The 232060-nt window shown below is 46.4% G+C and overlaps 1 protein-coding gene across 2 annotated transcripts; it reads left to right on the forward strand.

Moving 5' to 3' along the window:
* Window positions 1–37886: 37886 nt before the first annotated feature.
* Mical2 (microtubule associated monooxygenase, calponin and LIM domain containing 2) lies at window positions 37887–224788 on the forward strand. Of its 2 annotated transcripts, XM_051192696.1 has the most exons (35): window positions 37887–38048; window positions 80654–80993; window positions 114021–114228; window positions 117458–117574; window positions 119678–119779; window positions 121617–121772; window positions 125040–125140; window positions 128448–128705; window positions 129718–129833; window positions 130658–130784; window positions 131400–131490; window positions 132455–132602; window positions 133360–133559; window positions 133848–133954; window positions 138742–138810; window positions 141932–142075; window positions 143408–143533; window positions 144407–144625; window positions 144828–144929; window positions 146386–146511; window positions 158492–158599; window positions 159813–159999; window positions 161049–161137; window positions 162272–162374; window positions 175394–175574; window positions 179100–179281; window positions 185813–185887; window positions 190229–190371; window positions 191468–192764; window positions 201504–201604; window positions 204775–204855; window positions 207400–207493; window positions 217795–217894; window positions 221574–221647; window positions 223991–224788. In XM_051192696.1, exons 2-35 carry the CDS (start codon window positions 80730–80732, stop codon window positions 224173–224175), a joined length of 5781 nt encoding a protein of 1926 aa, XP_051048653.1. In that variant the 5' UTR covers window positions 37887–38048; window positions 80654–80729; the 3' UTR covers window positions 224176–224788. The 2 variants fall into 2 exon arrangements, with proteins under 2 accessions (XP_051048653.1, XP_051048654.1); XM_051192697.1 differs by lacking the exons at window positions 143408–143533; window positions 144407–144625; window positions 144828–144929; window positions 146386–146511; window positions 158492–158599.
* Window positions 224789–232060: the final 7272 nt, after the last annotated feature.

The following is a 232060-nucleotide window of genomic DNA, read 5'->3' on the forward strand; positions in this document are numbered from 1 at the left end:
CAGCTGAAGATAGAATCGACTGGGGGGGGTTAGGGGGGTGGCGGGTGGGGGGTGGGGGGGGTGAGCTCAGTTTCAAGAAGGTGCAGTCCATCATGGTAGAGAAGGTGAGGCAATAGGGGTGGCTCCCCCTGAATCTGCAGGGACATGGGGCAATTGTTTCACACTGGCCAGTTAGATCAGGGAGCCACCTATGAGATCTGAAGCAGGGCCAGGCCCTGTAGCCCACAAAGACTGCCCCCACCCCCACCCCCAGCCATGCTTCTGGTCCCAAAGGTTCCACAACTTTCTAAAGCAGTGCTGGCATCTGGGGGAAAGTGTTCAAATACTTGGGGCTGCAGAGGACATTTCACACTCAAACCTGACAGTTCTCAGACCATCCATGCCCGGGTCCTGATCTCTGGATTTGGTGACCGTGCTGGGTCAGGTGGCTGAGGAACTGAGCTTGCAGAGGGAAGGGAGGCTAGCCTGGGATTACCGGGGTGTGTCCATCTCATCACGAAGCCCTTGTAAGGAGGCTAGGCTGCAGGTCAGCTGGAGCGAAGGAGGAAGACCTGATGGCAGGAGAGGCAAAGGTAAGAGGGTAGTGACTGTGACTTTGGGGGTAAATGGGGACCTGAGCTTAGGCGTGTGGAAGCCATGGGACCAAGAAAGGGAGGGAGATGGGAAGGGACAGTCCTGCCCTTGATGAGACTGAGCCTTCCAGAACTACACTAATTCACATGGCTTTAAGCCACTCACTTTGGGGAGTTATAGCAACCCAAGGGAAACAAACACAAGCCCTCTGCATGGACCTTCCATCCTTTTAAGGAGAGACAAACAATAAGGAAATAGGAGGCTGCGTATGCTGAACGCAAGCAAGGGATGCAGCTAGGAGCAAGGGTCAGACTTCCTGAAGGCCATCCCTCTGTCCCTGCCACTCAGTCACCCCAGCCTCACACCCCTGCTCTTGCTGCCTGCAGTTTTCAGAGCTTCCTGGCTCTGGCCAGAAGCAGAAGACATAGAGAAGGAGGCGGTCAGGTCCCTGGGCTGGAGAGGGGCAGCTGTGTAGTTTCTGTACCCAGGGTGGGTGGGGCCTGTGACCAAGATCTAGGGTAATTAGTCTGTCCCCAGGTCCTTGGGTGGGGAGATGAGGAACTGTGATTTGTCAAAACCTGCAAGCAGGGAAGGGAAAGGCTGGCAGGCGGCCACAGTGTCTCCCAGGTCTCTGTGATTACAAGCTCTCGTTGCTGTAATAAAGAACACCTAGACTCCTCCCACGTGGAGGCTGTAAAGCACCTCTTGGGCTTGGCTTTCATCTTGCCAGGCTGTGGGCTGCTTACCGAAGCCTTACTCTTTCATCTCACTTGCCTTTAATTGGCAGGTCTGAGCCCAGGGAGCCACCTCAGGAGCTGGCCAAGGCCCGACTCCAAGTCAACCTCCCTGGCCTCTCCCTGTTCACGTCACCACACAGGTCTCTCCACCCTGGAGCAGACAGCTGTGCAAGGCCTGAGCCGAACACAGCTAAGGAAGAGTTTAACCCACCATCAGGCTCACCAGTAGGTGGGGCTTGTGGCTTGACTGGGACAATTAGCTTGTTTCCTGGTCCCTCTGGTGTTACTTGAGGGGAGATAGAGTTCATGGACCTTGAAAGGATGACGCTTGTGGCCCATGTCTGGGAACTCTGAAATTGTGGTCCTGTGCGATGGCTTCACTCAAAGGACTACTGGAGTGAGGAGGGCGGCACTCAGATGGAATTTGGGTACCTCACGGAATGTGTGTTTGAGCCAGACAGCTACCATCCATTCCTACCTACTCCAGGAGTAACAGCATGCTTGGGTCAGCCTGCACTTGGCGCCTTTCATCACATTCTCCCACCCCGAAAGCTACACCTAGCCCTGGGCAACTATGGCTGTTCACTGTGAACAAGCTCACTATCCCCTGCCCTCAGAGTACCCTATGAGGGAAGCAGGGTGTAGAGGTGGGGTCTGGAGAGGGAGATGCTCTCTGAGAGCTGGCCTGAGCAACTGGCCTTGCCCAACCCATATCCTCAGTCTCTCATAGTTACTTCCCAGCCTAGGCTACAAAGTGAATCCCAGGCCAGTCTGGACTACAGAATGATACCGGTGTCAAAAAAAGAAACATGCACCCATACTTGCAGTTTTTAAGGGAAGGTGTTTGCTATGGGTTTGTGCTTGATGACAGCAGGAAGTCACCCAATGTCACTTAGGTGAAACAGTGGCTGAATCCTAGGTTGTCTTCTGCTCTCATGCACATGTTCCTATAAATCAGTCTAGAATTTGATGTCTGAAAGTTAGATGTAGCTTATTTTAAAACTTGACAGTACCTTTTGTCAACAAGAGTAATGTTTATATCTCAGAAATAAAACATGCTTCAAAAATGAAAGTAGTCTCAAATCACTGGTTGGGTCTTTCCAGATTTATTGAGGCATGAAAACAATGAGTGTGCATGTGTATGCCTGTGCATGTGTGTGCATCCGTGTGGGTTTGTGTGTGTGTGTGTGTGTGTGTGTGTGTGTGTGTGTGTGTGTGTGTGCACGTGCAGCATGCATCATGCAGGCCTATAATCTCAGCACTTGGGAGGTAGAGGCAGGAGGAATAAAAAATTCTGAGCCACCCTGAGTGTTGAGAGAATTCTTTCCCTAGGGAGATGTAAACCATGTCTTTCCCCTTCCTCCTAAGACTCCAACAAACTGAAGACCAGATCACCACAGCTCACCCTGAAGAACAAAGGAGTTCATTGGGCATGAGTGAGGTGTTACTGACAGGAATGTGAGTGGCCCCAAAGCAGCCACACTGGAAATTCTTCCCCTGTTTGGGTGACAGCTTCACCATAGCCACATAAATGGAGTGCCCCTCAGTTAATCTTTATTAACTATATACCTTTACTTCATATATATAAAGTATATATATGAAGTATATATATACTTACTATATATAAAGTATATAATATATATATAAACATATAGTTTATATACTTTAGCATTTCCCTAAACCCCTAGGCCACATGCAACCAGGGCAGAATTGTACATAAATGTAGCAGGGAATGGTTAAAATCTCCCTAGCAGGTCTATGGGCTCTCCACACTTGTTTCTATAAAGGAAAGCTCACAGCAGCTGCAGGATGCTATTTAAAGATGCCCCAATGGAAGCAGCCATATGCATACATGTATCTGGTTATACTATATACAGACTCATGCGTTCACAGTACGAACTCAACTGTCATAAGAGTCTGCAGAGGTGGCTTAGCTGGCAAAGTACTTGCTGAGGAAGCATGACGACTTCAGTTTGATTCTCAGCATCCTTGTAAAAGTCAGACATGGTGGTGAGTGCTTACAGACCCAGTGCTGGGGAGGCAGAAACAGGAAGAGCCCTGGGGCTTCCTGGACAGACCATCAGCCAACTCTGTGAGCTTTAGGTTCAATGAGAGATCCTGTCTCAAAAACTAGCATACAGAAGAAGCTCAATACTGACCTCTGGCTTCCATACACATATACACACATGTATATGCACACATATGAACACATGTACACATAACACACATATGGACATACACACAAACATTTCTATATAAATTCATTTTACTCTTGGAGAAATTTGGCCATAAGAACAACTTGGTATTCTACCCTAAGCATTGACCCTACTCCTTAAAAAATTCCTTGCAAATACTGATTTTAATGTCTGTTCCCTGTTCTTTTAGAAGGTTTATTATTTTTGGTGGGGGATTTGTTTGTTTGTTTGTTTCTCTGTGCAATAGCCCTGGTTGTCCTGGAACTTCTCTGTAGACCAGGTTGGCCTCGAACTCACAGAAATCTTCCCGCCTCTGCCACCCGAGTGTTGGGATTAAAGGCCTGTGCCATCAACACCCAGTTCACCTATTCTGAATAATGCATTGCTTCTAAATATTAGAGTGTTTCTAGTTTTTCATTAAATCTTAAAAGAATTTATTATGAATTTGCAGATTTAAGTTTTTGTGTATATTTTTGATGATGCCCTTAACATGAATTACTTGGTTCAAGGTAAGAAATATAACTTCTTTATAGTTTATTGAATCATAATTTACATGATATAAAATCTACCCTTTGTAAATACAGAAGTCAATGATTGTTAAAATAAGTCCTCAGGTTGGAGAGATGCCCATGGTCTCACTGTATAGTTCAGGCTGGCCTTAAACTTGTGATTGTCCCACCTCAGTCCCCAGAGTACTGGGATTATGGAAATGTGCCACCAAGCCTGTCATTGCCTAATTGACTGATAGTGGTATAGGTGTGACTCTACTCTCAAAAGTAGTTTAATATTAATTTATTTTCTTCAAATACCTCAAAGCTTTGTAAATCTACATAGAATTCTTAAACTTGCCAAAGTTATACTTCCCTCTTTATTCGGTTGAGAAATATCTAGGACAGTCCATTCAACTGATTTCTGAATCTGACTCACTGGCACAGTTTTGTATCAGGTACGACTGTAGTTTCACAGCTAATTGGAAGGTCAAACCATGTATACTGGAAAGGAGTAAAGGATCAGTTAGAGAATGTAATTCCACATAGACCCTTTTTGAAACCCTTTCCTCAAGAATAATCTATATACAGAATTATATTCAGTAATGCATGGTGCTGTCATTTCAGACAGCATTTATTAGACAGTACTTAAATAATTCAACTAAACAAGACTCAACATAAACAATGACTTTCATCTGAACTGTATCACTAGATTTTCTCCCAAAATTCAAAGGAAAAAAATCAAATAGTACCAGCATAAGTATGTACAAGGAATGATTAATTTAATCTGTAATAGAATGCAATGTTATCTCTGATGGACATGGTTTTAAATAAAAATTTCATTCATGGTAGGCATATTCAACATTCTTATAATCTTCTGCAGATTTAAAATATTCTGTATCTTTTAAGATACTTAAAATGTGAATTTTATAATTTCTGTAGATTAGTATCATAAACTTTGCTTGTAGATCTCAGGTTTGTGGACATCACATAAGGGCCTAAAATTTTAGCTTAGTAGCAATGTCAACATTACCTATTACTATTCAACCCTTCTGAAAAAAATGAAAAAAATAACAGTCTCTCACCACACCACTATCACTGTACAAAAGTTGAGAAAAAAGCTATTTTCCAGTTTCCTTTGCAGAAGTGTGTGAGAAATAATATGTGACACATGTGGAAGCTGTGTTTAACCCCTTTCTGTTTCTTTTTCCTATTTCTGGAGTGTGTATGTGTTGGTCTATTTGACATCAGTTATTTCAAGAGAGAAAGGGCAATAATGTTTTTCAAAATAGTTCTCTCAGAAGCTGGACCTAAAGATAGAGCCCATCTATCTCAACATTTTGAATGGAATGATAGAATGATTTTATATGAAGACTTTTTTTACTCATAGATTCATTTTGTCTATAATTGTGTATTATAACTGTGTTATACATGGTTGTTTAACAAGTTAGTGCCTCAGCACCAAGCAAAAGAAAATGCTTGGACTTATTTGTTACAATTGAAAAAAAAGTTAAAGAATTGATAGATTGTCCCAGAGAATAATAAAGGTCTGTCTCAAAGATTCCAGTTTCTGGCAGTGACTGTGTTTAGTCTTGCATCTAAACACCACGGGCTTCTACAAGTATTTAGCTACCTTGAAACATGTAGAATTTCAAATGTATTGATAAGTGTTGCAGATGTTGTTAGTAAAATAATACTGTTTGGTTTTGCTTTCTTTCTGTGTTAATGTAGGTTCCTACATGTTAGGCAAGTGCTTTATCACTAATCTATAGTCCCAGCCTTTTTTGTTTTAGACAGACTCTCCTTGAACTGCCTAGGTTGGCTTTGAACTGACTCTCAGTCTCAGCCTCCCTAGTAGCTGGACTCCCAGCCTGCAGCACCAGGCCCAGCTTTGGCAGTAGACATCCTAGTAAAGTTGTTGTCCATATCTCTGTGTGATTTGAATGGACAGTTTTCCAGGGACTAATATTGTTGAATGTTATTCAAGTTTCTTCTTTGGAGGAATATCTTTTTAGATCTTTAACTCTTTTTTTTGGGGGGGGGGGTCGAGACAGGGTTTCTCTGTGGCTTTGGAGGCTATCCAGGAACTGGGTCTTGTAGACCAGGCTGGTCTCAAACTCACAGAGCTCCACCTGCCTCTGCCTCCTGAGTGCTGGGATTAAAGGCGTGTGCCGTCACCGCCTGGCCTTTCACTCTTTTTTTTTTCTTTTTTTTTAAACCAGGTTATTTGTTTCACTGGTTTAAGAGTCCTTCCTTCTAGAAACAAATGGTTTAGCAGTTATATGATTTGCAAAATTCTCCCACTCTGTACCTCCCCACCTTCCCTGGCCTCTCCTCTATGTGTGTGTGTTTGTCTGAGATGAGCTATTACTGTATGGTCCATGTTGGGTGTATATGCCTGGGTTAAGTAACTTTCCCTCTTGAGTCTCCAGAGTAGCTCTGTCCATTTATTTGAGCACTTCTCATGGAGTGAGTGGCAAATCTTCCCCTGTAGAATCTCTGCAGGATGCAAGGTTTTCTAGAGTCTACTGTGTCAGGACCCTCGTGGGTGAGAACTACAGGCTGTCTTTTCCATCTTTTAGAGCCTCTGTAGGTCACTCTAGTAGGAGCTAGGTTAAGAGTCACTGTAAGTGGAAATTTTCTCAAATGGATTGCTGATTGCTTACAGCTATGTCTCCTCCCACAAACAGTGTTGAACACAAATGTGGTCCAGGGGATGGTGAGAGGGCCCAGTGGTTAAAGTGCTTGTAAACACAGGCTTGAGGACTAGGGTTTAAATCCCCAGATAAATGCCAAGTGGGTGTAGCAGCCTACCCATAATCTCAGGCTTGGATGTAAGAATAGGGAATCCCAGAGCTGGCTGGCCAACTGGACTAGTCATGGTGGGTGTCTGTGGGTCAACTGAGAGATTTTATCTTGTTGAATAAAGTGGAAGAGTGATCAAGGATGATTCCTAATATCAACCTCAGGTCTTCATACACATGAGTATACACATGCACACTCCGCAACACACACCTGTGACTACATGCATGCAAACATATATACACAATACATAAGAAAGCATACATCAGACCACATTAAAATGGAAAAAGAAAGGAAAAACAAATGTGGTCCAGTTGCTTGGCTCCCGGAATGGAGTCACCACCCTGAGCCCCTACACAGAGAGTTCTGATGGGGGTTCCTATGTAGCAGGGCTTGGATAGTAGACAGGCAACCAGGCCCTTCCCTCCAGAAAGGCTGATAGTGTGTGCAAATGGAGGCTGCTTGATTCTTGGCTTCAGAGTGGGTCTGACAGCGAGTCTGACACCAATCACTCACTCTCCAGGCCAATTTTAGATGCAAGGCTGTTGGTGTGGGGACTTTATGAGACCAGGACTCCCTGGCTGTGAAGTCACTGGCATTTCATGGAGTGAGGGAAGATTTTACAAGCACTGTGCTGAGCTGGGCTCTGAACACAGGCCAGGCGGTTATGCAACCGGCCTGGGAGGTACAGCATGTGTGGGTAGGGGAGGCAGGTGGAGAGAAGGGGGCCATTAGCTCACTGTGATTGGGGAGCTCTGGCCGCATCCAAACACTGCAGGGGGTGGATCCTTTCAACCATAAACTCCACAGGTTTTCCTGAAAGTCCTTAACCACGTATCTCATTTTTTCACGCGCGCGCATGCGTGTGTGTGTGTGGGGGGGGGCACATGTGTGCCACACATGTGCGTGTGTCTGTCCCTTCCCTTCATCTTCTCTACCAGAAAGCAAGATTCCTAAGAATGGGAACTGTACATGTATGCTGTTGTGCACACAGACATAGTGGAGGGTAGCTTGTAAGGTCATGAGCGCTCTGCTTCTGGAAATATCCAAACATCCATTCACTCAGCAAATTGACAATTTGACCTCTGCACCTACTCAGGTCTCCTAAGTTCCCTGGCAGCCTCAGAGCCCTGATGTTTAACTTCATGCATTGACTTAGTGAATGAGCATGTTTGCACACATCTGGAACAGGGCCAGAAGCCATCTGGGCTAGCTCACACTAGGTCCAGATGGTCTGGCTGTTGGTTCTGCCTTGGGGCCAGCTGCTATGACCTCCAGGTAGCCATCTTTTATTGTCCCTACGGTGGGGCCTTTCTGTGTACAAGCTCACCCCTCTTGTCCTTGAAAGTCCCCAAGGATTTGAAAGCTGTACCATGTGCTATCCAGGACAAGTGTCCCATGTCTTTGATCTGACTCTTGTGTGACATCACCATTCTAGTCACTGTCCTTAGAAGGGTGCTAGTGAGTCACTGTTCCCTACTAAGTGACATCTTAGAGAACTCAATGAGTCTGGGCAGTTTGTGGATTTTGACATAGTGCCCTTCCCACACTGTAGCAAATGTTTAGGTCACTTTTACATTCAGAATTTCCAGCTAGAAAAAGAGTCAGAAAGTTAACTGAGGAAAAATAGTCTCCTCATGCATTGCTGGTTGTCCTGGAACTTAATACATAGCCCAGAATGGCCTAAGACTTCCCAATCAATACTCTTAAAAATAACCATAGCTTGGCGATGGGGAGCTAGGAGACAGGAGGAATTTGGAGCACTGCTTTAGTAGTTAAAAAAAAAAAAAAATCAGAGCTAGGCCCAGGGGCACAACATTGGAGACAGAGTTAGGAGTTTAAGGTCATCCTTAGCCATATAGCAAGTTCATGGGCTTCATGAGACCATGTTTTGAAAAAATTATTTTAAAAAGCGATCCATCCATACCTCTAAGAAGGATATATTGTTTGCCGTACATGCTGCGCCAGCCTGGGAACCTGAATCCAGTCCCCAGAGCCCATACAGAGGAGGATAGAGAAAACTGACTCCACAGGTTGTCTTCTGACCTTCATAATACGTCATGGCATGTATGTCCATACACAGAGGTATGATAATGACAATAGTAATAATAATAACAGCCTTTGGCATTCCTGGATGGGTGGGTGGGATTCAGGTAATTGTCAAGAGTCATTTGGAAGGTAAAGGTGACTTTCAGCTGCATAGTGTCACAAAACCAGACAAAAAACAACAAACAAAAACCTTTAAAAGGCTAGTTATTTGGGTATCCACGAAGCCTGCTCCTGTCATCCTAAGGACAAGAGAAACCCACATTGTGGATGTGTGGAACAGTTTCTTGGAATTCCATTCTAGTACTTTCTATCCACCCACCTCTGAGAATCAGGACTCTGGGCCTGCTTATCCACTCGGCTCATATGATCCTCACAGACACAAAGACAAATTTTTATTTGGAGGCATTTGTTCCTACTGTAAAGTGAGTCCCAGCTGGGTCTGGCTGACACATACCTATAATCCCAACACTTGGAGAATAAGGCTGGAAGGTCTCACATTTGAAGGCAACCTGAGGTACATTGCAAGACATTTAATGAACAGTAAATATTTCCTACACTCAAGTATCAGACACTTCATGGGCACACAGGGGGATCCCAAAGTACAGGTTTCTCAATTCTTCCCAAGTTGGGTGCCTCAGTTTCCCCACTTTTCCCAGGGTGGTTACATGAGGGCTAACTTGAGCAGCCACTGTTGTATAAACAGAGAGAGGTTCAGGGTGTCCTGTGGACCCTGGTGTTGTTTCAGAAGGTATATGTCATGGAGCTTGTGAAATTTGAGGACCAGAAGCCTGGTGAACACAGAGCACCTTGTCCCCTGCCGCCCTGGTGCGCACGCACTGTACCCTGGCTTCCCAGCTTCTTGAGATGTCACACTTATTCACAGCCAAGGTCGGTGGCATCATTGGGCACCGAGGACTACAGTACCTCTGTGATCTGGTCCTATTTCAGTCAGAGTCCAGTCAGGAGGGGGCATCTGACTTCAGTGGCGCATGCAGCCAGAAGGTTGGGCTCTCAGCAGGTGTCTGGGAACAGGGTAGTGTGGGCTCTTATCTAGGTTCTGCTGCGAATGCCCAATGGCTGCGTGTTCTTTTTGCTGACTTTCCTACTAAAACTCAACTCCCCACTTAGAAATCAGGGTTGATACCTGCTGTCACATGGAGCTATTGTTTTAAAGGAACTATGTCTAAAGAGTCCTGCTCCATGCTTGATGCAAAACAAGGTTGTTGTAATGGGAGTGTCCTGTCTCCTCCAGGGGTTCCTTCCTGACAAGGAAAAGGTGTGAGCTGCTCTGGACAGGACACCCTTTCCATCAATCCTGTGTACATTCTCATCTGTGCCCAGAGCATCAGAGCCAACCCAGCATCCTCTTCGGTGATCTGCACACTAGTACCAGGAACCAAGCTCTGTTCTCTGCTGGCAATCACAGGAGGCTTCACTATTGTTCTAACAGGCACATGGTCAACTCTGCTTGCCTTCTGAAGTTTTCCCATTCTCAGCTCCTTACACTTAAGAAATTTCTACGTCAAGCCTGAATTTAAGGGTGGGAAATCGATTCAATTTCTTCATGGGAGAGGTAGCAAAGTCACTTCCTAACTACTCAGGGGTGGAGTGGGGTGGTAGGGAGCCTGGCAGTTCTCTGAGGTTCTCTGAAATGGTGGTTCAGCTAGGTTACTGGGCGCTTACAGGTGGTATTAGTTACTTGTTGCTGTTTAAAAAAACATCTGACCAAAGCAAGTTAAGGGAGAAAGGGTTTCTTTTGCCTCACAGTTCTAGGGATACATTCCATCATGGCAGGGAAGTCATGGAGACAGGGGTGTGACATGACTGGTCACATTACATCCACAGTCAGCAAGCAAAGAGATGAGTGCTGGTACTCAGGTCACCTTCTTTTTATTCATTCTGGGACTACAGCCTAAGGGATGGTATTGGCTTTATGTAGGGCAGTTCTTCCCACCCAAGCTTAACCAATATAGAAACTCCTTTATAGACACCCCCAGAGGTGTGTCTCCTAGGTGACTCTGGATCCTGCCAACTCGACAATCAGTATTAACATTAATATTAGCACAGGATGACTTCAGCAGCTTACAGAGCTATCCAGCTATCTTTCAGTTCCTTGGCAAGGACTGGGCAAAGGGTATGGAATTGTTGTTGGTTATTTCCTACTGCTGCTGCAACCGAGTTGGGCACACTAGGTGACCTAAAGTCACTGAAATATACCTTCCACATTTTAGAAGGCCAGAGAATGAAGGTGTGGAAGAGTCGGGTTCCCTCTGAACACAGAAAGGGACCCTTTTCTTACTTACTCCTGGCCTCTGGTATGGCTTGCTAGCTGCCCATGGCCTATCTTGGCTGGTGCTTCAATCCTTGTTCTATCCCAATCCTCTATCTTCAAGTGTCATTTTGTGGTGTCACATTCACATCTCCCCCACCTGTGTCTGTCTGCCTCCCAGTGTCCCCTTTTCATAAGGATACTAGACACACTAGTTTAGGTCTCTCTTTAATGACCTCATTTCAACTAGATGACTTTTGTAAACCCCTTATTTCTGAATGAAGTTGCATTCTGTGTTACTACATTTCTTTTTGTTGTGGCCAAATACCTGACAAGACGTAACTTATGAGTGGCAAGGGCTTGTTTTGGCTTACAGTTCAATGGTATACAGGTCCATCATGGCTGAAGCATGGGGTAAGGGGTCCCATTGTATCCTTGGTTAGGAAGCAAGGATAATGCAGATGGGGTATGCCCCCCAGTGTGCCACTTCCTCCAGCAAGGATCCATTTCCTAAAGGTTCTACAATTTTCCAAAACAGCATCACCCACTGGGGACCAAGTATCCAAACACATAAGCCTATGGGAGACACTTCACACCCAAACCACAACACATTCCATAATATTAGGAGATAGGGTGTTGACAGACCATTTTTGGAGAACACAATTTAGCCCATAATCCTAGCTTAAAATACTTATTTTTTAATGAGCTAGATATTAGAGGAAGCTACAATGGACCCTAAAATCCTAAGATGTGTGGATAGATAGGTAGAGAGGTGGATGATTAGATAAAGGTATGGATATGTGGGTGAATGAATATGTGGATGGATGGATGAATGAATGGCCATGTGAACAATTAATGTATATATGGATGTGTGGATAAATGGATGGATGGATGGATGGATGGATAGATGGATAGATGTGGGTGAATAAGGATGATGAATGGATGGATAAATGGGTAGGAGGATGGATGGGTGAATGGACTAGTAGGTAAATGGATGAGTGAGTAAATGAACATGGTATATGGGTTCACATGGAATCCAGTGTTAGCTTTGCGGTGAAGCTGGAGTGCAATTTTAGCTGTAGAACAAAGGCACTGGGCACATGTGCCTTCAGCTTATGGCAGATTGCTGATGGTAGTTTTGACTTAGTTATGACTTATCGCTTTGGATGAGACATGCAGCCCCTCGAGGAGAACTAATGCTGTTCCTCTGAGAAGTTTTGGCTGCCTGTGACATGGTGTCAAGATAGAGCTCCATGAAAAAGCCAAGCCAGCTAATACAGAAGCTTAACAAGGAACCACCCAGTACCACTCCTTGCACACACAAACCATCATCACCAGGGCAACTACAGGACAGCAGCAAGCTACCTAGTAGCAATGCCTCCCTTCTCCCATGTCCTGTTTCTTTCTGCTGCCAGGTGCCCTGGGGATCTAACTGCCTTTTAAGGTAGCTGTAAGTGGAATAATGGGAGTTCCTGGGGAGGAAAACAGTTCTATTCCTAGAATTTAGTGGTATTGCCATTTTATATTATTATTATTATTATTTTGTTTTGGTGCCACTGAGGGGCAGCCACAGTTTAGAACAGCCACTGAGTTTCTTGCCTAAGTTCTTTAGAGAAGATGGGAAAATAAGATGAAGGGGAGGTTCAGAGGGTCTCTAAAAGGCCCAGAATTTGATTAGAGCTTCATGGCCATGGAGCTTCTGAAGATTGACAGTTAACCTCCACAGTCACTTTTGACAGTCATTTTTTTTTTTTGACAATCACTTTTAATTATGACATTTAAGGACTGCTGGGGATGTAGCTGAATTGGTAGAATGCTTGCCTAGCATGAAGAAGCCTTGGGTTTGATCCTGCAGTGCATAAACGGAGCATGCTGGTGCACATCTGTAATCCCAGTACTTGGGGTAGGGACAGGGGGATCAGAAGTTCAAGGTCATCCTTAGCTACAAGATAAATTGGAGCCCAGCTTGGGCCATATCAGACCTTGTCTCAAACAACAAACAAACAAAAAACAATAAAGACTGCCTTTTTTAGCCAATGGCCTGGGGATGAAGGTGGTAGCCCTGATGTTGAGGACAGGCTCCTAGTGAGATGAGCATTTGGGGCTGTTAAATGGCACAGAAGAGATGGGAGGAGGAAACCCAGACATGTGGTGTTTCTGCCCAGAACAGAGGCACAGAGAGAAACTGCCGCCCCTCCCCCCCCACACACACACACACTGGACCTTTGCTACCCTGGAAAGACTCAGTTTTGTTTATCCAATAGCAGCCCCTATGTTTTAGTCACTGTCCTGGTTGATAGTGTCCTCCTCATTTGCCATCTCTCACATCCCTGTTGCAGCTAGCATCCTCTTTCCTATTTCTGACTCTTTCTTTTCCTCCGTCTTTCCAGAAGATGGCTGGATTGCTGAACCATCCATGTGATCACAGCCCTCTTACATGGGACATCATTCTGTCCTATCTTTAGTATATCACTGGCACTGCAGACACCATGGCCAGCCTGCAAGCCTCCCCATTAAAGGTCTCAGGTGGGGGTTCAAGGCGGATACTGAAGAGTTACTAATGCCATAGACATGCAGACATGCAGACAGACAGAGGGGCATTAGCATGGCAAGGTCTCTAAGGAAGTCCAGGTCCTAGGATCAGAAACATCATAGTGGGGTCTCTGAACAGAGAAATTGGAGCCTACACAGTGGAAGTGGGGGGGGGTCTCTTCTCAGACCTGAGCATGGGAAGTTTCACAGTATAAGTCTGCAGCCAGGCTGTCTGATTTCTAAGCCACTAACACCTGCTTTATTAGTTAGGCCCTAGGGAGTCTGTTGGGGATTGGGAGAGGTTCAGACAGACGAGTCTCAGCAGGAAGACTGTTTGTGTCTGAGAGATGACAAAAAAAAAAAAAAAAAAAAAAAAAAAAAAAAAAGCAAAAAGCTCTAGCTGCTATTTTCTAGCATTACCTTCTTACACCTACTCTGAGGCTTCTGACTTATGGTGGGTTTGGCCAATGAGGTCAGGGAGAGGAGAACCAAAACTTGGCTTTCTTGTGCTATAATAATCCCAGGTCACAGCCCCTCTTGTCCTATAGCCTTTATGCTCTTATCTCTGCAGACAGTACCACACTAAGTGGTTAGCTCTCAGTCAAGAGCTCTTCATGAACACTCCCAAGTTCTCCCTGATGAGCTCTGTTGCTCTGTGCTGGGCCCCTCAGTGATTCTCCTCTGCTAATCAAACCCTTCTGTGGTTTCCACCGGGTTTAAAAATAAAGTCCGCGGTGAGGCTCTTGGGAAGGCGGTCTCTTTCACTGTGCAGCCCCATCTGGCTTTGCCCCCAACCCCCTGCCCCAGGCTTGCCACTGGCCAAGGCTCAGGGCAGAATTGAGTCATCAGGAACCTCTTCATTTGTTCTCAGAAACTGCTTTTCCTCACACTCTTCCTTGGTTCTGGGTACCACTCTCCTTCCTCAGCCTCGGGAAGCATGGCCATGTCTTAAGATGCCAGTGGTCTGGAACAGGGCCCAAGGGGCTGGTAAATACAGGATGAATGCACAAGCCTCAGGTCTGTGGAATGAGAATTTTTGAGAGCCTTGCACTTGTCTTCAAGGTCCAGTGTCAGGGGCATGTTTGTGGGTAGACACTGCTGAATGCCTTTTATTTTATTTTTACTTTACTTTGAGACAAGGTCTCTGTGGTGGTTTGAATGAAAAATGTCCCCATAGGCTTGGGTGTCTGAACACTTTGGTCTCCAGTTGTCACATGATGTTATTTGGAGGGGGGGGGGTGTTGGAGGCATGGCCTTGCTGGAGGAACTATGTCACTGGAGGCAGGCCTTGAGAGTTTGAACCCTTCTCTGCTTCCAGTTTGTTCTCTCTCCTTTGTGCCTACAGTTGAGATAAGCTTCCCACTATTCTGTCTGCTGCTTGTACCATAATTCCCCACCATGAGGACATTTCCCCCTCCAAATAAACCCCTCCTTCTACAAGTTGCCTTGGTTAGGTGTTTTATCACCACAACAGAAAAGTAACTTTAGACTAAGTCAGTCCCTGATAGGTGATTCTGGCTGACTTGGAACCCACAGGTAGGACTTGCAGCAATCCTTCAGCCTGTCTCCTGAGGGCTGGTATTACAGGCATTCACTACCATGCCCAGGCCATCAAATGTCACCCTCAGATCTCTAGTTTTCTGCCTTGGGTTTTGGGGGTGAACAGCAGAGTGAGAGGCAGCCTCTGAGCAAGATCTGCATGAAGTTATGTAACCCAGATCAAAGTTAGGGCAGGAACATGGGCATAGTCCCCATCAGCAGCTCTGATGACTCCTGGGTGAGTCACTGCTGGGAAAACAGCAGGAGATATTCTATGTAATCAAGCAGAAATCCATGCCTGGAGCTCTCCCTGGTAAATAGTCCCCTGCCACGAGCCTCTGTGATCCTTTACCTAGCTGCAGAGGAGATGGTGCTGGAGACTGCCTGGGGCGGCACCTGGAGATGGGCTAGCAGGCCTGGGGATACCTCACAGGGGCCCCTCATTCTGGAGGAACAGCCTACAGAACCGTCTCCACCATCCTCTTGCTCTACGTCGGACTGCTGAAGAACAAAGGTCTAGAAGAAATTCTGTCCGTCCTGCTGCCTGTGGAAGGGAGGCTAAAAGAGAGGGTTTGATGTTTTTCTTTTAGGAGGAGAAAGAGGGGAAGGAACAGGGGAAAGGAGAAGGGGAGGGGAAAGGGGAGGAGTTTGGCTAAAGGTATCCATTTCAGATACTCTTTGCTTCAAATTCCACCATCCTAGCCCTGAGAAGAGAGAGTTTGTGCTAGGTGCTCACACCCCTTTCCCTGCCACCTGCAATCCCACTTGCCAATATCCCATCCTCCCCAGGCTTAGTCTCCAGTTCTTCAGTCCCGGCTCAAACTAGCTTACCCTTGACTAAGCCTGACTCAGCCATCCCTGATGGAATCTTTTGGGCTCTTGTGCTTCCCAGGATGAAATCGTGTATGTTCTGTGGGCAGACAGTCTGTAACAAATTTCCTAGGATGGAAACCAAATGATTATGAAAATAGTTGGGCCAGACTGCTGGCGAGCACCATGGCTCAGGAGTAGCCCTGGGACGTCTGGCCCCAGCTGCTGCTTGGTGAACTAGGCTTTTACCCACTTTCTTCCACCTCCTACACTCAGAGTGCCCATTTTTAGCATGCAGGCTCCAATGGGAGCTGAGGGTGTGTGTGAGCTCAGGGCATCTTCTTAAAGGCTCTTTCTGAGTATTTATTTCCACAGTCACCTGAGCTGCCTGTGCCAGAACAAGTGTTCCCTGACCACCTGGCCTGCCTAAGGTTGACCTTCCCAAGGAGACAGTTTGGAATAAGTCATCTCCAAGGCTACTAGAGCTTTATTCAAGGCACAGGGTCCCCTGGTTTGGGATGGGGGAGAGGTAAAGTTAATTTGGAAGGACTTTAGCTTTTCAAACAGAACTTCCTTACTTCCCTCCTTTGTCCCTGGTCAGCTCAGGGTCTAACTGATAAAGGTGGAGCAAATAGTCACACTGGCCAGGATTGGTGGGTGTGATGGGTAATATCAATTGAAAGCTTCCCAGGATATCGAACAATTGAAGAGACAAGCCCCCAGGGGTGTCTGTAAGGGATTTTTTCTTTTTCTAGATTAAGTTAATTAAGGCTAGAAGACCCACCCTAACTGCAGAAGGCACCGTCCCACCACCTGGGTACCATGCTGCACATGAAAGGGGAAGCTAGCTGAACACTAGCATTCATCCCTCTCTTTGCTTCCTGACTGCACAGGCCATGTGCTGGACCAGCTGGATCACCCTCACATGATGGAGTGAGCCAAAATATAAATAAAGGAGCCCTTCATTCAAGTTGCTTTTATCAGGTATTTTGTCACATCAAGAAAAGTAGCCAACATAGTAGCCTGATGGAGAAAGAGTCTTGGCAATGGATACCTTGACACATGGTCCAGGACATTTGTTCCATGCCAGAGACAGCAGGAGCAAAGATGGGGAAGCAAAAGGGCTTTGGGTAGTGCTTTGCCAATCCCTGGCCAGAGTCCCCTCTTCTCCCTGGGTGCAGGAGCTGCTGGTGTACACGTGAGCACAAGATTTCAGCTTGTCAGGGAGCTCCCATCTGGGACAAGCCATGCATGAGTATGAAGAGGTTTTTGCACAAACCAAAGTAAAGGCAAGGATGGAGCCATATGGGGAGGATCCTTGAGCATGGTTGCAGCTGGAAGCTTCAGTTTGTGGGCCAGTGAAATCACCGTATATGGCTGGAGAGAAAATTCCCAGCAAAGATGCAAATAGGTCATCAAGTAATGGCAAAAATATGCAGCTGAATGGATGAGCCTCTGCAGTCTCGGTGGCTCCAGAGGCCGAGCAAACTCCAGGACTAAGAGCTGCAGTCCACAGAGGATGGCAACAAGAGATACTGTGTCCCCCCCAGCCAGCCTCTAACCTCCTCTTCCTATCTCCCCACTGGGATCTGCCCCTAGTCTGGCCAGCATCCCCATTCCCAGTGGCTGAGACCAGGCAGGGACAGGGGATTGCTGGAGACTCTCTCTGGTGACTAATGCAGTACTTGAACAGGAAACAGACTGCAAAAAGACTTAGGAGAGGATATAATTAGCTCATGTCCTAAAAACACCCACTTGGGAAGGAATGGAACTAACACACTGGGAGGAGGGAGGAGAAAACACAGCTTCCACACAAATCCAGGCATCATCCGGAAGTGAGCTTTCCTCCCAGGCCACACTCCATCGCCCTTGGAGGATCAGTAGCACTGGGTAGGCTCAGCTCTGCTCTCTGAGTCAACCACCCAGCCCCACTTGCTGCCAACAAGATGTCCTGGATTGTCTGTGGTTCTGGGTAATCCAGCTTCATAGGGACCATGATATAATATGATGCATGAGGGATTGAGATTCAGAGGTCAAGACTGCAAAGGCCATTGTTGGGGACATTGTGCGTTGAGTGTAAAATGTTCTTCATAGGCTCATGTGTTTGAGCACCTGGTCTCCAGCTGGTGGCACTGTTTTGGGAGATTGTGGATCCTTTAGGGGGCGTGGCCTAGAAGAAGAAATTGGATCTCTAGTGGTGTTCCATAGCCTCAGTTTCCCCCCAGATAATAGTCTGCAGTGATCCTACTAGCTTGAATCCAGTGATGGAGAAGAGAGAGCATCAGAATTGGCCTTGGATAAAGTGCAGCTTGGGGTGATAATACTTGCCAGGACACTCAGTTATGAGGTCCCTTATAGTGGACATGTGAACATTTCTGAGACTGTTTTGGGTTTTTTTTTGGGGGGGGTGTTTGTTTATTGGTTTGTTTGTTTTTGAGATATTGGTCTGGTCTGCTGGACTCCAAAATCTTATTTTTTTAAAGCCTTACCGTACTTCTCCAAAGGAAACTGCAAGAAAGGGAGAGAAAATAGGTCCACCCTGAATAGGGTGGGGACCCACTTTTCTGGGACCTTATACAAACCACCCATCCCCACGCTGCCCTTGAGCTTCACAGGGCACTGTCCAAAGATCGCAGATCTAGAGTCTTGACCCTTAGGGCAGGCCATCCAAAACTCTTTCTCATGGTTCTTTTACTTCCTCCGCACACAAAATAATTGTAACTAAAATAGTGAAAAGCATCAATTATTCCCGTAATGGCCTTGTCCGGAGACATTAATCAACACAAAAGGACATTCATGTCTCTCAAGCCCCTGTCGGTGTCTTAACAGCCTCAGGACCTATGTGATGAACAAAATGCAGACTACACTTGGTTCTCCCTATCCCCAGGAGCCACCCCTCTGCCATGTGATCTTGCCGCCCCTTTATTAAGAGACGGGTTCCGTTTCCCACTCAGTGAACATGAGCTGGCCTGGGGGTTTACTTCAGAACATGTTTAGTGGAAATGATGGGCTAACTCCAAGTAGGCCATAGAAAGCTTTGTGTCCTTCTCCTTCCCCCAACCCCACATCCTTGCTACTGCCATAAGCACAGTTCTAGGTTAGCCCACTGAGCATGAGACTACACAAAGCAGAGGTGTCTCCACAGAGGCCTCACCAGGCCAGACACACCCAGTTCACCTACCAGCTGCCTGCAGAAGCATCCACCACTAGTCATGAGGGATGATACATGGTGGCAGCTCTGAAGCCTGTGTTTCGGAGTAGTCTGTTCCTGCTCCAGCCATCTACGACGGCTGAGTTACGAATCACCCACTGCTGAGTACTTAATTGCAGTCTGAATGTGAAATGTCCCTATAGACTAATGTGTTCAAATGCTTGAACCCTCCCCTTGGTAGTGTTGATTTGGGAGGTAGGATCCAGCTGGAGGTAGCAGACCTCTGGGCAGACAGACTTGAGGGTTATATAGTTCAGCCTCTGCCCTGGCTGGGACTCCGATCCCTCTACCAAGCAGCAGTTATGCTCCTGTTACCATGGCCACCTGCCACTCTTTCCCCACCATGATGGACTGTATACCCTCCAACTGTGAGCCAAACAAAACTTCTCCTTCCTTAAGTTGCCTCTGTCACATTCTTTGTAGCAATGAGGTACGTGGCTGATACAATTGGTAATACAAGCTGAGGGTATAGCTCTGTTGTTAGGGAGCTTGCTAGGGTGATAGTGTTTAGGCTCACCTTGGGGATAATCTCTGATTAGGTTTATGGGAGATTACATTAATGGCATTGATTGAGGTATACAGTTGTGCAGGGACCATGATGAGTACTGCCTCCCCAGGGCAGAGTGTAAGAGGTGGGCCACTTGGTAAGTGTGGACTTTTACCTCTTTGCCTGGAGGGCCCCTATCCGCACCCCCCCCCCAGACTTTCAAGGATTCTTTGGTGTGGGTGGGAGGAGATGCAGTTCTCTGGCTTCAGAAGTCAACAGATATAATCCCGTCAGCCAAGCCTTCTGCCAAAACCACAGTAGGAAAAATCAGACTATCGACTGGTTCAGTTAAGATTTGCACCTGGTCCTAGTCTGGTGAGGAAGGCTGTTGTTGGTTGTGTTTTGTTTTGTTTTGTTTCTCTTTACTCTTTAGGAGGCCTGCCACCCAGCTACCAAATAAAGACTCACGGAGGCTTTAGCTTGGCTTACTTCTAGCCACTTTTTCTTAGACTTAAATTATCCTGTCACCTCTTGCCTCTGGGCTTTTATCTTTATCCTATATACCTTTCTTTACTTCTTACTCAGTGTCTTGTTGTGTGGCTGGGTGGCTGGGTGGCTGGTCCCCAGCATCCTCCTTTCCTTGTTCTTTTGTCCCTCCCTCTCTCCCTCTCTCCCTCCCTCCATCCCTCCCTCCCTCCCTCCCTCTACCATTCTTCTTCTGTTTACTTTTTCTGCCTGCCAGCTCTGCCTGCTTCTCTCTCCTGCCTCATTATTAGCCATTCAGTTGTCTATTAAGCCAATCAGGTGTTTTAGACAGGCAAAGTAACACGGCTTCACAGAGTTAAACAAATGCAACATAAAGGGATGCAACACATCTTTGCAGCATCATTGAAACAAATATTCCACAGCATAAGCAAATGTGTAACACAAATTAATATTCTACAACAGAGGGCAGACAGCCCCAGCCAAGCCTATATTCAGGGCTGAAAGGTTTTCAACTATCCTGCTTAGCTTCCCCCAGCTCATGTACTGGTGACACAGACCAGCCCCAGCAGCAGTGACCCTTTCAGACAGTGGGAGATCAGTGGTCCTGCCTATAGTGTTCTAGACAAAGATCCCCCTTGGGCCAGCACCTCTATTCTGTTCTCCAGCCTTCCCACAGTCCAGTGGTGACCAGGCTTCTGCCTCAATTCTCATGGTGTCTCAGTCACTATTCGATTGCTGTGAAGAGACACCATGACCAAGACCACTTACAGAAGAAGACATTTAATTGGCAGCACACATAGCACTGGAGCAGTAGATGAGCGCTTCAGTCTGGAGAGGGAGAGGGAGGGAGGGAGGGAGAGAAAAGGAAAGAGGGGAGACTGGGTTGGTGTTGGCTTTAGAAACCTCAAAGCCCATGCCCAGTGACATACTTCCTCCAACAAGGCCACACCCCCTAATCCTTTCAAATCATGCCATTCCCTGGTGACTAAGAATTCAAATATATGAGCCTATGGGAGCCATTCTTAAGCCATCACACGTGGTTTTCCCCTGCAAAGAATGGAGTCCCTTGATCCCATTTGGCTGGGACCCTAAGGTCCTGCTAACTTCAACTTTTGCCCTTATTCAGGCCAGACCTGTTTCCTGAATCCAAAACCACTTCCTGTTTCAAACAGGAAGTCTTCTCAGAAGTGAAATGTCCCTGCCCACCTGGGGGCAAGTATGCTTGGCAAATGTCAGAGCCTCTTCCTGTCAGAGTTCCTGCCAAGAAACCTGCCAGGTCCTGAAGGTAGTGAGAGCCTGGGCCTGACAGTCCTGTCCTCCTGGCTGGCCATCAGCTGAGGAATTCTGACAGGAAACTGTCAGGTACCTTTCATACTGACTTGGTTTTTTGCTTGCTTTGGCACCAACATCCTGTCTGCTCTGTTTCCTATGGAGGAGCAAATGAGTACATTTTAATTAAGCTGGTATATAACAGAGCTTGGGGGGAGAGCTGGCTTCTTGGAACTCCTGGGAGAGGAAGGCATCTGGGAGCTGAGACTGAGATGGGAGGGAGGGAGGGAGGGAGGGAGGGAGGGAGGGAGGGAGGGAGGACAGTGAAGTCACAAGGCCAGAGGCTTCCTTCCTGACTGAGGTGACACCCCAGTAAGGTATGTTTTGTAGCAAGCACCTCACCTGAACCTCTGAGCTCAGGAGTGACAGTCCCTCCCTGCAGGGGCCTCCCCACCTCCCCACACCCAGCTCAACCCTGGGCACAGGTTCTCCTTCCTGTCTCACGGATCCACTGAGCAAACATGACCTTTGAACAATGCTGCAAGTTCATCAAGGTGACAGGCATTGTTTCTCCCTAGCACAGGCATACAAGAGAACACTCAAACGGAGCAAATCACCCCACAGGCAGCCTGCAGGGATCCTGGGAAAGATGCATATTTATTGATGTTTACCAAGCCCTACTCTCTAACTCTAGTATTTCCTTTGGTCTTGAACCACGTCCCTCTGCAGCCTGCAGAGGGGCACAGGGGCTGCTGTGTATTTTCCCTTCCCATCGTTAAGCCCTGGGACCCCCAAGGTCTCAGGATTCTCTCCTGTCCCCACTGGCCAGGCTTCAAAGAACTCTGTTGCCTTTAGGGAGGATTCTAGGCTAAAAGTGATTGTAGTTGTCCCTTTCCTCCTCCTCCTCCTCCTCTTCTTCTGCTTCCTTTGTCTTTTCTTTTTCTTCCTCTTCCTTCCTCCCCACACCCTCCTCCCCTGGACACAGTATTACTGTGGACAGACAAGAGCACTGGAATCTGTGACCTCAGGGCCTGGCTGTAGACCCTGGGAAAGAAAGGGTGTCTCCCTTTCTGCGACAGCCCTGGGGTTCCAATTCCCACAGCCTCCCCCCTCTCCATTCCTCTCTTCTTGTCACTGTCCTCTGCCCCTCTCTCTTCCTAGCACTTTCTTCTGACCCTCTTTCTCCCTCCCTCCCTCCCTCCCTCCCTCCCTCCCTCCCTCCCTCCCTCCCTCCCTCCTTTTCTCTCTTTCCTAACAAGCAGCAGCAGGCTAGATCCCATACTCACAGGTCTGTAGATCCTAGGTCACAGTCCTGTGAGAGACAAGTTGTGTGACTGTGATGGAATGAGTGACTCCAGTGCCCCCAGCCTTTGTTCTCACATGCAAAGTGAGGACCCTCTCCACAGGGAAAAGCTTGTGTGACTTTGAAGAACAAGGAGAGGCTTACACTGGCAGCCCCAAGACCTGCTATCAAGGCCCGGATGTTAAAGGCTTAGTGCCTGAGTAGATTGTAGAGCATGAGATTAAATAAAGAGATCAAAAGTAAGCCTGTATCCATTTGGACTGTAGGGAGAGGCAAAACAGGTTGTAATTCTATACACACCATGAGTCTAAAAGCCTGAAGAGCACTAAGAAACATTTAGAATGAATACTTCTGGAGACAGATACTAAACCGGCACCAACATAACAAATACCCGGTTGGAAGGTAAGACATGGATGCCTCTGGGGTGCTGAGAACACATCAACTGCCATGTTTGTGTCTATTGATTTAATTTCATTTTATTTTGGGTCTATGAGATGGAGTTTCACATAGCCCAGGTTGGCCTTCAACTCCCGATTCTCTTGCTTCAACCTCCCGAATGCTGGGATTACAGGCATGTGTCACCATGCCAGGGATGCTTATGTCTTTAACAGAAAAGTATCCTCAGTGAATGTGACATGCGGTCGGAGCTGTGAAGCTGTATGGCATCGTAGAGTTGTGGCTACTTTATTGCCTTATGTTAGAAATACTAGAAAAACTATCCCTGTGTCTTTGGCCTCTTGTATTCTCTGAGCTGGAGGGCAAAGGGCAGAAAAGTTTTATGCACGCCTCATGTATGATATCCAATGACTTCATAATCATTTGTCCATCGCTATCATAGAGAAAACAAAAACATAAGGGTTTATCCTTCCCCAATGAAAGAAACAGGAAAATGGCCACATTAGGATTCATGCTAAACTGGAGTATATTTGAAGGCCTTAAAGATATCAAGTGGAAGGAAGCTTTCCTTCTGCCCAGTGTGTAGGAACAAGACAAGCATAGAGTTGGCCTTGAAGGCCAACTCTAGGAGTTTGCAAAATGATAAGAGAGTAGAGTGAGTCAAGGTCTAGAACGTGGGAGGGTGTGGCATATTGTGGGGCTGGAGGGCAGCTTGCAGCTTGACATGTGCATCAGAGGGAATATCTGGTAAGTGCTAGAAGGCAGGAAGCCTGGTGAACTAAGTGAGAGGCAATTAGAATACAACCTGCAGGAGATGGAGATTTAGCTCAGTGGTAGAGCATTTGCCTCACAAGGCCATGGGTTCAGTCTACAGCTCCAGAAAATAAAAAAAGACAACACAACCTGCAGCTAAGAGAGCAGTCAGTCTCATATCATAGATTTTACCATTTTGGGATGAAATATATATACTCCATATATATGACACATACACAATTTATATTCTGGCTGGCTATTGTCCCAACAGAGTACTTGCTGCTTTTACAGATGACCAGAGCTCTGTTCCCAGTACCCACTTCAGGTACACATGTGCATATACACAAACACTTAATTAAAAATAAAATAAAGGTGACATTATTTTTGTTCTTAATACACATAGTTCCCCTCCGCCATCGTTATGTCCCAAATAACACAGTAGAGCAGTGATTATAGGCTGTTTGCTTTGCAGTGACTATTGTAATTAACCTAGCAATGCTTTAAAATACAGAGGAGAGCCAGGCACATTGTGACTGAGCACCCAAGAGGGTGAGGCAGGGGGGCTGTCATGAGTTCCAGGCCAGCTTAGCCTACAGAGGAAGATCTTGCCTCAAATTATCTCCAATAACAATCAAAGTGGGCTGAGAGCTGGGGAGATGGCAGAGCCGATAAAGTGCGTGGTGTGCAGGCATGAGGACCTCAGTGAGGTTCCTCAGAACCACGTAATTAACCTGCAATCCCAGCCCTGGAAGGGGGATCAAGACAGGAGGATCCCTGGGACTCACCAGTCAGACATTCTGGCTGAGAATCACTGAGCATCTGGTTCAGTGAGAGCCCAGTCAAGGTGGAGGGCCATCAAGGAAGACATCCATTGGTGACATGTCACACACACACACACACACACACACACACACAGAGAGAGAGAGAGAGAGAGAGAGAGAGAGAGAGAGAGAGAGAGAGAGAGAGAGAGAGAGAGAGAGAGAGCTGGGTCCAGGAGGTAGAGGAAAGAGAAACAGGAGTTCAGTGTCATGTTCAGCTACATAGTGCATTTGAGACCAGCCTGGGTTACATTAGACCCTGCCTCAAAAAGCCACAATAAATATAATAAATATAGCAAGAGGATGTGCGTAGGTTATAGGCAAACATATTCCCATCATCATTGTATATAAGACACTTGAGCATCCACAGATTTGGGTCCCTGAGGGGCTCCTGGCCATGGAACTGAGGAATGCTCATGTTTTTCTGCAAAGCTTCACATGCACAGAGAAAGGGGCAAAGCTTGGTTAGGCTTGGTTCATCTCTGTTGGGTTTGCTTTAATCAAGTTGTGTTTATCTCTTCGGTGCACCCACAGGCCTCCCTGTCTGCTGGAGGAGCTCAGTAAATACATGTTGGTGGCCCGGTGGGAGGGAGGAAAGAGACAGACAGAAAACAAAACCAGAGAGGAGGGATTTCTCAGGAACAGCCTTAACATTAGCTATGAGCTTGCTAAGCACCTAGATGATGACATCTAGGAAGATAAAGGGCCCTGGAGGCTGGCTCCCCAGCCTGCTGACAAGTGTGTGTGCACGTGTGTACTTTCAATGAAAGGACTGCACAGGTATGGGCCTGTTGCAGTGAGTGAGTCCTGTCATAAGGTGGTGGTATTGCATGGTGCCACATGCCTGTTATCCCAGCACTTAGGGGTGCTTTGTGTTGCTTTGTACTCCTGGCCTGGGCTACAAAGCAAGAGCCTGTCTTAAAAAAAAAAAAAAAAAAAAAAAAAAGGAGTATTATTTATAAAGAAGTGTTTTCCTTTCTCCTAGGGCAAGAAGACCTCACATAAAATAAAAACAAGTTCTCTCTGATGAATAATACAAAACAATAAGCCCTCAGCTGGCTGTGCTCCAGCAGCCAGGCTCTGCTCAGGTGGCTGAAAGCACCTGCCCTGCCCTGCTGGCATTGTGGGAGGGGCAAGGCCTGCAGAAGCCCAGGACTTTACAAGTCTTTGCTCTGCTTCCCTGAGTCAACTCCAGTCACCAACCACAACCCACTTCAATTAATAAACTGGGCCCAAAGCAAACAGGCCCCCAGGGGTGTTCTGAGGTGAACACATGGCCATCCACTCCTTACTGCCCGTCCTCCATCACCCAGGAAGATTCAGCCTCCCTGGTCCAAGGCTCCTCCTGCCTCCTCTCCTCCCTTCCCCTCTATGGGCAGTCTCTGTTGACTCTCCTGCTCTCCCCAGTTCAGCCTCTTCCTGGGCCAGCTCTTTCTCCATCTGACCACACTCGCAGAAGGTGGCCCCAAACCAAAGATACCCAAACCCCTCCTTGTTCTGTTTTTTTCCTTCCATGTCCCCTTCCACTAAGAGGATTCTACAGAGCCATCATGCCCCATACTGGCTCACTTCCTGGTCACCTCTCAATGAACTCGGGGAGCACGAGGGTCAGACTCATCTTTAGGAATGGCTGAACAGAGATGTTGACATCTCTGTGCACTCGATGAATTTGACATGGATTAATTTATGAGATCTTGCTAACCCCACTGCCATTTATATTTCCCAGAGGAGGGAAGGGAGGTAGCAGGCAGTTGAGTATTTGCTCTGGACATGGTGTCTGATTGCAGAGGTCATCCCTCTCTTGTTCTTTGACACTCTCTCTACCCCCCCCCCACCCCAGGTCTGGTACTCAGGACAAAGTACCTTGAAAGAAAATTGTTCAAGAATATGACATGACCCTGTTTCCTACATGTTTTCTCATAAGCTCACAGTGTTTCAGGGTCTATCGTGGGCAATGCTGGTCATGAATCAGCCTTTCTCATGCTGGCAGTGGAGGCTGAGAAGGGTGGGGAGTGAAGGAGCCCAGAGGCAGCAGCTCACTTGGCTTACAGCAGGGTTTCCCAAATTCTGCTTGCACTATAGTGGCTATTCCTGGAATCCCAGGACTTGGAAGGGATAATCTGGAGTCCAAGGTCATCCTTGACCATATAGTGAGTTCAAAGCTAGCCTAAGTCACATGAGACCCTGTCTCAAAAATTAGTTTTTTACTCGCTGGTACTTGGCCCATTTCCAGATGCTATGGCTGAATTGGCATTTGGGCATTTTAATTCCCCAGGTATTGCTGATGCTCAGTAAGTAAACTGGGGAAATGTGGGTTTCAATGCTGATAATAACTAGCAAGTTTGGTTTGCAAGTGACACAAAGGCAGTCAAGCCTGGTTGTGCATATCTACAATCCTACAACTGGAAGCCTGAGGCAGGAGGATCACTACAAGTCTGAAGCCAGCCTATACTACTTACCTAGACACTGTCTCACCACCTCAAAGGAATTACACAATCCAATTTAGATTATCTTAGGTATAAAATGAATCAGGGAAGGGGGTGGTATATATCGCTTCACATTTAAACAACAGAGAAGGGTTATATAGCTTTGAGTGGAAGGATCTTGAGAGACTCTGCAGAGATAGCTCAATGGTTAACACCCACTGCTTTTCCAGAGGACCCAGGTTCAATTCCCAGCTCCCACATGGGAGCTCCTAACTATGTATAACCCCAGTTCTGGGGGACCCAGAGTCCTCTTCTGGTCTCTTTAGGCACTGTATGCATATAGTAGATACACATATATTCAGGCAAAACACCCATATGTATTAAAAACAGACAATCTTTGTAAAAGGATCTGTGAGATTGAAGGGAGGCTTCCTCTTACTCTAGGTGACCATAGGCCTGGCTCACCATGTTGGCAAAAAGCCATAGTCTTGCTTCTGTGTCTTCCTTCTTTAAAACCAGTGCAAGAGTCTGGTGTGCTTGGCACTCAAAAAGAAGTCCAGAACAACTTCATATGCTCTGACTTGGTTTGAGCCCATTCCCTGGGCTGAGTGGAAATGGTTACTGGCTTATTCCTGGACCACGACTGTTTTCCAGGGAGTAGACCCATTTAAAATGCAACCACCATCAGCTCTACTTTTGCCTTTTTCTTTTTAAGCACATTGGTGTTGCACATAAAAGAAATGTGCATTGCCTGTATGTGTGTAAGGGTATCAGATTCCCTAGAACTGGAGTTACAGACAGTTGTGAGCTGCCATGTAGGTGCTGGGAATTGAACCTGGGTTCTCTGGAAAAGCAGCCAGTGTTCTTAACTGCTAAGTCATCACTCCAGCTCCTACTTTTTCTTTTTATAAAGACAGGTAGCTCAGTCAGGCCTCCAAATTACTATAGCACAAATAGGCCCTGAACTCATGACCCTCTTGCCCCTTACTGCTGAGATTGAGGGGTATGCCAACCACACCCAATCACTTTTTGCATTTTAAGATATAATTCCTTAGAATTTTTACATTTATTTGTTGTTTGTTTATTCTCATGAGGGTGTGAGGTGCTTGCCCCAGAACGTGTGTGGAGGTCAGAGAACAACTTTCAGGTTGGTCTTGAGGTTCTCTCAGATTACCAGGCAATCTCCCCAGCCCTTAAGATGCAATTCTTAGGGCTGGAGAGATGGTACAGCAGGTAAGAGCATCGGATACTCTTGCAGAGAAGCCAGGTTCGATTTCCAGCACCCACAGGGCTGTTCAGAACTGTGTGAACTCCAGTTCTAGAGGATTCACACCCTCTTCTGGCCTCCGCAGGTACTGCATGAATGTGATACACAGACATTCACACTAGCAAAATACATGGACACATAACTATTTTTTTTATTAAATTAAAAAGATGTAATTCTTGATAGTTATAGGAAGAACAGTGAGAATAAAAAGAACAGGTGACTGAGGTCATTCAGGAGAAAGATTCTTGGGTGCTGAGACCATGGAACCCCAGGTAGATAAGCAGGAAGAAGTGTTTTGTGAATTATAGTTGATAGGGATGGTTATCCTAATAGAAAGGAAAGTTTGAGGAGAGGATCCACAGATGATGGAAAACTTGAATTTGTAGGCAAGTAGGTACTAGTAAATCCAATTTTAATATGTCAACTTTGAAATCTTGTCTCAGTGTATCTGTATTGCTATAATAGGATATCCCCAGCTGGGTACTTAGAAAAGACAAGAAATTTATTCTAGAATTTCTGGAGGCTGAGAAGTTCAAGATCAAGGGGCCAGCATCAGGCAAGGACCTTCTTGCCTTTATCCCGAGGCCGAAGGTGGAAGGGCTAAAGTGCCCAGAGGGGCTGAACTTGTGTAACATCCCAGCCTCGAAAGGCAACAAACTCACTTCTGTGACAGCCCATTCATAATTTAGTAACCTTCAACAGTTCCACCTTCAAACTGTCACACTGGGGCTTAGACTTGCCACACACCAGTTTGGGATGGTATTTTAAAACAGCTAGCTGTCTTAAAGATTAGCAGGGGCAATGTGCAATACAGAGAATTGGGAAAAAACTAGAAGTCACCAGTGTTCAGGCAACTGAGGAAGCTGGGTCATAGGTGTGGTCCCTGGAGGAGAGGATTAGGAAGGCCTGTTTGGACAAGGGAGAGGATGGAGGGTGGCAGGTGCTGTCTACAGTGCAAAGAAATGAAGGGAGCAGAAGCTGGAACTAGAACATGGATTTAGTTACTAGGGAGGGTCTCTCACTCTAGCAAGAGCTAGACTATAGGATATCCAGTGAGCAAGATCGAGAATGCAGAGGAAATACGGAGGATTTTTGAGCCAGATGTGATATACTCCTGGGATCTGAGTCCTTGGTAGAGGCAGGAATACTGGGAGTTCATGGCCACCCTTGGCTAGATAGCAAGTTCAAGGTCAGCCAGGGCTACATGAGAACTGTCAGAAAACAAAAAAGTTTGATGGTGAGAAATAGCACAGTCTCACAAGGGAATATGTGAAATGATTTCTGCACGGTTTTAAATGTTGTTATTTACCTGTTTGCCTTTTCTTCTTTTTTTTAGCTTAATTTTCTTTGACCAGTGAGAAATTTAACTGTGATTAAAGCTACCAGGACAGTACAAAGATGGTGATAAAGGATGGGGAAAAAGGGCAGTGATTTTCCGTAGACCCAGAAAGCAGACTGATTGTCACATGGGAGGAAGGGAGCAGGGGAGTGACTGCTCCACAGGGTGGAGTTTCCTCCTAGGGTGATAAAAATGTTCTGGAACTAGATAAGAGTTTTTAAGGTTGAGCAACCTCATGGATTTATGACATGCTCCTGGGTATTGTACTTTGAAATGGGGAGGATTTTTAAAAAATGTATATTTTATTATGTTCACAAAAATAGTGGTCTTACCCATGCCAGGTTTGGTGGGTCTTATGTTTCATCTAAACTGATCCCCACACCATTAACAGGGTCTCATACCCATTCTACATGACAAGATCACACAACTGGATTTAAGATTCCAACTCAAGCTGATTCAACCACAAAATCCCAAACTTTTAAACAGCTTTCTCACACTGTCTCCATAGCTACATTTCACAGATATCTGTATTAATAATGTGAATTGGTTCCTATCTACTGATACATTTGTCAGCTTGGTTACTGTAACAAAATTTATCTGCCATTTATTTTGGTTCGCAGTTCTGGATGTTTTAATCTGTGGTTAGTTGGTTCTGTTGATTTTGGTTACGTGGTTTGGGTAGCATTTTTGGTTTGGGTAACATTTTGAGGCTGTCATATGTGGTGGAGAAAGCTGTTTCCCTCATAGAGGTTGGGGGTGGGGGAGTAGTGGTGAGCATTGGATTTCCACTATCTCATCAAAGACAAGCCTCCATTGATCTGACATTTTCCCCTGGTTCTACTCTTAAATGCTCTGCCACCCACCTGCTAACACCATCTTTAACATGAAGATCTCTGAGGAGCGAACTATAGATCCAAACTATAGCAACTAAGATATTATGGTCCAAATATCTGGGTGATGAATACATCTACCTTCTCCTCCTTTGAGATAAATTCTCATATAGCCCAGGCTGGCCTTAAACTTAACTGTGTAGCTGAGGATGACTTTTTGAACTTTTTGAACTTCTGAACGTCCAACTTCTGGGGTTATAGGCATGCACCATTGGGCCTGATTTATGTGATGTTGGGAATTGAATCCAGGGCTTTATGCTTAGCAAGCATTCTACCAAACAACCTACACCCTCAGCTCAGCATCCACATGCGCTTTTGTCATTGTTGTTGTTTGTTTGTTGGTTTGCTTTTTGAGATATGGTCTCACTTATGTAGCTTTAGATGGCCAGGGACTCATAGTATAGACCAGGCTGGTTTCAAACACAGAGATCTGCCTGCCTCTACCTCCTACATGCTAGGATTAAAGACATCACACACATACACACACACACATGCACACACACACACACGCATGCACACACACACGCACAGAGTTTCTACGAGTTAAATATCCTTTTTCATTGGTCCCTTTGATTGGGGACAGCTGTGATTTTAGCAGTTATTATAAAGTTCAGATTTAACATAAGGAGAAAAAGAAAGCTGGGCTGCTGCTGATTGTGTGTAGACTGTGGAAGAGCACAAACAAGGTGACAAGAGAGCTTCTCCAGGTGGTGACCTTCAGCACAGCCTGAAAGGGGATGACAGTCCTATCCAGGAAAGAGGAAGAAGGGCTGTGGGGGGAGGGTGAGCACCAGGCTGGACCCTGGGGGTCTGCTCTAAGCCACTCTTTCCTGGTTGCCAGTGTTTGGCTTCCAGACCCTGTTCTCTGTCTGAACAGAGACAAGTCCTGTGCATGACCTTGCCTACCTCCAAAGGATAGCTACAGCCTTGTTCCAAGACAACAGCCCCCAACCCTACCCCTGCCCCAAGTCCTTGGAGAAGTAGCAGCATGACCTCTCATGCTCTTTAGAGAGCGCTATAGCAAGTGCCTTCTGCTTTGTTCTGGGATCCTGTGACTTGGACATGTACCTGGAGCAGTCCTTACTCAAATTGCTTCTTTGATTTCCTCCCAGTTGTTGGCTGAGAAGTATGCTGAGTGATGGACCTGCAGAGAATGACTTTTAGTCTTATTCTGTCCCAAGTAAAGAACTGCCTATGAAGAGGAAGTCAACCATTGGAAGCTTTACCCAACACATTCTAATGTGCTACTACCCTAGGGCCTGCCAATCTGTCATCCTTCCTTCTCTATTTTGTGTGTTTGTGTGTGTGTGCGCGCGTGCGTGTGCGCGCACAAAGGGGGGGATTCTATTTGGAGCATAGCCTATTGTTATGCTTTGAATACATATGTCTTCCACAGGCTTGTGCATTTGAAAACTTGGTCTCCATCTGGTAGTGCTGTTTTGAAAGGTTATGGGACCTTTAGAAGGCGGAGTCTTGCTGGTGGTCACTGGGGGCTCTACTTCCTGCTTACTTTCTGCTTACTTTCTGCTTCCAGACTGGGGATGCAATGTGACCACCTGTGCATCCAAACTCTGTTGCCATTCCCTTCTTAAGCCAGGACCCAAAATAAAGTGTTTCTTCCTTAAGTTGATTTTATGGGTTTGTTTTTCTCTTTTGTTTTTTTGTCATAGAAAGAAAACAAAAACCAAAACAACAATAACAAAAACCAGAGCCAACTGATGTTCCCCTGTCTCTGTCTGTCCCCCCCCCCACTCTGTGGTACAGAAACGGGGTGGGGGGCAATCATGCAGGGCAACCACTCGGTCACTGAGGTACAGCCCTGGCAAAGGCCTGGGCTATTCTAGTTGAAGACCCAACTCTGTGAGGAAATGCTTGCAATGAACACCTCCTGCAGGCCACATTGATCTAATAAAGAAGGAGCAGCCCCTCCTGAAGCACCCCCCAGAGTCTGGGCTTTCCTAAGGAGTCCATTGCCATCAAGCTGCACCAGGAGACAGATTAGGAGGGAAGCAGCCAGGACAGAACTTACTGCAGTTTAAAAATATTTATCCATTATAAAATTCACCAAAGGCTTATCTGGGATGCTGGTGTGTAGGCGGAAAAGGAATGCAGAATGGATCAAGGGGGAGGGTGTCAGGGTGACATGACATTTTGGATGTCAGAAGCATACATTTATTCTGAGAGACCACAAAGGTCAGAACTGTGGGTAGAGTCCAGGCCATAGAGAATCAGCATATGGGGCTACAAACATCTCACTTAGTGGTGCACTTACTTCTGGTTCTGGGGCTTTGTGTATATCAGACAAACACTACTGCTGAGCTACATCCTTAGCCCTCTTACTTGTTTTATTACATTTCAGAAAACCAGCTTTTTCAGGGCAGTGTCTGGGCCACACAACCATGGAGGCCATGGGAAAAAGTTGTTTCCTCATTTAGTCCTCCAGCAAACATTTATAATCCCCCACCGAATGCTGGTTACTGTTTAAGCAATGGGCACTTCTGGTGACTGGGTTGCCCATGGTGAGTGCTATACTGTGACTCCTCTCAGGAGGTTTGATTGTGGGAGCCTAGGTGAGCAGTGTGATAGGCAGCTTTCTGTGGCTGTGAGAAAATACCTGAGACAATAAACTTACCAGAGGGGAAGGTTTGTTAGGGCTCATGGTTTCAGTCTGACTGCTTGGCCTTGTTTCTTTGGGTTTGTGGCTGCACACTACAACATGTCGGGGACATGTGGCACAGAGGCCTCTTCACTGCATGGCAGCTGGGAAGCAAAGAAAATCAGAAATGATATGAGCACATGGGTACATGGGTACAGTGGCTCATGCCTGTAATCCATCTGGGATACATAGTGCTAGGCAGTATGGGTGTAGAGTGAGACTCTGTCTCAAGCAAACAAAAGCCAACAACACCCCCCCACACACATACACATGAATAAGCATGCACGTACTAACAATTGAGATGGCTCAATTGACAAAGAACTTACCTTGCAAGGCATGAGCATCTGAGTGAGATCCATGTAAAATTGTGCATTGTGAGAGGTGGTTTGCTGTTGCCAGACAAGTGTGAAGACCTGAGTCCAGATCCCCAGAGCCCTCATATAGCCAAACACAGAAGCACATCTCTATGCCCCGTCATTCCTATCATGAGACAGCAAGCAGACAGGAGGAGCACAGAAGCTCACAGGCCAGCTGGTCTGGCATGGGCAGCATGGAACAAGAAACTTGGTCTCAAACAAGGTGGAAAGCTGGGGTTGTCCCCCAACTTGCACCGTGCCATGGAACCCATAGCAGCATTCACAGGTACATTCACACATGCATAAAGATTTTATAAAGTAAATGACACTGGAGCACAGGTTTGTGTTCCAACAGTTGTTTACCCCTCAGTTGTGTGCTAGCCCCAAGGAGATGTCAGGTCAGGGCTCCACTTCTCCAAGATGCTAGTCTCTTACCCCTCAAATGTGGATGATAATGGTACCTACCTCAAAATACACTGAGAATCTAACACATGCCCAGGTGTGATGCTGGGAACTAGCCAGGTCTCTGACCTAGAATTGCTTATCTAATTCTGTTCATCTTAGGGACAACTGATTAACTCAAAGGAGCTGTACCCATCACTTACCAGGTACCTCCCTCTGTTCCATGCACAGATCTCCCTGGTACTGTTGCCCTTTTGTAGGGGAAGTGCCTGTTACCTAGAGAAGTTATGCTTCTTGTTTGGGGCATAGTCTTGGTAGAACTGGGATTCAGTCCAGGCACCTTGGCTTGGAACCTGTGGGACTATGTGCGACCTCTTGCTTGGCCATGGCTCTTCTTAGGAGAAGCAGGGCATACATGCTTGTGGGACAGATGTGTGATGGGTAGACAGACAGGTGGCTGACAGTCTCCTTTGTGGACCAGAATAGAGAAGAGGATTTTCCTTGGCCCACTCAGCTGTTGTGCCAAGGGTTAGAGAGCACTGTTGAGAACTGTGTGAGCACTGTGTGAGCCTGTCTCCAGGTTCCTTTCAGCTACAACAGAACATTCTGGAATGGGCTTCAGATATGTCCAGTAACCACAGCCTTGCCCACCATGAGAATTCCAGGGCTTGGTTTCTTGTGTCTCCTAGGACCATAACGATGCCCTTGGATTCAGTTGTCTTTGAAGATCTGTGTTGAAGCCAGCCATGACAGTGCAAGCCTGTTTCCATAGCTCTTGAGAGGTGGAAGCAGGAGGATCCAGTGTTTAAGGTCATCTTTTAGCCACAAACTCAGCTTGAGGCCAGCCTGGACTTTAAGAGACCCTGTCCCAATTAGGAAACAAACACACTGAAACAAAACAAAACATTCACAGATAGTCCAAAATAAACAAAATAAAAAAAAATCTATTTGGGGCTGAGGCCCTACTATTTGTGAGGCCCTGTGTCCTCCCAGCCCCTCCACACACCCAAGATGCCACTGTTGCAGTTAGCACCCCTTGTTGTAGAGCCACTTTCTGCCTAGAACAACATCTCTCAGCTACCCCAGCACTGACTTGCTTACATTTCCAGCCACGTGCATATATCCCCCAAAGTACAGCGTGGCTCCAGGGATAATCCGGACTGGATGCCTTCAGGTGGCAGGTGCCATTTCTTCCCCAAACTGTCAAAAAATCTACTTGAAAGTGTGATGGGCCTGATTGGCTCCTTGTGACCTTGAACATTTGTATGTGCGTCTAGGAACAATGGGGCCTTCTGCAGGCTGCCGGATGATAAGAGGCTAGAACAAGATGCCATGATCTTGTTTCTCACACACTGGCGGGTATGCCCAGGGGAGGCTGCACTGCTCCCACTTCCTGGCGTAGAAAGTCCTCCAAAGATAGCTAGCTGTCAATGTGGCCTGGGGCCTATCAGCCACTTTTCATTACTTGACAAGGTCACTGGGCTCTGTAGGGACCAGCCTTCTTCCCCCTGAAACACCAAGGAGCTTTGATGTCAGCTCTAGAGACAGCCTGGGAACCACACACTCACAGTGCCACTCCTGTGGGCAAGAGTGAAAGCAAGGGGGGAGGGCAGGCATCCTTTGTGGAAAATACCCTGGGAGGGGGATCCTCCAGGCTCCCACTAACCTTGCTTCCAGCACACTGGGAGGCTACAAATAGGGGAACCAAACCTGCTACCTCTGCAACCCCCTTGGAAGGTGGCCAGGTGGATGCTAATAATGGCAGGACCACCAGCTGGGGCTGCTTTGGAGCTGCAGAGGCCACTCTTTCAGTTGGAGAAGAGGATATTTTTAGGGCTGAATCTGGGTCTTCCTTCTCTCCCTCCCTCTGATGCTAAATAGCCATCTGGATCTCCCAGGCAACCTCCCCAAGCTGCATCATAGAAAAGCAGGTTGGGGAAGTGACTGCTGTTAAATACAGAGTGTGGGCTGCTACATCATTCATTCATTCATTCATTCACCTGTCAAGAAAGGAGCTAGATACTGTTTCTCCCTAAAATGGCATAATGCTTTCTTTGAGGCAGTTATATATACCCCCAAACCAGCAGGGCACTCTATAGTGACTGTTCTATGGTCTGAGTTTTGACACTTCTATCCCCAGTCTTCTCATTCCTCACCTCACCCCCAGGGAGCTTGGAATGGAAGCTTGCAATGGAAGTCTGAAAGAGGATAAGAGTCTCTGGCTCAAGAAGTCATGAGACTTGCCTAATTTCTCTACACCAGTGGTTCTCAGCCTTCCTAAGGCTGTGACCCTTTAATAATGTAGTTCCTCATGTTGTGGGGGCCCCCAGCCATAAAATTATTTTTGTTGCTACTTCATAACTGTAATTCTGCTACTGAGTGGAGCCTCAGTTCCTAAGACCATCAGAAATATGTGTTTTCTGGCGGTCATGATGCACAGGTTGAGAACCACTGCTCTACAGGAAGCCCCATCAATGCCCAGTTTGCCCTATTTCTAAGTCAAAACTCAATTCACCACACCTACCTTGTGAGAGTCTTTCTCAGCGGAGCCCCATGAGATAAAGTCTTGAGTACAGCAGGAGAGAGGAAGTATCAGTAAATTCTTATTTTTGAGCAGCCAGGTCTTCTGTGCTACCCCAGCAACACGCCAGCAAGCTATCCTGGCATCTGGGAGGCTGAGAGACAAGATAGCTGTGAGTTTGAGATCTGCCCTCCCTCTCAAAGTCAGCAATGAGTGAGTTGTACAAACTGAGTGGGGTCAGTGCTGGGGATAAAACCCACAGAAGTGAATTGAAATCTGAGGATGCTAAGGAGAAACAAACCTTTAGAAACTTCAAGTTTTGGAAGGAAGAACACACAGCAAAGACTATAGAAAAAAAATGGGGCCCAGGTTTGGGGGTGGGGGGAATTGCTGCCTGCACTTGCCCTCTCTAGAGGGTGGTACCCAGGGAATTCCAGCAGCCTGGAGTCATGGTACTGTTTGTTTTTGCCTACCAAGTCTGCCTGCTTTCCTCCTCTTGGGTGAGCTCAGTTCCAAGAACATTTTATGGATGCTGTATTGGGCCAAGCTGGGTGATGGGCTCTGGGCCTCAGGGGAGAGTCAGCTTTGGAACTTGCCCACTTGAATCCTATTTACCTGGACTCTGCTGTCACAAAGATTACATAGATTTCGCAGGACTCCCAGCCCTGAACAACTCATTCATGATTTTCTCTGAAATGATAAGGGCACGGCCACTCAGGAAAGCGTGCAAAGCAGAGGTTAGCCATTCGACATCCAAGAAAGAGAAGATGCAATGGATCTGATAACACAGATGGTCTGGTCTGTGTTACCACCCCCTTTTGCACAGCTTTAGCCAAAGTAGGGCCAGTTCAAGGCAGGACCTAAGCAAGGAAAATTGCACGCAGCAAAGCAAGGAATGAGGGCCCAAGAGGGTCAGACAGCTCTAGAAGCCCTTAGCTGCTCTCTCCAGTCCAAAAGCAGACCTTGAGGCTGGCTTTCCAGCTGCCTAGGCCAAGCATCGTGAGGCTCAGCCTTTGCCTCTCCCTGGACATCAGAACACCAAGGCCGGATGTTCACCTCGCAGAAGCCCAGGGCTGTGGCCAGGGTGGGAACGGGCCACTTCCAGGACTGGGGCTGGGCTTCAGCCCACGTGCGACCGCGGCTGCAGCGGTGGTAGCCTTCCCTAGCCTAGGATTGACTGGGAGGGCCCTGGGGTGGGCTCCGCGCTACGTGACCATTGGCCGTTCGTTTCAGGTCTGGGGCGGAGCCTCGCCCACAGAGGCCCTGTCATTGGCCCAACCTCTGAAGGGGGCGTGTCCCAACCGGGTCCTCTGCAGCTCGCAGAACCGCAGGCACCCGGCCGGCTCAACCTTCGCCGGGCCGCCTCGCTCGCTCCGGGCTCGGCAGGCGGCCCGCGGGGTTCCGGATCGCTGTGCCCGCAGCCAGAGACCAAGACAGGCTCTGACCCGAGGCCCAGAGGCCCGCGAGACCTTCGGTAAGACGGAGCGGGAGCGGGCTCCGTGGCGCGCGGGAGCGGGTGGGGAATGTGCCAGTCCTGGATGGACTCTGCGCCTTACCGGGCGCCCCGGAGGGTCAGGTGCAGCGGCTGCGGCCACGATCTCAGATCCACCTGTCTGGCGCGCCGTGGGCTCTCCACCAATCAAAACTGCCATCCTCAGAAACCCAACACACAAGCGCAGAGTGGGCGCCCCTTAGGCAGCAGGGTCGCCTGTCATCGCTCAGGGATCCTTCCCCAAACTGCTCCATGCGATCTGGGTTCCTGTGCCTTTCCCATTCTCTCACTGAGCACCTTGTTTATTTTTATTCTATTATCTTTTTTCTGCCTCCCTTCTTCTCCTCCCTCCTTGATAACAGGAAGTTAAGTTGGGCCAAATGTCAGTGGCCTGGCCGGCGGCGGGCTGAGACCCGGGCTAGTTACTTGGCCCGTGGCAGTGCTTCCAGGGACCGCGCTTCTGTTCCTTCTATATCCTGTGACCGCTGGCAGTCTGTGCTCATCCCCGGCTCAGGAGCACCCCATCCTTGGGTCCTGCGCAGTCACTGGCTGGCCAGCCTTGGCTGGGGTCTCCCTTGCAGCCTTTGCCCCAGCTGCAGCTGTCTGGAGAGGGCGGGGTTAATTTATCCCAGGCCAGCCTCAGTCTCAACCGCACCCTCACCGGCACAGCTGGGAAGGGCCTTTACCGGACCGGGAAGAGGCGTGTTGAAACCAGAGTACTCTCGTGTCTCCTTCCACATTGTTTATTCTGGGCCTGGGTTTCTAAAGTGGAAAGAGCTCTCTTTTGCAAGGCCACTCGCTGCCCACTATGTCTTAGGTGGTTTAGTGGGAGGATAAGGTCAGTAGCCAGTCCCTTTATGGACAGATCCGGAGGGTAAAAAGCCAGAGGCTAGTTGGCCTTCCGCATTCGCGTCCCCGAGTTCCCTGGCACCTGTGCCCCCTACATGCCAGTCATCAAAGCGGAGATAGTGGATCTAACATGGGACCACTAGAACATTCCTTGTTCGTGTTCTTCAGAGGCAGGGAAGAGGGCACAGGCTGGGTCCCGGTGCTTACTCTCCAAAAAGCCCGAGTTGTGTCTGCTCCTGGCACTGTGCCTACCAGCTTGCCTGATGGCTGTGAGGATAAGCTGAGTGTGTGTGCCATTGAGAGATTCTGGGGATTGCAGGAGTAGTTTGCAAAGTGCTTGAAAGGACAGCCAGTGCCAGCGGGATTCACTGCAAACTGCTCCTCACTGTCCTCCAAAGGAGGGCTTTTTGGCAGTGTTAGGGAGGGGTTGACTGTGGTGCTGCCACCTCTGTGGGGCTGGCTTTCCCAGTAGTCTAGAACTGTATTCACTGAAATAACGTTGACCCTTTGAAAGAACTCTAGGATTGTTCTTTCTGCAGTGGGTGTGGGGCAAGTTTTGAAATATACTTCTTCACTTGCTGAGTGATTGAAACCCACAGTTTGAACAGCCCCATTCCTGGGAGTTGCAGATCCTTCCCTCCTGTGATGGGGGTATATGTGTGTCTCTGTTCTCTCAACCATGTCTACATCTCTACCTGGGTTTGCCTTCCAGCTTAGGCCTGACTCTGATCACTCTCCACAGGAAGGAAGAAGTCCTGCCTTCCTGGTGGAGGTCTTGCCTGGGCTGGAGGGGGCTGAACATGGCTAACCCAGGAAGTCTGCAGAGAGAATGCTAACAGTCCCTGTCCTTTAAAGAGCCTGGAAGAGGATGCTGCATTCTGGGACTGGTCATTCTTTACCTCAGGAGCATGTCATATTAGCCTTCTATAGTAGTTGGGGCCATGCCCATTTTACAGATTAGGAAACTGAGATTCAGAGAGATTGCTACTGGCCTCATCAAACTGCTAGGGTCTCATGATGATTCCAGCTTCCAGCTGCTTGGGAAGGGTGCTAAACACCACAGGAATTAGGGAAATGCTGGACACCCTCTGGACTCCTGTTCCATACTGACCAGTTCCCTAATGGCAGGTGAGCAGGTCTTTCCACCCCACTGTGGTTCTCACAGTCTTCCTGGCTCTTTGCTGTGTGTTCCTTTCACACCAGTCTCATCGGGGCATCCACCAGCATACAGAGCAGTTGCCTGTCAAAAAAATGCTACTAGGAAAGTCAAAGCAGAGAATCCAGGGATCCAAGGTCAGCCTAGGCTTTATTGTGAATTGGGGGATAGTCCTAGCTACACAGCAAGACCTTGTCTCAATAACAACAAAGAACAGTGGGTATGTATCATCAGCCTATGACCTGAGGAGGCTGAAGCAAGAGGATTGCTGCAAGTTTGAGACCAACTTAGAAAATAGGAGTTCTAAGTCAGTCATAGCTATCTCAAAAACAAAACAAAAAGACAAACCCAACCAACCTACCAACCAACCAACCAACCAAACATACATACTTTTTTCCCAGGAAAAATAGGGTGGTATGGCTGGATGGTGGTGCATGCTTTTAATCCCAGCACTCAGGAGGCAGAGGCAGGTGAATCTCTATGAGTTCGAGGCCAGCCTGGTCTACAAAGCTACACAGAGAAACCCTATCTTCAAAAACAAAAACCAAACCAACCAACCAATCAACCAAACAAACAAAAAAATAGAGTAGCATAATGAGCCCTGCATGCACCTTCCCCAGTGCCCTCCCCCAGCCATTAAAATGATGCTGCGTTCGTTATTCTAATTTTATGGCCTTTTCTTTTACTTTTCTTTCAGTTCTTTTTTGTTTTAAACTTCCATTTATTTGTGTATACATGTATGGGCATGTGTGCTACAGTTCCTGTGCAGAGATGAAAGGACAATTTGGGGTAGTCCAGTTTCTCCTTCAGTTATATGGGTCCCTGAGATTGAACTCAGGTCATCTGTCTTGGCAGCAAGCATCTTGACCTTCTAAGACATCTCCCCTGCCCCACTACTGGGTTTTTTCTTTCTGAATATTTTAAAGCTGATTTCTGATCCATTGTGTGTGCCATTTTTCCTCTTCACAATCCAGAACACTTCACTTAAAAAGAGCATTCTCTTGCAAAACCATGGTTGTTATTGCACAGGACAGAGACAGTAGTAATCTTACAGGGTCACCTGTCCACATCCAGATGGGCAAACAGGTCTGCTTGTCAGGAATACCCTCGCCAGCTGTCTGCTGGAGTGAGGATCTGTGCACATGCTTTATTTGGTCTCCTGTGCCTTGCTGCCTGCCAAGGGGACCTCAGCAGTGAACAGGGGACAGTCCCCTCCTCTCCATGAGCAATTAACCTCCATCTCAAAAGCTCATCTCTCCAGGGATCACAGCAACGCCCTGGAGACTGGAGTCTACCCTGTCCTTCTCTGGATCCTCGGGAACAAAGCCTGCATACAGGGGACATGTAGCAGAGGCTTGGTGAGCATCTGCTCAGTGGTAGAGGAGCCACTTGAGGGGTATGCTCTGAATGGGGACTGTCAGGGGCTCCTGTGACTGTGGTGAGTGTTTGGAATGACGACTTGCTCATGCTCGCTTGCTCGTGTGGTTGTCGCAGCAGTGAGCGTCAGCCCAGAAGCATCCTGAAATAATAGCAGAACTATTTGCAACGCTTACCCTTGCCACTTTGGTCTGTGGTGTGGAGCCCAGATGGCCACGTGTGTGCCCTTGGCAGCAGCTGGCCCTGCACATCACACATGGCTGACAGTAGCTGAGGTCATTCTGTTCAAGCTTTAAGTTCAGTTCTGTCAAGACCAAGTTGTGATTGACATGGGCTAGGTATCAAGCAGGGCGCATCTTCTCCCCCTTCTTTGAGCTCTACCTCTGCTCCCAGTCAAGGCCCTCCCTGCCATAGCCCTCTGAAAAAAGATGCAGAGTTTTGCTTTTGTTATTTTATTTTTTTTTTTCCTTTTAGTTTTTCTGTAGCCTAGGCTGGATTTGAACTAAATATGTAGTTGATAATGGCCTTGAACTCCTAATCTCCACTGCCTCTACTTCCCAAGTGCTAGGATTATGCATGTGTATCATGCATTATTTTTTTTCAGAAAATATAATACAATTTTAATACTTCCATTATGTCAGTATTTGAGTTGATATTTTTCCTTTCTTATTTACTTCTTAGGGTCTTTAGTTGGTTGGGTTTTATGCTGGAGACCAAAGCCTGAGCCTTCTTATGCATGTTAGTCAAGTATTTGACTTCTGAGCCACACCCCCTGCCCTCTTTAAAGTTTTTCATCTTGAGAGGTAGTCTTACTAAGTTGCCCAGGCAGGCTTTGAAGCCTAAGAAGGCTTTGAAGTTAAGCGCCTCCTGTCTCAGCTTCCCAGACATCTGGGATTACAGGCATAGACCACTAGGCATGACATCACTCTTTATTTTCTTTTTCTCCCTCAAATTTATATAGTAAAACAATATTTTCATGATAGGAATTCCATATTATATCCTATCTGAAACCAGGCCTTCAACTACTTGGGTGCCTGTAGATAAGCTTGGCTGTAGATATGCTTTGGCTACAGCTATATGTATTGATAGTACCTTCAAATTACTGGGATCTTGAAATTTGCTTAGATCATAGTATTGTGTGTATATTAAGTTCATTTTGTTTTTATGGAGGCTGAGCCACCAGAGATGAAGGAAGAACATGCTACTGTCCCATGCTGTCTCTGGAAAATCTTGAAGGACAAACAAACACCTGTGCACCTCACGATAGGGTACCTCTACTCTCCCTACACTAGCTTCTCTTTTCTTCTGGGCACCTGCCACAGATGTAGAACACATGGTTGGGCCCCAATGATAAGGTGCCACTAAAGAATTGGTCCTCCTGCTGCTGGTGGCCGATGTTAAGGCTGGCAAGAGTGATGGTGACAGGGCTTCTTTGGTCATAAACTGCCTCTGCAGGGTTGCAGCTGCCATGAGTCTGATTTTGGGATGCTCCCTTCTCTGTCAGCCTTTTGTGGTACCCGGTGCCAAATGTGATCTGCTTTCTTTCATTCTCTTTCTCTGTTCCTGTGTGCATATCTGAGCATTGCTGTAGTCATGGAAAGAGATACCCTGGCTCAATGAGTATGCAGGCCACTGTGTCTACATAGTGAATACTGTGTTTGCTTTGTTGCAGGTTTTAGGTTTTTTGTTTTGTTTTGTTTTTTACAGGTCTCATGTATGTATTATCTGACCTGAAACTACATAAGCCAGGATGAACTTATTCATAGACATCTGTCTGCCTCTGCCAAACACTGAGATTAAAGACTCTTGCTACCACTCCAAACTTTTTTATTTTAAAGACAAGGTCCATGTTCAGACTGACCTCAAATTTATTATGTATGTGTGAATGACCTTGAGTTTATGATTCCCCTGCCTCTACATAATTTCTGACTGTTGGGATTATAGGTATGCACCATGGCCATTTTATACAGTGCTGGGATTCACACCCGGGGAGTTTTCTGTGTAGGAGCAAACACATTCCCAACAAAGCTACAATCCAAGTTTCTTAGTATGTTCTATATGTGGCTTAATGCTTCTACACAGAACTGTATTCCTTTCTCCCTGAATCTCCATCTCTGTGTGGCTGCTTGGATACCTTGTGGATCTAGCATTCCTCCTATAGTTTGCCTACATTTCTTTCAGGGTATATAAATGTTACAGCAGGCCCTGTCCTAGGCAACAAGGTATATCTAGAGCTCATGTCCTTTTGGCTAGCTGCAGGAGCTGGGTAGCAAGGAGTTCTGGCCCCTGCACAGTTAGAGCCACAGGTTAATGGAACATTCTCAGGCCCAAGTTTCAGACACACCCAGCCCAGGAGCTCAGCACATGCCAGAAACAGGAGTAAGTGTCTAGAACACTCTGTCCTGGCCTTGCTACCTTTGTATCAGTGTGCTGAACTGCCTTTGCTCACAGCCTCTGAATGCTGGCCTTGGCCACTCATTTAAGCACTGACTGGATCTTGGGGTTCTGGAAGCCAGGAGCACGAGGAGCAAGGATGGATGATGATGTTCATGCAGAAGAATCATTCAGATCTTTGAATCACTAAAGAGAGCCACTTCCTGGAGTAGAGCAGACCCAGGTCTGTGGAGAATCTGCCTGCCAACTCCCGTGTTGGGTGCCTTCCCATCCTAAGGTGCCCTGTGCAGTATTTATGGAGTTGTTAGCTCCATGTGTGGGGCCATTTGGATCTTTAACACTTGGATACAAAGATGGTCATGGACAAGAGTCTCTTCCTGAAGGAAGTGTGTATCTCACAGTCAAGTGAAAGGGTAAACAGAGTGGAGGGAAGGGACACATATATGTACTCATTCTAACACAGGCACGTAGATGCATGGTGCTTATCTGTACACCACACACACACACACACACACACACACACACACACACACACAGACAGACATGGTACTTGTCTCAACACACATGTACAGATTCGTGGTTCTCACCTCCACACACAAGCGTATGTGGTATTCACCATCATAAGCATACACTGCATAGAAGCACTCTACATGCACACATCGATGATGGTAAAATACTCATCCGTACAAAGGGAACTAGTGAAAACGCAAGCCTCTTTCTTCCCTCGGCCTCCATCCATGGGCTCTTCTCACTATGGTAGTTGCTGTTCCAAGCCTCCTGTAGACATGCTGTGGGCACATTCTCCTGCCCGTTCCACGCTCTGCTTCTCCGTCTGTCTGTTGGGCAGACCAGAATGGGGAAGAAACAGGATCCACAGGGCCCCAGAGACTAAACAATGAGTTGGCCAAAACTTAACTGTTGCCTCCTCCATGTGTTTCACCGCCTCTCCCTGTCAGGTTTGTGTTAGATCTGGGGGACTCAGAGCATCCAGGCCCTGGGGAGCAACATGAGGAGCAAGTTCTCTAGGCAGGTGATAAAGGCAAAAATGAGCAAGCAGACAAACAACGCATGCTGAGACAGACATGGGTTTGAATTCTAGCCACGTGACCTTGAAAGTTGTGAACCCTTAGCCTACAAAGAAGAGGGGATCACATTTATCTTGAGACATTGATGTGGAGATGAAATTAAAATATTTACAAAGGTCCCTGAGTAGGTATGCATTTCAACGTCTCCCTTTTTTCTACTTATAGTGGTCAATTTCCACAATGAACATCATGAATGGGCTCCTCCTGAAGTGCCATCCTGGGTCTCAAGCTCTGCTGTCCTGGAGGAGTCAGCCAGCTCTCCATTTTTTTCCCACAAGCTGAGCTGCTCCTATCTGCCTGTCTATTGCCCCAACCCCTCTCTCTGCTCGTGTGGTACCCACTTCCATCCCACCCAGCCCGTCATCAGCACCCCATCCTTCTTTGCCCTTCACCTCCTCCCCACAACCTCCTACTCACTTCTGTCCCTTCTTCCCTAGCTAGTGAGCAGTAGCTTCCTGGAGAGGGCTCCCTGTTTATGGTTGCTCCCTGGGGTGTTTATGCTGCCTCTCTTCACAAGCTCCTAGCAGATGTCTGTTTATTGCTGAAACTTCATCCTCAGCCAGAGAGAGGAGCTCTTTTTTTTTTTTTTTTTAGATCTCTAATTGTGGTGGCTGTACAATATGGCTTAGATTGCCTCCAAGTCTAATTTATCATTTCTTTCCAGCTCTACCCATTATGAAACCCCTCAGATGCTGGCAGAGAGACCTTATATGTCCTGATTTCAGAGCAGCATTTAAATTTAGCATACAGTTGTAACCACTTAGATAGGTAGGCCAGGAGAGTGAGGGCAACCAACAGTTTGTCTTCTATCCTGGCTCAGACAGAGGGCATGAATGAGAGGAGCATTTTTGGTATCCATAGCAACAGAAACCCTCCCTCACACCCCCTCTTTCCACCTGAAGGATTGAGCAGGCACTCAGAGGCTGCCATGAGATTAGCTGGCAGCTTTGGAGTTTTCTCTTTCCCTTTGGACTGGGTGGGGCTTGAGGTGCTCAGGGAAGGGGATCTGGGTGGCTTTAGGTAATTTTGACCTCTGTGTCAGAGGAGGAAGAGAGAGCATGAGTCACAGAGCCATGGGATGTCAAGTTGGAAGGGCCCGCTGATGTCATGATCATAAATTTCTCACTCCTGCCTTGAGTTTTTATGTGTAGAATAAAGGGCTCAGACAATGTGGTTTTATTTTTTGAGGCAGGGTCTTATCATGTTGCACAGTTGGCCTTAGCTTGCATGCAATCCTCCTGCCTAAGCCTCCTGACTATTAGGATTTCATATATTCACCCAGTTCCAGCCTTCCTTAAGGAAGGACAGTATTGTGTAGGGTGGGCTAGCCTTGGCCTCAAGCTCTTCCCATATCAGAACACATCTCCAGAGCCTGCCTTGAGGACTGAATTCCTAACTTTGTCTTCTTGGCCTCTGATACAAACCCAGGTTATTGTTTGTTTGTTTCCAAGACAGGGTCTCACCTATGTTGCCATGGCTGTCCTGGAACTCACTATATAGACCAGGATGGTCTCAAATTTACAGAGGTCCACCTGCCTCTGCCTCCCAGGTACTGGGATTAAAGGCACGTGGCTCTACACCCAGCTCACAAACCCATATTTTTAACTGGGAAGACTTACTGTCTGTAAATATTTGTTTCAAGTTGGCTATCAGCTAAACCTTGAGCGAATGCACCAACACGAGCCAGTTGGGAGTTGTGGAGGAGGGCTGCAGAAAGGGCTATAAATAGATACTGGGGTGGCTACCAACAGCTGTAGGCTCTGGCTTGTTAGTGCCCAACACAGTGTGCAGCTGTTGTGCTGGGGCCCAGATCCAACTGCTCTTCTATTACCCAGAATGAGGTATGTAGGACCAGCTTCTTGCTGCTGTATATACACCAGGATTGGGTATGGAATGCACACAGTGGGTGCCAGCCAGAGAACTTCTTGGAGGTGGAAGGGGTAGGGCCAGCTTGTTGGTTGCAAAGCTTCTTGGAAGATGAGTAGGGTGACCTCGATAGAAATAAGCAGAGGCAAGAACACACAGAGGTATGGATGAACGACGTGTGCAGGATGTGAACAAAGTCAAGAGGCAGGAGGAATCTACCTAATCCTTGGGCCAGGTAAATTTAGACCTGCACCATCCTCCCAATACTGAATGCTAGCTAAATATTAAACTGTTGTCTACATCAAGAGGTAACCTAGAAAATAAAAAGGAGCAGTTAAGGCAAGGCTCCAAGGCTTCCGGCATGCCCAGGCTTTTATCTGGTAACCTCCTTTGTGGTTACAGGGTCTGTGTATGCAACCCCATCTTTCTAAGTGCAGTGACCCATTATGAAACTCCACAGCTAGGGTTGTAGAATATGGTTGATCCATCCTTTCCTGCTGCTTGTATTCTGTAGAGCAAAAAGCAACTGTCCCCTTACACCCTTGCTTTCCTTCCTCCAGGTCATTTTTAGGGGAGGAAATGCAGACATAGAGAGTACTGACCCCAGAAGTGGATCAGGAGGTTCTTACTTGCCTGCAGTAAGTCAAAGCAGCAAAATTGGGTGGGGTTGTCAGAGCCCAGGGATGCCCTCCTCCAAAGGAATGGCCTGTGGAAGGATGGTTTCTGTAGTGGTCAGAAGCTTGCAGAGCCCAGCGTCCCATCTGCAATGTTGGTGACTCTCTAGCTTTACCAGTCTCCCTTCCCTCCATGTGCTGGCCAGGAAAGGGAAGGCTGTGTTCAACATCCACCTGCTGCTGGTATTAACCTGGTGGGCGGTGGCATGGCAACTCACTGTGCTTACAGTTTTGACATTTGGGCAGGGCTGCAGGCACCTGTCTCTCTCTCATGTATGCCTTAGGGACACCCTGGGTTTATGTCATGGAATAAATTGCTCTTCAAGGTTCAAATGGAAAGAGTTGAGTACTCATAGGAACCGAGGCATGGTAGGGGATCTTCTGTTCTTTTCCTCCCTCCTTCTCTCCCTCCCTTTCTTTTCTCCTTCTTCTCCACTTCTTTCCCCTTCTCCCTCCCAAACCCCCCTTTCTTTCCTGGCATCAGTTGTCCAAATGGCAGCCCAGGTTGGGTCTTCCATGACCAATTGATCACTTGTCACATTTGATCTGCAGTTCATCACCTCTGATGTGCTGTCTGTGAGGCAGGTTATCACAGGCAGAATTGGACTTGCTATCAGGTTTAGTGACATTATTTACTTCAAAGGATTCATGTGAAGATTAAATAGGACAATGCGCTCTGCACAGTCAGCCACTAGTACCTGACCTACCAGTGGGATTGTTTTTCTGGGTCAGAGTTCCTCTTGCCTTCAAGACTCCCATTTATATTGTTCCATAAGTGACTTTTGCCCTTAAGCAGTGGCGTTTTAAAGAGTGCCTCGGTTGGGACATCATCACAGGGAATGAAGAGATGTAGGAAGCTCACCTTCTTGGTGAGGCCAGCCCCACTGAACTATGAGGTGAGGAGAGCTCTGACCCCACTGGGTACTTCATTTATTTCATTCATTGTCATTTAAATATTTATTACTCTCTTAGGAATTAGACAAATGTTTTTATATTATTCCCGAGTTTTGCTTGTTTAGTTTTTTGAGAATAAGGCTGCCCCGGAACTCAAACTCTCTGTAATGGAAACTCCTCAAACTCATTTGCTATGTAGACTAGACTGACCCTGCCCCTCCCACCTCCTGCCTACTGAAGTATGCATCACCATACTTCGCTTATTTCATATTCCTCTTAAGTGCATATAAAAAGAGAACAAAACCGGTTGCAGCATTTCTGAATCTTCATGCTCGGGGTCCAGCTCTGCAGTATCTCATTTGGACCTGCCCTAGCTAGCATTAACTGACACCCGGACACAGCCTAGAGTCACCTGGAAAAACTCCCAGTTGGGTCATTGTCTGTAAAAGATTGTCTTGATTGCGAATTGAACAATCATACTGGCCATTTTCCCCCCTAAAGATTACATTTTATTTATTTATTTATCTGTGCATATGTGTGGATGTGGGTGGGAGTGCCTATCATATACCACACATGGAGGTCAGGCAATGACAACCTGCAAGAGTTTGTTCTCTCTCTCTACCATGTGGGTTCCAGGGATCAAATCCAGGTTATCAGGCATGGTAGCAGTTGCCTTTATCCTATAAGCCCTCTAGCTGTTTAAATTTGGACTTTGTCTTGAGACAGGGTCCTGATACGTAGTTCGGTCTGTTTTGAACTCGAAGTCCTGAGTTTTGGGATGGGAGCATGCATGCCCTTAAATGCCGACTTATTCAGAGGATCATTTCAGGCATGCATGTAGTGACCACAGCCCCCAGGTCACCAGCATACATTCTCAGAGAGCCTCTGGAGCAATGCTAGAGACCACCCTTTAGGGGACCTCAGACTTTAGCCAGCTTGCTTTGCGAACACAGATTCCAGTTGCCCAATTGGTCCCATCCCTTCTCTTCTCTGACCTATGACAAGATGTCTACTGGCCACCTGCTCTGATATTCTATGCCTCAAGTTCCCACAGGGCTCCAGGACCACTTTCAGGTCTGGTGCTGCCTCACAGATACAAAAGCCACTAAGCCATGAAGCATCTCCTCTCCAGATGTGTGCAGTGCTCGAGGCTAGAGCTCTTTTGGCCTGGAAGACTTAAACTCATTAAAACTGTTGAGACATCCTTTAAAAACAAAACGGGGCTTGGGATATAGACAGATGGTAGAGTGTTTCCCTGCTTGCTCAAGGTTCCAACAGTTAAAAACACCTAAAAACAATAACCAACAATAAAAAAAAAAAAACACATAAACCTAAATAAACCAAGATCCTGTCTCATCTGAGTGTCTATGTCACCTTGGGATAGATTCTTGTGTCTGCCTCTCTCTCTTCTCAGTCTGGAGGTTGGAATCACATTTCCAAGTCTCAGCTCCAGTCAGATCTAGGAGCCCTTTTCTTCCCCAGCTGTTAGGAAGGTTTGTTATCCTCAGATCCTGTATACCAACTTCCCCTTCTGTGGCTCACAAGCTTCACAGGAAATGGTTGTTTTTCCTCTACATTTCCTGTGTCCTGGTCACTAGCCAGCTCTGCCGTTGCTGTGGGAACTAGGGAATTAGGCTAGTCCTGTTACTATGGAAGCTGGAAGATGAAGGTCTCAGAGGGGCCAGGCAGCTCTGGTGGATAACCACTGGGGTCCACCCACCATCAGGACCAGCAGCTTTCCAGACCACTGCATGCATGCTAGCAGTTGGCTTGAGACTTCCATCCTGAGGCAGCCTCTTACCTCAGTCCTGTCACTCGAGGTTTCTGTGTCTCACAGGCTTTCCACATGAAGATTATTTCTCCCCCTTCCCTAATGCAAGTCCATCTCGTACAAGGTTAACGTGGCCACAGGAGTGTGTGGAGTGGGCTGTCAGTTTTCTAAAGGAGTGGACTCAGATTTCGGCTTGCAGATGCAGGAAGAGCATTGTCAGGAGGCAGCTCAAAATGGCTTTCCTGTTTGATTGGCATACTAGCCAGGGTCCAAGAGAAGGGAAAATGTTTTGGGAGGGCTTCCAGAGTTTTGGATTTGAGAATTCAGTGAGTGTATTTCCTATTCCCCTCCCTGAAAAGTCTCAGGTAATCTGGGCATATAATTATCTAATTGGAGTTGGTGAGGCTGCGTGGAAAGAATGTAACTTCCAAGTCTGAGTCAGGCCTCTGTTGATTTCTGCTCACCTGGGCCTTAGCTGCTCAGGTGTACAGCAGTCACTCCAGCCTTCTGCCCTTTGCAGAGGCAGGTGAGAAGACCATTCGGTCTTCCAGTGTCCAGCCCAGGCCCCACACAGAGCATCTTTGAGACATGGCCTCCTTCATCCCACCTGACTCATCTCCCTGCAGGACAGAACTGGAAAGCTCACACTTGTAACCCGCACACTCAGGGAGAGTGAGGTAGGAGGAGTCCTGGGAGTTCAACGCTAGCTTGTGCTATAGAGTGAGAAACAGCCTGGCCTGGGCTACAATGTGATATCATGTCTGGAAAAGAACAAATTAGAAAAAGTCACTGGAGCTTCCACAGTTCCTTGTCACATGGGTTTGCTGAGAGCTTACTTCTTAGCAAGCTGAACGCCAGTGCTGGTCTCTGCTGTGACTCAGGCCACCTCCACCCTGGTGATTCCTGTTAGGCTCCTGTGTCTGAGAGAATCACACTCTGAACCTCTGGTCTGCCAGAAGGAACCAGACACTTAACTTTTCCAGACCCGTGGTGCTTTGCAAACTACTTGGTGGGTCCTATCCAGGAGCCTTTGTAGACAAAGGTCCACAGCTTGTGTGTGTAGATAAGCAAGCAGCAACCAGGCTGGGGGCGAGATGGAGGGTGTGGGAGGGACCAGTCCAGGGAGAGGTTGTTGAGAAGGTGGCTTGCTTATACCAGGAAGTAAACAGAGAATCGTGTAGGGTACCTACTGTGTGTCTGTTCCCTGTGCTATGGGGACATTGGAATTCATCAGGTTTGGCAGCTCTTCCCAGAAAGTTTACAGTGTCAAGAAAGCAAGACACATGTGTGTAAACAAGGGTGGCTGCAGTGGGGGATTGGGCCCAGCCACCAGGAAGTTCATGACTAGTCCAGATGACAGAGGGGAAGGAGGGAAGGCCTTGGTACAAGGAGCATTCTCTATGGGCTGCGGAGACCTGGAAAGTTTCCTAGGAGGGGAGAAGGCGGTGGTGGTGTTTGATGTGGATCTCAAGGGGTAGGCGAAGCGCAGATGGCAAGTGGGAGGAAGCCGAAAGCATCTTTCCCTCTGCGCATGCTAGAGGGAAGGGAGAGAGCTGGTAGGAAAGTGGGAGTAAGTGACATTGCACATATGTGGAAGGTCTTCTGTGAGAGATGCAACAGGACCCAGTAAGGCAAGGCAGGCAGGGTTTGGTTTCCCTCTATTCCAATCTAGGCAACTCCAGAATACTGAGGAGCAGGAGAGCAGGAAGCATGCTACTTTGCCACTGCTCTCCCAGGATGGTTTCTTCCTTGACATTTTCATTTGGTTTTGCTTTAGACAAGTTGCATGTGCTCAGGCTGGTCTTGAACTTTTCTGTGTAGCCAAGGACAACTTTGAGCTCTTGATCTTTCTGCCTCTGCCTCTAAGTGCCATAGGCACACCACTGTACCTGGCGTCTGCTTCATACATGCTAGGCAAACATTCTACCAACTGAGCTACATGCCCCACTCTCCCTGGACACTCTAAGGCCTATTCAGTCATTCTATGGGTAAATACTTTACAAGATGTGGCTCTGTTCCTCTAGAACAGTGGTTCTCAATCTTCCTAACGCCTTGACCCTTTAATACAGCTCTTCATGTTGTGGTGACCACAATCACAAAATTATTTTTGTTGCTCATAATTATAAGTTTGCTACTATTAAGAATCCTAATGGAAATATCTGATGGGTGACCCCATGAAAGAGTTGTCCAACCCTAGGGGTCACGACCCACAGGTTGAGAACCACTGCTCTAATCTGGGTTTATACACAGTGGGGGGGGGTAGGTGTTAGGGAGTGATTAACAACAACAAAATAGTACCCTATCTCCCAGCTCCTGGAACTCTTACCTGAGGAAAGAGGGACAATAAAAGGTCAGTGCTAAAGGATGAGGGGACATGGGAGACAACTTAAGCAGCGAAGGTGGGAGAAGGTGGCTGTTATAAACTAGCCACCTCCAGGGAAGGGCAGGCTGAATCCCACAGGGACCTGGAGTACCCATCAGATGCTCTAGGGTGTGCAGAACTGTAAATGTTCATGAGCAGAGGAGCCAAGAAGAAGCCAGGTGTGGTGTGCCCACCTGTAATAGCAGCACTTAGGAGGCTGAGGTAATACTGTTGTGTGTTCAAAACCTGCAGGAGCTACACAGTGAATTCTAGGTCAGTCTCAGTTACAGAGTGGGACACTGTCTCATAAAAACAAAAGTAACAATAATAGCAGCTATTATTAAAGCACATGGCATGCAGACCAGTTAGCCTTCTGCCTTTGGCCCTGTCACTCCCTAGCCAAAAACACACTGGCAGATTTAAGCTAATCGTTGGCATCCCCATTTCCCTCTTGTGGTCTGAGGTCAGGGCTAGAACAGGCATTTAGGGCCCAGTGAGGAGTACAGACAGCAGGGCCTGGAGATAACTTTGAGGAACCTAGCAGTTGAAGGAGGAGGCAGCAGGAAGGGGACCAGGCTTCACTGAGGAGGAGGGGCAGTGTGAGCGTGAGGCCCAGAGCCTATCCAGGGCCAGAGGATACTGGGGGCTGAAGCAGAGACAATGGGAATGCTTCCTGCCTGGGGGAGAAACAGGTAATGATGCTGTTAGCTAAAATGTGGCTAAACCAGCTCTTAACATGGACTTCTAAGATGCTATGGCAGGGACCCTGAGCAGGAAGTTCAGCTCCATGAAAATGTCCCTGCAGTGAGCAGAGCCCACCATGCTGGAAGGACTCCAAGCCTCCAGCTCTGCTTAAAACAGCACTCTCTTCTTCTCTCTGGCAATCTTGAATGCTGGGACTTGGGGACTTCTTATATGCAAATAGCAACCTTTTAGATTCTCTGCTTGGGCTAGAATCCATGCCTGGCAGGTCTTCAGAGCAGTGCAGACTGGAAGCTCAAACACATCTGCTGTGAGGTTGAGTTTTCATCCTGTCATGGGAAGAGAAGCTACTGGGCTTTGAAGTGTTCTTGCCTCTGAAACCCTCCATAATTTAGCAAAGGAGCAGGTGCTGGAGGCTCTCCAGGCTCTAGGCGACAGGGGTCCCAGTAGGGTTGTTCCCAACAGCAAGGCTCAGATCTCTTCCACCCCCATCCCAGGTGGGTCCCCCTACCCCTCAGCTTCCACACTGGCCTACCTTACTAGCATTCAGAGCCCCGCCACCAGCAATGCCTCTGTCTTAGCATTTTGCTTTGGCTCTACCACACTTCCCTTACCCAATCCTCCTCCTTCCAGGCTTGGCTCCAGCCCTGCCTACTTCATATAGGCTCTTTCCACTTCTTTCCACCCATTCTCCATCTGCCTCCGTGGTAGGAGCCAGCAGCCCTCAGTTCAGCTTCCAGAGTGGGGCACTCTTTCCTGAGGACATGTTTTGAGCATCCACCATATCCCAGGCTGCAAGCAGAGGCTGGGACTCTAGTGGAGTGTGCCTGGCCAGGGCATGTGTCCTATCTCTGCTCCTTCTAAGGTATGTGACTTTGTATAAATGCTTCAGTTTCCTTGATCTCCATGTCTTCATGTGAAGGGAGTGTGTGGTGCCTGCTCACACACTGGGAGCATTGGATGGGATGCTCTGAGCATAGCACTCTGTGCCCAGCTCCAGCCTCACTGGAAAGGGATGACATATGGCAGCTTTTGTCCTACCAGTGCAGTTGTTATGGTTTGCATATGATATGTCTCCCAGAGAGCTGGTGTGTTTGAATACTTGGTGCTTAGAGGATGGTGCTGTGCTGAGAGGCCGGACAACCTTTTAGACATGAGGTATCATTGGGAGACCTCATAGGCAGTAGAAACTTGGACTTAGGGTTCCAGGCCAAACCCACTTCTGGCCAGAGATCCCTGTTTCTTGATTTGCCAAAATGTAGTAAGCTATGTATCAACCTCCTGCCACCAGGGATGGAGTCCCAGCTGCCATACCTTCCCTACTACAATGGACTGTTTCTTTTAAACTGTGAGCCAAAATAAATCCTTTCCTCCTTCAGTCACATCTGTCAGGAATCTGGTCACAGTGGGGAGAACAGCCAACATGTTAGCTCTCACTCTGGCAAGGGGTAGCACTTGACTCAGAGCTGATGTGATTTACGGCCTCTCCATTGGTACCCTTCCTCCTGCTCTCTCTGCTTCCTGAGCCCCAACCCCCACTTCTGCACGTCCTCCTCCAACACCAGGCAGTGCTATACTCCATCACCATTTCTCACCATTCAGCAGGAGTGAACTAGATCAGGCCATGAGAAAGGATGAGCCAGTTTCTTTGATTGTTTGAGTGGCAGAGGGGTGGGAGGTGGGAGGGAGAGGGGGGAGGAGAATGGGAATAATGGGAATACTTAATTGAGGGATCCCTGTGGTGGGGGTATCTACTGCTTCTTCTGTCAGGCAGGCTGTGGTTTATGCATGTCCCTTGGGAGTTGGCAGGTAATGACCCGCAGGTTTGGCTTATTGCCAGTATCTCCATAAACAGGTACAGTGTAGACTCTGCCTGGTGCTTGCTGCCTACCATGACTGTGGTCAGAAGGATTTTCCCATCATTCCAGACCATGGCTTCGAGTTCCATTCTCCAGCAAATGTTGTACACTCCCACTTCTGCCTGTGGTCATGCACTCTTCTGTGCCAGATGTTTGTGTCTGGGCAGGCCTTTCCTACTGGTTGTCTGGGTTACCCCTGTGTACTGTGGGTGTTTGACTTCCTGAGAACTGGGAAGCAGACAACTTACTCTTGAGGCTAATGCTTCAGGAGAGGTGTGGGATAGTCTGGTTTTGTCCTTCATTTTGGCTGTCAGGCCAGAGATTTTTTAAAATTATTTTTGGCAAATTAAAAAACCTTTAAGTTGGATGGTAGTGCATACCTTTAGTCCTAGCACTTGGAAGGCAGAGGGCAGGTGAATCTCTGAGTTCAAGGAGAGCCTGGTCTCCAGAACAAGTTCTAGGATGACCAGGGCTACACAGAGAAACCCTGTCTAAAAAAACAAAATCCTTAAAAAAAAAAAAACCTCACTTAACAGTAGAACTTCCATTCCTGGAAAGATGTTAGAGACTCTACTTGAAGGCCTGGGTCAAACTATCTAAAAATAGAAAAATAGATTATTTTCAGGTGCCAGCCTGGAAGGTAATGAGACATTGAGGCCAAGCAAAGATAACATTGTTGTGCTCAGTACCATGAGCTGGGAACTGCAGTCTGTACCTGTTAAGACAGACTCTCTGGGGACAAATAACTAAGACAAAAACAAAGCCAACTCCCCATGGGAATCTGACAGGCGCCGCTGGTTAAAACACACAGCTCATGTGGCCTCTGGAGACTCACATAGAGCTCTTGGAGATTAAAAATGTTCTGTGTATGAGCAGGCATATGTGCATATGAGTGTGTGCATGTGTTTGTGAGTGTTTGTGTATGCCCAGGTGTGGAGCCCAGAAGCCTTGGGGGTCATTCCTCAGCAGTCATCCACCTTGTGTTGGAGACATGGTCTCTCACTGGCCAAGTAAGTGAGGCTGACTGGCCAGTGAGCCCCAATGATCTGTCTGTCCCTGCTTCCACTGGAATTACAAATTCAGGACACTATGTCTGGTTTTGTATGTGGGTGCTGGGGATCAAACTTGGGCCCTCATGCTTTGGTGGCTAACACTGAATCAACGGAACTGTCTCACCAGCTCCCAAGACAAACAACTTTTAGGTGAGCTGGGTGGTGGTGTATGCCTTTATCCCAGAACTCTGGAGACAGAGGCAGGTAGATCTTTGTGAGTTTAAGGCCAGTCTGGTCTACAGAGCAAGTTCCAGAACAGCCAGGGCAACACAGAGAAATCCAGTCTTGAAAGAAACTAAAACAAACAAACAAAATACAACAACAACAACAGTAAACCTCTTAGGTGGAGAGAAGGCACCCCTGAAACAGAGGCACACTTGGGGCACCCGAAGCTACCTCTCCTGTCTGTCTTCTGATAGCCCCTTCTCTCCTGTGACAGCTGGGGAGAGAATAGCAGGACAGCACCATTGTTCTTTGGCCATTCTGAGCTCTGGGATTAGTGATGGCAGAAATGACCCATGTGAGGAGGGAGCCCAGGCTGGATAATTAGAAGACAAGACCTGGGGAAGACGAGGCATGAGCCATGTAATGGATGAGTTTGGTTACTGATCTCTGTGAGCCTCTGTCCCTTGTCTGGAAAGGGGACCAAAAGATCACCTGGCTCACAAGATGATGGTGTAGATTGGGGTAAGGACCTAAAAATGGGTCAAGTACTCCAACAGGGCAATTTCCCTTCCCTTTCTCCTCTCTTTTCTCCTTTTCTTCCTCTTCCTCCAGAGAGCTATATTAAATAGTTATCTTAATTTTGAGAGATGGTGTACCACTTTGAAGTCAACAAGAATCAGCCCTAGCTTCCTTCTGTATTTCTCTCCTTTTACTTTCCAGATAATCATGGCAATGTCCGAGGCCAGGTTGTTGCCAAGGACTGTAGGACCAGGCTGCTCAGTCTTTGTCCTGGCAGCTTCTTGTGCCCTAAGAGTGGATCTGGGGGCTTGCAGTGGCCACCCCTCCCCTCCCCGCTGCTTACAGACACCTCCATGCACTTGTTTGCTTTGCCCTGGCTGTCTCAGGCATGAGAGTGGACAGCTGGCTCTTCTTCCTGGGCAGATTTGGAGGTGACAAAGCAGCCATCTGTTCAGGGCTGTTGTTCGTCAGGAATCTCCATTTAAGGAACAGTAGCCAAACCCACGTGAGCTTACATAAAGAGGAAGTATATTGGAAGGTGCCTCGGGAGGCTCTGAAGAATCTGCCCTGGTTGGAGATCAGTGGGCTGCCAGCTTCCCTCAGCCATGGTCCCCTTTTTAGTGGTCACCAGCTGCAGGCAGCTCTCATCTTACCTCATCTAGACTAAGGGGTGACTTGACCTAGGGGACCTGACCTTCCAGGGACTTTTCAGAGCAGACTGTATGCATACTCAGGCTTGAGTCTTGTACCTCCATCTTGGGCTGAGGAATGGGAGATAGGGTGGGGTCTGTTGTGAGAAGATAGGAGAACACTGTCTTTCCCTGTGCTTACTTGGTGACTGATGACTAATATTCTAAGGTTCTTGCTTGTATAACTCTACTGTTCTATAAAGTTGACCCTGTTTTATGTGCCATGAGACTGAAGCATGAAAGTTAAACAGTCTGCCCAAGGATGCTTCCTTGGGACTAGGCTAGGCAGAGGCCTCCAGACATGTCCCTATGCCACTTCCAAGCAGATGCTGAGAACTGGTGTTTGGATAAGTCCTTTACCATATTATCTCATTTAATCTTCAAACCATCCTTATTGGGTCCATTTTTAAATAATAATAAAAATAACATATTTCTAAGACAGGGGCTCATGAATCCCAGGCTTACTTTGTAGCCAAAGATGGCCTTGAACTTTTGAGCTCTTGCCTCTACCTTCTAAGTGCTAGGATTACAGGTATATATTGCCATGTATGATTTTATGTGGCACTGGAGATGGAACCCAGAATTCAGTGTGTATCAGGAAAGCATACCAACTGAGATCCATCCTCAGCCCCTGGCATCTGCTTGTGACTTTTCCAAGGCCACTAACTATGTTAGAGTACAGGAACCAGACTGGGAAGCCAAGATGTTGACCGGGAAACCTTTAGATGAAGACATCTCTCTTGCCCAATCGTAGGCTCCTGAGTCCCAAACTCAGCTCAAAAATCTGAGCCTCTGTCCTCTCCAGCAGGCTGGGATGTGGAGACGTCACTCATTGCATGCTGCTTTGAAGTTTGAACCTGTCTTGATTTGTCTAACTAAACTCACACCAAATGGCACCTGAGCCAGCCCATGTGATATGGTATATTCAGGTTCTGTATCACACATTGCCCACCCATTTTTCTTAATGTATTGGAGATTGGACTGAGGTCTTACACAGGCTAGGTAAACAATTCTGCCACTGAGCCACACCCCCAGCCTTTAGTCAACACCTATTTCCTGAGTGCTGGAATATCTCAGGCCCAGTCTAAGTACATAGATTACTCTGACTCCATGCAGCTAGATGTGGAGAACATTAGACAGGAAGACCCCCTGAGTTCTCCTTTGGGCTTCACAAGCTCTTGGGATCCACAGGGACACATGTACCACCAAGTCAAGTCCACAGAGGACCAGAAGCCTCCTGCTTCTTGGCTTTTGCCTGGCATGGTGTCAAGTTCCTGGGAGATGATGTTTCTTCATTTGACTGATCACAAAGGGAGGCTTTGTGTGTCAAATGAACAAGTGTGGGCCTAGACTTGGGCTGCTCCGCCATGGATCCTAGGACTGCTGTGGTTAATGCTAGTTGGAACTTTGGTTCAAGCACATGACATAGTTCTAGCTCTTTCCAGGGAAGGTGGGATGATTTGCCAATGCAGAACATAACTAGCCAGAGCAAAGCCTATTCCACAGGTAATTCCATGCCTAGTCTATTAACCAATCATCTTTGTTTCTAAAGCCAGGGTCTATGGGCAGCTGAAGAGGTCAATGCTGAGGGAATCACCATTTATGTGAAGATGAAGACATGATGGCAATGGACTCTGGGACCTTTTGGTCAGATGTGATATGTAGGGCGTGTTTGGCTATTGGTCAGAATGTAGGTCTTTTGAGTGGCTAGATCACAGTGTTCCCAGGCCTCTGGGAATCTGATTAATGTTGCCCTGACCCAGTCATGTTCATGTCCTTACCACTGTGAAAGCAACCCAAGTAGACCCCCGCAAAAGTTCCTCTTTCCCTATTCTTCATAGATCTCATGAGCTCTAGGATGCAGGACATGATTACAGATTCTTAAACTCTGGTTAGACTGGCAGTAGACTTCCAAATTCAGGATGACTGACTCTCTTACGGACTAGTCTTAGAAACTTCCCTTTGGATGCAGACCAGATATATGAGGACCCTGGCTGTTCTGACTTCTGGCATGAGGCATCAGTACCGAGCCTACAGCTCAGGCTGACAGAATGTAGCCAAGGCAGGCTAGCCTGTTCCTTGGTTGGCACAGGCCCTGAGGGCTGTGGGCATTGTAATAGGGATGATGATGGGCAGGGTGTTAGTGCCTGAACAAGTGACTACTTTCAGAACTTGCCAACTTCACAGGCTGTGCAAGCCACCACAGCTGTTCAGGGCATCTCAGCTTGGATGAAAGGATCCTGAGTGTTGAGCATGTCAACATGGGCTTGAGCCCTGCCATGTTGTAGGGACAAGGCAAGTGCCTACCAAGCTTCCAAACTTCACCTTCTAGTCTGTGCAGAGCTGCTGGGATAAAGTGTATTTGGTCCTGGCAGTGATAACTCCTCTGTGGCTAGTACTCAATAAATAGTGAGTTTCCTCTCATGAGTGATGTGAGCAACTGGACAGGGGATTGATCCTTCCTCCCCACATCCTACACATGCCTCTTTATGTGCTAGAGAGAATAGCCATGTATGAGAGACAGAGACGGAGAGAGAGAGAGACAGAGAGAGAGACAGAGAGAGAGAGGAGAGAGAGTAAAACAGGACCTTTGCTTCTCTAAAGCATGGGTATCACCTCTACATATCTCACATTTCACATCTGTGTTAGTTTTCATCCTCTTAAAGTCTCTGAGAAATTTGCATTTTCTTTGAGTGTGAAACTAAATCACCAGAAATATTTTATATCTCTGAACTCTTCTTTCCAAGCAGGTGTGGAAGCATTTTCTACAGCAACAATTAGGATGTCACCAAATCCTGTGGGTGGTCCCTGGAAATCAATGTAAGAATTTGGTTAGGAAACGGCCATGTTTATCTGGCTCACTTCTGTAGCTTTCTAGTTGATTTATTCTCTGGGGACCTTTCCACCTTAGACAATTGGACAGCTTATACATTAGTAACTTGTTAAGTTTTATACCAGTTGGACTTGCTTTCGTTCCGTCTTGAGCTTAGGAGTTCTGGCACTTTGTCAGTAGACTAAAGCAAACCTAGTCCAGGGTGACCCTCCATGGAGACAGAGCTGACTTCCAGCCCCACCCCCACATATACACTTCTCACTGTTCTGCCTTATTTTCTGTTTCTCCTCCACCCTGGCTCCATTCCCACTGTCCTGAAGCAGCTCACCGTGTCCAGGACATGCTGTTCCCCTAAGAAGCTCTCTGCCTCCCAGGAGAGGTTGGTGAAACTCCTGTCTTCCCATGGTGCTTTGTGGGTTCCTCAGACCCACCAGCATGGTGTCTGCATTTGGTTCTCACCTACAGGCCAAGGAAGTCTTTGGGGGTAAGGAACTTCCATTCAACCCTGTCTGAGCTGGGCATAGCTCCAGCACAGTGAAGGTAAAGGTGGGTAGTAGATACTTGCTCAAGAATGTGAGCCCCAAGTCTGTTTAAGACCACAAGAGCCTGAAAGTCAGTGGCACAGTACTCCACATGAAAGACAGTTGTATTATATTCGCTGATATGACAAATCACAAGCTGTCAGGGCTTGCTTGCTCCAGGTCATATACACATGAGGCCAAGGCCTCCTATTTTCTGTGTCCTGGGTTTGTCTGGCTTCTGTAGTACTAATCTTTATCATGAGAGATTTAGAACAAACCCCTCATTATCAAACAGGTAAACAGAGGCCCAACCTGAAAAGACTTTCTGCAGGTTGTAAAACTAACTGGTGTAGGTGGAGTATTGGACCGTAGGCAATGGACAAGCACTATGGCCTTCTTTCCATTCCCTGCTTCCTCCTGCTTTTCCTCTCTTCTGTGAACTGCACTCTGAGAACATTATGAGACCCAGTGTCTTCCTTCATTGGAACTTACAGAGGGCCCTGAGCTGGAGGGACACAGGAATACTCAGGACTTGGAGTGAGGGTAAGGGTTAAGGGAGAACAACAGGGTCCAATCTAAGAGTCCAGGACTAGGGTAACAACTGGTGGCAAATTGGTTCATGCATTAGAGGCTGTCTTGGTGGGCACTGAGGACCCACAAGGGGACAGGATGAGAGGTTGGCTGAACTCAAAGCTGCTGTAGAATTCCAATTCCTAGTATTGGGTACTGACTCAGGCAGAGAGATCCAGATTGACACTATGTTCCAGCCTGAGATGTCACCTTTCCCTGAAGACACATAGCACTTGGAGTGTGTCCATGGAGGAAAGTCAGCAGCCAGCAATGAATTCTAGCATTGTCTAAATCAAGCGTGGGGTGAGGCATGTGTGCCTTTCTGGCCAGCTCACTCCTCTTATGAGCCCATGAATTGTCTTGTTTTGTTTCTGAGTGACCATGTGTTCTCCTCCCACATTTCACTTTGGGTCTTTCCTAGCTCATTCATTAAGTCCAGGCTTGACACAGGGCCAGGCAAGCTCTGATATGAACTCCACCCGCCAGCTCTGTCTCAGATGCCAAGTAGAAACATACAATTTGCCCAAATTACAGAGAATGTGATGTTAGCCAAATAGGTACCTTAGATGGTTTTCCAAAACATATTCAGATTACACATTTCTCCAGGGCAGAGAAAGTGTGTGGTGTTACATGATTATGGCTTAAACTCTGAGTTCACATTGCACTTTGCCATTTACAAGGACCATGCCATCTTCCCCATCAGACAGGTGAATTTACCCCCATTGTCCAGATGAGAAGTTTGCTTTAGGCAGGCGGCAACCTGCCCAGGAAGCATCATCGGCAGGCTGAGCTTGACCATTGCTATTTTCTCTGTTGAATTCCAGTTGTATCTAAATCCTGGAGGGTCTGGAAGGGCCATTTAGCCATTAATGGATCTTCTTGGGCAGTCAGCAGGCCACTGCCCCATGAAGTGTGGATTCCTTGCCACACTGGAGTAGCTAGTGAGCTTCCTTCTGGAACAACCTCACCCCCAGGAACTGGGTCATGCTTCTGAATAATTAACTCCTTGACTTCCCTGGAGCGTCCTCCTTCTGTTAGCAGATCTTTAAAGGCATACCCTTTTGTTTATTGTCCTAAACCTTGGGATGTCCTTGAAATTGCCCCACCTGTCATGTTCTTGATCTAAACAGGACAGATCTCTAGTAGGGTAATTTGCTATCATTGTCACCCTTCCTCCACCAAACTGTCTCTAGACCTCAATACCAGGAAAGAGAGAGTGTGTGACCATCTTATCTATTTGAGACTGTGGAGGGACAAAGAGGCCCAACTTTCTCTTCTTACTGACTTCTAATCTCCCCATGATTTTGTCACAAATGCTGGAGAATATGCAAAGAGAACTAGGTTGAGGGGCTGATGAGATGGCTCAGTAAGTAAAGATGCTTGCCACCAAGCCTGATGACCTGAGTTCAGTCCCCAGGAGCCACATGGTAGAGGGAGAAAGCAGACTTCCACAGATTGCCCTCTGACCTCCACAAGTGTGCTATGGTGTATGAACGTGTCCACACACAGAAACAGATAAATAAATAAATAAATGTATGCACCAACCTATACATGTGTGTCAACACATAGCTCTGGCTGGCCTGGAACTTGCTATATCGTCCAGGCTGGCATCAAACTCTCAGATAAACACCTGCCTCGACCTCCTAAGTGCTGGGATTAAACATGTGTCAAAAACCTGACATAAAATTTTTCAATAGAAAAAAAAAACGAAAACAAAGCAAAACAAACAAAAAACAAAACAAAACAAAAAAACCTCACAGAGTCAGGAAGGAATCCATGAAATGGGGAGGCAGTTATCATAAAATCTCTTTGGCCATGTATTCTGTGAGTGGCACTAGGGTTGTATTTCACAGCATCTGTAGATCTGCTGACCTCATTAGACTCTTGAGGTCAACAGAGTTGAATGGAGAAAACAGTGAGCTGAGTGGGACCCAGAGATCCTCGTGTGATCCACTGGGCCTCACTTAGCCGCATGTCTTTGGGGAAATCAGGGTGCTTCTTCTGCCTCAATTTCTTAGTAAGAAAATGAGGGCGATGTGGGGGGGGGCAGGGAGTATCTTAAAGGAGCCTCCCAGGCTTCAGTCATCCTCATTGCCAACACTTACACTGCCTTCTCACCCTGCCACCTCTGTCTTCAAGCAAGAAGAGCTTGCTTCTGCGAGCACTTCCCCTCCTGGCCTGAGTACATCCACCAGGGCCCCGCCCAGGGATATGCCTGAACTCAGATAAGAGCCTGTCCCTGCCCTGGCCTCCTGCCAGGCTGCAGGAGGGACTCTCACTCGGAAGAGGTGCTACAGCTATAAGGAGAGAGACTGGTTGGCAGACAGGTATGGGACTGGGAGGAGATGTTGATTGTTCAAGGCTTCATTGTCCTGGGTTCCTAGACTTTGCCACTATTGACCAGAAGGTAATAAATATATTTTTAATAATGTGGTCCCACTGGACGTGGTGGCTCAGGCCTGTGATCTCAGCTGCTCAGGAGCCTGAAGTAGGGGGTCTGCAAGTTCAAAGGCAATGAGACTACAATTAATTTAAAGCCAGCCTGGGCAATTTGGTGAGATGGCATCTCATGGAAAAGTGAAAAGAGGGCTGGGTGCTTCCCTCGAATGGGCAAGGGCATGACTACCACCACTAAGTAAAGAAATAAATATGTCTTCGGTAGAGTGGCCAGGCTCTGTGGCCAGGGTTAGGGGTGGCCTTTTGCAACAGCAAAAGTAGAGACATTTGATAAAAGAAGACATAGCTTAGCCTGGCAGCTAACACAGTGTGGGAAAGACTCCAGAAGGGACCTGCCAGTAAGATTTTGCAGTTGTATAGAGTATTCTAGCTAGAAAGAACTTCCAGACGGTCTAACCCAGTCTTCACTTACAGAAGGTCTAGCCCAGTCTTCACTTTTGTGAGTAGGAAACCCAAGGCCCAGAGACGAGACTGAAACAGTCCCAGGGAGCAAGCGGGTGGCAGGAGTGAGAGGGAACATCTTCATGTCTCCCCAAATGGCTTCTCTCCAAAACCATATCCCTTTCTCACAGGAGCTCAAGCTCCATGCCTTCCATTTGCCTCTTTGACCCTGAACTTGGCTGTCTAAGGTGTTAGCTGGGCCCTACCTTGTTGTTTATTAAGGCCTAATAAAACCCAGCACAGCAGTGTGGAGAGGTTGAATGGCTTTGGGTCTGTTTGACTAGTACTTTGTACCTAACAATTCCGAGTCAGCAGGATTCTGTTTTATGGTGTCTTGGGGTGGAGGGTCAGTTTTGAAGAGAAGAGTGAAGGGAAGGGTGCCCAGCTTCAGCTCTGGTGGCCTCTTGTGGGTTTGTCATCTGAATAATGAGTTCATGGCTTGGTTGTGAGGCGGCCCTGTTCTGGGGCAGGACTGAGTGCTTGGCTCACAGAGAGACTCTTGGAGTGAGAAGCCGATGGCCGCCCCGTTACTGTGATGGTCTCTGTGAATCAGGCAGGGTGTCTCACTCTTCTGAGGACTCCTCTTGACTCTGCACTTCTGCCTGAGTGAGGATGGAGGGTAAAGAGGGAGGGTATGTGTTGGATTCCTTTTGTTGGATGGGCCCAAGGTTTGCATACTCCTCCTTACCTATCCTCCCCCTTACAAGGACTAAAGGATACCAGGGGACCATTGAGCAGAGAAGGCAGAGGGTTGTGCAAGGAAAAGGTAGGGTGGGAAGGAGCTCATGTAAGCATGTTTTCTCCTTAGCTGAGAACACAAGGAGTAGAACATCTGCTGAGCCATCCATCCGGGTTTGAACTAGACTGTCAAGGCATTTTAAAGCACTTGCTATTATAGGAGACCCTGGAGACCAGCATCAACCCTCCAGATGTGATGTCCCCATGCATCTGGAGTCCCTGTGTTTGGAATATGGAGTGGGGCCTCAGGTAGTTTGTGTTCCTTTCTTACTTTCAGGGTTTCTTGCAGCTATTGGTTGGGCAAAGACAGGGAGGTGAGATATCCCAAACAGAAGGTTCATAAGTAAAATGTCTTGGCTTCCTTTTGCCAAATAAGCTAAGATCAAACATCCTTGTGAGTTCTTGACAGACTCTCCTTCCCAGGACTGCTACTTCCTAGACAGGGCCACATCATAATTCCATAGGAGCTGGGCATGGGTGAGAAAACTAGTTTTTTACACAAAGGCCAATAAAACTATGTGAATTTACAAGGCAACATTACCTAGGAAGCAGATCATTTATCGCAAGGGCAAGCTAGAAATTAAAGCAAAAATCCAGAACCTTCAAGTGGAGAGGGTATAAAGACAAAGAGTCTCTCAATACCTTGCAGAAGCATTGCCACCTCTGGATTTTTGTTTGGTTTTACTTTCTTTGCAGTTCTGGGGATTGGACTTCAGAACCCAGGGCCTTGAACATCTGTGCAAACCCTCTGAACTATCTGCCAGCCTTTGGTGGTTTCAGGGCAGTTTTACTACACAGCGCACACCATCCTTGGACTTGCCTTCCTCTGTTTCAGCCTGGGAACTCAGGCACGTGCCACTATACCTAGCTCAATAGCCCCGAGTTTTGTGTCTTGACGAGGAAGGAACATTCTTTCTGAGACAATTGCTGCTTATTTTAGTGTATGTGTCTTTCAGAGCATGAGCCCAAATACCAAGGAGAGAGGTCAGCACCTTCTCTGAGCAAACACAAATGTATTATGTCTCCCTTCTACCATGGAAAATCAATCCTTTTTCCATTCTGTGCTTCCTTTTCCTGGGGCTTTGGATATTGGAGTTTGTAGTCACTGAGAGGCAATATATTTGCTGAGTTTGGTTTATTTATCCTAGCATCTCCAAGCTCAGGAAATGTCTCCTCGGAGTGTCCCAAGGGTCAGTCAGCATCCTGAGACTACTGCCCCTCCCTCAGTCTGTGTTGCTTTTAGCAACCAGCCTTGTAGCTGCTTAGCTTTCAGACCCCAGTATTCAGGCACTGGAAGATGAATAAGCCTGTCCAGGTTGAAATCTCCTCCAGACTCAGGTCACATTGAGTGGATTCCAGGCAGGAATTCTATCCCATGTGATGAGAAAAGCCTTTCTTCTTTAATTTATACAACCTAATTGACCTTAGGTAAAATAGTTCTTGGTGACTTCCACTGCCCAGCAAGGGAGTGGGACACTATTGCCTTTGTCTGTCTATGTGTGGTCTCTGTCTGTATGGTCTCTGTCTGTCTGTCTGTCTGTTTCTCTCTCTCTCTCTCTCTCTCTCTCTCTCTCTCTCTCTCTCTGTGTGTGTGTGTGTGTGTGTGTGTGTGTGTGTGTGTGTGTCTTTCTCTCTCTTTTCTGCTCAGACCTTTGCAAGGTCTGCTAACAGTAGCACAGCACATTTTCCACAGGCAAGAAGATCCTTGGCCCTGGCAAAGGCAAAGAGGACTTTCTCGGAGCTGAGCTGCCTCACCTGTCTGTGTGTGGTCTGTTTACTTTCCTGGGATTGTGTCTGAGAACCACTAGACACTACCTGGCACATCCTCATCAGTGTTTGTAGGATGAACAGATGAGCATATGAATGAATGTGTTAATGGATGGGTAGAGAGATGGATCAATGAATGAGTGTATGGATGAATGGATGGGTGTGAGACAGAATGGATGGTTAGATAGGTGAATATATATGAATGAATACATAAATGAATGAATGAATTAATTAATTAAATGAATGTGTGGGTGAGTGAGCAGCAAGCAAAGTTCTCTTCCTTCCAGCAGAAGCATAAAGGAAGTGAACAGGTCCGGATTGAGTTGCCCATCTGCTATCTAGGGTCCATTGTATACTTCAGAAGAAATCCATTTTGTCCTTGGAGCAAAGGGAGATGTATGATAAAGCTGTTTCCTAGGAAGTACTGGGGCAGGGCAGCTAACCTTTGAGCCACAACACCTCAATAGCTCGTCTTGTTTTCAGGGTTTAAAACAAAGACCAATAGCAATTACATGACTCTGGGAGAGCTGGCTGTGGCAGAAGCAGGGTAGAGTTCGTCTGTCAGCTCCCTTTGCTTGTCCAGTCCATGGGACTAGATGCCCTACTGCTGGACACATGTCATAGAATCCTGCCTATGGGGGTGCTTGCTTTGCCCATTGGTTTCTCTGAAGCATAGAGAAATTCACACTGATACCTTAGATCCTGCTATTTCAATATACTGACATGCTAATAGGTTTTACACCACCCAAGAGTCCCTTCTGACTCAGAAAGGGACTACCCATCTGTGCAGATGGCCTCATCTGCTTATAAAGTCTGGATGATGTACATGGGCCTTATATAAAGATGAGTGGAAAGGTGTAACCAGCTGCATGGCTACCAGGGTAGACATTTAATGGCGGAAACAGGCAAGTACTGCCCCTCCCCTGGCCTCAGCGTGTTCACAGAGGCCAGCTAACTGTTAAGATCCAGGAAGGTGCTAGTTACACCATTAGTTACATCAGTGATGGCGTCAGCAGCAAAGGCATGAACTCACACATCAGGAAACTACACTGGAAGTGGAAGTCCAAAACCCGAACTTACAAATTTAGCGGTAGAAAGAGTATCATCTTTCCCGAGATAAATTTTTGCTGGAGAACATTTATTCATTCGAGGAACCCACTGACTACTTCCTGGGGGTGACAATGACCCTAACACTGAGATTTCAAAGATGAAAAGATGGGAAAACTCACCAGTGGGTGAATTAGGCAAAAAGCAAAACAAAACAAAAGCACAGCACGTGGAGCTCAGTCACTGGAGTTCTAAACAGTGATTGCCAACAGGGTATTCAGTGAAGTGATGTCTCTGGGAATAGACAAGACATGAAAGGCATCTTCCTTGTCCCTAAGTAGTCCCCATGTTAGTTATCCAGGCAGGACGATGAGCACACAGAAGGCTCAATGAATTCAAGGCTGAAGAAAGTGCCAGCAGCTTGGTCTCTGTCCTGTGTGATACTCCTCTGCCCAGATGACTCTTTGGAAGAGTAGGGCATGTGCCTACTATGGTGCTGGCACTGTAGCGGTTCTCACTGAAGAGATGGGTGGAACTCAGTGTGGCTCTTAGCCTTCAACGCTGGTTGGTCAGCAGAATTCTCTGGAGAGTTAAATGCATTTCACCTCTGGGTCCTCAGCCTCTGAGATTCTGTTTGGGAATGGCCCAGGATGCCAATTTTGGGTCATCCCGTGGGGAATCTACTGTGCCATTATCCAGCCTTGGTGACTCTGGCATAGAGTTGAGGAGTCAGAAGAAGGCAGAGGGAAGAAAGGTGGGTAATGGATCAGGGAGCTTTTGCCTCTCAATGCTCCAGCTGTTCCTCAGAGCCAAACAGGGCTCAAGCCCTTCATCTTGCAGTTCTGTGGTCATACATCATATTGCCAAGCTTTCCTGCAGTTCTGAAGTCTGTAGCTTCCACAGAGCATGGTGTCTAGTAGGTCTCTCACCAGAGCTGTGGGTAGACTCTGTAAGGCAGGAAAAGAGACACAGACAGAGGTCTGATGGTGCTGCAGAGTGAGACGGAGAAACTTCTGAAAGTGGGCATGATAAGCAGGGAGGTGCTGCTTGGTGGGAGTCGTGGGAAGAACCTGGGGAGCCACCGAAGGTGTGGGGACCTCTAGCTCCTTTCCAAACAGTCACACTCTAAGCCACCCTGTACTCTGAAAGCCATGTGGTGCTTTTGATTTGATTTGATCCTTACATAGTTTTTATCAAGTGTCTGGCACTGCCAGAGGCACGGATGCCAGGCACTGAAACAGACAGCTGCTGGCCTCAGTAGATCAACGCAGTCATGTGTGGGAAACATCCACAGGGCACAGTGTGGGGAAGGGAAGAAAAGGGAGGGCAAAGTAGTCTTCAAAGAACAGTGCTGTGAAGAATACCACCTGGCCAGGCATCTTTGTACTTTATCCCCAAGGAGCCCAGCAGGGCAGGACTGTTATTATCCCCATTTTATGGATGAGAAAACTAAGGTTCAAAGAGGTTAGGCAACTCATCCTGGTTCACACACCTAGTAAATGGCAACTTAGGATTTGCCATCAGTCTGCCTGACTCCAGGGACCATACTAAAAACCCCATGATGCTCCTTTGCTGCCACCTCTGCTGTGACACACCTGGTAAGGAGCCAGTGAAAGGAAGAGGTGACTACATTGGCTCATTGTTGTGAGGAAATGCAGTTATCACTGGGGAAGGCTTGGTGTTGGGTACCCCTGTGGCTATGGAAACTTATAGCAGCTGCTTGTTCATATCAGTGGACCAGAAAACAGAGGGATGGAAGAGGAAATGGAGACAGCTATAAACCTCGGGTTCTCCCCACCCCATGGGACTCGGTTTCTCCAGCTAGACACAACTCCTAAAGGTTCCACAACCTACTGAAACAGGGCTACAGCATGAGGCTAGGTGTTCAAACATGTAAGTCCTTGGGGGGAACTTTACATCTAAGTTGTAACAATTGGGATTTAACCAGTGACCAGAGTGGGAGTGAGCACAGTAGGACTTGAGGATGGGAACAAAGAGGGAACGGAGGCTGGGGAGTGCTGAGGGCTGAAACTGAGGGAAAAGCATGATCTGGATCTTTGCTTCGCTCTACTTGATGTCGGCCTTCACCCTGTCTTCACAGGTGAAGCTTCTAAGGCAGCAGAGCATCATAGGTTGCAATATGCAACAAACAGGGCTAAGTCCTGTGCATTTCTGATAGAGAGATCTCTCCAGCAACAGTTTGAGGTCTGAGCTGGGAGCCTGGTATGAGGTGAATCTGGAAACAGAAAAGGTATTGATGAGGGGACTTTGGGGATTCCAAAGAGTGGCTGGGGACCTGAGCCCTGGGTGAGAACCAAAGCTGTGAACAGGGCTACTGAAGAGGCAGGACTCATCTGGCCAGCTCTGCAGAATGAGGGGAGAAAAGCCAAGGGATTGGCTCTAAAGATGTGGTACCAGGGTCTGGTGTAAAGGGAGACAGGTGCAAGTGAACTTGAGGTGAATAGATCACTCTGGATGTTTCTGTAGGGGCAAAAGAGATACCTGTGACAGCTTTCACCCATGGGTCACCAGGGGACAGCCATTGGTGGGACTATAGAATGGCCAAGGCCCTGGAGAGCAAGGGTCAAAACTTTCTCTTTCAAGGGCAGTTCAGAGAGAGGACTTTGCCAAAGATGGAAATCACACAAAGTCCAGCAAGATAGGGCCGGATGAGTGGCCGTGAGATTTAGAAACAGAGAGTGGGTGATGACATGGGGCCTGATGCATGGAGTGTGAACAGAAACCAGAATGGTGGGGGAAGGGTGGGTGGGACCTGAGGAAGTGACCTTGAGAGGGAACAGTGGCTGTGACGTGAAAAGGGGAGGGTATAATTTGGTCTCTCCAGTAAAAGAAAGTTTTGATCTAACTGGTTTGAGTTTGGGCATATTTGGAGGAGTGTATTCATAATGATAAATTCAGAAATCAGAAGGCAGTCCAAAATGTGTGCAATGAATCTTTGAAGGAGAAGGTGCAAAATTCAGGGCAGAGGCACACACTTCTAAATGGGGGAAGTGTTGTAGGACAGACTGTTAGATGCCAAGAAACAGGTGGACAGAGTGAGCATGACTCCGTGGTCATCCTGTAGTTTCTAGATGTGGTACTGTACACCCTGTAAACAGGCATGGATATCCGAACCTCTTCTCCAGCATTCCCCCACATCTTCAGACTCTCAGTAGGGATTTTCATTCCCATGGTTTAACTTCAACAATCCAGGAGAGGTGCCTCCAAATGCAAAGATTCACCTGGGAGGTAACTTTGCAGGGGCTTCAGGCAGAAACGGAGTAGAAAGTGTACATCAGCTATCATATTTCAACAGAGGGTTGTTCCCATTCCCTTGAAAAAAATGTCTGTCTAGTCTTTGGAGGGGAAAAATCACTCCCAAGCCTGGTGTTCACATTGACACTTAACCAGGCACTGTAAGAAATCTCTTCATTGAATTGTCATAGGAATTTTGTGTTGCTTGTGACTTGCTCAAAGGGAAGAGTTGAATGACTCAAAATCCACATTTCTTTTGATCCCTTCGCACAGGTTTGTAGGGCCTTAGGAGTTTAGTGGTTGATTTATCATTGAAACCAAGGGAAAGAACTAGCTTGTCTATCTTAGCACCCTGCTGTATGCCATTTTCAAATGGGGAAAGGATATGGATTTTCAAGGGAGTAGGTAGACTTATTTCTGGAGTTCAGACAACTTTTTTAAGACATCAAAGTCTTGATAAAAGGTTAGATATAAAATGGCAGAATAGATTGTTATTGGAAGTTGGTACTAGATTTTTCTTTTAAAAAGTTTTAATTATATAAATTTATTTTTAATTTTAATTAAAATATAATCACATCATTATCTGTCTTTCCTTTCCTCTCTCCAACTCCTCTCATGCCCCCTCCCACAAACCCCACCCACGATCCTCATTCTCTCTCAAATTGATGGTCTCTTTGATTTTCATTTATTTTATTTGATGATTTATTTTCTTTGATCATTATTGTTGCAGGCACATGTGCATAAAGATAGAAATACAACCCACAGAGTCCATTTAATATTGCCAGTGTATCTACGATTTCAGGGCTGACCACTTGTTACTGTTAGGGCCTGTCTCTCTCAGCAGTCATTCATTGCCTGTGGCTGTCTATGGGTGAGATGCTGTGAAATGCTCTCCTTTCATGTTAGTATGTCAATTGATATGGCCATTGTTCAGATCTTGTTTAGGCAGACATATTGTTGTGGTGTCATGGGTGGCTTTTCTGTTGTTTCTAGGAGGCACAATCACACAGCAGGATTTTTGGTCCTCTTACAGTCTTTCTGCCCTCTACTCCAAGGTGGTTCCCGAACCTTAGGTATGAGAGTTGTGTTGTAGATGTATCCATTATGGCAAAGTACCTCACAATCAGTTGATCTCTGCATTTTGACTCACTGTGGTTTTCCATGACAGTCTCTGTCTGCTGTAGAGACACTTCTTTGATGAGGAGTAAGGTCTACACTCATCTGTGGGTACAAGGAGAACTTTTAGAATGTATTTAAGGATTACGCTGGGTTAGTGATGTGGTGGTGGTAGGTTCTTCCTAAGACCCTTGTTCTCATTAGCCCCAGATAGCTAGCTAGATTTCTATTACCAGGCATAATTTCCCTCATGTTTAGTTGGCCTTATGTCCAATCAGAGAGCTGTTGGTTATTGCCAAGGTGTGAGTGTCATTGTTGTACTTTTAGGGATATTGTGCCATGATGGTTATAATTGTGGTTTATGGGCAAATTATCTATTTTAATATCACTTTGACAAAAGGTTCCTAGCAGAAACAGTTCATGAAAGAAGAGGTTTATTATGACTCATGATCTCAAAAGGTCATCATAGCTTATACTTGAAAAGTGGAATGATGGAGTGAGGATGAAATGACTTAGTCTGTGGCAGTAAAAACGTGTGGCAATGGCTGTTCACACCATAGTTGACCAGGAAGCAGTGAGAGCAAGATCGGTTTGGGTATAACTTTCAAAGATTCACATCTAGAGACTTCCTTCTGTCAACCAGGCTACAGCTCCTAAAGGTTCTACAGAAGCCTAAAATTGCACACTCATGAAGCACTCAATCCACTAGCCAGTGGGGACATTTCAGATTCAAACCATGACAACACATGGTGGCATAAGAGTGGTGTAGATTCCCACAGACCAACATTCTTGTTGGAGGGAATGTTTTCTGATGACACAGGCCAAATTTAACATGTCCACTGATACCTATTTGTAATTGTTAAGGTGATGTTTTCTGCCTAACAGATAAATCCCTATGTTCAATGACTTCAGAATACAAGTGTGTTTTTTTTTATACCTGTAAAAACTAAAACATGTTCTGTCCATAAAGGGCTTTTTTCCAAGTGGGCATCCAAGGGGAGCTGGCTTCTTTCTCTCTACAGCTTTAAACTACTTCACCATGTAGTCCCTAGGGTTGTGGTGCTCTGAAAGAGGAAGAAGAGCATAGGGGATCTTGAGATGAGGAGGAGCACTTATGGGTCAGTCTTGGGATGAGGTGGAACATTTATGGGTCAGTCTTAGGATGAGGTGGGACGCTTAAGGGTCAGCCTTGGGATGAGGTGGAGTGCTTATGGGTCAGTCCTCAAAGTGCTAAGTCCCTCCTGCTCCTGCTCCATAAGGGGTATACCTAGTCACCAGTGCCCCCACAGCTGCAAGGAATAGCCTTGGAGGAAGGCACCACCAGGCTGGAGGTCAGCTAGCTTATTTCTGCCATGTCCACCATAACTAAATTGTCACCCCTCAACTGAGTGTTTATGAATGTGTTGGTCGTTATCCTCTTTTGGCTCTTCATTGAGCACTCATTACCTCAAATCCTTCTATATTAGAGCTGATGAAGAAATGATGTGTGGGAGCATCAGGTATCCTAGGGCTAGAGAAAAGCTGGTCTTTGACTTGATGTGCAACGTAGTCTGTGTATCTGTGGTTCTAAGCACTTTTTGTAGGAGCATTATAGGAATGGTGCCTAGGAATATGCTTTTGAACTTGGCTATGGGCCTCCAATGGAAGCTTCCTGACTCAGGCCCTATGACCTTCAATAAGCTGCTGACTTTAATCCTTTGAAAAATAAGCCTGAGGTATCTAACAATGCCGTGGTTTGTTACAATAATTAACCACTTCAATACACAGAGAAGCTGGTAATACACTGCCTGAGACTTCACTGATGCCCATTAAATGACAACAAGTATATTCTCAGAAAGTGGATACTCACTCTTTCATTCCTACACCACAAACTGTATAGAGAGAGCCTTGTGGTAGGTGCTAGAAGCAGGGAGTAAAACATGTCAATATGGGAACTGACTGCAGTCAAAGTGGGTACAGCGTGCTATGGAAACTGTGGGACTGACTCAACCCATTTGGGGAAGATACTGGGGTGGAGGGAGGTGTGACAGCAAGAGAGGAGGCTGGGAGGACAAGAGTTACAGGATGAAGATGTGGTCTGGTCTGCTGCTGCCCACCCAAGAGTGGCAAGCCTGGCACTTCACCAAATAAGAACCAATGTGTTTCTTCCATTGGTGTAATGGTTTATTTTGTTTGCTATGGTTTAAAAAAAAATGGGCTTCACTCTAAATGATGCTACCCATTTATACCCTAGTCTTTGTGGTTTTGTTTTGTATGAATTTGATTATTTGTTGTTTCTGTGGTATAATATGCATAACATCAAATTTACCATTTTAACCAGTGTCACAAAGGATGCTCACATTGTGGTCCAGCTGTCACCACCATCTATCCACAGAACATTTTCATCAGCCTACACTGAAACTCTGTTTTGTTAAAGGTTTCTTCTCTGTTCTCTCTCAGACCCTGGCAACCTCCATCCTCTTTTGGTTTAGGTTGTTTGAGACAGGACCTTGCTTTATAGTCCAGGCAGGTCTTGAAGCATGATCTTCCTGCCTTGACCTCTAGAGTACCAGGATTACAGATTATAGGCATGCCCCACTATACCCAACTCCATTCTACTTTCTGTCTCCCTTGATTACAAAATGTAGCACCCACTGTCTAACTAAGAACACGGGTTTCCATAGTGGATTCATTACTGGGGTTCTATAAGCACAGAACAGATGTGACATGGCTAGATGGCCCTATCATGCACATGGGAAGGATATGATTTCTTTTGTTGTGGTTTTAAAGGTTCCTTGAGGACCTTGTTAAGTAGCCTAGCCTGGATACATGATTCTCTTTTCTTAGTCTCCCAACTGATGGAACTAAATGCATGCCCTGCCACACTCACTCCATTCTCTATATCTCTGAACTTGCTTGCTGTGGTCTCCCATTGTCCACCTTGAGACAAGCAAGCTAGCTTTTGGGAAACTAGAAGTATGAGATCCTAGTTTTCCTGGGTGATCCCAATGTGTGGTCACCAGCTCACAGTCCTGCAGAACAGCCTGCCAAGTATTGATAGCAAAGATGGACTCTGTATGTGGAGAAATGTGTGTTATTTTTCTGATCAAATACATAGGGTTCCCACAAGGGAGATCACATCAGATGTGTGAAGTAACAGCCAAGACATAGATGGTCAGCTTATCATTTCCATTCCACACTGCCATGGAAGGACATGACACTTTGGGTTTTTATTGTTGTTAATATTATTGTTAGTTTTTAGATTATTGTAAAACTCACTATGTAGCTGAGGCTGGTTTTCAACTTCTGGGAACTCCCTCTCTTAGCCTTTGGAGCACAGTCATTGCAGGTGTGAACCACCAGGCCTAGCTAAGGACACGGCTCTTTGGAAGGGGCCCTGCCACACTGATCTTAATGGCCCTGTGGTCCAGGAAGTAGAGATGCTGGAAGAGAACTAACCTTGTTAGTTGAACTCACTAGTCCTCTGGCTGCCAGGGCTTCATGCAGGACTGCTCTTTCTTTTCTGGAGGAAACAGCTAGTATTGAGATCCAGGTGGGCATTGGTGACTGAGACACGAATATCCAGCATTGAGCATAGCTGGGGGAAACAAGGTGCAGAAGGCCACGTACCATGCTAAATAAGAAGAAGAGAAAGATATTCCTGGGTTTGGGGAATGTCAATAGGAGGGAGTTGCTTGAGCTATGCACATGCCATGTATTTGGGGATTAGATAAAGACACACTAATCCCTTCTTGTTCAGGATGCTATAACTCAAGAAACCATGCCCCAGATGAACTTCAAAATTATAATCCTCCTGCCTTAGCTTCTTGAGTTGCTTGGCTTATAGGCCTGTGCTACCCGGCTTGGAGCTGCTCCCAGTTTACATTGGCTGCCTTGTGCCCAGAGAGATGAAGGGCCAGATGGGAAGTTAGGGCTTTAGGCCACCTGTGGTGACCAGGCCTTCCTGTCCTTGCTGGGCTCTGCAGGGACCTAGCCAGGAGGGAAGTGTTTCCTACCACACCCCTGGCTGGCTTTTGCCTCAGCTTAGGGATTCATGTAGTTGTGACTGATTTTCTGCAGTATATGAGACTAAACAGGCTGGTGGTGTTTCCTAGCCACACGGAGTACAGGGTGACATCTGTGTCATTGCTGAGACAACCACAGAGACTCCTTGCTGCCGCAGACCTGAGAGAGGGGGAGGGAAGGTTGGCATGAAAAGTACATGAGGGTTTGTTCTTAGGTTGCAGTGACCTTGAAACAGATCTTGTCTGTGGGGCCTGAGGTGGCGTAGAGGGTTGAGTGTCTCTCCTGGACATGGCTACCCCATGTCCCTCCCCAGGCCTCCATAAGTTTTCAGAACTCCACCTTTCCCCCAAGACATTGTCATGCTGCCCATCAGATAGGTGGTGAGGCCCAGAGGACACATTGGAAGTGAGGTTCTAAGTGTGAATACATAGGCTCACTTTACTGATGGGGAGCACAGGGTCTCTGTGCAAACCTTGATCTTGTCTCCCAGATGCTGTGAGCTGAGCCCATCATTATGCTGTCACCTGCAGTACAGGGCTCTGAATGTTCATTTTTGATGGTCAGAGGCAGAGGAAGGGAATGTCTCTGTGACTCATGAAGTCACATAGGCAGAAAAGCTGAAAAACCACAAATAAGGGACTCAGTCAACAAAGCCCAAACTACTTCAGGCTATTCTTGGAAACGACACATCACATCTTGTTTCTTCCCAGAAAAATGCAAAACCCTGCATATTTCTAGCTAGTTGGTTCTATTTCTATTACATCTCAAACTCCAAAGAGGCAACATCTGGGCGGTGGTTAAAAGGGCAGACTACCAAGATCCAGCCACCCAGGAGCCTCTGATCGAAGCATTTTTCTTGTTTTTGAGACTCTGTGGTCTCCTGTAGCCCAGGATGGCCTTGAACTCACTTTGTAGCTAAGGGTAACTTTGAACTCCTGCCTCATCTTTCTGCTTCTACTTTAAAAGCATTGGGATTATAGGCTTGGGCCACCATGCTCAACTCTGCCTTAACAATTTTTGACCCTTGTCATTTGGGGCTGGTAAGAGTATTCCCCAGAGGTCATGAACCCACAAATCTCTAAGAAACAGAAGCTTAAAGCTCAGACTCACTGTGTGCCTCAAAGTCAGCAGGCAGCTGATCAGCACTGCACGCACACACTCTGTTTTCAGTTCATTATCCAAATTCCTAGTGAGATTCCCCTTTTATATATGGGAAAAATTAAAACTCACAAGGTCAGTGATTTGTCCAAGACTACATGGCTAAGAAGGGAGCTCAGACTAGATCTTCTGAAGTGATGCTCTTTGTTTTTTAGAGTTTTTGTTTTGTTTTATTTAAGACAGGGTCTTCCTATGTAGCTCAGGCTGGCCTAACATGCTTATGCCTCCCAAAAGCTGAGGTTACTGGGATGTGCCTTGTCCTGTAGCTTTAAGGTATATGCAATTTCTTGACATAGGAAGCTAGTCTATCAAGGCTTGGTGGTTTGATTGTGTTTAGTTTTGTCAGTTTTGGGGCTCAAATCAATTCTGGGTTTGTGCATGCTAGGCAAATGGTTGGGGAAGCCAGTCTAAGCCATGGGTTATATTTCTTTTTTAGTTGATGTTTTAGCCATTGAAAGACTGATGCTAGTTACAAGGCCAGTGAATGATAAGTATATCCCAAACCTGACTACATTTATGATTGTGATTCTTTGATGTGAGAAGTATTGTCTCCATCTTACAGACAGGAAAACGGAGGCTACCAACTGAGATGACTTGCCTTATATCACATAGCTGGCAAGTGCTGGAAATCAGACACAGGCACAGGTTTCCTTGACTAAATAAATGATCTGATATTCCCACAAAGATGGCTGCCCACCATGTACCATCTTAAAGTGGTATGACTTGGCAATCCAGTATTTTAAAATGTGGAGACTGTTTAGATCCAGGGAGGCATGTTCAAGCCTGATACAGTGGGGTTTGTGTCCAGAGCCAAACTTAACTCCTCCCATGTGCCCTTTACCTCCCCTTCCCTTATCACACCCTAGATAAGAGCCAGTTCTGGAAGCTCTCACACCTCCAGACCCCTCACATTGCCTTTGCCTCATCCTCTACTGAAGTCCAAGATTTAAGTGGTTTCAGGGGAGAGAGAGAAGACAAGTTCTTCAGGTTTGTAAATTGTCTCCTGGGAGACAGATCTGGCTTGATACTTGCCAATGGTAAGCAATTTCAGACAAGAAGCTAGGAGTGGAACGTTGTTTTGGATATAGCATGCGTTACATGCATTACACATGTTAGCACACATGCTCAGCACTTCCTGGGCTTGAAGTTATCATGATTCTCTTAGAAGAAACCAAGTTTTGGTATTTAAGTGGTTTGTGTGAGGTTACGTGGCAGTGAAGGGATTTTGCACACCTGCTCCTGTATCTCCAAGGTCACCCCACTCCAAGGTCAATCCATCCATCCTCAGCAGGGATTGTAAGGTTTTGTTAGAATCCTGGGAGCCTTGTTTTATCTTCTAGCTACCCTCCACGCTCTCATTCAATGCCACAATGTTATGATTCCAAAGATAAGTCTGGGAATGTGAACACACTCAGAGAAGCAGATAAGCCCTGGGTAGCAAGTGGGACATGCACAGAAAGATGAGACATGGGAGGCCACAGTGTTGATATGAGGAGCTAAGAAGGGAGCACAAGTGAAGGAATTCATGTCTCCTCCAAGCTAGGCAGGGCACCACATTGCCAGTCCTCTCCACCTGTGTAACTTGTTGGGTGGCATGGATCAGGGTAGTCAGGTAGGCCCTCCTGAAGAATGGGCCTGGCCCACATATGCAAGTTAAGATCTTGCTCAGGGATGGAGGTAATCACCTTGTGAGCAAAGTACCAGGCATAGTGAATGCTCTCAGGGAAGCAGTAGAGGGAGGATAGGCTCCTGCATGAGCCATGTATACTCCTCGGCCTGGAGGAAATACTCTGTGATTGACCTCAGAACTCCTAATCTACCACTTTTTGCAGGAATCCTGAGCTGCTTGAATTTGCTGTTGCTACTGTACCAGCTCTTTCCAGACTCATGCTTCTGAACAGTGTCTCGATGGCCCATAGTTCCACTTTCTTGTCTTGTACAGAAAACCCCTCCTTCCTACCACAGAAGCAATTTGGCATTTCCTGGTGACTTCTTCAGGCTCAGTGGGACACCTGCTTCTCTGAGCAAAACGTCAGGCTCCTTGTTTGGACAAAGTACTCTTTTGTACACTGTTTTGTCTTCTTCTCCAGATGGGGTCTATCTTTGCATGAGCCATCTCTATTCCTGGCACCCAGTGCGATGGTGATGTTTGCCAAGACATCAGAAACTGTTGTGGATGAATCAGAGATTAGGGAAAAGGATACACAGCCTCCTGACTGTTTTGGATATTTTGAAACCAATCTCTGATCCAGATGTACCCTTCATGAGTGATTCTATCTGGGGAGTGTGAAGCTGATGGAGGCCTTGTACTCTATGTGTTGTCCAGACTCACATTGCCAGGCTCCTCAGTACCCCAATAGCCAGCCCTCACACTGGCCTTCTTGCACTAACTATGCAAGTTTGAGAAAAAAAGAAATAGCTTTGCTAAAAGTGGCTTCCCTTCATTTTCATTCCTTTGAAGCTGAAATGACTTCCCTAAGGAATGCTTGAGGTTGGAATGGCTCAGAGAGAGGGAGGTGGGGAGCGTGCCCCAATCCCAAGCGAGCTATTTCAGCGATGTGAATGAATGCCCCAGTGCGTGTCTCCATTCTGTCAGTCCAAACACTTGTTCAAACAGCTCCCTGCTTGGTCTTGCACAGAACGGGCTCCCTTTGCCACTGGCAAAGAGAAGGCCATGTGACTCTGACTTCTGGTTGTCTGGCTGAGGTAGATGGTGTGGTGTGCTTCCAGAGGATTCCAGAAGTTGTGAGAGGTTGTCACTTGTCACTTGTATAGAGGAAAACCTTACCCTGGGGTAATAATTGAAAAGGACCAGGGAACCTGGAGGAAGGTGGTCTATAGGTTTTCAGCTGTGTAGTGACATAATTATAACTAGGTTGAATTTCTGTTAGTTAATCCATTTGCAGCACCAAGAATGGTAGGTTTTCCATTGGAGCTAAATCCACTGTTCCTTTCTGGCCTTTTCCTTTTCCTACTCACAGTTTCCAAATCCATCTAATTTGCAGCTTGATTGCCTGGGTCCTGTTGACATTCTCTGGAGTATATTTATATAGCTATATGCAATCTGCAGTACTCCAGTCAGAAAAAGGATTGGGGGTTGGGGAGAGAGGCTGCCAGAAAGGCATCGTGCCAGCCTAGAAGGTACATTGGACCTTCTCCAAATAAAGCCCAGGTGGAGTGGTGAGCATGCAGAATCAAGATCAGCCCTTTAGAACCTTTAAAGGATATGAGACTCAGACTCACCTGTCGACGCCTTTCTTTGCAGGTGTGACAGTTTCCCAGCGATTTATGGTAACCGATTCTGACCCCTCCACACCACAGTTCCACACAGCTCCTGAACCATGGGAGAAAATGAGGATGAGAAGCAGGCCCAGGCCGGCCAGGTCTTTGAGAACTTTGTGCAAGCTACCACATGCAAAGGCACCCTCCAGGCCTTCAACATCCTCACCTGCCTCCTGGACCTAGATCCACTGGACCATAGAAACTTCTACTCTCAACTCAAGTCCAAGGTGAACACCTGGAAGGCCAAGGCCCTATGGCACAAGCTGGATAAGCGTGGCTCCCACAAGGAGTATAAACGAGGGAAAGCCTGTATGAACACCAAGGTAAGGGGACCCCACAGACATTTCTCATGGGACAAGGAGCTGAAGAACTATTGCTATCTTGCCATTTTGAGCTTCTTAATAGATGTGGCTGTGGGTGCTATTTTGTGGTTCTCCAGGGAAAGCTTCCTTTATCTGGAAGGGGTGACTTAAAGTCGATTCTATTGTGGTGGTCATAGCTACCACTTTGTACCTTCTCCAAGAGAGGGAACCAAATGCAAAATGGGGGCACGAAGCAAATGCCACCAGCCTATCTTCTACTTCTCCTGTCTCTACACCCCTGCTGCCTGTGGGCCCTGCTCTTTATTGAGCAACTTCTGTATACAAAGCACCTTCTGTCCCATTTGAGCCCATGGAACACCTGTAGTAGGTCTTTGAACTGCTCTAAAGATGTTTAGACTGAGAAAGGCAATTGTTTCCCCTTTGTTCATACTTCCAGAAGGCATGGTGGCTCTGTCTGATTCCACGGCGTAAGCACTGTGTTACCTAAGATGTGCCATTTATTTAGTGGATGTCTACTGGTAGCAAACAATTTTAAAAGACTCCTGTTTGTTGTTGTTGTATGGGGTTTGGGTGGGCACACTTGCCTATGTGTGTGCATACGAGGAGGGCAGGGGTCGACTTCAGGCATCTTTCTCTATTGTTCTGTACATTATTCTTTTGAGACAGGATCTTTCACTGAACTTAGAGCTTGTTATTTTAGCCAGACTGCCTGATCCTGGAATCTACCTGTTCTGTCCCATCAATGCTGTGCTTACAGGTGTTTGTCTTCATGCCTAGATACTACATGACTGCTGGGGATTGAAACTCAGATCCTCATGCCTACGTGGCAAGCTTTTTACTCACTGAGCGATCTTTCCAGCCTGACTCCCTGATTGTCAGTTAATAACTGTGGGGTTGTCTCTGATCTTTTCTTCTTAACATCTCCTTGACACTTCCCTAGGATCCACGTCTCTGCTCAGGACCACACCTGTAGCTAGTCTCCATAAACAGTGTGCCCCCTGTGGTCTACGGTTGGCAGCATCAGTGAACCTAGGACACACCTCTGTAATCTCTGACATGTACCACCAGGCAGGCTGCTAAAGCTGAGATTCATTGCTGGCCCTGGAGAACTGTTGCTGGTACAGATCCAGGCTGTCTGTTTAGGTTAATGTTGAATGCCCAGTATTTAGACCTCTCGGGAGGTAGCTCAGCAGCGCCCATGGAATTCTAGTCTGTGCCAATCCCAGGACAAGAGGATTGAACTCTCCATAGCAATGGAGCCTGTTGTGTTTTTGTTTTGGTGATGGGGAGTGGCGGAGGCCACTGTGGGATACGGCTGCTTTCCATCGCCCTAGGGAGATAGCTGCCAAGGTCCTGAGCCCAATGCACCCATGTGCAGAGTACAGGAAAGCGTTCCAACTGTACTAAAATCATGTGCACCTAAGCCCTGAGTAGAAGAGAACCCCCACCCCCACCTGCTGGTTCAAAACTTGCCATGTTCTAGCCTCAAGCAGGAGGACACCAGAGTAACAAAGGAAGAGGGAGAAAACAGATACCCTGGGTTTCATTCCCACAAATGCCTCTCTTTAAAGTTGTAAATTTTTTTGTTCATGACTCCCTTGGGAATTGGGGGGTGGGACTTCAGAGTTACCTTTTTCAGTCATTGCATATGGTGGCCTTCTTTTTAAAAGGACCCCAAGTATGGTCCCTGCAACTCCCAAGAAAGTTGTGCCTCAAAGGAGGGCACCACAGAAAAAAGGAGAGATTTTTAGAACTCTTGCAGCTCAGTAGTGGACTTTTTGTTGTCCTGCCTCTGGATCCATAATGGTCAAATCCAGGAACCCTGGCTACTGTAACTGTCAGCCCTTCCTAGCATCATGTGATTGACACGAGGGTGGAACAGCTTCCCAAGACTGGGAGCACAGACAAACACAGGTGTTCTCCACTTTTACTGGTTCCTTTCTTCTGGTCAGACCCTCCCATAGCAGAGTCATGCATGGGTGCTGGGCACTCAACTCTAAGAGGCCGTGCTGCTTTTCTTATGAGTCAAACCGAACCACAGAAGATGGGTCCCACCTGTCCTCCCACGTGACAGACACTGACTTGTTCACACAGCATGTTTATGTTTTCTTTGACATAATAGTTTATGCTTAGCATCAGCCAGATAAGAAATACTAGACCTTAGCAAACATGTGGTTGATCATAAATGCTAGTCTAGATAATGCAGGTGTGTTGAATGTCTGGCTTAATTAAAGCTCCCAGTTAGCCACAGGCATGAGTAGGAAAACTGCAATTTGTCCTGACCCCTTCTTTGTATTGAGGGGAGCATGATCCACTCTACCTGGAGCTGATTTGGGCTTCTCAGCTCCCCACCTGCACATGCTAAGTGCTGTGGTTGCTTCTGAATCTCTAGCCACGCATGCCTGTCTATGCTGGTGGCAGTGGCAGGAGGGCAGGGTCTATGAGGAGAAGAGGAAGCAGGTCTCCAGACCACTGGCACAAGTGTGCATTGCATAATTTAGCCTGAGATAGTTGTTTATGACCTATTAATATTTATGAGGGTTTCATTAGGCACTTCATAATTCATTCCCTGGGTGTGACTCAGGATAAGAATGGGGTGAACCAAGGATCAAATCATATGAACTCTCCTGAGATTGATGCCACCTTGGCACTAAGGCCACGCCTGGCTCAGATGTGACATCCAGATAAGCCTGTAATATGTAATTTGGTATGGAGCTGTCACACCCCCAAACTATGTACTTATGTAATGCTAGAAGCAACTTAAGAGAAGTGTTCTCTTCATCTGGCAGGTGACATGTGCAGGAGGTGGGGCAGGTAGGGAGCCACAGCAGCTTTGAGGGAGCCATTGAGTAGCACTGCTGGGGTTTAGGCTATCTTGGTTTGTGCCAGCAGTAAGTGCTTGTAGATCTCTACACCTTAGGTAGGCATCCAACAGTAAAGATGGTTTTGAAAGATGGTTAAGAAAGTATTAATCAGACAACCAGTTGTGGTGCATACCTTTAATCTCATCACTTAAGAGGCAGAGACAGGTAGATCTCTGTGAGTGCGAGGCTGGTCTAGTCTGCAGAGTGAGTTCTAGGACAGCTGGGGCTACACAGACAAACCCTGTCTCAAAACAACAGCAAAGAATACGGCATTAATCTACCTTTTACACAGTGTTTGAAGTCAGCCTGAGCTAAGCTGTCAAAAAACCATGCCAGTGAGATGCTGAGATGGTTCAATGGATATAGGCACTTGTCATGCAAGCCTGGTGAGCCAAGTTCAATCAAGGGTAGAAGAAGAGAACCAGCCCAATAAAGATACCTTCTGACCTCCACACACTTCCATGGCACACATCACCCTACATACAACAATAATAATAAATTGAAATTATATTAAAAAATAAATAGTTCTCAAGTTACGTGTGGTTGCTCATGTTTGTAATCCTAACACTAGGAGGGTGGAGGCAGGAGGACCAGGAGTTCAGGGTGAGCCTGGGCTACATGAGTTCTCACCAGAGCTTTCTATAATGGAGACAGGAATATAATCACTTCCTTATTCATCTACATATTTGATAATTCACAAGATAGATGTTTTGGAGTTAATACTATGCACCAAACAGTTAGGTACCTACAAATCCCTCCATAGCTCTACAGGCCGCTTTACTATCTCTATGTCTTTCTCTGTCAAGTAAGAATAATAGGGTATCTGTTTCACAGTGACTGTTAGGGTTAAATACAGTCATCCTTCTAGAGACCTTGAGTGTTGCCTACTGCATACTTAATGATCAGCAAACACTGAGCCACCATGATAATTGAGATCATTAATATCCCAAGTGTTGTGAGAGGGGTGTGTGCCCCAGTATGTAGAATATAGGAAAACAAATGACTAACTGGCTGGGGTAGTCTGGAAATTCTTCCTAGAAGAGGGTGGGAGTCTGCCAGACTAGTAGGAGTCTGTCCTATAGAGCTGAGGACAGAAGAAAGACAATCTAGAAAGAAGCATGCTTGTGTAATAGGAAAGAAAGGGGGAGGAGATGGGAAGAGCCTGAGAATATAGGATAGATGGATGAATGAGAGGAGGAGATGGAAAAAGACCTCTTGCTTTGGAGGCAGGTTACAAGGAAAAAGGATCATGGGCAATGAGCCCACACCTCAACCTCCCGGGATTGGACACTCTGCCACTTAGCTTAGAGCTACTTCTAGCATCTTCCTGCACTTGCTCTATAACATCAGGCTATCATTGCAGGTCAGCAAGCATTGTCTTCCTTCAGGAAAAACACTTGCTGAAAATGACTCATGAACTCCTGTCCCAGCCAGAGATTGGGGACGCCTGACATAATGAAAACAAAACAAAACCAAAACCCCTCTTACACTGTCACTGTAGAAGGATGACTTTGCATTTGAGAGCATCTAGCTGGGTTGCCACATCCCCTGATGTGACCCTTGCTCATGGCCGCCTCAGTACCACATTCCCATGTAGATCCCATGCCCTGGTTCTCACACATGACCCAGCTTGCCATGTGGATCCTGCACTGCCTAAGTGAAGCCACTGGGGAGGCCTGCAGCTGAGAGTAGGAGGGAGTTAGGAGTAGAAGGGGGAAAACTGCTATCTCTTGCTTGGATAAGCCTATCAGACATTCCTGAGGTCTGAAGTCACACACACAGGCTGTAGCAGGTCAAGTGCCTCTTTGCCTAATATGGACAGGTACAGGCAGCTGGTAAGGCAGAGGTGGCTCTGTTTCTGGGCTGTGAAATTCTGTAGTCTGTGGAAGAACTAGTTAAGGAAATTCTAGATCAGCCCACTTACCTGGCCAAGAGACCACCATCCCTGCTACTGGACCAGCCTGGAGATGGAAGGTTGTGCTAACCGACACACAATTACCATCTTAAAGAAACACTCAAATTTACCCAAGGCCATTTCCTGGCAACATTTTATTTCATGAACTTCATATAAAATCATTGGTCTGGGTCCACTGTGATTTGCTTAATGGAAATATAGCCAGCCCTATGTATTTTTGAGTTTTGTATCTATGGAGTCAACCAGCCACAGATCAAAAATAATTACAAGTAATTTTGTCTGTCCTGAATGTACATGGATTTTTTTCCTTGTCACTCCATAGAAGATACAATGAAATAGCTATTTACACAACATTTGCATTTTATTGGTATTCTTATAAATAATCTAAAGATGACTTAACGTGCACTGGAAGATATGCACAGGTTATGTACAAACACAATACACCATTTTATTCAAGAGACTTGTACATGGCAGACTTTGGTATTTGTAGAGAAGCAATAGGGGCTTCCTAGAGTCCCATGGATACTGTTTAATAACTGCATTTAAATATACCTTTTTCAAAAAGGGAAAATGAATTGATCTGGGGATGTAGCTCAGTTGGTAGAAAGCTTGCCCAGCATGTATGAAACCCTGGGGACCATCCTTAGCCTGTGTGATGCATGTTGTAACGACTGTAGTTCTAGCACTTGGGAATCAGGGGCAGGAGGATCAGAAGTCCAAGGTCATTCTCAGCTACACAGTCAACTTGAAGCCAACCTAAGCTACATGAGACCCTGTGTCAAAGAAAAGAAAAAGGGAAACTAATTTTCATTAATTAAAAAGCTGGGCTTGGCATGGTGGCACATACCTTTAATCCCAGCACTTGGGAGGCAGAGGTAGATCTCTGCGTTCAAAGTCTAGGCTAACCAGGGCTACACAGTTAAACCCTGTCTCAAAAACAAAACAAAACAAAAACAAACAAACAAAAAGCAGGTTGAAGTTGGTAAGTTGCTTTTTCCTGAAGCTCTCCTGGGTGAGCTGTGGTATTCCCAAGGCTGTAGGAGAAGTTTTTCAGATGTGGACCCAGCTAATCCCTTTACTTGTTTATTTCAGACCTGTCCACATTTGCCTCTGAGCATCTCTCTCCTGTGAGGCAGAGACAGTGATTGCAGCCACTTCTGGCTTTGGCTAGCATCAGAGACTCACAGAGCTCCCAAGGGGTATGGGGAATCAGCCAATCAATAGGTCTGCAAAGTTGGAGAGGAAGCAAAAGTGCTCTTAACCTCTGAGAACCATCTCTCCAGACAGGTGAAATAACTACACACACACACACAGAGAGAGAGAGAGAGAGAGAGAGAGAGAGAGAGAGAGAGAGAGAGAGAGAGGGAGGGAGGGAGGGAGGGAGGGAGGGAGGGAGGGAGGGAGGGAGGGGGAGGGAGGGAGGGAGGGAGGGAGGGAGGGAGAGAGAGAGAGAGAGAGAGAGGGAGGGAGGGAGAGAGAGAGAGAAGAGCTGTTCCCTCAGCTCTCCATGGGAATTCTATAGAGGAAAGACATTATTCTGAGGACCTTCTCTGGGGAACTGCTGTTTAATCCAAGGAGAGAAACCCTGGCATTTCACTATCCCTTCTGTTCTCATATCCACTTTTCTGGTTGTTAATTGAATTTATTTCATACATTTCCCACATGTACACAAGGCATACTTACCACTCTCACCTGTTCACCGCCCCATCACCTTACCACCCTTTGTCTACCCCTTCTTCCCCACAAATCTTAGTCATATCCATATCTATACGTTTGTTTTGTCATCCATGAGTTTCACTGGGGCAATCTGATGGTGGGTTTGGGGCTTCCTCCTGGAGTTGGTGGGTTCAGAACTGGTGGGTTCACAACTAAAGACTGTGACTTCCCCCACCCCAGGTCTCCCAGAATTAAAAACCAGTAGCTCAGCAGTAAAGAACAGGGCACCATGACTCCCTTTACTTACTCTTCCTCCCTTTCTTTGACTTACTCTTGCAGGGCTGGTCTTATGTGCTCTGAGTGTTGGTAACCTTGGTTATTGTGATTAGTGATTGCACTGTTTGTATTGTGTCTAGGGAATGGCATACCACAGCTTACCCTATTGTTTGGCTCTTACATACTTCCTGCCCTGGTCTTCTTCAATGTTTCTGAGCCTTACATTGGGAAGTATGCATGTCTTGTTTAGGACTATGCCTGCAACCATCACTTGTTCTTTTCATCTTTGGCAGCCATGAGTTTTTGTTATAGAAAGAGGCTTCTCACAGAACTGAAAAATAGTGAGTGAGGTAACCCAGGCCCAATGGGACAAATGTTTTCTCTCAATTGGATCCTAGCTTGACTTTCCTGTTTTGTTTGTTTAACTTTACCACCTATAGAAACCAGGAAACTGGTGATTTTTAATTGTAGTAAAATATATGTTACCTTAATCATTTTAAGTGTCCAATTCCATGACATTAATCACAGTGTTATTCAACCATCTGTATGCCTGTCTGTTTTGAGACAGGATCTCATGTAGTTCAGACTAGCCTCAAACTCACTATGTAGCCTGGACTACATAGCTCCTGAGCTCCCTGCCTGCACTTCAGAGTTCTGAGGTTACAGGCACGCACCATCTCACCTAGCACCAGTTTCTTATTTCTAAAAATGTCCTATGCTCCAAACAGAAATTCTGAACCCACTGGCAGTAACTCCAGCTCCCCCACCCTGCCCTTTCTCTGTAATTTTTCCTGTTTGGGGATTTCATAGAAGGGAATCAGGCATTTGCCATGTTGTATTTGGCCATTTGAGTCAGCATACTGATTTCAATAACCATTCGTGCAACAGCATGCATACAAACTCCATTTTTGTGTTGTCTTCCATTCTAGACAGACCTTCCATTTAATTCAAACGTATCTGAAATGTTGTTACTTTAGCAAACAATAACTATAACATTTGTTTATAATGTATCTTCCATTTTTTTCAGTACCAAGTCTCCAAATATCTGATATTTTCACCCTTATAAGGCTTCTCAATTTGGATACCAAATATTAGTTAGAAATCCTTGCTATAGGAAGGTGGGGGAGTACCTGGGAGGAGTTGACAGAAGGGAAACTGTGATCAGAATATATTTTATGAAAATAGCGTTATTTTCAATAGAAAAAGAAGAAAGAAATCCTTGCTAGAGATGGGCCAGAGAGAGTGGGTACCATGTGGAACTGAGCCTTTTCACCCTATGAAATACAAGGTCACAGGAGACTTCTGGGTACTGAGTCACCTGATTTACCTTCTCCTGGAAGAACTTGTGGTATCCCAGGGGTACTAAAGATAGATAGGGGTAGATTAGGGTAGGCCTTGTCCCTGAGTTACACCTTGGCAGGACTGGCATGCCTGCAGGTCATGGAAGTGAGGGTACCCAGCCCTGCATCAAGGTCAGGCAGGACTGGCCTGGATGCTGCTGGGAAGTCTTATCCTGCAGTGTGGGGCTGGGAAGGATCATATGTAGTGCTTCATTCGCCCAGTGCTCATCTCCAATCACTGCATAAGCACCAAGTGTCTGTCTAGACTAGGAGTAAGGATGTCAACAACATTTTTTCTGTCCCCATCTAGTAAGTGTTGAGATAACAGGCATACACCACCCCACACAGTTTACATAGTGCTGGAGATCACCAGGTAAGCTCTATCAAGAGTTCCTCCTGCCCCCTCGGTTTTCCTGTAAAACCATGAAGTTTAGATCTTTGAGTCCAATTTTGCATGTGGAGTTAGGTGAGCCAGGGTTGAACTTTCTTCCAACCTGTTTCCTTTCTGAAGTTGTCATTGTCCTCCTCCTTCTCCCTAGTTGCATACTTTGTATCCTCTGCAGGTTTGTTACTGCATCTTTTAGCCCCTGCATGTGACTTCTCAAGGAACATGTCAGCCACAGCCACCTGTGTGCTACTGATAGATGTCCTTTTATTGCAGAAAGGTCACTGCAGCCAGTCAGTCACTAGGCAAGGCCTCTATGGACAGCCAGCTTCCTTTTTCCTATAGCAGCAGTGAGGATAGGCTTGGAGGCTGCCAGCCCTGACCCTGCAAGTGTCCACCTTGGCCTTCCCTGCCCATCCCTGCCAGAACTCAGGGATTGGGAATGTGTATGTTGGTCCTCTGCTCCCTCAGTGCCTGCAAGTGGGTCTTGTATTCTAAGAGGTAATGTATTCTAAGGCCAGCCCTACATTCAGCATCTGGACCACCAGATAGCAGGCCTGGAAAAGCCATTAATCATTGTCCTTAGGGACTCTGTCGACTCATATCCACACTCATGGACTCTCCATCTGTGGTTTCAGGCCAACAATTCTTAGGTGGAAAAATGTAGCCTATTGTCTTGGGGAAAGGTGCTAAAATGACGGAATGCTTTCTTTGTACAGGATGATGAGAGTTCATGGGTGGGGCCCGGGCTCCATGCTGTTAGGAAACCATATCCTGACTCTGGTTTTTCTTTTTGTTTTTCTTAATTAATCCCCTAATCCAAAAAGGCATTGTGGTCACTGGCTCAGATGACACATATGGTGGCTTTTGTTTTTCACTTCTGGGACTGTGCTGGCCTTCGGAGCACACTCTGTTTTTACTGGACTTCCAGAGTCTGTGAGCAGCATGCTCCAGTTGGCTGGTGGCTGTGCTGCCTCTTAAAATGATGTCTTGGCATCCTGGGTGTTCGCCTGTGGCCTGCTTGTCCTCTCCCTGTCCCAGCCTAGTCTCTTACCTCCTATGTGGTCCTCTGAAGCTTGCAAAATAATGCAATATAAAGAGGCCAGTGCTTCTGAGATGGAGCCAAGACAAGAAGGGTTGATGATGTGCTTAGTGTCTGAAATACCATGGGCAGGATGCTGGCTGTGGACTACTAAGGGGACAGGAACCACCCTGCATCAGGACACAGAAAGGGAGGTGTGCTCAGAGCACTAGCAAATAGACTCTGTGAGGTTCCCACATCTGCAATGAGGTATCAGAGTGGCTGTGGAGCCATGATGGAAGTGTGGTCTATAGTGTCATAGCAGCCTAGGTTCATATTCTGCTATTGCCCTATGACTTAAGACCTATTATTTAACTTACTTTGTGTCTTGATTGTAAAGTGAGGTTAATAATAGCAGCCTACTTACAGGGAATTAGGAAGCCTGGATAAGTTAATATATTTAAATGTCTAGGAGCAGTGCCCACTGTGAGATGCAATTGTGATCTTTGTCCTTGTTGCTGTGCAGTGGGGTTCTTTGCTGCAGCTCCCCCACTCCTGGAGGGCTGCTTTGTGATGACTTCACCACTGGGGTCTAAGGTTAGGTGTTTTCTTTGGGCAGGATGTCACTGCAGCAGTCCCTGAACAGCTCATCTTGATGGGGCTGGCAGCCAGCTGTCTTCTATCAAAGTTGTAGTTCAGGGGGACACCTGAAGAATCCAGGCTCCCTTTCTTTAGGATGCTAGCTCCTGAGTGTCCCATGGTGTCATGCCTCCAGGACACATGCAACACTGGCATTTGTGAAGGAATTGTCTAGGCTTTTCTGAGAGGCTTCGTAGATCCCCAACATTGTATTTACCCAAGCCTTTGACTGGGCCTTTCTGTATTTCCACTGACATAATAGTAATTTGGGGTCCATTGTTCAGCCTTCTGGGTGAGGGGCATTGGGTAGGCTTTCTTAGTGGTGAATAAGGCAGAGGCAACCCACCTGTTCTGGTCTCTATATTTTGAATTCCTTGTCAAGTCTTGGGGGATGTTGTATGCTCACAGCCCTTGCAATACTGGGTCTCTGAGTCTAGGGGAGTTTGTATCTCAGGAGAGGAGGAAGCAAAGATTTCATGTTCTGAAAGGTCTGACTGGCATGGGACAGCTCCCCACCCACTCTACCTGAACTCCCAATCTCCACAGGATTTTTTTTTTGTTTTTGTTTTGTTTTAAGGCTTAAAGTAACCATTAACTTTTATTCAACAAGGACAATTGATGCTTGCATGATGGATGGATGGATGGATGGATGGATGGATGGGTAAATGACAAATAGCTCCATAGATGGTATGTGGCTAGAGAGATGGGTTGGCAGATGGATAGTTGGATAGGTGGGTGGTATGGTGGATAGAGAAAAAAAGGGTGGATGAATAGACGGGCATGGGGAGATGGATGAGTGAGTGGATAAATAGATGGATTGGTTTATGACAGATAGCTGGAAGGATGGATGGATGGATGGATGGATGGATGGATGGATGGAGACTACACTGACACAGATGTTAGCAATAAGTAGTTACTACTGTTGGGATAAGACTCATCCCTATCATTTAATGCTAGAGGGAACAGTAAAGAAATGTTTTCCTTGTTGGCTGACCTGGGGTTGCCCTCCCCCATAATTGAGCATCTTGATTTGTAACTTTCTTAGTCCAAGCAATTGTGGCTGTTGTCTGCTGTTCTGGTTGGAACTGAACATGAAGCTCCCAGTAGGTCTGTCCTGTGTTTCCAAGCATTTCATAGATGGGATGGCTGAGGCCACAGTGTCTGAAGTGGAGGAGCAGTCTAGCTCTAGGTTCCTAACTGGGTGATTAATTCTAGTTCTTGGATCTCTGACCTGTGCTATACTCCTCACTCCCCAATGATGTCTGCAGCCCACAAATAAAGTACAAAAGAGGAGAATATCAGGGTTCTGGAGGAAACCCAGGCAGTACCATGCTACTCTACTGCACTTCCCATAAATGGCTTCACATTGAACCTCAACCCCAAGCCCAGCCTATGGCTTTGACTTTCTTTCAAAATACTGCAGAACCTTTGAAATCTTATACCTTCTTCACACACCAGATACCTCCTGGGCACACAGTAGGTGCTCAGCAGTGGAGTCCTGGAATTAGTTAACTGGTCCAACTGTCCTTGTTGAACTCTTGGCCCCTGGTGCTGTAAGCGTTCCCCACCTCCCCTTAGGGATGTGGAAACCCTCCATACAGCCCAATGCAAAGGCGTTGGTTTGTGGGATCAACTGGGGCCTACATCATTGCTGGAAACCTTGGAAGTGGCAAAGAGTTCCCTTGGTGTTTTTAAGAAGTGGGATTCAAAAAGCAAAACAAACCAGAGCAGCCTACGCAGGCCAGGAGAGGAGGTCAGCTGTGGCTCCGGAGCCGTTTTGTTTTTCTGTTGGCTTAGTTGAAAACAGACTAGACTCTTTAAGTGCCTTCAACCCTTTGAAAGTAGGTCTGTTGCTTTTTTAGAAAACAGTCAGTTCTGCGTCTTACAAATAAATTTAATAACACTCATTTGTTATTTGGGCCAGAGAGGCAGATTGGTGGGTAAAGGCACTTGCTGCCAAGCCTGATGATCTGAGTTCGGTTCCTGGGACTTACATGATGGAAGGCAAGAACTGACTCTGGCAAGTTGTCCTGTGACTTCATTATGCATGCTATGACATGCTCTATATATGTTACCTTATATCTCTCACACATCAATAAATATAATAAAGCTTTTTTGTTGTTTTGTTTTGTTTTTCGAGACAGGGGTTTTTGTTTTGTTTTGTTTTGTTTTTGTGTGTGTGTGTGTGTGTGTGTGTGTGTGTGTGTGTGTGTGTGTGTGTGTGTGATTTTGGAGCCTGTCCTGGCACTCACTCTGTAGCCCAGGCTGGCCTTGAACTCACAAAGATCTGCCTGCCTCTGCCTCCTGGGATTAAAGGCGTGTGCCACTACCACCCGGCAATAAAACATTTTTTTGAGAAGCAGGATGGGAGGGTAATTTGGCTGTGATATCTGTCACTTTATTCATTGCCAGGATTATGCCAGGATTGACTCACTTACAAAAACCACTATATTTTACAAAGTCCTTCAACATGCATTAGGTTTATATGTATAGCAAGTATTATCTGCAAACTTTCCCCTTTAGACTCATCATTCCACCTGTACTATAATAGAAAGAACACAGACTTTCAATCTTGGGTTCAGTTTCCATCTGCAAGAGAAATTAATAACACAGGGAGGCTAGGAACATGGATCTGAATAAAGCATTTTTTTGCACAAGTATGAGGACTGGAGTTCAGCTCCCCAGAACCCAGGTAAATGTTGGGCACGTGTGTCTGCCTGCCTGTTATCCCAGTACTTGGAAGGCAGAGACAAGGGACCCACAGGCAAACTGGCTAGTTAGAATAGCTAAAATTGGCAAGTTCCACTTTCAGCAATGGATCCTGCCTCAGGATATAAATTAGAGAAGGACTGAAGAAGACACCTTACTTCAGCTTCCAGCCCCTACCTGCAATCACATACATACATGCTCATCCACACACACATACATATATATGAGCATATAAACATACGTATGCTACACACATGCAAAAACAAAACAAAACATGGAGACAGTGCTAAGGAAATGGCCTCTTGTGACACACACAGTGTGGTAGGCAAGCTGAGCTACTTCTGGCATTGACAGCAGTCAGCTGTGCAGTTGGTGGGGGCTGTTCCCTTTAGCGGTAGCCAATTTAGGGGTGAGGAGTTGCACCTCCTTGGAACTGAGTAGGAGGAAGCCCCCTGGTGTGAGAGCAGAGAGACTCTGGGCTCAGCCCACCCTCCTGAGCCTGCTTCCCAAGATGATGAGCCTGGATCATTGGGGGTACCAGCAGGCCAGTCATCACTGGGAGTCTGAGAGGTCTGATGAACAGTGGTGGATGGTCCCTCCCTCTGCTCTGCCTGCAGATGGATGATCCCTTCCTCTGTTTTGCTTGTGGCTCAATCAACAGAGGGTGGTGTTTCCAATGGGAGGGGAGATGCTCTTCTCTCTCCCTCCCCACTCCTCCCTAGCACTGAGGTGGGGTGAAGGCCAGGGCCTCACACCTTCTCGTCATCATATTCCCACTTCACTCTGTTCCCATGGAGCTGTTGGTTTTTAAATATCAAAGGTATTTTTTTGTTGTTGTTCTGTTTGTAAAACTTGGATTCGTGAAACAATTGTGCAACCAAAGGGGAACATCTCCAAGATTTTTCTTTCCGAATTATGTGCTTCAGTGATCACATCCTGGCATCTTTTCTAGGGCGTGGACTTCTCTGTACTAGATGAGAATACACCTTTCTTCCCTGGGATGGAAGCAAAAGAGTGTAAAATAGAGACCAAGTAGTGGCAGCCTCCATTCTTCTCCGAAAACTGTGCTGAGAATGGCAAGTGGTCCCACTTGATTCATTAGAACCAGATGGGAGTTGACTTGACTCAGCAGCCTGTGGTGCTCATGGAGGCTTGGTGGCATACGGGATTGAAGGCTGGCTTTCTGCACTTCAATGCAGCTGTTGGTAAAGAGGACTGGTGTTAGTAAAGGGCAAAGGTGTTCCCTGGCATGGTTGCATCATCTGTACGTATAGTTTCTCCACTCCCACCAGAGGCTGGGGCTGATTCCCTGCAGGGGCTTCAATTGTCCGCGTGGGTGAGCTTCCCAGGACCCCAAACTAGGTTCTATCTAGCTTTTCCACTTTCTTCACTTCTCCCATGAGACCACATCTAACTGCATCTCATGTTGTACGTGTGTTTGAGACAAGATCTCAATATATAGATCAGGCCCTCCTCAAACTCATGATCTTCCTGCCTCAGCTTTCTCCAGTGTTGAAATTACAGATGCTTGGCAACCAGAAACAGTATATGTTACTCCCTGCTTCCTTCTTCTCTTTCATTTCCTTAGATGTGTCCTTCCTCCAGATCTGCAGTCTCAGCTTACAACCCCACCACACCCACTCTGAGAATCTATGTGGTTTGACTTCCTCCTCCTTCCCTTTGGCCCACATTTGCGCACTCAGCCCCTTTAGGTTGTGTCTCCTCTAGCTCCTCCATTCCTTCCCACTCAGTGGAGACCTTTCTTCCCCAGCCCTTGGTGTGTGTGAGGCAGGTACGTTCCATCTTATTTAGGTACCCATGCAAGTTTGCTGAATTGTGAAGAGATATAGACAGAAAACATGACATGTGCATTTCCATTTCCCTGGCACCCAACAGGAGGATGCCTTGAAGAAAGCTGATCTGAGTATTTCTAGATTGAATAGGCAAACGAATGATGGATGTGCTTCTCCTCTTGCCTAATGGATGGAATCAGGTGTGTGGGTGGATGTATCCAAATGTCATATTTTGTGTTCATTGTTTGGGAGAGCTTAAGCTATGCCCTCACCTACTTTATCAATCTGAGTTTGAGCTGAAGAAGTTTGTCTGTCTGTGCCAGATATTTATAGCAATGTGATAATAAACCTGGAACCCAGAAGTCCTACATTGCCCATGTGGACATCCTCAACACAACTGAGGGGGACAGCAAGGCCCTCTCTAGAGAGCAGATGCTCTGGCTGCTCAGGCGTGGCAATGGTGAAAGAGAACAATCCCAGACAGTTGCCAGGAGGCTGTGAGATGCCTCCCAGATATGTGCCCTTTAAGATATTCTCAGAAAGAAAATATAACATGTTTTGTGGCAGGCCGTAGGCAAGTGTCACATGATAATCGTGGGTGGTGAGGACGGTGTAAGATTGGAGCCTCCTGATGTCTAGACACTATGGTCTAGTTACAGTTTCAAAAGCATCTTAATTACAAAGCACTCTACAGTGTAAGTTGACCCACTTGGAATTGTGGAGAACTTCTGAGTGATTTCTTCACGTCTTGTGTAGTAGCTGCAAACTTGGTCAAGATTACATTCCTCTAAGGAGGAGGCTGAGTTCCCTGGCTGGGAAGCATGGAAAAAGCTCACGCACCTGTTCTTTCACCTTGTCTGCAGCTTCTCCTCTTTCTTTGCTGAGAAAGGTGTCTCCATGCAGATACTCTGGGATTAGCCTGCTGGAGCATCAGGATGATGGACTTTCCCAAACAGCCGCTTCTGTGGATTGGGAACCAGACTTGTACATTCCACCCCCAGACAACAGATTCAGGTGCAGTGAGTGGGCAGTGGCTTTGATCTTAGAAAACCTGAGGATTTGCTGATACCTCTCACTGGCTTTGAGACATCTTAGTTTGTTTTCCCCATCTAAGCCTAGGGTTGTTTGTTTGTTTGTTTGTTTGATTGATTGATTTTTGAGTTTGTTTTTGTTTTCCAAGACAGGGTTACTCTGTGTGGCTTTACAACTTGTCCTGGAACTTGCTCTATAGACCAGGCTGGCCTTGATCTCACAGAGATCCACCTATCTCCCCAAGTGCTGGGATTAAAGGCATCTCTCTCTCTCTCTCTCTCTCACACACACACACACACACCACCACCACCACCACCACCACCACCACCACCACCACCACCACCACTTCATTGCATCTTTGATTCCTTCTTCTGTCTAATCCCAGGTTATGCCTTGAAACCAATTGTTTAATAATCCTACATTTGTTGGGTCATAATATCTCCCACCTTGTTTGTTAGTTTTGCAAAGTTCAGAGACACATCTCTGCCCCTCAGCCCATCCAGTGGCCAATAATCTGTATTCACACCAAATGGATAAAATTATGCAAGAGTGCTGGTTGGTAGCTTTGCCCCAGAATGGGATAGGGCTGGGTTGAAACTTACTACTACTGTTTCTCAGATAAATATCTTAAAGTGGTTTGCCCTTACCTTCGGTGACCTCACTGAAACAAGGAGATGAGAGAGTTCCCACCTCCCAAGTTAGCTTCTCCTTCATCTAATAGGATAGGTGGGTATCTTTATCTAATAAGATGGTAGCCCTGAATCTTTGTAAATACTGGCCCTTGTACTTCAGTTAGTCTCTGTGTCTATCAAAGGTCTGATTTGATTTGACTCATTTACTCAATAGGCAAATATATGTATGTATGTATGTATGTATGTATGTATGTATGTATGTATGTATGTCCTGTGGATCAAGGATAATCTCTGTCTTCGGGACAAACCCATAAACTGAATAGAGAGGCAAGACCCTGGTGTTTGTGAATCTTATATTCTCTGGGAAGAGACATGGAGAGAATTGGTTAACAAGAAAAACCAAACAAGCACTAAGAAGATAGGACAGGAAGGAAGGGAGGAAGGAAGGAAAGAAGGAATGAAAAAGAAGGAAGAAACAAAGACAGAAAGAAAGGGGCAAGCCACGGGGGGGGGGGGGGGTGGACATCTTGGAGGGCTGTGATGCTTGGGATAAGCATGAAGCTGACCCATGAAGCAGGACCAGCAGGGGAAGTCCTTGCAACTTCAGGTATTACAGATGGCCTCTGATCTCCCTTAAGTATTTTTTAAACCCCCTAAGGGTAAGGGGTTATAGGGAGGGACTCACTGAATAATGGAAGGCAGCAACTGGGGTTAAGACAAAAAATATAAAATATTTACTAACTAGCTCTTCGCAGACAAAATAAAATTCTCTGGCCCTGATCTGAGGCCCCTTACAGCTTAGGCAGTCCACACACTTGCAAGTTCAGGGGACCAGGCAACTCGCTGCAACAAGAGTAACTCACCCAGTGGCCTCCTGGCTGCACAGGCTCCAGGTGGGACCCATTCACCGTCCTGATGATGCTGTGGTGAAGTGTCTGCCCTAAGCAACAAAGACTGCTTCTAGCCATGTCCCCAAAGGCCATGTCCTGGACCCTCCCCCAACTCCCTTAAGAGGTCAGACTTCTGATTTCACATGAATTGCTTTCCAGGAGGAAAGAACTGAGGAGAGGGTCTCTCCTTTTTAATATCTTTCCACAGTGGGCACCATGCATCATCAAGGTGTCTTCAGAACAGTTCTATAGAGCATTCCCTCCATGCCCTTAGCAACTCTGGTTGGTGTAGGAGACTCTTATCCAGTCAGTGACTGACAACCTAAGCAATGAGTTGTGTGCTGAAAGCCACAGAGTTGTCAATGGCTTGCCTGTATCAACTCTCTACCCTGCCTGCTGTTTCTGGAATGCTCAGTCCTATATACATGCTGGAATGAAGTCAAGTGTGAAGCCCTGAGGGGTGTGACCTTATCACCTCCAGATTGGGAAGAGGAGGTGATAAAGAAGAGAGGCAGGTTCTAGCAGAGGACTCCTGCCACCTTCTCGGAGCCACCTGCTAGGGCTCCAGGTAGGCGGCTGGTTGTGGGATAGCTGCTCTCTGGCAGAGTTGGCCCTGTGTTCCTCGGTCCCACCTCTGCACTGGCTATGGGGACAGCTGCTGGGCTGCTAGTCTGACCTTTGCTGACCTTTGAGTTAGCAACAGAGGAATGCCTGGCCTGGTCCCATACACATCCATTACCTTTGTGCCTTTTCTGTAATGCCGGGCTGGGACAAAGCTGTGTCTGTGGACAGAATCATTCTTGTGTGTGGCCATGGTGGTCAAGGGTTGGGGTGGCACCAGGAGATAAAAGGTGCCAGACAGAAAAATCCGGGCCTACATCTTTGAGACAGGTGGCAGCAAGGAAGAAGTCAGATACTGGCATCAGAATATGAGGTGGTACCTCCCTGACCTGCCCACCATTAGCTGTGTTATCTGTTTTGTTTTGTTTTTTTGAGACAGGGTTTCTCTGTGTTGTCCCAGAACTCTTTCTGTAGAGCAAGCTGGCCTCAAACTCAGAGATCTGCCTGCCTCTACCTCAGCCAAGGGCTGGGATTAAAGGTGTGTGCCGCTGTGTCATTTTAGGTGAGTTTATGCTGGGTTGAAATGTAGTGCTATTGTTTCTCAGATAAATATCTTGAAGTGGTTTGCAGTTCCTTCACTCGCTGTGTGCTGTGACCTTGAACATGTGTGAAGCCATTTTGGGCCTTGGTTTCCTAAGTTCTAGTGGTTGTGAGGCCTATGATTTTAAGTACCTACATGATGTGTCTAAAATCATGCTGGCCACAGATCAGGTTCTGGGGGGAACTAGTGGACCTCATTCATCCTGGCTCCATAGTGGCTCCTGCAGAGCCCGACTGAATATACTTCAGGCAGGCTGGGCAACAGGCACATCAGGATCTTAGAGATGCCTCTCCTGACCTCAAGTGGTCCCTGGCTGTGGCACCTGTTGAGTGGAAACACTTGTCATTAGGTAGATTGACAGCTGCTGTTTGAAACCGTCTGGAGTTCTTCCCCCTGGGCAAGTACTAAGAGGCACTGCTCAGCCTGTGTTCAGCCTTTAACACTGGATTAGTGATCCATGCTGTTGGCTCCTTTGAGAAACCACCAAGTTCGGCAGGCCAAGGAGCAATCTGCTGTTGCTGTTATTTTCCTGCTGGAACTTGAGGGTGTCCACTGTTCTGCCAGCCACCAAACCAGTCTGGCCCTGGGTGGTGTTGTCTCCCCTAAGGCCCATTGAGTATTCTCCTATCAGCATTCTGGCTCTGTTTGATGCTTGTAAACCTTATCACCTCCTAATTCCATTTCAAAAATGTGTCTGGTTGAAACATGTAAGTGTGAAATCAACATCAACAGTTCATTCATTGCAGGACCACAGTGGAAGGAGGGATTGAGATTAAGCCATAAGGAATCCTGAGGATGCCAGAGCCTGGGGTGTCAGCCCTCTCCTGACTTTAAGTAGCACAAAACCTTCCAGGACCCTGCATTACTTCTTATGTGTCTCAGTTTGCTTTGTTTTTGTTTTGTTTTATTTTTTTTCTCAGTTACTTTGGGCTAGACTCCTGTGACTCACAGGAAATAGTTGTCCTCCCAGGGAGGAGGGAGGAAGTGAAGTGTTCCCCTTCATAGCCAATGAAGAAAAGGGAAAAGAGACTAGCTGGGTATATTCATCATGGTTCTCCAGAAACAAAGTCAATGGGACATATGCAATACAACCTGAGGGTAGTGTCCCCTCCTCTAATGCATCTCCTGAGAATTCCACGGGAGGACGGCATTGATAGGCTTGAAAAAAATCACTCAAATGTACTACGTCATAGTATAGAGACTGTGTGGACCCCTGGTCTGTCATCTGCCTCACCGGGGTGGTAGAGCATGCACCAAGGCTAACTGCATGCTCTGGGATCAGTGCAAACATTAAGTGCATGTTCTGTGTGTTGTGACCTCAACCAGATGACTAGGTTAAATACATGATCTGTGCACAGTTAGATGCCTGCTCTATGCATCATAGTTAAATGTGTGATCTGTGCACCATAGTTAAATGCATTGTCTCAGGACCAGATACCTGGGTTTATATACAGCTCCCACCACTCAGTAGCTAAAGCTGCAAAATATTGTCAGTATTGGGCTATGTGTTACTGTGAACATGAACTCAGAAAGGTCATGGCATGCAGTTACAATTTTCACTATTATTACAATATGGAAATCCCTTACTAAGCTACTAAAAATGGATGAAATGGACTAATAATTCCAGATGCTGTACCATGTATATATTTTAGCTCTGCTTTCCCCCCACATGTGGATTCTAACTGGCTCTGGGTGTTTTAGCTTTGGCTGTGTCTTACACTCTCCTGGAAATTTCTTTCTGTCATTCCTCCTCAGTGAATGTGATATTATTGTGAAACACGCCACTTTGGATCTCAGAAGAACCTATGACTTCTCTTCTGAAGGGAGGAAAGGCATCCAGCCAGGGCCCTGCCCCTGGTTAGGAGTCCCTTGCTGGTGATGCTGAACACTGAGCTGCTAACCAGAAGGTTGAAAGTTCACAGAGAAGAAAGACCATTGACAGGGAGAAGATGATTAAGTAAAGCAAGGATGTAATTTGTCATGTCAAGTGACATATATGCATGTTGGGCTTAGAGAGGGCTCAGTTCAATCCCAGAACCCAAGTTTAAAAATAAAACAAAGCAAACAGGAATGGTAGTGTGCATTTGTAATGCCTGCACTGGAGAAGTGGGGAGAGCAGGGTTCCTGAGCTCCACTGGCAGCCAAGCTAGCCTAACCCGAGAGCCCCAAGTCCTAATGAAAAAGACCATGTCTAAGTAGACAGTTCCTGAGGAGCAATATCTGAAGTTGACCTCTGGCCTCCAGAAGCGTGGAGAGTCATAGATCTAGTCAAGACTAAGTTTGAGTCATAGCTATGTGGGTGTGCACACACACGTAAAGGAAGTGGATTTCAGTCTGTGTAAAATACACCTTAAAAATATCTGATCAAAGAAAGTAAGTGGTTTAGAATTTAAAGAAAAAAAGGGGGCTGGAGAGATGACTCAGTGATTAAGAGCACTGGATGCTCTTCCAGAAGACCCAGGTTCAATTCCCAGTATCCTCATGGTGACTCACAACCATCTGTAACTCTAGCTCCAGGGATACAATGCCCTCTTTTGGTCTCCACAGTCACCAGGAATACATGTGTAAACAAACATATGTATAGGCAAAACACTCATACACATAAAAATAAAGTAAAATTAAAATGTTTAAAGCTTGACTAAATGTTGACCTCTGAACTCTTGCCAATGATATCTACCCTGAAGTAATTGAGAGGAAATGTACTGGTTCTGCAGTTGAGCTGAGACACACCAAGATATAAGATAAATAGATGAACGGACGGACGGACGGACGGACGGATGGATGGATGGATGGGTGGATGGGTGGATGGGTGGATGCATGGATGGAAGAATGGATGAGTGGGTGTCTAGATGCATGGATGGAGAATAGATGGATAGATAGATGAATGCATGAATGGAGGAATAGATATGTGATTAAGAGGAAAGAATATCTAATTGAAGAGTCTATGTGGTATTTTGATGTTACCTGAAATTCCTGAAAATTTTCTATTTGAAAAATGCTTACATTTTAGCAAACATGCCAGAAATATGTTAGAATAAAAAGTGGGAGCCTATAATAAGAAAATACAAAAAGTAGATTCTGGGACTGGTGACATGGCTCAGTGGGTAAAGGTGTTTGATGCCAAACTAGATGGCCTGAGTTCAATCCCCAGGACCCACAGGGTGGAAGGAGAGAACTGACTCCCACAAGTTGTCCTCTGACCTCCTCATGTGAGCCATGGTGCATGCACACTCTCTACTTCCCACACAAACACAACATAAATAAAGTATTAAAAAATTCTTTTTTAAAAAAACAGATGCTTGGAATATTTACAAACATTTAAGATACTGTAGGAAATGCAACTAGACATGTAGATGTCCTATAGTAGATCCTTTTAAGTTATAAAAGTGATAGATGGCAAAGGGGAAGCAGGTGATAAAGTCCTTGTGCACATTGAGGCCACCACCACAGAAGAGCCGAGAAGGAAAGTGTGGTAAACGCTGAAATCAGAAGGAACTGGAAGGCAAGGTACATGGGGTCTGAAGGCCACATGAATCCTTTTGATTTTGAGTTCTGAGAGCCTCACGTTAGAAGGACTGTGGCTGTTGTGTGGGGGAGAGGCTAGAAAGGGATGCAGGTAGGAGCTGGGAGACCAAGTAGGACCTGTGACATCAGGATGTGAGGGACTTGGGTAAGATGTCAGCACAGAGGAGACAAAAATCTGGTTAGACCTGGATGAGTTTGAAAGGGGTTAATGGGTTTGCTGTTACGGGGGATGGGGGGCTGGTGGGTATTAGAAATGAGTAGTACTTTCATCTAAACAGCTGGAAGTGTCCATAAGCCTGTCCCAGGGCAGCAATGATGGGAGAAAGAACAGGCCCAGTGCAGGTGTGAATCTGTGGGACTCTATTAGAACGGTGGGAAATAATCAGCAGGTAGGTAGGCCACTATTCTTTCTGAAATCTAGGGGAGTTATCCACAATGATTTTGCATATCATCAACATGTGAGTGTTGAACCCTACCAAGAACTAGCCTGAGGACCCACTCAGCTTATGTAGCACCAGGTTGTTGGGGGGGACAGCCTAGGCATCTGAGCACCTGTGGGGTGGGGTAGAAGACTCCATTTAAACAGCGCAGAGGTGGCATTCTCCCTCTCTGGTTTCTCTTACCTGTCTTGTTCTAGAACCAATTCTTCTAAAGCAGGGTTTTCACTCTAGTCTGCTCCAAATACACTACAAGCAAAGGCGGAATGGAGACCCCCCCACCCGCTCCAAGACCTCCAGGTCTGGCTGCTTCTCCCATGCCTACTTGGTTTAACCTTCTCTGCCTCTCTGAACCCCCAACTCCAGCTCTACCCAGGATGCCTACTTCTCTGTAGTCATTTCCTTCTTCCTCATCATTACCATTTTCTTCTGCCTCTCTAATTCCCCCAGCTCCATTCTCCCATCATATTCCATCCCCTGCATGATCCTTCCTTGATCAGAGTCATCTTATCCATGTCTCCTTCAACTTGCCTTAACAGTGGTGGCTTGTACTCAGTGACCTAGCATTCACTGTATCTGCTTTTCTTCTATATTTCTGAATAGGCTGTCAGTTTCCTGGGGCAAAGAACACAAATCTGCAATCCTCAGAGCCATCTCAAGAGTCCCTACACATCTCAGGACAGTACTGATGATCTCTCTCCTGGTAAACACGGTCTTTGACTTGGAAGAAGCAATAGTAGCATGGTGACCTTGAGCCTGACCTCTAAGACCAGAGGTCACATTTTCACCCTTGTTATATAGCCAGATCCAGTCATTCACTCTTCCAAGTGACCATGGGCATGCCTTGTCAGCATGCAATGCAGGCAGTGTGGTTATTGTTAGCAGCTGCAGATCTTATTCTAGTGTTAATGCTGTTATTGTTGCTCTTCTTGTCAGGCACACACATGAGCATCACAGTTAACTCTCTAGCAGGGGCTGGGCTAAGATAACACTTGTGCTCTGCTTTAGGGACCTTATACTTTAGGTGAGGAGATGCCATGAGGCTCAAATACTACCCCCCACCCCTGCAAAGACAGCTGTAGGGGTGAGGACTAGTGCTAGCTTGAGCATACTCATGAGGTGAAGGGAGTGTGTTAGCAAGTGAAACTTCCCTGGCCCAGGACCAATGTTCCCCACTTACACTGTTGGGAGTAAAGGAGTGTACTGGAATACTTCAGCCCGAGGGAAAGAGTGGGATGGAATGTTTCTCTTGGAGGAAGTATTTCTCAAGGGGAAGCAAGGTGATAAGAGAAAGATAATGTTCCTGTGGATCTCTGGTTACTGAGTGGAGTGTGTTAGTCAGAATAGCTGGGTATAAAAGCAATACAGGAGAGAATTGGGGCTGAGGATGCCAGGTAGATTGTCTAGCAGATTTGAAGTCCTGGGTCCAATCTGTAGCACATGTCTCTCATCCCAGCACTTGGTGGAGGTGAAGCCAGGAGAATCTGAAGTTCAAGGTCATCATTGGCTATATCTATATCAAATTCAATGCCAGACTGGGCTACATGAAAACATGGGTAGGAGAGGTGTATGCAGAAGCAATCTGAGCATCGGATGGGGCAGGGTACCAGAAACAAAATGAGATTTAGTACTCTGCCAAAAATGGAGTGTGAAGTGTTTTCAAAGAGCTTTCCCTGGCCAGCTCTTTCAAGGACTCCTTCATGGTTGGGATTTTGGTGAGCACATCTCCTGTGAGGCTCTTTCCTGGTTGATGTGCACAATGATGCTCTAAAGTCCTCTAGCCCCCACCATGAGCCACCTCCCTGCAGGAACAAGGCAGGAGGTGCCTTGGCTTCAAACAAACACTTTTTATCCTACTATTATGAACAAGCTGGTTTTGCTTGTAGTTATCTGGTAACAGCTGTGGGCTTCCTGCCTGGGTTCAGAAGTCGCTTGTCCTAACAGCCAGAGGCTGTGAAGCCACCCTAGGAAGTACAGTGGCACATCTCTGGCACCAGAGGACTGCCCAAGAGAGCCAGCATGCCTGGAGGGCTATTGTTACCAGGGAGACCTGCCAGGTCTCCAGCTCACCATAGAATTCGTGTGCTATCTGACTAAAAAGACTGCCCTGTGATACCTGTCAGCATGGCTTCTTGGGACCTGTACAGGCTCAAGCTCCATCTGGCCTGGGAATGTCCATCCTGGGGAAGCTCAGTTGGGTACAACCCTGGCCTTCTGGCAGAAATTCCCTATGAACCCAGGTTGAACTGCATTCATGTGGCCTCAGTGCAGGGAAAGAGGGAAATGACCTCTATCCATTCTCACCACCAAGTTACTGTTAGTCAGGCTTTTTACTCTCAGGCAAGCCATTGAGAGCATATGCCTTGGGTTAAATCCAAAGTTGACCATTTACTTGTTACACAGTTCTGGAAAGAATTTCTTGCCTTCTTTGTCTCCTTCCCCTCTCCCAACTCAAAATTGAGGACTCTATTCATGACTTCCAAATTGCTGGGCAGAATATTTACAAATGAAACTGTCCTTAGACCCCCACCTTTAGCCCCTGGACACATTGCCCACACAAGAGGTACTGTGTATGCTCATGCCTTCACATATGTGTGTGCTGGCATGTATCCCCATTTGCTTTCAGAGGCTATACAGTCTTACTTAGTCACATTCTGCCTTGCTCCTTTGGGTCTCTCACTGAGCCAGGAGCTAGGCTTACAGTCAGCAGGTTCCACTGACCCTCCTGTCTCTGCTCCCGTCAGTGCTGGGGTCACATGTGTGTGCATAGCTACACCCAGCCCCACCTTTTAACATGGCTGCTAAGGATTGAACTCAGATCTTCCTGTGTACACAGCAAGTGCTCTCTTACCTGCTGAACCATCTTTCAAGCCTGTGTTTAGCTTTTCTATACCACTTCTAAGGTAATTGTGATCTAACACTCCCAAAGGGCAGTTACTAAGATGAGATACAAGAAGCGGTTAGGGTGGTGGCCTGCAAGTACAGGGTGCTGGCAGCGTGCATGTGAGGTGTTTTAAACTTCCTTTCAGCTGAGGGCCAAGGCAGGTCAGTAGGCAATGAATAGCAGAACCCTGTCTGCTGGCCATTTCCAGTGCTGCACAGCCTCACCATAGCCTTGGCCCACGTTGCACCCAAGGAGAAGGGAGGGCAGAAGCTTAGGCAGAAACAAAGACTGCAGACTGTTGGGCCCTGGACTAGCCCTGGTCTACAGTGATCCTTGCATATTCTGTGCCAGGTCCCAGAGTCCGCATTTACTCATGGGCTAGGAGGAGATATAGTTGGAAGATGCACTATGTCAGCAAGAAATGAGTGATTGGGTTGAGGAGATCTCTTAGTGTATGAAATACTTGCCATGTAAGTGTGAGAACTGGAGTTCAGATCTCCAGAACCCACCTAAGTGTTGGCCAGGTACAGCAGCCTAGGTAGGCATAAGCTGGGCGAAGAGGTGAGGTGGGGTGCTCCAGACCAGGAGCAAGCTGGCTAGCTAGACTAGCCTGTTTCTGTGAGTTCTGTGCTCACTTGAATAAGATGGAAAGTGATTGACTTCAGGTGTCAACTTCAGGCGTGCATACACATATGCACACATATGTGCCTATGCCTGCACATGTGAACACACATATACACCCGTGCATACCACACTAACACCTACAGCCGTCTATAAACTCCACACCATCTGGCCTTCACAGGTACTTGCAGGCAAAACACTTATATGCATAGGAATAAATAAACAAAAATTAGAAAGAGTCATGCTGTCAGGGCCCCTTTGAAGTGCAGCAAGAGTTCTGTGTGAGCCCCCACAACTCCGCCTAGCATTCATGTCCTGGCTGGGTACACTAGCTATTGTCCAACTCCTGCTCCTTGATAAACAGTCTGTTTTTCCCATGTGGTGTGTTTGTCTCTTGTTGAGAATGTGCAGATCTGGACTCTGCCAAGCTTATCTTTACAGTGGACTTCCTGCTGGTGGTGGATCTGCCCGCTCCCCAATGAGCAATAATTCATTTCACCCAAGTGCAAAGATAATACTGACGTCCATGATGTAGGTGGCCTTGGCAGACCCCGGCTCCTTCTGTCTGGGTGGGAATCTACAAACATTAACCCTGGCTGGCATGCACCCAACATCCCTCTCATGGTCAGAAAGCCAGGACTGTGTTGGCGGGGAGTGGGTGGGAAGTTCATTCATCCATCAGTGATGTGTTGAGCCTCCTGTGTGTACCAGGCAGTAGATGAGCTCCAGGCACACAGATAACACAGGATGGGGCAGTTCTTGAGGCCCAGCCAATGATAACATGAGAGCTTGTTCTGGGGCAACAGTAAGAACTGAGCTACAGAAGCATAGGAAGAATGTGCAATCTAAACTCAGGGGAGGCCTTTGGACTCTGTGTGTGTGTGTTCATGGGTGTGTGGTAGTTACACATGTTTGCTCGAGTGTGTATGGCCTTGAGAAATATTTACCTTGTCTTCTGGGATAGGGTCTCTCACTGCCTGAGACTCAGCATTTTAACTAGGCTGACTTGTCAGTGAGCCCCAGAGATCCACCTGTCTCTACCTCCCCACAGCTGTGTGCCACCAAACACAGCTCTCCCTCTCTCCCTACCCCTCTCCCCCTCTCCCTCTACCCTTCCATCTCTCCCTCTCCTCTTCCTCCCCTTCCTTCTCTCTCTCGCCCTCTCCCTGTCCCCTTCTCTCTCCTCCTCTTCCTCTCCCTCTCCTCCTCTTCTTCCCACCTTCTTCTTCCCCCTCCCTTTCTCTCTCCCTTTCCCCTCTCCCTCTCTTCTTCTCTCCCTCTCTCTCTCATGGGCTCTGGGACTGAAACAGGTTCTCGTGCTTGTGCAATAATTACTGGCAGAAGCTGTTTTAATCAAAACCTCTGTTTATTGAAAATCATCTCTAAATAGCAATTGCTAGCTGGGTCTGTGGAAAGAGGAGGGTCCTTTGCCTCTGTGTTCAGTCTGTTGGGCCACACCTGATATCCAGAGCAACCACTGACCATGAGCGTCCCAGGAAGTCAGTGCAGCTCCTCTGCCCAGACACCTGGCTGCATAGGATTTGGCCCCTAGACAAAATACCAAGTCCCCACTCTGATCACATTCTGAGGGGAACTGTCCTGTCCCAGCCACCCCAGCCAACAGGCCCTTGTGCCAGCTGAGATTTTCTCCCTTGATATAACTAAGCTCGTTGGCATTTGCTTTGATTAAATGTTTGGTATGGTTGGCATCTCTGAGATTCCAGGCCCAAAATATGTAACAGAGCCTAGGATGATAGGAAAGCCAAGTGTTTGCTGGCAGGAATCCAGGTGCTGCCAAGAAGGCTGGACATGAATCCTGGCGGTGAACGTTGCACACTCTAGGTACAACAGTCCCTGGCTGGAGAAGATGCTTCCTGTCTTGTCTAGGTACTAGAGATGGGTTAGGCACAGTGAACAAAAACTGCAGAAGGCCTCTCTCCTCTTCCTGCCCTTCTCCCTACATCCTCCAAATGGCCCAGTGCTGGCCATGGAGTGACAGACAGAGCTCACCAACAGGAAAAATGCAGTAACTCCGAAGACATGTGATGGGTCTAGACTTCGCCCAAAACAAACCTCACAAGCCTGGGGTTTGGAGCAGGTTCTGCAATGACCGTCATTGTCTGGCTATGTGGAGCAAGAAGCTGCATGGAGGGTGAGATAACGGGCACTTCTGGGCTGAGGAAGCTGGTTTTCTCCAGGCACCTCTCTGCAGAGAGGAAGCCAGGGCCCCACCCCCACGCACTCCCCAAAGTCTCTGGGGGTGAGTCAAATCTCAGCAGTGACTTCATTTCCTCTAATTGGGTGTCTACAAACTCTCTGGAAGGTTCCAGCCAGTAAATTACATTGATTGCCGTGTGGGAGCCTCTGATATGCTTGACCACTCTTTCCTTCCAGGACCCTGGTGGCCTAGGGGAGTCACAGGCAGAGGATGGAGCATTTGCTCAGGAAGGGGATGTATTTTTAAGATAACATTTAATCACAAGTAGAGGGAAGTTTCCAGATGTCTCTACAACATCCATCAGTGAATGAGAAGTGGGTGAAGGTCCCTCTGATGACTTGCTAAACAGCTTTAGCTATTCACATACACCTCACCCCGCACATATGCAGCACACACCCCACACACACCCCACACACACCCCACACACTCCCCACACACCCCACACACACCCTGCACATACCCTGCACACACCCCACACTCCCCCACACACACACACCCCGCACACACCCCACACACCCCGCACACCCCGCACACACACACACACAGACCCCCCACACCCCGCACACACACACCCCACACAGACCCCCACACATCCCACACACACACCCCACACCCCGCACAGACCCCCCACACACCCCGCACACATCCCACACACTCCCCACACACCCCACTCACACCCCACTCACACCCCACTCACACCCCACTCACACCCCACTCACACCCCGCACACACCCTGCACACCCCACACACCCCGCACACCCCCGCACACCCCGCACACCCCGCACACCCCACACACCCCGCACACACCCCACACACCCCACACACCCCGCACACACACACACACCACACACAGACCCCCACACCCCGCACACACACACACCCCACACACCCCGCACACACACACCCCACACACAGACCCCCACACCCCACACATCCCACACACACACACCCCACACCCCGCACAAACCCCCCCACACACCCCGCACACACCCCACACACCCTGCACACCCCACTCACACCCCCACACACCCTGCACACCCCACACACACCCGCACACACCCCCACACACACCCCGCACACACCCCACACACCCCACACACACCCCACACACCCCACACACCCCACACACCCCACACACCCCACACACCCCACACACCCCACACACCCCCACACACCCTGCACACATACACCCCACACCTCCCCATACCCCGCACACACACACACACACACACACACACACACACACACCTCCCCACACCCCGCACACACCCACCCCGCACACCCTTACCTGTGAACCCCTGCCACTGCTGGGCTACTGCTGTGCTTTCAGGTCTTATGCAGCATTGCAGAAAGTGAGATGCCAATGTGACTGTCTATACCACCATGTGTCCTCTTCTGTCCTAACAGACTGTGTCCTGTCTGGAAAAGGACATGGTCTTCTTCAACATGCAGTGACTTGGTATACGGACCTTGTACAAAGTCCTGTCTGTGTCTTCTTCACCTGTAGCCCCTGTGCCAACAAGTCCAATACATTTAAGACCTCAGCATGTAGGTGCCAACTACTCTCCTCTTTTCCCCCTTCCCACCCCTCTTCCTCTCTGAATGGGCTCCATCAGCTGAGATGTTTGGATTTCTTTTTATTTCCATCGAACCAGAAGCAGGACTGTGTGGGAGGCTTGGGAGCGAGACCATCTGGGTTTAGAGCCTGGCTCTGCCCTTCCAGTCTGTCACCATGGACCAGTTAGGAACCTTGCAGAGTTGTGCCCTGCTTTCCCCCGTTTGGGAGACAGTCAGAATGAAAGTTCTCTTCTAGAATTTGAGAAGTCAAACACATGAATGTGAATGAGTGCTTCACAGATGTGGCTACTGTGACGATGGTAACACGGGGGGGGGGGGGAGGGGGAGGGGGAGCTCCTCTGAAGTTCCTTACACTCTACCAAGCTGAGTTAGCTTTTCCCTTTCTGAGCATGAAATAGAATGAACCACGCAACATTCTGGTTCTTTATTTCAAAGTTCAAATTTACACCATGGCCTGAGAGTCTCTAGATACAGGCACTAGTTTTCAGTAATAAGACTCCAACAGTCAGAGCTGGGGAGAATGTTCAGTGGTTAGCGCTGGCTGCTCTTTTGAAGGATCCAGGTTCAATTCCCAGCATCCACATAGTGCCTTGCAATCACCTATAACTCCAGCTCCAGGGAATCTGATGCCCTCTCCTGGCCTCCATGGGCACTAGGGATGTACCTGAGCACAGACATACCCACAGGCAAAACACGCTTATGTATAATAAAAATTTAAAAATTTGTAAAAAAGAAAAAAAGGATCCAACATTCATACCAGTGTTGGTCACCCTTCTTTCTCATTACCTTCTTCTCATACAATTCTTGCTTGTTGAATGTTACCTAGAATTTGCAATTCTCCTATCTAGGTCCTGAGATTATAAACATGTACCACTGGGCCTGAAGTTTTTATTTTTAATACTTATTTTATGTGTATGTTTGAGTATATGTGTGTATGTATATATGTTACATATGTACAGTGCTCCTAGAGACTAGAAGAGGGTATCAGATCCCCTGGAACTAGAGTGATAAGTGGTTGGGAGCCATCCTTTGTGTTCTGGACATTGAACTTGGGTCCTCTGGAAGAGCAGCCAATGCTCTTAACTGCTGAGTCGGCATCAGTCCAGTTTTCTTTTAGATAGGGTCTCACCATTTTATTGTATGTAATATAATCAACATATTATAAGACTCATGCTACTAAAGGATGTAACTATCACCACTGCCTAATTCCAGAGCATTCCAAAGACAACCATATATCCAGTAGCATTCACTTCCCAACCCTTCCTTTCCTTTAACCTTAGCACACCAAACTTTCTGTCTATACAGATTGCATGTTCTAGAGTTCAGATCCCCAAACCCAAATCAATGCCAGTTAGGTGTAGTAGCCTATCTACAACTCCAGTGTCTAGAAGGCAGACATTAGGGGTCCCCAGAACAAAAGCAAGATGGCTAACTAGACTATCCTGGATCAGCAAACCCAAGGGTCCCTTGAATAGGTGGGGAGCAATTGAGGAAGACTCCCGATATCAACCTTGGGCCCCCACACATGTGTACCTGCACCCATACATGCAAGCACATATATGCACCCATGATATTACACATATATCCTATCTTGCTTATCCATCAATTCATAGGCTCATGAGTTGTTGCAATTTGGGGTTGATGTAAATAATCCTTCCCTTGATATTCATGGGTATTGAGGAGTATTATTTTAAAGTGTGTTGCATTTTTCCTACCCGTTTTGTTAATAATTCAAAGATGTGTTTGATCAAATAAAATTAACCTGTGAGCAGGAGGCTGAGTGAGGAAGTAGCTGGCAAGAAATGGTAAGGAGGAACCACGTATAGCAAGGGTTTTTGAGTAGGATTGGAGAGAAAGATGCTGGGATTTTTTTTTTCCTTTGAAGATGCCAGAAAAGAGAGAAGGTTAGCTGTTTGCTATTCAGCCTCTGAACAAGCAGAATTCACCTCAAACCTTGAATTGTGAGTTCTTTACATTTGGATTTCCCTCAGCAGCTTTGAAAGAGTGGGTTTTGAGGGAACAGAATCCCCTCAGGCTGCTGCCCTTGCAGCTGAAGCTGTTGCTTAATGAGCAGCCACTGTAGATAAAACAAAGCATATAATGCATGAAGATGTTTTTGCTTCTCTTGAGTGTATGTGCTCCTAGGAGTGGGATGGTTGGCTAATATGGTACTCCTGTGTTTAATTGATAAAGGAATTGCTATACCAGACTGTTTGAAATTATTTCCACTAGCATGATGTACAAATTGAACATTTCCAGCTCTTGATTCACGTGATCCCTATAAAATTAGAGCCTTTACTAGTGATGAGGGAGTGACCACTCACCATTAGTTATTTTTTTTTTGCATTTCTCTGATAGCTGATAGTATTGGGATCTTCTTATCTACTTTCTGACTCTTTGTATATCTTTACTGGGGAAAATGCAATCTAAATTCTTTCTCTGGGGTTTATATTTTAAGCTATCAAATTTTTATGCATACTAAGATACAAGTAGGGTATCAGAGTTAATTAGTTATGTGTTTGTGAATATTTTCTTCCATCAGTGGGGCTATCTTTTCCCTTTTTTCCTTTCCTTTGCCAGGTTGAGGAACTGGGTCAGGGTGAGACAGGCCAGCCTGGGCTTACAGACATATGACACCATAACCATCTTCTTTTCACTTCTTTGGCAGTAATAGCTTTTGAAACATCAATTTTAAGATTTATTTTTATTTGTGTGGGGGGGATGCATTTGTGTGAAGGTGCATGATGGGCCGGCCAGAAGAGGGTGTTGGGTCTTCTGAGCTGTAATTACAGGTGGTTGTGAGACATACAACATGAGTGCTGAGAATGGAACTCAGGGCTTCTAGAAGAACAGAGAATGCTCTGTTACTGATGCATCTCTCCAGCCTCAGCACCGAAGTTTTTAATCTTAGCAAAGTCCTGTTTGTCAATATTTTCTCTTGTCATTTGGCTGTTGGTCCTAAGGAACTATTGGCTAGCCTTTGGTCACAAGAATGACGTTCCTCACATTTTCATGACTCAGGAGTACCTTCCTCTTTTACTCTGTACTCATTTAGTGGTGCTTGGATACGTAGTCCAGGGCCTTGCACATAGTAGGCTAGCACCCCACAGCTGAGTCACTTCCCAAAGGTGATCCTATTGACAGCAGCCCTCTGAAGAAAAGCAACACTTCACAGACCGAGTTCACAGGAAAGGAAACTAAGAGGTGGTGTAGCAGGGCTGGGATCAGATCTGATCCAACCTCACTCAGAACCTCCCACACATCTTACAGCGCCTTCTCCAGAAATCCCTTTGTGTGTGTACTCCCAGGGCTTGATCAGGGAGCCTACACTGCGTGGATGGATGACAGGCCCTAGCAGATGCCCAGTAAGCTGTGGCTGGTGAGGTGGCCCCCCGGTGACAGCACTGCCTGTACACTCAAGGTTGCTAAGTGTCTGCTTTCCCTCCACAGTGTCTCATCGTAGGAGGAGGGCCATGCGGCTTGCGCACTGCCATTGAACTTGCCTACCTGGGAGCCAAAGTGGTTGTCGTGGAGAAGAGGGACACCTTCTCCCGGAACAATGTGTTACACCTCTGGCCCTTTACCATCCACGACCTGCGGGGCCTAGGAGCCAAGAAGTTCTATGGGAAATTCTGTGCTGGCTCCATCGACCACATCAGTGAGTGGGGCTTGGGGTGGGGTGCTTCATGAAGGTCCGGGTCTCACTGTAGGTGGACCTATCTAGCCACATTTAGTAGTTCCAGCTGGCCTTTTGGGGACCAACACACCCAACTAATAGATGTTACCTGAAGGACTGTGCATTATTTACTTTGCTTTGCTTGTGATCAAATGCTTCCCAGGAATCAACTTGAGGAGAAGTTTATTTGTGCTCACAGTATGAAGGGAAACAGCCTATTGTGGCAAGGAAGTAAAAAACACAAGCAGCTTCATGGCTGCTAGCTCATATCTGGGCAGATCCAGAAATGAAGAGAGGCACCACAGAATGGCTGGGCTATAAACTTCAAGCTCCCCTTCGCCCCCACCTAGTGGCCCCCTTCTTCCAGCTAGGCCACATCCTCTAAAGGTCCTGCAATCTCCTAACACAGTACCGCTGCATGGGGCTCAGATGTCAAAACACATGCACTGGTGAGGACACTTCACGCTCTGATCATGGCAGTCTGCTTTGTGGCTTATTCTGGGCTCTGTGCTATGTCCCATTGGTCAGACTCAGGCACTTCCTGCTTGCCAAAATACCTGTCACCGGGCCTAAGTGCTTGACACATAATAGATGAACAATAACTATCTGTTGAGTGGATGGATGAAATACAAAGCCCAGAGGAGCACACTAAGATCCTGTCCGTAATAAAATGTGCTCTAATAGAGTGAGTCACATCCCCAGGAGGAATTTGAAATAGAGAGCTCACAAAACCCTAACAGGAACAGATGGTTGGGACCTCCTGTGCAGAGAGAGACCTTTGGACATTGCGCAGCTAGTCCTGGAGAGCTGGCAGGTGGCAGATCAGAGGAGTGGTGTGACTGGATGTGTAGTCTCTGACATTGCTTACCAGCGCTCCTTACGGCTTTGTCGGGAGAGAAGAAGCTTGGTGTGACCCCACAGAGGATATAGACCAGATGCTAGGCAGTCCCTGAATGTCTGTGCGGAGAATGGCTCCTGATCTGCCATTGGTCACTCGTAGAATCTTGAGGCAGGACCTGGGCATACCAGCTTTGGAGAGATAGGACCCCCACCCCTTTCTGAGCTTTACAGGGAAGAGGTCTCTAGTCATCATCTATATGACAGTGGAACATGGAAGTTAGGCAGGTCACATGGTGTCAGGTGAATTAAATACCAAGCATGTCTCTTTTATTTCTTCCTTACTGGTGAAAATGTCTTACCTTCCTCAGGCCTCAATTTTATCTCCTATAAAACAAGATTAATGTTGTCTTCTTGAGTTGCTAAGGTTACAAGGGGTCAAGTTTGTAACATGCTAGCACAACACCTGCTGTGTAGTGAATCCTGAAGTGCTTTGTGTCTGGTGGCATAGAGTAAGCAGGGGGCTATGTGTGGTCCCCAAACCTAAGAACCTTGTGTTTTTCCATGGGAAATGGTGAGAGGGAAGCCCAAAGAGCCATGTCCGTATGAGACCAGAGTTGATGGGAAAAGTGAGTGGGGTATGGGTGGGACTGGAGAGAATTATCAGCTGCTAAGGGTTTAATTTATTCAGGCACAGAAGAATTTACCAGCAGCCCCAGAGTTTATTCCCACTTTGGGATGAGAAAATTTCAGGAGTCCAATGGAAAGAAATTGGTATTTGCCCAGAAAGCCACAGCATGAGCTGGCAGGATGCTCTGACCCACCCAGAGAAGAAGGCCTGCTCATTAGAATGTGGCGTGAAGGCTTTGAGCAAAATGCTGGGAGGATATGGCATCACCAAGGCAGTCCTGTGAGAGTGGAGCTGGGCGACTTACAGAGCACCTGCTGTGTACCAGAAGTCAGAAACTTTGACACACTGGGGTGTGGCCACGCCTCCCCTGGAAGGACTGTCTCCTTAGCAGGTTGTGGCCTGGGCTCTGGAGGCTGTCTGGCTTCTGTTCAGACCATGGGGGTCTCTGGGTTCACCATCGCTCAACACTTCTCTTTATGTCCTGTGTTAGAGTCTCCATTCCCCAGTCCTAGGTTCTTAGCAGGGATCTGTGTGCTATGACTGATGGAGAGAGGCATTGACCAGCCCTTCACACACTCATCTTCCCTTCTCAGCACCCCCAGAACAGAGCTAGCTCACCTTCCAACTCTGGTCCCTCTTAGATTTCTCTCCTCCTCCCTTGCCTCATCACCAGTCTTCCTGCTCCTCATACTGGACCTCCCCTTCTATGGGGACCCCATTATTGTTCCTAACACAAAGGACTTGTTCTAGAAGAGGAAGTGCAGACTGTCTATCCACTCATATTCCCCCCCATGGTTGTCTACTTCCTCCTGTCTGTCATCACACTAAAGAAATTTTTACCCAGCAGCTTCCTGGCTCCCAGATGCCCTGGCCACACACGTGTGGCCCTCATTGTCCTCAGTCTGTCCAGGGAATGTGGTGCTCCCAGTTGCTCTTACAGCCCTAATGCAGACCCTGTCATTCTGTTCATGTGCTTCCTCCAGTAGAGAGCATGCAGCCATCTTTCTGTGACTTAAGATGGCACCGGGCACACTGCAGGCACTCAGCAAATATTAAATGAGCTACACCCACTCAATACAAAGAAGCTCACAGCAGCAAGTTTACAACTTTCTCACTGTGCAGTGAGGGATGCTCATTTGTGCTGAGCGGTGGAGGACAACAAGGTTGTATTCACTGAAGGTATTTGAAATAGTAAAAGATGGAGAGCATTGAGCCTAGTTGATGAGGAGAATTCCATGCTTTGCTGGTTACTATTGGAGAGGGAGGAGCTTTAGCCATAGGCCTTATCCAATGAGCCATTTGCTATCTGATTTTCCTTGTGGCTCTTGACTCTCACTGTCTCCTCCTCTCTCCATCTTTATCTCATCAGAGCCAGAGCTCAACTCAACAAAGATGTAGGAAAGACAGAACTTCCTAGTTAGAACAGCCTGGTACAGCTAGAGCAGGGCTGTCAGGTCAGACTGAGCTGGTTCTGGTCTGCCTTTTGCTTCTGTGTGGCCCTGAGCAGTCACTTGACTTTATCAAGCCTCAATATTTCCTCTATTAATTGAGAATAAGAAGGGTCCCAAAAGGCTACTGTTTGGGATGGATGAAAAGCCCTAGAGTGCCTGATATAAACTCAGTTGATGTGGTGCTGTGTTTGTGTTCTGCTCTCACTGAGCCACACCTGTACAGCACTTATACACAGGTGGACCCAAGCATCACTCCTGACCGTCGTTTTTCCCTTTCCTTCCTTCCTGGCAGGTATCCGTCAACTACAGCTCATCCTGTTCAAGGTGGCCCTGATGCTGGGAGTGGAAATCCATGTCAATGTGGAATTTGTGAGGGTTCTAGAGCCTCCTGAAGATCAAGAAAATCAAAGTACAGTATAATTCTCCCTCTCTGCCTTGAAGGCAGATATTCCAAGTGGGAAGCTGTGCTGGTAGCTTTCAGAGGCTATCTCTGCAAGTTATTTTTGCTGGGAGCTATTTGGCATACTTCCACTGACAAATACTTTACCTTTTTTGACCATTTCTGTGGTTTTGGGCTTATTCTTCAGCTCCCAACAAGGGCAGGGGTGATGGTGGAGTTATTATTATGCCATGAAGCCTATAATTTGGTTACTCGGTCCCTAGGAAGATGCAACTTTGACAAACAATGTCCAGTCAGTGGCAGGAAGAAGACAGATCTGGTAGCTTAATAAAGTTTACATAAGCTTCAGGATGTGTGTCAGCTCATACACAGGTAGGCAGAGGTGCCTGCTGTACCCTCAAAATATTTTAAAATACAATAAAGAAACAGACTTCTAGAACAGTTGTAAAACAAAGTTCTAGATATTTCTTGGAATACATATATCTTTGTTAACGTTTTGTTGCTATAAAGAGACACGATGGCCATGGCAGCTCTTATAAAACAAAATATTTCATTGGGGCTGGCTTACAACAGAGGTTTAGTTCATTGTTGTCATGGTGGGAAGCATGGCTGGCTGCATGCTGGCAGACATGGTGCTGGAAAGGTAGCTGGGAGTTCTATATATGGATCAGCAGATCATCGGAAGAGAGAGTCACTGAGCCTGGCTTGAGCTTCTGAAACCTCAAAGCCAACTCCGGTGACATACTTCCTCCAACAAGGCCACACCTCCCAATAGTGCCACTCCTGATGAGCCTGTGGGGGCCATTTTCATTCAAACCACCACAACATATATATTATTCCTGAAATAGTCTTATATGTAACCCAAACTGGCCTCAGACTTGCTATGCTGAATCCTGGGATTACAGGTATTACAGGTGTGCCATGATGCCCAGCAGTATTTTTAATTTTATTTAGTTTTAATTTATAAAATGTCTCAATCTATGCAAGTTCTCAATAGTATTCTTCTTTCTTATTATACATATTTAAATCCTGATACTTTAGCTGAACATAGTGGTATATAACTGTAATCCCAGCACTGAAGCAAGGTGGTAGTGGGTTCAAGGCCAGCCTGAGCTACATACTGAGAACCTAAAGGGGGAGAGAGGTCTAGAAGAAAGGGAAATCAAATTCTGATCTCTTTCACACACCATAGTCATGGAGTTTGTCCATCAAGGTTTCATATCTTGCTGTTATCCTCCTCCTTGGAAATGCTGAGTTTTGAGGTTGTGTGTATGGGAGAAATTTGCTGTTTCCCATGGGAGGTACACCCCCGACTTTTCCTGGCCTCAGCCCAGTATATTTGACAACCTGGAGAGGATTTCCTTGCTTTTTTTTTTTTAAAGACACTATCACATGGGACATTCAGAGACTGCTCCTGTTGTAATGTCTCTGCTGGATAGCCAGCCCTAATTCCAAGAACCCAGCCAGGCTTGCCCTGAGAGTGTGCTTCTATAAGCAGCAAACCATTGGAGCAAGAAGCAGAAAAGCAAAGTGGCTCCCTGACATCTCCCACATCCCCTGGGATCTGCTTGACAACAAGGAGCCCTTGAATATGGGACAAATAGGGTGTATCTGATGAGAGATAGGCAGGGGCAAGGAAGACTGGTTTGGGGATTGCTCAAGGTTAGCATCCTAGCCAATTTCACTCAGACTGGTGTGGATTTGGCGGTGCCTCTTTGCTTTGTTCTGGGTTGCACTGACACAAAACCTGAGGTAACCAGAGAGAATCTGGATATGCACTGCCCAGGTATGCACAGCCTGCGGCATGGGAGCCACATGCTACACAAGATAGCTATGAATGTGGTCAAATATGAAATAGTAAATTTATTAAAATATTATGACGGGTTTTGCCATTAAAAAAAAAAGCCTCAATTGCACAGTTCTCAACCATGAACTTTGTAGACAACAGCATTGTGTCACAGTGTCAAAAGGCTGGATATACCTGATGCCTGGACCTTTCTTGGGGAGGCTTCAGTGGATCATTATCCATTTCTCAGGGCCAACGGGGAGGGGTGGCATCACTCTCTCAGCCTGCCTCTGTCCACTCATCTAACAGTCTCTCTGCCCTGGTAGAAGTTGGCTGGCGGGCAGAATTCCTCCCTGCAGACCACGCCCTGTCTGACTTTGAGTTTGATGTCATCATTGGTGCCGATGGCCATAGGAACACTCTGGAAGGTGAGGACTCCTCTTTGGGGGCTAGAGCTTAGAGATTAATGAGGTGAACTGGAAAAGGATGATCAAGATGGCAGATGCTTCTGCTAAGAGTAGAGGGCAGGTTGTTCTGTCCTGCCTGAGGCTGAGCATGTGACGATGGCCATTCCACTTTTCCTCTTGCTGGACCTAAGCATTCCCAAAAGGGAACATGGGGAGCAGAGCCTTTTTAGAGCATGGGGGCAAGAGGTAGGGGAGGGCTTATCTGTGAAAATGTTTCTTAAATGGAGGTACTGTGGGAAAAGTCAACACAGACTCACTAAGCACCAGCTGCTGTGTTAGCCAAGGTGCACTCTCCTCTCACTCCATCTAAGACAAACATCTCAAGATTTTAATGGCATCCATTCATGTTCAAGCACTCTACCAATCAACAGAGAGGCCCTCTTTCTTCATAACTCTTAATCACACCCACTGCCTGGCAGCTTAGCAAACTGTCAGTGTTCATTGATTCTCTGAGTCCAGCAGGCAGGTTTCACATACTCATTTATACTGAAGGGGTTGTCGGAGTCCATGGCTGAAAAGCATCATGGTGTCAGTAGCGTCTCTTGGAGTAGGGACAATGTGATTTTTTAGTTTTCCCCTGTCAAGGGTCACAAGCTGGAGATGCACGGCTGGGAAAACTCATTCTCTGAGGACAGGACACACATACTGAAATAAGTCTGGTCTCAGAAAATTCTGAACATGTGGTCCTCCATCTCAGGCCTTGCCTGTCTGCCACACCCCACACTCTATCCTGCCTGTACTCACCCTGGCACCCTGCCTTCACTCCTGTATCCATTTTCTCACAGCAATATCTGACAGAGCAGGCACTTCAAAGCTGCCAGTGTGAACACATGTGTGATCTGTGGGATTGTTCTGATGGTTTGGGAAAAATATAACTGGAATACTTGAGAACCTAGGGACGATGCTCAGCCTGCTATAAGTTGAACTCTCCATCAATCACTAATTAAGAAAATGCCACCACAGATGTACCCTCAAGCTATTCATCACTTGAGAGTCCCTCTTCCCAGGAATATCTAGGTTCATGTCAAGACCTAAACCAGCTAGCATACATCCAAGGCACCAGCCACTGGGAACCAGTGGCCTGGTTTCCTTTAGTAGGCCTTGGTGTTATTTTCAGAAGCACCGCCTCTGTCTCCGCCTTTATCTTTATGGAGCATCTTCCTCAGTGTGTATATGTATCCAACTTCCCCTGTGGATAAAGACATCAGGGATGTTTTATAGCACAGGATCCATTCTACTCCAGTAGACCTCATCTTAACTAAGCACATCTATAATACTCCATCTCCAGAAAGGTCACATACAGAGACACCAAGAGTTAGGACTTCACCATGCATATGTGGCAGGGAGATGGCAATGCAATACAACCCATAACAACAAAGATATAAAGAAAATATTTTACCATCCCTGACCTACGGGACTTCAGTCTAATCCTATTTTTCTAAAAGGTTTTCTTTTCCATTTAAAATGCTAACAAAATCGTTTGACTTGGCTAATCATAAAAGGCCTCATTGCCAAAGCACCTTAAGACTGTTCAGTGACATACTCAGAATGTCTACAGAGGGCTGAGCTCTGTGGTGGCCGCTGCACAGATCATTTTAACCATTGGTCTGTGGATATGTCAATGATGCATGAGGTTCAATGGTATAGAAAACAGAGCCCCATTGACTTCAATGCCTGTGCCTGCTCCAGAGCCCCTGTCCCCATTGTCTGTGTGACACCGAGAAGAGTGTTACCAGCAATGTTGTGTGAGTTCCACCTGATCTAGAGGACTGGCCCATCTATCCCTTCTATTCCACAGGGTTCAGGAGGAAGGAGTTCCGAGGGAAGCTGGCCATCGCCATCACTGCCAACTTCATAAACAGGAACAGCACGGCGGAGGCCAAGGTGGAGGAGATCAGTGGCGTGGCTTTTATCTTCAACCAGAAGTTCTTTCAGGACCTCAAGGAAGAAACAGGTGAGACTTCACCTCTCTCGAGCAGACGCTATTCACAGTTTCTGAGTGAGAGAGGCAGAGAGAGTGCGTGTTTGAACACAAGTATGGTGGTCATACGACCAGAGCATTCTTCAGATACTGTCCATTTTTCTGTTTTGTTTTGTTTTTGAGAAAAGGCCTCACTGGCCTGATAATTGACAAATAGGCGAGGTTGAATGGCCAGTGAGGGATCTGTTTCTGCACAGGATAGGGATTGTAATACCATGACGGCCTTCCCCCAACTCTGAGAATCAAATTCCATTCTTCAGTATTTGCCCAGCATACGTTTTTCTGACTAAACCATCTCCCCAGTCCCTTTCCAAGATTTTCAAACTGTTCACAGGGCCCGCTGGCTTCCAGTGGTTGCTGGGACTGAGGTCTGAGAGCAAAGCTTTCTCTCAGTACAGTAAATGCCCAGAGGCCAAGAGGGAATCTTGAGAGAGTGTTCTGGATGTTGTGTGTAGAAATACATTACCCACTTGGCTAATGGATAGTGGACATTTACTGAGTGTCTATTGTATACTGGTGCTCAGCATCATGGAGTAAAAATTCAATGTTAGCCCCACCCCTCCTGAAGTTTCTCCCTATCCAAAGAGGGTACCCACATGAAGCACTGTGACACAGGGTAGTCAGGAAGCCTGTGCATAAGGTCAGCATGAAATGCTGGGAACATTCTGAGGAGGAAGCCTGTATCTGAGGGGAGACCCTGAAGACTCCCAGGTGCTTTGTACAGCACATTCGCTGCCTCTCCCTATGAGATAGGACAAGGACCCACATAAACCTCACCCCCACCCCTGCCGCACTCTGGAAGCAATTGTCACCTAACCACGGGCCTAGAAGACAGAAGATATTGATTCAATAGCTTAACAGATAATCTTTTGAATATATAATCTTTTGAATACTGAGTGTACAAGCCTGAGGCAGATCAGCAAACCAAGACTTATATTCTGTTATGCCCAGATAGCCAGTAAATGAACAACAGATGCTCTTAAGGGTAGAGGAGGAACAAAGGTTATTTTGTCAGGTTATTTCTGTATAATCTGACCAAAAAATGCACATTGTTCCTTGAAAAAACAGTGCAATGATATTGTTAAATTAAGGCCTCTATACTCACCAAGCATGGTGGCACATGCCTGTAATCCCAGCATTTGTAAGATAGAGGCAGGAAAACCAGATGTTCAAGGCTAGTACCCACTACATAGTAATTTTGAGACCAGCCTCAACTATAGGAATCTCTGTCTATAAAGGAAGTGAAAGAATGCCATGAATACTCTCTGTCTGCCCAGGCTGCACTGGTCTATTGACATTTTCTGTCATTTCACGTGACTACCATTCCAATCAATGTGTCCATATGTTTTCTTCCCCTTTTCTTAGTGCATTTTAATATTTCCCATTTTTCTCATTTTCTCATTCAATCTTAAATATAGCCCTGATAGTAGGTTTGGGGGACTGTGTCTTGGCATCTAAGCCTGAGGACTGTGGATGACCTCGTGGCTTTGGTATTGCCTCTGAGATGCAAATGTTTTTTTTTGTTTGTTTTGTTTTGTTTTTTGTTTTGTTTTTTTTTTTATGTTCGAAGGGCCAAAGGGAGAAAAAATTCAAAGGGGCTTGTTTCATGATACATCGAGATGTTAGGATGTTCAGGTTTCAAGGTCCCTTAGCAAGCTGTGATTTCACAACACAGTCATGCGCACGCATTCACACTTGCCTATGGCTGGTTCCACTGTATCTGTAACAGAAAACCTGTGTCCCACAAAGACATCCATGTTCCACTTAAAACTCTGCCCTCTGATCTCCACATTCTGTGAGTTTCCTGTTAAGGTACCTCTTTCTATGGAATCATTTTCTTTAAGTTTCATCTTCTAGGAATGGGCTGAGTTGCTGAGCCTGGCTCTGCCCCTTTCTGGTCACAATGTTATTTGCCATCTTATGTCCTTCTGAGCCTCCACAATTTATTATTACAAGTTTTAATATTTCCTTTCCAGAGTATTATATCCTTTGAATGATTTAATACTTAATTTTCCAGCCCTTCCTTCCCCTTAGAACAAAGAAAGTAAATATCCAAACCACCAGATAGGGATTATGGCAGGACATTGAGTGTGCTTCTCCAAAACTTTCATGAGCTTCCTTTAAACTTGGCTGTTGTTACACACTGTAAGTCATTGTCTCACATCAGTGACAGTGATAAATTTCCTTTGATTCTCTTGGGGGCCTTCTGCATGCATGGTTATTTCCTATTTTACTGTAATAATAGGGGTATTCCTATGGTTACCCAGCGCACCTTGTGTGGATGCTTTGAGGTCACTCTGTGCCTGTCACTTCCCTTCTCATTAGAGTCACCCAGGCCCTGCTCCCAGTTTATAATTCAGCATCCCCAATGATTTGACTTTCTGTTAAGTTCTCAGATGAAACTGGTGGCGCTGAATGAGCCTCCCCATATCTCTTTAAGAACATGGAGCTAAGTGGTCATCTCATAGCATGACCTTAAGTGCAGAATCCTAATGTGTGAGTGTGTTGCTGTCCATGGAAAGGACAAAGGATGAGATCTATAGCTGGGGAGATGGTTCCACTGAGTATCTGAATTCAATTCCCAGAACCCACATAAAAATGTTGGGCATGGTGGTGTATACTATAATCCCAGCTCTGGGATGTGGAGACCTGAGCATCCCTGAGACTTACTGGCTGGCCAGTCTAGTCTAGTTGCTGAGCTTTGACTCAATGATAGTCAATGTAGGTACCTGAAAAATGAAAAATGAGATTTTCTTCTGGCCTACACACAGGAACATGCACATACACACATACCATGTAATTTAGGCCTCTAACCTAGAGCTGTTGTTCCGTTGACCTGGGCTGTCTCATGCTAGCGAGGACATACATAGTAGACGTGTTCTGTGGGACACACAGTGCATGGGGCCTGAGCCATATGGTTAGGTTCAAAGTTGGATTTTGCTTAGCATCCAAATTCCTGTCCATCACTTCCTATAACACTTCCTATCTACGTTTAATTTAGAAATACTAGACACCTGTGGTTGTTTATGTTGTTTTGTTTTTGAACATGTCTGTGCAATTATAAAAGCTAGCTGCTTTAATCCGGGTGACTTCTGGTCCTCTCTTCTGCCTTCCCCAGCCTGGTATGTCTTTATTATTTATCTTATATGCCTTATATGCATCTTCTGCACATACAGAATGAGACCTGGAATTAAGCAAGGTGCAGGTTGGTAAACTGAGTCTGAATGTTTCTCCTTTCAGGGATTGATCTCGAGAACATTGTTTACTACAAGGATTGTACCCACTACTTTGTCATGACAGCCAAGAAGCAGAGCCTGCTGGACAAAGGCGTCATTATTAACGTACGTACCCATCTACAGTGACGTATCACCTGTCTTTCCCCAGGCAACATGGACTGGCAGCATCAGCAGATGTGAGAGAAGATACTGTCCTGCTAGAACCCATGCAAGGGGGGAGGGAAAGAGAAACTGCCTGGCACCTTGCTGCCTTTGGCATTGTGTGACTATCCATCCACATAGATATGTTTCAAACCTGTTGTGGTGAGAGGCTTTTGCCCAGAATGTGATCAGCTGAATCTTTCCCTTCCAAATGTCATTCTTCATTTGGCCCCACTCCTTCTCTAGGAGGTCACATTCACTTGGAGATGGGGACTCCTTGTCCTTGTGGAACATAGAGATGCCATCACTTGGGAGTCTCACATTGTGTCCCTTTGCCATGGGAAAGCACTCACTTTTTGCAGAGACCCAGTTCTCTCATGAGCTAACTTGGGATGGTGGCCAAGATTTTGAGTTTTTTCCTGATTCTCACTCCTATGTCTATAAAATGGAATAACTTCTATAAATCCTCTGAAAAGGGTTCTTGAGACATAACTATGTTTGGGCAGGGGATGCATGAGGAATGTACACACATGTATGTATATTTGTATGCACATGCATCATGCTTAACACATTGCCTGATAGACAGTGGTTTTCAGAGTTCTTTCCCCCCAAGCCTTGTTTGGAAACTTTTTCTGCCCTGTTGGCTCTTTGGTTTCTCTCCATGATTTTGCTTCTTTTTAATTATGATTTTTGTTCTGAGATAATGCCTTGCTGTTTAGCCCAGGCTGCCCTCAAACTCTCCATCCTCTTGCCTCAGCCTCCCAAGAGCTGAGATTGCAGCCACACACACCAGGCCCAGCATGCATCATCCAGTATAAAAGAGAATAAGGTAGGGCTGGAGAGATGACTTAGAGGTTAAGAGAACTTGCTGTTCTTCCAGAGGACCCATGTTTGGTAACTGTCACCCACATCAGGAGGTTCCAGCTGACTGTAACCCCAGCTCCAGAAGATCTGGTGCTTTCTCTTATGAACTATGCAGGCACTACATGCACATGGCATAGACTTACATAGACTCATGCATACGGATGAATAAAAATGAGAGAGAGGAAGTGGGGAGGACCAGAGCTTTGGTCAGGTCTCGCCCTTCTAGAGTTCCAGTGCTTACTGCTTCACAATAAGGATCCCACAGCCCCAGGTCATTTGCCTCCAGGTTCTGTCCTGGACTGGGACCACTCACTGTTGCCTGCCAGAGTACAGTGTACCTATTTTCTCACCAGCTTGTATTGGCATTTGGCCTGGAATCATGAGTAACCCAGACCTCCCCTGGCCTCCTCCACCTTAGCTGGGGCCTCTGCTAAGAGCATGGGATGTGGGTAGAGGCTGTAGATCAGACAGGTGAAGCTAGCCTCACCTTACACACACACACACACACACACGCACACACACACACACACACACACACACACACACACACACACCAGCTGCTGATATCACCAAACTTCTGCATCTGCCAGCTGACGACTACTGGCTGGTCAGTCTGAAGATATGATGTCCTCTTCTTCCCTCAGGTGTGCTGAGGTGGCTTCTTCAGCCCCCTCTTTGGTGAATGCTAGATACATTCTCTGAGGAAATATTAGAATTTCCAAAACAGAGTATTTGAAATCACAGGAAATGGAATCAGAAGTTCACTCTGGGTATAGAGGAGATTGTATATCTTAGGACCTGTAGATGTACCCTTGGATGAACCTAGTCACATCTCATCGTATGATACCATTCATGACATTATGAATTGGTAGGGGTGTCTATTGAGCATTTCCTGTGTACCAGGCATGGCATGGGATATTTCATGTATATACATTCTCTTCATTTTCATTTGGCTACAAGGAGTCTTATAATTATGATTTTGCTAATGAGAAAATGGAGACTCAGAATGAAGCTAAACAGAATTCCAGCTGTGACAGGGTTTTATATATGCCAGCTGGCCTTGAACTCATTTTGCAGGTGAGGATAACCTTGAACTCCTGATCACTTTGCCTCCATCTCCCACATACTAATATTACATGCACATATCACCACTGCCAGTTCTATTCAGTGGTGGAGAGTGAACCCAGATTTTTCATACAATAGCAAGCATTCTATCAATGGAAAATTGCCCTTTCACATCATCCTTAGGAAAGGTGGCCTTTAAGTTTCTTTGCCAAAGATGAGCAGAATAGACTTTGGAAATCTTCTAAACTTTTCATTCTCTAGCACTCTGCATCCCTGGGATGAGTTTCCTCATTGTCGAAGTGTCTCCACCCCAGCAGACAAGTGGGACACTGCCTACTTTCACAGCCAAGCCGCAAGCATCCCCAGCATCACAGAAAAGTGGGCAACCGAGTCTGGAAAGAAATCCAGAGAGTGACATGGCATACCCTCTTTTTTCTTATCTTGTTTGACACTAACCACAGCATATCTGCACCCCGGTAGCTCAAATCCACCCATTATTAAATCACTGGCTTATTCCATTGTCTCTTACTTGTACTGAAAGTTATCACCAGAACCAGCCATGCGCAATGTATGTGTTCCTTGTTTGCCGGGAGGCCATTATCAAGCACTGTTCATTACAGTTCCCAGTGTCCTCTGTCTAAATTCCTACATGAGAGAGATCTTTCAGCACTCCGTGCCAGGAAAAACTTGCCTCCTGTGAGGAATTGCTATGCTACATTTTCTGATAAGGAAAGCCCATATCACATTTTCCCTTCACCTTGAATGCCAAGAAGCCCAAAGCCAAACTGGGTGCTTAATCACAACCATGCTAACCACTGTGGCTGGACCATGTGTTTATTTTCTTGCCTCTGGTTTTCTAGTTTGGGTTCACACATGTATGCTCATACATATGTGCACATGTGTGCACACACACATTTCCTGCAGACACACATGAACGTGTGTGAATCTCTGTGGAGGTCAGAGCTTGGTTACAGGGTGATTCCTCTGGAGTCATCATCTTGTCTTTTGAGACGAGGTCTCTCACTGGCCTGGAGTCCACCCATTAGGCTAGGCAGGCTAGCAAAGGATTCCTGGAGATCCTTTCATCTCTGCCTCCTCAGCAAGAGAATATAATCACATACTTTTCTACCTGGCTTTTTAATGTGAGTTCCAGGGATCGAACTCAGGCCCTCATATTTTCACAGCAAATGCTTTACAGACTGACTCATCACCCAGCCCCTCTGTTTTTGTTTTGACTAGCATCTCTGTAAAGACCCATCCCATGGTCTTTCGTCTAAAGGGGGTCTGAACCTAGCCCTTTGGAGAAGAGGGAGATTTTGATATAGGTTTTGATCTTCCCCAGGACTACATTGACACGGAGATGCTGCTGTGTACGGAGAACGTGAACCAGGATAACCTGCTCTCCTATGCCCGTGAAGCTGCAGATTTTGCCACCAATTACCAGCTGCCATCCTTAGACTTTGCCATAAATCACAATGGGCAGCCTGATGTGGCCATGTTCGACTTCACCTCCATGTATGCCTCAGAAAATGCAGCCCTGATGCGTGAGCGCCAGGCACACCAGCTGCTTGTGGCCCTTGTGGGTGACAGCTTGCTTGAGGTACCACCTGCCCTTAGAGCCCTTTACTCATGGTACAGTTCAGTTCTCCGCATCTGCACTCAGGCTTGTAACCTCTGCAGCCAACATCCCAGGGAAGGGCAGGTTCTCAGACAATGACCTCTACCAAGGCCGTGTTGGCGTGGGAGCCAGCCCTTTTGGCTATATTCTGGGATTTGTCAGTTTGCCTGTAGCAGAAGCCTTTTCTCCCATTTTCAGCTTCTCTAGTTGCTTCTAGATTGAAGAACAAAACTAATCAACCCTGATCTAGAGCCCAGAACTGTCCTTCTCACAACATGGCTGGGACCTGTTACCCATGTGGGTGGCCCTGTGTGCCTTGCAGTGTAGAAATCTAGAGTATAAGGAAGGCTGTGGGGACATGGGGTTTTCCATCATGACCCCATAAGTGCAAGGATCTTCAGATAAATGACCATTTGAGGGTTAGCCTCTGATCTTAATGTGAACACCAACAGTGTCTATAAAGTTATCTATTGCTGAGAGTCCAGTTGCAAACCCTGCTCTGTGTACACCATGGGGCAAGCTATTTGTCCTTGACTTGACCAGATCAATCCTTGTTCTCCCTTATTGTGGCATGTCGCTTCTATCCCTGGCTCCTTCCCAACCTCCCCATCCTCATTCCCCTCCTGTGCTAAGTGCTCTGGCAGGCTCCATCGTTGTCCAGCCACAAAGCCTTTGCCACTGATCTTCCCAAATGGAAGGAGATCAGAATCCTATCCAATGTTTACCATGAGCATAAAGGCCGCACATTGATGAATCATTTCCTGGTTCCATTCTATTTCTTCTAGAACCCCCAGGTAGCTTTGCTACGTGGGGGGGGGGGGCTATTATACCCTTCACAATTGTGCTACAGCTACCTGGGATTCTGGTAAACTGTGGGCAGCAGGGTTCCATGTGCTCTGGCTCATAGCTGGCAACCAGAGAGTGCCAGATAGAATGGGAGAGGAGACTGGGAGTCACTAGATTCGATAAGAATTTGACATGTGTTCTTTTACAGCCATTTTGGCCCATGGGCACGGGCTGTGCACGGGGCTTCCTGGCGGCCTTTGACACAGCATGGATGGTAAAGAGCTGGGACCAGGGAACCCCTCCTCTGCAGGTGCTGGCTGAAAGGTGAGCCTCAAGAGCAGAGCTCTTAACTGGGGGGCTGCTGGGTAGAAGGCTTAGGCAGGAGTAGAGCCAGGCTGGCTGCCCTGCAGCCTCTGCATTGAGCATAATCTACCATTTGGCTATGTGGCCTGATGTGATCTCAGGGTCGTCAAGGACACTCACTGGGTCATGATCCCTCTCTATCAGTGAGTTTTTCTCACTAATGGAGACAAATCTTGACATGGACTAGTCCTAAATCAGGACTCTCTGATTTTTCTCATCCCCACAAGGCCCAAGAGGTTTATTTAAGGAAGTCTTCAAGGACGTTGCACAGTGTCCTGTCCTGGGTAAGGATCCTGTGACCTGCCAGGCCTCTCCTACAGTTGAAGTCCTGGCTTGCTCCCAGGCCCTTGCTGCTGGTCATGGGACAATGAACAGTTGGCTGACTTGGAGAGTTATTGCTGATATGGGAGACAGGCTTTTGATGGTCTTGGGTGTGGACCCCTGCAGCCACAGAGGCAGGCCAGAGGAGCATTGTGGCTGGGTGGTGGCTTTAGCTGAACCAGAGGCTACTGAGATGTTGGGCCTGCATTCCTGCCTCCTGCTCAAGGAAGGAAACCACATCCCTACCACCTGGACGCTCTTCCTCCTCTCCCCCTTCCTTTACCTCCCCCACATTTTTGCATCTCTCAGAAGTATGTCAGATTACAATGGAGGTTTATGCAAACACATCCAGAGGCCTTCCCTGGAACCAGGGAGGCTGGAGGCCTGGGGGAGAGAAGTGTATAGGAACTAGGGCCTGAGGTGGCAAGAGTAACCCCTGACCTCTGGGCTCTGACTCCCTGCAGAGAAAGTCTTTACCGGTTGCTACCTCAGACAACCCCAGAGAACATCAACAAAAATTTTGAGCAGTATACGTTGGACCCAGCAACACGGTACCCAAACCTCAACTTGCACTGCGTGAGGCCTCACCAGGTAAGCCCACCCCCTAGTCTGTCTCAAGCCCTGCAGTGACTTTTAAAAAAGGACTGGTTTCATAAATTGTGACATTCCTGTAACTGAGGTCACCAAAGCTTGCTAGTGAAGGTATGGAGCCAATTCTTTTCCCCACAAGATGCAAAGGTACAATAAAGGCCTATAGGCCTCTTTATAGTCTATAGGAGGGAATTAGAACACATAGGTTACTGTGCATATGTGCTTATTTATATATTTTCACATGTTAATTTGTCCCTGTGCAAATGTGACACTGATCATTCCTCTCTCTCAGAAATGATCCACTTACCTAGATATTGCCTCCCTTTCTGGATGTCATTTATCCACCCCACTTCTATCGTCTTCGATTAATAGGTCAGAGAATAATATGGGTTCCTACTAGCAAATTAGATAGTCACTGTCAGTTCTGCCTCATTTGGGAAGACAGTTGAGGCCTGTTGTCTGTGCTCAGTTGTCTGGATTCCCTGCTGACAATCACAGCAGCCAAAACCTGAGGAACGTAGTACCGGGCTGGGAGTCTGGTGTGGAGCATAGAGAGGCTTCCAGCCCAGGATCTGGGAACTGATGGGTAGATGTGTGTTCTTTTCCTGGTTGTAGGTGAAGCATTTATACATCACTAAGGAGCTGGAGCGCTTCTCTCTTGAGGGATGGGGCACAGTGAGGAGATCTGTTAGCCTCTCCAGGCGGGGTAAGTTGCCCTTCTGAGACCCCGGGACAAGCTGTGCAGGGGATGAGGCTTGCTCGGACCCAGGACAGCCTAGCTTTGCCCCATACCCATGTGACCTTGCAGGTGCCTCTCCTCTTTGTCCTTCAGTTTCCTTATCTATAAGAGTAAGACTAAGACAGGATTATCAGAATTAAGACATACAGTTACTCGCTAAGGACTTAGCACAGGAAAGTCTACTGTAGGGAGTGCCACGGGGCTGGGATTTCTTTGCCTGCTTTTTCTGGGATGACAGCAGCTAGACAACAGATTCCTGGGCTTTCCCCCTCTCCTTATCTTTCTAATCCTGACACAGCACTGGCACTCAGTGGTACTCAGAGGCAGGGGAGGGATGGTTCAATGAGTAACTCCCCAACAGCCTTTCTCTAGGGCCCCTTTCCTCTCCAACCCAGAGATACCCCAGCTCCCTCTGTGTCAAGCTTCTCCCTTACTTCCCTGCACACAGCACATACCCAGCTGCTATAAAACAGTTTACAGTAATAAACTTTGATTGTTGCACAAGCATGACAAGCTCTCCACATTCTTTGCTGTCACTCCATCCTGTTTTTCTGAAATGCCACTGTTGGATGAACTCCTAGACATTTTTCAATAGCCAGCTCAAATACACATCCCCAAACATCTTCTTTAGGGAGTTCTCCCTGGGCCAGCTTGCATCAAACCTGGTTGTGAGCACCTCTGTCCATGACAGCCCCATGTCATTAGTGTCACCTAATAGATGCAGGGTCTATGTTCCTAGCCTCCAATCCTGGACCCTAGCCATAGTGGTCCCTAGAGATGGTGCTATGAGATATAGTGTGCAGTAGCCAGCAGCATTACATCTATGCTATCCAGCCTTCCTGGTTCCCATCCCTGATGGCAGTGGGAGTGATCCTCAGGCTGAACTCTTGGGAATTTCTGCAAAGCCTCACCACCTATATCTTCCCCACAGAGTCAGACATCCGGCCTAACAAGCTCTTAACCTGGTGCCAGCAGCAGACCGAGGGTTACCAGCATGTCCATGTCACTGACCTGACCACATCCTGGCGCAGTGGCCTGGCACTGTGTGCCATCATCCACCGCTTCCGGCCAGAGCTGATGTGAGTGTTAGACCCTGGACACAAGGAACCTCAGCAACCTATGTGCCCTGTGTCCCTAGTACATGTCTGTCATCGTAGGATCAGTGGTTGTGTCTCAGCACTTGCCCCCCCCCCAACCCTAATAGCCACATTTTGGAAATCAAACATAGGCCTCAGAACTCCCTCCCTCAGTATAGGAAGTATAAAAGAGACCTACTTAGCCAAAGAAGTATTTTTTGACACCCAGATTCATCAGATCATTTCTAGAATCTTCTAAGACTTCTTCATATGTTGGCAAAATGGCAGGGTCAACTGGAAGATGAGATGACATTCTAGAAACCCTTCATGATTTCCAAAGGGGGGAAAATACCTATAGACCTGGGAATCAGCAGATGTCTACCCTTCTTAAAGGGTTGATGGAAACCTACCAAATTCATCTAGCCATGAGGAGATAAGAATCTAATCTCCATATGATACATATAATTTGATTGGTTTGAGAAAGATCCTGTTACCATAGCAATTAAAATGAAAAAGAGAAGTAATTAAACTAACTTCTATATTTTCCAAAGAGAGTAAATCATTTTTTGATGGTTTCAGCCTAGGTCAGTGGTATAATTATGGTCTGATTCAGTTTGATTCAGTCACTTCACAAGCAAGGCATGTTCCTGGGCTTGAGGTTGGGACTTAATGGGGCTAAAAAGTCATCAGCCCACGGTGTTCCTTGTGGGCTCAGTGCCTCCTGTCTCACCCTGAACTTCACCTGGCATTGGTCTTCCAGCAACTTTGACTCACTGAATGAAGATGATGCTGTGGAGAATAATCAACTGGCATTTGATGTGGCCAAGCGTGAGTTTGGGATCCTGCCTGTGACTACAGGCAAAGAGATGGCATCTACTCAGGAGCCTGACAAGCTCAGCATGGTTATGTACCTCTCCAAGTTCTATGAGCTCTTCCGGGGCACCCCGCTGAGACCCATGGGTAAGCATGGAGCCTGTGTCTAGTTTCTAGTATCATCTCTGCCCCCCAGCCTGAGCTGGCTGGTGCTGTCTACTCTGCAGCTTCCAGACACCTTCCCTTTGATTCAGAGGCCAAATAAAGGTGACTACTTGAAGAGATATGGTGGCCTCTCCACACCCCTCTGCCACTCAAGGCTTCATAAAGGGTGGGGTAAGGGAATTATTCCAGAAGAGTCCTGATACAAGGACACCCACAAGTTACATCACCACCTGGACCCTGGATCCCAATGATGCTTTTACTTCTCAACAGATTCCTGGCGTAAAAACTATGGAGAAAATGCTGACTTCGGCTTGGGCAAACCATTCATTCCTAATAACTATCTCAACCTCACATTCCCCAGGAAGAGGACCCCACGGGTAAGTTTCAGGTCTTTTGTTTCTTCCTCACTGCAAGTAATCATGGAAGAGGAAGTAGAATTCGTCTCCAGGTTTGTCTATGTTGACAAATTATGTAGAGCAAGACTCAAAGGATGTGCACATAGCTCAGTGTGTGTGTGTGTGTGTGTGTGTGTGTGTGTGTGTGTGTGTGTTTTAAGAATGAACCCAGGTTAGCTCTGCACCCTGAGTGGTGAAGTGAGCTTATTTCTCATGCCATTAGACATTTCTGATCAGGGGTATGATGGACATTGGTTAAGTGGTGAGGGTATGATAGTAGTCTACAGTCTCACGTCTCCATTCATTTCATTCATTCATTCGTTCATTCATTCATAGTCATAGTGCTCCACTAACTTTAAGGCTGTGGCTTTTAGTTGTTTTGATGATAGGAGTAATTAAACAGAAGTGAATGATGTGGGGTTCTTGGCTTTGAGTCCCATCCTAGTTTGCTTCTCTGTTGCTTGGATAAAACATGGACAAGACCAAGTTGTGGGAGGAGACAGTTTATTTGGTTTATATATCCATATCTTTGTCCATGATCAAAGGAATCCAGAGCAGAAGCTCACAGCAGGAACCTAGCAGTGAGAACTGAAGATGAGGCCATGGAGGAGTGCTCACTCTGCTGGCCTGCTTTATTCTACAACTCAGAACCAGTTGCTCTGAGGTGGTACCACCCACAGTGGGCTGGGCCCTCCTACATGAGTGAGCAGTCAAAACAATCCCCACAGACTTGTCTACATTAGGCCCGTTTTATGGAGCCATTTCCTCAGTTGAAGTTCCCTCTGGTTTGTACCACGTTGTCAAACACTAATTGGCATAAGCCCAGGATGTAGTGAGCTTCTAGAACCAACCCTTTGTGTCTGCGACTTTTTCATAGTACTCCCAAATCAAGGGGAAAATGCCTGTGTTCTGTTCCCTAAGCAATTAAGTTCAAATAATCAGTATTTTTCAAGAGGTGTTACAAATGCTACTGAATGTCCTGCCATTCTTCTGGTTCACTCTGGTATCATGGGATACTTAGCTACACAGTTTGGGAACCACAGATCTGAAGAATAATTGTCATTTTATTCATTATATCCAACTTGTGGCCTGAAGGTGGAAGTGTATCCCCAGAATATCTATGAATATAGCCTAACACAAAACCATGAGCTTAATTCAAATATAATATAGACTTTTTTTTTTTTTTTTTTTTGAGATCAGGTCTCACTATGTGAGACCAGGCTGGCCTCACACTCACATTCCAAAAGTCAGCTGGGTAGCCCAGAGACTTTCCCTGTTCAGCTAGGTCCTGCTTTACCAACACTGGTTCCTGGTAGAAGTGAAGTCACACACAGCACGTCTCTTCTGTGTATAGTCAGAGTGGTCCAGATGTTGCTCTAGAACCCACAGAAAGCCAAAGGTGTTTCTTAAAGTACCTCTTCTATTCATCTAGCCTCCTCACAAACTATCCATCTACCCACCTATCTACTACACATTGGTCCATTCACCTATCTACCCATCCACCCATCCACCCATCCACTTACCCACTCACCCATCCTTCAATCAATCTATCTCCCTACCCATTCACATACCCATCCACCTATCTATCCATCAGTCCATTCGCCCACCCACCCACCCACCGATCTATCTATCTATCCAGCTACCTATCTGTCCATCCCCTACCTATCAGTCCATTCACCCATGTACCCATCCATCCATCCACCTACCCACCTTTACAAACATCCTTTGGAGGAACGTTGGGAATATAGTGTCCTTGCAATGTAGTGGGTAGGGAAACTTGGAGTTGTTAAAGTTTTAATAAGTTATACTAGTATCATCAAAGAATTCAGATGTTTAAAGTTCTATTCCTAATAGCGTGACACTTGCACAGCAAGTGTGGTGTAAGAAGTGTTTTACATCCTGTGATTCCATCGACCTTCACAGTAGCTTCTGAGTAGATGCTGTTAGATTCTTTCCTACAGGTGAGGGCACTGAAGGCAACATAACTAGATGATTTTCTGAACATCACTAGCCACAGACTAGCACCTGAATCCGTGATTCCTTGAAGAAAGATCTTTCTTGCTAGTGTCACTGGCCTTTTTAAATATCAAAGCTGATATCCAACTCAATCAGAGCTAAAGTCCTCCCTGGTTAGACTAGGCCAGATAACTAAATATAAATGTTGTTTGCATTGAGCCAAAACAACTCAGGATGTGTGAGGACATGGCTGTCTTCAGCGAGTCAGATTAATAATCAGACGAGCGGATATGAGACATTGATTGTTATTTAAAGAGGGAAACCATTTAGTTTAATAAATGGCTGTTTGGCATATCAGCTCTTTCAAATCCTTGGAAAACCACGATAAGAAAATGTTCCTAGGGTGAAAGAGCTGGAAAAGTTAATAGGAAGAGAACATAAGTCATTTGTTTATTCTCATGTTCTCTCTGCCTGGCCATGAGAAATATTTGGTTTTGTTATGCTTCTGGTTCTATGTCAAGTATAATAAAGTCCAGAGTGATTAGAGCCTTTTTGTAAAATTTTTATTTATTCTTTAACAATCTCACTCATGTATGTAATATGTAATATATTTTTATTATACCTACCCCAACACACCCCCATTCCCACAGAAGCCCCTCTTCTCTCTACCTGTCCCCTTTGACTTTCATGTGTATGTGTGTCTGTGCCCATGCCCCGCTGAGTTTAATTAGGCTCACTTGTACAAGCATGGGTGGAGGTTATTCTGTATAGCACAACCACTTACCAGTTGCTCTGCTGCTTTAGAGGTTTTGAGTCAATTTTTGGCTTCTAGTGAGAAAAAATAGATAAATAAACCTCTACATTTTAGTTTTCTTAGACTTTCATTTTGACCTGCATCTCAACAGTACTTTTCCATAGGGGAAAGTAAACATTGTGTGAATGTGTGTGCATTGCTAACCTGTCCATGCAGATGACTTTTATTTCCCAGGGTCACAGTTGGGGGCACCTAAGAAGCAAAGGATGTCACTTATACTTCATTTATTCTCCCAAAGAGATTTAGGATCTTCTAGGAGCTGCTGACTGGGCAGACCACCTTGGCCTGCATTTTGTAAGCCCTTAAGTCACATGTTTGAATGGGGTCTAGCCAAGCTCTAGTTGTTGGAATGGTCCCGCCCTGGGCTGTCAAGTCTAAGGGAGAGAGCAAAATGTATTGCTCTTTGTGAGAAAAGCCAAGTCCTCATTGAAATTGGAAACAAAAATACAAAGAGAACCCTGAGATTATGCATGAAGCATTCTTGTTGATGGGACATTCTGTGCTTTCACAGCTCTGGTCTCTGGGCCTAAGTGGCATTCACAGTCAGTGGAGTTGGGAGCCCAAACACTTTGTGCCTCTAAAACTCAACATTGTTGAGAATAAGGTCATCTGTTTCTCTTGGTGTTTGTTCAAGCATTTAGACTGGGATTATTTCCATTCACAAAATAGTGATTTATGAGAAGTTGAAAGAGATGTTGAAGGGAGGCAGAGCTCTTTGATCTGTTGTTTTATGGTGCCTTGATCAAAATTTTTACCTAATATCCATGACTGAACTGTGTTTGATTTTTCTTTTAATGGGGCTGGTGAACATGACAGGTGTGTGTGTGGGGGGGGGGGGTATGTGTATGTGGTATGATATGTGCTGTGTGTATGGTGTGTGTGTGTAATGAGGGTGTTTAGTGGACTCTAGTGATGCACAGTAGACCTGTGCTAGGGTTCCCTCACTGCTACTTCAGAGAATCCAGGCCTGAAAGAAACCTTCTGGGGCTAGGCAGAACTATACTTGGGCCTGGATAGATGTCACACCTGGGTTTGCAATGAACCTGTGGCACCTCTTCCTGTATTCATGGTGTCTGAAAGGCTGGAATGTGATGTGGAGGAAGTCAAAGTGTAGGAGAAATGTGCAGATGGGATACATGCTCTGTGGGATATGACTCCAGACTCCAGCAGGAGATAACCACTGGGAGAAGCTGGTGGTTAAGATGTCTCCTCTTAAGAAACAGACCTAATCTGGGACCAAGGATGCATGTGGAGAAGGCACAATACTCAGATCCACCCCCACCCCAGGTCATGGTGATGGCTCAGTCCTTACACCCCTCCTCACCTGCCTAGGCCAGCCTGACAGGCCTTAGGTAGATTGTTCAGATTCAGGCATCAGGGGGTGAGCTATGAGGGGTTATTGGGATAGCTGGGTAATACTCTAGGAAAGGGAATGTATCTATTAATAGTTACAGTGACTGAAGGAGTCAATAAATCTGAACCATCCTTGGCAAGCTGGACATTTGATCTCTAGTCCTCAGGTTGGAGCTAATATTTATTTGAAATTAATTAAATCTTGTAATGGTGGCTGGGTTGCAGCTTAACTTGACACAAAATCCCTGGATAGCTCACTCAAGTCCTGAGAACCTGTCCCACTTCTTCATGGGAGGCCCAGGGAGCAGAGAAAGCCAGGGAGTTCTCCCACAGGGCAGCAAACACAGAGGGCATCCCCAGGCCTGGCTCTCACCTCAGGCACATGATTAAACCCCCTGCAAGCCCAAAGCCACTGTAACAGAGATGATGCCTGCCCTACTTGTGTCATAGGGATTCTGAGATAGAGTGGAAGCGCTCTCCATTGTATCTGGCTATAAGTCCATGGCAGCACTTATGTGTGGGGCCGTCTGTTCCCATGCCTATCATTAACCTGACAGCCTTGTCCAGACAAGCATTCATCCTCTGCGCTTCCAGATCGAACAGTGTTCATGGCCCCAAGCTCACCATGCTTTCTTGGCCATTGCAGGTAGACACCCAGACCGAAGAGAATGACATGAACAAGAGGAGGCGACAGGGCTTCAACAATCTGGAAGAGGTATGTGTGTCTGGGCTCAGTTGGTACGAAGGCCCATGTCCTGAAGACCAGTGGCTTTGGGAGGTTTAACCTTGGTCCCGTTTTGTTTTTTTTCTGTCATGAACCACTGGGATCCAAGCTCAGTTTAATCACTTTACCATTTCCTAGCTGTGTAACCTTGCAGGATGAAACCTCCCTGGGGTGAGGGCTCTGGCTGTCTAAAATGTGCTGATATACCCAAAATGTTTGAGACTTTGAAGGGTTTTTAGATTAATGAGATGACATAAATAACATGGTTAATTAATAGTGAGTTACTAATTATAGTAAGTAGGGAAATCACCAGCAGGCCTGCTCTTGGAACTTTTTGCTGCTCTCTTCTGTACTTGTAGCCTTTAAGACAAATGTTGGACACCCACAAGTGCCACCATCTGGTGAAAGGAGAAAATTGTAGGGGATAGTGTCAAAGTCTAGAACCTCCCTCTGAAAATGTGAGCAGGAGGGCGTGAATTCTACTTTAATGAAACCATTCAAAGAGACATAAGATGTGCACTTCCTTTCATCTTATTTGTGCACGTGCATGTACATGTTGGAGCGTGATGATACACCTTATGCATGTGAAGGTCAGAGATTGATGTGAAGCATCTTCCTTCCTTTCCACCTTATCTTTTGAGACGGAGTCTCATACAGAAGTGATAGCTCATCCATTAGGCTGGACTGCATGGCCAATGATCCCCAGGGATCAGCCTGCCTCCACTTCCCACTGCCGGGAGGGACTGTGGACATGTGCTACTGCACCCAGCTTTTCATTTGGGTATTGGGGGGACCTGAGTTCAGGTCTTCATGTTTTATCCCCTCCACAGTCCTGTACTTCATTTTTCAAAGCCATCCTAATTCTGCAAAAGGAGCCATACCTATGCCAATGATGTGTGGATGTCAGCTTTAGCTAGGCTGCTGGCTGATGTCAAAGATGACTCAGAGGCATGTGGGCTGGTTTATAAACTACATTGATGCTTGGTTCCAGGATTATAAGAGACTTAGTTGCCTCTTCTGTGTGGTTGAAAAGGCTTTATTGTTTTATTTTATAAAACATTATTGCTCATGCCTCAGACTTGTTCCCCTTCCTATCAGTGAGCTCTCAGTCAAGCCAGGAACCCACCCTGATAGAGTGCAGCTAGCCACCATTGGCCTCATTTTCTGATCAAAGGAAATCTGGAGTTCCCATCTTACAGTGTGAACATGCTCACTCCCCTCATCTGAAAGGTTCCCAGAGCTTTTGGTGGTGATTCCATCAAGAACTGTGGCTTCAGGGGCTGGAGATATGGCTGAGCAGTTAAGAGAGCTCACCGTTCTCCCAGAGGTCCTGAGTTCAGTTCCCAGCACCTATATTAGGTAGCTCTCAACTCTTCACTGCCTAAAACTGCAGCTCCAGGGAATTCAATGCCCTCTTCCGGCCTCCACAGGCACCCATGTGCATATCTCTCTCTCTCTCTCTCTCTCTCTCTCTCTCTCTCTCATACACACACACACACACACACACACACACACACACACACACACTCAAAAAATAAAAATGAAAGAGTAATGCAGACCCTGGTGTCCTGACTGAATGAATCAAATCTGGTTTTGAAAATGGAGCAATGATTATTTGTGCATTGGTGACTGAGTAGACCATTGTTCTGGCCAACTTTGATAACTTTGATTTTGTGCAGTGTTTACTCAATAGACTCCATCCACCCCCTTGACCATGCATCCATGTGCAACCACACTACATACGCTAAAGCAGGGAGTGGCTCTCCATTGTTGTGTTTGTTCAACAAACCCCTCCCCCAGACTGCTTCTCTTTGGAATCTTATTTTAAATAACAACCAACTTTAGCATACATCTTCCCATGCATCTCTTCTGAATGAACAAACACATCTTTACCATCTCATGACTACTGTTCCTGTGGGGAAGACTCATGGTCTCATTCAGGGGTCTGACCACCAACCCACCTGTCACAGTACCTCTCTGTATGCTCTGAGGTGTGTAGGAGAAGATGGCATGGAACAGGAAAAGACACATTAGGAAATACCAGAAATTTTCAAATTGTATTAGTTAGTAGATGAATGAAATGGAACTCAGTTTTATACGCCATCGAAACCAAGCTTCCCAGCACTCTGCACGAGTCTTGTTGCCATCGTGCGTCCCAGTAGAATGGATGTGAAGGGCCCTTCACCCCTGTGCCATGAATCCCCAGAACCTTCAGTCCCAGGCTAATTGTGAAAGCATATCAGATAACACAGATTGAGATCTTTTTATAAAATAGCTGCCTAGTGCTCTTCAGGAGTGTCAGAGCCAAAGAAGATAGCGGAATCGCCAAGATTGGAGGAGGCTAAGGAGACAAGATGACTCAATGTGTGGGAGCCTGGATTGGAGCCTGGAGCAGAAGATGGGTGGGAATGGAAAAACTGATGCAATCCAAACAGAACCCTTGGTCCAGTTCGCAGCATCATGCCAGTGTCCATTCTCTAGCTTTGATAACAGTGCTGCGATTATTCCTGAAGCTACATCAGAGAGGGCTGGGGAGGCGTGCTCCAGAGCAGGCTGAACGCCTTTATGCCTGCTGTGTGAATCCAAAGATATTTCTGAATTTTTTCCTCTTTAAAGATTAGGATTGCAGGCGAAGTTGGGAAAGGGAGTACAGAAAGAGGAGCGGAAAGCCGAAAGCCTTTGCTTATGATAGGCCAACTTACTTCCCTCACCACACTCTCTACTTCCCAGCCAAAATGATGTATTTTGGAAACTATTTTATGTAACACTTCTCAATTAAAACTTTTATTTATTTATTTGTTTGTTTGTTTGTTTGTTTGTTTATTTATTTATTGCAATAACCTCTTGAAGTGGGACATACTTCCCATCTTGTAGATGGGGGCAAATTCAGAGGCATAAATTGCCTAGGTCCAGGGCTGGGAGGGAGAAAGAATTCAAACCCTTAACTGCTGGGTTCCCAAGCCCGTATACCCATCCTTAAGACACATGCATTGTGCTGTGGGCATCAGTTCTAGAGGATACCTCAGTTGTCTGTTCTCACTCCCTCAACCCACTGAGGAGCCCTATGTCCTAATGATAACCAGATTCCACTGTGCTGTTCTAACCTTTGCAGATGCCAGCCTTCTCCAGCCGTAGTTTGGGCTCCGTTCAAGAGTGTGCTAGAGAAAGTGGCAATCAAAACAAAGTCAAGTCCATGGCCAATCAGCTGCTAGCCAAGTTTGAGGAGAGCTCGCGGAACCCTGCAGCCCTGAAACAGGTAATGCTATCAAGTGGTCACTGGACCTACCCTGCCAGTGGCGGAACCCTGCTGGCTAGAGATGGGCTAAAGTTTGCCACCTGGGTCTAACAAAAAAGAAAGAAAGACTTCAGCCTCCTGGTTATAAAATAGCAGATTTCCATGGTTCCATGGGGTCAGATAGCAGCTCATTTCTACTTTGTGGAGTCATACCGTCCTGTTTGAACATGTAGGCCTCCATACTGGATCCCTCAACAAGTAGGGGTGATGACATTCCAGTAAAACAACCTATTCACACCAACAGGCCCCTGGATTCGGCCTGTGAGCTGCAGTTTGCTAGTGCCCATCTTGCAGTAATTAAATCCACTTCCTAATTTGGTTTTGCACTCAAAACATGATTTGTAGCCAGTGAGAGATGGAACAGTCCCAGTTGAGAGGCTGTGTGGGGGAGAACTGCCCCAGTCCCTGGTGAGATGAGGCACCCTGACCAGAGGTGCTGGCTCAGACAACACCAAGGACTTGACTTACTTCCTCAGTGTCCCACCCCGTGGTCCAGCAGGCCCTGTGGGATCTGTGTTTGTCAGGGCAGGCTGCCTACTCCGGCTTATGCAGAGTCCTCACTTGAAGTCTGTGCCCATAGCTTGGTTTCTCTGTTCTCTTGCCTTTGGATGCATGTTGCCATGTTATGATATGTTGTCATGTTTAAAACTCTGGGGCCAGATTCCCTTCATCTATACTGAACGCCGGTACCATGACAAAATTGGGCTCATTTGGTTGGGGGAAAGGGACAGTCTTTTCCCTGGCTAACTTTAGAGGCAAGCATGAATGGCTCCTGATCTTAGAGTGAGCCACACCCTTCATGAATAACTAACCTTCCCTAGGAAGTGGATTTGTTACAAAAGGGCAATTTTCTTGAGTCCTATCTTTGTCTAAACATAGATAGTTTCAAGGGTGGCTTCTGGAGGCCTGGCTCTGTTCTTTTGGCCTGGACATCCCTGTCCTGGAGTGGGCAAGACACTCTCTGTTTCCAGGAGGACTGTGCTGGCCACCCTAGCCTGGTGTAGGTTGGCACTGATGGCTCAGAGCCCTGGGTTTGAGCCAAGAGCAAGGCCTGTGGGATTCACACGTTGTCCCAGAGCAGGGGACTACAGAACTCATCCATCCACATGCTTGTAGATCCAGAGATCCAGTTTCCAAGCTGGGCTGGGCTTGCAGGAACCTAGCCAGCCCCATCTCACTCCTCTGCATGGTGGAGTCTGCTAGCCCTCCTCCCCATCCCACCTGTCTTCTCTCATTTGTCTCTTCTTTCCTGTCTCCTGGGGCTGCTTCTGTGGACTGCCTTTCTCCTCCCAGGACTGCCACCGTGTCTCAGGCATAGGTAAGCCTGTCTTATGCTCTGCCTCTCGCCCTTCTGCTACCTCTCACTGCCCCAAGCTGGAGGAGTCCACCCCTGGCCTTCTACCTCCTCTGAAAAGGCAGGTAGGGCTCTCTCCAGTGGATACTGTTTTGGTAAAGCCAGGGGGAGGGGACAACTACCTAGGCCGCACCTGAAGTATATGCCACTGGTCCCTGTTACCCAGCCAAACATGCACACTCTTGATGCTATTGCTTGAGGGAAAGTAAGCATCCCCATGTGGCCACTTTGGAGACTTTCTGTGCTATGCTTTAGTACAGAGGGGCTAGTGAATAAGCTGATTTCCAAGGTATTGAAAAAGCAATAGTAAAATGGACGGTGGGGTGGGGGTGTCCATGGCTATACCCACTGAAAGAGTGAGTCTGAGGCATGGTAATAGCCTTTCCAGATGCCTGAGTGGCCAGAGCCTGCATGGAGACACTGTGGCTTATTCCATCTCTGGCTTTGAAATCTGAAGAGAGTCAGGATGAGTGTCCACAAATTCCAGGGTCATCTGGTCATCACTGAGTGTTGTATATTGGGTCCCAGAGGTGGATAGCAGTAGGTGGAGGTTGGATGCAGCAACTATGTGTGTGTGTGTTTGCTTACCAGTCTCATGAGGAGGTGTTTAAGGTGTATCCATGCTCCTGCATACTCAGGCCAATCACAACCCCTAATGGGATGGGTCAGACCTTCCTTAAAGTATCCTAGGCAGTCTCAAAAAAGAAATGCATGGGAACCAGGCTGCAGAGGGTTTCTTGGATGGCTCTTGGGTGAGGTCCAGGACTGAGTGCTGGGGTTACCAATACAGGTGCAGAAGCTCCTCCTCCACCCAGCCTAGTCTGACAGTTCTCAAGGTGGCGCCTGCTGCTGTACCCTTTATCTCTGGTCCTTATGGGGGTTCCTCATGAGGGAGGGGCCTGTAAAGGGGAGAAAGCTGACTTCCCCCTCTCTCCCAGTTCTCTTCCGTGGTGGCAACAGGACAGGTGCTCAGAGAACTCAATCAAGTTCCTGCTAGTGGCGAGTGCCCAAGCCGACCCTGGAGAGCCAGGGCCAAATCAGACCTGCAACTGGGTGGGGCTGAAAATCTTGCTGCCCTACCTCCCAACTGCCAAGGGGCACTGGCCCTGTCCGGGGTGCTGCGGCGGCTGCAGCAAGTAGAAGAAAAGGTTCTTCAGGTGACCACCCTCTCTGCCTCCCTGTGTCCATGTCCATCTGCTCCTCATCTTCCAGGAGCTGGTCCCTTTTCCTCTGCTTCCCTCCCTGTTCCTCTGTCTGCTGTGTGTGAAGAGACAAGCCTGGCTCACTCCCTCCCTTCTCCCTTGGAGGTGACTCAATGGCCACTGTCACCATCTTTCTCCTTTCTCACCTTGACTGCAGAAGAGGGCCCAGAACTTGGCTAACAGGGAATTTCACAAAAAGAACATTAAAGAGAAGGCAGCTCACCTGGCCTCCATGTTTGGACACGGGGATGTCCCACAGGTAAACCAGGGGCTTTCAGAGTCTTCAGCAACCAGGGCTGGATGTCTAGCCAGGTAGCCATGAACCAGCCCCAGAAATTCAGTTCTCTTCTTTCTTTTCTATAGTACAAGAAGCAATTCACTTTTCATGCCATTGATAAATTTGAGTTTGCATCTAAGAGACCCAGATGTACAGTTTTGAGGTAGACACATTATACCAAGGGGAAATGGAGGCAAGAGAATAAACTCAAGTGAAAAGAAACCCCACCCAGCAAAAACGGGGGCTTTAAGACCCTAGTTGGGCTGAGTGTGGTGGTGCAAGCCTTTAATTCCAACACAGCATAGGCAGAGGCAAGTAGATCCTTGTGAGCCCAAGTCTGGTCTAATAGTTCCAGGACAGCCAGGACTACACACTGAAACCCTAAGTTCATACAAAGTAACATTAAGTCAACCAAAACAACCCTAGTCAAGGGTGTCCCATCTTCTGACTTTGGGATATGATGCTGTCATCTACAAATGTGCTTGGTTACATTTATAGATATCCTGGGGTATATGTGGCCTATGGACCACAGCTTATATAGTTTCTAGCACACTTTGAGCTTCCTGGGAGGGAAAGGAGTATTCTGGTCAACTGCAAGGCTCTGGGTGCCTTAAAGGTGAAAGCAAGCCTATTGCTTGTGCTGTTACTGCCCATCCCCCCTGCCCCCCAGTCAGGGAAGTTAGCCTCAACTTTAGCTCTGTCTCTCAAAGCAACAAGGCTAAGTTAATACAAGCAACTTTGCCTTAGTATGGGAAGTAGAGCTTCCTCCAGGCCACCTACTTACTTAGTAACTGGTAGACAAAGAAGAGTTGATGTTCGCAGAGCAGGAATTGGGAGTAATAGTGAAGCTCAGGAGGTGGGGGCGGGGAAAGGGGTATACTTGTGAAATCCTCCTCCTTCAGCAAGCTGTCTCTAGAACACATCTATCTCAGCAACCTTCACTCAGCCTCCTCCTGTGTCTCTAGCTCTCAGTGGAGCTGCATGGAGGAGGAATATTCTGCATTGAGTTCATTGTCAGGGTTCTAGCAGCCTCTGGGAGGCCAGCACAAGTGTGTGCCTACAGCTGCAGAAGCCCCAGCTGTGGTAGGCTGCTACCCACCCCCACCACCACCATTGGTTCATGCTTCTCCCCTCCTAAACATGCAGATGCTCCCTCATACCAAACTCTTCTATGAGGGCTTCTCAGGAGCACTGCAGCCTAGGGTAGGTCTAAGCAGGAGCAGAATGGGTCTCCTCGGGGTATTTCAGGGAGCTGGAACTGTAGCAGAATGCAGTGCAGCCAGGAGCCACATAGTGCCACTTGGCTCCAAAGACACACTTCTGTGTCATCCTGAGACATGGGCCTTGGTGTCTGCTCCTCCGTGGGTATGTTAAAGGCACTATCACTATACCTACCACAGCTATAATCTGCTTTCTTTCCTGTCTCTGTTCCCTGCAGGATAAACTCCTGTCTAAACGCCTGCCTCACACTCATCCTCCATCTCCTCCCTCTTGCCTTCCGTCTCCTGATCCAGCTGCTCCTTCCTCTCCACCAGCTGCTGACTCTGTTTCTCCTGCCAGAAAGGTAGTCATCCCTAAATCATCGCCTCTTCCACCCCCTGCATGTTCTGAGATGTTCTCAGGCTCCATTTGGCCAGCACAACCAAACATCTGGAGCTAGGCTTGGCTGGGATAAGAGTTTGTTAGATATTGTACAATCATCCTAGATCCGGTTTGGGTTTTGTTCAGTGCTTGCATCTAGCAGAACAGCTTGAGCCTGCACTGCCAGCATCACTCTCACACAGAAAGCATTCATTGGGCACCCGGATGCTGAGCCCTGCTCAGATACTGAGAAAATAAAGGGGAAGGAAGCTTTGGACCCCAGGCTACTATTTGAATGGAAACACTACCCCATCATAAGAATAGTCATACACTGAATATGTGGCATTGCTGAACTCTGGCATGCCTGACCTAAGGAAATGGCAATTTCACACAATAAACTTAATGCAGTACTATTCATGAAATTTGTGGAGATGTATAATGAGCAAGGTTGTAAGAACAGAAAGAAGCCTGGGGAAGGTTCGGAGGCAGTGATAGGAGACCTGTGTGGCAGATTCCACAGGGACAGTTTTTGAGACAGAGAGCTAGGGTGTGGTAGGAAGTGATCAGCATGCATAAAGGTAGGCAGACAGGACTGACATGAAATGAGAAGACAGAATGTCTGATGTCACCTGGTTTTGGGGTGTCAGTGTTTAAGGATGTACAGAGAGTGAGAGCAACACACAACACTGTCATGATGTCAAGCAGTTTCACTCTCTCACTGGGCTAGAGCTGCTCCTGAAGCCTTCACCCTATGTTCTCGGAGGATGGTTTGGGTAGCAGTACAGAAGTTAGCTTGGAGGGAAGGAGGCAGGGAACAAGCTGTGATTTAGTGGATAGTGAAATGTTCTGTGGACAAGAATTATTTGGATCTGTGGTACATTTTTACCCTCCAGAGTGAGTTCTCAGTCAGACTGTGTTCTTCTGCACTTAATCTGTTGGCCTGGCTCTTGCTGAGGTCAGTGTGCAGGGCTGAACATCCCATCTGAAGGACTCCTGTTCAGCTCCTGTGTTGTTGAGCTGGGGCACATCCAGCTTCATGCTGTCCTCTTAGCAAAAAGTTCCAAGTTGCCCCTGTTTTGTAACTGAGAGTTCTGTTCCCTTTGACACCCCTAACATCTATAGAGAAAAGTGTGTAGAAATAATCCCCACAGAAAGATGAAATAGCATTGCCTAGCCCCTAGTTCCCCACATGGTCATGAAGTTCCTCCAAAGGCCAGAGGAGGTGACATGGAACGACACAAACAGTCAAGGGATCAACACAGCTGTGTCCTGGCCAGTGTCAGAGTGTTGGTCAGCTGTTTTGCCTTCAAGTTCCCTGGCCTGACTGGTTGTCTGTTCTCTTCTCACCTGCAGGGTAAAGGGCTCATTTCATGGTGAGTCATGTGAGTAGAGACAGATATTTTTGCACCACCACCATTAGCAAGGTCTCAGGATAGACTTCCCATCAAGGATGCTATCTCCTGCTATGGGGAACATTACTTGCACCCTTGATCTTGGTGGGGTAACAGGGATGAGGTAGTCAGGGCACTGGACACAGGCCAGGCAGTGACTAGTGATTAGCCAGAGCTACCCTGCCTCTCCCTGTCTAACCCTTCTCCCACTTCCTGGGACTTTCAAGGCTGAGCTTGCCAAGGCCTTCCCTCTCTATCTCTGATTCTCTTCTACCCTCAAAAAGTTCTCTCTGCCATCTAAATGATAGCAGGAGACAGAGCCTGGGAGTCTGACAGACATTTATCAATAGTAAGCTTATCACCATCACACTGTCACAGAGCCCTTTCCAAGACCTTTCTCATCAGGTTCTCGAACAGATTTTAAAACAAGGTATCTCACTAAGCTAGTTAGTGAGCCTTTATTTATCCAAAAAGTATTTATTCAATGCAGTTTGGATACTTCTGGGCTTGTGGTATATGTGCCAATAAGTCAGTTAAGTCCTTGCACTTCGTAGGCTTGTGTTATTGTAGAGGAAAAACCAATATTAACGTGACATACACGTGAGCATATATGTCACCAGGTAAGATGATGATCGCTATGGCAGATGTAAAGTGCTAGCAGGATCCCAGGGAGCTGGTAGCAAGGAACCATATAAAGTGGGATGAACAAGAAGGGCTGTCCTGTGACTGTGAGAACTGAGCAGGGGCAGAGTCAGAGAAGAAGACAAAGGTTTAAGGAGAATCTTGAGGTCCATAGCTCTCAATCTGCAGTTCAGTGGTCTCTCTGAACTAGATAGATAGAGCCCTGGCAGAGGCACCAACCCACATGTTGTGTCCATGGGAAACCCCATTCCTGGGGACATGCTGAATGAGATTGACGGGAAGATGGCCCTGCCTCTCAAGCTTTGTTCCTTGTTTCTGTGGTCTTGGTACTCTGAGGACAGAGCCTCTCTATCTCCCAGGTTAACTTCAGTCGTGAGATTGTTGTATATATAATTGGGACATTCTAACATCTTCCAGCTTGTTAGTCACAGGCCAATGTGTTTCTCAAATGTGGCTGGGGATAATCCAGAAGCTCTTAGAAGCTATGATGGCATGGTGGGTAAATGACTGAATCTCTCTGGGCTTCAGTTTTTCCCTCAATGCCCACACTCAGACCCCTGCCATTCTCACTAGGAGTCCATGGCAGGCAGCTGGGGAAGGTTGTGAGAGTTCAGGTGCAAGCCTCTTCAATAGTCTTTCCAGCCTTAGGCCTATTCAACCTTTCCCTCCCTCCCAACTCCTTGTCCTTTAGTCAACACTAGGCTTTGTGTGTGCAAAGTCTACCATCATGCTAGACTCCTCTGAGGACAGATCTGGCTTATAGCAGATGCTGACTTGTTGGTAGACAGTTTCATTCCATCCTGATGTAGCACAGGACATCTCTCCCAAGAAGAAAACCTGGAGCTGGATGCTTCTTCTCTTCAGATGAGGAAATGTTCTAATTGGCCAGTATAAGGCTGCTACAATTCACAGAAGACCAAGGAAGAAAAATACCTGACAATTAGCCTTAGTTTCATATCAGGCAGCATGTGCTGATCCTGCCTTGGGGCCTCGGACTCCAACTCTGAGAGTCCAGGATTGGTCATTTTGTCAGGGGAGCAGATTTGGCCAAACTTATTCTAAGGATCATATATTACCCACAGGGATGCAAACATGAGTCACCAACCCCAAGAGATATGGCTATGCCTACCTTCTCAAATGATGCTTTCAAGTTCAGATTGGTCCTGTGTGGTTTTGTCTGAATAAGTCTTGAGGCCCTTTTTTGTATCACCTAGCATCAAAATCTTCGAGTATAGGTTCCATGCCCAGCCTTACAACTGGTGCCATTTTCTCATTTGTCTCATCAAATCCCTATCACCCATTTATTTTTTTTTCTTTGAAAAGAGGAAGCCATGTCAATTTGGTCCACAGTTTGGCTGCTAACATTTGCCAAGGTTGTTGAGCTCTTACAAGAACAAGATGGTGTTGAATGATTGCACAGCTGGGCTGAGGATTGCTTCACTGTGGCTTAGCCAGCTGACAGAGCCTGAAGAGCAATGAGTCCCACAAGAGGAGCTTCCTCTATCCCTTAGAGTGGAGTGGTTATGTTAAGACCAGATTTGCATAATTTACTCTGGGATTTACATATTAGAAGGAGATGCCACCAATGGGCATGTTTTGGCTGGGCAACCTGTTTTGTGTTATCCCATTGCTAGGACAGATCTCAAGGCCCCCTCCATCCCTAGCATCTTCCCTCTGTCCTGGGGATAAGGCTAGGCAGTACTGTGGAAGTCTCCAGTGCACCCCAATCTAAGGGTATTTGAATATGTCAGTGCTGGTGTATATTAGAGAAGTAGGATGTTATTCAGCAGAAGAATCTAAGCTTAGAACCAGACTTGAATTTAAAGTACCACTCACTCACTGTGTGACTTTCAACAATGCAGTGGGCCTGTCTGAGCATTAGTTTCTGTTTTTCTTTTTAATATAAAATTTTCCAATATGAAAAGGTTTTTTTTTTTTTAACAAGAAACAATGACATCAGGTAAAAATGCAAAAAAATGTGCAATTACAGCAAAATGTTTAAAAATATCTACACATTTGCCCCATGGGACTACAGTATGGAATCCCATGTAAAGACATTTAAAATGGCATTCAATATTCAATGTCTTTTTAAACGTCTTTACGTGGGACTCAATTTCCTTACTGATCACTTCCACTTTTCCTCATGCACCAATGATATCAACTTGATGCTTACACATCAACTTTGTAGGATAATAAGAAACAAAGACAGACATAAATTATTTCTCCTTTCCCACAACATAGTTACACCTAGCCCAGTTTTCATTTTGTAAAAATATACAGGAAAAGTGCTACATACACTCCTCAAATGAAGAAACATAGTTAAATTGGGATTGGCATTTGTTTGATCTTTAATCCTGTAGTAGCCATTGTGCCTTTTACTAATATTCTCATACTATGAAAATATACCTCAAGTTTCTACAAATAAACCCACACATATCACTGATATGTTTCCTAGGACCTTTTCTGAAATCACTTTAAAAGTGGCAAAATATCCCAGCTATGTAATGTAAACAAATAGTTCTTCTTACAAATTCAATATATGTTCTATTCCCATAGCAAATTACAAACCTTGGCTTTGACACATTAAGATGATTCCCTCAATATATACTGTTATAGCAAAAGGAACAACTGTTATACAGATTAACAGAATCAATCTAGCATAGAATTAGCCACACTGTGTTGTTCTCTTACATATCATGTGGAACATGTACATTGCTAACTCAATATTCTATGTCTTATTTTCAAGTAATACATTTTCCTAAATATGGAGAATGTCAAAGTGGTAGGAAATCTTAGATATTCAAGAAAGCTTTCAAAAATGAATTACATGGGTATCACTTGTAAAATATTTTTCCTTCTCATTAGCAATGCAAAACTATAATATAATTTTAAAAATTCACAGAAATTGCTCTTAAACAGCATGAAGCAAAAGAAAACACAAGACAAACTAGCGAGTTAAAAAAATATATTGGTTGACAAAGTTTACAGGTTGGCAAAGAGACTAGGAGAAACTGTACAGCTCTTTGTGTGGGACAGGAACGTTGTCCACTTGAGTTCCTGCTTCCAAGAACCATCTCTACTTGTAGGGCCATTGTAAAGCAGTCTACAAAGTTTCTGCAAAAGGAGGTATGTGATACAATAAGCAGTTTTCAATTGGTCTCACAGTATCACTTCACAATCTGTGTAAGGCTTTTGTTTTTCCAGTACAATCCAGTTTTCTTCAAGAGAATCAAACTGTTCTGACTGCTATGTGTATATTACTTATCAGTTATAGTAAGCATGACAATGAATATGTTATCAATCTGAATGCCTACTTTAGGCAAAAAAGGACTTGGTTTGCCCTTTATGTTACTTTTCTTAACTAATTGAGAAACTTATCAGTTAAATGTGAACAGCTTCCTAGTACCTACAGTACAGAAAGTTAAAATTCTGTTCAGCCACTCCTTCTACATCACCTTCAGCTAGAACAAATGTTTCAACAGAAAATATTCACCACCATTGAATGCAAAAAGAATAGAGTGGTTACAGCTATAAAATGAACCTTAAAAGCCACTGAATTATGACAATGCAAGACCTATGTTTCTAGAAAACAGAATTTTAAAAGTAGGTGTAAAACTCCACATTATAAGTTAACTTTCATGGTACTAACAACTGGACAGGTAGAGGATGGAAAAGAGGTTGAGCAACAAAAACGCCCTGAATTAGTACAAACTTGGAATTGTAAAACTGAATCCAGGTGGACTAATGGCCAATGGCCACATCCTATCACACAAATAGCAGACCCTGTGGAGTCATGAAGTAAAGAGCCATGGCCATGGAACTAGCATGTCAATCTGAAGGATAAACATAGACTTAAACCATTTAAATAAATCTAGCTACATGTGAGTTAACTTATACACATGAATTAACTTCTATGAGAACCAGTCACTGCAAATCTGAGCCCTTTTTGAGATTAAAAAAAAAAAATGAGACAGTGTTAAAAGTTATGGACAGAAAACTGGCACTTCAAAGACTTAACTTAAAGTTTCATGAGACTATGAAACAATCTATCTAGAAGTTCTTTCTGGGACAGAGTTTCCTTTTAGTTGTATAGAGCACATTTAAATCTCATACACTGGAAAACAGTACAAAAAAATAGATACATAAATACATATAAATAGTAAGAATGAGGATCTAAATTAGTGCTCTGTGTTAAAGAGATCACAGCTAAATAAATGATATTGCCTCATATTGTTACCTGTATTTAAAATAAAGAGTCATGCTAATTAAGTTGGATTTCTCTACCCAGGAATACTCAAACTGCTTTTTAAGAGTGCATCATTGTCTTGATTTACCTGGTTTATCAGGGACTATTTATGGCAAAGTTCTAGAATGACATTCTGTGCCAGGGGTGGGAAAATGCGTTACTTTTCCTTACTGAAGTGAAAATATCATGAAGGTAAAAGCAAGCCCCCCCTCACACTACAACCTTTACGAGCATCCATTTCTGTATACAAATTGTGCCTCTCAGCTTTCTTTAATGTTGACAGCATTTCCCAAACAAGGTTCCTTAGGATGAGAGGCCTGCTACTAATTAGAGCACTTTCTGAAGACACTAAGGATAGAGTTTAGTCACAACACACTCAAAATGGTAGCCAAGGTCTCGCAGCCAACTGGGGTCTTTTATACTCTCATTCACTGGTCAACAATGTCATCATACTGGTAAAGAGAATGTTTCCCGCTGATTCTGGAGATACATTCTTCAACCGTCACTTGAGTTGCTCAGACAAATAAATAAATGGCATGGCTTTGGCATAGATTTATAAACTGGTCACATGGAAAGTCCTTCTTACGAGTCCACTTGTTCAGCTCTATAGCATAGGCTTTTACAGTAAACACACGCTGAGATTTCCAGCTGTATAGCAGATGGGGTCCTTCTACACAGCGGCAAGCCCTGGGTTCTAGGCAGTCATGGGGGTTAAAAATGCCCAGTAGTCTCTTTGAGGCGTCTAGAAGAGGAAAAATTCTCCCTGTGAGACATAGATGCCTGTGCCCCGCAGCATTATGGAACTCCATTGCAGCTGGCATGGTACAAACATTATCCAACAGTGCTCTCTGCTGTCATAGCACTCCACCCACTTCAGGGAGTTTCTGCCATCACCTTCATACACACATCCTCCAATTGCATACATTCTACCACAGCAGCACACTAGTTTGCAGTCTATTCTGGCTTGAAGCAAGGATAGCTTGGATAGCCATCCATTGGTGGAATGGTCATACATCCAAAAAGCATGTTCTGCCTTCTGATCGATGGAGACTTCACTGCTGCTTGGCCTGCACCCTCCTGCAATGTAAATGTCGTTGTCTGGTGACACAAGAATCCCAACTTCTCTTAGGTCATTTGATGGTTTGCATAGTATATGATTAGTATGGAAGGAATTTGGAAGATGCTAGCTGTAATGAACAAGGCTTGGACATTGGCCTCTGTCAAATTAACTCTAGAGGCACAGGCATAATTAAATACTAAATCCATCAATACAGCTTCACCACTGATGATTTGACTTCTTTCTGGGTATGTTCTGTAAGGCCGCTAGTGAGCATGGATCTGAAGTAGGGGCTGATTGAAGCAAGAACATGTCTATGACAGGAAAATGTTTGTGATCTACTTCCACTACAATGTCTGTCAACTGTCCATCATCATACATTGTTTTGAGTTGCTTAAGAATACTGCAAGCATGGAAGGGGTCTATGGCTTCACTGGTTTTATCTGAAGATGGAATCCCATTTGTTGTTGGGGAAGACTTACTTAAATCTGCCAACACGGCCACTTATCCAAGGGGCCCTGAGAACCTTAGTCTCTTAGCCCATAAGCTGCAGATGTATCAACTACTCTGGGGTGATTAGAATATTGCAGTGATCAACATATGCAAAATGCATAAAATATTGAGTAAATGTTTCCTTTCCCAGTAGCAGAAACATCTAGAAGAAATCTCATTTACCTAAAACATGTATCTCTGAATTAGCAATCATTTTAAGGGTTTCCATTTTCTACCATAGCCACTTAAGAGCAAATGTCATCCTGGCTAATTTAGAGTCCAAAGGGATTCAAGACTCACCTGCAGAGCTATGAAAGCTAAATGCATATGATCAATATTAGGTGCCGTCACACAGGTAAAGTTGGGTAGATGAAGATTCCCTCAAGGGAGCTCACTTCCCTCAAGGCTTGCCTTGTCTCAGACCTGAGCCTGTCATTTCCAATATCCTCATAGAAGGCAGTGTAGGTACCCTGCTCTCCCCTTGCCTTGAACAGAGATGATGAACCAGTTCAGGAGGCCTGTTCTCTGTGGTTTTATCTAGGGGCTCCTCAATGGGGTATGTCCTTGACCCCCAAGACCCAAGAGATCACTCTGGTTCTGCTTATTGAATCTTCCCCTTCTCACAAACTCTCAGTCCAAACCCCTGGAAGCTTAATTCTTACTCCCTGACTGTCTTTTGTGGGCCTGCTTGATGCCCAGAACATGACAGCTGGCCACAGATGACTCAACTCTACACACAAGCACTGCCTAGGCACCTGCTGTGTAAGCTGAGTTCTGGGCCCAAGGTGGGGAAAGTCCCACCGTTTTGATTCAAAGGGCCCAGCAATCTGCATCCTCCTCCATTGAGAGTACCATATCTTCTGTAAAAGAGGTAGAAAGATGGCTAAGACAAGACAACTGATATCAGGGATACAGACTTAGGGAGTAGGTGAACCAGCCGAGTCCAGTGTGAGAAAGATTCTCACATCTAGAGACCTGAGCTGGAGAGGGTCACAGGGTTATGTAAGGACTGTCTCTTTGTAGAAGGCTAGCAACCCCTGCAGCCCCTGGAACTGATGCTTATGACAGTATCTGTGTTGCCATATTTGAATCGAGTGTCTTAGGGAAGACAAACCACACCATTCTTGTTTGTGCAGAGGAGAGAAAGTCTAAAAACCATAATTCAAAAAGACATGTATGACAGTTCTCCAGTCTCAGGGGCTACTTGCTGAGAACCTCTGGGTGCCCAGCACTATGTAAGGCTCTACTCGAGGTCTTTTATTTTTAGTATGTTAGTGTTTGTGTATGTCTATATGAATTATGCTGTGTGTGGATCTGCTGGAGTTACAGGTGGTTGTGAGTCACCTGATGTGGGGGCTGGAAACTACACTCAGATCCACTCAAAGAGTAAGATGCACTTAACTGAGTCACCTCCCCAGCCCCTACCCAGGGTCTATTAGGGTGCTTCCACAACTCTGCAAGCTTGCGAGTGGTCTCTCCATCTCACAGTTGGGAAAACTAAGGTTCACAACAGAGAAATAATATATGTGAGGTTAGTCAAATGTCATGTGAGATGATGGCCTACCCCAAATAACCAAACATCCTGTAACCCATTCAAATTCACTGAAAAATAGTTTGAATTAAAAAGGAACAGCAAACAGTGAAAAGTATTTAAATGTAATTCTTAAAAATTATAAGTTACATAAGTACTGCAAAACCAGTCCCAGGGGATTCTAAAATTGCCAACTCTTAATGTTTTTTTGTTTGTTGTGTTGTTTTGTCTTTTGGTTAAATCAGACTATACAGTTTCACATTTAGATATATCCTTTCCAACCAGATCACCAGTGTTCCCCTCGCCCACCCCCACCCCCATAAACACATATGGCTTGTCATTCAATGTGTGTGACTCTTCCTGCTGAGAGTGTGTAGCTCTTAGTCACTGCCAGGATGAAATATCTTGAAGTCTCTCCACAAGCTATGGCTTTCATCATTTCTCAGAAGACAGGCCACCTAATAACTCCCTGGCTGGTAAAAAATGTGGTACCCAAGAGGAGACTGGGCTATAGTCTCCCTTTCACAGAGCCAAGAGAGTCATCCTCCTGTCAAAAAAAATAGAATGACTGGATGGTTCCCAGCAGGTGGGAATGGCAGCAGGGAGTTGGCTCATAATGAAAAAACTGGGTGTGACCTTCATCTTGGTCTCCCAACTCCCCACCCAGGTGACTTGCACAGCTGGTAGAAAACCTCAGCAGGCTGTGACTATCCCAGTGTGTTTGGGGGACACCCACAATACCCTCACAGCCCTCTTGAAGCTTCAATGGTTTCTCCCTAAGACAAGATTGCTTAGAAGTTCAGTGGCATAAAGTGCTTATTAGCTAAGTAGTTAATAAGGTCTCATTAGACACTTAAGTTTCTAGTCTCAGACAATGCAGGCTGAATCTCGGCTCCATCAGGAGGCAGGTACTGTCTGTGGGTGTTGAGCACCCCTCATCTCCTTTCTGGGAGAGTGATATGAAGTCAGTTCACATCATAGGAGGCTGGGTGGGCAGTACCTAGTGGGAAAACTAGCCTCCCTCCCCTCTTTATTTTTAAGCAAACCTTGTGTTCTGCAGCCTCTGCTTGAGGGGCAGAGTTGGGTGCCCCACTAGGGGATGGAACATCAGACAAGCAATAGCTTATTGTTCTGAGCCAATATGCCTGAACCTTCCTAGAAGGAGTGGGATTTCTTGGCTTGTGCAGGTTCCTCAAAGTGGAAAGAGGTTCTGTCAAAGCAGAATTCTAATCTTTCCCAGGCTAGACCTGTAGGTAAGGGTGGGGCTGAGGAGGTGCCTGGCCTGACAGTTGCTGCTCATAGTCAAGACACATAGGCTTTGCACAGGCTGAGGAGGCCCCAACCTATACTACCCCCAGAAGCCTGCAGCCATGTTCCTTATAGTTCTCAAGAATCCTCCTCATATGGAATGACTACCAAACTGCTCTTCATGGTACAGCTTCTAGACTAAACAAAGGTGTGAGGGTCTCTGGCCTTCTCTCCTGCCTGCTCAGCTTCCTTTCTGTCCACCCCCATGATATCTGCTTTGTCTGGGATCTGAAGAGTTAGCATCCAATGCTGGGGTGGCTCTGCTCCAGGAGCTGGGGGTCCATGCTTGTTTGCAGTTCCCTGGATCCCCTGCTTTGTTCTCAAGCCTGGTTGTTATCACATTAGACATGGCTCCCAAGAGCAGCCTCAGATTTGGATGGAAGGCATTGTTTTATCACATAAGACTCAGTGTTACTTGAGGCAACTTCTACCAGAGTCCTGGCAGCCTAAATGGCTGCTAGTTCTGGCCACTCCTCTCAAGAAGTTGGATTTGGAAGGCAGCAAGGTCTTGGAGCCTCCCTCAAGAGCCTGGGAATCAATCACAAACAGTCCTTCTGGCCTTTGGAGCTGTGTGTTATTCACCTCCTGTCAGAGCACACAAAGCCTTCTCATTGTGGTCTGTCAGAGATACTAGGAAGGAAGGGGCTTAGTGGGCTTGGCTGGGCCTGGTTGTTTGATTATTTGAGCTGTTCAGTAATGCTTGTCTGTAGCCATCCCTCCAGAACCCCATCTACTGGCTGCTTTGCTTGGCCACTGGGCAGGTCATAGGGCAGAGCTAAGTAAGACCTAGTACCTTTCTATATGGGTTCCAAGGCATGCCACAAAGCATTGAGCTCCTGGACTTGGTTCACTCATTTAGGAAAATGCAGATCTTTGCATCTTAGAATACAAACCACAGACCCGTTGTGTACAAACTCCCTTTCCCAACCCCTGGCTGTAATTCCATTGTCTGTGATTTTGTTGTTTGTTCTTGGGTTTGTTTGTTGGTTGGTTGGTTTTCTGAGTTGGGGATAGGATCTCATTCTACAATTCAGGCATGTGTCACTGTGACTGGCTTACCTCTGTGTGTTTGACCACACTGCATAGCTCATAGGAGTAGGAATGTGTGCCTTTCCCTTTTGCAACCACCGGTTTGGATGCTTTCCTTCTGTCCATTTCGATAACTCTGGTGTCCACTCCTGGTGGTTTGCTTCACTTCTGGGGACTCTGGGGTTCTGCTTCCCCCTTGCCCTGTGTTCCTGCTGGGTGCTAACTGCCTTTCCTTTTGTCTGTTTCCTCACTTCTGCCCTTGGCTAGCTGACAGTAGGGAAAGTGTCCAGCGGAATAGGGGCTGCAGCTGAAGTTCTGGTCAATCTGTACTTGAATGATCACAGACCTAAGACACAGGCCACCTCTCCAGACCTGGTAAGGAAATGCGCTGGCAGGTTCCACCTGAAGATATTTGCCCAACCTCCCCAGACAAGAGTATGGGAGGAAGCAAAGGTGCCCTTTCTCAGGGAACAAGGGGTGCTGAAGGTAGGCTGGGTCCAGCAGAGGCTGGGGGAAGCTGCATTTCCTCAAAGACTGACTCCACGTAGGTCCTTGTGTTCACTTTCCAGCAAAGACATGCTCGCTGCTATCTGTGGCTTTCAGGATCTATTCAGCATCAGGCCCGCAGGTCTGTTGGACAGGTCCCTCACCTTCAGCACTTAGTGTCCAACCTAATCAGACCTGAAAGCTGAGACATTCGAAGCAGGGCGGGCACATCTTCACTCTGGTTCTCTCTCTCCTCGCTCTAAGTGGCATGTTGCCATCAGCAACGCTGTGCGCTGATTGTTGATCTGGTTTCCTCTGGACTCACTGACCTGGAATTGCCCAGCATCAGCCTGCTCCAGCCCTTCCCTTCCCCACTGCAAGTGTGGAGGAAACAAGCTCCCCTTTCCTTCACTCTCTTGAATAGATCTGAGGTCACACCCATCCTCACTTGACATATGCCACACCCTGTCTCGGTTCTTTTTCCCCATTGCGATGGACTACCCTGACAAACCTAACTGTAGAGCAGAGAGTCTAATTAGCTCACTGTTCAAGGCACAGTCCACTATAGCAGGAAGTCAAGCAGGAACTTGAAGCAGGTGGATACATTGCAGTCACTATCAGGAAGCAGAGAAAGATGGATGCAAGCTTACCGCTGCTCCATCTGTGCAGTCCGAGCTCCTAGTCAGAGAATGGTCTTCTCACCTCAGTTAACTATTCAAGGTTACCCAACACAAGCATACCCAGAGGCTCCTCTCCCAAGTGGGACTGGATTCTGTCAAATTGACAACTAGTGCTGACCATACACATTATCCCAGTAGTACCCAGTGACATTTATGCTCTAGGACAGATGGCAAGAAACCAACACTAGGTAGACATATTCAAGCAATATGTCCACTCATTTAGATCAGCCTGGGGGAGAGCCCCTGCATGGACCAGACTGTGAAGAGTATGTCTTCCTGCCCCCATACTCATTTGCAGTGATATAAGCAGCAGCCAGGAGCCCTGAAGATGCTGTGATTTGATTAGGAATTTCAACATCCCTAGGCCTGGCCTTTAAAGACTTATTCAGCCCTAGCACATTGTTCTTTTCTCCTGATCCCAGGAATCCATGAAAAAGGCATTTCCCCTGAGCCTGGGCGGCAGCGACACCTGCTACTTTTGTAAGAAGCGTGTGTACGTGATGGAGCGGCTGAGTGCTGAAGGTCATTTTTTCCATCGTGAATGCTTCCGATGCAGCGTCTGCACCACCACCCTGCGCCTGGCTGCCTATGCCTTTGACTGCGACGAAGGTAACCCTGGGGGCCAGGATAACACTGGTCTTGGCCTCTGTCTTGGATGTGACCTTGTTCTGGGGTTCCAACCCTCAGGAGGCTGAAGGACACCCAACACTTATCAACAGGGAGTATGGTATCATCAAGAATGCTACTTAGAGAAACTGGAAGACCCTACTGTAGACAGCAGAAGCCATGGGACCTACAGTGCACCAGGCACAGTGACACCTACTGACTGCTGAGGACCCTCACTTTTTTCTCTTAGCCCCACCACTTCCCATGGTGCCTGTGAGGCCAAGATAACCAAACCCGATGAACTGTGTGATATGCCTAGAATTATACCTGCGTAACCCTGGAGCTGTTATTTAAATTCTTAGTTCCTCAGTTTCCTCATCTACAGAGGATGATGATAGGACCTGTGTGGATGCTGCATACCAATGATCCCAGAACCCTAGAGGCAGAGAGGATAAGATTCTGAGTTCTGGAATGGCCTAAGCTCAGATGAAGAAAACAAAGAAATAATAGTTCTTAGTTTATGAGAATGTGGAAGTTATATGCAGTATTTATTAGGTTTTCCCTTCATCACCATCATTATTGGTGCTCTCCTAAAAGGTACCCAGTGGTCCTGGGCAGTGGCTGCTTTACCCAACATGTACCCTGCCTGAGTCTTTTCTCTCATCACTGATCAGCTGTACTGACCCTCAAGATTTCAGGAAGAACTGGGGTGGGGTGGGGTGGGGGGGTTGATTCTTGGAGACACCTATTTTTCTCCCTGACAACTGGTCTTGTGAAGAAATCTAACTTCTGTTTGGGTTGGGAGTCAGCTGAGGGTTTTAGCCCCACTCAGAGAGTCCCTCACTGCCAGCACCTTCTCTGAGGGAGGCAGCAGAGTGTTACTGTCTGTCCTTGGTGCCACTTTAGGACAGGCAGATAAGCCCCTGCTCATGTCTGAGCTGAGCTGATTTCCATGGCTGTTGTGTTGACTGGACAGTGATGAGCATTTGTTCCCAAGGTTCTGTCTACAGAAAAAAAAAAAAAACCACATGTGTGCATGTCTCTTCTCATAGGCAAATTTTACTGCAAGCCCCATTTCATTCACTGTAAAACCAACAGCAAACAACGCAAGAGACGAGCAGAGCTGAATCAGCAAAGAGAGGTATGTTGATCTCAACAGTGCTGAGAGAACAGGAACCCCTTGATGAGGTCTCTAAAGGCAACCTCAAAGTTAGACTTCTCTAGCACTGAAGGGATAGGACTGCTCCCAGATTAATAAGGGTCCCCTTCTAGAGAATTCTTTAGTCTTAGTCTGTTCAGCAGCCTCTGGGTTGGCCCTGTTTCGGACTCCAGCTCCCTGATAGGTGCCTAGCTCCTTCTGAGAAGTGAAGAAATGCTGACAGGTGTGTCAAGACTGAGCTATATGCTGAACTGTGCAGAAGCCCAGGAACCACAGGACACTGCTTATAGGAGGAAGGGCAGGTTTCTGGGTCCCTTCCTAGGCTTTTAAAGCAGCCACTGAATTTATCCATGGTTTGTGGTAGTACCCCCTCTGGCAGCTCTTAGGAAATACCTTCTCTACAGTTTGACGAATCACCTAGCACTAACTGAAACCCACAACTTGAACTTTCCTGATGATACAGTCATAGGCTCACTATAGGAAAATAAGAGAGTAAATAATAGTAAAGAGGGAGGGGAGAAAGTGGAAGAGGGAAAAAGAGGGGGGTGGAGGCTGACAATTCAGGAGTGAAATTTTGGTTTTGGTTGTTTTAATTGAGATAGGATCTCACTATGTAAACTTGACTGGCCTGGAACTCGATAGTTAGACTGGGCTGGCCTCAAAGTCCCAGAGATCTGCCTGCCTCTACCTCCTGAATGCAGTGATTAGAGGCGTGTGCCACCACACCTTGCTTAGGAGTAGAATGAAAGACTGTATTTTATGCATGGTCAGCGTCTGCTCCAGTAGTTCCATGCTGTTGGGCTTTTTTTTTACACCATTTAATGCTTTCATACTTGCAAAGATTTTTACCATAAATATATTTCCATACAAATCTTAATCCCTATTTCAAATTATTCATGTACTACATAACAATACAAGTAGGTACACAGGGTCAAAGGGCTTGCATATCTTTAAGGCTGGTGAATGGTTTGGTAAGTTTGCCGTCTTAACAACTTGTGCCCACATTCAACACCAGTGGGAGCCACCCCAGTTAGAGTTTCACTGCTCAACCTGCTCTGTTGGAGGCAGCCTCTGAGATGATTGGACTAAGTGCATTTGCTTTGCTGTCTTTCTCAGGAGGAAGGGACATGGCAGGAGCAGGAAGCCCCTCTGAGAGACACACCCTCGGAAAGCTCTTGTGCGGTGGCGGCCATCAGCACGCCAGAAGGCAGCCCCCCAGGTATCTCAACCTCCTTCTTTAGGAAGGCCCTGAGCTGGCCTTTCAGGCTGACAAGAGGCCTGCTCGACCTGCCCCGGAGCCTGCTCAGGTGGATGCAGGGACTCTTGAATGCTGCTGGCCACCATGTCAGGGACAATGCTTACAACTACTGCTTCACGTTTGAGGTCTTGAGCCTGGGGCTGCTACTTCTCTGGGCCTTCTCTGAGGGCCTGGCCGCCATGTACAGGGAGTCTGAGGAATCCCTGGAGAGCATCTGCAGCTGGTTGCTCAGGTTCATCCCAGTGAAGTTGCAGTGAGGTGCATGTTGCCCCCACAGTGCCCTAACATTTCCAAGTGTAGACTGCGACATTGGTAGCTGGCTCAGGCTCTGGCCAGTGTCTGCAACCATTAGCTCCAAGCCAAAGAGTCCCGTCCTGGCCACTTCCACCTGGCTTTGACAGGGTCGAGCATCTATTCACGGTGCTAGGGCCAGGGACAACATGAAGGATATTTTTAAGACAAAACAAACCAAAACAGCTTTGTATTGTTTTGTCTTTTCATACCAAAGCGAGCCATATTTCTAGGTTTACATTTCAATTTTTAACTTTTCATAAACCAAAAAGAAAGCATTATTTTTCTACAAGTATCAATACTTCCAATGTTTCAACTTTTATCACCCATTTTACAAGGCCTTCGAACTTAGCAATGAATTGAGATTTGTTGCTGCCAGCAAAGTTAATGAGATGAGACTTTAGAGCCGCAAAAGAGAAAGGGGCATCACCAAACCAATGCCTTTTGATTTCTGCATGCAGAGCCTACATATTCTTAGTGGGTGCTGCATTTGTTTTCAAAAACACATATATGTAAAATCAGTAAGGATGAAAGTAGTAAGTAGAGGGGTAGAATAATCCACAATTAGCCAAAGCACACAGCAGTGTGCCAATGCTATCTGTCCTCAGGGCCCGGAAGAGGTGTTTTACTCCTATCTTTTGAAGTCAGAAAGTAGCTTAAAAGCTTTCCCTTATGCCCACCCAATCACAGCCAATGGCATAGAACCACGGGGCTACTGCACTGCAAACATACATTTTCCTCCCATCAATGGGTACTGCAGTGAAGCCTGTTGGCACTTGGCCCTGAATAGCTTTTAGGCTGATGTAATGTTGAGGATAAACTATTTCAGATGGTGTCCTTTTCACCCCTATCAAGTCCCCAGCCCAGGCTGCAGGCCGAGCCAAAGCCACTGAGGTCCATCGTGGTCAGGCTGTCTCTTCCTGGTGTCCTTTGAACCTGAGGATACTTGCCGGCCCTGATCAATGAGCTTTGATGGTGGTACCCTGGCTTCTCAGTCATGTTTCACCTATACAATCAGAGACCCTTCTCCTAGTGCCTCAGAAAAAGAAGAGTGTCTGGGTTTGGGGTAGTTTTGAGCTCATACACGTATTCTACACTGAGTGTCTAGAAAAGCCTACAGCTGCCTCCACCCAACTCTGATGCTCAGCTCCTGTAGCAGGTTGACCAGCTGGGAGGTTGATAAGGGCCTTCTAGGTACTCAGGGTATCTACAGTCACTGGGTACCATACCGCTATGGAGAGCTGTGACCACTAGAGTGCCCTCCAAGATTAAGAAGGTCTGGTTAAAGACAAAGCGTCTTGAAAGCTTTGACATAAGTTTATGTAAGGTAGGGAAAGAGGGGTACATTTCTAGAGAGTCTGTTCTGAAATCATGGGAAAGACAGAGCATGACTGTGATGAAGTCTATGGGAACCAGCACCTCTGACCTCGCTGGAACTGTTGCCAGCATGATGACGTACATTGTATTTGCCCTGCTTGTAGCTGGGGTTTTAATGGTCAAGCCTGATGGGAGAAGCCCTTGAGTCCTATTATGTTTCATTATGCCACACAAACTCTTGAGGTCATATTACAGTGATTTTCTCCAGCTCAGGGTGGGCTGAGATGCACTGTGGAATGCTCTGGGAATCCAGAGTGAACTCTCTAAAAAATGTCATTTATAATCATAAGGAGCTGGTTTGAATTACTCTGGTAGACAGGGTGTGTCTGTCACAAGGCCTAGACATCCGTATGCTTTGAGACCTTGAACCTTCCTGGTGGGCAACAGCAGGGGCAGGTCCTGGGAGACAGTTACTCCAGAAATGAATTTGCCTGAAGGATGAGTGTGAAACCCCAGGGCACAATGGACACAGAAGGCCTGGTGGGGCTGAAGAGCCTGGGAACATTTGTGGACAAGAGTGGGGTTCTATGAATATGCAGGCCCAGTGCGTCCAAGCTTGGAAATGAATGGCTGGCCGCCACCAGGAAGGTCTGTCTCTCCCAAGCACGCAGTTGTTTGTGGCAGGACAGTGGCTGCTCTGTTTCCACCTCGAGTGCCTTTTCCTCTTGTGATTTGGACTTGTTTTACTCCCTCACTAAGTCCTCCTTTCTGTCTTTCTCTTTCCAACCTCACACTGTGGCCGCCAGTGCGTTTCAGCCTTCCAGTCCTACACCCACTTCTTGGCTGACACTCCTGCTCTAAGGTGACTGATTTTCTTGGCAATTTTCAGAGAGAGGTACTAACCCCTACCCTGCTTCCTGCACCTCTTCCTCTGCGTCGGTGGCACTGGTAGCACTAACGGTGTCTTGCATACTAACGGACCTCCCTAAGGCATGAGTGGACAATAGCATGGGGTGGGGGTCAGCTTGAAAGCCATGTTCTACATTCCCCTTTGGAGCCCAGCCAGTAGCCTGGGTCCACAACAAGTGCATGCCCCCTCACTCTGCCCCCCCATCTCTGCCACCTTGGGCTGGCCTTTATGCATGCTTTCTCAGTTGCACCTTCAAAGCCTCTTGTCATCTTGGGAGGGTTCACCATGATCACGAGACAATATCATATAAGAAGGGTTCTGTGGCCTTTGAAAACTTTTCTGCTTAGTGACCTTTTAGAAAGGACAAGTCTAGGAATATCTTCTTCAGTCAGTTCTAATACAAAGATTACTGATACCTTTGATTGGAACCATAATTGACTCAGTGTGGTGAGGTTTTAAGAGTAGACTTGGTCCCAGACTCTGTGTGGCCAGCCTGACCCATGTCTTGTGCAGTGAATACAATGAATCTAGCAAGCCCGCCCTCTGTTTCAGCAGTTAGTCCTAGGGCTTTGCCATGCATTTCATATGCCTCTGGGCTCTTAAGTCCCTACTGGTTCACAAGCTTTAATCAGAGCAGTCACGGTCACAGGAAAAGGGCTGGCTTTCAGAAATAATGCAGGTCAGCAGGTCCATGATCCTGTCAGTCTCTCTAAAGCATATTCCCTCTGCTCATTTACCTGGAACACTGGGATGGTCGTGTGCTAATACAAAAAGCAGTCACACAGAGGGCAGAGAGCAAATGCCAGTCCAGCCCCACAACCCCAGACTGCAGTCAGAGTCTGTCTCTCCTGTAGCTAGAGCTGCCCTGCCCTTCAGCTTCTGCCCAGCCCTGCATGCTGCACTTGCTTGCTGCATTGGAGCAGAGCCCAGCCAGTACAAAGCCCTCTCCTCTCCTCTCTTCTCTTCCAGCATTTCCCTCTCTAAAATGTCAACCAAAGAGAGCCCCCCCCCTTGCTCTCAGCCTCTTTAGCTAGCCTCCTCCCCATCTCATGGCAAGGCATGTCTGTGACCCTAGAGAATTCATTTACAGTGCCATATGGAACCTGTATTTTACACACAGCAAAACAATGTTTAGGTTTATTTATGATATTTGATGCTGTAAGTGAAAATAAATATGGTTCTTTATAAAGCTCATTGTTTCCTCTCTTCTTTGCCGTGGGAGCTTCTAAACCTCAAACACAGGCCCGGTTTAGGGGATATGTCCTCTCCTAAACCGCTGGCGGGGCTTGCACTTGTGGTGGTGACCCGGGACTCTGTGGGGCTGTGCCAGGGCAATCTGAAATATTACCCAAAGGTAATATTTGGAAAAATGTCACCAAAACTCTGGGACCAGGCTTTGGGATCTCTTCCTTAAAATGTGTGGTACTTTGCTGTTCTAGATGCTGGGTAGAGGAGGACAGGGCCAGTGTGACCTCAACTCTTAGGAACAGGCTGTGTTGACAGCTGTCTGGACACATTTCCCTGGCACCTGCAGATCATGGCTCTGTAGGAAGGCTTTTCCAAAAGCCCCACCTGTTTTGATTCTTATAGAGAGAGAGAAAAAAAAAAAGGAAGTCTTTTCATGGTTTGTACTGGTCCATCAAAGTGATGGGCAAAAAGTAAGGAGGAAGGAGTGGGCATCAGTCTCTGGAAGGCAGACAACCAGCAGCTATGCTCATCAGTGCCCTCTGCTATGAGGTTCGGCCCACCTGGTCACTCTGAACACAGTGCCCGGCAGGCTCTGCCCAACTCCACTCTGTTTATAGGAAGGACTTGGAGTCTCCCTTGACTATCCTGAACAGTGCCAGATCTCCCCATGGAGGAATTTCTGTCTGGCAATCACCAGACTGGATGGGGTTGAACTTCTAGTATGGCATAAGTGGTCCCCTGAGGACTGTGAGGGCCCTGGCATCTCCCAGAGATGCCACTCTCCAACTCATTTGCTGGTGCTTGTGTCTGCCTTCATTGCCACCTCGGATTGTGACCCAGGGCCCGTCTCCTCCTCTTCAAGGTGGAGGGGTGGGCAAAGGACCAGTTCCTTTGCCTAAGCAACAGTCATTGCCCGAGGCATTATTCTGGGTGCAAGAGACATAGCAGTGGGCTCCAAAAAGCCCACTGGCTCCCGGACATCTAGGAAATGTGTGCCTTAGGTTGCATCAAGTTCTGTTTTGTCTTGTCTATGCTCCCATTCTTTCATCTGTTCACCTCACTACTAAGCACCTGCTGTGTGGCAGGTGATACAGCTAATCTGTCAGTCTTTCTACATCTTGAAGTCTTAAGTCTCTGATAGAGTCCTCCAGTAAATAAGTGTAATTAACCGTTTAAATTGGCTTTCTCTTACCTGCTTGGAGAGTGTCTTGGTTCGATTTGATTTAACTATTATTGTAACCATACATAGCTGGTATTTTGTAGAATACTGTTTAATCCAAAAACACTGGAGACTTAACTTTTTGTGGTGGGGAAATCAAGTTTGTGACTTTGTTTAGGTAGGCAAGCTACCTATACAAGCTACCATTAAGCTACCTCCCCAACCCTAAGACTTAACATTTTTAAAGTAGAATTAAATATTAAATAGACAGTCTGCAGAGATTACCCAGAGATTAAGAGCACTGGCTGCTCTTCCAAAGGTCCTGAATTCAATTTCCAGCTAAGACATGGTAGCTCACAACCCTCTATAATCGTGTCTGATGCCCTCTTCTGGCATGCAGGCATACATGCAGATAGAGCACTCAAATACATTTAAAAAAAAAAAAGTATTAAATAGAAGCTTCATACCTGTCAGGTAAGGTGTGGCTATACCTGCAATGCCTGCACCAGGGAAGTGGAGACAGGAAGATCAGTAGTTCAAGGTCACCCTCAGCTACATAGTAAGTTCAAGAAAAACCTTGGCTACATGAGACCCTGCATCAAGAAAACACCCCATCCTATTCCAAAAAATAAGTTCCTAATGGAGAAAATTTGTGTTATATATGTAGTAAGTACAACTAAATATTTGTTAGATCATGAGGGGATGATTCTCTGAGTTTTAGAACTCCTAGCAAAAACAAATTCATGTGGGGAAAACATGAAACAAATTTGATCATTTACATTTTAAATATTTTTAAATTGTGTGTCCAAGTGTGGGTTTATTCACACAAATACAGTCTCTTTGTTGTTCATTCATTACAGTTCTAACAATAAAAGCTGGAGAAGGGGTGGGGGTCCCGAGTGAGGGTCCCAAGTGAATGGGGTCCCCATGTAAGGGACCAGGTGGGAGAGCATAGCAGGTTCCATACATAGCAGGTGAGGGTGACCTGGGCAGAGGGAATAACAGGCCAGGCAGATAGAGCTTAAATGAGGAGTTTATTTAGAAAGGGGAGTGAGGGAGAAGGGAAGAGACATAGAGGCACCAGGAATGGAAGAGGAGAGATGGGGAGAAAAAGAGGGGGAAATAAGAAGAGGGGGTACCTGGTGGCCAACTGAAAGCAGGAGGGGGGTGCCACACTTGCTTAATAAGGGAAACTCGGGCATAACTGAGTCCCCTATGTAGCCCTGTAATGAGTGACTAATGAGTGACTAAGTAGCAATGACATGGCCATGCATGTCCCACCCATTGTTAGGGAGCAGGGTCAGAAGACTGCTGGTTTCCAACACTCTTGGGCATCAGAAGAGGACATTGGATCCCCTGGAGTGGAACTAAAGGTAGTTGTGAGATGCCAGATGTGGGTGCTGGGAACCAAACTCAGGTCTACTGAAAGAGAAATGGGTGCTGTTAACCACTGAGCCACCCCTCCAGCCCCAACTATCTACATTTTAAAACCAACATGAAAGCCAGGCATGGTGTGCACTCCTTTAATTCCAGCATTCAGGAGGGAGAGGCAGACAGATCTCTGAGAATCTAGGTCAGTCTGGTCTACATAGTGAGTTCCAGGAGCAGCCTTGGATATATATAGACCCCATTTCAACACCAAAAACAAATAATAAACAAATCACGTAATTGTAAAAATTAAAACATTATGGATTCAGACTGGGGGTGGTCTGAATTAAATATAATAACATGGAGGTTCATTAATTACTGTGATATTGAAAGAGTTCACATAAATAAAGCAGGCATTCCAGGGCACCTCCCACAGTGACACTGACGATGTTAATCTTCACTGAGCAGTGGCCCAAGGATAAGTGAGTAAAGGCTATGAATTGTTAGTTCCCACTCAGACAATTCAAGAAGCAAACCCTGAAAAAGGAAAAGGAAGCATTTGGGGAAATGCCCGCTCTTGGCTTTCAAAGGAATGTAAATGAACCGTGTTCTCCCACCTAGTCAGCAAGGGAGACAGGGGAGTAGGTGATGGTAAGGACATACATGCGTTTAGGCCTGAAAGGCAATACAGCAACCAAGTTGTGTCTCAGAAAAGGACCCTGACCTTTGTCCCTGTAAGAAAGAAAAACCTGTATGCCTCCAATAGTAAGAGTCAATGCAGCCTCCAATGTTGGGGGGCTGTTCCTCATTCACGTGGACTGTTCTTTTTATGATTTAACACCCCCGTCACCACCTCCCAAGTCTTTAAGTCAAAGAGTGTCTCTGTCCTTCACTGCCCTGGGTCAGCTGCAATCTGCCCAGTCTGTGGCCATATCTGGGCCAATCTCTTCTATCCCAGCCCCTCGTTAGTGCTTGTCTCCTTGTAGCATCACAAAGTCCATGCAAATATGAGAGAGGATCCATGGAAAGGCCAGCTGCAGTGGTACCCTCTACTGTAATGGAGCAGAGAGCACTGGGGCCCAAACTAGGTGTCAGGGTCTTATGTGGTAAGGGCGTGGACTTGGCTGAAATCCCAGCTTTGACCCCTGAAACTTTGTTCTCACTGTGTCCTGGGGTGAGTCCCCTCTGTGTACTAATGGAGCCACTGGCATTAAGTTTTGGGAAGATGGCATCAACAAGCCAACCCAGGTCAGTGCCCGGACTCTGTTGTCTGGGCGTTCTACTGAGCTATGGATGGCACCTCTCTGAAGGGATTGCTTCTGGGAAGGCTTCCTTCTGACATTGTATATAAACTGAGGCTTTGGATCCCCTACAAGGTAGGTGGACACTGGACAGAGGCCCAGAGCATGCTGGGAAGCACCATCTTTCCTTTCATCCTAAGCCTCTTGAAGGCAACCAGCTACCTCCCCTCATACACAGGTCTCAGCCCAAGTCCTGCCTCCTGCCACCAGCCAAAGGTTTTGTGTGCAGAGTGCCACAGCCTGGGCTGAGAGGAAACACAGGCCCTGCTGTGTTGCAGCCTGTCCCCCTCCTCATATCTACCTGGACATCCCTTAGGCAATTCCAGCTCACATCCTTCTCCAACACCAATTTTTTCATGAAACAGTCTCCATTGTTAACCAACCCCCTTACAGAAAAGACCTGTCCCTCCTTGTTCATCTCAAAAGCCCCGGAGCCATACTTGAGTCTGCTTTATCCTGGACCCGAATGTCATCCATGTAGAATCTGTCCAGAGCACTGCAAGAGTATATTTAGGCTGGGAAGGTCTTGCTGGTGTCTAGCCACTATTCATGACAGAGTCCTAAAGGGGTAGAAGGCAGACATCATGCATTGTGCCACCCCTATACAATGCCTCCACATCATTCTCTCCTTGCCTTCCAAGGGCTGCCATCATCACATGCATCTTGTGACAAAGCAGATTTGAGTGCCCCCTCCCTCAACCCCAAAGGGATGCACTTGAATAGACAGCCCTTCCTATGTTAACTTTGATACCAAGGTCTTTGCTTAGTTATGTGTCCCAAGTCCACCAGGCCATATAAATCTCTCTCCTATCCTAACTGTCTCTAACATAGGGGACAGGAGACAGTAAGTGGAGTCAGGAATGTTCAACTCTTATAATCTGAGCTCTTCTAGGTGGGCCAAAAGCACTGACTGCTGTCTTTGATCCATTGAGCCATGTGTGGCTGTAGCGAAGGCCGGGCACAGAAGTGCTCTCAGATCTGTCTTATCAACCTATACCAGGCCTGGCCAGGTGTAGACCCCATCTGGATCTACAGCAAAGCCTACCACACCCTCTGTCCCAAAAGCATGCTAAAAGGAGACTGGTCACCTAACAGTAGCCCGAAAAAGAGGGTAATACACCGTTCCCAAGGCTGCCTCCCTTCCTGCCTTCCTATATTGCTGCAGGAGACGGTGAAATACCTTCCAGAAATTTCAGGTCCTTGCCTAACAAACCAGGCTCAGCCACTTGCCTTCAATGGGCCAATTAAACTAGTAACAGAAAGATGTATTTAATGTATGACATTAGAAAGAAAAGCAAAGACATCTAGTAAACCACACCACTACCTACCCTCTTACCCCCCCTTCACTTCCCTACCCCCACCACCATCACCCTCACCCCATGGTCTGAAAGCTGGTATCTCTTCTCAGGATCCGTGTGAGGCTAGCATTTCCCTAGTGTCTGGCTCAAGATTTAGGATGAAGGGTCAGGAATGGGAATGGATAAACTCCACTGAGGACTGCAGGATGAGATTGGGCCTGGTTCCCTTCCTCTCTGGGCAGAGGCATGGCTTCCTTCTGGGAGGGAATAGCTTCCTCCAATGTCCATTTAGCTGAATGTGTCTATCTCTTTGGTTAGGCTTTAGCTGGGGCCAGGCAGGGCCCACTAAATAACACTACCTATCCTGGTTTCATTCAGGAAAGGATGGAGCTATGTCCAAATTCCATGTCCCTCCCCACCCTCTGCCCTGCATGAAATACACACACACACACACACACACACACACACACACACACACACACACACACACACACTGTGACACCTGGGGAAAGCACTACAAGCAAGGTGACCAGGTTTCAGACTTGGAGACATCCCAGGATACTCTATCCCATTAGAAAATGTGATGAGTAACTCTCAGAAGCCCCTTTGAAAGCATGTCCTGCTGTGGACCTTGACATTGACAGAGACAAATCATCCTCCTGAAGCAGTTATAACATCTCCGGTAGTATATGGAAGGGCTGCCTGCTCAAGCTCTCTGTCATCTTCCGATGCCTCATCTCCCCGTCACTGATCACAGTCCACCTTACAAGAAGCTGAGGAGCATACTCTGTGTACAACATCATAGACTATAATCATCATAGTCTGTAATGCCTGTGTGCTCTGCCATCTCATGTAGCCCTATGCTACAGAGGTGTCACCCATGCAAACTGAATAAGGTGCCTTGAACTAGGTTCCTATTAGGTTTGAGACCAGGATGCACCAGGGGAAGGGTGGAACTAGATAAAAAGAGAAGCCAGGGTATTATTACTCCTGACACCTCAGCCTTAATATCATAGCAGGGACCTTGGCTTCTGGGACTTGGTAAAGATGTTTTTACACTTTGTCCAGCACGACACCACCATATCTCCTTGCCTTCCATGACCTTCCTCTGCTGAGCCCTTTGGCTGGGGTTCTATATTCTCAATTGTATCCTGATACCTTTAGTTCCCTCCACACATTTCATTCTCAAGTTTTGTCCATGGGGTAGGGGTGGCAAGGAGAATTTCTTTAAGCCCCAAGCCAGAAGTGACTCTAATAGGACCTTGAACAAATCTCTCAGTCTTAGTGGTGTGTGTGGCTTCTTCTTTCTTCTTCTTCTTCTTCTTGTTCTTGTTCTTCTTGTTCTCCTTCTCCTTCTCCTTTTCCTTCTCCTTCTTCTTCATCTAAGGATGGGCTCCAGGTCTGTCCTTCCATGTACCCTAAACTGAGGATCCAAATTGACAGGGCAGCTGCCATCAGAAACAAGCATTTTCACCAGGAATATGAGTGACAATTCAACCAAGCAAGGCCACTCAAAGCCCTGGCCCACATGGCTCACAAAAACCTGTGGCAGACAGGTGTTACATTGCTGAGGCAGGGGTGTGTTCTGCCTACTATCAGAAAGACCACAGCATCAAGGGCAGGGTGTGAGTCTGTCCAACCAAACAAATAGTTCTGTCATGTTCACAGACATACAGGAGGCAACACGTGGTCATCTGTGGGTGTCTTAACCTATCTTTCCCTTATCTGAGCAAGAAAATGGGGGGGGGTCACAAAATGCTTTGCTTGAAGGATTGTCCAAATGCTACAGACTTAGTACAAGTCAGTACTCAAACTATCTCTGGTATATACTGGGGACCCAATTAAAGTAAGCTGTCACTGCTCTTATTACAACCATCACTACAAACACCAGTAAAACCAAACCATCACTGGCATAACACCATCACCATAACCATCACCACAATCACCACCCAAACCAAAACTACTGTTATCAACACAACTTCCTTCACAACCACTTTATCACAGCTATCACCACAACCATCACTACCATCATCATTAGCAAACCAGCCAGTAATAGTCCCCAAATAACTCCATTCCCAGTTGCACTGGCATAGAAGCATAGGCATGTGTACACACATGCAAGTTTGCACACGCATCGGGGTTAGGCTAACAGCCCACTGGCTGGGTCTGCCTGTACTCACATTTTATTTGACCTTATAGTATTTTTAAAATGCAGGAATTTCCCAATAAGCTCTGACTTCTTGAATTGTCTTGACAGATGGGAAATACAGCTAAGCAGGTATCTCTTCCAGGGAGTATAGGATGAAAAAAAAAAGTGACTTGGTTGGAAGCACAGTGGTAACATAGCAGGAGGAGGGCAAGCCAAGAGACAATGTGAAGAGAGGCCACAGAGTTGAATTAGATGGGGCTCTTCCACTTAACCTCAGAGTGAAATGAGGAACCTCTCAGGGGATCCTAAGCAAGCATGCTATGCTCCAACTTGTATTTTCATGGGCTGATTGTGTCTGCTGTTGAAAGTCTTGGGGGTAGAGCTTGGCAGGAAAGGGCTGGGGACATAAAGAGAGATGGTTTTTATCCTCTGGACAACATGTGATGGGGCCAGCCCAGGGATGTGGCAAGGAAGACTCCATTCATGGCACATTTGAGGGAAGAGCCATCTGCACTTGTAGAGGGCTTGGTGAAGGATGCTGGTATGAAGTATGCCATCGTGGTGCCAGCCTTGGCTTCAGGAGGCTCAAGTTTCCACTGACTGATCTGGGTGTGGTGATGGGTGGAGCAGGCGCTGGGGAAAGTGAAGATGGAGGATTCACGGTGGACTTATTGTGTGTGATGTGTCTGCTAGACACCCATGGGGAGATGTTGAGTGAACAGGAGATACTCACCTAGATGCAGGGGAGCACCCAGGCTGTGGATGCAAATCTGGGACTCCTCACTGTCCAGGGTCATTGGGAATCATGGAGCAGGTGAAACTAATGGCTAAGTAGAGACAAGACTGGCACAAAGGAAGAGCTTGTAACTGCTGTCTGGGGGTTGAGGGGAGCCCTTTGTGGATGTGACAGGTGAGGTCACAAGGTCAATAGGATGAGAACTGAAGATGCGGAGATGACTCAAGGGTTAAAGCATTTGTTGTGCAATCACAAGGACATGAATTCAGATCCCCAGAAATCCACAGAAGTGCCAGGTAGGAGCCTCAGAAGATGGTGATATGGGACTTTGAAAGTAAACTAGCTAGCAAAACTAGCCATAGCTCTGAGCTCTGAGTTCAGGGAGATCCCTGTCTTAATGAATGAGGTGGAACACCAAACAACGATGATTCTAGATATCAACTTCAGGCCTCCATATGCACATGTACACACATACATATGCACTCACACACATGTGCTTCATACACATGTAAAACTATGCATACACACATGTATATACACCACATACATATATATGAAAATGGAAACTTTTTTTAAATTTTTTTGAGACAGGGTTTCTCTGTGTAACAATCCTAGCTGACCTGGAACTTGCATTTGTAGACTAGGCTGGCCTTGAACTCACAGAGATCTGTCTGGCTCTGCCTCCCAGTGCTGGGATTAAAGGAGTGTGCCACCACTGCCCTGGGAAACCAAAAACATTTATGGGGTTCGCTTTATTTTTTGAGACAGGGTCTCATTGTGTAGCTCTGGCTGGCCTGGAACTAATTGTGTAGAATAGACTGGCCTCAAACTCAACAGGGATCCTCCTGACTCTGCCTCCCCGAGTCCTGGGGTAAAAGGAATATACCACCATGCCTGGCAGAAACAATTTCTAAAGATGAGATCTAAGATGTCACCCCTGAGTTTAACAACACACTGCAGAGACAGTTTGAACAAAGCAGTCCCGAGGCCAGTGAGCCTGTGATGGATCCTCAGCACATGTCAGCACCTCCCTCCAGGTTAAATGGGGTAGTATGTGTATCCATGACTTACACACATCAGGAGTATTCCAAACACTGGGCCATCTGCTGGGCTGAGAGGTAGCCCTCAGCAACGACACAGAGGATGGAAAAAGGTGTGTCCCTGACATCTGAGTGGACCACAGGCTTCCTTTCCAGCATCCTATCCAGACACCTGGAGGAGCCATCTGTTCCGCTATCTCTATAGGCACTATTCTCTCGGCAGATGAACCCACTTCCCCCAAGAAGCCAAAGAGTGTCCCTGAGCCCACTCTCAGAGACATGGAAGCTGAAGTCACCTCTCCCCAACCCTCTGAGTGGACTTCAGTGAGGATTGGCCCTGAGGAAAATGCAGCCGGGAAGGACGTGCTGGCTGTGCGTGTCCTGGTCACCAGTGAGGACAGCAGGTATGCTCAGATTGCTGAAGCAGCAACAAGGTGATGGTGGGATTAGCTGCATCTGGGATCTGCTTTTCTTTCCTCATCTGTTAAGGGGGACCGTCATAGAGGCTCCCTCTGAAGGAACTAGCTATAAGATGCAGAGAACTGACATGTGCCAAATATTGCTTGGTGCATACATAGTAAATCCTACAAGGCTGTGTGGTCATTATTTTCTCAGAGAAGGGCAAGGCCCGGGGCTACTGTTTTCCCCAGGAGTCCACTGTCATGCAGGCACACTGAGGCTGCAAATGAGTGACACTATCACAGGGAGAGGCTCTTGGGGCCCCTAACACTATGATACATGGTGATGGAGAAGCCAAGATGGGTAGAGAGGAGAAGACAGTTCTCATGCACCCAGCATCCGATCCACACCAACTGTGGTTATGAGAAGTGCAGCACTCAGGCCTCTCTACCCTCCCACATACATTTAGTGCGTTCAGAAAAGCATCAGTATCAACTGCTTATTAATGCCTAGACACTGAGTGTGTAACTGTGACTCATACACCAGGTGAGGTCCCTGCTATCAGATATCTTCATCACCTGGGTAGACAGCCAGGGAAACAAGGAAACATTAAACAATAAAAATACCACGTTGTGTCAGGCAGAGAAATAGAATGGGGTTGTGTTATAAACAGGGTTGGGATGGTTACCTTAGAATGGATGTCCATTCTGTGTCCATTACTGAGTCCCACAGTGACAGAGTGCCAGAGTAGCCCCAGTGCCAGTGGGTTACTCCCTTCCATCACATTTGGTCCAGTAGCTAAGGGGCTTCTGTGAGACAGTGCTGGCCATGCTGGGCTCATCCAGATGGGGTCTGGAGCTAGCTGTCAGATAAGAGCAGTGGCAATGGGGTACAAATGGAATGGAAGGTCCATGTGGCCAACAGCCAATAATGGGTGAAGGAGGGATTATACTGGTAAGCTGGGGGTACAGTTCAGTGGTAGAGCACTTACCTAGCATGTGTCAGGCCTGAGTTCAATCCCCAGCACCAGGGAAGAAGGGAGGGAGGCAAAGAAGAAAGGAAAGAGGGAGGCTGGTTATAAAGGAATGCATATTTTATTCTGAGAATAGTTGAAAGGGAGTTAAATTCTAAACGGCACATCATTAACAGTTTCTAGGTACCCACAGGCTTTGGTGTGGAGAGCAAAGGATGCATGAGCCTGAAGCCAGGGGAGACTTGGTAGCAACCTGGGTCTCCTGGGGGTTGGGGGACATAGACTAAAGATGAGAGGAAGAGAGAGCCCAGGGGCTTCTTCCCAGTCTTGAATTATATTCTACGGGCATCTGAGGGTGAGGAAGACTCAGGCTGTGGGAAAGCAGAGCACTCGCTCTGTGTTGAAGCCGTTGGGTTTGATGGGCTGTGCCTCTGTGCTGACACTGAGTATGCAGTTGGGCATTAAGTCTACAGTTTCTGAGACGCCCCCTTCCCTACCACTTGAATCCCTGCAGTTTTCCCTTCCACCTGCCCATCCGGGAAAGCCAATGTGTGCTTTAGGAACCAGGTCCCTAGACATGAGCTTATTTGTCCTGGAGAGCTAAGCAGCCACACTCGTGTTGGTCTTTGTTGCCATTTGCGGATTTGGTCTGGTTTGGTTTGGGGCAGTCTCATGTGGCCCAGGGTGGCCTTGAAATCTCTATGCAGCTGAGGCTGGTCTACCTCCGAAGTGCTGGAATTGCAGCTGTGTGTGACTACATCAAGTTTATAAGGTGCTAGGGACTGAACCCAGGGCTGTGTGCATGCTAGGCACACACTCTACCAACCCACCAACATCCCCAGCCCTAAGCCAGGGCCTGGGAGGAAAGAGGGTAAGAATAGCCTTCGTTGAAGTGGCTCAGAAAGCCTAGGAGGGGACCTTCCTCCTGTCCTGTCCAAGGCTGTAGCAGCCTCTGAGACTTTCAAGACAAAGTTCCCAGCCTGGGAGGAAAATGTTTTCTTACATTCTGGAGGCTATAGTATGACATATGACAAAAATTTTTCTGGAGAGACGCAACTCACATCTACTCACCCTAAATCGGGAATCCACAACAGGCCAAGTACAAATACCACTGTAGTGATATATTATTTATGATTTATTAAAGCTTGACTGGGGATTCAGAAAAGCAAAATCAGCCTTAAGCTATGGAGATCAGGCAGTGGCGATACATACCTTCAATCCCAGCAGCCAGAAGCTAGGAGGTGGTGGTACACACCTTTAATCCTAGGACTCAGGATAAGAGGTAGTTGGATCTCTTTGAGTTCAAGTCCACCCAGATCTACACAAGAGTGAATCAGTCTAAAAGAGAATTATAGCTCACACCTTTAATCCCAACATTAGGGGAGTGTATAAGACAGGAGCAAGGCCTCAGAGAGGCATTCATTCTCTAGCCACACTGAGGAGAGGCATCAGTCTGAGGCTTGGTGAGAGCTCGTGGAGACAGGATCAGCCCTTTCAGCCTGAGGTAGAGATGAGAAGCTGGTGGAAGCTGCTTTGCTTTTGTGACATTCAGCTTGGAGTTTGAACCCAAATATCAGTCTCTGGGTCATTTATTTATTATTGTTACAAGGCCAGCTTGGTGGACCATGAGTTGGTTTTATTAGGGTTACCTAGAAGAAAATGGATGAGGGTTACCTATAAGGAGCAGAAGTGACTCAAAGATAGCTAAATCAACAAAGCCCACCTCAGTATGGGTGACACTTCACAAAGCTGGAGCACAGTGAACAGCCTGCAGGCAGCTCAACAGGTTGGATAGTGTCCTTCCCAGGTGTCTCAGTTAGTCTAAACCTCTTCTGGGCAGCTCGAATCGTTTCTGCTCCTCCCAGGTTCTCTGCTCTCAGAGCCTCCTTTGCATCAACTTGTCTGAGTCTTCTTGCCTGTTCAGCTCTCTCTCATCTGAGGGAGACTCCCAGCTTTTATTGCTTACTCTGGTGGGGTGGGGCTTAGTGAATCTAATCAGATTTGGGGACTTCCTGAAGTATTTTGAGTTGTTTACTTTCCTGCCTAAGGAGATTCTCTACAGGATGGAATGCTTCAATACTGGAGGAAGCTGTCACATGGCAAGAATGAGATAAAAGGGTGGCAGAGGAGAATTCTCCTGGGTCCCTGAGGGAAGGGTCTATCTCAAGCCTCTGCCTGGCCTGTAGATGGCACCTTCCTGTTTGCAATGGCAGCCACCTTCTACGCCCATTTATGTCCCAGTTTCTTCCTATAAAGCACCAATCACAGGATTAGGGCCCCCCATAATGGACCTCATATTAACTTAGTCACCTCTCTAATGGTCCTCTCTCTAAACACAGCCACATGCTGGGGTATTGGGAGCCGCCCCTTTAGCATAGGGATCTAAGGAGGCATAATCCAGAACAAGGCAGAGCTAAGTCTGGGCCAGAGGTGGCTGAACTGACACCCTTGCTCCAGGTGCCTGAAGACTGTCAGGGGAGGTGATGAGAGGACATGGAATGTGGGGGTGGGGTGAGGTTCTAGAGCTTCTGGATCACCCTCCTCTTTATTCTCTCAGCTCCGATGCAGAATCTGACTATAGTGACACCGGAGCCCCCTGTGCAAAGGCCTGCGAAGAGAGGCCCCAGATTCCAGAATCCCCACCTCAATCAAAGCCCCCAGCCCGGCACGTCTCCCTGAGGGAGCCCCTGACAAAACCAATATCTCTACTACACGACGAGGAGCCACAAGCTCTGCCTGGTGAGTAAAAGGGTCCACCAGGCTTTATCTGAGGATACAGAGAGGGAACAGGGATCAGGTACATACAGGGGAGGGGGCGGGGGTCAGGATCAGGACTAGACTCCTCCAGAAGCTATGGGGTCATAAGTACAATGGTATGCAATAGTTCTGGGCAGCTGTTGGATATCACTGGCTGCCATAGATAAGGAAATCTAGGTCTCCTTTGCCTACATCAGCCTCCTTGTGTCTCAGGGCCCCCTCCAACATCCCATAGGGTTTGAGAGAAGGAACATGGGTCTGGTTGCTCTGTGGCCTTAGGTAACTCAGTCTCCTAGGACCCTGTGAGCATACCTCTCAGGGTGGCACAGGATACATTACTAGTGTGTGAGGGGGCAGATGGAATGCACCCAAACTTGACCTATGCAGTAATGAGGGTGGGTTTTCCCCTGGGACCTTCTTCACACATGACCCCTTTCCATCTCTAGGTTGACCTGTGAGGTGAGTAACATGTAGCCCATTCTGTGGAGCATGCTATGGTCTCCAGACAGTGAGCTGTATGGCCAGGGCTAGCAACTCCACACCCTAAGCTCAAGCCAGCTAAGAACTTGCCTTTAGTAGCTAAGCTTTTGACTCAGTCAACAGCAACATGGGAGCAAATCAGGACATCCATCCTCTGACTTCCTAGGGACCCTGGAAGGGCCTGGGAAGAAGCAGGGTCATAGAAATCCACCACCTGAAGGACCAACTGCTTTAAATAGCCTGAAAGCTGGCAGTCAACTTGTCCTTCATTGCCCTCTGGTGGCCAAGAGCAGAATCTCTCACCAATGGGGAGGGGGTGAGAGGAGGGGGTCCCAGAAGACCAGGCCTGGGAAGAGCTGAGCCAAAAAAACTTGTATAGACATTTCCAAGCCTTGCAAACTCTGAATTTAACCTTCCATGTGGGCCTTTAAAAACCAGGAAGCAAACAGGCATGATATGTGCTAATGCCTGTAATTCCAGAACTCAGCCGATTAGGCAGGAGCATTGCCACAAATTTGAAGCCAGACCAGCCTGGGCTACAAAACAAAACAAAACAACAACAAAAATCCCTACTCTTAAGCATAACCCTGACAGAGGCATGTGTGCCTCCTGTTCACCCTCTTCTTCTCATCTCCTCTCTCCTCAGCGGGGCTTTAAACAACTTGCCCGGAAGCTGTAAATCAGAATTATGTGTCTGTCTGTATGAAAAATAAGGCTTTGGGTCAAGAAAAACACAGCCAGATTATGAGATAAAGACTCCAGAGAGGGAGGCCATAGTTGTAAACAGCCAGCTAGAACTGTTTAGAAGGAAAGTTTCACCAGTTTAGAAGGAAACCCAGAAACAGTTATTCCCACTGTCAAAGAGGAAAACACACCGGTTTATAGGTGTGCACTGACACAACTTCTACCAATGCTAGTCCAAGTTTGTGTCTCTTCTGCCATGATAAAACACTGACCAAAACCAGATTGGGGAGGAAATTGTCTATTTCACTTACAGGTTATATTCCATACTGAATGGAAGCCAAGGCAAAGACTCATGACAGGAATCTGGAGGCAGAACTCAGAGGCCGTGGAGGAGTGCTGCTTACCGGCTTGCTCCCTCTGGCTCACTCAGCTGTCTTTCTTACACAGCCCAGCCACCTGCCTAAGACTGGCACGACCCACAGTGGGCTGGCTCTCCTACATCAATTAGCAATTAAGAAAAAACCACCACAGACGTGCCCAGAGGCCAGTGTGATGGAGGGGATTCCCTCTTGTCAGATATGTCAAGTTTGCAAACCCAACCAGCACAATGCTTAATTCTACAGACAGTTTCTGGCTTATGTCAAATAAATGATGTCAAGAGATGTTCTAGGTCACGTCCTTAACAATGGCTGCCTATGTCTGTTTTTTTTTTTTTTTTTTTTTTTTTTTGGTACCCTGTGCTGGCAGGGAAGGGCATGCCAAGACCTAACTCTGTGAAGCCTAGGATAGCCCTAAGGACGGCCCAACTTTTTCCTACAGTTAATTACTGAGCAGATAGAAAAACGTGTAGACCATATGACTTACAACACTTTCTTGACTCATCTCAGCAGTCATGATGATGAGTGACAGACAAGCTCTGATGCAGGCAGACCATTCTTACATAGATGCTGCAGTTTAGATATGACATGTCCCTTTCCCAACCCCCACCAAGTGCTCATGTGTTGAAGGCTTGGTACCCAGCTATTGATGGCTAATTAGATCATGAATGGTGCTAACTACAGTGGATTAACTTATCAGTGAGGCCTCCTTGGAACAAGTGGCTCACTGCAGGTGTGCTTTGCAAAGATACACCCTATCCCCAGAGTCTTCCTCTCACTCCCTCTGCCTCCCAGTGGAATAGTTCACTCTACTATGTGATGCTCTGCCTCCCCAGAGGCCCATGGCAATGGATCCTGCTGGCTATGGACTGAATCCTCCAAAACCCTGATACCTAGCAAATCTCTCCTGCTTTAAATAGTTTGCACTGCCATACATCATGGTGATGAAGTGAGGCCATCACTTTTCCCAAATAGCACAGGACTAACCCCACTAGTGGATCTTATGGAGGTTCATCAGCTAAGATGCCCACCTGCATCACTGCCTCCCAGTGAATTCAGAGAAGGCTGGGTAAGAGCCAGGTATTGTTTCCAAGACTCCTGGTCTATACAGCCATAACCATAGTGGTGTTATCCACAACAACCCCAAGAGGAGATAAAACCCTCTCTCTCCATCTCTCGACATCATTTCTATTTGGTTGCTCTGGTTTTATCATTTTACAACACAAGAGTAAATGTAAAAAGATAATGGCTGTGATGGTCCTTTTTCCGTTAGTGTGTTTTACCACTGCTTATCAAGAGATTTCCGGGACTGCCTTGGCACACCAAGCAATCTTGAACACCTTCCAAGTGCTTCCACAAAGAACCTTCCTGAGATGAGGGTGTGAAGCCACTTAAATCCTTGTGCTATGGAAACTAGAAAACACTCACTTAAATGATCTGTGTCAAATCAGCTTTCCATTGCTCTGATAAAATTCCTGAGATAGACTTACACAGAGGCAATACTGTGGCTTGCTGTGGATCCTGGTTTCTTGGCCCAGTTGCCTTTGGGCCTGTGGTGGGGCGATATATTACAGTGGAAAAAAACCTGCCTGCCTGGTAGAACCTGAGGGGAGTGGACAGGAAGGAGCAAGGGTCCTCATGTTCCTTCAAGGTTACAAGCCAGGTGACCTAACTTCCTTCTACTAGACCCACCTCCTGAAACGTCCACCACCTCCCTCAGTACCACAGGCTAAGGACTAAACTTTTAACAGAGTAGCCCTTTGAGGACACTTAAAATCCAAAGCATAAGAACCCCATTCAGTGGTTCATATAAATCTTAGGTAAAAGGCATAGTCCCAGACTCCCACCACCCGAGAGCCAGGCTCTATGGGCCTAGATTGAAATTGAGTGTCTGCACTTGGCAAAAGAATCTCGAGTGCTCAGATGCAGGTAAGCAGGCCTGTGATGTAGGCATCACAGCAGGGTACCCAATGCCCACATACTGCCTGTAACTCCAGCTTGAGAGAATCTGACATACTCTCCTGGACCCTGAGGGCAGCAGGCATGCGCATGGTCACACACATACATGCAGGCAAACACAAATACACACACACACACACAGACAGACACACACACACACACACACACACACACACACACACACACAAAGTTCAGGATGTGAGTGTGTACACCTGAAATCCCAGCACTCCAGAAGCAGAGGGATGAAAGTTGCTGCTCAGCTGAGGTCAGCCTAGTATACACAGCAAGATCCAGGCCAGTCAGTGTGCCACAATAAGACTATTTCAAAACACAAAGAAAGGAAAAGAAAAGAGAGGGGGAGTAGAGTGAGACAGGGTTTCTTTTGCTAAAATGTGCTAGCTCCAGAGCAGGGCAGGAAGAGCAAAAGAGCCAGAGGACCAGGGAGTTTGCTGTGAGATTGTCTCATAGTCATGTCAGAAGCTACACCCAGAGAGTCTCAGCAACATGACTGACTAACATGAGCTGAACAAGGACAATAGACATGCCAAAGTGGACAGGAGCAAGCCCATGCGGTCTCAACTTTACACAAGACCCATAGTCAACTAAGGGATGCTGAGAGCAGGAGGTACAGTCTCCCCCAGGGGAGAGCACATCAACTGGTTGTCCAATACCAAATATGAGTAACATTACACAGAAAAGCTTATATGTAGGAAAATATATGTATATACATATATATATATATGCATGTAACAACAATTAAAGAAAAAAGGCCATAATTTGAAAGAGCAAGAAGTATATGGGAGGGTCCAGAGGGAAAGGAGAAATAATATAATTATACTATAATCTCAAAATTTAAAAAAAAAAAATGCTGCTCCTCACTTGGGCCCATGAGGTAATACAGAGCAAGGTAAACATCTGGCTTTTCTCTTGAGTTTGCATCTGTCTTTGTCCAAACTTTAGACAAGACCCCTGCACGATAATCACCCCAAGAGTATCAATGTCAAACCCAGTGATACTTACCCTATCTCACCACCCCCCAACCCCAACCCTAGCCCCGCTTTATGAAGGCACATAGCTAAAAGCAACCCTGGCTTTACTTTTTAGCCTTTATAATGTCCTGTTCCAGGTCCCAAAAGTTTTTAGGCATTGTCCTAAACCTACAGTCACCTCTTAGATTCCAGACCAGCAGAGCCTGGCAATTGGGTCACCTGGTAATGAGATTACACCCAGCCCACCACCCCACCCCACCCCCAAGCCACAATCATCAAAAGGGATGGCTTGTCCTCTCAAACACTAAGACTGCTTCTCATCATTCTGCAGAGCCAGAAAAGGGCAATCATTAACCAGACCACATCTCAACTTTGATGTCTTGCCTCCTGGCCCAGTTCTTTGTCTATTAAACCCAGAGCTCATGTCAGTGCTCCAAAGATGGGCTCAAACGCTTGCTTTCTATCCACTTAATGATGTTTTTAAAAACTGTTTCCTACATCTTCACCATGATTTCTGCTCATTTTCTCTGGGGCAAGTTTGACATGTGGGAACCTGTCTGGGTAAAACACCATGGCCAGGGCGACTTAGAAAAGGAAGGGCTCATTTGGGCTTACAGTTCTCAAGGGATGAGAGTCCAGCATGGTGGGTAGGCACAGCAGCAGCACACAGCAGGCATGGTGGCCAGAGCAAGTAGCTGAGTGCTCACATCTTCAATGGCAAACACAAAGCAGAGTGTAAACTAAAGTAGAGTGGGGTTTATATGTTCTCAAGGCCCACCCCCTCAATGACACACTTCCTCCCGTGTTGCACACTGGGGTACAAGCGTTCAAATTCCTGAGCCTCTGAGGTCATTTCTCAATCCAACCATCACAGAAGCTGTGGGGTCAGGCCTCTGACCTAGGGCTCCAGTTATATTATGACCTCACTATTGTTCCTGTCGTGGTAACACTGTGCCTAGGTACCCTATTGGCACCAATGGTGCACCTGAGCCATCGGTTCCACCGTCACAGAGTTTAAAGCAGAGATCCTAAGGAGCTGGGGGGTCTTGTCCTGAGAAAGGAAAGCCCAGGTAGTAGCTGGCATGGCAGTGCTGAAGGTCAGCTCAGAAGGGCAGGGGTGGGTGTCTGGTGAGATGAGACAACACTCACTGGCCAGGTGGTGGATTCACAGAGCTCTGTGTTCAAACCTTCTCCGCCCATACCCACCCAGACCCCTCCCATGGGTGTCTTTCTTTTTCATACCTTCTAGGTCCATCATGATTCCCTCAGATGTGCACGCATGCCCTTCCTTTCTCTATGAAGAAGCACAGAGGCCTGGGCATTAGAGTCCAGCATGGGACCAGGAAGCACTTGGATTCCATGCCTGTTCTTGGGTTCAGAATGGCCAGTGCCTGAGTTCAAGGCCCAGCCAGGGAGAGGGGAAGCACACAGGGGACTGCAAATGTGCTTTCATTGGAAACCCAACTTTCAGGAGTCAGTCCTCACCTTTACTCTCCTGAAGCAGGGTTTCTCCATTGCTTCCATACAGTACACTACAGACCAGCCAGGCTGTGAGCATTGCACTGGGTCGCCTGTCTACCACCCCTCTCACCATAAGAGTGCTGCAATTATACATGCATGCCTCTATGAACAGATTTTTTTGAGACTGTAATTTAATAAATTTTTTTCTTTTCCTTTCCTCCCTCCAAACCCTCCTATATACCTCTCCTTCTGCCTTCAAATTCATGGCTTTTTTTTCCCATTAATTGTTATAGCCTGCATATATGTGCTTGTACATGCACTTATATTCCTAAATACGACCAGTTGAGTTAGGGATCAGGTTATCTGCTGAACAATCTCCTCAGCTTCCTGTGTAATTACTTGATGAAGAATGAATGAATAGTGGGCTGGGGTCAGAGAAGTACATCCTAAGTGTTAGCCTGCTAACTTTTGGTGAGAAAGCCACAGGAGACAAATTCTTCTACACAATTGACAAACTCTTACTCCCTCCCATCCTCCCTGCCCCTTTCTGTTTTCTACTATAGCTCTGCAACGGACTCAAAGCCTCCAGTCTCCAGTTCCAAGCAAATACCAGAGCTGGAGGAGAAAATTCCAGTCCAGTGAGTCATGAACAGGGCTGGGGGTGGGGGGTGGCTGCTCTCATTCCTTACATGGTGTCTTCTCTGGCATAGCCTGGGATATGAGGACAAGAAAACCCATTAGCTTGACTTGATTTCCACTAGGAAGCCTTTGTCAAGGGATCTGGAACCTCCCAGTGCCTCCCCCTCTGCTCTGAGATTCCAGTGCATTAAGATTCTGTGCTTTTACCAGAACACCTTCTCTGTCATGAGCTCCAAGCTTGAATTGAGAAAAGAGAGACTGAGAGCCAGGCCCTTGGTTCTGTCCAACGAACTGGACTAGATCCCCCTTTTGGCTTCATGTCACTGTGGCCAAAGCATGAAGGTAGCTGCTTACACTAGAACATGAGGGTAAACACTCGCGTAGCGTGGTCATGTACACAGTCACACAGCAAACAGAATCCCCCCAGAACCTTTGAGTAAAAAGCAGGAGCTCCATCCTGTTCTGAGCCCATCACCCTCTTCTGCCTCCCCTTGTATCCATATTTCCTCTGCAGCCTCACACTGCCCAAGGCTGGCCCAGGAAGGCCTTGGGCCCTAACTCTCCCTCCTTCTGAGTCAGTCTGATTCCTGGCCAGTGAGTCATTTCCCATCAATCCCCAGACTCAACATCTCTCATTGTGTCTACCAAGGACACAGGCCACCTTTGGAGCTGGACCAGATCTAGGGATGAGCTAAAATGACAACTGTCTTCCCAGGTGGCAAATGTGAGACCACAAAGTGGTCTTCTTACCCTTTGCCTAGGGTTGATGCACTAGATCCTGCTTTCAGGCCAGTCCACCTGGGTGTTGAAGCTATCCCAAAGTTTCTGAGTATCACCAGCATCAGGGGGGTCAGTCTGTCCTCAGCAAGCCCCCAGCATGGGGTGTGATAGGAAACTGGCAAACAGCAGAGGCAGCTGTTTGGCAGGGATTCTAAAAACAAGACGGAATTCTGCTACTCAGAGAGGGTATGGGGACCGGTAGACTTCAGTGTTCATTATTAATGAATATAGGGTGTGGGTGTTGAATACACAGTGATGCTGAGTGCGGACAGAGCTTGAGCCTATCCTTTCTGTGGTCTAGCAAGGTCTGGTTCAAAGGAGTTCTTGTTTATGAGTAGAAGGAAAGGAGGAAGGGAGGAAAAGAGGGAGGGAGGGAGGGAGTTGGGAAGTTGGTTTGCCTTAGGCACAATGAAACAGCACATGGATTCAGATTTGCAAGCTGCTGCCCCTAGAGGGCGCTCCAAGACTTTGAGAAGACTGAATCCTTCATAGTCTTCAAAATCTAGGAAGCAGTTGTACCTGGAATCTAAGTTCTCAAGGCAATCCCAGAAGTCAAGAACCCCTATGCCCCACAAGAAGGTTTTTCAGTCAATAGGAGATAGAACATAGAGAACCTTTCCAAGCTGAGCATGCTCAGAGTGACCTCTTCCATGGGGGTGGGGGGGTCCCACTGCCAGCAAAGCCAACAGGAGGTGTAGCACAAGGACTTGCCCCAGTGGGCACAGAGGCTGTGACCCTGGCCCAGGCCTGCTTATTAAGCCCTTTGACACAAAAAGACCTCAGAGCCAACAGCCCTCAGATCCTGTCCCCTATAGAAGGCAAAGTAGCCTGGCTGGTCCATCCTAGAGTTCCTGGGCAAGCACCAGAGAGGAGGATCTACATAGACAACGAATAAGTTCCTAGGCCAAGAGTTAGAGAAACCCTGGCTAGACTGGGTGTCCCATTCCCTCTGAAAGAGTTGGAGTGTCTCTATCTTTGCTGGATGGTTTTTGTGTAAGAGGAGGAACTAGGTGTGATTTGTACTAAGCTAGCATTTGTCTGCATGGTTGTGTGTACTTTTTGGATGAGGACACTGGAGGTAAGCAACTTACTCATGTGAGTTGTAAATGTGAACAAACTGGGGCGTTGGGGTCCCCTTTATCATCTTTTAGAGGAACTTGAAGACATCACCAGTCTTACAGGAGAGATTTCCCATCTCTCAGCCCCTCACTGGCTTTTCTTTCCCCTCCTGGAGTCATGCCTGGCCCTTGGGTGTGACTTGTCCCAAGGACAAAGACAAAGGAGAGACTGGGCCTCCATGTCTCCATTTCTCAAGTCTTCCACAAGTTCTATCTTTAAGACAATAATGACCTTGTGTCCAGAGACCCCTACCACAAGGGTGGGGCCTGGGATCAAAGGAAGAAGGAAGCAACTTCTAGGTCACAATCTTATAGAACCCAAGACTTTTCTGTCTAGCTTGTGTCCCAAGGTATCCCTGGCCCTGTGCTGCAAGGTCCCCTATGACTCTTCAGAAGAACAAAGGGGCAGTCTGTGGAGCTGAGGGGACTTTTGAGGCTACTTAAGGAGCCTGATTCAGAGGATGGCGGAGAGAGGAGAGTGAGGGGGCGAAAAAGAGGGGGAGAAGGAATTTGGCAGGAATTTAGCAACTGGGGGCAGGAAGCAAGACAGAGACTGACTCACAAGTTGCCTTTTTAGGCTCGAACCATCATGTTGTGGGCTGAGATGGGGTGTGGGTGATGGGATGGAGGCCAGCACTCCCCTGCGTCAGCTCCTGGCAGCCAATGGCTTTTCTCCCAGGATCTCCTCCTTGCCCCCAGTTACCTTTTCCTTCAGAAGCATCCTGGGGCAGGGGTGGGGTACCCTATGGGAACTTATGAACCACATGTGTATAGAGCCATCTCTTCAGAGTCTATGCCTGGTATGTACTGCCTAACATGTTTGCCTTTGTGTGAGGACAGCAAGAAGCATACTAAAAGTCCACCAACATCCCCCTGAAAGATGGGTGGAATTCTTCTTGAATGGAGGGAACTTAGGCATGGCTTTTCTTCCAGACTTGTGTCCCCAGAGATCCCATAGAGTCTGTGTCATTAAGTTCCTTGAATTTCCTCAAGGTAACGAAAGCATAGTTTGAGTACCTGAGCAGGTGCCCATCACCTAGAGCTTTGGGGGAAACTGAGGCCCAAGACTTGTGTTGAACTAAGAAATATAGATGTGTAGAACTTGTAGATTAGACACAAAGGGAAATCTGATTGGTCCATTTGAGCTGTAGGAAGCAGGGGTTGAGATATGGATGAGAGAATGAGCTAGTGAGATACACAGTTCCAGGATGTGCCTAGGGGACAGTGCTATGGAGCCCCGGTGGTTCGTGGTGGCCTGTGTGGTGATGTCTTGTTTATACTCTAACAAATAAAGCATGCCTGGAGATCAGAGGGCAGAGCTAGCCACTAGTTAACAATGGAGGTCTGGAGGTCTGTACAGACAGACAGGCTGGACAGAGAGAGGAATATAAGGCAGGGGGAGACAGGAACTCAGTCCCTTTTAGCTGAGGAGTTAGCAAGGTAAGAGTTGGCTGTGGCTTGTTCTTTTCTCTCTCTGATCTTTCAGCATTTGCCCCGATATCTGGCTGTGAGGTTTTATTATTAAAACCAATTAGAACTCATGTTACAGGCCTGAGGATGAAGCTCAGAGTATGCCCACGAAAGACTGTATGCTGTTTTCTGAATTTACCTGAGCACACGTTATGGGAAATTCCTCCACCTGGAGATAAAATACTTGACATTGCAGATTTAAGGTTACCAAGTGGAGGGGAAGTGGGCGAAGTGTCGAGGGACAGGAAGTGTCAGCAAATGTGGGTCCGAATGACCGACCGCCCAGGCTGCACTGTCAGAATCCTGCTCCTGCAGGACCAGATGACTGCAGCTGTCCATAGTTAGAACTGCCCAACCCCCAGAGGCCAGCCTAGCTCCTTTCTCATGTATCTCTGAACAGATGCAATGCTTCCTCCTGTTCCCTGAGCCCCAGAAATTTGGTCAGGCCCATTAATTCTGTGTGATTCAAGCCACTGATAAGGGTGTAACTTCCCTCCCTTGAGTTCCCATAAGATCTCAAGCTAACCGCCTCATCTGAGAGCCCCTCAGCAGCACACACAGGAGAGGAGAACCCATTTCATTAGGACTAGCATCTATCCTGCCTGTGCCCACAACTAATGGTCTGACATCTTGTGGAAAGAAACCTCAGAAAGTTTATTGATGAAGAGATTTAGTGCAATCCCAGCTCCTGACCACCATGACCTCAGGGAAACATTAGCTGTAAATGTCCATCTCCAAATAGTACTCTGTGGGTTGTGCTCACATCTCCCAGGAACGATCTTACAGAAGTTGGAAACACATGCATGACTTCTGCCCCAGAGCCATGCTACCAAGTCCCATGCTATGGGCACTAGAGACCTCCCTCTCACTCCATACCCAGCATCTTCCTTCCTAAAACTAAGGGTCCGCCCACAGTCTTCTCTTTTTATGCCAAAAAACAAGGCAACATGAAGTATGTTGTTTCCTTGATAGGTTCAACACCCATGAACAGAAGAGCACCGTTGGCCCCAAAGGAGCCTCCTCCTCCGTCTTTATCTTCTCCATCTTCCCTACCATCTTCCTTTTCTTTGGTCAATGAACCTGGACACACTTCAAATAATTCCTCCCCTCCTCAGGTAAGTGCTCTCGAGGGCCCTGCATGAGCGACGGGAATGTCGACTCACTCTGCCACACTCCTCACTACTGCCACACTTAATTCTGGATTCTAAGTGCTCATAGGTCCCTCCCAAGTGCAAAGCCAGAGCAGAGACAGGCTCTGCTATGGGCCTCCAGACACTTTTTACATGTGCCTTTCATAAAAACTCACCCTGGGCCCCCCTTGTGAGCAGTTACCCCCTTCAGCATTGTGTGGGAGATGAGCATAGTACATGTGCCCCTGAGGAAGTTCACACAGGGAAGAACAGCCAGAGGGTGATAGGTCCAGAAATAAGGGTGGTCTCATTAGCATTCAAGGACCTTGAGAGCAATATCTATTAGAAGAGAAAGTGACATCACTGAAATGGGTGGCTGGACTCTCCTTCCCTGCATATCACGCAGTCTCCGTAACCTGCTAGGACTGCACTAGACTCAGTAGAGTCCTCAAGACAGAAAAGGTGTGCACTCTTGAAGCCCTCTGGCCCGTGGCTTGCCCCTCGGGCACCAGGACTCTTGGCAGGACATGGACACTCTTTGTAAAGTCCATTTCTGTTCTGTTCCAAGTTCCCATTTGCTAGAAACATTGATTTCCCAGCGGTGCAAGGTGTGACATTTAGAAGGGTCCTTGGAAAGCTCCAAGGCCATCCTTCCCTACCAACTCTTCAGTTCAGAAGAATAACTGTCACTCCTTACCTTGATGGCCCACAAACAAGGGTTGAAGAAACTGAAAGTCCCCTTTAGTAAAGGTGGTACTTGAGCAAACCATGAGGGACCTGCCCTGCACTACCTGCGCTTACTGTTCAGGAGCTTGACAAGAGCAGCAGCCATGCCAGGCTTTCCTTTCTGGCTTTTTCTACACTTACCCTAGAGCCTTTAATGGTCTTCAATTAGAGCATATTTAGGGGCTGCAGGTAAATGCCAGCCACTTGGAACAAAGAACGGCCTTTCTGAAACCCCCTTCTGACTTTGAGTATCTAAGAGCAGGAGAGAGGAAGGGAGGGAGGTGTCCACTCACCTTCCCATCAAAACAAACACTAGGAGCTTTAAGTAACTGCTGTTTCTGCCCATCCCCTGTAGGTGCCAGCTTATGACCTCCACCCCCCACCAGTCTCCAGAGATGATTGCAGCCCTACTCCTCTCTACCTGAGACGTGCTAGGGCTCAAGGGCTCTCGAAGGAAATTCCTCTCTATCTGCCTCATGGTCCCATGCAGGAGAGCACAGGCCTGGTGAGGCCTTGTGGAGAAGGTTTCAGCAACCCTACAGAGATGACTTCAGAGGACTGCCAGGAAGCACGGGACCCTGTTAGGAGCACCAAAGGCATGGACAACGATTCCCACCCCATTGCAGGGAAGGACTGGTATTTGTACAATCAAAACCTAACTCTTAGGACTGCGGGGAACCCTAGAGAAGTGAGTGAGGGACCCAGAAGAGACCAGACAGGTGTTCCACAGCCCTCTGAAGAAAAGAAGTTGGGCTTGAAGAAATTAGTCCTTACACCAGAGCAGAAGACCATGTTGCTAGACTGGAGTGACTCTGCCCCTGAGCACAAGGCTGGGGAGCAGCATTCCCAGGAAAGAGCTGAGAATGGCAGAGGCTGTACCCTGAAACCATTCTACTCTTCCACCCTCCCTAGGCCAATGAAAGAGAAGCTGCTGTCCCAGACAGGGGCCCAGGAGGAGACTCGTACCCCAGCTGACAAGGCACCACGGGAGCGAGAAGTGCCTCCACCCAAGTCCCCCCTAAGACTCATAGCAAATGCCATCCTAAAGTCTCTGCTCCCCAATGCTGAAAGTGGAAAGAAGACCTGCCCTAAACCAGAGTCAAAAACATTGCCTCGGGGCCAGCCACATGGCTTTACTCGCTCCTTTAGTCTTCGGAAACCCAGTTCCAGTAAAGATGGGGACCAGCAGTCTCCAGGGAGACACATGGCCAAAAAGGCTTCAGCCTTCTTCTCTTTGGCTTCTCCAACTTCTAAGGCCCCTCAGGCCTCAGATCTTAGTCTTCCTGACCCCATCCTCCGCTCACGGAGTTTGCCCAGTCGTCCATCCAAGATGTTCTCTGCAGCCACATCTTCACCACCTGTCAGCAAGATTGAAGATGTCCCCACCCTCCTGGAGAAAGTGAGTTTGCAAGACGCCACTCATGTTCCAAAGAAACGAGCATCACGTATTTCCAACCTTGGCCTCAAAGATAAATCCTTTGAGAGTTTTCTCCAGGAATGTAAACAAAGAAAGGACATTGGGGACTTCTTTACTAGCCCCAAGGAGAAGGGGCCACCCAGGAAGAGAGTCCCATCCTTGGAGAAGCTGGTACAGCCTTTGGGCAGCACCTCTGTGGGGCAGGTGGCACATCCTCCTACAGGGCAAGATGCACGTAAGTGGCTTGCTTAGTAGTCAAGTCTAGAGTTCAGCTGGGCAGTTAGCAGTCTCCCTGATTCACAGACAGGCACTGTGCACTTTGATTTACTTCTCCAGTTCATTCTGACGTAAGTGGGAAAACTTGGGACTGGTGAGATGGCTCAGCTGGTCTTACAGGCCCTTGCTGCCAGCCTGATGACCACATGGTGGAAAGAGAAGAGCTCTCCCAAGTTGTCCTGTGTCCTCTACCTGTGCATCTCCTTTCCTTAATACACAGATGAATGTAATTGAAAAGACATGTAAGGAAACTTGAAAATTTTGTAAGAGAAATCCTAAAGGAAATTGAAATTTTGTTATAGAGTTAAATTAACAACAATCCTAGCACTTCCCTTTTCTCTGTTACCATGTGATCATTTTTGTTGAGATGTACATATAATTGTATATTTTAAAAGACCAACTTTATAGTCTAGGTATTATACAAATAATCACAGATTCTATATACATGTGATTTAAAAGAATGTTCTATCTTGAGGCAATATTGTCTTTAATGAACCATTAGTTGATTGTTTAAATTGTAAGTATTTATGTAATATGTATTTATGTAATATATCTATACACATGCTTACTTGTAAGTGAATGTATTTATAATGTATGGATGGTGATGGTTAGACATTTTTGCACATGTACCCTTTGCCCTTTGTTTCCCTTGAATTACTAACCACTTTTCTGTATGTTTGATTACCAATGAAAATAGAGACTTTTTATATTTAAACCTGGTTGTTGCTAATTATTTAATATATCAAAGATTCAGAGTAATCAAACAGTACGGAAATACCTAGCAAAAAGCAGAACATGTTATTGTTTCTGCACTTTGCCAAACATTTAGTGTATTTCTTTAAAGATAGCTTAAACACATACATGATGTCTTTTTTTTAATGTAGGTATGAGAATGTGTGGTACATATGCATGTGTGTGAATTTGTGCATGTATGTGCACTCTAGGCTAGAAGAAGTTGCTGGATGTCCTGGTCAATTACTCCCTGACTTCTTAGTCCCTTTAAAACAGCATCTCTCACTGAACCTGGAATTATGCTGGTAGCAAGAAAGCCACCATAATCCTCCTGTCCACTCCCCTATGATGCCAGGATTGCAGGAGTGGGTGCAGCCTTGCACAGCTTTTTATGTGGGGATTTTAACTTGGGTCCTCACATTTGCACAGTAAGCAGCATCCTTACCCTATGAGCTGTCTCCCCAGACAATGATTTCTTTTGTGGCTGAAGTGGTTCACTTGACCCCTTTAAACAAATTGTGATCCTATTATTTCCAGTTTTCAAAAATTCATTACCTATATATTCTTACCTTTAATTTTTTTTAATTTTAGGGGATAATCAGTTTTCAAAAATGGTTTATCTTCTTTTTACCCTAATCAAATATCTGTATAGATTAACAAGAGAACTTATTTGCAGCCAAGTTTAAAATAAGCATAAGTTTATTGAGTATATTGAGATATAAGGATTCTTTTCAGACACCATGAAATTTCATTTATATATATATGTGTGTGTATGTTTAATTTTTATATTTACTCACTTTTATTTTATGTATATGCATGTGTTTCCTACATGTATGTCTGTATGCCATGTGCATGCCTGGTGCCAATGGAGGCCAAAAGAGGGTATTTGGCCTCCTGGAACTAGAATTACAGATGGTTGTGAGCCATTGTGTGGGTGCTTGGAGTCAAACCTGGATTCTCTGCAAGAGGATGTTCCTAATTTGGCCATATCTCCAGCCCTACTTAATAGATGTTTAATAGATGGTACATTTATCTGCTTTAAAACTAAAAGGCACATAGCTGGATGTGGTACTGCATGTCTGTAATCCCAATACTCATAAGTCTGAAACAAAGGAGTATGACTTTGAGGCCAGCCTGAGCTATATAGTGAGACTAGATCTAAAAAGAAAGAAAGAGCAAAGAAAAGCCAAAGGAAAAAAAATAGCTGGGAACTCAATCTATTTGCATAAATATGAATTTATCCATATGATTAGAAAACTTCTGCAATGCAAAAAGCACTGTTAGCAGAGTGAAAAGGAATTCTAAAGAACTGGAGAAAATCTTTGCCAACTACTCATCTGATTAGAGATTCATATGCAGACTCATTAAGAACTTAAAAAATTAAACACCCAAACAACAAATAATCTAACCAATAAGTGGGAAAATAAACTGGATAGTAGAAGAATAAATGTCCAATAGATGCATTAAAATGTTTATTTAGCCATCAGGGAAATGCAAATCAAAACTGCCTTAAGATTGCATCTCACCCTAATCAGAAGTGCTGTCATCAAGGCCATCAAGGAAACTATAAATGCTGGCCAATGAGAATGGAGTTGGAACAAACATGAGAGACTCTTCTGTATTAGTAGCAGAAATATAAGTTAGTTTGGCTACTGTGAAACTTGGTATGAAGGTTCCTTGAGCTGCCATAAGATCCAGGTGTCCCACACCTATTTACACATCTGAAACAAAGTCAGCACACAACAGTCCTGCACACCCATGCACACTGCATACCATTCAGAAGAGCCAAGTTATAGACTCATTCAGCCTAAGTGCCCATCAGCAGATGGAGAGGTCCCAGTGTGGCAGCATAGGTCTGCAGTCTTTGCTCTTGGGCAGGAGAACTGAGAGGTGGAGAACAACTTGGGCTACACTGAGATCCTGTCTCAAAACCAAATCAGTGGGGGAAATATATATATATATATATCACACACATACCCCAAAACAAAAAGAAAATAATATATATATATATATACATATACATATACATATACATATACATATACATATACATATACATATACATATATATATATATATATATATATATATACACACATACATACAATGGAGTAGAGAGATTGTTCTTGTCCTATGGGATTTTGTTATTGAGTAGTGTCCATAATGTAAAGTGTGTTTCAGTTATTCAATGCTGCTCATACTAAGAACTCTTACATTGGTTGGTTATTTTATCAATTACTAAGAGAAGAGAGTGAACACCCCCAACTAGTTTTTGTGTTTTTATGTTGTTTCAGTTCTGTGACTTTTGGAGTCATGTATGTATGTATGTATGTATGTATGTATGTATGTATGTAATATGTATGTGTGTATGTATATATGTATACATATATATTCTTTTTAATATATTTATCTGTGTGTGCATGTATGTGTGATATGTGCATGTGTGTGAGTGTGGACATGACACATGAGTGGATGTCAAAGAACAACTTTGGGGGTTGGTCCTCACCTTCTACTTGTTTAAGACAGGGTCGCTTTTTTGAGATTTTAATTTTATTTGATATGTGTGGTCTTTTGCTTGCATGTATGTTTATGGACCAAGTGCATGCGGTGCCCAAAGAGTCAGATCCTTTGGAATGGAATTATAGACAGTTGTGAGCTACCATGTGGGTGTTGGAAATCAAACCCAAGTGTAAGCATTTGGGGTGGATCCGATCGGACAGGTATTCTGGGAGTCACAGAATACTGAGTGTTACAGCTCAGATGGAAAGGTATCCTGGAACCACGGAATACCGCAGGTCACAGTAAGCGCAGCAGCTTACAGCCCTGCTTCAGGGAAAGGCTTCCCCAGTGTATCAGCTCTTCTCCAGCAGAAGGTTTCCCCAGCTGTGAGGGTTTCCCAGGTGTATCAGCTCTGCTCTGACAGGACAGCGGAACTACTTCTGGATGGAACAGCTCTGCTCCAGCAGGAAAGGGCTTCCCAGCGAAGTTGTTACAGTTCAACTCTGCTCCCCTGTAGAGTGGAGAGCAGAGGGTAGCAACGCCATCTGCCAGAGGAAGGTTTCCCCAGTGAAAGTGTTAGGGTCATCTCTGCTCTGCAGCAAAAGGTCCTCGCCCAAACCTCATTCAAGAGATTTATTGGGAGGGAAGAATATAAGTGAGTGGCTGCCTCTACCAGGGTGGAAGTAGGCAGCCGGACAGCCACAAGCTGAACAGCCACAGGGTTTATACAGGGATTCTTAGTTTTTACAGAAAGATTTCCGGGGTGGGGATTGGTCACATTTCAGTCCCTGAGCTTAGAATGGCTAGATCTACTGCTCAGGGATTGGTTAGTTTTCTGCACAGGTTTAGGGTCAGATTCATTCTGGTTTCAGGGCCAAAGTGTGTTTCTTTCTCTGGTCCTCTTTAGCCTTTTGGCTCTAATTTGGGGGCCAGGGTGTATCCCCCCCCCACTGGCTTTGATTCCAGGGACAAAGTGTGTTTCTTTGGCTTTGCTTAGGGTATGTTTCCTTGCTGGCCCCTTTCCCTACACCAGGTTCTTTGTAAAAATAGCTTGTGCTTAGTCATTCCCCCCAGCCCCAGGCTCTCTCTTTTGTAGCTGTCCACCACTGTGTAATCCAAACTAACTGGCCTTCAAGCCTCCCATCTCACAGTACACAACTGCAATTGCAGATGTGTATATCTGGCTCTATGTGAGTTCTGGGGATGTGAACTCTGGTCTTCATGCTTGTCTTACTCACTGAGCATGACATTGTTGTCAAACCAGCTCCTATCCAAGAGGCTGATGTTTTCATCATATCAACAGTCAAAGTAGAGAGAAGCTGAACCAGAAACTGTGCATAGTAGCATTCAAAGTCCATCCTGCAGTGGCCTTCTTCATCCAAGTAGGCTCCACCTCCTACCGGTTCCAAAGCACCTTCCAATCACCTGTTCAAACACACAGGTCTGTGGCAGACATTTTGCATTCTAACAATATCAGTCACCATGCTATGGAATAGATCTCTTGATCTTGATCCTACTGAACTGAAAATTCATATCCTTTGAATGTCTCCTCAGCCCCCACCCTCCTCTCCTGCTAGTTCTAGTGATCAACATTTTATTAGATTCTCCACATCTATGAGTTTCTGTGATTTCCTCTTAGATAGAAATGCTACTGACTGGAGTGGAGGATTTGGTTTTGCTGTAGAACTCAAGCTTAGCATGTATAATTCTCTGGGTTTAATTCTCAGCACCAAGCCAAAAGAGAGGGAAGTGAGGAGGGAGAGAAGGAAGGAAGGAAAGAAGGAAAGGAGGAAGGAAGGAAGGGGAGAGGGGAGAGAAAGGAACAGGAGGAAGAAGGCAGAAAGGAGCTAACCATAGTAACATTAATTTTATATACCACTACTCTACTAAATTTATTAGTTCTCAGAGTTGTTTTGGTAGCATACATTTGAACTTCTTGAGCACATTTATGATAATTTAAATACTTGTCTGAATTTCACTGCATCAGTCATTTCTGGGTCTGTTTTTATGATGGATTTTTCTCTTCTCATTAGAGTAATTGTGTGTGTGTGTGTGTGTGTGTGTGTGTGTGTGTGTGTGTGTGTATGTACGTATACATAGTCATTGTTTACCAACTGAGTTTATGAATATTTTATTGAAAAGTGATTAGATTTTATTTTTTAATTTTAAACAGGGAACAAAGAATGTTTAATAAGCAGTAGAATAACTCTAAGATCACTCTGTTCCGTCTAACGCTTGTCTTTACACTGTTAGGTATGTCTGTGATAAGTGTTGCTCTAGCACTAATCTACCTGTTAATAAAGTAAAAGCTTCCCATGATCTCTATAATGCCCCAGGTGTCTGTCCTACTCTGACTAGGGACAATCAGAGAATCTCCCACCCAGGAAAGCTTAAAACAGTGGTTCTCAATCTGTGGGTCTCAAACCCTTTGGCAAACCCCTGTCTCCAAAAATATTTGCATTACAATTCATAACAGTAATAACAAAAATAATTTTATGGCTGGGAGTCACCACAACATGAAGAACTGTATTATTAAAGGGCCACAGCATTAGAAGGGCTGAGAACAGCTACAGTAGAGACCATTGAGCCTGCAACTTCTTTGCAGTTGTATGCCCAACCAGGTAGTTACTTTTTATACATCTTTGGATTCCTGTTAAGCAGTAGGTACACATGGACTTTACTCTGGTTTCTAATGTTCTTTTTTCACAGCATTCCCTCCCCTGCAGGGCTCCATCCTACACATGACCACTGCCTCTGCCTGACCAAAGTCTGAACTGCCTTTGCCCTGTTTGTATTTTCCCTGTCTGCATTTGGTTATCAAAGAACCTCGGGACAGAAGCATCTATGGCTGTAGGACTTTCTGTATGGGTTTTGACTCTTATATTTTATCTTTCTATACTGCCTGTTGACTAATGTCCAAAAAAAAAGATTCTTTGTATATTGTGCCCTGAATTCTACTGCTTTCTGGTGGGAAGTCAATTCCAAAATCAGTCATTCTAACATAGTGTAGTGGAGCAATGCTACAAGCTCTTAAAAACTGAGAAGGAAAAGTGACCTTCAGAACAACTGGTACTCCATTATCTAGAGAGATGACTGCTAATCGCCTTTCTTACCCAAGGAGGGGCATATGCTTGGAAGCCATTTTGCCCCCATTTCCAAATGAAATTCTACAGAAATATTTACTTTTTGAAATTAGAAAAAGTTTCAACTTTACATCTATACTTCTCCCATACTTAAAAGTCAATTAGGCAGTTTTAGTAACATAAAAGTATTGTTAATTGAGTCAATGATAACAATGGAAATGGTGGAGACAGCTGGGATGTTAATGTTGTGTAGAATCTTCTAGGAGACACACCTTTGAGTCTTCTGCAAGAATGTTTTTAGAGAGGGTTAATTGAGGATGAAGACCTATCCTGAATGTGGACAGCACCATCTCATGGGCTGGATGAGTAGACTGACTAAAAGGGGACAGAAAGACTGTGTGGCAGGATTCGTATCTCTCTGCTCCCTGATACTCAGAGGTGAGCCAGCCCCTTCTGCCACCATGCCTTCCTTCCATGATGGTCTATATCTTCAAACTGTGAGCTAAAATGAACCCTCGTTCCTACAAATCAACTCTTTTGAGAAGGTCCCTAGCTCAGGCTGGCTTCAAACTCCCTATGTAGCCAAATATGACCTTGAACTTCTGGTCCTCCTGTCTCTGTCTCCCAGACAGGAGAATCTAACCCAGGGCTGGGAATCTAACCCAGAGCCTCCTGAATGCCAAACAACCGATATATCAGCTGAGCTATATCCCCAGCCATGAAATTGCCCAATATCAGGTGTTTGGTCCCAGAAATGAGAAAAGGAGTAAACAAAACAAGACTAAACATTCCCAATAGCTACCTTCCATATACCAGCTTCTGTCAGGGCCTTTGATTGTCCACAGCAATTCTACACATAGGAATACTGACAGTAGAACTCGAGGGTATAAATTCTGTTATAGCTTCTCTACTCAGTGCCCTGCGCCTCAATTCCCCTGTTGTAATTTAGTGGCTGAAGCAGGATGTAATCCCTGACCAAAGAGAACACAGCCTCCTCCTATAGCGACGATGCCACTCTGTGATTCTATCTTTACCTGAGCTTTCCCATCTGGCAAATTAAAGTGGAAAACAGCAAACTCCCTCCCTAGAGAGGCTGGGTTGTTATATGCATGTTTTGTATTATTTTGCTTTGAATAAGAGCGTATGTAAATGTGTTGCTGGAGGTTAAAATTACCCTTATTTTGTAACACTTGGCTGCTCCCACTGGGGTGAATAGTTGAAAATTATAGGGAGGCTGGAGAGGATGCTAGCTGACTTGGAATTACTTCCCTCTTCTCTCTCCACCCACTCCATCGTTCTATGCAGACACAAGCTGCCACTGTAGAGTCCAATTGCCATCTCTAAGTTCTAGTGGGTTCTGCAGTGTAATGACCAGCATGGGTTCATCCTGGTATTGGCATAGACTCTGTCAGGTGTATGTTCAGGGGCAGATGTTCTTGCTGGGAAAAATGAAAGTCTCCTGTAGCACCTGGAAGCCCATCACACCTGGTCCCCAGCCAGATCACAAAAAGGTGTTTGGTCAATGTGGGCACATTACTGTCCTCAGCCTTCCAGTTCATGTTTGGAGTCTGGTATGGCCCCTCGGCTTTAGCTTCCCATGGGCCCTGCTTTGTTGGGCCGTCCCTATCTTAAACTGCTTTTTTTCCTGGCATTTGAATCATCCCTTCCATGATGTGATAATATCTGCAAGTTGGGAAAATAAAAGTGGCATTTGTTTAGCCATAATTAATGAAATATTTATGTTGCATGAGGCTATGTGATAAAATCCTTAGGCTTAGAGTCCTTTTGCTTCTGATTACATTTGGGATTTTTTTTTTCTATGACCAGACATTCTGACGCCAGCTCTTTTACACTGAGCAGATGTCGTGTAGTAAAAATGGGTGCCAGATGCTGCAAGCCGCAGAAGGGCGATTTGTTTAAGAGCTGGCTCAGACATTTTTTTTTTTTTTTTTTTTTTTTTTTTTTTTTTGCATTCAATTACTCTGTAGAATGAACCTTACCCGAGCGATCGTAGGTAACTCAGCTAACTTCAGATATGCATTTTCATAATAGATTTTTGATCCAAGAGCATTGTGAGCAAGGCTCCTGCCCTGTAAAGGGTGTTTAAGGACTTCCTTGATTTCTGCATAAAACCTTGTTTTGTTTTGTTTTGTTTTGAATGTGAGAAGAGAGCTGCAGAGCTCTTGGCAGGGATCCAGAAATGTAATTAACGTGGAGGGCCAACTTTTCAGTGGCCCTGAGGTACTGCTCTCCCAAGCTCCTGGCAGGTGCAGTGAGGGGTAGGCAGGAGGAAGCAAATAGGGTGAGGGAGAAAAGAGGCAGCTGTGAGGCGTGAAGCAGGAAAGGAAGCCAGCGGTTGGTGATTTCTCCGGTTCTTGTTTCAGGCCCTGGAGCTCCAGTGACAGAGGCCACCTCTTCTCCCTCTTCTACCACCTCCTCCTCTGCAGATGAAGACTTTGACTCCCAGCTTTCCTCCAGGTTAAAGGTAACATCACTCGGAACACCATCCAATGCCTTGGCTGGCTGGGGCTCATTTCCTATCCAGGTTTCAGAGCCAATGTGGGCTCCAGCTGCCAGGATCCTCATGAGGATCAGGCTACATTGCAACTAACAACCACCCTTCTTTTCATCTGGAACACTCTGAGATTTGTCTTCTATTTAAAAAAAAAATCTCATAGTCTCAAATGGAGGAAGGAAAAAAAGAAGACATACGGACTTGAAACCATTTGGCGAGTGCCATGCTTAAAGTGGGTTTAATATGTGGTCCAATAAGCAAACCATTGAAATTTTTCAACAAGCAGATGTGTATTTCCCCAAGGGAAGCACATCTTCATTTAAGAAGCACTAGAGGCAGACTGCATAGAAAATGTTATGTTTATTCTAATCAGAGCTATGAAACGAACCATGCAGTTGCCCAAAGACACGGGCGCACCTACTGTGAAAGGAACAACCTGCAACCTGCATGCCACTGGGAAGGCAACCATCCCCTTGGCTTAGTGGATATTAATGGCTAGAGAGCACTTTCCAAATCTCTCCTACTAATGCGGAGAAAACAGAGTGTAGTGTGCCTGTAAATGTATCTATATGTCACAGATACAGAGACTAATGTTTGCCACCCAAGCCCACTGCTGTCTTATCAAGCTCGTCCCCTAGGACTCAAAAGGGTGGGATGCTAGATGGCGGTCCTCTCGTGCCTCTGGGGTAGGCAGGGGAGCACCGCTCTAGTACTGTTTACCATTTTGGAGCAGAGAAGAGCTAGTGAGGGAAGAGGAGAAGCAAATTTATTCACTCACACTGGACTTTTCCATATCTAGCAAGGGAAGCTTTGGCTTCAGCTCAAGTCACAAAGGGGGATTCCAACTCCCCAAGGCAAGTGAGGGCACACACACATGTACACACATACAGTGGAGGGGAGGACAGGAACTTTTCTTTTTTCAATTGGGGGCTTCTTGAGTTACTTCAATCCTCACCAGAAATGAATTGTATGTAAATTGTATTACACCAATTTCTGGGGGTTCCGTATTTCCCCCATCCCCTCAAATGAGTTTAAGTTCATTCTCCACTCAAACGAGACAGATCCCAGACTCGGTCTTCTTAACACTCAGAGAGAAAGAAGAGGTTAGCACTGGCATGTGGAAATAGCAAGGCCATAATCCAAAATGAACCTCATGACCAGCTCCTTGTCGTCTTGCTGGCCTAGCACATGGCTATTTGTCACATCAGAGTGCCAGGTGGTGAAGTGTTCCCAGGCTACCTTCTTCTAGTGGGCCCTACTCCACCAGGAAACCTTCAAATGGGAAGGAAGGGGTTTGGCCTCTGGGTTCTCTGTCTCTTTGGTTGCATTCAGGTGTGTCCCCACCCAAGAGTCACAATGGAGCCTGCCCAGATGAACCTCTGCACAGGAAGCTGGAGGCAGGATGCCTGAAGCAGGGGGCTTGTGGCAGCTGACCCTTGCTCCTTCCCGTCTCCCACACTGTCTCTTTTCTTGCCCACCCTTAGCTTCTCGTCTTGACTATCTACAACATCACTGTTGCTGTGAACAGAATAAAGAGCCCATGTGTAAGGGGATCTGAGTATTGCTAGAATATGTTTTAAATAGAAGATAACAAATTACTTTCTTCTCTCTCTGTGTGTGTGTGTGTGTGTGTGTGTGTGTGTGTGAACACTGGAGTGTGTGGTGTGTGTGCACGCACACACACACACACACACACACACACACACACACACACTGAGGATCAAACACAAGACCTCACACAATGCTCAGCAAGCACTCTGCCGCTGAGCTACACTCTGCACCCTGTGGAGAGGGCTATGCTTCTGGAAGGCTGCAGAGCACTGCTGTGGTCTACTCTTCTCCATATGTTCTTCTTTGCTTCCTATTGCTGTGAAGAACACCATGACCACAAACAGTTTGGGGAGAAAAGAGTTTATTTCATTCAGTTTATAGGTTACTGTCCATCACGGAGGGAAGTCAGGACAAGAGCTAAAGGCAGTGACCTGGAGGTAGGGGCTGATGCAGAGGCCGTGGAGATATGCTGCTTACTGGCTTGCAATTGAGGCCCCTTCTTCCTAATGACCCAGCTTGGATCAAGTTGACAAAAGCAAAACAAACAACAACAACAACTTACTAACGAGAACATCAGAATTTGTATTCACTTGTCTCTGTTTAGAGGAAAATGATACTCCTATAGGCCCTACCACAGAGCAGGGGTCCTTGATTGCCTAGTACTTGGCAAAAGGAAAGGCAGTATTGCCTATGGGAAAATTTGCATACTGAGGACAGCTCTCCTGTGCCCTATTACTAACTGTGTCGATTTGGGCAAGTTATCTTTCTGAATTTTGTTGTCCATATTTGTAGAGACCTACAATCTGAGAAATAAAGGAGATGTCATGAAGTAATTAGCTCATTGTCTGGCACATGACACTCTACACATGCTAAGATTAAAAATGTGTGTTCATATGATGGGTGCTCCTGAGATGCTTGTAAAATAAACAAACCAGGTTTCCAGGTGAGCTGAGATCCTCTCTAGAATAGAAGCACCTCTCACCCTTGTCCAAACTTTCTCCAAAGATCCTCACTGATTATTAGAGGGTCCCCGTGCTAAAGCCAGAACCTGAGCAGTCTACCTGGGGTCATCTCTAGGAGCAATGCTGGACTGTGTTGAGATGTAAAAGCCAAGAGTTCCTCCCAAAGATCTTTATGATTCTAAAAATTCTAGAAGTACAAAATCCATCCCTGAGATGGAATATTTGGGAGGCAAAGGCAAGTAGATCTCTGTGAGTTCAAAGACAGCCTGCTTCATGTATCAAGTTCCAGGCCAATCAGGGCTATACCATAAGACCCTATCTCAAAATAAGAAGGATAATGGTACTGCTGATGATGGTGATGATGAAGTTAAATAAAATTTTAACTTCAGTTTTTTTTATTCACTGTTCAATTCCAATGCCACATGTGGATAGTGGCATTCATATTTCACATGGTACAGATAGAGGTCATTGTCTTCACTGTAGAAAGTTCTATTGGATGCTGTTATGCTAGAAGCCCAGCAGTGGCTTGGAGCCATGCATGCAGAGGGTAGAAGTCAATGATGAGGTTTTGTAAACTTAATCCTGTTTTCTTAGTCTTGGCTTTTTCTTCTCTGTTGGTTTGTATAGGAGAAGACACCCAAAAGAAGAAGGAAGCTGGAGAGGCAGTTGGTTAAGCAAGAAGAATTGAAAAGACTCCATAAGGCTCAGGTCAGGAAACAAACATGTGAAGGGTACCCCTGGGGTTTGGATGGAAAACCCTTCAGGAGTCAATCTGTACTTGGGAGATAGGCCAGGGAAGGGCCTGCCTTCCTTCTCTGAGAACCAGGCTTGTGGCCATTCTGAAGGTCCTGGACCAATCCCCAGTAGGGCTCTGGGATGAGGAGCTCAGGAGGTTGAACTATACTCACCCCAGTTACCTTTTCAGTCTCAGGTTTGTGTCCTGCAAAAGAGAGGCTGGCATGTGGCTTTGGCCATCATCATAAGCCCTTTCTCCCCCAAAGTAGTGACCTTGGTTGTATCTTCAGTAAGGACAGAAGCCATCCTCCAACTCCCTGACTGAATCTCTGTTAAATTTCTAGCTACTGGGGTCTAACTCCATTTTAGGATTAGTTGAAAGCATACGTACCTATCACTTTCTAACCCAATGATTTACCCCAAGCATTTCTGTCACAGAAGAACAAAATGAAACAGATGGCATAAACATTGTCCCTCTCTAAGTCTAGTCTTGAAGAACAACTGGGCTTTAGTGTAATAAATGCTTAGAACAATCATGCCTGTTAATCTGTGCAGCATTCTATTAAATCCACCGCTGTGTCCTTCATGTAGCCATGTAGTCTCATGCACTGGTCAGCTTTCTGTCACTGTAACAAAATGCCCAATGCAATTAACTTTAAAAGAGCTAAGTGTTGTTTGGATTTATAGGTCAGTCATACTAGTCCATGGTCAGTTGGCCCCGTTGCTTTGGGCTTGTGGGGCAGCAGCAGATCATGTCAGGGAGTGTAGCTAGAGTGAAGGCAACTGTTTACTTCATGGCTCTGAAAGCAGAGGTAGTGAGAGAGGGAAGCGTTCCTCATATCCCCTTCAAGGGCACACTCCCGGCGATGTGGCTTCTTTCTGTGAGACCCTGCCTTCTAAAGGTTTCAGTGCCTGTGGTAGCACCCTCGACTGGGACGTGAGCTTTTAGAGAATGAGCACTGTGTTTACCTGCTTGGGCTTCTACAGCCACAGACCACAGCCTGGGTGGCTCAAACAACAGATATTTCTTTTCTGGAGGCTGAAAAACCAAGATCAAGGCACGTCAGGCTGGGAGTCTGCCAGGCCTCTGTTCCTGGCTGAGAGACAGCACCTTCCCACTGCATCCTCACAGTCTTTTTGAAGTGAGAGGAGAGGGGAGAGGAGGGGAGAGGAATACTTTTCAGTAATCACACAGATAGGAGGCCCATTAGATCAGGGCTCCACCTCTATAATCTCAATGGTCTCCTTAAAACACCTCATCACCCTGGGAGTTAGGGTCTCAACCTACAAATTCCGGAGCAATTCATTTTATTCCAGAACAACTTCATAGCTGTAACTGCACAACAGTCAGCTATAAAGTCACCCAACCATCTAGCAATCATGTGCCTTACCTGTGAGGAAAAAAAAACGGCTTTAGCAAGACACAAGCCTCTTTCAAAAGCAGCAGAGAAGAGGGTGTAAAATTACAAGCAGTTAGCAGCAGAATTCCCATCTAACTTATGTTTCTGGCTTAAATATGCATAGCTGGGGCAAAAAGAGCCAGGTGGCAAACTCATGGCCCCGTTTAGGTCTCTTGGTGCTGGAGATGCCTTGCCCATTGCACCTGGGATTCCAGGGGAGATTTAGAAGGTTGGGCATTAAGGGGAGAGAGAAGCAGACAGTTGCACCACCGGCCCAGGCGGTTCATGGTTTCTTTACTGTTCCCGTTCAGCTGTATGTAAGGATGGCCCTGCCTCCCAGTATCCCAGTGCTTGAAAGCAGGGAGAGATGATGGAGATGAACAAAGCTTACAAAAGAATGACCTTGTTCAACTTTCCTTCCTAAGAGACTCCATGAGGGTAACAGCTAGTAAGGAAAGTAAACACACCCACCCAAACCTAAGTATAACCTCAAACCTCAAACCTCAAGCAAGTGCTTAGGGGTCCACACAGTGTGAGGTGTACACCTTGTGGGTTCAGCACCTGGTGTTCCGCCTTTATAAATGGAAGATAACAGATCCACAGGCACTTCCCAACATGGCAGCATCTTGAGCCACGACCAGGTACAAGGCATGGACAGGCGCCCTTTGTAGCGAAGGTGGAATGAAAGATGACCCCCCCCCCAAAAAAAAAAACCAGAGCCAATCCCCAGGAGCAGCTCCTTCTCAGGTCTCAGCTGTTCCTTCCTACAGAACAGAATCTGAGCACCCCTAGCCTGTGCTGAGGAGACAGCCCTGGCCTTTGAGCCCATGGTCATAGTCCAGGACTCATGAGGATCCCCTGGCCAGCCCAGGAGCCTCTCCCAACACTCCAGTGTGGTGGGCCTTGTCAGAGGGCATGTCAGTTACACATATACAGATGCTGTGCTCTGTGCTCACCCTAAGGACCAAAGCACCAAGTCCAGACCTGGGAGCTCCACTGTCTCCACCGAGTGAACTGAGGCAATGGCAATGCTGGTGACAGCTAGTAGCAGGCTCAGCCCTCTCTTGTGCTCCTACATATACAGAACCCTCCCATGATTGCACTCTTGGTCTTGCAGGCCATCCAGAGACAGCTGGAGGAAGTGGAAGAGAGACAGAGGACCTCAGAGATCCAGGGTGTGGAGCTGGAGAAGGTGCTGAGAGGAGAAGCCGGTACAGTGGATGGGGACACAGCTGTGGGTACAGGTCTGGGTCCAGACTCTGAGAGTCACGCTGGCCTTGCATGGCAGGGAGGACAAAGAACACTCATCCCCTTCAGGAGACAGGTCAACGCGGGCATATGGTGCTAAGGCCACTGCCTTATGCTTCTATTTTTTATTAATTGATTTTTATTTTATGTGTGTGCATGTTTTCCCTGCGTACAAGTCTGTGCACCATTGAGTCCACAGAGGGCCTCAGATTCCTGGGAAGTGGAATTACAGATGCTTATTAGCTTGCCACATGGATGCTGGGAATGGAACTCTTGTCCTCACCTTCTGGAACAGCAGCAAGTGCTCTGAGATGATGAGTCAGCTCTCCAGCCCCAAGCCTCACACTTTAACCGTGAAGCTGATGGTTTGATCTGAAATTCCTCTGGACATCCTCTGTAGCTTTCCCTCTGCATGAATGACCTTTGAAATTCAAAAGTTGAGAAAAATCCAGTAATGTCGGTTAAGAGTTCAATCCTGCTTTCTAAGAGTGGCTCAATGGGTAAAGTGCATGCTGTGCAAATGTAAGGACCTGAGTTCAAATCCCCAACACCCATGTAAAAATCTACACACAGTAGCACATGTCTATAATCCTAGTTCTGGAGGGGCTAAGGGAGGATGATGCCAGGGACTTGCTGGTCAACCAGTCTAGCAACCCCTCCCCCCCCCCCAAAAAAAAAAACAAACTCTCTGTTCAGTGAGAGGTTTCATCTCAAAAAATAAAGTGGAAATTGACCAAGGAAGAGGCACACCGTCAATTTCTGACCTCCACATGCATGAGCACATAGGCACACACACACACACACACACACACACACACACACACACACACACACACACCTACCTCTATCCCCTCCCATACACATGAATTCTGTATTTAAATTGGTTTCTCTTAATGCAGAGTGAGCAGTGAAGGGATGTAACTCAGCTGGTGTAGCTTGACTATGTGTTTCATGAGATCATGCGTTTGTCTCCTAGTACCACAAACAAACAAAATCATATCACCTGTTTTGGCTGGGCATAGTCCTAGGAAACTCACTCACTCAACCTCTCAGATTCCTTAGTTGAAAAGTGAGCTAACCCACAGTACCAGGCTATTTTGAGAATTCAGGTGCCATGTACCCATGTCTCTCCTACATGGAGATAGTTCACAAACATCAACTGCATTCTACAAAGCAATGCAGTTCGAACAGACACTTTCAAGGAAATACCCAGCTCTGCGATCTTTCCTGCCAGAAACTTAAATTACAGACCCCGAATGTTTACATCTCACTTTGAGCATCTCCCCCAGTCCCCCAACAGTGGAAAGGAGGAAGCTATTTTGAGCCAGACCTAAAGAAATGGGGTTGGCTATTGGTGTTGTCAAAGGTGAATCAAGCCAACCCAAAGATGGATTCTCTTCATTCCCTTTCTACTCTCAGTAAACTAATTACTCTGTTAGGTTTCTCATCCTTTTCTCCTTTGATGTCCTTGTGAGGGTGACAGATGGAAATCAGCAAGGGGCTAGGGACAAAAAATAAAAATAAAAAAAGGGTCATGTCACAGAGAGTGGCCTCAAAGGAAACCAAGTGGAATCTGCAAGCCGGGCCATCAAAATGAAGACATCCGTATTTGTGCAATGGTCATATTCCTCTGTGGCTCCGCAGTCTATGTGGTCCCTTGAGATTGCCCTGCCGCTTAGCGAATGACCGATGCTTATTGGGTTAAGTTGTATTTGAGCTGGCCTCTGCTGCTCCCATTCAAGAGATTTAATGAGAATTATTTAATAGGTATTATTAGGATAATTAGACAATGATCACAGTTAGGCAATAATATTGAGCTATCAAGGTTGTGAATAACCAAATTTAGAGGCAGGCCTGCAAACAAGGAGTGGGCTGCGACAGTTAGGCGAGGCCCCTCTATAATGACTGGGGACAGCCTGAAAGGGTCTTTTGTGCCTGGGAGTTATTCATTAGGCCCATTGAATTAGAGGACTATGCAGGGGTGTGGGGTAGAGGGTGCAGACTGAGGGCCTTGACGTCTGAGTGAAATGAGTTCTTCATTGTCCTGACAACAATTCTGGCTTTCTTTTAAAATTTTCCCCCCAATAATCAGAAATGAGCTCTCCCCACCCCAGCGTAGGGTTCCCCCCCCCAATTTGTTCAGGAAAAGGAAACAGTGAAGCAGAGAGCTAACCATCAACCCCAAAAGACAAACCAAGACACACAGGATATCTGTCAATGTGGTGGGTATCTTTGGCAAAGGCAGCAGAGAACCCCATAGTCCCATGACTAAGTCACCAATGGAGCATGATACTCAGAGACCTGGACCCCATTGAGTCCCCACCTCCTTGCATGAACAGCCAGACCTGGCACTGTCAGCTACTTGGACTTGTCTAGTTGAGACACTAGAGAATGTTAGGATTACATCGTGTTAAATGGTAGGATCACCAAATGCCCCAGCAAGAAACTACTGTGCAGATTAAATGGTAGAGCAGAGCCTGAGCTTTCTTTCCATGTTTGGTGAAAGGAGAAATCAAATGTGAAAGAAGAAAGGTTTCAAAGGATGAAAGGTTTATTTTGAGGGAAGGTGGGCGAGCAAGTTCCTTCCCTCACATGGCCTTGCTCACTTCAGCCAGCTGCCTGTCTGCCTTGGGCTTCTCTCTTTCGGTGTAGCCTCACAAGGATAGCAAAGACAATGCAGGTGCTAGAGGCTACCAGCAGAGGGCAGCAGCAATACATTATGAATGTTTAATGGCCAGCCCTTCTAGGAAGAGGGGAAGTAGTTTAGCTGCTACCCTGAGGAACCCAAGGAATGCTAATTTCCTGCCTCATGTGACAGTGAGGGATTCTGGACAGAGCACAGGAATGAATCAGGTGTTCTTGAATGAATCTTGACATCACCAGCCTTCTGAAGTTACAGCTCTGTCAAATTTTCCCATCTGTATAATGGGACTGAAAAACCTTCCTCCTAGGGATGGTAGAGATAGATGAAAGAGGAAATGATAAGGCAGGGTAGGGGGATGGATCAGTTCCACACACATCGGAGGAACAGAGTTCAGTACCCATACCTGTGGTAGAAAGCTTGGTATGGCACCCAATCCCAGTGGAGGCATGAGGATCCTAGGGTTTACTGGTCAGCTCAGCCATATCAGTGAGCCCCGGGTGCCAGTGAAAGACTCTGTTTTTAAAGGAAGGTAGGAAAGGGGGGGGGGAGAATGAGACCGTTTTAGTGAAGCACTTGGTAAATGGGGTTGTCACATCTTAGGACATCAAAGGGATGGATGCTTCTCTTTCCTTTTGAGTACCCCCCCTTATAAAACCCAGTGAGGTTTAGCTCAGTTCATTTGTTTATACATACCTTCACATTCATTTCTAACTCTCTAGACAGAATGTAAGCTGCTTTCCACAAACATGTATAGTCCATGAATTTCATATGCTTGCCCATAGAAAAATCTCGAAGGAATTCTAACTTAGTAGCTCATGTCTATAATCTTCTAAGGAGGCTGAGTCAAGAGGATGAGAAGTTCAAGGTCAGCCTGGGCTACATGGTTACCCTCACAAAGAAGGAGGAGGAAGAGAAGAAGGAGAAGAAAAAAGAGGAGGAAGATAATTTCAGTGTAGGTTGTGGAAATCTGTATGACATTAACATGTAAACATCATGTGCATGGGCACATGTCATGGCACACGGAGGACAACTTGCAGGAGCTGGTTCTCTCCTTCTACCATCTTTCCTTAGGATCAAACTGTTGTCAGACTTGGGGCAAGGATAGTCTCACCAGCTGGCCAGTTTTGTTTTTTTTTTTAAAGGTGTGTGTGTGTGTGTGTGTGTGTGTGTGTGTGTGTGTGTGTGTGTGTAGTACCCATGAAGGCCAGAAGGGGGCATTAAATTCCTTGAAGCTGACAGGCAGTTGTGAGTTGCTGGGCACCAAACTGCAAGTGCTCTTACCCAGAGTCAACTCTCTTGTCCCCAGTGTAGATTCTTATTGTCACTCCCAATACAACAACAACTACATGAAAACAGTTCAATGAAGAAGACAAAGCCTGTGGCATGGAGGGGTGCCTTTTGCCATAATTTGGGGATGAACTGGGGAGTGGATGGCCTTAACATGACCTCTGAATGGAAAAGCAGTGAGTTGAGGCTAACCTATTGGCACCCAGTCCATGTGGCTGGTTTCTGTGCTTCCACATGCAGCAGAGCAGGGAGGAAGGAGCTCTCTCCATGATTGTCTAGTACAGGTGGACATAAAAGTGGAGACAAATGTCATGTTAACCCGTGTTTAAATATGATGTCGGAGAAGAACGGGACTCTTACAGAGGGTCTCCAGGAGTCACTCAGATCTGAGGTTACTGAAGCAAGGAAACAGTTTGTCTCATTTTCCCCAAATCTGTAGACGCCACTGCTGAAGTCCAATGTTTCCAGGGATGGGCACTCGTGATTCATTGCACAGCAAATAGCAGGAGCAGTAACGTGGTGGTGGTGATACAAGAGGTCTGTCCCCAGGTCCCAGGCTATGATACAGTAGGTTTAAATTAACACACCAAAGCTAGTGCCACAGCTAGGGAACCCAGGGTAAAGAATACAGCAGGCTTTATACCAAGCAGTGGGTGAGTGGGTTGTGCAGTCAGTGCAGTGTGGGCTTCTGAGCCACACAATCTTCTTCTACTGTAGTCAGAGGAGAGGCTCAGGCTTAAGACGCAGAAGCCTTGTGCTTGACACACACAGGTATGCTCACAGTCCAAGGAGACAGCCTCACTCAGATATCAGTAGCCATCTGTTACATGTCCACTTCTGTTCCCAGCTTCATTGGCTACCCTGAAGACATGGGTGTGTCCAACTTACAGCCATGGACTGCATGAACCCAAAGGCGGCTGGGAGCACAGCCCAGCACAGATCATACACCTGTTTAAAAGGCTGTGAGGTGGATTGATTGGTTGGTTTGTAACTCACATGTGTAGTTCTCCTCCTTTGTAAAGGACAACATTCTGTCACAACGTCAAAAGGTTGGTCACTGATCTTTTTGCCAACTGTGTTGATAAACTAGAGATAACCTTCCTAAATCGATTGTTTAAAATAAAACAAATAAGTTCTGGGAAGTAGTGGTGCACACCTTTAATCGGGAGGCAGAGGAAGGCAGATCTCTGTGAGTTCAAGGCCAGGTTGGTCTACAGAGCTAGTTCCAAGACAGCCAGGGCTAAACAGAGAAATCCAGTTTCAAAAAACAAACAAAAAAAAAAAAAAAAACAAACAAAGAAACAAAGAAAGAAAGAAAAAAGAAAAGAAAAAGAAAAACCAAGCCAAGTACAGAAGAAATGATCAGGGCAGACAAAGATAGGACTAGTGTTCAAAAGATAAAATAACCCAATGGACATGAATCCAATTGATTGAAAAACCAAACAGGTGTGATTGTATAACCACCAAACTAAAAATTAAGGAAAACCTTTAAGATGCTGTCTCTAAAAGGAGCAGAAATCATCTGAAAAACCTTAATACCCATGACCCAGTGGACTTTCCAGAGGCCCAGACACTTGCCGCCAAGTTTTGTTTTTGGTTCTGACAACCTGAATTTTGTTCCCAGAACCCACATGGTGGAAGGAGAGAAATGGCATCCATAAATTGTTCTCTGGCCTTCACAAGGACGCGCGCGCGCACGCGCGCACACACACACACACACACACACACACACACACACACACACGTCCATAAATAATTAAATGTAATAAAAAGTCAATATCTACTTAGGATCAAAAAAAAAAATCTTGTAGAACTAGAACTTACGCCAAAACCCTACAGCAAACCCCTCTGGGTCGTCATTGTTGTCTGGAAGACACTTAACTCTGAGCTCTGGGACCTTCAGTGAAGCCAGCCAGTGCTAACTGAGCTGTTGAGAAGTCAGAGGGCAAGGGCTGGCATGCAGCATAACTGGTGAAGCACTTGCTTAGCATGTACAAGGTCCTGAGTCCAATGACCAGCACCCAAAGGAAACAAAAGCAGAGATCAAAAGGAGGGGCTACAGCCAATCTGCAGGAGGTGCCCCTCAGAATGCACCACCTAGGGTGCTCTAATGCCAGCAAGCATCGGTGAGGATGTCCTGTGCATTACCAAAATTGCAGTGAACACCAAATTAGGACCCCTCACAGATTCTGAGGAGGCAGGAAAAACAACAACAACAACAACAAAAACATATCTGAAGAATTAGTTCTGAGCCAGACAGCAAACAAGACTCCATGGACTTGGAAAAACAGCACGCCAATACACAATCAGGAAAGTGGCAGCACCTGGAAGAGAAATGCACAAAACCAGCATGGCTTTAAAGGACAGACTGTACATTTTGTTCCATTATTTTCTGTCCAGAAAACAAACTACTGAACACTTAATGCTAATCACCCCAGGTAAGCAAGGACTAGGGTGCACAGGCTCGGTCACTTGAACTTGATATGGAGAGTCATTGAATTCCAGTAGAGACTGGCATAATTTGCTTTGTGTTTTTGAGAGCGCTCTTGGGCAAAACTGAGTCAATATAAACGATGTTAACAAAAAGTTGGTTTAGGTGTTTTGTTGTGGTGGTGGTTTTTTGTTTTGTTGTTGTAGGTTTTTGTTGGTTTTGGTTTTTGTTTTTGCTGGTTGGTTGGTTGGTTAGTTTTTTGTTTTGTTTTGTTTTGTTTTGTTTTTGAGACAAAAATTCCATGAACCCCAGATTGGCCTTGAACTCCTGACCCTCTTGCTTTCACCTCCCTAGCTGGGATGCCACCCTGCCCAGACACTGAGTGTCGATTTAAGAACCATGGCAAGAGTTCAGGAGCAAATAACCATGACAGTATACCCAAGCAGAGAGGATAAGGGGAATGGTTAGATAACTGAACTACTCCAGTCATGGCCAGAAGCCACCTTGCCTTCTGGCTGCACCCCTCTAGCTGAAGCCTGGCCCTAGGTGAGGAGTCTCAGCACTGCGGAGGAAGGGCTTCGAGTGTAACAGCAGCAGCCACTGGAACAATGGAGACAAGAGAAAGTAAAGGGCCTGGATAGGTACTCGGTACTCACATCTTTGTAGATGATCCACTCCTCAGTGGGTGTTTCCATTGAAGGAGTGGGAGGAAGTATTAGTAAGGTGGTTGTAGTTTCAAGTTGTTAGAAGAAAAAGTTTGGTTTTTGTTTTGTGTTTTACCACCTAGGTGAGTTTTAAAGATGAATAGAAACTAACCCTTCTGAAACTAGGCATGGGGACAATTCACTGAAGGGTTACTATGTACAAAGCACTGTGTTGAGCATGTCCCATGTAGCATTTCATTTAACATCCTTAACCATTTTATGAGGTAGCACTGCCTGCAGCATCTTTCTTTCAGAACATGCGGAAGACCAAGATAGAGAGGTATGAGGTCAGTTGAATGCCACAGGCCTGATTGATCCAGAAGTCCATGCTATGTCCATTCTACTATACCTACAGTGAGAGGCAATGCTTTCCGAACTTCACAGGATCCAGGAGGACAGAATATGACAGGAGACAATCAGTAAGGGGAGTTGTAGATACATATTTCAGTGCACTGTTGTAATTAAGAAAGCAAGATCCCTCTGTATCTGAGTCATTGAGAGGGCAGGTGCCCTGGTATCTTACTCTTCTGTGGCTGTGACAAAATAGCCTGACAAGATGGTGGTGGTGGGAAAGGAGTGATGGTAGGACACGGAAGGCATGGTGGCAGGAGCAAGCTTGGCTGGTCACATCCCATCTGCCTTCAGGAATCGGAGAGTGAACAGGAAATGGATATAAAGCCTCAAGGCCTGCCCCACCCCCACCCCGTGACACACTTCCTCCAGTGAGGCTTGGCCTCCTAAAGGTTCCACAACCTCTCAGAACAGCTAGGGACCACGTGTTCAACTACACGAGCCTATGAGGGACATTTTATGTTCAAGCTACAACACCTGTAAACCTTTTCAAGAGGCTGTATCTACAGATCTCCCAAAGGAACTTTGTCTATTAAAGAGCAGAAGGCTTTGAAAAACTGAACCAGAGCCAATAAAATCACCAACTATTGTACTGATAAAGGAAAATTAAGTGTCTCAGTTCATCCTGTGTTTGTTCCATGTGTGGCAGGGGAAGTCGCTGTGACATAGGCAAGTCCATTGTGAGAGAGAGTTTCAGAAGGGACACGTAAGATGATTATACAGGGTACTGATGGAAGCAAGGGAAGCAAGATGATTATACAGGGTACCGATCTAACTAGATTGTGCAGATTCATGTAGCAGAGCGACTGAATTTGAAAAACAAAAGCAAAAGATTCTCTACAGACAGCAAAATAGTGCTTTAAAGCTGTTTCTTTTGGATTGAGGACAAGGAAGGGGAAGCCCAGAGCTGGTGGCAGATGGTGTCGTGTTAGACGATAAGGAGAAGCAGCATTTGCAGCTCGCAGCTTTTCTGTTTTCTCTATCGTGGAAAACGGTTCCTAATATAGAAACATTAAACAAACATCCAGAAGAAATTGACTCTGGATAGATGATAAAATGAAGAGCTTTGAATTTAGATTTTGTTTTAAAAGAATTTACTATTTTTAAATTGTGTGTGTGTGTGTGTGTGTGTGTTGTGTGTGTTACTATGTTGTGTAGTGTGTATTGTGTGTGTGCTGTGCATGGGTGTTGTATGTTTCTGTGTGTGTATTGTGTGGTATGTGTGTGTTGTGTGTGTTTTGTGTATGTCTGTGTTGTGTGGTGTGTGTGGGGGTCACCACAGAAAAAGGGTTAATTGCAAATATTGCTCTTGTAGAAGACAGGAGTTCAGTTCTCAACACCCACATCAGAGGATTTACAGCTACTTATAACTCTTAACTACAGAGCATCTGAACTCCTCTTTTGGACTCCTAGGACACCAACACTCACATGTACTCACTCACACAGAGACATTTTTTTAAAAAGAAAAAAGAAATGTGTCAGTTGGGTAAAATAGTCAAGAGATTCCCCTATAACAGAAAACAAAACAAACAAGTTAGTATTTAATTCATTTAGTTAGTTAATTGGTTAGTTAGTTTTTTGAGACAGGATCTTGCTACATAGTCCAGACTAGCCTGGAACTTACTATGTAGCCCAGGTTGACTTTGAATTCATGGCAATCTTCCTGTGTGGACCTCCCAAGTGCTGAGATATCAGGTGTGCCATTCCACACTCAGCTAACAAGATGGTATTTAATAAGTTATACACAAGGCTGGAAGTGGGTTAAGAAAAGGACTCACTACCTAAACAAAACATGGAACACCATTGCACCATCACTATGGAGGAAAGCCAGAGTTCCTTTGTGAGTGAATATGAAGTCCAACAACCAGGACAAAGAGTCTCCCCTGCCTCCTCTATATTTCCAGAGGGAGATTTTGTTGAGTTTTGAGTCAATTTGGTCACAAAGATTATCGGACACTACTGTTTATAGATACACTGAACTCTCTCCAAATTTCTCAAGATAGGGAATATGTCACTCTATCCCTGACTTTGGTAGAAACCAAATGAACAAAATTCTTTTTGCAATCTTGAATTAGGGGCTGAAGAGAGGGCTCACTGATTAAGAGCACTGGCTGCTCTTCCAGAGGACCCAGGCTTGATCCCAAGCACCACAGGGCAGCTCACAACTGTCTGCAACACCAGTTCCTGGGGAAACTGTTGTCCTCTTCTGACCTCCGTGGGCAGCAGGCATGCACAGGATGCACAATTATGTCTCTTTAATAAAGGGAAATATCTATACTGTAATACTATAGGAATACAAATTTATCTTCTGTGCGATGCAGTCCTAATTGTATCCTTTTTCATCATTTGGCTTTTCTTCAGGAGAAAAAAAATCAAAATGCCATCACCTGTCTGTGATCAAATGAGTTGTAAGCATCCCTGGCCTGGGAAAGGACCAGGCACCACCTGGGCCCTCTGTCTGCATTTGATTTACAGAGGGGATTTACAGAGGGGAAAGGTCACTGGCAGGCAGCTAGGGCTTCTCTGAAGCAGAACCGCACATCAGTTTTATGGACACACAAGTAGGCTGGAGATGAGTCCTTTGTAGTAGGACACTAGTCATCATAGGCATGTGACCTTGGAATTGAAGTAGTCATGTCCTCCAGGCCCAGGAAGACTCCCTCAGAGCAGACACAGGTGGGTTTCATTTGTGATGCCCATGACCTTGAGGTATCCACAGGGTGCCAGGAGCTGCTTCCTGCTGAGCCCTGCTTGCCATAAACATGGCCTACTAAAGTGGCTCGGAAGCAGTTTGATCATGGGGTGAGAAATGCAATCTAACCTATTTGTCATTGATTTCTTAAGCAGATTCAGAGACACAGGATGAAGCCCAGCTTTTGCAGGAATGGTTTAAGCTGGTTCTGGAGAAGAATAAATTAATGCGATATGAGTCGGAGCTACTGATCATGTAAGTAAGGCAACACAGATAACAGTGAGTGCTAACAGCCTGGTAGCAGGAGCGGGTGGCTCACCGTCCTTGGCTGGAGTCCCAGGGTTTTTCTTCTTTGTGCATACGGAACAGTGATTGAGGCAAATTGGTATTTTGTGTCTTGCATATCATGCTGGCATTAGTGGGAAGACTCTTTAGTGGCCCGCGCTGTCTTCGGAGTTCAGTGGCTAAAATAGATTTTAGAAGCAGGTAGGGAGCTAGAAGGAAGCCATCCCATTCATGGCCCCCAGTCACACACCATCAGTGGGGAAGCTGTGCTTGGCCTGTGTGTGAACCATGGGAAATCTGCCTGACCACTTCCTGGCGGCTTTAATGAAAGAAGGGCTGAACACTGTCTGGGATCTGCCTGTGTCTCTTCTTGGACAAAGGACTGGTGGCCTGGTCAGATGGCCAAAATGAAGATTATGGTTCATCACACGTTCCTGAAATAGACAAAGGATGCTGTACCAGCCAGCATTCTGGAGAGAAAGAATACAGCATGGAGAGTAAAACACCAAGCTCCAGAACTATGCAGGAGTTTTCATTTATGCTGTTGGTTTTATTTTTACTCCAGTCTGGGGAGCTTTAGAGGAAGGGTCCACTCTTCCCTGCAGGTTCTGAACCAGGTGAGAAATAGATAAGCAAATATCACCTTTGTTATTAAAGGTGACTAGTGGCTGAGGGTGAGAACCCAGACCCTTGCTAGCTATTAACACATAGACAACCACAGAAACATTTCCCCCAGGGAAGGCAGAAGCCCACACGGAGGTGGAGGTGCCGAGGGAGCATCATTCTCCCAGACACTCTCCAGGATGCTTTCCTTGCCTCTTCCACTTCCTGTGGCTCCAGGTTTTGGTGGTGGCTGTGTCACTCCATGTCCACATGGCATTGTCTGTGTGTCTGTGTCTCCTCCTTGTCTGTCTCTCTTAAAGTCTTGTTGGGCTGATGGCTCACCCATAGAATCAGAATTTAACCTTCTCAAGGTCCTTCACCATGTCTGCAAAGACCCCTCTTAAAGTAACATCACATTCACTGTTTCCAGGGCTTAGGATGTGGACACGTTTTTCTTATTCAACCCATGCCACTAGCCAAACCTCACAATTGGATGTATCTACATCGTGAAAAAGGAAAGTGGACCTACTTGATTCTTAGGGGAAAGGCTTTATCCTAGCTAGACCTTGGGTCTCAAGGGTGGAGAGGTGACTTATGCAAAGGCCAGGAAGATGTGTTTGATTGTCACATGTGAGGCTGTGACTAAAGGCTAGTGAATACAGGCCAAGGATGCTAAGCTTTCTTACTATAATACACAGGACAGCTCCCCCTTCCCACCTACAAGGAGCCAGCAGCCTCCAGCCAGCAGCACTGTGAAATCTTACCAAGCCTAGGGAGCTTGAGAACACATGCTTGCTGAAGATAGACTGAGCTTGAGAGAGGAGAAGGCAGGTGAACATGCCTCCTCTAGTTTTCCAAAATCTACCTGAGAATGGGGATGGGAGGGGTTGGAGTAGGAGTCCAGGAGTTACACTCACTACTCTCCATCCACACAGAATGAAAAAGGGGGATCTTCTCAAGTAATCATTTGTTTCTGGACTTTTTTTTTAATGAGTATAATGATCCTCAAAGAAATTAAGTAATGTGTGTTCATATCTGCCTTATATGCAGCCATACTGTCTGCAATGGAGTTAGGTCTGAATTATAAAGTCCTTTCAACAGAAACTTATCAAGAACATCTTTGTACTGGGAACTCAACTGGTTTCTATAGAAACAGGCCATAGCCAGGCATGGTGGCACAAGCCATGAACCCCAGCACCTCACAGGTTGTAGGGGCGGGGCAGAGAAGTGACCAATGGCAATAAGAAAGCCCATCAAGAGTTTCATGAAGGATGCAAGAGTCTGTCTTGGGGAAGAAGGAGGCCAGAAGCTAGCTTCACAAGAGAGAGCTCTAGCCAAGGACCTTCTCCTCCATAAGAGGTCAAATAGGACAACTGGGGTGTATGCTCCAGACAGAGACATGTTGAAGGTTTTGTTTGGAGGAAGTACTGTATGAACAAGGAGAGATGTCTTAGATTGGCATGTCAGGTCAGACCTTTTAGGAAGACAGAATGAGTGGTATGTAAGATTCCTTGGGGATGACACCTGTGAAGGATAAAGAGAAAGAAGCCAGGGTAGCAATAGAGTCTTGGGCCTGCACTGCAGTTCTGATTCCTTGTAAAAACAGAGGATGGAGACTTGGGCAGGAGAAGTTCTGTGTGTGAATAGCCCATCAGAGGGCTCCATGTTTGGAAGGAGTTGCCAGGTTTTACACCTCTATGATGCTTAGCCATTGTCTGGGAATCACCCAGGAAAAACAGGGCTTCGACATGACATTGGAGGTGATCCTATAGCAGCCTCCTTGTCATGAAGCTTCTCCCAAAGACTCTGTGAGATCTGAGCTGCCACCCCAGCTGAGCTCCTACATAGGACCCAGTTGTCACTAATAAGGTGGGACTTCAGTGTTTTTTTTTTTTTTTTTAAGAATTTTTTTTTAATTATGTATGCAGTGTTCTACCTGCATGTGTGCCTACAGGCCAGAAGAGGGCTCTAGATCTCATTACAGGTGATTGTGAGCCACTACGGGGTTGCTCAGGACCTTTGGAAGGGCAGGTAATGCTCTTAATAGCTGAGCCATCTCTCCAGCCCCCAACTTTAAAAGAAAAGGTAGTAGCAGGGCTGGGGATGTAGTTCAGCTGGTAGAGTGCTTGCCTACCATGCAGGAAGCCTTGGGTTCAATCCCTAGCACCACTGGGGTAGTGGCACACGTGTGTAATTGCATGTAGGGGTAGAGGGGGTGGCAGAAAGAGCAGAGGTTCAAGGTGACATAGCAAGTCTGAGGCCAGCCTGAACTGTATGAAACCCCATCTCAAAAACAAAGAAATAACATAAATATGAAAACTAATGGCAACGACAGTGTAGAATAAAGTGACTCAACACTGTCACAGGCACTCATGTACCTATAGGTCAGGTCTGGAAGGGAATGTCCTGACAGGAGGAACAGTGGGGCCCATTCCCAACCCTTGGCCTTCTCTTTGTGGCCCTGGAGCAGTGGCCTCACCCTCTAGACCCTGTGCATGTGCTGCATGTGACCCTTGGGGGCATTCAGTTCTTCTCCCCTCAACACTTTTCTTTCTCTACAGTCTTTTCTTAAGGATTGTGCGACTCTCACCTCTTGACATCATCACATCTGTCTGGTTCCTTGTTTCTCTGGTGAATTCCAGAGTGGCATGTAGGAGTCCCCCCAACAATGCATGGGCCAACATCTGGGGAGCCACACGGCGAGGAATGCCCGAGACATCACCAGGCTCTGAAAAGTCAAGTCCTCAGTTGACTGTCAAAGAGGACTCAACTCCATTCCCTGCTCTGCTGGTCCCCACAGAGGCAAACCCTAAAGAACAGTGTGGTGGTCTCCAGCTGTCTCATCATCTCTCAAATCCAGCACATCTCAGTCATCTTTCTAGACACCTCTAGTGGTCCCAGCAGTAGCAATGCCTTCTACTTAGAGATATTAGAAGATGCCAGCTTTAATGGGGAAAGAGACTGTTGTTGCTCCTGGCTGTGGGTGCCTCCTTTCATGTTCCCACATAATCCCCTATTGACAGCTGGAACATTTTCTTGTACTCAGGGCCCAAGAGCTGGAACTAGAAGATCAGCAGAGCAGACTGGAGCAGAAACTACGACAGAAAATGCTCAAGGATGGTGAGTATGGGGCACATTTGGGGTCCCTGCTGAAAACACGCAGACCCCAGGACATTTAAGCAGGGCACCCCATCCCTGCTTGGGCAGCCACCAGTTTGAGAGAGCACAAAGTCAGCCTGTGCCTTGACCTCCCCTGAAGCCCAGCAGGTCTCCAGTTGGTGTCATTCACTTGTGAGGGCCACATTTCCTTCATCCCATGTGTTGATAGGAATAAAGCCACTTATTTAATTTTTAAGTGCATTTTCATTAATGCGGACTCATGTTGTGCAGCCCAAACTGACCTTGAACACCCTGCCTCTGTATATTCATTACTTTCCTCCCAGCTGTGACTAAACACCTGAAGAAGTTTGTTTGGTCTCACAATTTGAGGAGGCGTGGTCCTCCACAGCTGGAAGGATGGTGACTGGTGGGTCTTTGATGGGAGGAGCATGCAGCTCTTAGCAGAGCAGGAAGCAGACACGGGGCAGGAAGTAGGGCAAGACTATAAACCTCATCCCTCTCCCGGCAGTGACCCAGTTCCTCCAGTGAGGCCCCACCTCCCAAAAGATCAGAAAACCTTCCTAAGCAATGTCACCAGGTAGGGACCAAGTGTTGAACACAGGAGCCTGTGGGGAAGATTTTCCTATTAAAACCATACTGCTCAGTCTCTCACCTGCTGGGTTTCTGGGTGTGTGCCACCTTGGCCGGCAAGCCCAGTGGTGCCTGTCTCTTTACCTAGTTATCCTTTCACATAGCAAATATTGATTGAAAAGGTAGTACAGGTTTGGCACATGGCAAAGACCAGCCCCTCCCCACCGACAGTTTGTGCTCTCAGTGGGGAGACCAGTAGCCAGATCAGTTATCACAGAACTTGAGGACTGTAACAGTTGTTGGGGGGCCACAGAGAAGCCAGGCCTGGCTCTGGTGGGCACTAGGAATGGTAATAAGAATAATCCCTGGTGGCATGGGCCGGGACTGTAGCAGGGCACTGTGCGTGAGAAAAATGTCCTACGGTGCTTTATGAATTCATTGGTTCCAGCCATACGAGCACTCACTCTGAGGTGTGCTTGTGGGATTATGGGCCTGGTCTATGATGACTTTCTTACACTGACATCTTACAAGTCTTCTAGATCTCATAGAGCCAGCGTTATCCCAGCCTCACTGGGTTACCTGGTACTGGGAATGCATACTACATAGTAGACATCATTATTTTTGGTTAAGTATTTTATTCCCATTTTGAGATTTGAAAACCAAGTCTTAGTGAAGAGAAATAATGAGCTCAAGGTGAGAGCTGGGCTCCAGTTTAGCAGGAGACCACAAACTCATCTCCCTCCATGGAAGCTATTTAATAGCTCCTGTCTCTCTCTCTCTCTCTCTCTCTCTCTCTCTCTCTCTCTCTCTCTCTCTCTCTCTGTCTAATTCAAGGTCCCCCTCTAGAGCTGAGACTGGCCTTAAATTGCCTCCCAAGTACTGGGGTCACAGGCAAGCACGACATACCCAGCCAGACTCTTTCTTTTTAGAAAACTACACTTCCATTTATTTGTGTGTGGGTGGGGGGCACACATGCCACAGCACATATGTGGAAGTCAGAGGACAGTTTGTGTGCGTTGGTTCTCTTCCTTCCACTAGGTGGGTCCTAGGAATTGAATTTGGGTCATTAGGCTTAATAGCAAGCATCTTTATCTGCTGAGTCATTTCTATTTCTAAGAAACCCTATAGGGCTGCACTATATAGCACTATTAAGAAAAGTATACAAAGCCGGGGGGTGGTGGCACATGCTTTTAATCCCAGCACTCAGGAGGCAGAGGCAGGTGGATCTCTGTGAGTTCAAGTCCAGCCTGTTCTACAAGAGCTAGTTCCAGGAGAGCCTCCAAAACCACAGAAAAACCTTATCTTGAAAAACTGAATAATAATAATAATAATAAAAAGGTATACAAGGCAGCCATGGTGTTTGCATACCTGTAACCTAGCAGCAAAGAACAAGAGGGACCTTGCCTAGAATAAGGTGGAACCCAAGAACCAACTCCTAAAAGTTGTCCTTAGACCTCCACACACATGCCATAGTGGTGCATGCCTATAATCCCAGTACTTTAGAGGTGGAAGCAGGAGAATCAGGAGGGGAGATGGTAAATGTGTGCGCATGCACACACACACAAACACACACACAAATGCACTAGTGAAATCTAAGCTGACTCCAGCACAAGGCGCCCACCTTTCTCCTCTGTAGCTTTAAGAGCAGCTCCCCGGTGTTAAATTCACTTCCTTGTAATGAAGCCCAGGACAATTGTGAACTCCCACGCTAAGAATTCCTCCGGCCCCAGTCTTACTGAATGAGCACTTAGTTTTTCTTCTTTGTTTCTTTAGAGGGCCAGAAAGATGAGAATGATCTAAAGGAGGAGCAAGAAATATTCAAGGAGATGATGCAGGTGATTGAGCAGAGAAACAAGCTTGTGGATTCCCTAGAGGAACAGCGCATCAAAGAAAGAACCCAAGACCAACACTTTGAAAACTTCGTTCTCTCCAGAGGCTGTCAGCTCAGCAGGACTTGAGGTGCCCTTCCCCCCACTGAAGCCAGAGAGCCAAGAAGGCTTTCTCACCCAGGCACTGAATTTAGACCTTACTGCTTAAAAGGAAAGAAAGAAAATTAAATGCCTCTCATATGAGCTCCATATGGTAGGTCACATCTGTAATCCCTTTTGAAGAAAGCTGAGGCAGGAGGATTGCTGTTTGTTCCTGCATTATACAAAGAGACCCTGTCTCATAAAAACAAACATCTCTTGTAGGTCTTATATCTGTTATGTCTTCCCAAGATTTTTTTCCAAAGTCTTTCATGACAAAGTGACAAAGGCCCTTGAGCTTGGCAGTGCAGGTGATCTTGGCAGACGACCAGCATTGTTTGCTCCCTGGAAAGTCACACAGGCTTGACCTCCCAGCTGCCTTTGTCATTTTTCTTTATAATTCATTGAGTTACATATTTTAAGACTTTTAAGAAATGCCTTTTCATTAATACGCCCATATTTGTCTTTTTTGCACGGCTGACCAGTTTCCAAATGTCAGGACACGGCAGCGGCAGTTTAAAGATTAGCTTAATATTTAAATTGTGTTTCCAGAGAAAGCAGAGAAACCCCGAGATTACTGATTAAATAAAGCCAATAACTCATATAGCAGGTGTTAATTCAATACAGGGTGAATTTAATTTACCAGGTATATTTGTAAGCCTTAATATAATATACATAAGCAATGAGAGTTAATTTAATTTTTTTTGATAAAGGCAAAAAGGAAATAAAACTTTAAGTTCATGCCAGCAGGATTCTTGGTTTTCACCAAATCCATTACCTTTGAAGCCTGTTATTCCCACAATGCTCTGCTTCTAGCCCTGGACCATAATAAGTGCTTTTAGGAAATGAATGATTTTACAGTGTTTTTTGAGTTTTTGGTGATGACAGAAGGGAAGCTTTCATTTGTTGACAAAAACTGGTGAGCTGACATTGCTACTAAAAAACACAGGTGGTACCAGGAGAGGTGGCTTTTCCATGGTCCTTTATCATTATCTTAAGTGCATGGCCTCTTTGAAACAAAGACAAAACCACTTCCAACTTCCAGGTAGAACTGAGGGCAGCACCCACATTTATCAAACTCCAAACTGAGTCCGGGTGTGTGTGTGTGTGTGTGTGTGAGAGAGAGAGAGAGAGAGAGAGAGAGAGGAGAGAGGGAGAGAGAGAGGAGAGGGAGAGACCTTTTAAATTTGCAAAAAAAAAAAAAAAAAAAAAAAAAAATGTGAATGGAGTGGCCATACCCACATGTTGGGTGTCCTTGAGTATTTGGGCAGTGCTACAGAGACAAAGGTAGAGCGTGTTGAAGTATTTGCCATAAGATATTGGATTGTTCTCCTTTTATGGAATTCTTAAAAGATTTAACCTGCTAGTGATGAAAGAGACTGAAGGACTCTTGAGTATGTATCTGGCCACTCATAGCCATGAGTATTTAAATGTTTCTTTAGACAAAGGTGCTTTGTAGCTGTTGGCTATAACTGGTGACTGGCGTTTTCTGTCTAAGCTGACTCATTGATTACTTCCATCTAAAAAGGTGTTTGTATGATCCGACCTGCCTGGGGGTAAGCCAGTCGTAGATGCAGATAGATGGCACCAGTCAGCTAGCATTCTGGGGAGTAGTTAAGTACAACCCTCTATGGGACACTGAAGTCCAACAGTTGCCTTTACTCCCTCCTTTACTCCTTCCTTTTTTCTGCTTTATTTTTATTTTCTAGAATCAAGTCTTCTAGTGTATTCAGTTCTAATACTAATTACTACTAATTAGTAGTAATACCTACTAACCTACAAGTCCTCCACTCTTAGCTACTTATTTTTATTTATTTACATATTTGGTGGACATGGGTCATGTGATTTCCCATCATTCTGATTCTCCAAATGATAGTCTAGGGGATTTCAAAACAAAGACATTACTGTAACATAATGCCGAGATGTTTGAGGCAGTGATTTGCATAGTAATAAAGATGTATAAAGATATCCAAAATATTTTCAGCCAGGCATGGTTGTGCACAGCTTTAATTCCAGCACTCAGGAGGCAGAGGCAGGTGGATCTCTATGAGTTCAAAGACAGCCTGATTTACATAAAGAGTTCCATGCCAGACCTTGTCTCAAAAATATTTTTTTCAGCCCCCAGACATTGAGAAGAATATTGGATACACACAAATGAGCTCATTTTGAGAAAGATGTGTAACTTCAGTTTTCATTTTCCAGTCAGATGAAAGCACACTGCTTGATGTCTGTGTGTGTTTAACAGAGGATTTGAGTTGGGGTACTTAGGGTGTCATCGTGAATAACAATTGGCACTTGTCTTAATTAGTTATATTAAAAGGGATTCTCTCAAAATGGCCAGGAGAGAAGGTAATCTTGGTCCTACGGTTGGGTTATTATACTGTGGTTGCTGGGCTGCTTAAAAGGGTTTGGTTCCTTACAATGGAGAATGTTCCAGACTCTCAAAATGCACAAAGCACATCTTGCTTTGTTTCTTTGTGCAATAGAGCAGGACTGGGAAAGGATTCAGTCCTGCTATACAGAAGAGCCCCAGGGAAGAAAGTCAAGAAAAAACCGACATCAAGCTCCAGCCTTGGGTCATATTTCACAGCCGGCCTCCCACAGTGTCGAAATCAAGCCAGACAGGTTTTGATAGTCACAAGCTCAGAATTTTACCCACGCTGGATCAAGAATTATTCTTAAGTGTGGTCTCTCCAACCGTCCATCTATTGATCTACTTATTCAGCATTCTCTGAGTACTGGTGGGGTGCTGGGTGCTAGGCTGCAGAAAAGGGGTTTGTCCTTTTCATTTACAAAGAGATACACAGGTCAGGAGCTCACTGCCATCCCCAAAGACAAGCCAAACCAAAAAAAAAAAAAAAAAAACCGAAAAAGAAAGAAAAAGCTCTCCCCAACTACTGCAGTCTGGCAATAAAAATAAGAATAAGTTCTCGTGTTGCTAAAACTGTGAAAAATCCTATCAGGTTGTAGCATTTCATTTAGACCTCCTCGTTGGCAGCATCAGGCTGCTTGGAATCAATCAATGGCGAGCTACAGCATGTTAATTACCACTGAGAAAGGAAGTGGCAGGTGGTGCCAACTCTGATGAGCTGAGATGCAATTGATGGTTTTTGCATGTGGGGGGGGCAGCAAATGGCAATTGGGTGATGTATCTCATCCCAGGCAGCAGATTGATAGGCTTCTCCTTCCAAACTGAGAATGGCAGCATACCCCACCCAGGTGGCTGATCAGAGAAACCTCCTCATCTGGGCAGAGGTGGCAGGGGGCAGCTGGCACCATTACACAAATAGAGAAAGTGGCAGTTGATGGATGTGGGCAAGATCCAATGTGGGAACTGATTGTCCTCGGAAGGTTCACATAGGGCAAAGTCTCCTATTTCACCTCACCTCACTGCTGACAAGCTTGTAAAAGATTAATCTGCTGCAACAATTGGTAGCTATTCATGTTGATGGAAACGTGTTGTATGTGCATGGCTCTAAATACCTAAATGAACCCTCAAATAAATGGTTTTGTGCCTCAGGAATCAAAACATATTCATGTGGGCTTGCCTGGCCCCTCGGAGGGCAGCGTTCATTTCATCCCTTTCTTCTCCATGAAAGAACCTGGACAAAGCCTTGATTTCATACAGGAGTCTGGAAATTGGCATGGGACCTCTCATTACATGAGGCACCTGGAAGGATTTACCTGCCCAGCCTCTCATTGGATTCCAGTGGGAAAAGTGAAGAGAGCTCAGTTCAGGTGTGTTCTCTTAACAAAGAAAGTATTTTCAATGTTATCATAGAGGAGGGACCAGGCCATCCTTACCCCAGCCTGCCAGGTCCTCTCATTTTCTTGCTGGGGGTGTGGTTGGTTTTGAATTCCACTTCTTCACTAGGGACACACACTTGTGCACAGAGCTAGCTGCTTTCTTCTGTTCAGCCTTTGAGGGTCAAGTTTGTCTTGCCTTCATTCTTAACCTCAGCACAGGTAAATGTATAGAATGTAAATTATAATGCACCTAGATGGCCACATCGGGACATCAACCAGTCAGTCCTGGGAGCACTCCCCATTCCACTCAATCCCTCTACATCATGAGAAAGCTCTGATCCACTGTTTAAATGGATCTGCTTTTCTCATTGGCTGTCAATGGGAAGTGCCCAAAGTCCTCAGTGCTTTGTAGGTCTAACCTATGAAGTGAATAGACAGGGACAGCCACCTCAGAGAATTTTGACTGGTGTTGTTTGGGAATCTTCTGGAACTCAGCTGCCTACTCAGTTTGCCTTCTTAGTGGTCCAGAGCGGCAGACAGACTCAGCCTTTCTACACCTGTTGGCTACAGACCACCATCCCAACCAAGCCTTCAGGAGCAAGCTGGGTAAATACGCCTGCTTTTTCTTCCAGCTCATTTCTGCAGAATAGGGAGGTCAAGGGGGAGGAGAGGAAGAAATAAAGGATGAAAGAGGGAAGGAAAAGAAAACATAATGTTCTGGATTTGACCCTCAGCACCACAAAAAAAAAGGAAGGAAAGAATGCAAAAGCCAGCTGATCAGGGCAGCCCCTGGACCCCCCACTAGCGTAACAGTCAAGGCAAATTCAGCTAGTCCCACCTGTTGGGTGCTATAAACTCTGCCTCATAGTTACCTGTCTCCTCCTGAAAATGCAATTCTGGGTAAGTATTTTGTCTGAATTCTCAGAGGATGAGCCCTAGACACAAAGAGACTCAGCCACTCAACTAATTACCATCAGTCCTGGTCATGTGTGTTTCGACCCAACCCAGCTGTGGCCTCAGGAGTCTGTGGCCTAGATCTCCAGGTGCACAGCCCTACTCTGCACCCCATCCAGCCTCCTGCCCAGTATCATCTGCACTTTCCCTTCCTGCTTCAGATGGGTTTCTATCACTGGTCCTCACAAGCAACATGCTAGCACTCACTTCATCAACATCAATCTGGGAACACAGTCCAGAGTCCAGGCTGCCACTTGACCCAGTATTTTGTGCTGCTTTTGTGTGTGTGTGTGTGTGTGTGTGTGTGTGTGTGTGTGTGTGTGTGTGTGTGTGTTACTGAACTGTGCTGCACCTCTCCAAAGTCTAACCCGAGACCCACAAGCTGCATGCTCCCTAGGACAGCCATTAGTGTAGCCAGACATAAATCCTGAACTCACTTAAAACTCAGTTTTATATTTTTTTTGTTTCCCACCCACCAACTAATTGTGATGTTCTCTATCATGAACTTTGTTGAAGACAAGGTCATGTTACTATGTTCCTCCCTAGACTAAGGAAATAATGCCTCTCTCTCTCTCTCTCTCTCTCTCTCTCTCTCTCTCTCTCCTCTGTCTCTCTCTCTCTTTAATCTCACATACTGATTGAGTTGTGAATCTAGGTTAGGATGTAGGTGTCATGGAATCATGCCTCCATCCTAACCTGACTTAGTGGCCCATATCTGTTGTCTCAATATCTTGGAGCTAAAAGCAGGAGGATCAGGAGTTCAAGGTCAGCCTCAGCCATATGGTGAGTTCCAGGCCAGCCTGGATACATAAGACCCTGTCTTTTTTTTTTTTTTTTTTTTTTTTAAGGTATGTGTGGTATAAGAGGGGTGCTGGAGAGATGGCTCAGCAGGAAGAATGCTCACTGTAAAGGCATGAGGACCTGGGTTTATATTCCCAGCACCTATGTAAAAGCCAGGCATGGCTGCACTTGTGGGGTAGAGACAGACTCACTGCCCAGCCAAAAGGGCAAACTTCGCATTCAGTGACAGATCCTGTTTCAAGGGAATAAGGCTGAAAGAAAGCATTAGAAAATACACAGTGGCATACCAGAGTAAGAGTATAGCTATATGCACTCATGTACACACACACAGGCATACACAATGACAAAAAAATATATTTAAAGAAAGGACTACATCCAGGGCTAAAGAACACAGAGGGATGTGAGAGGGAAGGAACAGAGAGAGGGTTTGAGGTGAGTATGAGGAAAGTAGCTCTTGCAGGCTTTTAGGGGGACTGTGTAGAGGGCCGAGGCATTCCAGGAGGGAGGCAGGACACTAGTCACTGGGGAAAACCCTCATGGTCCTGTGTGACACCAGAGCCAACAGCCTGATTCTAAGCAGTGGTGGCACATAACCATTCCCCTTCCCATCCTAGAATAAGGGAAGATTTGAAGTGTGCACAGGTGTGTGTGTGTGTTTGTGTGTGTGTGTGTGTGTGTGTGTGTGTGCAGCATTCACATGCATACATGTGTAAACAAGACCTTAAGAGAACAATTGTGAAGTAATACAGCAGTTCAGTATGTATATCCTTTCCAACACAGTCCCCAAGCTAGATTAGGATTCTAGCTCTTGCTCAGTGCTGCTGCAGGGATGCCCCCAGGGACTCGGTATGTCTTGATGTCTCCTATGACGTGGGGCTGGTCCCCCAACACCTACCTTCCTCAAGCATTCCTGCTGTATATAATGTTTAAATGGGAATCACAGGGCTAGAGAGAGATCTCAGGGTTAAGGACACTGGCTGCTTTTGCAGAGGGTCCGGGTTTGATTCCCAGCACCCATATGGTAGCTCATAACCATCTGAAATTGCAGTTCCAGGGGATTCGATGTCTTCTGGCCCCGTGGGCACCTGGCATACACATGGTGTACAAATCTTCATTCAGGAAAACCCTCATATATATTATATAAAAACAAATAAACTTTAAAAGAAAAAAAAAAGACTTTAAAATGGGAACAAGCAGCATTTAACTTTGTAATTGGATTCAGTGGCTCAGTCCCAACAGCAGAGCCAGAAAAGGACCCACAGAATTTCAGGTCAGAGGGGGCAGTTTCCTGTGTGGGAGACATAGATGTCAGGTCAGGTGGTGCTCTCCTTACAGGACTGTCCTGTGGATAATTGTTTGTGTATGAACTGCTCTGGGGTCATCTCTCTGGTCTGGCATCTGAATTCCAGCTGGCCAGCCCCTTTCTTGTCCACTAGGCAGCAGTGCTTCAAGCCCACCCTTCAGGGTTCCCCGAAGAAGCCACCTGCAGATGTAGTTCCATTTCACACACCCCTGACCTTCCTCCATGAAAGGAAATGTCTCAGCTCTCAATAGCTTTAGGATCTCCCCAGCAAACACTGGTGCAGGCACTCTTTTTCCTGCTGGCCACACAAGTCTGGAGATGGGGTGTGGAAGGAAGCAGTTCCTACCACAGCGGAGAAACCTTGGTTCCAAGTCACACTCATCTGGGCAGGGGCAGAGGAGAGGGGACAGCAGATTGGGGGTGATAGTCCAGGTCACAGTGTGAGACCCAATTGTAAAGCGACTCACACCTGCTTCCTTTTGTCCCTAAAAGCTAGGTGCTTGGTGCTTGAATCCCAGCACTGGGGAGATAGAGGCATATGTGTAATGCCTGGGTCGCACTGGCCAGCCATCCTAACCAAACTGACAGCTCCAGACCAATGAGAGCCACTGTCTCAAAAATGACAAAAAAACAAAGTGGATTATGTTACCCTTCTCTGGCTTCCATGTGCTCAAATGTGCAGGTGCTTGTGAACTGTAATGTGATTTTTCTTTCAGGACAGCTGTAACATCTACCTACTCATTATAAGGTCAAGGACAAACCGAATTCACCCGGGTAAACCGATGAGTTCATGGGGCTTCCTCACAGAGCAGGATTGTGGGGCACTCAAAGCAGCCACTGTAGAGTCTCCACCTCGGATGGACAATGGCTTCCCATAGAGCATACATAAGGTCCCTTTCTGTTAACCTTTCCTAGTCTATATATTCTATCACTTCCCCAGACCAGAGGCCATGTGCCATTAGGCAGAGCTGCAAACAAATGGCTGGGAAGCATGCCTGGACTATTAGGGGAGACTACATGGCCCTCCCCTCCCTCTCCTATGAGGGAATGTCAAGAGTTCACAGGCCCAGT

The sequence above is a fragment of the Phodopus roborovskii genome, unplaced genomic scaffold (assembly GCF_943737965.1).
Source record: "Phodopus roborovskii unplaced genomic scaffold, PHOROB, whole genome shotgun sequence".
NCBI lineage: Eukaryota > Metazoa > Chordata > Mammalia > Rodentia > Cricetidae > Phodopus > Phodopus roborovskii.

Excerpts from the sequence above, each read along its gene's own strand:
- Mical2 (XM_051192696.1), top strand. The coding sequence starts at position 80,730 with ATGGGAGAAAATGAGGATGAGAAGCAGGCCCAGGCCGGCCAGGTCTTT. Across the intron at positions 144,930-146,385 it reads GACACGGGGATGTCCCACAG|GATAAACTCCTGTCTAAACG; the intron begins GTAAACCAGGGG and ends TGTTCCCTGCAG. Across the intron at positions 217,895-221,573 it reads GAGTCGGAGCTACTGATCAT|GGCCCAAGAGCTGGAACTAG; the intron begins GTAAGTAAGGCA and ends TCTTGTACTCAG.